This window comes from Micromys minutus (assembly GCF_963924665.1).
Source record: "Micromys minutus genome assembly, chromosome: 1".
NCBI classification, from domain to species: Eukaryota; Metazoa; Chordata; class Mammalia; order Rodentia; family Muridae; genus Micromys; species Micromys minutus.
Window position 1 is genome coordinate 46,266,663 of NC_137969.1, and position 251,331 is coordinate 46,517,993.

Consider the following 251,331-nt stretch of genomic DNA (forward strand, 5'->3'; position numbering starts at 1 on the left):
GGATGATAAATATGGATCTATTTGCATTCTTGTACAGTCAGACATCCAGTTAGACAAGCATCATTTGTTGAAGATCCTTTCTTTATTCCATTGTATGATTTTGGCTTCTTTGTAAAAAGTCAAGTGTCCATAGGTGTGTGGGTTTTTTCAGGATTCTTGATTCAATTCCATTGATCAACCTGCCTGTTTCTATGACAATGCCATGTGGTATTTTATCACTATTGCTCTGTGATAAATAAAAGCTTGAAGTCAGGAATGGCAACACCCTCAGAAGTTCTTTTATTGTTCAGGATTGTTTTAGCTATTCTGTTTTTATTTTTCCATATGAAGTTGAAAATTGTTCTTTCAAGGTCTGTAAAGGATCTGAGGCTTAGAAGATACAATAGAAAAATTGATACTTTGGTCAAAATAATGCTAAATCAGATTTTTATGGGTTTAGGCCCCACATTTAAGTCTTTGGTGATTTTGAGTTAATTTTTGTTTTTATTTTTTAACCAACATTTATGTGCAGCTCAGACTGATTTAAACTGCCAGTCCCACCTCAAACCCACAGTTCCGTATTCTTTCCCGTGTTACAGATATATGCCAGTGTGCAAAGATCTAAGCACACTTTTGTATGTGGCACTAGGAAAATGATTTGAGTCCATTCTTAGACATGTGGACTTCTCAGTACCATTTGGTGAAAATGCAATCCTGTCCATACTGAATTGTCTTTGTGCCTGTGTCAGAAATCACTGGTGTGTATATGTGAGTCATTTTAGGCTGTGGTGTTGTTCTACGTGTCTTTATTAACAAACCACAGTGTTTAGCTCATGATATCTAAAACCTACTTCTTAAAATCTAATAGCATTTTTGAGTAGATATTTCAAAAACATTGCTATTTCAATATAAAAGTTAAGTCAATAGCCACTCTTCAGTTTTACAGTGTCTGTTCACTGCTAAGACAAAAGGCAGGGCCTTCATCTTCCAAACCAACTGATATGAGAGTTGACACATGGTGGCAGCTCATGTAAGACAGCCTCACTGGGTAATCAAGGACAGTAGGTCATGATGCTTTGTAATGAGGGCAGCACTAGAGAGAATGGCAGGGCCAGCCTGGAAGGGCAGAAGACTGACCCATACAGGACATTCAGCATAAATCGCTATATCAGATAATTATAGCAAAATTTTTCACTGACTAAGAGAAAGGTAGCAATTTTAAAATGGAGAGCTCCAATGAATCCTTTCAGATGAAAAGATGGAACTGGGTTCAGATCTGTCAGCACATGTCACTGGTTTATGGTACAGGCAAACTGTTTTGAGAAATAGAGAAGTTAACACTTTTGGGCTGGGAGGCTGAAACATGGCAATGGAAACTAACCTGAGTGGGACCCAGTTTCGGAACCCCTCTGCACTCTGAAGAAGGAGTGTTCTGTAGAGAGCTGATTCTAGAGAGAAACAGGGAAAAATGGGCTCAGCTCAAAAAGTGGGACCAGCTCTGGAAGTGCTCACACCACACAAACTAAATCCCCAAATGGAGTCATGTGCCCAGTGTCTAAATCTGGGACAATTTAAGCACAAAATAATGAGATTTATGGGCTGGAGGGATGGCTCAGTGATTAAGAGCACTGGCTACACTCGCTAAGGTACTGAGTTCAATTCTCAGCACTCAACATAGCAGCTCACATCTGTCTGTAACTCTAGTTCCAGAGATTCCAAAATGCGCGCGCGCATACACACACACACACACACACACACACACACACGGGCGTGCTCAAGTGAAATACCATAGCACTAAAGCAAAAATAATTTAAGACTGACAGTGCTTCAGGAAGGTATGCTTCACCTGCTACAAGCCAGAGTTTTAAAGGGCCGAGGGGAAGAAAAGCACACCCATCTGAAAATGCCAGGGACCTGTTTTCATCTCTGGACACTCCACCAGGCAGCCCCTCCTCCCTTGACTATCTTTTTAATTTCAGCACTTGATGTTCTTGCAGACAAACTGGATTTCATTCCTAGCACCAACATGGACACCCACAACCTTTCAGTTCCAGGATTCAGCACCCTTTTCTGACCTCTGTGGGAACAGACATGTATGCATTGCAGACACAAACATCAAGGCATAAATAACACTCATAAAACCAAGTCTTACAAAAATGTGTATGTCTGATGTGTATATGTATATGCATGTAAGTGCAGGGGCCAGTATGCCCTGGTGTCCATGTGGAGATCATAATCTTGCTTTGGTTATCTTCCATTTTCCTTGAAACACAGTCTCTTGTTTGTAGGTGTGTGCATCAGGTTAGCTAGTCTGCAAACTCCCAAGGAGCTTTGCTTCAAGTGTTTTCTATATGGCGCTGGGATCACAAATGTGTGCTTTTGTACCCAGCTCTATATGAGTTCCGAGGAGCCAGGCTCAAGGGCGTGTGTTGGCTGAGCTACGTTCTGTATATTATCCACTAACTTGAACATAGAACACTGATACACCACTTTCCTCCAAGTATTTCCTACTGGATTGGACTCTCAGATAAGGTGCAAGGTTGTTAAATTTACCTCATCTGTGTCTTCCTGGGAACAGTCTTGGGACACACCAGCTATGGCAATCCCCATTTTTTTGTAGAAGACAGAATGCCTTTCTTTCTTTCCTTCCTTCTTTCTGCTTTTATTCGAAATTCTCTGCATTTGCATTTCAGATATTATCCCCTTCCCCCAAATCCATCCCCTCTCCCATTGCCTCCATGAAGGTGTTCCCTCTCCCAACCACCCTCTCCCACCTCAGCACCTTGGCATTCCCCTACACTGGGAAAATGAGCCTTCACTGGACCAAAGGCTTCTCCTCCCATTGATGCCATAAAATGCTATCTTCTGCTGCATATGCACCTGGGGTCATGGGTCACCCCATGCAAACTCATTGGTTGGTGTTTTAGTCCCTGGGAGCTGTGGTGGGTTTGGTTAGTTGATCACTTTGTTCTTCCCAAGGAGTTACCGACCCTTTTAGCTCCTTCAGTCCTTTCTCTAGCTCCTTCATTGGGGTGCCCATGTTCAGTCTGATGGTTAGCTGCAAGCGTCCTCCTCTGTATCAGTATGGCTCTGGCAGAACCTCTGAGGAGAGGCATCCATATCAGGTTCTTGCCAGTAAGCACTACTTGGCATCAGCAATAGTGCTTGGGTTTAATGGCTGCATATGGGGTGGATTCCCAGGAGAGGCAGTCTCTGGATGATCTTTTCTCCAATCCCTGCTCCTCTATTTGTCCCTTTGTTTTCTCCCATGAGTGTTTTGTTCTCCCTTCTAAGAACTGAAGTATCCAACTTCTGGCCTTCCTTTTCTTTGAGCTTCATACGTTTTGTGAATTATTTCTTGGATATTCCAAGCTTTTGGGGCTAGTATTCACTTATAAGTGAGTACATACCCTGAGTGTTCTTTTGTGACTGGGTTACCTCACAGGATGATAGCTTCAAATTCCATCCATTTACCTAGGAATTTTATGAAGTAATTGTTTTTAATAGCTGTACTCCATTGTGTATATGTACCACAATTACTGTAGCCATTCCTTTTTGAAGGACATCCAGGTTCTTTCCAGCTTCCTGCTATTATAAATAAGAATGATATGAACATGGTAGAGATCACAAGCATGTGTCCTTGTGAGATGTTGGAGCTTCTTTTGGATACATGCCCAGGAGTGGTATAGCTGGGTCCTCAGGTAGGACTATATCCAATTTTCTGAGGAACCGCCAGACTGATTTCCAGAGTGGTTGTACCAGTTTATAATCCCACTAACAGTGGGGGAATATTCCTCATTCTCCACATCCTTGCCAGTACATGCTGTCATCTGAGTTTTTGATCTTAGCCATCTGACTGGTGTGAGGTAGAATCTCAGGGTTGTTTTGATTTGTATTTCCCTGATGACTGGGGATGTTGAACATTTCTTTAGGTGATTCTAAGCCATTCGATATTCACCAGTTGAGAATTCTTTGTTTAGCTCTGTACCCCATTTTTTAATGGGAAAATTTGATTATCTAGAGTCTAACTCCTTGAGTTCTTTGTATATATTGGATACTATCCCTTTATCAGATGTAGGATTAGTAAAGATCTTTTCCCAATCTGTTGGTTACTGTTTTGTCCTTTTGACAGTGTCCTTTGCCTTACAGAAGCTTTGTAATTTCATGAGGTCCCATTTGTGGATTCTTGATCTTAGAGCATAAGCCACTGGTGTTCTCTTCAGGAAAATTTCCCCTGTGCCTATGTGTTCTAAGCTCTTCCTCACTTTCTGTTCTATTAGTTTCAGTGTACCTGGTTTTATGTGGAGGTCTTTGATCCACTTGGACTTGAGCTTTGTACAATGAGATAAGAAAGAATCAATTTGCACGACAGATGCTTTTTGAAAGTGGGCAATCAGCCTCAATAAATACTGATGCTATAAGATGTGTGTATTCAGTGTTTATATAGCCTTACCTATGTAGTTTTTAGCTTTTCCATCTCTGGCTGCTGGTCCCCCATGTTCAGTATTACTGCATACCCAGGTTTGTTTCTTCTCTCTCTCTCTCTCTCTCTCTCTCTCTCTCTCTCTCTCTCTCTCTCAAGATTTATTTTATGTGAGTACACTGTAGCTGTTTTCTGACACACCAGAAGAGAGCACCAGATCCCATTACAGATGGTTGTAAGCCACCATGTGGTTGCTGGGAATTGAACTCAGGACCTCTGGAAGAGCAGTCCGTGTTCTCAACTGCTGTGTCTCCTCACACACATCCCCATCACTCCCTAGCCCCTTTTGGTAGAGGTGAATCTACATTTTCTTGATTAGGGTATGGCACTGGAATATAACCACTAGTGTTTATAATCACAGGTTATGTGGGATTGAACTCAATGAGCCTGTCTCACCACTAAAAATATTTCCTGATGCCACAAGAGCTAAGGATTCTGTTCATGGAGCCGTCATATCTCCAGACAGCTCATAGGCCTGGGGCACACCTCATCCATGCACTGTGTTCTAGTTTTGACTTGGAGCCAGAATTTAGAAAAATTTCCAAAGGAGTCACCCTGAGAGTAACTTGCTCTGACAGCAAGACAAAACTGCAGAGAACTTTGGTGCTCAGACTTCAAATCAGAAGGTTTTGTCTTTCAATGTGTTTAGATTCTGGAAGTTTAACACCCGACTACATTATCATCACCAGCCTTCATACAGTGTAGACTGTGCAGGTTTCACAATAGCCCAGGCTGCCCTGGAACTTACTGTGTAGTTGAGGTTGGCCCTGTAGAAAACCCCATCTCAGCTTCTTAGATGTTGGCTCAAGACAAGCCATTACACATTCCTACCATAGGGCTGGTCTGTGTCTCCTCATCAAGCTAAACGCCCTTTAAAGGTCCTAATAGATACTTTTTCCATGTGACCTTATAATGTATTCATTTAACCCCAGAAGATTATAATGTACTTTAATTTTTAATTTCATATGTGTGTGTGTATGTGTGTGTGTTATGGCATGGCATGAAAGTAAAGTCAGAGGGCAACTTGCAGGAGACAGTTCTCTCCTTCCACTATGTAGGTTTCAGGGATTAAACTTAGGTCATCAGGCTTGGTGGTAAGAACCTTTACCCACTGACCCATCACACTGGCCTGAAAAATTTGGAATTTATTAAAACCATAAAACCATACCTCTGGAAGCCCCTCCTCTGAGCTTCTAGATCCTTTCTGTTTGTTTGCTGGTTATGTTGTTTTTTCTTTTCTGAGACAGGGCTTTTCTCTCTGTAGCCTGGCTCTCCTGGAATTTGATGTAGACCAGTTGTCTTCAAATTCAGAAAGATCATCTGTTTATGCCTCATGAGTGCTCCCTATTCTAACGACTCTGCTTTCTTTCATTCAGCCTTTATTTCCATCTCCCCTTTAGTTTAAAGTTATTTCATGTCTCTTTAGCTAATTCCTTTATAGTAAAACTTCAATGGGAATCCTAGCTAGGTTTTTTTTTTTTTTTTTTTTTTTTTCTTTTTTAAACTATGGTCTGTTTACATTCTTTATTAAAGAAATGATGTAAACAGCTAAGAAAAAGAAAACAATAAAATATATAAGGTAGCTACAAGCTAAAAGGCATTTTATAAGGTGTCAATAACACAAAATGAAATAGTGGAGCTAGACAGATAGATCAGCATTAAGAGCATTGCAGAGGACTGGAGTTTGGTTCCCTCCCTTAAAGGCTCACAGCTGTCTAAAACTCAGCTCTGGTGGCTCAGGCGCCCTCTTCTGGATGCTGTGGGTACTGCACACACATTCATGCTATCATACACAGACTAAAGTAAATCTTAATGAATCTATTACAGATCGAGACAAAGAAATTAATTCAACAAAACCATCTCTGGCACAGTGTACATATGCACAGACAGCTGCTGTGAGAGGAAGCACCATTCACTGGGAAAGGGAGCCATGAACCGAGCCAAGTCATTCTACAAACAACAAGAATCAGGTCTACTGGCCTCCTACTGCATTCACCTAAGTGTGAAAATGTAAGTCTAAAACTCCTAAACGGAAATATTACAGTAAGTAGGCTCTGAAAATTTTTAATGAGATAGCATCAAGGGGAAAATTAACATTTATAATTACTTTCTAAATTAACTTCCTCTAGGTTTGGTGGATCATACTACCAGGCTTAGTGGCCTGTGCCTTTGATCCTAGTACTTGGAGGCAGAAGCAGATGGATCTCTGAGTTTGAGGCCAGCTTTGTCTACCGAGTTAGATCCAGAATAGTCAGATCTATACGGCAAGACCCTGTCTTAAAAAGAAGAAAGACGGGAGAGCAGGTGGGTCCCAGGTCAGCCATACCATCTCATGAAAAACTAGGAAAAAGGGAAAAACTTTCTATGACCAAAGGCACATTAAACAAAATGGAAAGAAATACTGTGTTCTGAAAGAAGGTTTTTGTAATACATACAACCAATAAAGGATTAGTGTGTGGAATATAAAATATGTGTGCAAATAAAGCATGCAGACCACACATATACAGAGCAGTCTTAAAGCTTAGTGAGAAAATAGATGCTATGATTTTAATACCTGTCCCTTCCAAAATTCAGTTGCCACCACTTTGATACCATTAAGAAATACTTTTGCTTTGTTTTGTTTGTGTAGCCTAGGCTGGCTTCAAAACCGCAATTCTCCTGCCAGAATGCTGGGATTACAAGAATGTGCTACTGTGTCCAGCTTTTTCGTCTACATGACTACATAGCACTGGCTGAGCTTGCCTTCCATCATCTCCAGAGTGAGGATGCAACCCAGACCCCCTTAGTAGACTCCAGGAAGTCATCGTGGATCTTGGCTGCTTGTGCTATGAGGACTGTCCTGTTCCTTATAAAACAGCTTATGACATTGCCATGATCAGTACAAAGGGATTAGGAATGGGAATAAGCGCCGACGGCACACGGCTTTTATCCCAGCAATTGGGAGGCAGAGACAGATGGATCTTGGTGAGTTCTGAGGTTGCCTGGTGTACAAAGTGAGTTTAGAGACAGCCAGGGCTACACAGAGAAACCCTGTCTGGAAACACAAGAACAGGAAAGAAGCACATGTCCAGTACATATACAACTGTAAGTACACACTAAGCTCCCTAAGTAAGTCAGACAAACAAACATGGTGATGCTACTTCCCTCTCTCTGGACTAGTGAAAACTGTAGTTTGGTAGCACTTACAGACATTAAGATCCTGAGGGTAGGAATAAGAACACTATAAACTTAAGGCTGATAGTGACTTGTTCAGATCCATTAACTGTGAAGGCAGGTCAGTCTCTTTCTCCCTCAAGTGTTAGATAGAGCCTCCATCAGCCAAGTCCCTTCAGGAGCAAAGAGCAACTTCTGAGCCATCCTACTAAGATTTGGGCCTATTACTGCAACAACACTGTCCTGACTGATGTAGCTGCTGGTGGCCAAGCAGAACACGAAGTCACCAGTGCTGCTGGCAGGAGGAGCCCACGCTGGAACAACTCTGGAGAAAAAATTAACAGATCAAAAGTGGACACGTCCATCAACTAACCGATATGGACTAATAAGAACATGTTCAAGGGATACATATGGAATATCAGAGGATAAACACTGGAATGATAAGGGGAAAAATTGAAGCTAGGCATGGCAGCATATGTGTGTAATCCCAGCATTCCAGAGCCTGAGGCAGGAGGACTCAAGCTGGGTTATGTGACAAGCTTGAGGCCAGCCTGAGTCACATAGTAAGACACTGCCTAGAAAGAATAAAACCAAAACCAAGTCTGAAACATAATGTCAACATTACTGACAGGAAACAGAAAATGTATTTTGGGAGAATCATAAACTAGGACACCGTTGAATAGCTATAACTAAGTTTCAGTAACCCGGTTAATGTAAATTATTCTAAAAGGTATAATTTAGGATCTATAACCTATGTAAGAATATGTACAGCAAGAAGTCATTACATGGAGTTTATATACTTCATTATGTTGTGGACACAATGACACTCACCAGCACAGTAAATATAAAATTCAATGAAATGTTCACTTCTGAGACAATGGGAGTCTGTGCAGTGTTTTATTCCTGATGAAATGTCTAATGCTGTGCTGTTGGGCACTAGGACTGGCACCTGGCTGCTCTCCTGCCCTCTAACTATCCCACCCCAGCTCTGTCTATATACTGCTGTAAATCTGCCCAGAATTCGCCCACCTTGGCAGAAAGAATGAGGGGGGTAGGTGTACTGGCTGGTTTTGTGTTAACTTGACAGAAGCTGGAGTTATCACAGAGAAAGGAGCTTCAGTTCGGGGAAATGCCTCCATGAAATTCAGCTGCAAGGCATTTTCTCAACTAGTGATCAAGGGGGGAGAGCCCAGCCCATTGTGGGTGGTGCCATCCCTGGGCTGGTAGACCTGGGTTCTATAAGAAAGCAGGCTGAGCAAGCCAGGGGAAGCAAACCAGTAAGTGACATCCCTCCATGGCCTCTGCATCAGCTCCTGCTTCCTGACCTGCTTGAGTTCCTGTCCTGACTTCCTTTGGTGATGAACAGCAATGTGGAAGTGTAAGCTGAATAAACCCTTTCCTCCTCAACTTGCTTCCTGGTCGTGATATTTTGTGCAGGAATAGAAACCCTAAGACAGTAGGTCAGGTAGCCTCACGACTCAGTGTGCAGTTTAACAAGCTAGGTAATCTGCAACTTACTTTTACACATTATAGGCTGTGGTTTCGCTAAGTTAATAAAAATATTTGCTGAAAGGAGATGCATTTGATTTTTTGTTTGCCTTGATCTGTTTATTTTGATTCATTTGGAGCACTTAAACATGTCTGTCCTTTAGGTTTTCAGGACAATTAAGAGTCCATGTACTTATAGACCCTGGAGAATAAAACATATGCAGACCTAAAGATCTCATAATGGGCAATGGCTTTTGAAGGGCATAAAATGTAAAATTAATCTTGTAAGTAGTTTCCCATGTTTGGTTGCTTTTCCTCATGGACTTCTCTGTGCTAGCAAGTTTTGTCTCAGCCCCACTCTATCTTGTCACAGTAGTCTGTCTCTTACAGAGAGTTCACACGTACACTTATGCACAGCTGACCTGGGGACTTGAGTATGTGCACAGCCTAACCCACAGTCTCTTGTGGTGAAGCTCTGTGGTCACATCGGTGGTGAAGGGTTAGTGCTGGCCATTTAAAGATTATCATGTCAATCCTCAGTATACTTTCTAATCCACGTACACAAATATACCAATGCCACCCCCAGCTCCAGAGTCACTATTAGAGGAATATTAACACTTGTCAGACAAAATGAAGCATTATTAAAACAAACAAACAAAACACAAACTGTCCAATACTGACAAGGGAGTCAGCTTTCTTCTCTAAGTGTAGGATTCCACACATTACCAATGCCTGTGGCTAAAGTGGTACACACTAAAGATTTCTTTCACATATTTATTCCTGATGTAAAACAAGTCTGACAAGTGACTACACTTCTTACTGAAGAGTTAATTTTGTTCAGTTTTTAACTGAGAAAATATATTCATCAGCATTTCAAATAACTTCAAAATTAACTAACATGCAAACTGCCATGTATCAGTTTCTTACACATACAGAACAATTCCAACAACCTGTGTGAATGTCTTCAGTGCAGAACAATTCAGAGAACAGAGAGGCAGGCAGATTAATGGGGGAGGTAAAAGTCAGGCAGGCCTTGAACCAGCACCACAGTCCAGGTAGGCAAACAGCATGACCCAAGGCCAAATCTTCCAGGTAGAGTGCTTACTTTGTGTTAGGCAGTATATTCTAGTGTGCTACATGTAGTTATTGATGGTTAGTAAGTGTCCCCAGGGATGCTGGTAGAATCGTTCTGTGTGTACCATCGCCCTTAGACAAGATGCCATCTGTAGGCCTGTTTATCCACAGAACGGGTTAGAATGCTGCCTGGGGCCTGAAGATGAAGCAAGTGTTCATTTTGTCTATTACTTCCCAAGACAACTTGCTGAATATACCTGTGCTGACAGGGTCTACTTCGAGCACTGCCCCTGCCCCACACCGCTCTGGTAAGCCTAGCTCTTAGTGGGATTCCTGTAAGTGATGAGTCATCTTTCTCAGGGTTTGTGGATCAGCACTGTAATGCAATTTTGAGTTTGTGAATGCATGGAGGTACTTGACGTTTGTGGAACTTAGATGCGCTGAGTTTTCAGCTGTTTTTTCCCCTTTGATGTTTCTTTTCCCACATTTATGATATGTACCTGGCTGAGATTCTGCCCATTCTTCATTTTCTTTCTGTACTACTATTTCAAACATGAGTGTATTATGTGTTTGTTGCACAGGTGTGTGGTGGCACATGTGTGCAAGTGAGGTTCTACCCATAATGTTTTTCAAGACAAAGTCTCACTGGAAGGCTAGATTGATTGATGATTGGGTCGTAGGGAATCTGCCTTTCTCTGCCTCCCCAGCTGCTGATATTATAAGCACAAGACCTTATACATGTTTTTAAAACATGGGTTCTAGGGTTTAAACTGTGAGGTCTTGCTTGTGCACCAAGCATCTGAGCCACCTTCCAAAGCCAATATTGTTCTCATAGAGAGAAGGCAGAGAAAAAGGTGGATTAAATATCAGGACGGAAAACGATTGCATGAGACACAATACTGCTGGGCTAGCAGAGATGGCTAAACACACAGACCTGCATTCAGACCCTCGGCACCTACACACAGGTCTGAGCATGGCTGTGTGTTTAGCCCTAATGCTGGGGGTCTCAAAGGAATAAGATAGAGGGAAATTCCAAAACTAATCACTGGGAAGATGGAAAGATGCCTATAATCTCATTGTGTCCCTATAAAACGCTACAGGACCTATCGCTGTTCAAGCATCCACGTCTAGTGTGCCAGTGAGAGGTCAAGTCGCCATGACTCTAGCTTATTTAAAATGCCGCTCTACTTATAACAACGCACTTGGTGTCAGCCCACAGTGAACTGACGGGTACATCTCCCTGGGTGAGTCAGTCTTGAGCACTGACTGGGAAGTGATGAGAATCCAGCAGATGCAAATGACCTGCTGCCAAGCTGGGACAGAACAGGCCTCAGAGAGACACCCAGAAGGTGTCATGTCACCAGGGAAGCACAACTTGGAGCCATGTCCTCTAATCACTGCATGGTTCTTGTGGAGCTCAGTTTGTAACGGGAGCCATGCTAACAAGCGCTGTGTCAGAGCCATGCCAGACAGAAACAGCCTATGGCGAGGCAGGGCTGGCTTTCCACTGGGCAGCGGGAAGGGTTCCATGATGGGAAGTGACTTCTAACTGAAATGTGGTTTATATGAAAGTGCCGTGTGGACAGTGGGACAGCTCCTGTGGCGTGGAAATGTCTGGGGGGAGCAGGTAGTCAGAATGTGGTCACAGAAGAAGCTGAGGCAGTGGAAACTGACTCATCTAGGCTGTGCCCTGCTGGACAGAGTAAACCAGATGGCAATTTGTGAGTACTAAAGTGTGAGTACAGAGTTACTGGGATCTAAGTCACCAGAGCTGCTCGTAACAGACTATGCAACGTAGTGACAGTCAGGGGAGTCAGCACTTGGAGCACTTCTGTAAGGGAAATGGGTAGGGACAGTGAGACGGAGAGAAACAGGTTCAGGAGATCCTTCCTTCCTTCCTAGGCATGCACGAGTGCACACGCACTCTCTCTCTGTCACACACACACACACACACACACACACACACACACACACACGTCACAAAAAAAACATTCAGCAGCACTTGTTAAAGTACAACAGAAAGACACTCTGATGGCCACAGCCGCAGGTACAGGGACCAATGCAATGCAGCACTGTAATGGAGAACTGGGCTCAACTCTAAGCATAGCCTGAAGGAGTTTTAGCCGGGGCAGTACAGTCAGTGGATGGAAGACTGAGGAGATATCTGTGGAAGAATGAGTCTGGCTAAAGTGATGGAATCAGATTCTTGTCACCCGCACAAGGACACTAATCTCCCAGAGATGAAAACCAGACAAGGGGCATTGTAGAAGGTAGGCATTCTTGCTAAACCAACTTAGCAGAAGGCTTAGGGGATGGTTCTGACAAAATGGCTAAGTAATGACTCTTCTTAAACACATACATGTTCTCCGTAACTCAAATTATAGGAAGAGGTACAATAGACTTTCATCTTAAAGATTTTGAAGCCACCTTCTAAACAAATAATAGCATAAATGAAACAATACATGGTATTTATGGAGAGATTACTATAAGCCAGAAAGCACAATATTAATTATTTACACCTACTAACTTACTCACTCCCGGTGACTCTATAACATTAGTCCAGAATTAGTTTCTCAGTATAGACGGATCTTAGGAGACTGGGAGGGCGAGCCGTTAGAACTGACTGGCTGTTAACCCAGCGCCTCTGGCCTGGGAGCTGCTCAATGATAGGAAGAATTGGCTGAAGAATTACTGCCCGGGCTTGGAGACAAAAGGCTTTTAAATGTTTATTTAAATTTGCCATCAGCAAAAACAAAACAAAACAAAAACCAATTTCAGTATCAGGTACCAAACAATTAAGTACCTCACAGTTCCTGACTAAACACTGCAGAGAAAGGTAACTCATGTGCTGTCAGGTGACTGTAGCCGCTGTGTCACCAAATCACCTTTCCTGTGTTCCTGGGGATCAAATCAGGCTTCTGTGCATCTGAGGCAAGTGTACTTTCTACCTGGTGTTCTGGAGTATTCCAACCCTTAAATGCTTTGCTAAATGTTCTGAGGCAGGGTCTTGAATGGGGATTTTCCTGCTTCAGTTTCCAGAGTGATGGAGTGTGCCACCACACTCCAATCATGACCTTAAACCTAAGATTTTCATGGCTAATTCTCCAGGAGAACATGCAGAACACAGAGCACTCCAGTCTCTCGGGCAGCAGAATGAGTCAGATCAAGGGACTTTCTCCACAGTGTTTGTCATTGCCATTTATTTCAATACATTTGAATTCATAATTAATGTAAGGAAAACCTTAAAGGACTTGGCAGAAGACATGCCTGTCCATGTATCACAGATAGATACAAAATAGAAAGCACATTCTGTGTGAAATCAGATTTCAATAAAGTCTGTTAACACCAATCTGTAAACCATCCCCCTCTGGGGGAAGCAATGGGCACTTTTATCATCTGTGAAAATCAAAGGGACATATTCCCTTCTAGTTACAATGATCACAAGCTGCTCACACATATAAATCCAAACCCTTCGATCAGAGAACCCAGGAGCCAACAATAAGGCTGGTAACTCGCGGGACTTACACATCACATAGGAAGAAATACTTTCTTGAAAATAAATATGATATAAGCTATTTCCAAAGTGTCAGATATCTGAAAAGCATCTGATACCAGAATAAAATTTCCAAATAGATGCTAAAAACATAATTATCAAGTAATTAAGAGCTTCATATAGTAACTAAAAGATATTAAAAATTATAATTTCTTTTCGTGTGAACTAGGTGTAAGACTTGAATTTTTCTTTTACAACTGTTGTTCTGTTACATGTTATAAAGATTTATTCTCTGAATAATTTGAAGATGTAAATCACAAGGCAAAGAAAAACTAAACAGAAACTGAGCATCTCATGGTTCTCAGAGACCTATAAACAATTTTCAAACACATAACTTAGTACATGCTTACAGTCTGGAACAAAATTTCCCTGAGTATGCTATCTACCTTGTGAGAAAAAAATAAAACCTGATCTATAAAATAGTTTTATTTGAACATATGAATTTTCCAGCCATCTCATCTATCTGGGAGCTCTAAGTAAGTAGCATCATAAGCTGTGACAAGGTTAAGTAGACTTAGGAGAATGCATGTGTCTGAGAAGCCTACGCCTGACTGTGCCACAGAACTCAAGTGACTCACTACCTCAACCCAGCACATGCTGCTTTAGGAGATTCAGAATGTCATAGCTTCATAAAGGAGAGAGGCAAGAACCAGATTTTAGGCTCATGTGATTTACAGGTAACCATGACAACAGAAAGAAACAGAAGGGAATTAACACTGTGCTTTCCATGCTGTAATACTGAAAGACTGAAATAGCCTCACCCTGAAACTCTATTAACACAGCGTTGAAATCCGTCACTCCTTAATATCCATACAAACTACATTTAACATCACTGAACACTTCATCATACGAAATTCATTCCTCAATGCTATGCCTAAGACTCAGCAGTCCTCAAACATACAATGATCAGTGTACATGCATAGTAACACTACCCGTCCTGTAGCCTTAATTTCTTAGGGTCTTACCAACTTAGCTATTTGACAAGTTAGGCCTCTTCTTTGTCAAATAAATAAAGGGCAACAGATATTAGGAATATTAACCATGTAAAGTTTGCAATTATCTTCTAAACAGCCTAGAATTATACAAAGAGAAATTTATATAAGAAAATTTATATATAAAGATTTTAACAAGACATAACTATATATCTATGTAAGCATGATTTTGTGGTTTGCAGGGATAATAGAACACCTAGCAGTCACTGTAGTATGATTTATGTGGTCTGCAGGGATAACTCAGAGAGCACCTAGCTGTCACTGTCTGAAGATCTTCAAGAAGTGAGCGTTTCAGATGTCCAGAGTGTGCTTCGCTGTTTTTATACTTAGGATGCTTTATGCAGGACGCCCTTGACCAAAACGACTTTTAGACCTAGGTTTTTTAAACAGAAAACAAAGTCAGACTTGCTTCTAGAACAACAGGATGCTGTTGCTGCCTTAGTATGTCTACTGCACTCGGGTCAGGAGCAGATCCGTAATGAACGAATGAACACAATGCTGCTTCAGGGAACAAGCGAACGATTAGATGTGAGAAGAGTAAAAGGCACAGCGATCATCACAGCAGGTCAAGGGAACTGAGCACAGACGTCTGAGCAGACTTGATTTCTGAGCTTTGTAGGTTTCAGAATTACAGAGCGGGTACATTAGCATCTCTCACACTTGTGCCCACATTGTAACTTATGTTCTAACAGAAAATTTGTGATAGCAAATGGCACAAGACTTACTAGTTAATTTTATTATGAGAAGTAAGATGCTGTCATACTCAGGAAGGTTTCTAATAAATAGATATTCTGTTGCCTTCTTTGTAAACGGGCCGAGCTAACCAGGTTTTAACCACTTGGGCAGAATAAAGGCATAGGAAAGTTGATTGTTCAAGAGACTTTAGAAAAAAATGCACGGCCTACTTAAAATGTAGATGAACAGTGTCCTCTCTGGTCAAAGATCACTTTCATAGCTTGAGAATATACTGTCTTCTACTCTGCAACACACTCTGCCTATTTCTACACTGAGAGAGAGAGAACAGAGAAAAGAGATGGGGTGGGGATGATCAGAGAATTAACATGAAACAGGAAAGATATCGGGATGCCCATATACATTAACACACAATCCACACATAGTATGGCAGTGTTGCCAAACCATGCTATTGAGTGAACAGAACTATTCAGTGCGATTATTACTACTTCACTGTAGTTACTGTTTGGTGTTGAGAGGTCAGACCCAGTGTGCTGGGTGCTAAGAAAGAACTAGGAAACCTCTAGGCTGCCTACTACAGCCCTGCCCTGCTCATTTTATCAGCTGACTGGAATGGAGATAATGACCAAATAAGCAGAAAACTTAAAAAATACTAAACCTTTTATGTTCATGTGCCCATGACCTTTTAAAACTATTTTAAGTTAATGTCAGTTCCGGCTTTGATGAAATAAGAAACTGAACTCATACTACATGCTTTTGGTGTTCACATGATTTACTCTGCAAAGCTAGAGGCATTTGCTTGCTTCCTGCTGATTTACCTCTGGTTTTTGTCTGAGCTGTTTTGCCGGGCAGTGACAGGCACTGAGGCTTTGATTTGTGCTTCAAGCCTAGAATAAATACCTCCTGCAAACTGTAAAACAAAGAAGGAAAATTAAGTTACCTTCAAGGAAATAAAGTCTAACACATAACATGACATACTTCCAAATTTAGAAAGTAATTTTAGTTTTGATCTATAAAACTTAGGCTTGTGATGTATTATGTACAGTAAAACTTACCATTTAAGTACATAGTTCTGGCTCTTTGACAAATGTATACAGTTATATAATGAACACAGACCAGTCTTATACCTAACATCCCCAGTTTGTCTGAGGCCAATCCACTAACACATCCCTCAGTACTCAGACGCTGTCCTCTTCATACAGGTCAGCATTTTCCACAGCACAGTGCATATGGAATTATACAGCATGTGACACTTTCAATCTTTTTTTTTCTTTCTTAAAAGATTTTATTTATTTTATATATGTGAGTACACTGTAGCTGTCTTTAGACACACCAGAAGAGGGCATCAGATCCTATTATAGATGGTTGTGAGCCACCATGTGGTTGCTGGGATTTGAACTCAGAACCTCTGGAAGAGCAGTCAGTGCTCTTAACCACTGAGCCATCTCTCCAGCCCCCAATCTTTTTCTTTTAACTTAGCACAATGTACAGATTTGTCCATGCTGAGAAATATATGTGCACATGAGGTTTTACTCTGTGTGCCTGTGCTCCTGTGGAGGCCAGAGAAAGGTATCACAGTCCTCCAGCGTTGTCTCTCACCGAGCCTGTAACTCAGTAACTCAGTTATTTTCAGTCCGGCTGCAGTCAGCCAGCCCTGCTGGCTCCACTCTCGGTGCTAGGCTCTAAGCACACAGGAGCACAGATGGCTCCTGTCTGGGGCTAGAATCTGAGCTCCTGGTCTCCTCTGTTTTTAGCCACTCAGTGATTTCTCTGACTCTATTCTTTCTTTATGTTGCTAAACCCCAAACTCCCCTTTCCCCTTAGGGAGGGTCTTATGTAGAACAGGCTGATTTTGTAATTACTAAATAAGCAAAGATGACCTTGAACTTGTGACCTACTGCCCCCACCTTTTGAGTGCAGGGACTGTATGCACATCTGCTTTGTGTAGTACCAGGGATCAAACACAGGGCCTTTAGCATGCTGGGAGAGCATTCTATAAACGAAATTATATCCCTGCCACCCAAATACTCTGAAGCCTGAGGGTTCTTTGAAAAAGGGTTTAGTGAGCTGTTAGAGAAATTAGAGAAAAAAGCAAGGGCAGGTCCTGGAGCACAGCTCCATTATTAGTAAGACTACTGGGGAGCTGGGTTAGTGACCAATGAGCCTGAAAATTAGAAGTATTCAACTGAACACAGCTGATCAAGTGTCCTTGTGGGATGGTCAAATATCTTTAGGGTATGGGGGGAAGCCCCAGGAAACAATGGAGGTGACTCTAGATGAGACCAGCAGGAGATATGGAGCTTGAAGTGGCTACCTCCTGTAGCTAGTCAGGACTCCTAGTGGAGAGGTAAGGACACCACCCTGTCCACAAAACCTTCAACCCAAAATTTGTCCTGCCTACAAGAGGTGCAGGGACAAAGACTGAGGGAAACGGCAAACCAATGATTGGCCTAATTTAATTCCCATCTCATGTGCAAGAACCGATTCTCTGCTATGCTTGCAGACAGCGGCCTTGCAGAACTGTCCTCTAAGAGGTTCCACCCAGCAGTTGATGAAGAGAGACATAGAGTTCCATAGCCAAACATTAGATAGAGCTTGAGGAGTCTTATAGAAGAGTTAGGGGAAGGACTGAGGGACCCAATGGGGACAAGGACTCCACAAGAAGACTAATAGAGTCAACTAACCAGGACCCTTGGGGGCTCCCAGAGACTGAATCACCAACCAAAGAGCAAGCATGGAATGAACCCAGGCTCCCTGCACATATGTAGCAATATGCGGATTGGTCTTCATGTGCATCCTCCAACAAGTAGAACAGGCTACTGCTGAATCTGTTTCCTGCCTGTGAATCCTGTTCCCCTAACTGGTCTGACTTGTCTGCCCTCAGTAGTAGAGGGTACACCTTGTTCTGCAGTAACTTGAGGTGCCAGGGCATGGTGATACCCAAGGGGTCCCACCCTCTCAGAGGAGAAGGGGAGGAGAGAGCTGAGGGAGGGGTGTGTGAGAGGGGGACTGGGAGGAGGCGGGTTCTGTAGTAAAGATATAAAGTAAGTAAATAAGTAAATTAATAAAAGTATTCAATCGTGGCTGTCATCCAACCTCACCCTCCCAAGTGCTGAGACTATAGGTGTGCACAATGCACATGTGCTGTTGTGAGTTAAGCTTCCTCTGTCTCTTTTCTAGCCCCTTTAAATCCAGCAATCTCAGAATTTTCTTGTCACATTTACCAGGTAAAGGACATTTTGGGATCTTTCTAGTTTTTCACAATTATGAATAATGCCACTATAAATGCATTACATTTATGAAAAATCATCAAACTATTTTATAGAATGACCATTTCCTTGCTTTTCTACAAATTGTATAGCAGAATCCATTTGCTTGACATCTTCACAAGCTCCTGAACAGAAACTTCAGGACTCACTGAGATGTTAACTTGTACTTTTCTAATGACTAACAATACTCCATTTGTTCATGTCTACTTGCTACCTGCAGCCCTTTCTTCAAGATGCTTAACTAATCCTGTGCCTAGTCTACTCACTCGCTATTGTTTTACTTTATTATTGTGTACGTATGGCTGTTTTGCTTGCATGTCTATGTGTCAAGTATGTAGTGCCCTTGGAAACAAGAAGAGGGCCTTAGATCCCCTGGGACAGAGAGGCAGAGGGTTGTGAGCAGCCTTGTGGGTGCTGGGAATTGAACATCTGTCCTTTGGAAGAGCAGCCGTGCCTGTAAGTGATGTGCCATTTCTCCAGCTTCTACTATTTTACTTTAAGACAGGGTCTCACATGTCATCCTGGCTGGCCTGGAACTCACAGAGATCATCCACCTGCCTCTGCCTCCTGAGTATTGAGACTAAAGGCATGGGCCACTATGCCCAGTTTGCCTATTTATTTTTATTGGATCATTTTACTACTGAGTTATTGAGCTTTTTTGAGATTATAACATAATTACAACATTTACCCTTCATTTCCAGAAATGATTTATCAGACAGATGTTTTGCACATAATTTATTACTATGTATGAGCTGTCTATTACTCCTTTTTCTTTTTCATTTTTGAGACAGGTGTCAGTATATATATAGCTCTGGCTAGCCCACCACCAACACCAGTTGTCTTTTAGTTCTCTTTACAGTGGTTTTAAAGAAAACTTTTTAATTTTGGTGAATTTTAATTAATTATTCTTTTGTGGATCATGCTATAGTACTGAAGCTAAGAACTTAAAAGTTTTTTGCACAATTAATTTAGTGATGCACACGTGTATGCATTCATATATGTGCACAAGTTTACAGGCCTTTTAGCTAAGCAAGTTTTTTATAACTAACGGTTACAGTAACAATAGAAGTCCTAAGTAAGACATAGTTACTTATTGTCTTATTCATATTTCGTGATTAAATAAAACTAGGATGGACATTTTTATATAAGTATAGCATACTGGTAAATAATTCTTACTTCTTTTGATTCCTTTGCCTTGACTCGGTCCAGATCACCCAATCTCATTTTTATTAGATGCCCTGTAATTTCAGACATCCGCCGCTGATCTGAAGGTAAAAAAATAGAACATTACTTTTCATGAGAATAACATAGTTTTCATTTTTTAAAAGAAAGACTGTAATCAACACAAGTTTATGAAAATATGCTTTGTTATTTTTTCAGGTATATAATTCTATATATTTGTGAATAATTTAAGGTAGCATGTAAAAACTGGCTAATAGTTAGATTGCTGGATGTGGTTTGAGTATGTCTCCCAAAGGATGGTGTGCTGTAAGTTTGATCCCTACTATAGTGACATGGAGGGTGCTGGAGCCTTAGAGAGCTGGGGCATGGAGGAAAGTGGTTAGCTCACTGGGGCCACCAGTCCTAAGAGATCAGTGTTGTTACTGTGACCTGTTTAATTCCTGTTAGGTCAGGTTGTTATAAACAATCACTTTTGCTCCCCTTTTCTCATGTGACCGTTTCCTCCTATACATGTTCCCTAGGATGCCATCTACCATGCTAGGACTCTAGCCAGAAGAGATTCAACAGAGCAAAGGAGATACTGATACTGCAAAACTGTAAGCTAAATCAACTTTTCTTTATAAAATACTCAGCTTTGAGTATTCTGTTGTAAGAACACAAGCCTAAGACACAGCCTATAACATATTTACTAATTTTCACAGTAAAATGTGTAAAAAGCAAAGTCTACGAGAGCTTAAAGTCACAGATGAATAAACAACACATTACCCAATGGACTCTCACTGGTGCCTAGAGAATGTGCACATGTGGAAACGTCAAAGGCACTCAGCATGCTTTATGACAGACAATTCATTGGGCTAGAGACAGGATTTAGGTAGTGTAAGGTAGTGGAAGGGGCCCATGTTTGTCGTGTTTGGTCTCCAGCACCCATGTCAGGCCCATGTCAAGCTCATAGTTGCCTATAAGTCCAGCCTCAGGACGTCTGGCACTGTCCTCTGCCCACACCACCTAACACACATTGTTATTCTACCTGACGTGTATGTTACTCAGCTAATGACTCACCATCTTCTCTTTGTGCATCTTGGTTGAATCTCAAGGATCTTGTGGCGTCCCACTTATTCTTCTGCATACTCACACTATTGAGTAAATCCAACAGGAACAAGTATTAATGCTAATTTACTGCACTTCAACACAGACCCTGTGTTAAAACCACCAAACAACCAAACAAACAACCCACCACCAACAATGAAAAACCAAGCAAACAAAAACCAAGAATGGATTTCCAACTGGATCAAGGAACAAATACTTACACAAAAGGAGACACATCTCTAGAAGTTGACTTGGAAAAAAAAAAGATAACATTGTCTAATTAAAACATATTTATTAATTAGCAATCTACTTAATTATAAAAAAATTTACATTTATTGAGCTTGAGACACAATCCAAGTACATCTAGAACTGTTATTTCATTTAAACCTTGCAGCAACAGCTAGAAGTGGTGGTGCCTGTGTTATCCCAACGTGGCAGGCAGGGCTGCATGAGGCAGAGGCCAGCCTGGTCAACTTAGTTTCAGGCCAGCCAGGGCTACACAGTGAGACTCCATTTAAACAAACAAACAAACAAACAAACAAACAAACAAATAAATAAATAAATAAGGAAAGAAAGTCTTGCAGCAAAAAAAGACCTATAATAGTGAACTGACCTTTTTAACTTCAGAGAAGTTAAAAAGTTTCCTCAAAAAGAAAAAAAAACTTTATCTGCTGAATTTATGCTAAGCTTATATAATATATATAAAGATTAATATATATTATATATTATACATTATATGATTATTTTATATAATATTAATAAAGATTACATTAATAAGCTTATAATATTAACAAGCTTAAATATATAATACATATTAAACTTATGCAATCTCAAAAAATTAATCCATCTGCAGCACTTAATTAAGATGAATGTGCAACCCATCCAATATAACTGTGGGTCTTCTCTTTTTATTTAATTTTATGTACACTGGTGTCCTGCTTCCATGTGAGGGTGTTGGATCCCCTGGAACTGGAAGTCTAGACAGCTGTGAGCTGCCATGTGTGTTGGAAACGGAGCGTGAGTCCTTTGGAATAACAGCCAGTGTACTAACTGTTGAGCTATCTCTCATCTTAGAACTAGCCTTTAATACATTTGGAACTCAGGAATTCTCTTCAGTCACCTGCAACTGCTACTGTTCTATCAGCTCTGACATTTTATCTCTTCTATGACACAGGAAAATAAAAGTGAATTTTATAGATAATAAAATAGAATTAACTTCTATTTTAAAAGTGTCTTTACTTTTTACAAATGCAGACTGCTGATTAAAATTTCAAAAGGACAAATAGCACATATAATGCGAAGTATCTGCAGAAGTCCTTTCCATATCAAGTTCTTGGGAGCACTCACTCTTACCAACTGCTTATGCAGTTCTGCATGGAGCACATGGTTCATGCACAAGGAAGGAAACCCGTGCACACTCCCATCTCTTCATATGGAGGATGGTGTATCATGCCTGTACTCTGTTTCACACCCTTCTTTTCCAAAGGCCATGTAGATTCTCATCCACTAACACTGCTAGCATCCACTGTGGTTCTTCATTGCTCCACTTACATTTGTCTTGGCTATACTTGCTTGTTTACTTCTTATAAGGACTTAAAAATCAGACAGTCACCTTCTCCAGTGTCTTCTCTTTCTTTTGAGAACAGGGTGAAGACAACTGTTTTTTTGGTGGCTTAGTAAATTTCTTTGGCTTCTCCTTTTTCCCTGATAAACAAAGGACAGTATTAGGAACAAGAGTCCTATCCCTTCCAATGCTATCGCCACTTCTCAATAAAGCAGACACTTCACCAATTCTATTTCCAAGACGAGAGAGAGGAAGAGGGACCCTGGATGTCTACATAAACCCCACATATACAGGAAGTCAGACTGCAGCTACTGCACAGGGCTCTTCTAATCTTACTCTTTTTTGTACCTGATGGAAAATTTGGGAGACAGGGCTTTGTGTACTAGCCTAAAATGTCAGGGAAACTACATATTTATCTAATCTGACTATGGAATCAACTTCTCAGAAAAATGCAATTTGAGAATAAGGAAAAGAGCATCACTACATACACAAAAGCTTTCAAATGAGTTTTGTTCAGGAAGGAGGCAAGGCAGGAATGGTTTGGGAAGCAGGCTAGGACAAGTTATATTCTGGAATATTGGCTTCTGAAGTCAATGTCCTGAGTCTATCCTGCCAAGAGAGAAGTAGACTATGGAGGGAAGGACAACACTCTGAAAGCAAAGCACAAAGGCAAGAAGAATGCATTGGAGGACTCTCCCACACTTCCTCATGCACGACTTCCACACTTTGCTTTGTCATGCTGTAAGGACAAACTAGTCACTACTGCACATGGGAAACCTATAAGAAATGATGCTCATGTAATGAGCCCGAGGATACCACAGTAAGAATAGGCAAGATAATACTAAATCAAGAGTTGTACATTGGCCAGAAGACATAATAGGACATACAGTAATCATATGGTATGGGGCGGGGCAATGACTTTTAAGTTAATTGATATGAAAACAACAAAATAGTATCAAAATTACCAGAAAGTACTGGAAAATAACCAAAGCTACGCATAGAGTTAGACAATTTATATCTGAGAATGATGTGAGATATGAACTTATGGATGTTGGGTCCTCCTGTCTAAAGATACTTCCCACAGGGAAAAACCCAACCTGGACCAGTTTAGGGACAAAACAACACAGTCCAAAGCAACAGAGAGGCTGGCAATAGAAGGAATATGAGCATAACTCTAAACACTTAGCTGAGTGTTGAACTATGCCCATGTGAGAAACCCTGTCTCCTAACAGGCTACCTATGCTTGCATGAAAGAGCTGTTGCTGGTCAGATGATAGGGATTTCTGTGACTCTGACTGAATTCATCCTCTAAGATACACATGCCTCAAGCTTCAGACTACTGGGCTTAAGTGTCAGAGGGTAGATTTGGATCTGGAAAAACAAGTAAAAATCTATGGAGAACTTAAGAAGCAAGGAAACACTAAGTGAGCCCTGGTCTTCCTTGTCAACCTTGCTGTGGACATGGAGTGACTTAGGACACATTCCTCTGCCCGTGTGTCTGGGAGCATACTTCTAAAGAGACTTCACTGCAGAGGGAAGATCCACCCTGAATGTGGGCAGCATCACCCAAGGATTAGTTAGTCTCTATTTAAAAAAAAAGTGTTCTTTATTAAACATACAGTGAGAGACAGAAAGCAGAAATCATAATTAACACGGAGTCTTCCTATGTAAGACATTTGGAACTAGCAGAAGAATCAGTGAGTATGTACACAGAACATTAGAAATGACCAAATCTGTAATTTAAGTAGTATCTAGAAAACCTGCAAATATTTGGAAATCAAACAACATCCTTGTAAGTAATAGTCAGGTGAAGAAAATTAGAAAAAAAAAAAAATGCCTGACTGACTATAAACCAAGCTGGGCATGGTGGTACACATCTATAATCCTAGGTGTGGTGGCTGAGGCAAGACTGCCTTAGGCTTACAAACATTACACACAGGCCTCATCTCAAAAAACGACAATAACACAGCTTTAGAACACAGCTCATGTGGTAGGATGCTTGTCTACCACGAACAAAGGAGGTAGAAATGGAAGATCACAAGTTTAATTAAGGGCTTTGGTTGGCTACACAGTAAATTATAAACTAACTGGGTATATATGAGACCATGTCTCAAAGCAAAACACACACACACACACACACACACACACACACTCTCTAATTCCTGTGTATGCATGGAAAAAAAGGTGAAAATTTGTGAAATAAATAGCAGTAGTACTTAGGATAAAACATTGTAAATATCCCCAGCATTCTTTAAAGTAAGAAGAACCTAACAATCTACTTGAGCATGATGGCACACACCTGTAATTCCAACAGTCCAGAGGCAGAGGCAGGAGGATCGGAAGGTCAAAGCCATCCTGGGCTATAAGAGACCCTGTCTGAAACAGCAGAAACAATAAATGTCCTTCCTACTTGAACCACACCAGTGATCCAAGCTTCTACTTGGAATTAAAAAAAAAAAAACCTTTCTGGCAATGATGACTTCCCTGAGAGAACATGCCTTTTGAAAAGACTCACTCCCTCATCCCTCTCCAGGAGAGGAGAAGAAACACAAGAAGGGTACCCGCTATAGAGCCCAAATTCCTACTTCATGGATGCGACATGCTGAGGATGCTATAAAGATCTCCCCCATCTTTACCCATGCACAAACGGCAATATCATGTGCAGATCCTCCTCTGTTCTGTCAGCCCACATGGGAAAAACAAGGCTAACAGGAGGATTCTCCTGCAGGAGGAAGAAGCCCTGAAAGCACTCCAATTCAAGATCAGTGGGAGCTGTCCTAATAAACTCATTTTGTGTTTATAAAACGGACCCACCAGACAGACAAACAAACAATCCACACTCAGTTCTGAGTAATTAGAGAAAAGGAAATATTATGAGAGCAACTATAAAACAAACTATAGAGAAAAATATGACCTGCAAATCTGGTTCTTTCAAATTGTTAGTAGTAAAACTCTAACCAAGGAAAGAAGACAAATTACTAGTATCACAACTAGAGAAGTCAGTATTAGCTATTCTTGAGATGCGAAAGGAAGAGTAACTTCATGCCAATGAATTAGGCAAGATGGATTCAATTTATTCAACAATATGCATTAATAAAATATATAAATACTAAAAAGTTGAGTAACATTACAATAAATAAATCAAATTCATAATTTAAAACTGCCTATGCAGAAAATTCTAGGGCCAAACTGCTTCATTGTTGAATTTTATCATGACTTGTAAGAGAAAATCTGAAATATGCTATTATGGAAAAGAGATATCCGGGCTGAGCTGCTGCTCAGTGATGAGCACTGCTTAGGAGCCTGAGAACTCCTAAGTTCCCAGCCCCATCTCCTACCCCTACCAAAAGAGTAAATACTATACTCTCTCATTTAGGAAGTTATGACTATGTGATATCAAAACTCAAAAAAAGAGATTCCTAAGAGTGCTGAAAATATTCCAATGGATATGAACAAAAATTTCTTAGTAATTTCTTAGCAAATGGTGTAAAACCTTAGCAAATGGAGTTTAACACTTGAAAAGTCAATCGATATTAGACTAACATTATAAAAGGACAAATTTGTATGATCTTAAAGTAAAAAAGCATTTCATTCACTACAAAAACCTAGCAATGCAACATTAGGTATGACCTTTTTTAACTGAGAAATGTAGTCATAGAAACCACTAGTTAGTATGAAGTTATAAGTCACTTGATGTGGGTACTGGAACTCAAACATGGGTTGTCTAGAAGAGCAGCAGTCTTTCTTAACTGTTAAACCACCCCCCTCACGCCCAAAGTAAAGACTATACACACAGAGCATCAGGGTTGATTCATTTTCTCTGTGTTTGTGTGAACATGTGAGCACCACAGCACACATGCACATGTGGAAGCCAGAGCGACAACCTGTCTACCGTGTGGCTCTAGGTACGGCTTGACAGCAAGTGCCTTTACCTGATGAGCCATTAGGACTGCCTGGGTAAGGGAATATTAATGGATCTTCCTTCTTGCTCCTTTTTCTTGTGTAACCTTACTAGACATATGAAGCCAACCCCCATGTTTGCATTAAAAGATTTAGAATATAACTCTCCATACAGTGAAAGTTGATTTTAGTTACTTTGTTTCTTGGAAATTTCTTCTTCATCACCGACTTCATCTTCAGTGACCTCAGACCCGGTGGTGTACTCTTCCTCTTCTGAGAACAATGACTGCTGTTTCTAAGTGCAGAGAAAGACTCGTCTCTTACAAATTCCACATTACTGAAACACAGACCCCTAAGAACACAGTTACCTAGTTAATTTTGAGTGGGTCAAGTAATAACTAATGAAGAGGGCTGGAGACATGGCTCAGTAGTTACGTGTATGCACTACTCTCCTGAAGGTAGATTCCCAGCACCCACATCAGGTGCCTCCCTCACAACCACCTCCCTCACAACCACCAGAGCTCCTCAGTATCCAAGGCCTCTGGCCTCTGTGGGCATTCAGGCATGCATGTGCACACAGATACACAGACAAAGGAAAAGAAATACTTAAAAATGGACTAATAAAATACTGGGTATGATAATGTCAACACTTGGGAGGCCAAAACAGAAGTGTGGTAAGCTTGAGGCCAGCCTGTTGTATACACTGGAGAATATATCTAAAAAAATGAACACACATACAATCCAGTTATACGTGCCACTGATCCATCCCAGCACTGGGAACATAGAAGCAGGAGGCTCGGGAGACCTGAGTCATTCTCAGTTACATACAAATTCCAGGCCAGCCTGAGCAACATGAAATTATTTGAGAAGCCAAATAGCAAAACAAAATAAAACAGAACGCCCCCCAGGAACTTATTATCAGACTCAGTGTGATTTAGTCACATTTATATGCTTGGTTATTTAGTATGTGGACACAGGTGAGAAGAGCTCAGAGAAAACTTCCAGGAGTCCGTCCCAGGAATTACACTCTGGGGTTCAGGCTTAGGGGCAAGCACCCTTAAATGCTATGCCACCTCACAGCCCCTAAATGTGACTTAACAGTGACTTTTTAAAAGTCTTTAAACCAGGCCTAGAGTGATGGTACAGTGAATAAGACCATTTGCCACTCTTACAAAGAACTGCAGTTCCCATTCCAGGACTCAGGGCAGGTGTGTCACAATGGCTGGCAACTCCAGCTCCAGGGATTCTGGATACCCTCTTCTGGCTTCAAGGGCACCCTGACACTGGTGGCACACATCCATCTTTTTCTTTAAGTCTTTTAACCAGAATCTTGCCTCAGCCTTTCAAATTGTAGGACTACAGGCCTGAGTTACCACACAAGGGTGTATGTCTTTCTTAAATATCTATAGCATTTTCTTTTTTCTTTTCTAAAGCCAAAGGAACTAGATAAAACTACCTAGGAATACAAATAAACACCAAGTAAGAGTTATGGCCATGAGTTACCGTTTGACCTCAACATTTCTATACATGTTAAAGTAGTTATAAAATTACTTCTCTTCTTTTATTAAACTGGGATTGTCTTTAGAGGTACACTATTCACACACACACACACACACACACACACACACACACACACACACACACACACACATATATATGTAGTTTCTTCCTAAGTGCAAAACTGGAAAGGCTAATAAGAAGACAAACATTTAACTACTGTTGGTAAAATAAGATGTTAAGATTTCATTATCAAACTTCAATGCAAAGGCAAGAAGTCCACAGAAATTGAACCTAGTGGCTCACTTACCAACTGCAGAGTCCAGTTTTTCAGTGACAAGAACTATAAGGCAGAAAAACAGTAGGTTAACAATCCTGCATGGCAGCTCAATATTTTCACAGTTACAAGTTACATTTTCAGGTTTAATTAATTTAAAACTTAGGCTGAAAATGATATCTTAGTTAATATGTCAGTCTTTAAAAATCCCTGTCTAGCACCAGAAAAACAAATACCAATGCCAGTCAGAAAAAGAAGCCTGTATCCATTGTTGCTAGGAGCTGACACTGGTACAACCACTGTGGAAGTCAGGATGGAGATTCCTCAACAAACCAAAGCTACAACAGCCACGTGATCCAGCAAGAGCACTCTGTGCTCACACCCAACCAGCTCCAACTAGACACATTACAAGATAGCCACATATTTGTGCTTACTGTTGTACATTCACAAAAGCCAGGAGATAGATCCACACTAGATATTTGTCCACAAATGAGTAGCTCAATAAAATATGGCACATACACAATGGAATTTTGTAGAGCCTTAGGGAAAATGACACCTTCAGGAAAATGGATGTGATTGGAAATCACTATGCTAAATGAAATAAATCAAGCTTAGAAAGAAAATATTACGTGTTTTATTGTCTATGTAGAACCTAGGCTTCAATGTTATACATATGTGGATATGTACGGGTGTTGGTAGGTCACGAAGCTTGTTAATGGCAGGCGTCTCCCTGAGAGACATCCTGCTTCTCCTGAACCTCTAACCAGGACCTGGTCTGTGTGCTTAGGTTAGTGTGTGAAATCTCACTTTTGTCCTCTGTCTGCTGCTCCCCCCATCTCCTCACTGTCCCCCTTTCAACAGTCTGTCCTCTCTTTTCTTCTTTTCCCCTCTCCCTTCTTTGTGATGTGTCTCCTGTCTCTTCACTTGGTTCTCTTTATGCTTTCTCTTCTTCTCCTCTCATCTTTTTGTTCTCTCTGCATGTCTTCTTCCCATCTCTGTTCTTTCTCCATTCTCCTGCCTCCCCTCCCTTCTCTCTGTCTCCTGTCTTCTTCTCCTTCCTCCTTCACACCGCTCCTCTTTCTCATCTGTATCCTCTCTGACTGTAACTCCTTCATGTTTGTGTTTATATTATATTTGTGTTATATTATATAGTGCAATTCAATTCTCAAATTGCTACGCAGCATCTAGTATTTGCGTAGCTGGTGGAGTTCTTCACTTTCTCACGTAAATTCTGCCTCCTCCATCAAAGGCAGTGTTAACAGATGCCCTGGGCCTGTGTAACAAAATCAACTGAATCAAGGAGTCAAGACTATTCTGCTCACCCTTAACTTTTTTCAATTTTGAAGCTTTTAAAAAGATGAACACATTTCATACCAAAATAGTATAGAACAAGAAGAGAACAAAGTATACACTTATATTTTTCTTCATTTCTCAATTCATTCTTTGTCCATAATAGAAAGCCTGAAGGGTTTTGTTTTTATATAAAACTTTATCAGTTATCAATTCATTTACGTAATTTATTACTTATTACTCTTTACAGTTTTATTCACTCAGCATATTATTGTATTATGACTGGATCATCAGTCCAATTTCAATTTAAACATACTAGGTGCCTGTCAAAGATAAAATGCCATCAATAGTTTTATATATACATTAAATTGAAAAGTTACTCACAGCATTGAGCTCTCCGGCTTTGGGGCCCCACGGTGTATTTGGTTCTAATAAAATCTCATACTCCAGGCCCTTTTCATCACAGGAACCAAGCCCAGGATCACTTTAGTGAAGAAGACATTTTTACAGAGAGACATTCAATTTCTCAACAATATACAGAGTCCGAGCACTTGCTACTCTTATGGATAACCTGGTTTGGTTCCTAGCACACTGTGCCCCATAGACACCAGTCACTCCAGCTTGAGGGAAATGTGACACCTTTTCTGGCTTCCCTAGGCATTACACAAACAGTCTCTTACACACATGTGAACTACTTTGTTATTGCAAATATTTCTTATAGCTTAAGAAATACATGTGGCTCAGTATCAACACCAGTTCTCGACTATAATGATGCCACTTAGATTTTTACTTCTTTTCTTTCCTTGGGTTTTGTTTTTGTTTTGTTGTTGTTTTGAGATAAGGGTCTCTCTGTATATCCCTGACTATCCTGGAACTTGCTTTGTAAGTTCCAGGTTGGCCTCAAACTCTGAGATTAGTGGCCTCTGCCTCTTATATTGCTCTTATTTCTTCCTATGGCAGGCAATATTTACACTTTTAATATGTTTAGTAATTACTTATTCTGGCATATCATCACATAAGAGGCACACTGTTACAGTAGAAAAATCTTATCTGACAGGGGGTAGGTGGAAAAAGGCTGGTGTGTTGGCCTTGCTCTCTGAAAAGCTTCTTTTAGAGTCCCCTAGCCCAGGACAAGCTTCATGGCTTGTTGCAGGTCCAACATCACAGAAGTGACTGCAAGACTACATTTAAGAGTCCAAAGGTACAGAATGGTGATCCAGCTGCCAACGTCTTCCCCATTTGTGTCAATCAAGTATTTAGCAGGTTTGTGGCACCAGGAGAACTCACTAGTGGAAGGCTTGTTCAGCATGCTTGAGGCCCAAGGTCTGGTCCCCAGGATGACGGTGTGAGACCAGGTTGGGGTGGGTACAGATGTGGGCGTTGAGAAAAGCAGGAAAAGAATTCAAATTTTAAAAAACTGGGTTTAAGATCTCAACATTTTTAGTTTCTAAGTTCTTTTTTTAAAAGATTTTTCACAGCTTGAACTTCCCATATTTTTATATTTTATCTGTCAAATAAATCTGTTTTTAGTGTAAAGTATAATTTCAGTGAAACTTTCTTTCTCTCCCACCCTCATCCCCTGTGCTGATACTTTTATGTCAACTTAACACAAGCTAAAGTCATCTGAGAGGAGGGAGCCTCAACTAAAAAACAAAAACAAAAACAAAAACAAAAACAAAACAAAAAAAAAACAAAAAACAAAAAACAAAACAAAACAAAAAAAAAAAAAACAACTCTATAAGATCAGGCCACAGCCCAGACCTTAGAGCATTTTCTTAATTATGATTGATAGTAGAGGCCCAGTCCATATGTGTGAAGCCATCCCGGGGCTGGTGGTCCTGGGTTCCATAAGGAAACAGGCTGAGCAAGCCAGAAAGAACAAGTTGGTAAGCAGCACACTCCTTGGCCTCTGCACCAGCTCCTGCCTGCAGGTTCTTGCCCTGCTTGAGGGCTTCCTTCAGGGATGGACTATGATGTGGAAGTGCCTTTCCTCCACAACTTTTCTTCACAGCAATAGAAAGCACAATGAATGCTGAGATCAAACCAGGAGTTTGCACATTATAAACAGCTGCTGTACTACCAAGCTGTATCCCCAGCCCTTCAGTTCAGTGCTCTGAAATCGTAACTATCTGAGGACCGACATTATTGATATGGGAAAACACTTGGAGACAGTGGATCATGAAAAGGAAACTACAGAATAAAGCTAAAAATCATGTTTTTCCTCACCTAACTGCATCTTTTAAAAAGGGCACAACAATGACATCTTTGTGCTTGTGCAGATCATCCAATATTCTAGCAGTTGGACAAGAAAGCAAATCATCATTGTCTCCTTGATCATGAAGAAGAACCATGTGGTCCCTCACTTTACAGCCCTGTCAGACATAAGAGACACTGTTAGAGGTAGGTTCATTATAAAAACAATCTTTTAAGAGATGCAGTAGTCAGCCACAAATGGGACACCTATATTAATATGTCACATACACATACCAAAGCTTAGGGAACATTACAGAAAAGGAGGGAGAAATGTAAGACAGGGAGAAGAAGTATTGTGAGGTGCTGTTTTGTGAGCATGGCATGAATACTGGACTCAGGAGCTCACACTCAGTGTGGTTATCTGTGTGTGGTAGTTGAGTAAGAATGGCCCCCACAGGCTCATATGTTTGAATGCTTAGTCTCAGAAAAAGCACTACTTGGGAAGGATGTCTTAGGATTTCACTGCTGTGAAGAGACTTCATGACCACAGCAACTCTTATAAATGACAACATTTAACGGGGACTGCCTTACAGTTTTGGAGATTTAGTCTACTATCATGGCGGAAGAATGGCAGTATGCAGAACATGGTGCTGGAGGAGCAGAGAGTTCTACATCTTGATCCACAGGCAGCAAAGGGAATTGTGTTCCACACTGGGCAGAGCTTGAACATATATAGGAGAACTCAAAGTCCACTCCCACAGTGACAAAGTTCCTCTAACAAGACCAAACCGCCTAATAGTACTACTCTGGATGGCCAAGCATTCACACATATGAGTCTATTCAAACCACCACACAGAGGAATAGAATTCAACTGTTAGCACACACATCAGGTAGCTCAGAACCACCTATAACTCCAGCTCCAGATGATCCAACACCACTGGCCTCTGTGTACCTGCACTCACATGTACATATCCAAATTCAGACACATGCATATAATTAACAAGAAAGGTGAAGAGATTGATCAAGTCATTGCCCGATGACCTACCTGATTTTGATTCCTAGGATTACCTGGTATTAGGAGAGAACCTACTCCTGCAAGTGTCCTCTGACCTCCACACATACTCTGTGGCAAGTGGATCCTCAAAAATGTAATAATCATTTAAAAAAGGAAACAGAGTATGTTTATAACTTCCTGTTCCCATTCTATCTTATATAACTGTTTCCTTCCTCTGTCCCATATTGGAATTCTGACAGTCACTTCTCTCTTCTTTATTCTTTTGCTTCTTATAGGTATATGCCTAGAACCTAGATTTTAGTTTTGCCTTATTTTCTTTATGTATTTATAATTAAACCACGTTACCACATGTAACTGTAATATTTGCTTTAATGTATATTATTCCACTCTATGAATATGTATCCTGGAATTCACTATGTAGGCTAGGATGGCCTCTGCCTGCAGAGTGCTGGGATTAAAGGTGTGCCCACCGTACCTGCTTTACTTGTGCACCCTTCCACTGAGAGGCAGCTTTAAAACATGTAGAGGAATTTCCTTTAATTATATGATTGGCTAATAAAGATGACAAATAGCCAATCATTGGGTGAAAATGAGGAGGGCAAGACAGGAGGAGGAGGAAAGAGGGAGAGAAGTTGGAAGGGAGATGGAACAGAAGCACATGGCCTGGAGAAACTGCAAGTAGCAGGGATTTCATAGCCGGGGAAGAAAGTGGTGCAGAGGTATATCTGCCCAATACAGGAATGCAGTTTATTATTATATAACTGAGTTGTGTTTTCTTTGCATGGGCTTATTGGGGTTGGAGATTTTTCACAACAAGGACAGATATGGAGCTATGAGTGAGGAAGGGAAACTCATCTAGTCAACAAGGTCATCTGAATCAACCCTGGTGGTAAGTAAGGTGACACTTCACAGCCAGATGACTCTCACATCTGTGCACGGCTCAATTATAGTACATATTAGATTCATTTCATCCTCTCATGAAATTTAAAATTCCAATGTTCAAAGCACTAAAAAAACCAGTGATTAGGCTGGTAAGATCATGTATATGGCAGACAGGTAAAGGTGCTTACTGAAAAGCCTGATGACTTGAGTTTGATCCTGGTACCACATGATAGAAGAGAGAACTGACTGTTGCCAAGCTGTTATCTGAATAAACAAGTGTTCCATGGCAATAGCACCCCCACCCCAAAATAAATGTAATTATAGTAATACTCAGACATCATATCAAGTTTAAATGCAAGGATGTATAGGGCCAATTTTGAAGCATCGTAAATATTCTTCCCTAGGAGAACAATTAAATATATTATAATACATGTCAAATAAAATGACACAAAAAGATAACCTAAGTAAGCTACTGCATAAAAAAAAATAAAGAATACTAAGGGGTGAGAATGCAGTTTAATAGTAGAGTACTTGCCTAGAATGTGTGAGGCTCTAAGTTCAAGTCTTAGTACTGCAGTGCTGTGGATTGCCTCGGTGCTGTTTCTATTTGGTGGATCATGTACTCAGGAGATTCCATGTGAACTTGATCCCCATTTTAATTAGTCAAAGGCTAGAGCCTGTGAATGGGCAGTGGAAGGGGATGGGGGGCTGGAAGTTTTAGAGAAAGAAAAAGAGGAAGGAAGAGGGAGGCAACTGGACAGAGGACGGAGAGAGAGGAAGATGGAGGAAGAGGAGGAGTCACGAGTATCTAGGGATCATAGCTGGGAACAGAGTAGTGTAGTGGTAGATCTGTATAATCTAGTCATGCAGCTTGTAAATATCATAACTGAGTTGTGTATTCTTCACACAGGCTGTTTGGGGCAAGAGATTTATCAATATAAATCTTGCTGCCATTAAATATTAAGTCTGTCTGTTGTTTTCCATTTGCGACAATTTATGTGGGCAAGAGAGAGGGCAAAACCACAGAGCAGTCATTGGTGGTCAGTGTAGCCAACCGCCAGGTAGTCAGTCTGTGAAACATGAGCAGTAGCTCCAGACATTCTCAGGAATGACAGGTTTGGGTGGCTTATTAAGCCAGCCTCGGGAACAAGAGCCAAATGGACATTTTTGGCATTGGGTAAGAGGAACAAGTGGCTGCTGATCCTAGATCATAGCAGGACCAAGTGTAGGCTTTTAAAAATTACATGCTACACTGCAAAAAACAAATAAAAAAGCCTACAGAGGATGTAGCTCAGTTGATAGAATGCTTATCTAGCATACACAGAGAACTTGGGTTCCTCCCTCAGTATTGTATAAACCAAGGGTGGTGGCACAGGTCTGGAATCCCAGCACTCTGAACATAGAAGCAAAAGATCACACACTCAAGCTCATGGCTACCTAGCAAGTTGGAGGCAGCCTGGAATACATGAGAACCCATCTTTAAAAGGGAGGCTGGAAAGATGCCTCAGCCATTCAGAGCACTTGTTTCTCTTGCAAGTTCAGTTCCCAGAATCCAAATGGTGGTTTAAGACCATCCACAACTCAGTTTCAGGAGATCTGATGCCCTCTTTTGACTATCATGGGCACCAGGACACACCTGGTGTCTAGGCATATATGCAGGCAAAACATGCATACACATACATAAATCTTAAAAAAAAAAAAAGAGTAGCGTGGAGTATAACATATTAAGTACCAAAGCCAATAAACCAAAAACCCTACCAATAATTAGTGCTTAAAATGTATTTGTTTCTGAATGTAGGGTCCTGTTCTGTAGCCCAGGTTAAGACTGAAATTCTTCTCACTTTAGCCTCCTGAGTGCAAGCATTACAGGTGTGAGCCAACATGCCTGGCTCACATAATTCTTGAAAAGAAAGGAAAAGAAAAGAAACAAATAAAAAGATATGGAGAACATGGTAGTAGACACCATGGAAGTAGGGAGCTGGCTCAGGACTCTATTGCCTTTAGTTGACCAACATTACTTCTCTTTCCAGCACACTAAAGTGAATGCAGAGCCTCACAGCTGGTCACAGTGCAGAGAACATGTGACTGTTGAGTGATGGGAGATCTATACTTTCAGAACAAGGTCTAAGAATGAAATCATGCAAAGGGAATTCTGAGTGCTTGTTAGAAAACACCAAGAAAACAAAACAAGAGTTTTATGATCCCAGTTTCTTCAAAAACAGAAGTGTTCTTAGAATGTGCATTTGTGCCCCCTCCCAGGTGTAGCAGACAGGAGTGAGTTTGCTTTAATGATTCATTGCAACTGGCTATTGTTAACTGTTTATATGCTGCTATGTTTTTGCCATGTGCAGCTTGTCCTTGTGATTATGTTCAACTTGATCTCATGTGAGCTTCACTCTGATTTAAATAAAGTTGGCTATTGCATGAGACAAGTCTGCTTCATTTTTAGGCTTTAGTCTCCTAGATACAACCACCTCTAGAGCAGAAAACATATACTGTCTTCTAAGGCTCAGGGAACATCCAGGGAGAAGAGACGAGGAATGTAAGAGCTGGACCATACTGAGAGAAGACCGTCAACTCCTGGGTCTGACACCGTGGTACTCATGAACTCTGATAGGGCTGGCACAAAACTAAACTTGTAGCAAATATTCAGTCATAGATAGTAAGGAACTCAGGGGGCCTGACTCTACACAGAGGAGCTAATGGCAGTTAAGAGCTGTTGGAGAAGAGGAAATCATGTCTTTAGTGATGTAGACTCCTGTGAGCTATCCAGTATAGAGTTTTAAAACAGCCTGTGTGAGGGAGCCTGGTATAATCTAGTGTATCACAAACAGAAACAACACAGAGACATGGAAAGGATGGGGACTTCCTAGCAGGAAGGGTGGAAGACAGGAGAGACAGAGGGAAGAAAGTGAAGGGATGAGTGGATCTAGATTTTACACATGTGTGAAATCATCAAAGTGATTAAAAAAAAAAAAGACCAGAAAGCAAACTGTTGCTACTTCTAAGAAAGTAGAAAGTGGGGAAAAGAGATTTCCATTTTTATTTCTATATGCACCCTTTGTCATTTCCTATGTGGATATAGTTACACTTAAAAGGAAAAAGATATTATATAAAGCTGGAGGGGGACAGTGGTGTGTGCATGTGACCAACACACATTGCATAGACATATGGAACTTTCAAAGAGTCAAAGATTAAACAAACAGCTTACCTTTGTGAGCTGAGTGGGGTCAAATCGAAGAACTTTCTGGTTACAGCACGGATAAATTCCAGTGCCCACAGTGCTTAGTGAACTTACTGTGCTAGAGTAAACTACCACTTCTGAGTGATACTGACAATGTGAGAATTCAATACACAGAAAAGCCTGTGCAAAAGAAATATATAAAAATGAACAATCATCCCCACAATGAAATACATCTCAAAATACTTTTCTGAGCATGACCTGTGTAGAGGCTCCAAGTGATAAGCACTTGCCAGGGTTTGAGGCGAGAACACTGAGTGGAGGCACATATGCATGAGGCTCTTTCTGAGGTGACAGTAAAATGCTAGAACTGAATGGTATACAGTCAGTGGTACCGACTGTGGGAATTCACTAAGGTTAATGAATTACATAATAATGCATCTCATGGCATACACTTAAACCCCAAAGAAGTTTCCAAAGAACAAAACCAAAGCTGAAACCTCAGATGAGTAAAGCTGTTCTTGGTATAAACATGTAATTAAAACTGACTAATAATTTTTAAGAATTCTGGTGAAATATAATTTCACCTCACTTGGTTATTCCTTGACTCTCTTGATGATAAATACTTAGAATAAGTGTTAATGAAAACTGTGGTTTAACTTCCAGTCATTAATGACAATAGCTTACCATGGTATGGTTATGAGATAGGTTTTAAATACACATGTAAGTTCAAAAAAATCTTTAAAGGCAAAACCAAATTTAACCATTAGTTTAACAACAAAGACAAATACCAAAGCATATTAACAAGACATGGAACAGCTACAATGCTCATGCACAGACAGCTAAGGAGTGCAAAGGGAGGCAGGATATTTAGAAAGTGGTAACTTAGGTTATTATACTGCTGTTTTGTAGACAATCACTCAAGAGATCTAAAAGCCCATGTTTATGTGAAAACCTGTATGGAAACTTTTATAGCAATTGTCTTCACAATGGCTCCAAACTGAAATCCCTACAAATGTCTGTCAGCTGATGAATTGTTAAACATATTGTGTAATGCATACAACAGAAGGCTACTTAACCAATAAAAGGAAACAAATAGATTCATGCAACATTTTTAAATATCAAATTCATTCTATTGAATGGAAGACTCTCCACTCAAGTAGTTAATACTGAATGATTCTATCTATATGTCTTTCTGGAAAAGGAAAAACTACAGATGGAGAGGTTTAATAGTGACTACCAACCATTAAGAAGGAGCTGGTTTTAAAAAGAGCACAGGAAGCCAATACTGGAAATGTTCTATGCCCTGATGGTAGTAATATCACTGTATGCATCAACCTTACACAATGGATTAATAGTTTTCTGTATAAGACATATGTCAATAAATCTAGTGTTAAGAAATTTTGGAACACAGGGAACACAATGAGCAGGATTTACATATAGTCTGGCATTCCAAACTCTGATGGCTTTGATAAACTGTTTTTCTTTCTCTCTATTGGAAATCAAGGGAGTGAAAAATCTAAAGGGAAGGTGTTCATATAATTTTTATTTAGAAAACTTTGGGTCTATGTAATATTAATTAGGAGTGACTGTGACTCTGTAAAAAGTTATAAGTTTTTTCAAGAACTAACATACTTGTGCTTTTGCTAAAAATTCAAATTATTAAGACCATGAACAAGGCTGGGAATACAGCTCAGTGGAGAAAACAAAGTATTTTAGAAAATGCAATTATCACTAAGCATCTAGGTGTGGTGATACACACCTGTAATAGCAGCACAGGAGGGTGACACAGAGGGTCATAAGTTCAAGGCCAGCACAGCCTTACATAGACAACTTGTCTCGAAAATCAAAACAACAGAAAGTCCAAAGGTGATCCTAAATTTCTAGGAATTTATGGCCCAACTGAGAAATAGTTTGGCTGGAAATAAGAGCAATAAAGGTGTGTGTGTATATATATATATATATATACATACATACATATATATGTGTGTGTGTGTATACATATATATGTATACATATATATACACATACACATATACATATATATATATATATTTGTAGATTTATGTTAAGGTGATACATGATTTGACATGGGAGAGGTAAGTGGGGGAAAAGGCTAAGAAACTGGAAGAGGAGGAGAAAAAAATCAAGACGGAGCCAGAGAAAGCAGACCTGGATCCTGGTGGCTGTAATTGGCAATAGGCAGATAGGAATATTTTAAGGGATGCTATGGGTCTTTTATCTCATATAGAAGGGCAGTTTGTATCTTTGTCCATTTGATGTAATCTTATGGTATAGAGGGTTTGTGGATTGAGAATGTAATATATAAACCTGCATGAAAAGCAATTGGGCTTTGGAGTAATGTTTGTGATAGGTGGTGGAGGAAAGCAAACTCTGGGGTGGTAATTCCACCTGGGGCAGAAGCAGCAGGGTGGGTGGAGTGAACTGCCTGGGAAGGGAATCTTGTGGAGAGTGTCGCTCGTGGACCAAGTCTGTATTTCAGCTCCGCACTAGAGCAAAGTCCACTGAGTTAGACCCCGGGGGCTGATAAAGAGATAAGCCATTCCTTTTTTTAATATTTACTGCAACATATATTTATTTTTATATAAAATATATTTATACATAATAAACACACATGTGTGTATGCATATGTGCACACACACACACACACACACACACACACACACCTTGAAAATGGATTAGATAACAAAGACTGTGGCACTTGTCTCAGCAATAAACATAAAGAAGAAGAAAGGGAAAAATGGCAAAAGAAATAAAGGCAGATACAAACAATGCAATGCCACTCTCACCACTAATTTCTTTAACACCTCACCTGGTAACACCTTGAACAAGTCAGCCAGTTGATTGTTCCCCACAGACGCCAATAAACATCTCTCCAAGATTTTAATTCTTCAAAAAGACTATTTAAATATTCATGTACATCCCATGCTTTATCTCTGGAGAGAAAGCCTCAATTATTACAAGTAAGAAATGCAATGTTTTAAGCGCATGTTTTGGCATTTGTGGCTCACTTCCAAGAGTACTCTTCAGTGGTACGTGTGGTATGGGCCACACTGAAGAACAGGCTCAATTTCATCTGGACATTACCTTTGTAGACAACATAACAAAGTATGAAAAGATTGAACATATTCTTATTTTGTTGAACTAAAATATTACAGTTGGGCTGGAGAGATGGCTCAGTGAGTAAGAGCACTGACTGCTCCTCCAGAGGTCCTGAGTTTAATTCTCAGGAACCACACAGTGGCTCAGAATCATCTATAATGGGATCAGGTGCCCTCTTCTGGTGTGTCTGAAGACAGCTACAGTGTACTCATATTAAATAAATAAATAAAAGTTGAATATCTTTAAAAATATTATTAAACAGTTTGAACAGGCCAGTAGTTAAAAATCATGAGATGTTTGTTAAACAGGATCTTTACTTCATTTCACTTTACTTTAGAAAACATTTTATTGTATATGAATGTGAGTTTGCATGTGTGCGTGTGCCACACTGTGTGTGCACATGTGCAAAAGCACATACATAGGCCACAGGACAATCTATAGTTTGCTCTTTCACCATTGTAGATAGACTCTCTTGTGCAATGTACTGAAGCATCATCTGTCAATACTGCTATTGGCCTATTAGTTTGGGCAGAAAATAGGAGGTGGGAGTTCTGGTACAGAGACAGTATTTGTGGGACAGAGTCAGGTACCAGAGGATTTGCCCTGAACTCTGAGGAAGATGTTAGCATGAAACTGAGGAGAGGTACTCATAAGATACAACAAATGGAAAATGAGCCAAAGCTTTCAGCCTAGGCAATTATTCATAATAATTCAGTCTCAGAGTCATTATTTTGTGGACTTGGGTGCATGTGGAAAAGGCCACAGATATATGCCATGGGGGCTCCAGGGGTCAAATTCAGGTAACTAGGCTTCCTGACAGGCATCTCTGCCTGACAAGTCATTTCATGAACTCTGAGAGCTTTATTTTAACTGTATATGTTGCAAGGTGTGCTGTTATAATTAGTGCTTGTAAAGCACTGCATTCTTTTTAAACAGTATTTTCTAGTACTTGAACAATATAGCATTACTAAATATTGTATTTTTTCAATACAGTCTACAATACAGGTCTTCATTGTATACATTTTAACATCAAGCAAAGACATAAACCATAATTGTCATGGTCATATATAATTTCAGTGTTTACTTCTCTGAGTCATGTTATCTATCTATAGCTATGCATGCATGTATGTATGCATGCATGTATTCATGTCAAGTTCTTATTAGATAGCCCAGGCTGGCCTGGAACTTGCTACACAGCTCAATGGGCCCTCAAAAACTGAGATCCCAACGTCGGAGACTCTGGAATGCTGAAATCACAGGGGTGGGCTACCATGTCCAGCTTCTTTCTAAGATTCCATTTAAAACTTTAAAAAATTTTGTTATTTTTGTGTGTAGGTCAGTATATAATAATGTGTAAATATGTTATTACAAACTATACAGGCACATCTGTCTTAAGGACAATTTTTAAAGTTAAGACAGGATTGTACTCTATAGCCCATGTCTACCTTGTACCAGCAGTAATCCTCCTGTATCACCCTTCCCAATGCTGGGTTACAGGCACTGAGACACCATGCCTGGCTTTAAAGACAATTTGTTCATTTAAAACATATTGCTTCCTTTACTTTTTATATTATGAATATTTTGTCTGCATGTATGTCTGTGTGCCCGGTGTGTACAGTGCCCAAAGAGGTCAGAAGAGGGCGTCAGACATTCTAGAACTGGAGTTAATGCAAGGAATTGTCTGCTGAAAACAGTCAGTGCTCTTACCTGACTGAAAGACAATTTCTAAAACGTTTGTATCAACTGTTGCCTTGTAGAAGAATAAGGAGAACACCAAAATCAGACGCTGAGTTAATGCCAATTTACTTTTTATACTTACTACTAATAATAGTTATTATTGTCAGAATTGAAGTAAATTTCAAAAAGCATATAAAGTCTCAAGACACACTCACACATGTACATATGTATATGATTCCGTGTACCTATAAATAATGAAAATTCTGCAATTACTTATTGAAAAATGAAACATTTTAAAGTTGACTGTGGTATTAATACTAATGTCAAATTAAGGGATAAATCTTTTTTTAAAGTTTATCCTGATGATTTATTTTCATTTTTACATGTATTGGTATTCGGGCTGCATTTTTGTCTGTGTGAAGGTACCATATCCCCTAGAACATGAGCTCCAGACAGTTGTGAGCTGCCATGTGAGTACTGAGGATGGAACCCCAGTTCTCTAGAAAAGCAGCCACTGCTCTTATTTCTGAACCATCTCTCCAGCCCCCCTCCCTGTATTTCTATTTAATGTTTCAAATATAATAATGCTCAAAGATTCTTTTCTGTAACAAGACGGTTATATTTGGGTTGTAGTTGAACCCAATTCTGAACCGATCCTTCTGCCTTCATTTCTCAAATTCCTGGATTACACATGTAAGCCACATTTGCTAAGGTTGTTTGTGTGTGTGTGTGTGTGTGTGTGTGTGTGTGTGTGTGTGTGTGTGTGTACTGGATGTATGTATTCATGTGGTTATGTGCATTTTGCATTTTTTGCATGTAAGGTTTATGAATATTTGTATACATGGGAGCACTTGGCTATGTGCATGTATGAAGGCCAGAGGATGACATCAGGTGTCTTTCTTTCTCTATCACTTTCTATCTAATTGTTTGAGAAAGAGAGGTCTTCTGAACCTGGAGCTCACTGAACTCATCAAGCTTCAGGAATCCTTCAGGAATCCTTCACCCACAGCCTCTGTGTTATAAGCACATGCTGCCACAATCAGCTTTTAATGTGCTTGGAATCCAAACCCAGGTCTTCATGCTTGTATAGCAAGCACTGTATGCACTGAACCATCTTTTCAGTCCATTTATACATTTTTAATACAGAAAAAGAATCACGTAGAAGCAATAGTTAATATTTTAGTGAATATGTTCTTTAAATGATTTTTTGTTTTTTACAAAAATATACCCCAGGCTGGTCCTGAGCACTATGTAACCAAGTATGACTTTGATTTCCTGTGATTATCTTGCTTCCACACCCAGAGTACTGAGATGACATCTTCAGGACTCAGCCACTCTGCAAGTCGGGGACAGCATGTTGGAAGTTGGGTGGAAATGCTTAAATCCCAATGATTCCAGAAAGACTTTTGTATAGAAAAGGTGAAGGTGACATTGCAAGCCATGCACACAAAGCAGACTCTAGCTGGGTGTTGAGGAGTCTAGAGTATCGTCCCCAGTCTGGTCTGCACACCATCTAGACAGAAGCAGCAGGCTTGGCTCTCCTGACTACCTGAGACTAGGCTATGTTGGGTTGCAGCGAAACATGGCTGCCTTGTCTGTGAACATTAAGAATTGGACTCTGCCATGGGAAGAGAACAGAAAGAAGTGTGTGTGGTGTGGTGTGTGTGTCTGTCCCTGGAGCAATTGTTGAACCTTGAAGTTAACTAAGAAGTACTTTCAGGAACTGGAGTTACGGCTCAGCAGTTAAGAGTGTGTACTTGGAGAGGACCCACGTTTGGTCCCCAGTACTCAGGTTATGCCAGCTCCAGAGGGTTTGATGCCTTTGGTCTTTGAAAGCACCCATACTCATGCACACACGAGTAGTTTTAAATGAGAGTGGATTTACTACACTTTGTATAGCTATATGCCTGTACTTTAGCCTGCTCAGTCATTTGGATTTCTTGGGGAAAAAAACTAGTTCATATATTTTATAATGTAATGAATGATCTTGTTAAACACTCTCACTGACTCAATAACACCTCTTTGTAAAAATTCCCAACAACAGGATGTTGCCAAAGAAGGTTCTGTTCTTCTGAGATATTTCACAAACCCAGAATATAGGCATGATATGTATTATATACTGATAAAAGTATAACTAACAGATGACTAGATTATAAACTCCAACCTTAATGTTTCAATCATCAAGAATAAACTGAAAATAAATTTAGTTCTCTTATAAAATTCAATAGAATACTTACACAGATAATAAAAATTTTAGTGATGAATCAGTTAATGGTATTGACCAGAATACTTTAAGACTAATATAGAATAATCTGTAACATTTTAAAAATTTAGGACATTATGAAACTCACCTAGCAGATACAATGTAGCTTTTACAATAACTTTGTTTTAAAAGCAGAATTAGAATTATACTGACACTTGGAGGTAGGAAGACATTAAGTTCAATGTTAGTTCAGACTCTATAGCAAACAAGACTTGGTCTCTATAAACCAAAAAATTAAGTTATGTTTTTACAAGTACTTTTGAAATTCACACACAAAAACTGCAGTTAATCTTCACCACACCTTATGTGGATGTAGATAATATTTCCATGTCGATCTACATTGATTTTTCCAGGGATGCAAGGAATTCTTCTTTCTGTTTCTCTGGTTAAAAGTTTCTTACACAAACAGCATCTGTAACAAAAAGAAAATGGTAAAATAAAAAAACACCCAAGAAAAAAATTTAATGCAGCAAGCAATATAGTTATGTTATATAGAATGCCAAGAAAAATGTTACCGATAGAGTGTAGCTGCATTGTTTCGAGAATCTGGATTGAGGTATTCAGGATCAAACAGTTTTTCAATCTTCTTACAAAACAGTTTACTATTAAAAACAAATGATTGATCAATTAAATGTCTATATTTAGTATCTTAAAGTTAATGGTCCTCCCTCCCTTCTTCCCTCTCTTCCTCCCTCTTTTCCTTCCTTTCTTCCTGCCTCCCTTGTGTGTGTGTGCGCGCACGTGTGTCCCACAGTAGGCACACTGTAATCAGGGAAGCGTCTGTCTGCAGGAGTCCTTTCCCTTTACCATGTATATCCTGACGACTGAATTCAGGTCATTAGTCTTGTAGTTGAGTGCACTTAATCCTGAGGCCCTGTACCAGCTTTAAGGACACATCTCCTGTACTTCAAGCTTACTCTGTAGGTGAGGCTGACCTTTAATGCCTAACCCACTTGCCTCCTCTGCCTCAAATATTATTCCAGGCTCATACACCAGGACAAGTGTTTTCACTCGAATTTTGTGATTTGCTTTTTAGAAACAGGGCTTCACCATGTAGCTCAGGCTGGCCTCAGACTGGAAGGGTCTTCCTGCATTGGCCTCTTGAGTGCTAGAGTTCCAGGAATACACTACCACATGTCAAGAATATATTTTTCCAGAAAAGAAGCAGATAGGCTCTGCTTTTCCTTCACTTCTTTGTTACTGAATACTCAAGATTAAAAGTTTGAAAATTTAACAGCCTAAGTCTATCAATAACTAGGCATTTTTAGTGACTTGCTTTTTTGAACTTTGTTTTCTCATCTATAACATATGGCTAGTGGGGCCAGCAGATGGCTAAGAAAATAAAAGCAAAAGGAAGACTGACTCCCAAATGTTATTCTCTGACTTTCATTGGTACACAGTGCCAAGTGCCCCACCTACTCTAATGGTACATCAAATAAAACCAAGTAAAAATAATAAATTGTGACTAGTAATTACAGGCTCATAAGGTTTATGAAGATATAAAACTGTTTTTAAATAATGCCAGGTTCAGTACTAAGAAATAAATGTTAAGCAATTATTAAGCATACTCTAACTGAGCTTGAAGTCTCCTACATGTGTCCTTCCTATCACCATTTCCCTCACTATACTTCTGGTTGGTCTTAAAGGCCACATATAAATTTTGAATTTCATTCCCATTTTCAATATGCCTTCTTTTGGTGTGTCTGAAGACAGCTATAGTGTACTCATATACATTAAGTAAACAGTATTTTTTAAAAAAAAAGATTCTAAAACCACAGCTGGAGAGATGATGCATATTGCTCTTGCAGAGGATCCCAGTTCAGATCCCAATATCCTCTCTGGGTGGCTCATAAACTCCTGTAAGTCAGGGCAGGGGATCTGATGCCATTTTTTTTTATCTCTGTAGGCACTGGCATACAACAAGTTTGTCACACACACACACAGACACACACACACACACACACACACACACACACACATACACACACACTTTTAAAAAAGATTCTAAAATCAATCCAAAATGATCTACAGGATTAGTATTAATTTCCAGTTCCAAGTGGTTTGCAGTATATGTGTGAAAAATAGAAAATGAGCAGGCCAATTATACAATCTGTAGAACAATGCAAAGAACCCAAATGACCAGGTGGCAACCTTGAGGGTAAAACTAGAAAGTTTAAGTTACTAAATTCCAAAATTATTGTGACACTGCCTTAATTTAGACTAGATTCTACTGAGGTGGAGAGGTGGCTTAGCAGTTAAGAATGCATACTGTTCTTACAAAAGACCTGAGTTTGGTTCTAGCAGGCATGCTGGGCAGTTTACAACAGCTGTGTTGCCAGCTCCTGGGGATCCAATGCCCCTAATTTTCACAGGCACTTGGACTCATGTGCAACCTCCAGGAAGAGGAAGATATACAATTGAAAATAATAAAAAGTAAATCTTCTAGAGTCAGTACTATTAACTGAAGAATGAGTAAGTTAACACTGTTATGAATGAAATGGACACAAACAGACCTCATCCAGTCCCTGACTAGGGGTGATGACACTGCACTTTGTTCAATAAAGGTCTTTTAAATATATGATGCTCCATCAACTAGAGATGTATTTGAAAATGAGCCTTCACTTCCCACTTTCCACTTTATCCTATATAAAAAATTAATTCAGAGCAAAGAATAGAAACAGTACATGTCTGCCTTATTTTAGGTAGGCAAAGATTTTTTGAACATGCCACAAAAAGTACTAACTGGTCTTCTGCCAGAAATCTCACACAAGCTCACTATTTTAACCCTCACCTATTCCTAAATCTCTGTGTTAACAATACTGACCTTACTTAAACTCTAAATGAATCTGACTGGTCACCTGCCATTCCACCAAGATATTCAGGAAGTACACTAATTTTGAAAGACCTAAAGCTGTCTCTTGGTTTACCTCACTGCATTCCTTCTCCTTCTCCTCCTTCCCCTCCTCCTCTTCTTCCTCTCAGCCTTTCCTTTCTGCACTAATGGCTGCTCATGTTGAAAACATACTAATCATCCTGTGTCCTCTCTTTCCTTGCATTATCTCTTCATAAATCTGTCAAACCTTTTATACTATGTAATTGAACTCAGGGGCTGCTTCACCACATCTACCCTAATCCAAACCCATCAGTTTTTACCAAGCTACTACCTTTGCCTCTTGACACATCTCCTTGCTTCTCTTACCTATACCTCATGTTTCCCACACAGCAACCTAAATCTCTTAAAAGCAGGTTTTTAAAACAAAACAGAAAAAACCAACTCTGCTTCTGCCCAAACCTAGAAGAAGGTATATACTCCTTGCTCTGACCTCAATGGCCCCTGTAAGACGTGGCTACTGCTGGTCTTAGAATTACACCATTTGCCCCTGTAAAATGAAGTCTTAATCTTAACACAGTTCATTACTGCCATATGTTCATTATACAAGAGTTACCAAAATGTTAATAAAGGTAACTACCACCAACACTGATCACCTGAATTTGACTCCAGGAATCATATTGTGGAAGGAGAAAACTGTTTCTGGTAAGTGATCACCTGACCTCCACAAATGCTCTGAGACATATACACACACATACAAACACTAAAATTAAATGTAATACAAAATGTTAATCATAAAGATTTAACCATAAGCTTTTGGCTTTTTATTTAAAAGTAAAATAGAAATATATTATTTATGGATTTTAAAATAGAAATTTCTCCAAAATCAAGTATAAATATACTTAATAAAATTAAAGTTTAAAGAATTACCTCCTAAACTTGTCTTTTTTGTCTTTTAGGTCATCAATTTCATTGTGTGTGAACAGATCAGCGATGCGTGTAAGCAGGTTCGCATTGATGCAGTTCATGTTGCATGGAGCGGCCACTATGGCATTCATATTCTTATGGCAATACTGAATACATTGTTCAACCTGAAAAACACGAAATATAAAATTTATTTTGAAAATAATAAAATGATATTGTCAGAGTCATACCTTTCAAACAAGGTACTCACGAAAAGTCTAACCCATAAACATAGCCAATAACTGAGTTTTGCCAATTACTTGATGTATATGGTTAAACAGGTAAAAAGTTAAATCGCACATAGCTAAATTATTTCTAATTCCTTTTACTTAAAACAATAATGTATTTTGAATGACTGTAGCAGGTATAAATCTTAATCTGTATACTACAAGGCACATTCAAATGACTTCTGTTTTACTTTATTTTTATTTCATGTACATTGGTGTTGTGCCTGCATGTATATCTGTAAGGTTGTCTTGTAATTATATAGTATTACAGTTGTGAGTGCTGTGACTTGAACCCAGGTCCTTGGAAGAGCAGTCAGTGCTCTTAACCATTGGGCTGTTTCTTCAGCCCCTCAAATGACTTCTTATAGTTAAACTTAGTTATTATGTCTCATTCTTCTAGGTAAGAGAGTTAAAATTTCAGCCATTTAAGTATTTTCTCAGTCTGTTTTATATGATCTCTCACTTCCTTCTCTTTTAACCCAAGGTGGATTTATTTACTGTAAGAGTAGAGAGGGTAGTCTTGTATTTTTCCAAATACTGTGCTAACAGTATAAAAGTAATCTTTTAGGACTTAGGTTTCCAACCTCAAAGTTTAAGAACTTTAAATTTTTTCCCCTGCACTCCATGCCTGAAGCCAATATTACCAGTCCCCCAAGGAGTACAAGGAATACAGTCCCCAGTAACCTCCAAACAAACCAGTAAGCTCATCTGCCAACACAGCAAAGTAGTACTCAGCTCTGTACAGTTTTATCAGGAACAAATCCCAAACATTTATTTAAATTATAACTATAAAATGTCAACCATGAAATATATGAAACCACTGAATTCTAAAAAAAATTTTTGGTTTTGGTTTTGTGATATCAAGATATGCATCCTATGCTGGCCCAAATATTTATTATGTAAATAAAAATAAATATATTTAACATTATAGCTTAAAATAGATGTGTTTATATTATAGTTTTATATTTGATCAATCATTCTTAAACAATAGATATGAGCTACGATGTAAACACAAAACTATACTATTTAATAGCTTGATATTTGTTTTTGGTTTATTGAACTATAAATGAAAGACACAGAATAACACATGCCTAAAAATCTGGGCAGTGGTGGTACATGGCTTTAATCCCAGCACTTGGGAGGCAGAGACAGGCAGATCTCTGAGGTGAAGGTCAGCCTGGTTTACAGAGTGAGTTCCAGCACAGCCAGGGATACACACATAACACACACACACACACACACACACACACACACACACACACAAAACCCTGTCCCAAAACCCACCCAAACCCAAAAACAACAACAAAAAGCCTAAAATTATTTAAATAGTAAAACATTATATTCCAATTAATTCTTTTGTTAGTGATAGGACAAAGTCTGAAATAAAATGTATTCTGTTTAGTCTCAAATTACACAATGGTTGCTCCAATTATAGACATAACATACAAAATGATACAGAGTAGTCTTAACCCCTTCTCCCAGAACAAAGTACTATTACAAATGATACTCTTGAACTACTAGTTTGCTTACTATACATTCAAAGGGAGGAAAGCATTAGGTCAATAAAAGGGCTTAGATGTTTAAAATAAATACTTACTAATGAATCCATCTTCAAGAACTCTGAAGAAATAAGGATTGAAATGACATTTCCTGGCTCTAATAAAAAGAAAGAGCATGAAATTTCCTTCTGATATTTAACTCAGTCTTCTCTTTTCATCTTAAAAAAGAGTATGCTACTTTAATAAAAATTGATAACCCTTGCTTATATCAGTTAACTTGGTTACAAAAGAGAAGATTTAATGCAAATCATAGGAATATAGAGAGACTCAGCAAACTGTTCTTAAATTAGATTCATATAAAGTACAAAGACTCTAGCTTGAGATAATGACATGCAAAAGTCACAGTGAGAAAAGTTAAACAATGATCAGCAAGAGCATTAATTAGGGAAGTTATTTTAAAAAGGCAAATAAATATTGAAATTTAAGACTCTGAAATGTAATAAAAATTTACTGACAAAATGCTGAAGTTATACGTTACTGCCACACTCAGTGGGTGCCCTGGCACACGGATGGGGAAGAAGGTAAAACTATCATCGCTATGAAATATATTTAAGAAGAAAGAAACCCAGTCATTTTCCATCATTCTGGTACTAATTATCATTCTAAAGCCTTTGTAGCAGAACAATGGGTAAGTAATTCCAACATTTCCCAAGTAACAGTTCTAGTTAAGGGTTCTCAAGCTGGTGGGAAAGCTTCTTGGGAAACTGTTCTTGAGGATACACCACCCATTTAAGAACCAGTGTCTTAATTATAGGAGATTTAAGTAAACACCCTCGTACCTTTCTTGGTTAAGATAAAAACTGCTTCTAGAGAAAAATTATATTTACAGCAGTGACTATTTCTTTGACTTTTACTATATACACATGAATATGCTGCATTGAACAAATTTCATGTGTGTGTGTGTGTGTATGTGTGCACGCGCGTATATAATGTTACTTTTTTCACAACAGGCTACTATTCAACACAAAAGAGGTATGTGTATATATACATATTGAATATACATACACATATATTCATGACTAGACAATCTGAAATCTGGTCTTTGGCTTGAATTTTTTAAAAGAATTTAAAGATGTTTAAAAACATTTATTTTTTTTTTTTGTATGTGGGTGTTTTGCATGTATGTATGTCTGCACTGTGTACATGAAGTACCTGAGGAGGACAGAAACGGGCACAGGATATCCTAAAACTGGATTACAGATGGTTGTGATCCACCATACTGGGAATCCAACCTATGTCCCCTGAAAGAGCAGATGACGCTCTGTTAATTACAGAGCCATCTTTCCAGCCTGGCTGAAAATTTGACTTAATCTTAGAATTAGAATTTTTATTTAAAACAATTTTATTTAGAAATCTTTCCCATTAGTTCTGTCATTATAATATAAAATTTTATAAATCTTTTCAATACTGTAAGCATATTAACAGGAGAGTTTTGTTTGCTTGCAGTGCTAAGAATTGAACCCAAGTCCTCATGAATGCTAGGTGAGCACTCTACCATTGAGCCATACTCCCAACCTCTATTATGTGTATTCTGATACTGCTATTCTAATACATAAATTGTATTATTTTTTATATAAACCTATGCCCATTGAAAGATTACTTATTATTTTTCAATTAATATCTTAACATGTAAAATAATGGGTTTCATTATGACAATTTCATATATACATGTCCCTTAACAATTATTATCATTAAGAACAGTGTTTTTCAAATTTTTAGTTTCAGGACTTCTATACAATCTTAAAAACTGAGACTCCTAAACAGCTTGCTTATGTGGTCATATGTATTAGAAATCTCACCATATTAGAAATATGCAAAGAGAGAAATTTTTAGAAGTCAGTTTTAAAATACAATAATCCTATTAATTATAAACATATTTTTGTGAAAAATATCTTTAAAATGAAAAAGACACAGTGACTATCACTGAATGACTTTTCTCTGACTCTAATGTCTAACTCCACTGACTGTAGGATTCTCATATCTGTCCCTTTTTCTCTTTCTGAGACACACTCTCACTCTGTAGCCCAGGCTGGTCTTGAACTCATGGCAATACTCTTGTCTCAGTATACCATGTGCTGGAATTATAAGCATGAACCACCATGTCTGGCTTCATATCAGCTTCTTCTGCATTCAATTTGTGTGTAGATTGCTTTTGGTTGTTAAGCTAAAACATGAAAAACAGCATTTTCTTGAAGGTTGAGTGTAACAGAATCTGAATCCAATTAATAAACTTCTACTTTGCTCAATGACTTGTCTCTCACTCTGAGGGAGTCATTAGCTCATTACAGATTTTCTTTTTTAGACACTGCATAATTCTCATTTGGAAAAGCTCACTGAGTTACACATGTTCTGAATATTCAGACACTTCATTGTAAAGAGGTATTTAAAAGTCAGTATGTTAATAAGTGTGTATTTCAACAGAAAAGGTCTTTTTGTGTATGGAGAAGCTGTCAGTAATACTGGAGCAGGTAAATTTTCCAAAACTCTAATTCTCACTTGAAAACTTGGCTTCTTATCACTAATAACACTTACTATGAACTATTTTCCTTTACATGGCTAGCTTATTTATATAAAAAATGTCAAGCACTTGTCTGAATAATTATAACTTATGAAAGTTCTTTTCAAGTAAACATGTCTTTCTACTCTTAAATGTCAGCTGGTTTAGTTCTTAATGTAAATGTTCAGATGATTTCCCTCAAGACAGCCCTGTACTGATATGCATCAGAAGTCCTGAGAACCACTACCAGAGTCCAAAACGGATGACTACCCAAGGGCTGAGACTTAATAAAGTCATTTTTACTGGTTTGTCAAGAACAAGTGAACCTACATTTCTCCCTTTCCTTTTTAAACTGTGAGTGTATGGAACAGAGAAAATGGGGATACAGTTTGCAGTCCTGCTTTGATCTGGGCTACAAAGCTCAACAATCTTGTACACCATTGCCTTTTCACATTCCAAACAAACCTCTAGGACCCTTTCTAGGATGTACAAAGCCTCAGTTTCTGTAATATGAGCATAAATATTAATATTCAAATAAATAGCTACATCTCAGTTTGGACCTGAAACAGACACCAGATGACGCACAAATTTCACCACAAAATAAGCAACAGATTATTATTGTTTTTACCTAAAGCAGGAATCTCACAATCTTTATTCTCCTTAGTGTTCCTTTTAACATATTTTATCAACCAGTTGAAAATGTGAACATCACAATGAACTGAAATGTCCACCTCTTCCCAGCGCTGGGCATCCATAGATAAATATTCAGCAAAGTACTTCATTTCTGATATCAAAAGATCTCGTGGACAAATAAAATCTTCTTTCAAGCTTTTTGCTTCATCACATACATGGATCACCATGTTTGGCCTTCATAAGAAATGTTACACAGAAATGAGACTGTTAGAATGTGAGAAGAAGAAAGAGCACTGACAGTAGAGGTTAGAGAACAAAGGGTTCTGAAGACCTGGACCACAAAAGTATATTTTACAGGGTTTGACATATATATTCAGGATTTCTAGTTTCTGATCTATCTGCTTGTACCTCAGATTGTGGTTAATTTTAGCAAGCTATCCACTTAATAAAGAAATTAAAAAATAATGTTACTAAAGAACTAATAGTTTAGAGAGTTTGCATTTTATTGTTCAAGTTTTAATTCCCATAGAGCAGGTAAATAACACTTTAATTCTTGTGTAATGACTAACATAAGACCAATCGTAAGACCAATGATCTTTAACCTTTGAAAAAAAATCTAAAATGATTCAAATTTAAATCAAATTAAAACCAGTATCACTTAGCTACAACAAAGTTTGGGTCCAGGCATTCATGAAATATATATTAGTGAGTACAGATTTAGTAAGTTTAGATGATGCATCTGAAAGTTTGCATTAAAAGTTAGATACTCCTTGAATTTACCTTCTTTAAAAGTGATATATTTTTCTAGGTATGGCAACACATATACATAATCCTAGGCATGGGAACCTGAAGTGATAGACAGACAGATTGCCATGAGGTGGAAGCCAGCCTGTATTACATAGTAAGTGCCAGATCATCCTGGGCTATAGAGTGAGATCCTGTATCAAAAATGCAAAAGTCAACTAAAAGAGAAAAAGTAGGGGTAGGGATATAGCTCAGTTAGTAAAGTACATGGAGCTCAATTCCCAGGGCCACTTTAAAAAGCACAATGCGATGACACACTTTGTAACTCTAAAGCTGGGGGAGATCAGGACCTGGCCACATCCAGCCTAGACAACCTGGAAAGTTCCAGGACAGAGAGAACCTGTCTCAAAAAGGGGAGGGGGGACTTAAGAATGACAACCAAAGTTGTCTTCTGGCTTTCACACATGCACTGTCACACACATAAATAAAATACATAAAAACAAACAAAACCCCCAAACCCTGATGCACTGTCTTCATGTCTTTACCAAAAGAAAATAAATAGGAAGAAATAAGTACTACAAACATGAATTACTTTGTGCTTAATTTAATTTTAAAAATTCCTAAAACAAAATCAGTGTTTGATATACAATTGGTATATGAGAAAAATATTATAATCAAAATCAGGTCAACAAGATGGCTCAGTGGAAAGGATGCTTGCTGCCAAGCCTGTTGGTCTCAGTTTCATCCCTGGGATCTAACTGGTGGTGGGTGCAAACTGATTTCTACTAATTACCCCTGATCACCATATTTACTATGGGGCACATTTCAGAATGGCACCCTCAAGGCTCACCTGGGAACCTGGCTGAATTCTGACTTGCAATGAATTTTTAAGGGCTGCAAGTGCTCAGGCCCAAGTGCTTCCCTGGCACGCACAGTACCTAGGCGCAAGCCTGCACACCAGGAAGAAAGGGAAGTTGGGGACTGGGGGGGCTGGGAGAAAGGTAGCTAGGTAGATGAATTTTGTCGTATGTTATTATAAATCTACCAAAACTAGAGGCACAGGAAAGACATCTTAGAGCTGAGAAATAAGTCTTGTATATTCATTAGCTGATAGTTATATGGTGTACTGTTTGTCAAAACAAGTAATCATTTACTGTGCACGCAACTTGTCCTATAAGAAATACATAGAACAATTCAAAATATCAAAAGCTGAAGTATACTAAAATATATTCTGATTTTAAATATTTGTATAGCAATTTTACTAAAATAGTTCTAAAAATAAGCATCTAATCTCATTAATAAACTTCAAGAACTAATTACTTAAAAGATTTTTCTTTGGGCATTAAAATTTACTTTCTAATGTTCTGTGTTACTAAATTTTATTTCTAATATTTTTAAATATGCCAATTGTTTTTTAATGAAAACCCCCAAAATTTAGAAATAACACAAGCAAGTAATGTGTTAGGTATTATTTTTGTTGTTCATGCATGGATGGTTCTGACTCCAATGTCTGAGCAGTTGTGTAAGTAAACCCTACAGTATGACTGATGTGCATTAGCAGCAGTGTGTACTTTCAGTTGGAGTACTCTGAGTACCACATCTCATCCAACAAACAACTAGCCGCCTACCCTTCAGATTCTCCAGTGTCTTCTCCAGCATTACGAGCAGTACAGTTTTCACTTTCTGAAGAGCAATTCCTTGAGGTAGCTATACTATGTCTTCCTTAAATACAGAAACAGACACATACACAAAAAGGGGAATGAGTTAGCATTTCTAGCTGAGAATGGGTTTTCTTATGGAATGGTAACATGGTAAATGCAGTTTCCAAGGCAGTTAAGGTGGTATTTGTCAGGTGGCATTTCTTGCTTTAATGCTTATATTTTAAAGGCAAATAGAAGAAACATAGAAAATGAATCATAAATTCCTGTTATAGCGAACATTTTCAAAAGATTGTGGTGAAATATTCTGATCTAAGTTGAGGGTTCACAAGTACAGCATAGCCTCTTTGTCCTGAAGTAAATTATTCTGTCAATGTTCTGACAGCTGCTGAAATGAAAGTAACTCATTCTGAGGGTTTCTAAGGCCTGTGACTTCCAAATGTAACGCCAGAAAACATCTTGTCACTGTGTCACTTGAATTTCTGTTAAGTGCATAAGACTGGCTGTAAAAAAAACAAAACAAACCCAAAACCAACCAAACAAACAAACAACCTGATGATGTAAGAGATGAGCAAAATTCTCTACTGGTTTTGTTTTGTTTTGAAGTGGTCTGGCCTGGAAGCACATACCTACAGTCCCAGCAGTTGGGAAGCAGTGGTAGGTGGATCTCAGTGAGTTGTAGACCAGCTTGATATACATAGTAAATTTGGGGACAGCTAAAGGCTACATAGAGAGATCCTATCTCAAAACAAAAAATTTTAAAGTGGCCATGGTAGTACATATTTTTATCCAAGCACTTGGGAAGATCAAGAACTCAACACCATCCTCAGCTACATAACAGGTTTGAGGCCAGGCTGGACTTCATGAAACTTTGCCGTGCATGCACACACATATGTAAAAGTAAAAACAGGTCTGAGTACAGCTGAACCTACAAACTGACTCTGGTTTAGTTCCAGGAGAAGTCTATAACTCTTTTAGATGGAAAAATACAAATAAACATGAGCACAGGAGAGAAATGAAACAAATTTGCTACAAAACATGTATGTTACACTCATCTCAAATAAATGAATGAAGACGGGAGGTCCAGTTCAGCAGTAGAGGACTGTGTAGTGAGTGAGGTCATCCCCAGCACTGTATGCGCTGGGTGTGGTAATGCAGCAACGCATAGTGCTTGGGAGATAGGAGGCAGGAAACTCGGAAGTTAAAGGTGATCCTCAACTACGCAGTGAATTCAAGTCCATCTGAGATACATGACACCCTTTCTCAAAGAGTAAAATTACAGCTAATAAACAAGATGTGAAAAACCAGGATGATAAACTGAAGTAAATGATTTTGGTATGGTTAAAATTTATACATGGAAATATTATTTAACCTATATATTTGCACTTAAGGTTTTTGAAATACGACAAAGACAATGGGAATTTTTAACATTCACAAAAATAAAGTACCAACAGTTTTTTATATAAGTGTTTGAATTAGTCTTTAAACAAAGAAAGGAAGATTGGCTAGAACTTACAAAATGTAGAATTTTTATAAGACCAAGTACTACATTTTAATTTATAACATTACCTGCTTTAGAAACTGTATCTTGATCAACTGGAGTCTCTTGAAAATCTCCTTGTGTGTCAAGAAGTGAAGATTTAATGTAAGTGGCTAAAGTCTCCACAGGACCCTCTCCAGCAGCCATTAGTGGGTTGTACTGGTTGTCAACAGGTGAGCTTCCGCAGCTCTTCAACTCATCAAATCTTTTCACACACTGCAGTGATGGAAAACGGCAAAAAGAGGTTGATAAAAACAAAATAAAACAAAACAACAACCAAACAACCAGAACCATTTGTATAAAAATGCAACACTGGTACTTCCTGTGCTAATTAAAAAGTTGAAAAAGTACATGATTTTATACAAGCTTACTATCTTAATACATGCAATTATCACTGAGTAATAATATAAGAGCAATCATTAAGTAATCATGAATGATAATCTTCAGTCAATAAAACTTAATGATATATTGTTGAGTGACCTAACTAAGAGATTTATTCATTCATAGTTTTGAATAATCAACTTCAGTATCATTAAGGTTATATAACTATATAGCCAAAGTAAAGGCAATAGAAAAAGACATATTTTGACTTCTTCGTTTTAAATTATTTTAATTTTTACTTAAAATATGCAAGTATTTTGCCTGCATGTATGTATGTGCACCTTGTCAATGCCTGATGCCCATAACAGCCAGAAGAGCATACTGCATCCCTGGCCGTGGGAGTGTGGTTATGAGCTTCTGTATGAGTGCTGTAACTGAACCTGGGTCCTTTGCAAGAACAACAGTGCTCTTAACCATGAACCATCTCTCCAGTACCTAAAGAAACTTTTCTGTATTTTTTGTTGGGGGGACATAAACAAAATTTGTATATTTTAATATGTAAAATTCTGCAACTTAATTTTTTTCCTTTAAAGTCAGAGTATTAGTTGTTTTTTAAAATGTGGGGCTAGAGAGATAGATAAATGGTTAAGATCACCAGGTGGTCTTTCAAAAAGATCCAGGCTCAATTCCCATATCCCACATAGCAGGTCACTTTCATCTGTTAATTCCAGTTCTAGGGCCTCTAAGAGCCCCAGGTACATGGTGCACACACTCATGCAGACAAAACATTCCCAGACATAAATATTTAAAATAAACAGTAAAAAATACTTAACTCAAAGGAATCATGTACATATGCTCTTGAAGAAGAGTAAAGATTATCTTTATCAGCCATATTTCCTTTTGGTATGCATCTGTTATCAGTTGACAATATTAACAAGTAAAATACTTGGCTTTTATTTTTGTATGATATATTTCCAACACCAATAAATACCTAATTCTGTCATCATCTAAGTATTAACCAGGACTGATCTTGCTCAGCTTTGGAGATCAAATGAGACTGGGTATATTTTGAGTGGTATGGGTATAGAACTCACCCTAACCTGGGATTAGGAACTGAACCCACTGTATGATGACAGTACTAGCTGAGCCACTAAACAATCTCCCTACCCTAAGAAAAGTTGGATCCAGGTTCCACCTTTCAATGGAAAGCAAATCCAGGAGGATCTGACTTCTAACACTGCATTTTCTTCTACTGTATGTCTCAGGCTTGTTGTATTGAGGTCTGATCCCGGGGCTCAGACATACTAGGGAAGCACTCTATCTATGAAGATGACAAAGCTGTCAAAGAGGCCACAGAAGGAAGCAAAACCGACTGAAATAAGATTATCTCCAACTAGGCCATGCCTAAATGGTGAAGGTGGCATTACAGGTCACAGGGGAGGCCACGGTTTTCATAGAAGACAGGGGTGACAGGCTACAAAGAAAGAAGGTAAGTCTGATTCTCCCCCACCATTCTGTCCTTGTCTACCTTCTTCCATTTGAAACAAATCTTTTCTCTGTTACCCATTAGATGGCAGAGCCTCCTGAGGCCATTTCAAGACAGTGGTCCTGTGGCCTACTTGAAGTCTATCTAGGTAACATGTTAACACAGATCTACCCTGAGAGGTTTGACTTGACATTCATATACACTTTTTTGTTTTGTTTGTTTGTTTTATGTATGCAAGTACACTCTCACCGTCTTCAGACACACCAGAAGAGTCATCGGATCCCCATTTACAGATGTTGTGAGCCACCATGTGGTTGCTGGGAATTGAACTCAGGCCCTCTGGAAGAACAGTCAGTGCTTTTAACCACTGAGCCATCTCTCCAGCCCTCATATACACTTTTAAGAAGATAAATAATAGAATTGGCCGCTCTTTTTTTTTCTCATTTTTTAATTAGATACTCTATTTACATTTGAGATGCCATCCCTTTGCCCCATCCCACTCCCATCCCCCTCCCCCTCCATTTGCCTTCACAAAGGTTCATGATCACCTCCTGATCACCGTCTCCACCCCATTGCCTTGGCATTCCCCTACATTGGGAAATCATGCCCCCCATGGACCAAAGGCCTCTTCTCACATTAATGCCAGAAACTGGTATCTTCTGCTACATATGCAATTGAATCAATAGGTCAATGTGTGAACGAAGGTTGGTGTTTTAGTTCATGGGAGTTTTGGAGAGTTTGGTTGGTCGATATTGTTCTTCCCATGAGGTTGCAACCCCTTTCAACTCCTTAGGTCCTTTCTTTAGCACCCTCATTGGAGTTCCTGAGTGCTTAGATTTGGTGGCTGCATATGTGGTAGATCCCCAGGTGAGGCGGCTTCTGAGTGATGATCTTTTCTTCAATCCCTGCTCCTCTATTTGACCTTGCATTTCCTCCCATGAGTGTTTTGTTCTCCCTTCTAAGAAAGACTGAGGCATCCCATTTTGGCCTTCCTTCTTTTTGAGCTTCATAATGTCTGTGAATTGTTTCTTGGGTATTTAGAGCTTTCTGGGGATAGTATCGCTTATCAGTGAGTGCATACCATGTGTCTTCTTTTGTGACTAGGTTACCTCACTCAGGATGATATTCTCTAGTTCCATCCATTTGCCTAGGAATTTCATGAAGTCATTGTTTCTAATAGCTGAGTAGTACTCCACTGTGTAAATGTACCACAGTTTCTGTATCCATTCCTCTGTTGAAGGATATCTGGATTCTTTCCAGCTTCTGATTATTATAAATAAGGCTGCTATGAACATGGTGGAGCATGTGTCCTTGTTATATGTTAGAGCATCTTTGGGGTATATGCCCAGGAGTGGAATAGCTGGGTTTTCAGGTAGTGATATGTCTAATTTTCTGAGGAACTGCCAGACTGATTTCCAGAGTGGTTGTGAGTTGGCCGTTCTTGTTAAGTTTTGAGCTCATATTCTTTCTGTTTCATGTAATGTACAAAACTATTTTTTACACAAAACTGTTTTTTTGCCTGTGTCTGGACTGTAAAAGACGGAAGGTTTTTACTATGATTTTTTACTTCAGTGACATTAAGACAAATTAGAAGTCCTAAACTCAAGAAAAAAAAAAAAAAAAAAAAAAAAAAAAAAAACCAAACCCAACCCCGAGAGTAAATAAATAAAAGTGAAACCATCAGTGGAATTACTGGATACTGTAAATCCTAGCACTCCAGAGGCTGTGGCAGGAGGATCTTAATGAGTTCCAGGCCAGCCTAGACTACATAGTGAGTTCCAGGTATAGTAGTGCACTCTTAAAATCCCAACATTTTAGAGGTTATAGCCGAAGATACCACCCTGAATTATATTTTAAATTTCATATAAAACACATACCCACCCCCACTCCCCCCACTACCACCACCACACAAATCAGGGGCTGGAGAGATGGCTTGGTGGTTAAGAACACTGGTTGCTTTTCCACAGGATCCAGGTTCAATTCCCAGCACTCACATGGCAACTCATCACTGTCTATAACCCACTTCTAAAGGAGTCTGACACACACTAATGCACATAAAATAGAGTTAAATAAATTATATTTTAAAAACCAACCAAAATCAAAGCATAGCAAAAACTGCAGTTTCTAAATCTCAAACTAGTGTCCATGAGTGAATTACAAGACTCTGTTTTCCCTGTAAGAATACTTTTTTTTTAACTTGTTTTTTTACTTAGGCAAGGCAAAGTTTTTTTTTTTAAGATTTATTTATTTATTATATATAAGTATACTGTAGCTGTCTTCAGACACATCAGAAGAAGGCATCAGATCTTATTACAGATGGTTGTGAGCCACCACCATGTGGTTGCTGGGATTTGAACTCAGGACCTCTGCAAGAGCAGTCAGTGCTCTTAACCACTGAGCCATCTCTCCAGTCCTATAAGGATTCTTAAATTTAAGTTTGATTCTGAGTATAAAATTAATAAAGTCAACTAAGTTATCAGGATGGCTAGCCTATCAGTATTTCAGAGCCCATTGCTTTTCTTCTTATAATTTAATTTATACCATGAAATACTTTAAATGCTCATTACATTAAGACAATGGTGGTGCATGCCTTTAATCCCAGCACGGGGGAGGCAGAGGCAGGTAGATCTGAGTTCAAGGCCAGCCTGTGTTCTTACATTATTTGTTTGTTTATTAAAAATATTTGTTTATTTACTGAGACAGTGTTTCTCTGTGTAGCTCTGGCTGTCTTGGAACTTGCTCTGTAGACCAGGCTGGCCTCAAACTCCTGAATGTTAGGGTTTTAAATTACTGTTCCAACTTATACACTATTTGAAGTTCAAGAAAAACAAAGCCCCCCCCCCCCAAAATGAAAAATCACTATGCTTAATCTTTACACACCAAGAAAACTTTGACTATTTCCAGGTTACATCTTGTTTTACACATACTTTATGCTCATTGTAACTAGTAAGATTTTTAAGGCATACTATCAAACCTTTAAAAAAATCAAGTACTGACAAAAATGTATTCATATACTTTTATGCAAAAATGCTTTTAAAATCTGTACATTTATCTTGGATTTTTAAAATAAAGTTGTTCAATTATTTATAAATAAATAAATAAATAAATAAATAAATAAATAAATAAATAAATTACTGTTCCAGAGGATATGATGCCTTCTGGTCTCCTTGAGCACTATATGAATGTGGTACACAGAAATCAATGAAGACCAAACACACAAACACACAAAATAAAACATATAATTTTTTTACTTAGATGTTTCTTTCAATCTCACCTTTTGTGTGTGTGTGTGTATGTGTGTCTGTTTTAATGTGTTGCTGTTGTCATCTGTATTTTTAGGACAGATTCAGGGATTGTTACCTCTTTTGGTGTTAATCCAGGTACAAGCCTTGCCACAGTTTCCCAGTTGATCGTCTGAGGGATTCCAATCAATGGATAAAGGATCATATCCAATACCATTTGGTTATTATTATTCAGGAAATTATTGTTTTCTGGACACCCACGACTCATCTTCTAGAGCTAGGAATAGGGAAACACACAGTATTATTACGTCTGAAATTCAGATGTTTTCATTGTCCATCCCTAAAGATTACCTGCCACTATATAAAGAAAAAAAATAAAGCTGACTTAAACACAGAATATTCATCTCTTCAAACACAAAAGCTTTGACTACTAAGACTTGAAAGATGGGTTAAATATGCAATAAAAAGGCAGAATCTTTTGTTTGTTCCAAGACAGAGTTTCTTTGAGTAGCTCCGACTGTTCTGGAACTCACTTTGTAGACTAGGCTGGCCTTGAACTCAGAGACTCACCTGCCTCTGCCTCCTGAGTGCTAGGCTTAAAGGTGTACACCAGCACCACCTGACTTAAAAGGCAGAATCTCAGTGGCAAACTCCAGGTGATGAGCATTTGAGTTTTTATTAAAAAACAACTTTTCCTCTGTTTATTTTATTTCCAAATAAAATGTTTAGGAAAAGTTAAGTATACTTTATTTTCCTAAAAAATTTTATATATAGACTATTCATAGATAATATAATCAAACCATGAAGAACTCAAAATATGAAGTATGCTCAAAGTATTATAATTTCATTCTGTTCCTAAATAATTCCCTCCTGTTTTCCTTGAGTGAATGTTCACGGTACAAATAATGTACCATGGCTGAGCATACTGAACTTGTAGACATAATAAAATGAAATAGCCTAGCAACTTAACATAGTAGTTAATGTGTCTGTGGTTGTTGTTATAATGATATCAATAACTATTAAGTAGTGTTATTTTGTATGTTTGAAACAACTTGTCTCTGGAAAGTTCATTTTTAACCCTAAGTTCAGAAACGATGTGGAACTGACCTGACCGATCTGGCAGAAAATGGATACTGGCACAAAAAACAAGAGCCGAAATGGAGGCAGCCATGAAGAGAGGGGTCAGGGAGCCTTGTGATGGCTATGAAAGCAGGGCCTGTCCTAATTCTACAACATTAGTAAGCAGGTTTGGGTGTGTATGAAAGGAGAAAAGGTTAGCACTCCCCTTAACAAGGATGGAAGAGGCCCTTGGGCCTAGTAACACACAGATGGTTAAGGCATCAAACCACTGTTTTGATCAGAAGGGAGTGCACCTTTGTGAAAGCAAATGGAGGGGGTGGGGGTAAAGGGATAACATCTCAAATGTAAATACAGAGTATCTAATTTTAAAAAGAGAGAGAGAGAGAAAAAAAAAAAAACAGGTTTGGAGGAGTTAAGTAACTTGCACAGTGCCACAGACCTACTGCGATGCAAAGTGGGGTTCACACTATTTCAGTGGGTTCTCTCTGTTCTCTGAGGAGAAGCAGTGAGGTGAGATGGTTTAGGATGGAAAGAACAGTTCTAACAGATGGTAAAGCCATTTATGTTTCAATGACACAGCTTGGAAAGCTCTGGCTGGTGAGGTGGGCTGGGGAGGTTACAAAAAGAAAAAAAGAAAAACTACTCATCCAAAGCTAAATATTTTAGAAAGCTCTTTAGGTCATTGGGTTTAAGACACACTATTTTATCCATGCATTTACGACTACGCCATTATGTATCAGGCACTGCAACTGAAGTTGGAACACAGAATTATAGAAGAAAACACTGATAAAGGTTTCCAGCTAGTCATGTTTATATAGTTTAGCTTTCATTAGCTTCTAGCTTAGGAATACCACTTTAAAATATGAGCTGCTCTATGGAAAAGTGTGGCATAATGTAAGGCAAAGTTGACTAACCAACCAAGAGCAATGTGCCCAGAGTCTGAAAGTCCCATTTGAGTTTTAGCATCATCACATGCCACATTAAAAGCCTGTGACAGTCAGTACAGAGAGAACAACAAGGATCACCTTGTGAAGGTACTCTGAAGATTAAGGAAGCACCTCCCAAGTGAGACATGATATGTAAAGACAAAAGACACTTCCTAGGATCAGGACATTTAAAATAGCACTTCAGAGTAGAAATGTAGAAGCAGTCATTAGTTGTTTATATAAACGCTATCATAGGACATCAAATTCTAGGATGATGTCATTATGCAACAAGGCAGGTCAAGCCTATCATTGGATGAGAAGGAAGGGTAGGCGGGGGGAAAAGTCTAGGAAGGAGAGAGGAGAGGAACTGGGGAGAATCAAGAGGGAGCCATTGAAAGAGGATTTAGACCCAGGTGATCTTACTGGCGATAGGTAGATATGAATATTTTCACGGTTTCTATAGGTCAATCTGTCTTATCTAGATGGGTGGATATCTTTGTCAACTGGTTGCAAGCTTATTGTGTGGTTGGATTGTGGATTGAGAATTTTATATAAATCTGATTGATAAAGTATTGATTATTGAGTCATGATTTTACCGGGCTGTGGGGAATGTAAGCAAAGATCCCAACAGAGAGAGAAGCAGCTGGGGTGAGCAGCTCTGGATAAGTGGCCTGTGGCTCCATACAGGAACCGATAGCAGCAGATCCAGTTTTTATTCTTACTGAAACATCAAATGGCAGTTAAAACAACATAATTTATGTGTCTGCATAAACATTAAAAATCAACAGTTAAGAGCACTTGACATTATCACGAAGGAACTGGGTTTGGATCCCAGCAACCAAGTGGTTTCTTCTAACTGTAACTCCAATTACAGGACTATAATGCCCTCTTCTGACCTTCATGGGCACTAGACATGTATATGGTGCACACAGATATATGCAAGCAAGCAAATACACAGGCACACATAAAATAAAAATAAGTCTAAAACATGAAAGAAACATAAAAAAACATTAAACATTGTAAAGTCATAGCTTTCTGAGATGTACCTTACTGAAAAACCAGTATAGTGTAGTAGTTTCAAGTATAGGTTCTGAAGTCAAACTGTCCAACTTTATATCTTGGCTGTACCATTAAGTTATTCTCTAGTTCAGATAATCTGTGTTTCAGTTTACAAAGGTAAAGCAGTAGGTGCTGTGGTGCTGTGTGGGAAGAAGCACCAGACACAGCATGAGGACTGGGTGTTGACAGCAGAAGCATTTCTGAGATCCTTAAACAGATTCATAAAGACAACAAAACTTAACATGAAACTGCCAATAGAAGGAATAAAAGGCTACAGACACTTACCAAGCTCCACCTTTTCTAGCAGTGCACTCTTGGGCTCGGTATAAGGAAAACAATAGCTATCTTTGAGATTATTGTGAGAACTAAATTATACCAGAAATCACTCAGCACAGTACCAAGCATGCAACATTTGCACCACAATTTATTATGGCAACTGTTTTTCCTTACCCTATTTTGGCTGTTAATGACATAAAATTTTTTCAAGAATTTGTTGAATCCCTTAGAAAGCACTGCCTAGAACAAAAGTTCATGTTTATCCACCTAGGATAGGTCTTGCTTTGTAGACTGGGCTGGCTTCTAACTCATGATCCTCCTACCTCAGAGCACAGAAATTATAGGTGTGTGTGGGTAAACTCAGCTTTTAGGCTGTGCTTTTTATCTTTGATTGCTCAAAAGAATGACCAGCAAAGCAGACAGCACCAAAAAAAGTTTGCTGACTTAATACAGTTTCAAAGCCTTGAAGAAACTTAATGTATCTTTTAGAACCCACACCAAGCTGAAGAGTCACTATTTTATGAATATGTAAATATACTATACAAAAATAAATGTGGAACCTTAATTTTCAGTGAACAAAATGTTGTTCTCTACTTACATGGGTAATGTGTGCATATCTTTTTCCTAAGGACGAATGATTTGGAAAGGGGTGTTTAATTATAATTTGTTTGGACCTTAGTAGACATTTAGGATGAGAATGGAGATGTTTGAGGCTCTAAGTTTGACAACCAGCACTGAAAAAGAGAAAAGGCAAGAAAATAGTCTAAAGTAAAATTTAAGACAAAGACCCTTCGTGTGCTGCTTTTAGATTTTAACTTCCAGAAATTTTAATTAAAATTTCCTTTCTGGGTTTGTGTGTGTGTGTGTGTGTGTGTGTGTGGGTGTGTGTGTGCTGGTGTCATACTGTACAAGTGAGCTAAATCTCCAGTTCTTAATTAAAATTACAAGAACATTCTCTCCATCGAAATCTTAAAAACCTGTATGTTTCAAATAAAATACTCATTTACTCATGTTTATGGATGCTTTAAATAACTTGGGTGTGAATTTTTTGTTGACACAACTGAATCTTTCCAGTCAAGGGGAAAAAAAAAACCATTGTGTATTCTAGCTAATCTTTGAGAAAGTTTCCTTTAGCATACAGTCTTACATACACTTAGAACAGCTGGCACATGTATCTCAATCTGGAGAAAGGTATAAACGTATAAAAAACTATGAGTACAAGAAAATATCCAAAACTCAAAATTATCCTCTCATGCATACCATATTTTAAAAGCGTTAAAGGCATAACATATTTGGTAAATAGTTTACCAAAACCTAAAAATTCTATTGTTTAACACATTACACTTTTAAAGAACATAACCTATTTCCTTATTTTGACATATTCATATGAACGAGCACCTGCTTTTCATTTTTCAATGAAAAGGAGGCTCTTGATTTTTCCCTAAGCAGAGGCAGAGTGGAGGGGGACACTGGGGCAGGTGGAAGGCCTCAGGCATGGCAGAGGGAGGCTGTTAACACCGACGTCCTGATCTAGAACAGCCTTCCTGACTCTCGCCCACACGGTCACTGCCCACCCGGGAAAGTAGCCCTTCCACGCCCGGTCCGAGGCTCCTGGCGCAGCGCGTCCTCGGGACCCGGGTTCCGCGGCGTGAGCGCCGACTGGAGGCGCGGGCTGGAGAGGAGCAGACAAAGGCGTCGGAAAGCAGCCAGGCGGGGACAGCGAGAGCCGGAATCCGGCGGCTGAAGCTGGGCTCGGTCCCCAGGAGCGGCGGCGGGCTGCGCCCTGGAGTCCGTGGACTTCCGGGCAGCCGAGCCCCGCACGGCCCGCCCACCGGCCGGCCGGGATGGGCAGCCGTGCTCCGGGCCCTCACCCCACTGCCACCTCCCGGGTGGGTGCCCCAGCCTCTCAGCGTCTGTCTCACCTCCACAGGGCCGCGACGGCCCTCACCGCGCCGGTGTCACCTGCAGCGACCGGCACCGCCCGCGCTCGCGCCCAGAACGGCGCGACCCGGCGCACACGCCCGCCGGAGGGGCCCTCGCGAGCCGCAGCCGCACCCGCCTGTGCCCGCTAGCCGGCCGCCCAAGCCCGGGCGCTGAGGGGCGGAGCCCGGCCGGCGCAACCCGGCCAATCGCAAGCTAGCACCGCAGCGGAGGATCCAATGAGTGCCGAGCTCTCGCGGGCGGGAGGGTGCGGGCCTCGCCAGCGCGCAGCCCTACGCTGCGCTGAGCCTGCTCTTCACCCTGCCCTCTCTGGCTCTTCCTCTCAGGCCTGTCGCAGTGCAGCGTCCCCACCCTCCTAGCGTCCTGTCTCTTAGCAACTAGATCCTCAGTGCTTGATCTTGAAGAGCCAACGTGGAGTGCACAAGAACGGATACGTGGGAGATAAACGGAGCTCAAATTTAAAGAATGGAGCAATTCTTTCCTTGTCACTTAATTTTTGCTATAAACTGTTTAGGGCACAACGGAAGAATTATATGCTTTGATAGGGCGTTGGCAGGCAGTTAGAATCATACAGTAAACTGAAAAGCTGGTGACTGAGGTCTCAGATATCAGTGCTAAACTTGGAAGGCTAATTGATGTTCAGTCTTAGAGCACTGATGGAGGTGGAGTAGAGGCCAGAATGTGAGTTTGTGTTGGTTTTGGGCAAGATTCAACTGAAACAGTGTCCTTCAACAAACCAATTTGCAAGCGCGCGGGGGGGGGGGGAGAGAGAGAGAGAGAGAGAGAGAGAGAGAGAGAGAGAGAATAAAAGTCTCAAGGTTATGGTTTCATTCAAATCTTCATTTCTTTTTTTTTTTTTTTTTGCTTTTTTTTTTTTTTTTTTTGCTTTGTTTTTCCAGAGCACTCTGAAAGTTTTGTTTTGTTTTGTTTTTTCAGTTTCTCCAATCCCCTTATTTGCCAAGGCTTTCCTCCTTCCACTTAAAAGGATCTCCCCTCCCACTTTGGGGAGGTGGTCTCATTGTGCAGGAGTCCAAATAGAGAGGAAGGGATGAGGCTTCCATAGTTGATAATTGGCCTCAGCCTTCATCGAAGCTTTGAGCACCACAGTAAGAGAAGCACCGTGATCATTTCGCAGACTCAGGCTTCCTGTCTTGCTCTTAGGTGAGCATTATTCACATTCAGCTTGAACTGCAGTGGCTGTACATCTTGCTTTCTGCCTCCAAGTCATCTGCAGCAGGTAAGCCATTCCAACATTTGGATCACACTAGTGCCCTTATCTCCTCAAGGAGACCAAAAGATTCTCGAACCCCTTCTAGGAACAGCTCTGCTTTAGGACAGCTGAGGTGGGGAGCTGCTGGCACACTCATGACAAGTGCCCTCGTTTATCACAGTTCCTTGTTTGTGAATGACACCCAGGTTTCTGTTACTGGATTTGTGAGGGCTCATTTGTAAAGTTAATACATGAAGTAAAGGAAGCCTACCATCTTTGGAGCATTTACAAGTATATGCCAGGTATGCATCTATTATACACCTTAGGCACAATGGTAATACCGCGAGGTTTATACAGTTATTCTTTTTTAATAATAAAATAAAAGATAAAACAAAAATTAACGTACCAGAATTTGACAAAACAAACAGAAGAAAAAGAGACAAGAAACAGAGACCCACTTCTTCACACACAGAAATCCCATAAAAACCCTAAACTGGAAGCCATAATGTATGCTGAAGGCCTGCTGCTGCCCTGTGCACACTGCTTCAGTCTCCGAAAGTTCTTGTGTGCTTTGGTCATGTTGGTTTAGGGGCCTTGTTTACTTGGTGTCCTCCATCCCCTCTGATGCTTATACTCTTTCATTTTCCATAGGGCACCCTGCACTCTGACGGAGGGATTTGATGGACACATACCATTTAGGGCTGACTGTTTTTGTGTTTGTTCCTATCTGCTGCAGGATCAAGCTTCTCTGATGGTTGAGCAAGACACTTGTACTGGCTGGTTTTGTGTCAACTTGACACAGCTGAAGTTATCACAGAGAAAGGAACCTCAGTTGAGGAAATGCCTCCATGAGATCCAGCTGTAGGGCATTTTGATCAAGGGGGAAGGACACAGCCCATTGTGGATGGTGCCATCCCTGTGCTGGTAGACCTGGGTTATAAAAAAGTAAGCTGAGCAAGCCAGGGGAAGCAAGCCAGTAAGTAACATCCCTCCATGGCCTCTGCATCAGCTCCTGCTTCCTGACCTGCTTGAGTTCCAGTCCTGACTTCCTTTGGTGATGAACAGCAATGTGGAAGTGTAAGCTGAATAAACCCTTTCCTCCCCAACTTGCTTCATGGTCACGATGTTTGTATAGGGATAGAAACCCTGACTAGGACAGCACTGATCTATGAGAACAGCAAAATGACATTAGGAGTCATTTGATTGTGACTTTTAAATTTTTCTTCAAGTGGGTCTTTCTTTCTTCCTTCCTTCCTTCCTTCCTTCCTTCCTTCTTTTCTTTTTCTTTCTTTCTTTCTTTCTTTCTTTCTTTCTTTCTTTCTTTCTTTCTTTCTTTCAGAACTGTAGTTAGTTTTACCCTAGGTCCCTGGTCTCAGATTCTTGGTCAACTAAGCAGTGTGGGGTATGAGTTCTGTCTTGTAGTGTGGGCTTCAAAGGCAAATCAAACATTGGATGGCTACCCTTACAAGCTTTGTGGTACCATTAAAATAGCATATCTTTGGGGCAAGACACCATTGTCAATCAGGGTTTGTGGCTGGGTTGGTGTCTATGTTTCTTTTTTTGGTAGCATGTAGAGTATTGTTCGGTACCAAAGACACAGCACATGGTGAAGGCTCTCTGCAGGCACCAGCTTGTCTTCTACATGTTCAGTGAGTTGTGTTAGAATTTTCTCCAACAGTGGAGCCCCACTGTCAGTTTGTGGAGAACAACCTATAGTCTTGACAATAGCCTGGGTTGTTTGGGAATTCTCATGGGACCCATTTGTCCAACAACTCAATTAGTTGTAGCTCAATCCCAGGACTGGAAGCTTCATTCTGTAACAAAGAGATGGCCAGTTGGCGCTCTGTCTCCTGCTTATGTGGTGATTTCTTTTAGATCACCTTCATGTCTGAGTATATTTTAGGAAGTTCTGTTGTATTAGATAGATTTCCACAGTACTCAAATGGCCCTTAATTTTGGCTGTCTCTCTTGGTTTTCCTTCTCTTGTCTCCTCTCCCCTTTCCTTTCCCACTAGGGCCTCCCATTCCAGCCCTTCCTCCATCCATAACAATCTATTCTGTTTCCCTTCCCTAATAATCCATATGTCCCTCCTAGTCTCTTGCTCTATACCTAACCTCTGTGATTATGGATTGTAGCTGGGTTATCAATGACTTAACAGCTAATACACACATATAAGTGGATACATACTCTATTTGTCTTTCTGGATCTGGGATTCTCACTCAGGATGATTCTTTTTTTCTAGTTACATCACTTGGCATGCACCTAGAATTTCATGATTTCATTTTTTCATGGGCAAGTGATATTTCATCATGTAAATGTCCCACATTTTCTTTATCCATTCTTCTGTTGGGGAACATCTAGGTTATTTCCAATTTTTGCCTGTTATGAATAGAACAGCAGTGAACATGGCTGAGCAGGTGTCTCTGTGGTATATAAGGTGTCCTTTGGGTGTATGCCAATGCTGGCTCCTTTTATGTCAGCTCAACACAGGCTAGAGTCATTGGAGAAGAGGGAGACTCAATTGAAAAATGTCACAAGCTAATGACTAGCAGGTAGGTGATCTTCCTGAGATGGTCTGTCTTAGATTAAAATAATCCATGATAGATTTTTCTCCCATAAACAAGGCCCAGGAGAAAATCATTTTAGGGAAGATTCCTGCTATTAATATGCTTTTCCTGTTATTATTAAACATGTATAACAATCACTGGGTATTAGCCCACCCTTTGGAGTAGATCTCTGCAGATCTACAAAGATGTGCTGTCTTGTAGTGATGCTTGTAGACAACAAATAGATGACTTCTCATCTCTTTATGATGATCGTATAAGAACTCCTAAAATTATATCAGTATTTATTAAGCTCTTTTATAATGGGACTACTATTAGGTCTCTTCTGATAGTCAAAACTGCAATGAGAACTCTGTCAGTCTCCCATGTGTCACCAGTTAATTGCTTCTGAGAGTAAGCCAACTTTTTACTACTCAGAGCACATTCCAAGAGATTGTAAAACAATTAAGAGGCCATAAAAAGGAAACCAATAACATATTATAGGGCTAGGAAAGAAGGTAAGGTATTGACTGGGTTTATCTATACAAAATTTCAGTAATAACTTATGATTTTTAACTCTCTATGAACTGCCATGACAGATGATGTTTAGCCAGATAATTACTCCTAATGGAGTTGTAAACTGTTGTATACTTCTATTTTGATGCATGATTTAAATTCATGTGTAAATTTGTGATATGCCTTTTACCATGTGATCATGTATTCTGAGAGATGCATAAGTACCAAGGACAGAGTGCAAATTTTCCACCATCCTCCTTTTTCATTCATTCTGTTCTTTTCCCCATTTTCCTTAGAAAGCTTTCATAGAAAACTTTTTACAACTTAGAAATAAACACTAAAATAAACACTAAAATCACTTTTCAAAGTTGTCTCTTTTTCTTCCTGCAAGTTCAACTGCCAGGCTGAAAGAGCAGTTCAGTTCACTTCCTGCTGAGATAGAACAAAGATTGTTTTACTTAATCCCTTGCTGATTTAGGATGAGGTGAACAGTGCCAGAGATCTCAGTTTCTGGCCTCAGAGGAACAAGGCAGGTCAGCTACAGTAGCAAAGTAAATTAAACTTAAGTAAATAAACTTTTAATTATTATGCAACAACCCTAAATATCTCATAAGACATTAAGTCTCAACTGATGCTCTTCCCCCTCTGCTGCCTCAACAAAAAAGAAGACCACTCCAGGGCTGGCCTCCATCAGAAAAATGCCTCAATAAGATCAGGGCATGGTGGTGCACATCTTTAGTCCCAGCGCTGGATTGGAGCCATTGGCAAGTCATAGAGGCATAGAGTCATGCATAGAGCGGCAGAGAGAGGCGCAGAGGAGCAGAAAGGTAGCTATGTGAGTTTGAGGCCAGCCTGGTCTACAAAGTGAGTTCCAGGACAACGATGGCTACACAGAGAAGCCCTGTCTTGAAAAACAAATGAGCAAACAAACATGTTTTGTTTTTTTTCTTTCTTTTTTCTTTTTTTTGGGGGGGGCAAAGATTTTCTAACCTGGAAGTTTTTACCCTGGAAGTTGCTCTGTAGACCAGGCTGGTCTTGAACTCAGAGATATATTTGCCTTTGTCTCTCAAATATAAGTGTTACATTTCCCCAGCAGAGATTTCTCAGGTCTTGAGGGGAAAGGTGTCTTGGCAGTCAGGAAACAAGAGTGCCAGTAATGTCATACTACACAACAAATCTCACATGAGAGATATATTGGGAAAGCCACAAGAGGTTGGCTGCTGATGCTTGGGTGAGAAGCAACCACAAACTGAGCAGGAGGAAGGACCAGAAGGATTTGTTGGCCTGATCTTGGCCTTTTATTTTTCTTGTGGGGCCAGTCCTGGCCACTGTCCCAATTTGAGAGACTGGAAAAAGGACATAGAAAAATCTGGGGTAGTGCTGGACTTATAGGTGTGTGCCAACATCACCTGGTTTGAGTATTTTCTTAATTAATGATCAGTGTGGGATAGCCCCAGCACATTGTGGATGGGGTTACCCCTGATCAGGTGGGTCTGCATTCTTTAAGAAAGTAACCTAAGACAAGGAAAGTAACCCTAACTAAAACAATGTTGCTGATGGCTAATTTGGGCTGTCAACTTGACTACATCTGGAACTAAAACCCCCAAATGACTGTTAAACAATGTGAGGAAAGTTTTGCTTAATTTGAAATAAGAAAAAAATCCATTTCTAATGCAGGTCTTTTAAGAAAGACAACACACCTTTAATCCGGGCCTTGAAGTAGGAAGACATACCTTTAGTCTTCCCCACTATATAAGGACATGGAAAAAGGAAGCTTCTGCTCTTTGCCTGCTTGCCCTCACCTTGCAAGTCCATTCCTTCATTGGCATTAGAGCCTTCTTCTCCAAGATTCCAGTGGATACTGAAGACCAGCCGAGACATGCAGCCAGTCTGAGCAACTACTGGATTCTTGGACTTCACAGACAGCCATTGTTGGATCAGCTGGACTGCAGCCTGTACATTGTTCTAATAAATTTCCTGTCTCTATAGATAATAAATATAATTAATGTATAAATTCATTCATAAGTTTTGTTCTTCGGAACCCTAATTACAATGCCTGAGACTTTTATCAGTATCATGAGGAAAATGGATCTATGTTTCTGAAACAGCACCACCATTGATTTCTGTAGTAGTTGTACAAGTTTACACTTCCACAAGCAATGGCTCAGTGTTCCCCTTACTCCACATCCTTGCCAGCATGAACTTTCACTTGTTGTATTGGTCTTAGCCATTGATGGTGTAAGATGAAATCTCAAAGTAGTTTTGAATTGCATGTCTTTGATGATTAAGGATATTGAACACATCTTTAAGTGTTTCTTGGCCAATTTAGTTTCCTTTAAAAAATACTTTTGTTTAGATATGTACCCTATTTTTAATTGGGTTGTTTTCTTGGTGTCTAGGTTTCCTCTTAGTTCTTTATATATTTTGGATATTAGTTCTCCATCAGATGTACAGTTAGTAAAGATCTTTCCATTCTGTAGGCTGCCACTTTGTCTAACTTATGGTGCCCTTGGCCGTGCAGCAGCTTTTCTGTCTTATGAGGTCTGATTCATTAGTGTTGTTCTTAGTGTCTGCACTATTGGTGTTCTGTTCAGAAAGTCTTTCTGTGCCAATGAGTTCAAGGTTATTCTCTACTTTCTTTTCTTCAGGTTCAGTGTATCTGGTTGTGGGGCGCCGCCCACACATTCCCACACATTCTCCATTACAAGATGGCGCTGATATCCGGCTGGAGTTAGCAGTAAACAAGCCATGTGCGCACGTTCTGGGTAACTTTCCACTTCTTGAGCTCTGCCTCTTCCGTGGCGTCATAGGGCCTGATGAGTTTCAACCAATCAGGGGGCTCCGCGTCCAAGGCAAGGACTGATCTCTTTATAAGGGGACGGGCTAATTAGTTCCTCCCTCTCGTTGGTTTCGTTGTCTGGTGGATCTTGTTCGTCTTGTTCGTCCTGTTCGTCTTCTTGGATTTCTTGGTTTTCTCTGTCTTTTTCGTCACGTGGAGCAAGTACTGGTTCTCGAGGATAATAAAGTTTACCGCAGAAGGATTCTATTTCGTGTGCCGCGTCGTTCTTGCAGGCGAGACGGTTGCGCGGGACATCTGGTATCATGTTTTCATCTTTGATATATTTGGATTTTTGTGCAGGGTGATAAGTATGGATTTTTTTCTTACAACTTTATATTTTTTTAAAAGAGAGATACATGTACAGATTTTTAAAAGCATTTTGGCATAAAACTATATGAATATACTTTTGTCAGTACTTGATTTTTTAAAGGTTTGATAGTATGCATTGAAATCTTACTAGTTACCATAAGCATAAAGTACTTGTAAAACAAAACGTAACATGGAAATAGTCAAAGTTTTCTTGGTGTGTATAGATTAAACATAATGATTTTTAAATACCAAGAGTTGCCACAAGGCTATATTCTTAGCTCTTGAGTTATTAATGATTTAAGGTCTAGGTGTATCCCACTCTGACTGGGTGCCATACACTTGTTGTTGTGTTTTTTTTTTCTATGAAGGACTGAGGCTTATACTTTTTTGGCCTTTCTTTTTTTGAGCTCCATATGATCTGTGAGTTGTTATTGGGTATTCAGAGCTTTCTGGGGCTAGTATCCAACTATCAGTGACTGCATATTATGTCTGTTCTTTTGTGATTGGGTTACCTCACTCAGGATAATATTCTCTAGATACATCCATTTTCCTAGGGATTTCATAAAGTCATTGTTTCTAATAGCTGAGTAGTACTCCATTGTGTAAATATACCATAATTTTTGTATCCATTCATCTACTGAAGGACATCTGGGTTCTTTCCAGCTTCTGGCTATTATAAATAGGGCTGCTATGAACATGGTGGAGCATGTGTCTTCATTTTATGTTGGAGCATCCTTGGGGTATATGCCCAGAAGTGGAATAACTGGGTCTTCAGGTAGGACTATGTCCAATTTCTGAGGAACCACCAGACTGATTTCCAGAGTGGTTGTACCAGCTTACAACCCCACCAACAGTGGAGGAGTGTTCCTCTTTCTCCGCATCCTCGCCAGCATCTGCTGTCATCTGAGTTTTTGATCTTAGCCATTCTGACTGGTGTGAGGTAGAATCTCAGGGTTGTTTTGATTTGCATTTCCCTGATGATTAATGATGTCAGCACTTCCTTAGATGCTTCTGAGCCATTCGATATTCCTCAATTGAGAACTTTTTGTTTAGTTCTGTACCCCATTTTTAAATAGGGTTGTTTGATTTTCTGGAGTCTTACTTCTTGAGTTCTTTGTATATATTGGATATTAGGCCTTATCAGATGTGGGGCTGGTAAAGATCTTTTCCCAATCTGTTGGCTGCTGTTTTGTTTTTTGACAGCTTTACAGAAAATTTGCGATCTCATTAACTTCCATTTCTCAATCCTTGGTCTTAGAGCACAAGCCATTGGTGTTCTGTTCAGGAAAATTTCCCCTGTGCCTATGTGTTCTAAGGTTTTCCCCACTTTCTTTTCTAATAGTTTCAATGTACCTGGTTTAATGTGGAGATCTTTGATGCACTTGTACTTGAGCTTTGTACAAGGAGATAAGAAAGGGTCTATTTTAATTCTTCTGCATGCTGACTGCCAGTTGAGCCAACACTATTTGTTGAAGAGGCTGTCTTTTTTCCATTGAATGTTTACAGCTCTTTTGTCAAAAATCAAGTGACCATATGTGTGAGAGTTCATTTCTGGATCTTCTATTCTGTTCCATTGATCTACCTGCCTATCTCTGTACCAGTACCATGCGGTTTTTAACACAATTGCCTTGTAATATAGCTTGAGGTCAGGGATGGTGATTCCTGCAGATGTTTTCTTGTTGTTGAGAAAAGATTTCGATATTCTAGGTTTTTTGTTTTTTTTTTTTTTTTTTTGTTATTTCAAATGAATTTGCAAATTGCGCTTTCCAACTCTATGAAGAATTAAGTTGGAATTTTGATGGGTATTGCATTGAATCTGTAGATTGCTTTTGGTAAAATGGCCATTTTTACAATGTTGATCCTTCCAATCCATGAGCATGGGAGATCTTTCCATCTTCTGAGATGTTTTCCTTCTTCAGAGATTTGACGTTCTTCATACAGGTCCTTCACTTGCTTAGTTAGAGTCACACCAAGGTATTTCATATTGTTTGTGATTATTGTGAAGGATATATTTTCCCTAATTTCTTTCTCAGCATGTTTGTCCTTTGAGTAGAAGAAATCTACTGATTTGTTTGAATTAATTTTGTATTCAGCCACTTTGCTGAAGTAGTTTATCAGCTGTATAAGTTCTCTGGTGGAATTTTTTGGGTCACTTAAGTATATTATCATGTCATCTGCAAATAGTGATATTTTTACTTCTTCCTTTACGATTTGTATCCCTTTGATTTCCTTTTGCTGTCTAATTGCTCCAACCAGGACTTCCAGTACTATGTTGAATAGGTAGGGGGAGAGTGGGCAGCCTTGTCGAGTCCCTGATTTTAGTGGGATTGCTTCAAGTTTCCCACTAAAGTTAAATTTGATGTTGGCTGTTGGTTTGCTGTATATTGCTTTTATTATGTTTAGGTATGGGCCTTGGATTCCTGTTCTTTCCAAGACTTTTAAAATGAAGGGGTGTTAAATTTTGTCAAATGCTTTCTCAGCATCTAGTGAGATGATCATGTGGTTATTTTCTTTGAGTTTGTTTATATGGTGGATTATGTTGATGGATTTCTGTATATTAAACCATCCCTGCATCCCAGGGATGAAGCCTACTTGATCATGGTGAATGATTGTTTTGATGTGTTCTTGGATTTGGTTTGCAAGAATTTTGTTGAGTATTTTTGCATCAATGTTCATAAGAGAGATTGGTCTGAAGTTCTCCTTCCTTGTAGGGTCTCTGTGTGGTTTAGGAATGAGAGTTATTGTGGCTTTGAAGAATGAGTTGGGTGGTGTTTCATCTGACTCTATTTTGTGGTATAGTTTGGAGAGTATTGGTATTAGGTCGTCAATAAATGTCTGATAAGATTCTGCACTTAACCCATCTGGTCTTGGGTTTTTTTGGTTCAGAGGCTTTTAATGACTGCTTCTATTTCTTTTGTTATTAGGGGATTGTTTAGATAGTTTATCTCGTCCTGATTTAACTTTGGTGTCTGGTATCTGTCTAGGAATTTATCCATTTCCTCCAGATTTTCCAGGTTTGTTGTGTATAGGGTTTTGTAGTAGGATCTGATGATTCTTTCAATTTCCTCAGTTTCAGTTGTTATGTCTTCACTTTCATTTCTGATTTTGTTAATTTGGATACTCTCTCTTTGCCCTCTAGTTATTCTGGCTAAGGGTTTATTACTCTTGTTAATTTTCTCAAAGAACCAGCTCTTGGTTTTGTTGATTCTTTGAATGGTTCTTTTTATTTCTATTTGATTAATTTCTGCTCTGAGTTTGATTATTTCTTGGAGTCTACTCCTCTTTGGTGTATCTGCTTCTTTTTGTTCTAGAGCTTTCAACTGTACTGTCAAGTTGCTAGTGTATGCTCTCTCCAGTTTCTTTTTGGAGGCACTCAGAGCTATGAGTTTTCCTCTTAGTACTGTTTTCATTGCATCCCAAAGGTTTCGGTATGTTGTGCTTTCATTTTCATTAAATTCTAGACAATTCTTAATTTCTTTCTTTATTTCTTCTTTGACCATGCTATCATTGAGTAGAGCATTGTTCAGCTTCCATGTGTATATGGGCTTTTTGTTGTCTTTGTTGTTATTAAAGACCAGTCTTAGTCCACGGTGATCTGATAGGATTCATGGGAGTATTTCAATCTTCTTATATCTATTGAGGCTTGTTTTGTGACCAACTATACAGTCAATTTTGGAAAAGGTGCCACGAGGTGCCGAGAAGATGTATTCTTTTGTTTTAGGATGAAATGTTCTGTAGATGTCTGTTAATTCCAATTGGTTTATAACCTCTGCTAGTTTCACTGCATCTCTGTTCAATTTCTGCTTCTATGATCTGTCCATTGATGAGAGTGGGGTGTTGAAGTCTCCCACTATTATTGTGTGTGATGCAATGTATGTTTTGAGCTTTAGTAGGATTTCTTTTATGAATATGGATGCTTTTGTATTTGGAGTATATATGTTAAGGATTGAGAATTTGTCCTGATAAACTTTCCCTGTAATGAGTAAAAAGTGTCCTTTCTTATCTTTTTTGATAACTTTTGGTTGAAAATCTACTTTATTTGGTATTAGAATGGCTACTCCAGCTTGTTTCTTGGGGCCATTTGCTTAGAAGGGTTTTTCCCAGCCATTTACTCTGAGATAGTATCTGTCTTTGCCTCTGAGATGGGTTTCCTGTATGCAGCAGAATGCTGGATTCTGTTTATGTATCCAGTCTGATAGTTTGTCTCTTATTGGGGAATTGACTCCATTTATGTTAACAGATATTAAGGAACAGTGATTGCTATTTCCTGCTATTTTTGCTTTTAGAGGTTAATTGTATTTGTGTGTCTTTCTTCTTTTGGTTTTCTTGCTTAGTTATTTTCTTGCTTTTTCTAGGATGTAGTTTTTTTTCTTGTTGTGGGTTTTCCATTAATTATTTTTTGTAGGTCTGGATTTATGTTCAGATATTGTGTAAATTTAGTTTTGTCCTGGAATATCTTGGTCTCTCCGTCTATGGTGATTGAGAGTTTTCCTGGATATAGTAACCTGGGCTGACATTTGTGTTCTCTTAGTGTCTGTATGTCTGTCCAGGATCTTCTAGCTTTCATAGTCTCTGTTGAGAAGTCAGGTGTAATTCTGATCGGTCTGCCTTCATATGTTACATGTCTTTTTTCCGTTACTGCTTTTAGTATTCTTTGTTTGGAACACTTGTTTTGATTATTATGTGTTTCCTCTTTAAAAGCTTCTATTTGTTTACATGTGTCCTCCTGTGCTTCTTTAAGGGAGTTATTCACGTGCTTCTCGAAGATCTCCATCATCATCATGAGGTATAATTTCAAGTCTAAGTCTTCTTTTTCTAGTGTTTGCTGTGGTAGGAGAGCTCGGTTCTGATGTTGCCAGGTTTTCTTGGTTTCCATTGCTTAAGTTCTTTCGTTTTCCTCATGCCATCTTGTTATCTGTGATTATACGTGGTCTTGTCAGTGACTGGCACCTGCCTCTCCTGTGGATCTGAGGGCCTGTGGGCTCAGGAAGAAAATTGCTTCTGAGTGTTCAGCTTTTAGTGGGCAAGCAGTGAGTTCTGGTGGCTGTGACTCAGCTCTGTCTTTGTGGGCTCAGGTGTGGGAGCTCTTGTGATGCTGTTCTGGTAGCTCAGTCCTTTGCCCACAGGTCCTGCCTGAGTACTACTGGCAGAGCCCTGGCTCTTTCTCTAGGCCAAAACAGACCCTTTTCCAGATAGCACAGTACTCTTTGCTCTCTGAGATCTCCCGGTGTGCTCTCCCTGGGCCTATGTGCCAGGCTCCCCTCTGTTCCAGGTGTAAGAGGGCCTGATTTTTTCAGGGTGGATCCCGAGTCCCTCTGCCAGAGGCCCAGCCCTTACCTTGGGCCAGAGGGGCTCCTTTTCCGAAAGCACCACCTAGCCCTCTCTGCGCTTTGGTTACTCACAGTGCAATCTCACCAGGCCTGTGTCCCCAGATCTCTGCTGGTCCAGGTGGCAAAGGGCCTGTGCATTTAGTCCTTGAGCACAGGCTTTCGGGGCAAATCCCGAGTCCCTCTGCCAGAGGCCCGGCCCTTACTGTGGGCCGGAGGGGCTCCCTTTTTGTGAGCACGGCCTAGCCCTCTCTGCATGTTGGTTACTTACAGCACAATCTCAGCAGGCCTGTGTCCCTGGATCTCTGCTGGCCCCTATTTGCATTTTTCTACATGCAGCCATTTAGTTTGACCTTCACCATTTCTTGAAGATGCTGTCTTTTCCAGTATTTCTGGCTTGTTTGTCAAAAATCAGGTGTCCATAAGCATCTGGATTATGTCTGTATCTTCAGTTTGATTCCATTAATTTGTGGTTTCTTCTTTTCTAAAAGATTTATTTATTATTATATTTATATGAGTGCACTGTAGCTGTCTTCAGACACACCAGAAGAGGGCATTGGATCTTATTACATATGGTTGTGAGCTACCATGTGGTTGCTGGGAACTGAACTCAGGACCTCTGGAAGAGCAGTCAGTGCTCTTAACCACTGAGCCATCTCTCCAGCCCCATCTGTGGTCTCTTGAGTCTATGTCACATTTGTCCAGGCTGACATTGAGTCTCTGTTGAGATGTCAGGTGTTACTCTATTAGTCATATGATACTTGGTCATTTTCGTTTGTAGTTTCTATACATTTAATGTTTTGATTAATATGTGGTAAGTGAAATTTCTTTTCTGGTCCAGTATATTTGGTATTCTGTATGCTTCTTGTACCTTGATAGAAATCTCCTTCTTTAGATTATAGAAATTTTGTTGTATGGTTTTGTTGAAAGTATTTTCTGTTCCTTTGAACTGGGTTTCTCTTCCTTCTATTTGGATTTTTCTTAGATTTGGTCTTTTCTTAGTATATCTCAGGGTTTGTGGTTGTTTATGGCATGATTTCAGATTTAATATTTACTTTGGCTGTATTATCCATTTCTTACATCATGTTTTTAATCTTGAGATTACCTTGTTCATCCCTTGTGTACTGTTTGTTGGTGAGGCTTGCCTCTGAGGTTCCTGTTCAAGTTCCTACATTTTTCATTTCCAGATCCTGTCAATTTGGTTTTCTATATTTCTACTTTAGGTCACAACTGTTTCATTCATTTTTTAAATTGTGTCTTCAAATATTCAAGCTATCTATTAGTTTCTTCTTTAAGAACCTCAGTCATATTTATAAAGGCCATGTTAAGGTTTTTTTTCTTGCATTTCAGCTGTGTTGTAATACTTAAGGCCTGCTGCGGTAGGATTGTTGGATCTAATGAAAACATATTATCCCGGCTGTTAATTGTGCTTTTCCACTGGAGTCTAGACATATGGGTTTTGGGAAGTATTCTAGGTACTAATATTTGGTCTTGTCTTTGTTCCTTGTTTTTTGTTTCCCTCTCTGGTTCGTAGGAGAGTGTGGTGACTGTGTGTTGTTGCATGGTAGTAAATTCTTCTGGGATCCTGATAGGTTGGAGGTTTCAGGTAAAATGTGTTTCTAGAAATTGGAAGCTGACATTTAGGGACAGGGCTGGGCTAAAGGGGTGATTAAGGAGGTACAGGAAAGAAGAAAGCAAGGTACTCCATCAAGATTTGCTAAGTGCCTTGGAAATGGAGGCAGGGAGCAAGGAAAAGCCACAGCAGGTGGTTTGCTACAGAGCTGGAGATAAAACTGGAGGACTGGTTTTGGAGGAGCTGAGGGAGCGGTGAATATCTGCAGTTGGCCTATCTGATTCTCTGGATGGAGTCTCTGCAATCTTAACTACAGTGAAATGTGAGACTAAAAAGGAACGCCATTGTTAACTGAAAATAATGTTGTAGAGCCGGAGAGATAGCTTAGTGGTTAAGAGCTCTTAACCACTAAGTCCAGCTGCTCTTCCAGAGGACTTGAATTTGATTGCACCCATGTAGAGGCTCACAACATGTAACTTCAGTCCCAAGTCTGCTGTCCTCTTCTAACCTTGGTGGGCACCAAGCATGAACATGGTGCAGACATACATGAAGGCAAAACACTCATCTACATAAAATAAAATGTCAAAAGTAAGATGTAAAGATTATGTTCAGTGCTAGGATGAGCGTGTAACATGAAGCAGTTTGTAGTCTTTCCAACAACACACACAGTATGATTCTTATCCCCACTTTATAGATGAGTAAAGTGGGGTTCAGAGGGTAAAGTCTACAAAAAATGCAAAGCTAGAACTCAAACAGACTTGACATTTAAAAAAGTGATCAGAAGTGAAATGTGAAATATTTTGCTCTCGAAAATGTGATTAGTAGTCAAAGTAAAAATAAAAAAAGCCATAGACTCCTGAAGTGGATGTTCATAATAAATTTTATTCACACCATTTTAATCTTCTTATCTTCCATCCCACCACCCTCCCCAATCAAAGACCTTGATCCATTTTCAACATATGGAATTATATATAATTTCAAGTTAAGGACTAGTTATTAGAAATTAAACATTTATAGTACTTCAGGCAGGGATGATTTATAGTATTTCAGGCAGAGATGATCTAAAGCTTCTAATCCTTCTGCCTCCAATTCTCAAGTGACATGACACCTGCTCTACACAGTGCTGCTGCACGTTGAGACCAGGGCTTTGTGAATGCTAGATAAGAAGTCTGACAACAGAGCTCCAACTCCAGCTCTGCTCTGTTCCTTTACATGTATGTTTGCATGTGCACATCTGCCTTTCTCTGTGTGTACACATGGCCCATATGTGGCTGTCAGGGGACAACCTATATAGGTTCTGGGGATTGAATCAGATCAGTTTGTATCAAAAGTGCCTTTACCTTTGAACTATCTCACTACTCCCAACTGCTTCTTGGTCAAAGTTTGTTTTCATTTACAAGTGGAAAAACAAACACGATTTAATAGTGGTTGAAGTCTGTTTTTCCAATGAATTTGTGATGTAGTTGCCATTTATCTATCATACATGGCTGTACTGGCTGGTTTTGTGTCAACTTGACACAAGCTCCAGTTATCACAGAGAAAGGAGCCTCAGCTGAGGAAATGCCTCCATGAGATCCAGCTGTAAGGCATTCTCAACTAGTGATCAAGGTGGGAGAACCCAGCCCACTGTGGGTGGTGCCATCCCTGGGCTGGTAGACCTGGGTTCTATAAGAAAGCAAGCTGAGCAAGTCAGGGGAAGCAAGCCAGTAAGTGACATCCCTCCATGGCCTCTGCATCAGCTCCTGCTTCCTGACCTGCTTGAGTTCCAGTCTGGTGATGAACAACGATATGGAAGTGTAAGCTGAATAAACCCTTTCCTCCCAACTTGCTTCTTGGTCATGATGTTTTGTGTAAGAATAGAAACCTTGACTAAGACAATGGCTGACTAATTTTCAAGGATTTCAAAGAACATTACTATAGATTATAAAATATACATGAACCACACATTATAAAAGTATTTTCCTTTCCTCTGATAGTTACAAAAGATTTAGGAGATTTCCCAGGTCTGAAGGCACATGCTTTTAAATGCTAATTTCAATTTAAGGTTATGTAAGAATCTTGGCAGAAATGACAAAATATTTGCCCACACCATTTCCCTAGAATCATATCCCTTTCTGTTTTCTAACATTAGTTTAAGTCCCCTTTTTCCTCATATCCCATCAAGAGCATATTTCTCTTTTTTAAGAACCAGTTTTTAGAAATGAAACATTTTTACTATTTAAAAACCCTAAGCACTCCAAAGAAGTAAACCCGCTATATATTATTTCTGGCAAGGTAAATAATTTTATATTAGAGCCTGGAAATTGGACTGAGGCACATTAAAAACACTGGCCTTACAGAAAATGGGCAAGAGAGGGAGCACAAGCAATTAGCATGGGTGAGTGGAGAAGTAGGAAGGGGTGGTGGAAGAGCTGAAACAAGATACCGAGAGCTGTCTTTAACATTGACTCTCTGGTTGCATAGCTTAGTCTGCTGATGCTTGGCTGAGCCTCATTCGTACCTATATTTGGTTTTCTGGAGCATGTGCTGATCAAAATCTTTGCTCTTTCCTGCTCCACAGATGACCTGGGAACTCAGGTATTTCCCTTTGATCACTCTTAGTAGGTGCTACAGAGAGCTTAAAAGTAGGAAAATTTACTTAGCCTGTCACGCCATACACAGAACTCAGGAACTCTCCTCATCGCAACAGGCAGGACAGGTGATCTTGTCACTAAGTATGTCTACTCCAGGTGTGCCTCATATGAACGTCCCTGGACTTTTCAAACACCTGCCTTGGCCAGCAGGACAAGGAAACAGTGTCTCTTACTCTAGTTAGGGCACATCAACTCCCACGGACCCATTTCAACACAGCAAACTACCTCCTTGCACCTTATTCTCTCACAAAAAACCTTAAAAGAACAGGCTCTGGGTGTGGACCAGTTCTGCTGCCTCCGATGCTGGTGCTGCAGGACACCGGCCTGGACTCTGGCAGTTGTGTGCGCGCATGAGCAGAGGAGCTTTGGGAGCTTCTGTTCCCAAGCAGCAGTGTTACAGTTCTTATGACAGCTCTCAGATGATGGAGCAATTCCCACAAACCTTTCATTATGGACAGGCCTCACATACCTCATCTACATATTTGGGGGTGTGGTCTTGCCCTCACCTGTGGAGGAGGGACTTGGGGCATGACCTACTCAAACCTCTGTACAGGGGGCTGTGGGGGGCCTGATCTTCCAGGAGACTAGGAAGCTCCTGCCATCCCTTAGGGTCCCCAGGGCTTCTACTTATCTCGACCAAGAATCAAGGTACCCTTCACCACCAACTGCCCCACAGCTCCCCTTTTAAATAAATTCACATAAGCACTTGAGGTTGTTTTCTGATGTCCACATACATGCTTTGCAAAGACCTGCCATACACACATAAAAAGTATTATCCTGGGTTAGGAATTATATATACACTGATTGAATATTTTCACACATACAAGGGTTTGGTTTATAGCAAAATGAGGGAAAATATGCATAGTTTGGTAGATAGTATTAGGGAAGCTGGTTATAATTCTATTCAATATAGCCAGAAGACACTCAGATAAAAGACTCAAAATGATATAACCAGGCAGCAAGGCCATTTAGGCTTACAGAAAGGTACAGTACATTAAAAAAACAGCACAGCAAAGGGAACATCCTTTGGGTAAGCCTCCTAGATACAGAAAACAAATTCCTACAAAAGAACAAAAGCACCACCAGTAGCAGTAGCAACAACAGAATGTGTGTTAAGAACCAGCTGACTTTGGGGTTGAGACAGGGACTCTGACTGGCTCCAGTTCACTATGTGGGAGAGAATCTTCCTGACTACCTCCAAGTGCTGGGACTGCAGACTTGTACCATTCTTTTCTTTCTCCTTTCTTAGTAATAGAGGATAACTATTTTCTATTAATGAGCAGAGGTCTTAGGTTGAACTCAAACTTCAAAGTATAGTTAAGAAATTTAATTTCAGTTAAAGATATAAATGTTATAGCAAAACTATAAAGGAACAGAAAAGCAAGATGAAAAACAAACTGGGGAGAATTTCCATTATATGAAAGATACCAAAGGTAAGAATTAATAAACACCAATGACAACACTGTTATCTCCAATTTCCCAACCTGATAGGAAAATGTTTAGTACAGACAGTGTCTTACACTGAAAAAGCAAGCAAACCATAAGCATACATCACAAATGAAAAACTACAATGACTGAAAAAAAGCATATTATTTTCCCTATAATGGGCAATACTGTTAGCAATACTGAGAAGGGAGTGGGTTGGTAAAGCACTGTATCTTGTGTGTCCGTGATGGCAATTCCAGAATGATTACATTTAGACGTCTCTGATCAATAAGTGGGTTAAGCCTCTGGTGAACTGGAATCTGACAGCATTAGTGGGAGCTTCTTGTCCTGTGGTCTCCCTGCTTGCTGGGTGTGACATTTTCAAACACTGAACCAAAATATGTAAACCTGTAAGAGGCACAGCTTAAAGAAAACATTAGAGAAGCCAGAACTGTTAAACAAAGGCTTTTTCTTCATGGTAAGACAATGACTGGTGTCTGTTTACGTGGAAGGCTGGAGTGGATGCTGTCTGAGAGCCTAGATCTTTTGCTAAAGTCTGGAGCTTGTTCCTCTCAGTGACTACAACACATTCTTATGAAAGAGGTCCCATGTACTTCGCATTTTCAATTGATAGACCCCAATGTTCTGCTTATAAATCCTCCTCAGGCCCTTATTCTGAAAACTACCTCTCTGTGAATAATAAAAACCCATTTTTACAATAAAGGCCACAGGTGCTTTAGTGAGGAGTTGTACTTTCCAATGGAGGTTCATGTAACCACATCTAAAGCTTTGCTGTGGTAACGGTCACATGGAAACTGCTTCCCAATATTTTACTGCGTTTAAAGCTTGGTCAGACCTAGCACCTGCTAAAGTTGTGCCGAATCAAGTTTCATTTTTACCTCATTCAGGTACCCCAACATAAGCCCCCATTAGGTCATGAATGAGGTTAAATTAAATATGCACACATGAAACATTTGGATCACCCTACTCTAAGAAAAAAAAAAATCAAAGATGTGACCAAGTAAACTCCGAACCAGAGAGACCTGCAGAAGCAGGGAGACAGTGTAACAAGTATTCATGACTAGAAAAATGGTGCTATGGTATGGAGGGAGATACAATAGAGTTGTATCTGGTAGCCAAAAGCACACAAGTAGATTTTGAAAACCCAATTCTATTAAATAGGCAGAATAAAATTTATATGCCAATATTTATATAAAACTTAAAAGATACAAACTTTTATATAATGCTTTAAGGAACTGTATTCAAAGTATAGAAGATACCTAGGAGAGACAGGCACCGGATTAAGGGGAGAGTGAGAAGTATGGGGTGAGACTGGCATCATCAATTATGAACAAAAATCAAATTTATTTTATTCGAGCAGAGACACTTGTAAGACTTAAATACTCTCTCGAAATGTGATGTATAATACAAAATATTAAGTAGCCACATGGTTTATAAGCAACTAACTGGCTTTAAATAAAACTTTATTCTCTCAAAAAGAGGAATTAAGAGGTTATACAATATAAAAAGACCTTTCAAAGTACACTAAGAAAAGAAAATTTCTTGAGTTTGGTAACTATTGTTTTCCTTTGTTTTTTATTTTTTTAGACAGGGTCTATATAGCCCTGGCTAGTCTGGATCTCACCAAGAAGACCAGGCTGGCCTTGAACACCTGCCGCTCTAGGATTAAATGTGTAAGCAACCATGCCCAGCTTCCACTTGTTAAGAAGTCACATTTTGCATGACCGTGTCCAGCACTAGTTTTAATGTACTATTTCTCTGTGTGTGCATGTGCCTGTGAGTTTCTGTGCACCACATACATGCAGATACTTCAGGGCCTGGGTCCCTGGAGCTGGATCTCAGATGGATGTGAGTGTTAGGAGCTGAGCCTGGATTGTCTGCAGGAGCCGTCTCTCTAGGCCCTAATTTTAATTCCTAACTACATACATGTGAATTTGTGGTTTAGGCTGGTATACTCTGTGAAACTTACATAGAATTTAAGATGTTTAAGTGTATCAATAAAAACATAAAATTGACACACCATCTTACTTTTTAATATCTTTTTAAAAAGTTCCAATAAGAGGCAGATCTAGCAATTATTCTCAAAGTTATCAATGATGAAACAGAAACATAAATAATGAAACTCAGAACTTACATTGAGTGTAGTGTCCAATCTGAAAGCCAGGTCTTAAAAATCAAATACATCTTTATTTACTGTGTGTGTCTGTGATATAGCATGACTGTGGAGGCCAGAGGAAAGCCTGTACACAATGTTTCTACATTTTTTTTTTAATCATAAAGAAATAGCTTGGTAGTGGTGGGTTCGAGGCCAGTCTGGTCCGTGGAGTAAGCTCCAGGACGGCCAGGGTTACACAGAGAAATTTTGTCTCAAAACAAAACAAAAAAACAAAAAAACAAAAAAAAAAACAAAAAAAAAAAACAAAAAAAAAAAAAAAAACCAGAAAGAAAAAAAGAGAACAAGACTCTCTGATTTGTAGTAATATATACACAATGTTCTAGGGGAAAAGTTAACTCTGAATTGCAAGTTAACATTTATCTTGCAAAAAGAAATCAAGTTTCAAATATTTTCATTTTTTATTTCATAATCTATTAAAAATAAAAATAACTGTAATTTGTTCCTTTTTCTATTAAAGACAGCACAAAATAAAGAGCAGTTGCACTCAGGCAAATTAATTGGCCAAGACTTGAGTAAGATACAGCGCATGAAAATGTATTTATAATCCTTTTATCTTTTTCTTCCCAAGCTGACAAAATACACTTAAGCCTTTTGAAGTCTATTTCTTACTATACCTTATGATTTATTTAATTGAAAATGTTGTTTCCTGTGAAGTAATGCTACTTCAGAAGCCCCTAAGACAATAATATTTCAACTGTGACCAGTCTGTCTGTTTCCTCTAAGCTGCAAAGTTTTCTACTATTCTAGCTCTGCAGTTGTTTTTCTAAGATGTTAGTAAGAATGGACACAGGTTATCAGGTTAACACTATAATCTACCACAGTCTGCCAAACAACAAAGACCCTAAGACAAAGTTTTGCCATCTATTTGTCTAAGCTCTCTTTCCATTACAACTGAGACATTAGTCACAAATTCTATTTTAAAGCTCATCTTCTAAAACAAACAAACAAAAAAACCTGCAAACCTAAACAGTGCTGACTCGACACTTATTTCTACTTTATTACCAGTATTTAATCTAGATGTCTAGAGTAACATTTAGACATGAGAACAGTTCAGACATCTCAACTCTGAAGTAAAGATTTGTTAAAAACTTTGTTTTGAGAGCTCAGTGGTAGAGTATTGAACTCACTTCCTCAACTGGAAGGCTACCACTGAATGTTAGAAAATCAGCCTGCAAGATAAGTAAGCACCATAAGTGCTTATCTCTACCTGAAGATAAAAGGATACATTACTTACTATATTGTCATTTCAAAAAAGGGCTTGCTAAGCTAAAGTCTTTAGCTCTTCTGTTCTGAGTATATCTTGGGTTAGACATGGTTTAGTATAAACTGCTTTAGAATTACTTATTCGATAAACATATCTATGTTTATCTATGAAATAAACAAGACCAAGCCACTTTTATCAAGTACCACAGCTGCTAATAGTATCTATTTCTGACAGTACTCATCTGTAGTATATTCACAGCAAATGTATAGCTTCCAGTTCTGTGGGGAAACTGTACTAAAACACATAAACTTCACTATTAGGCAAAAAAAAAAAAGTCCTTAAAATCTGTACATTTATCTTTGTTTTTTAAAATAAAGTTGTTCAATTAAAAAAATAGTCAAACAATGAATTTGAAACAGTAAGCAAATTGTAGTCTCAGTAGTGAAAACTAAAAGAAATCTACCCAATGTGACAGACATGGTTTCAATATTTAAAGTGAAACCTAATTTTAGAATTTACAAAAGTATTTATCTTATGCAGAAACAGAAAATTCAGGATTGAAAATCATTACTGCCAGCACTAAAGATTATATCATTAAGTGTAATCTTAAAGGACATCCATCTCAGTTGGAGGAAAAAAAAAAACCCAAAAATCCATATACTGTGATTCACTCAAGATAAGATAATAGTTATATATTGTGATTCGATCAGGATTTGTGATGTTGTAAAGAGGGTAAGAAGTGTCCTTCTAGAACCATCTCCCTCACAGTGCTTCCAGTGACCTCTTAACAACACCCTTTTACAAATACAATAAAAGGCAATAGCTTCAATTGTTTGCAGGTAAAAACACATCACCTAAAGTAAATTCAACACCGAGCATAATATAGATCTGAAAATTTTTATTATTTAGTTTATTTATAAGGTTATAAAAATTTAGACTTTTGTCTGCTCTTATACGTAGTTGTTATCATTCAATTTTTGAAGTCTTCAAGTCAACTAACTCAGAACTTTAAAAAGCATTAATGATCCCTTCTGAGGCAACTTGTGTGTTCTATTGTTCATCAAATTTACTGCCTAGGGACTGAGATAACATGGAGCTGACAACTATCTCCATAATCTTAAAAACTAGATGGAACAAATGTCCTCATGGTCCAAGAGACAGTCAAATGTGGCCAATCACTCCACCAGCAGCTAGCGTGTGACTACATAACCCCTAGCAGCGGAACGCCCACCCAGGACAGCCAGGAGCAAAATGCCTTCATTCAAATGCAAATTAATTCCTCTGTAAGAAATAATTTTTAAAAATACTCTAAAATATTGTTCACCTGCCTGCAAACATGAAACACATCAAAGGTCTTGCTTGTCTCCTTTTTTCCCTGTAGAATCAGGTGTACCGGAAACCTTATTTGTTTCAACAAAAACAGATTCAAAGGCAGCTTCCTGTTCATCCAAAGAATTGGTGGTAGTGACTCCTTTACTTAACGTTGGGTTGGTAAAAGACTGTTGCTGCTTGGGATTTGTACTCGATTCTATTGTTTTTCTGCCTCTTCTTTTACCAAGAATTTTGACATAATTTGCAGGTATAAGTCCTGTTGTTTGACCGTCAAGACTAGCCAGAAGCCAACCACGCACTTTGGGCTGTTGTTCTGAAGAAAGAGAAAGACAGCTTTTCAGTACACTCTGGAATCCAACAGAATATTAATGGTAATGTATGCCAGACAAAGTCATAGAGTCTCGCAGTGAGATATGTACAGTATGTCCACACACTCAAAAGCAAACACTAGCACACTTAACCAGTCTGGATCCACTTGTCTTTTAAAATAGATAGAGTCTCAGGTTGGAAAGTTAAGAGCACTGACTGCTCTCCTGGAGGTACTGAGTTCAAGTCCCATAACCACATGGTGGCTCACAACCATCTGTAATTGAGTCTGATGCCCTCTTCTGGTGTGTCTGAAGACAGCAACAGTGCACTCATATAACTAAAATGAAAAAATCTTAAAAAAGATGGAATCTCAGTTAAATACTACTTTTACAATTACTAAAAACTCAAGATAATTACAACTTATTTGTAATTTATTACCTTTGAGGGCTAGATTTAGCATATCACCAGCACGGAAAGAAATTTCCTCATCAGACACGGCAGCAAAATCGTATTCTGCTCTAGCAACTACATGGTCATCCTCACCACTTGCCCAGTTGATGTTGTCTACAAACAAAAATCAATGGGAGGTTAGTAAAGTTTAGAAAATACAAATGTTCACTGGCTATGGTTTATAAGCTGCATAAATCCAGTTGCCAAGTGGACAGGTCTCCCTTCCTCAGTAACTTCCTTCACTGGGAATGGCAAGCTTCCTATCATACGAACTATCACACTATCACATCCCTTACAAACTTCCCTTTTCTTACCCTCTCTCACGCTGTCAGGGGCTGACAATTCTTTTTGCTTCCCTACAGACGGTAAGTAGTGTACATTTTATACATTGAAGTCCAGGAGGAAAAGTTTCCTACATATTATGTATTTATAGAGTAAGAAAAAGAAATTTCAGTTTTTTGGACAAAATTCAAAATAGTGGTTTGTTTTTTTGTTTTAAGTAGTAGTACATGTCTACCTAGAAGAAATACTTGGGAGGATATTTCATTTATTTTGGGTTTAACAGCAAACACTCATTCGTGAATGCTAATTGGTAGTAAGATTTGAGGTGCAATTCATGGGCATCCAAGTTTGATTAAGCAAATTCATTACTTGGGAGAGTGACACACTAGAATATAATTCTGTCCACATCTCTCACTGTGCTGTGTACCATGTTATTACACTGCTGACAAATCACTTCCAAATGATAAATCAGTGCAAGCTCGTCAGCTACACAGTTTTAGAGATTCTGAAATAACATTTTCTTTGCAATTGGAAATCCAAAAACTGCTTCTTGGATTCAGTTTGAACTTGGAGACTTGTATGGGAGTGGAAATCTTAGTGATTGTAACATTTTTTATTAGTGTCTATTAACCATACATAATGATAAATTTCATTATGGCATTTTTGTAAATGGATACAATACATTTGGACGTATTCACCCTACCCTCTTGTCCCTTCTCACTCCTGTTGATCCCTGTTCTTCCCAAGCAATCTGTGTACTTGCAGTGTCATATGAGACCCTGTCAGATATTAAAACAAAAAAGACAAATGCAGTATCCCCAACTTCTATTAAGAAAATACTTTAAAAAGATTTTTATTAGTATGTATGAGTATCTGTCTGTGTCTGTGTGTCTGTGTGTGTAGTGCCAGCAGAGATCTCCTATGAGCTCTTAACTGCTGCACCCTCCCTCCAGTGTAACGGAACTGACAAGTTATGCATCACAGGAGTAGATGAAAGCTTACCTTTGGAACTACTGGCTCAATAACAGCTAAGAAATATTCTCTGCTGCTGAACAGAACAATGAATAATTGTAAACTACTTAGAAAATGTGTTTTTAAAGATTTATAAATTTTGTTTAACTAAACCCTTTTAGACTTCATATATATTTTTGATCATCTCTTGCAATACTGCTTAGTAGATTCTACTTCAGGCTATAATAAATTAGCATTTTCAGTTTTAAAATTAGTCATATTGTATAGTTATCCACAGTGGTAAACTACATCATTACCTCAAATAAACCATTGCCTCCTCAAGCAACTGAGAAGTATCAGGATCTACTGGGTTATCATGAGCCAGACACTCAAATAACTTGCCTTTTCTTTTGGGGAGGTGAGGTCTGACACCAGTCCTTGTGCACGCTCAGCACATGCTCTGATAGCAAACTACAGCCACCACCCTTCACATATCTTCAGCTGACGATGCCATTCTGAAAGTTAAGCTGTTCTCATTGATGGCTAACAGTGTTACAGAGATGTACTGTCTGTACTGTCTGTGGATAACTTCCTTTGGCTGTTGTAATAATTATTATCAATTAGGATTTCCTTCACTGGCTAGCAAATGAAACTTTGGTTGTAGCTTCTATTTCCTTTGTTTTTGTGGGCAGAGTAGGAAATTTTAAGTTTTCTAAGCGTTGATTTCTGTGACTACTGTTCAGTCTGGGGCTGTAATCATTTAACACAGCTATTGTGCCATTGCAGAATGAACATAGTACTTTATCAAAATTAAATTAAATTAAAGACATTGTAATGTGTCTTTAAAGGATAACCCCTTCTTTTCAGTTCTAGTGTGCTACATATAACCTCTTTATAAAATGCAGTATGTAACTGTGGTGGTCTGAATATGCTGGGACCATAGGAGTGGTAATGTTAGGAGGTGTGGCCTTATTGAAGGACATGTGTCACTGTGGGGGTGGGCTTTGGAGGTTTCTACCCACTGCGGAACAGAGCTTCTTCCTAGCTGCCTGAGGATGGAGACGTAGAACTCTCAGTTCCTCCTGTTCCATGCCTGCCTGAATACTGCCATGCTTCCCACCAAGATGATAATGGACTTAACCTCTGAAAGTGTAAGTCAGCCCCAATTAAATGTTGTCCTTTATAAGAGTTGTCTTGGTCATGGTGCTTGTTGACAGCAATGAAATCCTAACTAAGACAATGACTTTGCTCATAAGCCGAGCACTAGCCTAGTATGCTTAAGGGTCTATATTTAATTCCCAGCATCATCACCACCACCACCAAAAAATACGTAGTCAGTGTTCTACTGCTGTGAAGAGACACCATAAGCACAGCAACTCTTATAACAGAAAGCATTTAACTGGAGCTGGCTTACAGTTTCAGTTCCATCCATTACCCTCATGGTGGGGAGCATGGCAGCTCAGAATTCTACATCCAGATCCAAAAGGCAGCAGGAAGGGAGAACCACAGCAAGAAGGGACTGGCTTGGGCTTTTGAAACCTCAAAGCCCAAAGACACACTTCCTTCAACAAGGCCATGTCTTCTACTCTTTTCAAATAGTGTCACTCCCTGTGACTAATTATTCAAATCCATGAGCTTACAGGGCTGGGCATTCTCATTCAAACCACTACAATACTACAAAAGCATATGTGGCACTCTGTATGCTGCCAACTGTGACTGAGTTTTAGAGATTGTAGATTGCCGTCCAGCCTCTATAATTGCAGTGTGAATCAATTATGCCACATAAGGCCTTTGCACAAGCTACTCTGCTGTTTCATTGCAAAATCAGCCACAGCAATGTATGGCTATGTTTCAATAAAACTTTATAAACATCTGAATTTCCTATAATCTTCACGTCAAAAATCTGATTTAAAAAAAGTGTTCATGTAAAAGGAGGGTGTGTGCAGGTAAGAGGTTGATGCTGACTATTTTCCTCTCTCACTGTTTACTGTGTTTTTGACACAAAGTTTCTTAGTGAATTTGGAGCTAACAGACTGGATAGGCTGGCTGGGATTGGATCCAGGGATCTTGCTGTCTTCTGGCCATCCTTGTTCTCAAGGCTCTCCTCTTACATGGGTGCTGAGGATCCAAATTCAGGCAAGTCCTCAGATTTCTGTGGCAGGCACTTTACTGACTGAGCCATTTCTCTAGCCTTTCATCTGATTTTAAAACTATTCTTTTTCTCTAATTACTGAAAAGCATAAATAGCAGTCTCAGCCTGCATGCCACCAGCAGCCAGAACTGTAGGTTTAGCACACACCTGTCTATGGAAGTCTGCTCTAAGGAGCGGAGCACTGTTAAAGGAACCAACTTTCCTCAATGTTGCTTTTCAAAAATATTTCTACTGCCCAACCAACTCCTTTATTTCATACCACAGGTAAAAACATTCCCCTTCTTCTGACCTAGTTCTGTGTCACTTTTCTCCCCTTTCCCCACACTAATCTCTAAATTGTCTCTACTACTCCTTCTCCACCCCCTCACCCCTTTTTGTTTTTGTTCTTTAAGTTTTTTTTTTTTTTTTTTTTTTTTGAGACTGGATCTTACTCAGTAGCTCTGGCTGGTGTGGAACTTGCTATGTATGTCCAGTTGGCCTTGAACTTCTATCAGTGCCCTACTTCCACCTCAATGCTGAGATGATGGGGCATGTACATCACCACGTTTCACTCTTCCTCAAGGCCTAAAACTCCCATAGGCTCCAATGTCTCCCTCCTGTCTCTGTCTGTCTGTCTGTCTGTCTTTCTTTCTTCCTTTCTTTCCTTCCTTCTTTCTCTTTTTATTTATTTATTTATTTTGTGACAGGATGGTAATACTTATCTCTGGCTGACCCAGAACTAGCTACACAGACCTGCCTGTCTCTTTAACTCCAGCATACTGGAATTAAAGGTATGCCACCACAGCTCCCAGAGATCTAATCTCTTAAAAGACAAAGCAGGCTAAGAATGCAGTTCAGTGAAGACTACTTCAAGTAAGCACAAGGCATACATCAGCCTGCTGTGCATGGAGACCAAGACACAACTACACTGATAGTACTCTATTTTCCCTCCTATTCGTTGCTCACCCCATCCACCCACACACACATTTTCTTACTTAATTTACCCCTCACCCAACTCAAAAAAGAATCGTCCCTCCAGCCCCTTACCCTTCTCAAACATCCCAATAGTAGGTAGAACAACTCAACAGAAGCACAAACAGCTCTTCCCTTCTGTTTCCTGAACTCTCACATTGCCACAACCACAGTGGCCTCATTGCCTATTATTGTGTTAGGCATATTGCCACTGAAATACCTTTCAAGTTTTGCAGTTCAAAAATTTCTCCACTAGCTTGGAGAGTGTTACTCTTCTTTCAGGAAGCCTTCTTTGAGTATCTGCAGTGCTGTAACAGGTTCCTCTTCTTTCCTCTAGGACTCCCTAACATCCTAACATCCTTCCTGATTATTTTTCTTTCCTGCAGTACTCATTATTTTCTGACTCATTCCACATTTTGTTTATTGTCACAAAGGCGTGCTTTCTATCCCGTCTTCTAGAACTGTAACTGACCTGTAGTAGGCATTCAGTTAACACTAGTTTAATTAGTACAATACCCATAATAACTTGTTCAAAAGCCTATAACATTTTCCTTCTTGGCTTTTAAGAAAGACAGCAACTGAATGTACTGGGCTTGTCCTTTTTCACGTACCCTGATTTAGTCTTCAATCTCTTTCATCAAATGTAGCTGAATTCTTCAAATAATAAGTATTAAGCCTTTGTTTTTAATATACCAAACAGGTTACTAGCTACTCAGCATAATTCAACCCTTTATTGCACTCTCCCTTCCTCCCTGCCTGTCTATATGCTGGGCATCAGACACAGGGTCCTAAGTATACACAGGAAGCAAGCACACACTTTACCAATGAGCTATACCTCCAATTCTCAGTCTGAACTTTTTAGAAAACTATATGTTATAAATATTTAACACAAAAACTACCAATTTAAATAAACTCATGTCCTTACTAAATGAAAGTTAAGTTTCACATCAGCAATTAAGACCTTTCTCTCACCACTAGCTTTCAGTCTCATTCTTGCTGTCCTTTATTCTGTGTTCAAAGATAACTGTTGGCCAGGTCTTACTTTTTGCCCATGTATTTTTGTTCAAGTTGTTTCATCTGCTTCTTGTATTTGTGTGATGATTCTTTTTTTTTTTCCCCTTCCCTTTTTCTTTTTGGTGGTACTAGAGCTTGAAACCTACCTAGGCTACCAGTGAGCTACATCCCTACAATAATAAAAAGCTGTCAAAGTTAACTAAGATGGCATTTCTTCCTACTTAACATAGCCAAAAATAGTGGCTTCACTATTCTAGAACCCTTTGCCAGCTGACAGACATGGGTTAACAGTTAAGTTAGGCAGCCCCAGATTTGCTTCTGGTTCTGCTCACCATACCAACTTTGCCTAATTAAAATTGCCTGTATATTGTTGTAATGAGTCTCTTTCAATATTTTAGAAAAATAGGGATTGGACTCTTTGGATCTTTATACAGTCTATAGCACCAAGTTCTGTACTTTGTAAACGAGTTAGGTTAATGTGTACTATTGAACTGAATAATCAGCAAACCTGTCTTTGTTACATTAATATCCTTTTTCTAGTTTTGAAGCTCTTAACTAAAAGTATAATTGTATTAAAATAGTAAATGCAAATGAATATAAGGAATTCTAATCTAACAAATCCATTCTTGAAGTTTTAGATTGTTACATGGTTTTGAAGCCATTTTTAATTATTCTTACCTGTTACTTCATCATTATGTGTAGACAGAAGTTTCCAGATGAGATAAGGACCACCAAGGATAACAGCAAAGAACAGGAATATTGGCCAAGATTTTGCGGAGTTAGTTGCTTGGTCCTCAGCACCAAGGCAGGCCACAGTTCCTTCACTTTCTGCCCATAGGTCCTCGTTCTCAGAGCCTCTTCTTAAACCCATCATCCACTGTAACCTTCTATAAAGGTATCTTATAGTCCTGACTAATGCAAAGGCTGAAAAAACCTTTGTAAAGTGTACTTTTAGCCGGGAAAAGTGATTTGCTACATCCAACACAGCCCTGAAACTGTTATAGACGGCTGAAAAAGTAGCATCCATCATCATGCTGACAGAGGCAAAGGCATGCACAATACTTTCAATGGACTGAAATGCACCTCTGCTGCTTTCTTCAGCTTGCTGAACAAACCTACTGGGAGGAAGATCATCTACTCGAAGGCGGTTAAAGCCCAAGCCATTATATCCATAACTATAAGGGCTATAGCTTCCATAAAACGAATTTCCATAGGCTCCGTATCCAGAAAAGGAACTGTAAGCAGGTCTGAAAGTGTTTACACTGCTGCTCCCCGTCTGCTGGGACGGCCTGGGGAGAATAGGTGGGGGCACTCGGGTAAGTGTCGGTTGTCCAGGTCTTGTCAATAGAGTAGGGCCCAAGTCAGCAGATCTAAAACACAAAAAATCCAAGTTACTTATGCACAAAATCTTTTGTTCAATAAGTAAGTATTGATTATGGCTTTTTTTTTTTTTTTTTTTTTAGAATTTCCATTTCTCTTTGGTTGACTTTAGAAGTTGGCATGGTAGGTGCTGGAGAGATGGCACTGAACGGTTTTCCAGAGGAGCTGGGTTTGCTTTCCAACAGCCACATGGCAGCTCTCAACCACCTATAACTCCAATAAGGAGTTACAGGGACTCAACGGCCTCTTCTGACCTCCATTGGCACCTCCAAGGCTTTAATGTTTTTTCTCTTGTGTCACGCTTACGTGCATCTAGTGTCCAGAGCGTATTTCTTACTTGCTATTACAACCAGCATAGTAAAGAAGACTAAGTAAGCCCATGACAGAAGGACAGATGATATCTCCTCAATGCTGTGTTACTTTCTTCCAGTCAGCTTTTAAAACATTTTAAACAGAAAAAAAAATGGCAGAATATATACATATTTTTTTAATGTAGATTCAATAGCTATTATGATCTTACCATATCTTTTTTTCTATCACTTTGGTCCACAAATTCTTGACGCATCTGAAATTAACTTCTAAACTGGATACATTACCCCATAGTATCTCAGAAGGCATTTCCCAAGAAAAAACATTTCAGTTACTACCTTATCACTGAAAATTAAAAAGTTTAATACAATCAATAATACAATAATACAATTAATATAAAAAACTAATCAATTTCCCAGAAATGTTAAATAGCTTTGAAGTAAAACTCAGTTACCATCAATTTACCCATTTAATATAAAAGTCAATATTTTTTATTTTTCTAGTTGTAAGAATTTTATTACTCCTGAACGACATGTGGAGTTCACAGGGAGGGCAATGAGAATTAGGATAGATCCTAAGGATATATATGAGAACAATGTAATGAAACCCATTGCCAGTCACACCATAGTAACTAGTTTTAAAATACACTGTATTCACCAGCAGTCACTTGCAGTTTCCTTCTCACCTCTAACCTTTGGGAAACACAGACTTGCTTTGTCTCTATGACCTCATCTAGTCCAGATGTTTCATATATAGTTGACTTCAGTTGTTGAGATATGCTTAAAACATCTACTACAAATACCTAATCATTACTCACGGGACTAATACAGTTAGGTTTCTGTAGGCTTCAGATCACTTTGGGACAGCCCACTCTGGCCTATAATGCTCTATGTAGTAGAGGGATTAAATGCATACACCACACGCCTGGCTTTTAAGTCATGTTTTCATCAACCAACTTGTACATATACTTGCTTTATGTGCATTTCTATTAAAGATATATTGTTGATGTATTAATAACGTATCAGCACAATAACTCATGCTTGAACAGATCTAACACTTATACCACCTCGTACTTTGGATTATGAGACAGAACTAACTTGGGAGCCATTTTAAAATGTGAAAAACCTGGAACTAAACAGACTTTATAATGGACATGAGTCCACAGTTGCTAGGAATAAAATAAGCTTGAACAGTGCTTTGTTCACTCCAGCTGAGATTACAGGTCTTTCCCTGTCCTACACATGCACACAAATGACAAAGTACTGATTCTGAGGTTATAAGTGAATTTTGGTGGGTAGGTAAATTCGCAAATACAGAATCTACAAAGAATGAAGTTTAGTTAAGAGTCCCATAGTATGTGTGATTTGTAGCTTGCTTCTTTCACTTCAGCATATTTCCAAGGCTCACCCTACTGGAGAACAAATCAGTTCATGTGAGCACCTCTTCCCCAAATGCCTCAAAGCAGAAGTGTCTCAGATTTGAGATTCTGGAACACGGGGTACATATAATGAAGTGTTGTGGGGATGGCGTCAAGCAAAACATGAACCACACTTAGTGTTTTGTACACTATTACAAGCATAACCTGATTTTGTACACTTTTACACACACAGCCTGATGGTAATTTCATTTAGCATGCTTGTAATTTTTGTCTGTTTCTGAGATAAATTCCTGTAACACAGCTCTGGACAGCCTAGACCTGGCTATGCCGCTCAGGACAGCCTTGACCTCAACAGCACTCCTCTCACGTGGGCATACCTCTTTAATTTTCTTTTTCAGACACGTTCTCCCATTTACCACAGGCTGTCTTAGGACTCTATAGCCCAGGCTAGCTTCAAATTCATAAACCCTAGGTTTCAGCCTCCCAAGTACCTGAATTACAAGTCTATGTTTACATTTTAACCTCACCTTATTACCTGATGTCAGGTGTAAAATTTACCTGTGGCATTATGTCAGTGCTCTGAAGAAGTTTCAGATTTTGGAACATTTATTACTCTTCATAGTCAAAGGCTATTTATTGCCATAGACATATCGTTTGGGGGACACTGGGTTGTTTCAATGCTTTGGCTGTTTTGAGTAATGTCATAAGTGAAGACTTACTTGTATAGAGATTCTTATATCTTGAGTCTACTCCTATAGTGACTTGGTGGGTTGTATACTAAACATTACATTTAATCTGTGCAGAAACTATCAGACTAGTTTCTACAGCAACCATACCACTTTTACGAACATTCCCACTGGCAGAGTGTGAAGACTACAGCTTGCCCACATTCTTTCTTGTTAATAGCATTTAAACAATAGTCAATTTAATGGCCAGAGAGTTACATCTCACTCTGGTTCTTTTAAGACAGGGTCTCATGTAGTCCAGACTGGCCTCAGAGTTGTTACAAAACCAAGAATGACTTTGAACTTCTGATCTTCTTGTTTCCAGCTTCTACGTGCTGGGATTACAGGCATTTGCCACCTCACCCAGTTTTGCTATGGTCTATATTTGCTATGGTAATAATATTAAGTACATTTTATGTCCTTTTGGCTGCTTACAATCCTACCACAAGAAACAGCTCTCTACTTTCCTCACGTGCTGTTTCACTGACTTGTTTTGAGTGTGTGTATGGGGAACAGGTACATGCCATAGAGCGCATATGGAAGTCAGAGGTCAGTGTGAGGGTCCCAGGATGTGGCTGTAGCCATCAGCCTTCCTGATAGGCATTTTTACCCACAAAGCTACCTCACCAGCTCACTTTCTTCACAACTAATGGTCTTTTTAGTATTTGTCTTTTACTGAATTGGAAGAATCAAAATGTCTTTTAAAAAAATCATTTATTTTTACTTTATGTGATAAATATTCCACCTCCATGTATGCATGTGTAATTACATGCATTCAGTACCTGTGGAGCCAGAAGAGGGTGTTGGATCTCTTGAAACTAGAGTAACAGAGGGTTATGACCTGCCATGTGGGTACTGGGCACCAAGCCTGGGTCCTCTGCAAAAGTAGCAAGTATTGAGCCATCTGCCCAACTCCCTCAAAATGTCTTTTAAAACTAGTTTTTAAATAAAAAGTTTATATATTTAGTTTATACATTGCATTTGATTTTTCTTCCCATTATATTCTAAAGTAGGATTATCAGGGCTGGCAAGAGAGATCAGTGCATAAAACATACTGTCTTGCAAGCCTGGTAACATCAGTTTGACCCTTAGAACCACGATAGGAGAAGAAAACTAACCCCCAAAAGCAGTACTCTGACCTCCACAAAGGTGGCGTGGATGCATGTCCCTCACACTTGATCCTTGTTTATTTCACATATGCCATGTCTAATAGCTAAATGGTAATGGCTGATGTGAGGGAAAGCATTAACCTAACATTATAAGCAAGTTACATTGTAGCAAGTTACTTACTTAAAAAAAATCAAACAAACTAAATCCACTATGTAAAAAAAGGAACAAAACTTGAAAAGGGCTAATAGCAAACAGCACATTCAGGCTCTTGACAAATGAGTGCTGCCACAAAATAAAAGCATAAGAAAAAAGCTGATCTATTTAGGTTTGATACAAGATAAATTCATGTAGGGAACAAAACACAAACAAAACCATTCTTTGATGAAGGCTGGTGTTACAGGTCCACTCACTTCTGTGTCAGGAATCACAAGGTGAGTCTGGAAACTAGAAATAACAAAAATGAAGGGCCTATCAAATGAACTCAAGTGTTCACTGAGGTGAAGAGTGGGGACCTTGATGCCTACTACAAAATATGCTGTAAACCTTTTTTTTTTTTTTTTTTTAAAGAAAGCTACAGACCTTCCCAGAACAACACAGGCTATTGCTATAATTCTTGGTTGCCTTTTAGAACTCGTCAGTAAAATCATATTGCTAAAGAGCAGCATACTTTGATTGTAGAATATATAGAAATCAAGCTGGAGGGCTGGAGAGATGGCTCAGCAGTTAAAGCACTGACTGCTCTTCCAGAGATCCTGAGTTTAAATCCCAGCACCCACATGGTGGCTCACAACTATCCACAATGGGATCTGATGCGCTCTTCTGGTGTGTCTACATAAAATAAAATAAATAAATATTAAAGAAATCGAGCTGGAACTGACTTTAAAGTGTCCTCCCTGCTGGCCATCCAGCTTGTGTCAGAAGGTGCTATGCAGCCACAGTGAGAGAAACTATCACGTATTGCCCAGCAGTGCACCATGCATTCTATAGTACTATCCTGCCAGGCAAGATACACCCATGATGAATAATAGCAACAAGTAACCAAATATTTCTGACTGGGTTTGAGGCCAGTTCCAAGGAGAAAAAATTCATGTCTGGTAGTATAAATCTGGTTAAAAACCTCATGATTAGTCAGATCAAAGCTCCTGGGGGTGGGAGTGGGGACAAGGAAGCATATGTAATACTAATTGGTTTTGCTAAATGGACCTATAGTAAACTACCTTCTAAATATTTGTGTTTATACACATAGGGCTATCCTCAATCATGGCCAGAGAAGCTTAAGTTGTCTCTGCAGTTAAGAGCAGAAACTTTTTTTAAATTGGATATTCTCTGTATTTACATTTCAGATGTTATCCCCTTTCTGCCAATCCCCTCACCTCTTCCCCTCCCACTGCCTCCATGAAGGTGCCCCCTCTCCCACCTCAGCACCCTTGGCATTCCCCTACACTGGGAAAACGAGCCTTCAGTGGACCAAAGGCCTCGCCTCCCATTGATGCCAGACAGTGCTGTCCTCAAGAGCAGAGACTCTTAACTGGTCAAAGTGAGAGTAAGTGACTATTGACTGCTTAGCCCTAAAGGGGACATCTCTACCAACCCTTGCTTTACAAGCTTAGGACACACTGAAAAAGAGGGAGTGGAAAAAAATGTGAGAGCCAAAGCACAGGAGGAGTGTGGTGAACTCATGAGCTCACTACAGCTATGTAACATGCACAAAGATCAAGCCAATAATATCATAAGTCAACACTCCAAAAGGCAGTACTCAAGTGTGCTACAAAAAGATGTGAAAAATGGTGAAGGGAGCATGTTGGAGGTGTGTGGGGGAGTGGGAGGTGTAAAATATGATCAAGATGCATTGTTTATATGAATGAAAACGTCAAAGGATAAACACAAGATATTTCATATAAAAGTTTATAGTCATAGACCTAAGAAAGGGGTTGGCCACTGATACACCTCAAGCCCAGAAAACCAATTAACTTCCATAGTTAATATGTAATTCGTTGGTCTAATCCACTGTTTTTATATCTGACTCTTATCAGATGTAAATGTGGGATTGGGTGCTATGGATACACTCAGGTAGAAACAAGACTACTATGCAGAAAGAAAAAAAGTAAAATTCTAAAATTCCTAATTTTATACAAGTCGTGAACATGAAGTAAAAAAAAAATAGAAAAAGAAGAAAAGAAAAATTAAGATACTAGGTTAACAAAAACCAGTGCTAAAAATAAAATTAAAGAGAAAAATTAATAGCCCAATACAAAGATTCTAGATATTTAAACTCATCAGTGATATTATTTATTTTTAAGAAAGTCAAATGAGCTGGGCATGGAGGTGCACACCTTTGGTATTAGCACTTGGGAAGGAGGCAGAGATTGGTGCATTCCTGTGAGTTTGAGGCTAGCCAGGACTACACAGAAGTTCCAGGCCTGCCAAGGTTACATACACATCCTTCTCTCAAAAAGGCAAAACAAACCAATGAGATAAAAATGTATAAATGGGAAGAAATGTATTAGAGATCTCAGACGTGATGCCACAGCTTTGGGGAATGCCTTGTAAGTACAATACAAGAAAAAAATCAGTTGTCCACTGAGGAGAGAGGAGACCTAAGACCTGTATGCTAAGGGTAGATTTCGTAATCAGACTAACTCTCCACTTAGAGACAACTAACCAGAAAAGCTGCTGCCACTGCTGCTGCTGCTGGGTGGGTCACAAAAGAAACATCTTGCTTAAAGCATTAGAGAACAAGGTACTGAGAAAATCTGACATCAAGATGAAGAAAGAAGACATCCAGAGACCACAGCTGTAGATGCGTCTCTAGGGTCAGCAGCTGACCCAGGAAGAGACGGTGGCGCAGCTCCTTAGCCCACACAATGCCTAGAGCAAGTTCAAACTGGGACCTTAAAGGACTACATGCTAGGAGTAAGGAAGAAAAGACTGAGAAGAAATAGACCAGCTTTGGTCTAAACAACAACAGCAGCAACAACAAAATGTTTCAAACCGGCCTAGTTCTTGGCTGGATTAAAGTACCCTACACTGTTGCTGCTCTGAGAGTGAAAAGTACCTCTCTAAAGAAGACAGAGCTCACACGTCTCCAATCGTCTTAATCATCTATACAAGGTTCAGCTCTCTACGACAAACTGGGCCTCTGTGATGACAACATTATGCATTTCTTTAAAAGAATGTTTAACAATCCAGAGCTCCATAGCGACAGAAATCCAGAAAATGAAACAGACCTTAACTTAAACTATGCTTAGTATATTAAAACCAAGAAAGACAAGAATTTCTCAGCAAGTAATGGAAGAAATAAAGTCAGACCAAAAGGAAATTATAAATAGAACAAAAACCTTTCAATTTGAACTCAATGGCTACCTTAATAAGCTATATAAGGTATACAAAAAAAAAAAAAATCAAGGCTTAGGGCTGAGGAGGTGGATGAGTAGGTGAAGTCCTTGTTGTGTAAGCATAAGAACTGAATTTGGATCCTTAGCAATTTCATAAACACTAGCATGGAGCTATGTTCCTATAATGCAGAGATGAGCAAACAGGAGGTTCCTGGTGTCTCTGTGGCCAGCATTTAGTCTAAAGGGGCTAGTCCCAGGCACTGCGAGACCCTGTCTCAAAATGAAGGTAGAAAGTGATAGAAGACTCCTCTAGAAACACGCAGACTGGCCAGCGCACCCTCCACCCCACCCCGCGCCAGCCAGGTAGTATTGTCATGCCTGTAACCCAGTACTTGGGAGGTTGAGGCAAGAGGATCTTGAGTTTGAAGTCAACCTGGGTAATTTATCTAGAATGTGTCAAAGAGATGGAGATGGAGACAGAGGAGGAGGAGAGACAAGAAAATTAAAAAGAGATGGTAGATAAAGAGATAATAAACAGAAACAATATTTTAAGAAAGAAAAAAGCTGAAAAATTTATGAAATTCATTAAAAATACAAGTCTGACCTAAGTATTCCTATGACTTCCACTCAGAATTAAAAAAAAAAAAAAAATGTATAGAGGCCTAAATAGTTCACTGCTGAAAACCAACCAACCAACTTCAAACAATCAGCAATGCAAGCAGCTGGCAGGGGCTCAGGGCAGGGCATTTTTAGGCAAGATTAAAAGAAGATGACTGAAATTATCAAATACCTACCTAAAAACAGAAAGCCAGGGGAAAAAACTAGGTCTCTTGATGTTAAAGAGATGATCTCTAGATTCCTTGCTAACAACTGTAGGTATCTTTAAAGTTAAAAGCACACTAGATTAATGCTTCTTGTATTAAACACAATATTTAGAGGTTCTTAGGCTGTGGGTCATAGCCCCCTTGGCAACATTTTAGCTCCAAAAATATATAATTATTATTCCTAACAGCAAAATTACATTTATGACATAGCAACAAAAATAATTTTAAGGTTGAAGTCACCATAATACGAGGAACTGTATTAAAGGGTTATAATATTAGAAAAATTGAGATCCACTGGTTTAATTAAAAATGAGTGTTCAGACAATATTTTAAGGTATAATTATGGAATAAACTTCGGTGAGTTAAGAAAAATTCAGAATAAGGTGATTGATTGCCTGTAAATCCCAACACTGGAGAAATTTTGGTAGACCAATGGGAGCTCAAGGCCAGCCTGGGCTCACTAGCAAGACATTTGTCTAGGAAGAAAGACAAACAGAAAGAAAGGGAAAAAGACAGACAGGAAAAAAAAAAGAAATAACTGATTTCTTAAATATTTTAAGTACTGAATACTGTAGATACACGGATAGAAAAAATATAGGTGTGTATATAATTATGTCAGAGTACCTAGGTATTATAGAAAATCTTAAGGAGTAAATCATCTTCCTATAAAGGAATAAGATGTAAACTTTTCAATAGAAAAAATTTTCAATGCAAAAATTTGTCATTATAAAAGATATAAAACAAATTAAAGTATAATTAAATTATATATTAAGTAAACAAATTATATGTTAAGTACATAAATTATATAGTAAATAAGTTAAAGTATAATTTAAAAAGGAACTGGATATCATATAGGAACATAAATATCTGAAAATAATACAGAATTCAGTACAGTATATTTAAAAAAAGAAGCTAAGTGGATTCATTTAAAAAGGCAACATAAGTTCAACGTTAATAAAATAACCTAATTGCATACTATTAGTAAAACAAATATAAACAGGTACAGAAGCCAATCATAAAATTTAAGGCACACACAACAACAAACCCAGAAGGCTAAAGTAGAGAGAAGTTTAATGGAATAGCCAAGAACACACTTAGAGACATTCTAATGAAAGTGCCAGTATAAATGTTGTTCTGGTTTAACGTGGTAAATACAGTTTATCATTCTATTTATATCTATTAGTTACTGTGTCCAAGCGTTTTAGTACTTTTAAAAGAGAAGAGCTCTAATGTACTGAGATTTTTGACAATCCAGGAAAATGTACAAACTTGCTCTGGAATCATGTCGCCTGGATTAAGGTTCGTGAAACTCTAATTCAGTTTTAAACTTTTAAAAGTTGCAGACCCATCTGTTACTGATTTAAATCAAAGCAAATAAAAACTTTATAGGCCTTAGAAGACAATCAGTCTCTCTCTCACACATACATACACACACACACACATTCACACACAATTTTGTACACAAAGACCACCCACAGACTTCGAATTACTGTTTTAGAGTTGTTCTTTCAACCTTAGCCTGAAAGGTTAAGCTAAGTTATTCTGGAAAAGCAAGCCAGGGGTATGAGCTTGGATTCCAGGTTGCGTAAAAGTGACCTTTGGGGCGTTCAACCAACTTCTTTCTGGAGAGGCTGTAAATAGCTTTTCCAGTGACTTTTGCTCCCTATCCCTGTCACGGCTGGGCCAACGTCGCCCTGATCGGCAGCAGACCCAAAATCGACGCTTAGAATCAGGTCAGGCTGTCCCGCCCCCCCGTGTCCCGCAAAAGAGAAAGAACAGGAAGCGCCGGCACCGGTGAGGCCGGCGGGGCGCCCCGGGGAAGAATGCGCGGCCGTACCGGCCAGCAGACGCCGGACTTGGGAGACCTGCTCCGCACTCGCCCCGGGCCGGCAGAGAGAAGCAACGCCTTCCCCCATAACGGCTTCAACCGCCTCCTACCAAGTCCCCGCTCTGGTCTTCAAACTCGCGGCCCAAACACCTCACACTCACTGGTAAGTGGTGCCGGGGCCCGGACCTGGGCCGGCCCCGGGAATTCGGCGGGTCTCCCAGGGCTTGGGGGGCGGCGGCGGCTGGGAGGCCATCTCTCCGCCTGCTCCGCTCTGGCTCAGGACAGCGTCTGCGACGGCTGGGTGAAGGAGCGCCTGGCTTGCCAGGCAAGACAGGCAGAGCACCGAGCCCTCCGCCCCGCCCACGCCTGACGTCACACCAAGGCGTGTGGTCCGCCGAAGCCGGAGGAAGGGAGCAGCTAATTCGCTGGGTGGGTGGGAGGTGGGGAGAACAGGATGTGCCTTTCTTTTTCCTAGTTTGGGTTTCAAATTTGAGTAGGGGCTCATCGACATTTCTGGCAGCAGCTACTACGACCTAGGTGCGGAGGCCTTCGTAGGCTCCTTTGCCGGTCATCCCCTTCAGGCTAGAAGTAAAACCCCTCGCGGTCTTGCGTTCGCGGAACTAGCTGGAATACCAGGCTGCCAGCCGGACGGCTAGCCTTACCGATCACCCTGTATCAAGAGGAGGTTCATGCATTCCTCTCGTGAGGGGCCTGGTACTTTCGTTGTAAAGCACTAGTTTCCTTGGGGAACAGAAGAGCTGAGCGCAGAAGGTGCGTAGTCTTTAGTCTTCCCCGTTCCTACCTAGAGCCGCAAAGGGTTAAGTCTTGGCTACAGCATCTTGGGAGAAGGTAAGACTTTGGAAGTATGAGGTGAGGGGTTAGGTACGGAGTGTCGAAAGAGGCGTAGCCGCAGTCCTTTCTGTTTCTTAGTCAGGTGGAGTGGCAAGGTTTTAGAACCTTAGCAAATAGAGTTAAGGGCTTGTTTGGTCAGAGGGTTTCTCTTACCTTTCCCCTACCCCCATGCCAGAGGACGAACCATGCCTGTGCACAAGGAAGTTCATTTAAAAAGATCTTAATGTTGTGAAACGCAAGGTAGAAACAGATATATCCCCTCTCACCGGTGCTTTCTTTTCTTTTTTACACACTCCATTTGATGAGACTGGTCTAAGTATGTGGCGCATGGAAGAGGGAGTTAATCATTTAGAGATTCTGACACCTGGGAGGGACTTTTGTTACGACTTTTCAGTTCTTTCAAATATCTTTCAAACAGCAAAACTCTTAACAGCACAGACCCACATTGAAAAACTTAGTGTAAGAGGCATTTCTCAGGGCTTGTTTTCAAAGATAAATCCAACAGCAGACCACAACCCATTTCTTTTTACGAAATCCTACTATTTCATTTCATCGAGATGAAATAACCCCTCTTCGAGGTGCATGCCTTTCTTTTGATGGTAACATGATTGAAGAGTCATGATTATTGCCATGTGAAAAGGTTTTACAGCTTTGGCTATTAACACAGACACACACACACACACACACACACACACACACACACACACAGGATTTTTGTTTGAGTTTTCTGAGACCTCATTAAATCACTCAGCAGGTGGTTTGGCAATTCTTATCAGGTTTGGGAACTTTTCAGAGCCTGGAGGTGGTGGTGTGTTATTTATTAGCTTTGCATGATACCTTTATTCTAGTGAACTATAGAGAAAGAGCAGTCTTTATGCCAAAAGGAAGAGCCTAAATTTGAATGTTGCTAGCTAAATCCAGAAAGGTTTTACAATGAAGTGTCCTTCTAAAGAGCTTAAGGATTTGTATTTTAGAGGAAGATGTATTTGTTTCTCTTTTTTACTTAAAGGTTAATTCTGTATTGAATCAAATATTTGATGTTAACTAACAAACAGGAAAAAAATAAAATAACCAGTCAAGATTCTCTGTTAGGGACTATGAAGATCCCTTCCCACTCCCCTTTTTCCTCTCTAAAGTTTCACTCTGTATGTAGCCCAGGCTGGCTTTGACTCTATTTAGCCCAGGTTAGCCTTGAATGCACGGAGATCCTCTTGCTTCAGCCTCTTGGGTACTGAAATTACAAGCATGAGCCCTTACTTACACTTGGCAAGAAGATGCTTTTCTACGTAATTATTTCCAACTCCTCATAGACTCTCTACTTGACATTAAATTAATAGGTTAAGGGAACTGATAGAGGAGATTCAGAAATTGAAATAAATCCTTGATCACACAAGAGTTTCTTGATTTTTTTTTTTCATAGAGTATATCTTCATATTTTAAGTACTTTCATGAAAAGTTTACACAGGCAACCCTGAGTGGTCCCAAGTCCTGGTGTCTGAAAGTTCTTAATGTCATGTCCGGAGCAAACTTGGCTTTCTTTGTTTCTCTCCCCTGTAACCCTTATACTCACATAGTCAAGTTTATATTTTAGAATTTAGATATGACGAGCAGTATTTGTAGAGTACAAAATAGAATTTCTCAAATGAAAGCTAGCTTTTCTTTTTAAGAACATGCTTATTTGTATGTAGCTGTAAAATATAAAACTGCTTATTTTTGTTTTTTTTCTTCTAGTTATAGTTATTCAGTATGTTTCCACTGACTGAGGAAAATAAGCATGTGGCCCAGCTGTTGTTCAGTTCTGGCACCTGTCCAAGATGCATCTTCAGATTCTGTGGTGTGGATCTCCCAGCACCTTATAGACACCCATCCAAGGTATATTCTTCTTAAATTAAAGGATGTTTTTTATAGTTTTGAATGAATGTCACTAGCTTTGAGTACTGTGATTAGCCCTATAACTCCACTAAAGAAGGAAGGTCAATAAAAGTATTCCTACAAAGGTAATTTTTAAAGATTATTTATTTATTACATAGGAGCACACTGTAGTTGTCACAAAGGTAATTTTGAAGCTGCAGTTACCTTGAAAACTTGATGTAAGAATATAGTTGGTTTTCGAGTGACTGCTGTTTAACAGTGTAGAGAGGGATCTTTAGTGGGATTTTTTTTCGCATGTTTAATATTTGTGAAGACACTTTATAAAGGGCATCTAAACACAATATCACAAGATATTGCTTCTCACATACATTAATGCAAAGCAACAGGATGGGGCAGGTCATAGTCCTGATTTCTTCTTTTAGATAGAAATTGAGTTTGGTTATATTTTTTAAAATTAAATTTTTCTCTTACTATTTTTATGAGTATGAGGTTAGTGCTTGTGTGTGTGCATGTGTGTATGTTTGTAATAAGTTCTCTCCTTTCACCATAGACTCTGGGAAATCAAACAGGTTGTTAGACTTGTGTGACAAGTGCTCTTACCTAACAGGCTGTATTGCTTGCCTGGTTACCAGTCCCCTGCTGTGTATTTCCATTTATCTGTACGTATATATTCTTGTGCCGGAATAGAACCCAGGCTTCACACGTGCCAGTATTCTGTCACCGGTCCTTGTCCCCAGCCTGTCACTTGTTGCACTTAGTGAAGGCGATATGTTCTGAGAGATGTGTCCTTAGGTGACCTTTTGCTTGTGTGAGCCTGATGGAGTATATTTAAGATGGCCGTAGTGTTATTAGGCGGTGCAGTCTTTTGTCAGGAGCATTGTGTGATACCTGGCTCTGTGGGAAGCCTTTAAAAGCAAGTGCTTATTGAGTCATTATTCCTGGTACTAGTAACACTGGAAACTTTAGTAGAGTCTTTCACACTTACAGTAATACACAGAGAGCTGTGCCATTGAGTAGAATACTTTCACATAAAGTATATAACATACTTGTGACTTGATTCTAACAGTGACATAGTTTTTAAAAGCAAATACTTGTATACATATGTAAATAAATATATACACTTATACACACAGTTTTTTGTTTTAAAAGTTGCTAATGAACGATGTGGCAGTTGCTATCATTGTGTCATTGTGTTGTTTCTATTATATGAGAAGTAATAATAGTGCCTAATGTGCACCTAGTGTTGCTATGTGTCACGCTTTCATTTAATGGTTTGTAAGTACATGCTATGATTGTCTCTGTTTTCAGATGAAGCGACTGAAACACAGAGAGGTTAAACAGCCTGCCCAAAGTTAAACGGCTATTAAATGAGGAAGCTAGGAATTGGACAGTGTCTGAATCCAAAGCCTAGAGTATGGGGCTAGAAGATGTGGATTTGAATCTCAGTTCCACCACTGTACAGCCTCAGTTTACTACTCTGTACGTGGGAATGATGACACCATCTACCTCACAGGACTTTAAGGGATGTTATCAATTATTAAGTATGCATAAGCAATTAGAAACCTGTAATGGCACATAGGCAGTGACAGTTGCTATTTCTCAGCTTATATTGCTATTGCTCAGCTTATATCCAACTTTGTGTAACCTTTCTTATATGGTCTTTGCACCTCTCTCTCTCTCTCTCTCTCTCTCTCTCTCTCTCTCTCTCTCTCTCTCTCTCACACACACACACACACACACACACTATATGATTCAAAATATATTTTATATAAAACTGGCAGAATTTTGAATTCTTTGTGAATAAATGTAAACAAAATATTCAAAGGCTTTCTTGAAATGTTTTAAGCTTTGTTGCGTTCCAGTCATATAGCTATATATGAGCACACACATGCACATACTATCTTATACTAATGTTACAGGTGTTAGGCAGCAGTCAACATTTGTGTGGGTCAAAGTAGACCAGTATTCGTGTATGCATGACACTTGTGAAAATTGGAGTGCTAATCAATCAACAATGAATTTCATGTTTGACTGAAAAAATGTTCTTGAATTAGTACAATCTAACTAAATTCTAACGATCCATCCAACTACAGAACAGTCAGACTGGGCTGACAGTGAAGTGAAGCACAGGAAAGCAGGGTGTTTAAATGGTGGAGTGGCGAAAGCTGCAGCCTTTGAAAGTGGAGGCTTGTTCTTACACCTGGATCCACGGGATGGCAGAAATGGGACAAAAATGTAGACCAGGGCTTCTTTCGCTTAATACATATAAATGGAATGTAACTATAGCCCCCAAAATCTATGTATTTTGGTAAATTGTCTCAAAAACCATCTTTACTTATTCAACCTCTGAATAATAGGATTTCACATTAACTCACACTGTGTTTGTGAGGTTGTTAAATAGCTTAGCAAGGATAAAAATCAGCTGTACTCCCACCTCCTTGTGTATATAAGATAGAATGTACATGTGTGTGCTCATGTCTAGCTGTGTGAATGGAACACAATAAAGCTTAAAACATTTCAGAAGGCTTTTGAATATTTTGTTTATATTTCTTCACAAAGAATATTACAATTCAAAAGTGTGTGTGTCTGTTTGTCTCTCTGTTTCTTTTGTTTCCTTGCTGTATGAGATGGAACCCAAAGCTTCATGTATTCTAACAGTGGGCCACATCTCCATGCCAGTATATATATATATATATATATATATATATATATATATATATATATATATATATATATATATAATTTTTTTTTTTTTTAATTAATCAGCTATCAGTGTGAATATTTTTATTTTCTGTGAGTACACTGTAGCTGTTTTCAGACAGACCAGAAGAGGGCATCTGAGCCAGCCCATTACAGATGGTTGTGAGCCACCATGTGGTTGCTGGAATTAAACTCATGACCCCTGGAAGAGCAGTCAGTGCTCTTAACCACAGAGCCATCTCTCTAGCCCGCCAGTTTATATTTTTATGTTTTCATAATTAGAATTATTTTTTTCTCTCTCCCTTTTTTTGTTTTTAAAGTTAGTAGTTTAATGACCTTCCCAATAGAACTACAAGCCAGATTTGTAAATCTGTTGATGGAGAAAGGATTAAATGCATTAATAATAAATTCAGAGTCACCAGTAATGCATTGGAGTTAAGGACAGAAATCGAAGCACTTCTCCTTCATGTCAAGTAACCAAGCGGGAGCCAGATTAAATTCTCTGCTTTGTTCTCATTGATTGCCTGTCCTTCTCTGTCTCTCCAGTGTGGGAGTCTGAATCTGTACCTGCCTGAAGGCTGTCTTGGAAATTATCCCTGTGTCAGTTGGTCTGTCTGTCCCTGACAAAGCCCTTTGTTTTTTATATATTTTATATATTTGTTTTGGTCTTTATGAATTTTAAAATTTTATTTTTAACCATCTGTGTGATGTATGCTGTGAATGGGTTCCTACAGAGGCCGGAGGCTTTGGAACCCCTGGAGCTAGAGTTAGACTGTTGTGAGCTGCCCGATATGGTCCTCTGGAAGAACAGTCCACGCTCTTAACCAGTGAGCCATCGCTCTAGCCCTATCTCTTATTGAACAGCAGAGGAATCATCACATGGACAAGGAATGAGGAGTACTTAACAGAAATAGTTAATAGTTTTACATGGAGTTAAGTATGACTCCAACTGACCCAGATAACAAACCCTATCAGACAATAGCTGGATGCTACTTTTAGCATTTATGATGGATAATCATTTTCTAAGGCTGTTCTTAGTGTGTTTGTTCTTTCCACGTTTCCACCTTGTCCTCCTCCACCTCAGTGTGTGTGTGTGTGTGTGTGTGTGTGTTATTTCTTTGCTGTTTGAGATGGAACCCAAGGCTTTATGCACTGGGCAAGTTCATGTCCCAGAATTCCTAGAAAGCCCATGCTGTACTCACTTGGTTACTCCTGAATTGATATAAACCAGCACGTGTGAGCCCCTGCTCTTTTCTACGTTTTGTTCTGAGACAGTGCCTCATACTGTAGCCCTGGGTAGGTTGAACTCATAAGCTATCTGTTGCCTCTGCCTGGACCTGCTCTGTGGGACCTAGAGTGCTGGGGATCCATGACATGCAAGGCAGGGTAGTCCTTTAAAAATTCCAGTGCTCAGAGGCAGGCAGGTCTCTTGTGCAAAACCCATAACATCTGGTTGTTATTGGTAACTCTGAATTTATTATTAATGAACTTAATCCGTGCACTAATCAGATGCCTATTACAAATGTGAATGTTTTTCCAAAAGAATTTCATAAATCAGTGAAGCTAAAACCATAACTTTAAGGAGAGAGGCTCCTCAACAGAATTACAAATCTGGCTATTCTATTGGGAAGGTCATTCACTACTCATTAGAGCAAACAAAGCAAACAAACAAAAAGGGGGTGTCATTCCACATGGCTGGCTTTCATGCTTTATTGTGAGACCCCCCCAAGCCACTTTAAAATGTTATTGTTTTTCTCTTGCTAACTTCTCAGGAGTTGCTCAGTGATCTACAAAAATTTCTAGAACCTGAAAAACATGAATTAATTTTGGAAGCTCCAAACCCACCTTCGAAGAAACTTCGTCTCAGTGAAGATGGGCTTGATAATTTGAGTGAAGATGGAAAGGAGGGAGTCTCTGTCACTGAAGACGAAAGCATGGCCGTGAAGCCTTCGAACCTGAGAGTGTGCAATGTTTGCTTAGGAATTCTTCAGGGATTCTGCGAGAAGGGCTTTATTAGGGAGGTAAACATCCATTCCTCAGCAGAGCCGTGGTGATAGATGGGGTCAGCTGTAAACTTTAGAGGTCTTAGACATACCATTCCTAAACACCACCGTTCATGCCTGCTTGCTTTATCCCATCTCTTAATTACAAAAGGCCAGCTATTCTGAAATGGTTGTATCAACATACTGCAAAATTAATGAAAAATTGTTTGATTCCCAGTGTATTGTCCTGAAACTTCCACATGTGCGGGGTCAGAGTCAACAAATACTTAATCTCATGATGTTTATGACAAGCTCGCTACTCAAGTGTGGAAGTTTCTTGGTTGCCTTTGTTTGGGCAGAGGTAGACGCCGGCCTGGCACATGCTGGACAAGGGCAGTACCACTGAGCCTCAGCCCCCAGCTCCTCACTGAGTGTTGGAAAGCTGTGCGGTGTCTTCTGGGAGAAATTTTATTGTTACAGCCACATTTTCAGGAATTCTGGGAGTTTACCTATTTGCAATACCCTTTTAGGTGTGCCAAAAGGTTGAAGCCTCGGGGTTTGAATTCACCAGCGTGGTTTTATCTGTCTCCTTCCCACCGCAGCTGTCTGTGAGAGAGGTAAGGCCATTTGCACGCTTCAGAGCCTGTATGAGATGTATGCTAGGAATTTCTCATTTCTAACACACAAATGAAACTGGGAATGTGAGCTTGATATAGAGGCTCACACTTGTAACCTTAGCACTGGGTGTGGAAGCAGGATGCTGAGGAGTTTGAGGCCAGCCTGGGCATGTTGTGTGTGCAGAACCAAGGCTGCAGGGTTTCCTGATGGATATGGGCAAGTGTGGCCAGACATACCTCGGAGTCATTATACAGGTGATTTTGAATTAATTTTGGTTGTTGCACATTCAGAAACCTTTTACTGTTGTCAGTTTTTTTCTTGTGACCCCTCTACATTCAGTTATGTGACACCAGATGTGGTTGTCACCCACAGTTTAAAAGGCTACATTGATAAAAATCGCATTTAGCTAAAAGTATATAAATTTGGAACTTTTTATTTGAAGTATCTTCTCCTGGATACTGGTTCCTAAACTTTCAACATATATAAGGTTTGTTCATAGGTAGTATTTCCCCACCCTGGCACATAAAGTCTCTGGGAGGCCTCTCTCCCTCGAGATCACACAAGGCAGCTCAGCTAGAAGAACATATCCCACAAATAAGTGATAGCTTTTGGGTTAGCCCTGCTCCAGTTGTTCAGGACCCACATGAAGACCATGCTGCATGTCTGCTACATATGTGCAGGGTACCTAGGTCCAGTCCATGTATGCTCTTTGGTTGTGGTTCAGACTTTGAGAGCCCCAAGGGTCCAGGTTAGTAGTCTTCCTGTGGAGTTCCTATTCCCTTCAGGGCCCTCAATCCTTCCTCCTGTTCTTCTACAAGAGTCCCCAAGCTCCATCCACGGTTTGGCTGTGGGTGTCTGTATCTATTTGAGTCAGCTTCTGGGTGGAGCCTTTCAGAGGACAGCCATGCTAGGCTCCTGCAAACATAACAGAGTATCATTAATAGTGTCAGAGACTGGTGCCTGCCCCTGGAATGAGTCTCTAGTTGGGCCAGTTATTGGTTGGCTGTTCCCAAAGTCTCTGCTACATCCCCCATCTCTGCATTTCTAGTAGACAGGATAAATTTTGGATTGAAAGTTTTGTGGGTGGGTTTGTGTCTCTGTTCCTCCACCGGGGTTCCTACCTGGCTACAGGAGGTCGTCTCTTCAGGTTCCATATCTTCAGTGCTGTTAAGTTCACCCCCATTGATTCTTGGGTGAATCCTTATTCCAAGTCTTTTTCACATCCTGGAGTCTACATCCTTTCACTTCAGATAAAGAAAACAGTGACAAATTCATGATTCCAGCTAATGAGCCTGGTGAGCCTGGGAATTTATTGGGATTACTTACCATGCCGTAAGTGACTCAGGCAGCTACGTTCCTGAAAAACTACCTCAACAAACAGGATGACCTGTGAGAGGTGCTTCAAGGAATCCCTGGTACAGCCTGTGCCCAGCTTCTCTGCCTAAGATTCTCTTGTCTTCCTAGCTTGTTTGCTCTTCATCTAATCCCTGGTGTGGATCTCATGAGTCTTGTAATTTTTGTGATCTTCCTGAGAACTGTGAAGTTACTGTTTCTTTTTTAAAATGTGTGTGTGTGTGTGTGTGTGTGTGTGTGTGTGTGTGTGTGTGTGTGTGTAGAGCATATATCACAGTGTGCCTTTGAAAGTCAGAGGACAGCTTAGAGTAGTTGGTTATTTCCTTAAAATATGGTTGTCTGGCTTGGCCACAAATCCTGTCAGCCCTCCTGTCAGTCCATGAACCGATGAGTGTCCTGCCCCTTTTATGAAAGGATATTTCAACCTAGAGGGAATGGTTACACAATATGCTTCCCTTTGTCTTAGCTTTTACACTCTCCTGCCCCTTCTGTGTTGTTCCTGGGGCCTTGGGGGGAAGGGGTGATGTAAATGTGTGGGTACTATCTTCTGTGTCTGCCTGAGCCTTGGGTACTACAATAGACATTTGTTCTCAGACATTGGTGAGTTTATGCAATAACCATCTCCCATTGCAAAAGGTACATTTCCTCCCATTAGCGAGGCTGAGAGCAGCAGTCTGGGCATAAACACAAATGTTTGGAAGTCAGTTTGAGAGACACATACCTGTTTAATGAAACAGTGGCAGCTCCCCATTGTGACCTCCTCCATCATGAGTGTTTGTCCTGGGCCTGCAGCACTGTTCCAAGTTCCCTCCTGTGATGTGAGCCTTAATCCAGGTGGACCTTGCTGCTGGTGTAAAGCCACAACTGGAAGTCTTGATTCTTTGAGGTTTATCTTTACCAGCTGAATCCAGCAGAGGGCGATATTGTACCACCAGTTTGGTTCATTTCCACTTTATGGCTAGTATATGCTGACCCCTTTGGACACTAGCAACCTTAAATGAGTTCCATTGTGTCATGTTACTGTGATCATATGAAATACCCTACTCCTCAGTGTGCTGTATGGTATGGTTAGAGTTTTGTCAGATCAAAATATTTCTTGTTTCCATGCTTTACATTAAATACTCTGCATTAGTTAAGAATTAAAGTACCAATTCTGTAGCAGCACTTTTTTTTTTTAATTTAAGAAATTATTTTTCTTAAAATTTTATAAATTAATGTCTTTTTAAAATTTGTTTTATTTAAATTTGTGGTCTCCTTATCAGTTTGGACCAGCTGATCTCATTTAGGAAATGAAGAAAATAATGTATTTCTTTGTGCTCAGAATGCACATACTCACTTGGCATACTGTAATTCTAGTAACCCAGCACTCTAGAGGCAGAGAAGGTTGTGAGTTCAAGGTTACCCAGGGCTATCCAGTAATACCATGTGTTAAACAAGCAAGGAAAAAGAACTAGAAGCACATTCTGAAGTTTTGCCTGCATGTACAGATCCTTGGATTTTTCTGAGTTGGATTCTTTGGTAAAATCTCCCTCTCTGCTAAAGTCCTTACTTGTCCTAAAGAACCATGGTTTTTTATTATGTTTAATCCACAGATCAACTGCAAATAGAGAGAGCCATCTGGTTAAGATAGAATTGTGTGTGTGCCTGAGCGGGCTATCTTCTGGTTCGGCAGCTATATTTCCTCTTTCCTCTTCATTTTTTTTCATGCTTTTTTAACTGAAGTTTGTGTGGCAGACACCCCTTGTAGATATACCACACACCAAAGGTCTGCTTTATTCTGCTGCCCTTCTGAACCTAGAAAGGCAGGTTTAAAGTTTGCTTCAGCAACGACAGCCCCTGATAAGTTGGTTATAATTATATTCAGTCTCTGTGAGGTCCTTGGTCCAGGGGTTTTAGGTATGTAGGCTATGCACCTGAATGCAAGTGTGTGTGTGTGTGTGTGTGTGTGTGTGTGTACAGAAGCTAGAGGTCAACCTTGGAGTTCTTCTGGAGCTTGAGACAGGTCTCTCACGGACCCGGGTCTTGCCAGTTTGGCTAATCTGGCTAGCTGGCCAGAGCTCCAGGAGCCTACTTGTCACCACGGTAAGTCAGCAGGCCTGACTTTTTTACATGATCTCTGGTCATGCCCTCATTTGGTGGTAAGCATTTTACTAATAGTCACCCTCTCAGCCTTATGAACTGCAACTGTGTATGTGTGCTGCACAGTCGGACAGCATCTCATTGACCCTGAAGCTAGGTAACAGCCAGCAAGCACCAGCAAGCCTCCTGTCTCCCCTTCCCCCCACAGGACTAAGGTTACCCATTCCTTTGCAGCACATTTTGCCTCTTAAATAGGTGCAAGGGATTTGAACTCTTTTTCCTGCTTGAACAGCAAGTGCTCTTGCCCAGTGGACCATCTTTCCAGTCCCCAGACTACAACTTTAAAAACCATCATAGCACACAAGTATGTTTATGCAGCTATCCAAGTCCATCTTCCTATAATATATAACTTGGAGAGCTTGTCCCTAGGCTCACCAGCACATGCAGTTTTGTACCTTTGAGAACCATGGAGAAGCCAGTGAGGTGACTCAGCAAGTTAACACAGGGCCCCAAGCCCAAGCTCCAAGCTCAGTTCTTTGGACCCATATGGTAGAAGAGAGAGAACCAGTGCTCACAAAATTGTCCTTTGACCTCAGCATGCACACCAGGGCAAGCACAAATGGCCATGTACACACTCATATACACACACGAATAAGAATGCAAGAATAGTAAAAATCATGGAATCATAGGGTTTTAAGACACCTTGCTAGTCATGTAGAACAGGGCTCCTTTTTGTGGCATTTAATTCAGAAGATAATAGTTATGTACATTGTTGTGATTTATCACAGCCCTGGTAAAAGTACCTCTTCTGTCTATCAGAAAGTCTGTGAATTCTTGGCCTTCGTATATAGGGTGGTCACCTTTTAAACAATTTGGAAGTTCTCACTGTTTGTGTGTGTGTGTGTGTGTGTGTGTGTGTGTGTGTGTGTGTGTGTGTGTTCTGGATTGGGGAGGAGCTCATGCCACAGTGTGGGGGTATGAGGACACCATATAAAATGGGTTTTCTCCCACCTTGAAATGGGTTCCAGGGACCCATCTCACTGCGCCAGGCTTGTACAGTAAGCACCTTTACCTGCCAATTGTTTTAAAATTAGTATGACATTTATTTATTTATCATGTGTGAGTGCACATGTATATGTGTACATGTGTGCATGCCATGCTGCATATGTGCTGGGCAGAAGGCAACTTGTGGAAGTTGGCTCTCTCTTGCCATATGGGCCTTGGGGATTGAATTCTGGTCATCATGCTTAGAGACAAGTGCCTTTCCCCGTTGAACTTCTCAGTGGCCCTCTTCAAGTTTAATATAGCCCTAGTGTGTGGATTGGCAAAAAGGTAACCTTTTTTTTCCATTCTTAAGGATGGCAACCACATCTTCATTTGAAAAAGAAAATCCGGAGCTCATAGAGGTCATATAATGTCTCATCTTATGCTTATTGGAATCTGAATGTATGTTCCTGCTCTTTTAAAGTGTGTTTGACTTTACCTGATCATTTTTGCTCCATGAGAATAGTTTTTTCTTAACTACTCATGTTGTTTTTATAATTTAAGTATGCAAAGCAATAGACTTCTTACATGTGTATTATACATTTTCTAATTCCAGCAGTGGTTAAGTAGGGCTGGACCACCATGGAAATATACTATATACTGGATCCAGGAACGCAGTTCAAAGCATAGTCAAGCATGTGTTTTAAATGATTAAAGACATATTTCTAGCTTTGCCTCTTTCTTGGCCTGTCTCCAGCTGGTATAGGTGGAAAAAGCAAGAAGGAAGAGATTGGTTGCTATGGTTTTCCACAGTGTGGATGGATGTGCAGGCTGCATTAAGAACATAAGCAACCCTTAACAATTTGAAGTCTCCTGTTTTGATTTGCATGTGTCTATGAATTATCACACAATATCTTTAGAGTTTATAGTTAGAATCAGTAGTGTATAGAATTTAAAGGGAAGAATGACAAAGCAAATGCCTTAAACCTGTCTCTGTTGGAGGTACCACAGCAGCACAGGGCCACATGCCAACTGTGGAGATCCTTATAACATGGCTTTTGGTACATTAACTTTAGGACTGTGGCCTAGTGCACTAAGTTTGTGAAAAGGGAACTTGTAACGTGCGCTCTTCCTAGTTCTGATGTGAGTTTCATGCTATACAGAGAAATCACGTCAACAACCATCTTTTACATTTTTCTCTCATTTTGTTTTGACTGATATAATTACTTTGCTTTAGAATTAGTAATTCTGTCATGATTGTATCTGAATTCTGTGTAATAATGACAACAAATTGTGTATGATTTATACTTAGGTAAATTTATAAAACATATGTCACATATAAAACATAAGTAGTATGTTTTTTAGGAGATAAATTATGTTCTTTTAGCAAAATAAAACTCTTTTCTTATGAGAGGAAGCCACTGCCATTTACTGAGTATTCGTATGGGCATTCTCACTCAGACATTACAGACATCAGAGCAGCCGTCAGAGGAGTCAGGCTTTTATCTCTGTGTTCCTGCGATGGAACTGAACTGAAGGTTGCATTACTGATGAATAGTACAGTTAGGATTTGAACTCTGAACTAGCCAACCCCAAAGAGAATACATATAATTGTCACTTGCTGTGCTGCCTACACTGTCATTTGGTAAGATTTTAAACATGGTTTATGTTTCTAGGACACTGTGATATCTTCAGTTAGGAAAAGAATCTTTGGCTTTTTGAATGTTCTTAAACAAAACAGGGCTCTTGTAATATTTTAACAAGAGAAATATCAAGGTGTAGAGAGATGGCTCAGTCAGTAATGGGTTTGCTACACACGCTTGAGCTGAGTTCCGTCCCCCTGCCCATGTAAAAAGATCTCGTATCCAGACACCGAGCCAGGAGCACTGGCTGAAGTGTGCTTGTGATGCTAGCACTGGGGAGGTGGAGGAGACAGGAGGATGGCCAGAGCTTGCTGGCCACTCAGATTAGTCTAATTCTGAGTGCCCGGTCCTCAATGAGAGTGTGTCTCAAACAGGTTGGGGAGCTTCTGAGGAGCAGTATCTGGGCTGAGCTCTGACATCGAATGTGCACGCACACCCTTGCAGCACCAATACACACACATGGGATATAATGAGTGATACGTTGCCAGATTTTATGCTCTTAATAACTAAAGTTTTGTAAATTAATGAGATAAAAATTAAAAGCTCAAGTTTTGTTAATAGGTAACTAGAATTTGTACAAAAGAGCTTTCAAATAAAATGTATTAAATTCTTTATTATTGTGTGTGTGCATGGTATCTAACTCTGTGTGTGTGTGTGTGTGTGTGTGTGTGTATGTGTGTGTGTGTGTATGTCTACACACATCATACCATGCTGTGCCTATGGAAGTCATAGAGACTGAATTCACAACTGGAGTTGTGAGCTACTGCTGGGAATCGAACCCAGGTCCTCTGGAAGACCAGCTGCATTCTTGACCAGTGAACTATCTCTCCAGTCCCTTTCTCACATGTAAGATTCATTATTTGTTTGGCTTGACACACGGTCTTACCATGTAGCCCTGCTGGCCCGGAACTCAGAGATATACCTGCCTCTCTGCCTCTTGAGTGTTGGGATTAAAGGCCTGTGCCACCATGACCGACCCTATTCCTACTTTGTTAATCATGCATATGTGCACACAAGCGCAGGTTTCTGTAGAGGCTGGAGGTCGGATCAGTTGTGAGCTGCCTGAGGTGGGAGCTGGGAACCAGAACCAAATTTAGTGCTCTGCACAAGCAGACCACACCCCCAGGCACTGAGCATTCTCATTTTCTTACATTTTAAGTGATTGCCTTATAAGAAGAAGGCCGATTGCTTGGTGGGAATTGATTAGTTGGAATCTGCTACAGAATGGAAGTATTTTACTCTGTTTTTGAGTAAGCGTTTGGTTGTGTCTGTAATAGTAGCTTCCCACACTGTTGTTTGGGTGTGTGGGGAGACTGCCATTAGGCTTGGCATTTGGAGCGTGAGCTATGTAAGCCCCATACAAAACAGCCGTAGTGCTGTGTATGCCAGGCCTTTGCTTAACATAGTTTAGGAGACTTTTTTTTTTTAATAGATAGTGCTTAAAAGGGTTTGTTTTTTTCTATTTTCTATTTTTTTGCGCCTTTTTGAGTGTGTGTATTTGAGAAAAATAAGACTGTGTTCTTGTTTGACAAATAAAATCTTTTCTCTTTCTGAGAATATTGCTATGTAGCTGCTGTGGTTGTAATTTTCCTCTTTTGAATCTATTTTGACTTGACATGTTTGTCTGTACTTAGAGGGCAGATGTGATGCATGTATGTATGTCTACATGTATAATCAAGTCAGGATTACACATTGTCTTAAATAGTTATCACTTCTTTCTGGTACAAACACTCTTTTAAGATGTGCCTTTCTAGCTATTCTGAAATGTGTCTGATTTCTTACATACCATCCTGTCACAGAGAGTTGAGGATTCATTCCTCCTGACAGATGCGTCACCTCCCAGCCCTGTCTGCTTGGCCTCCACCTGTCAGCCACTGTCTTCCTCTTCATATGCCCCGGCTCTAGCTGGTACTCTCTTTCTCTTCTTTTCTTTTTTAATTTGTTTGCTGTTGCTGTTTTATGGATGGTTTTACAAATTAATTTTATGAGTAATATGGAGAATAATGTAACAAATGAGAGTTTCTATTATTTTGGGGAGTTAATGGAATTTATATATAATCTAGACACTTAGAATGTCAATATATTATAATGTATGATGGAAAAGTGCTAGGTAGAAGAGAAGTATGGAGAAATTTTGTTATTTATTAAACTCACAGGAGTATTTAATCATCTTTGTGTGTGTGTGTGAGAGAGAGAGAGAGAGAGAAGAGAGAGAGAGAGAGAGAGAGAGAGAGAGAGAGAGAGAGAGAGAGAGAGAGGAGAGAGAGAGTCCAATGTAGCCCAGCTGGCCTCAAACTATATAGCTGAGGATGACCTTCCAACTCCTGATCTTCCGGCTTGCAGATCCTGAGTGCTTCATGTGGTAGGCCAGCGCTCTGCACTCTGGCCACATCCCAAACCCTTAACAGTCATCTCTGAACCAGAATGGCCTTTCACTCAGTCAGGCACACAATGGCTGGCTCTGTGTTCATCCATGTGTCATGGCATTCTGCTCATCTTTGCTTCTGCTACCTTCTCCCACCCTCTCCTCCCCTTTAAAATTAAAATCTAAATCCCTCTTGTTTTGTATGTGAGAGGGTGTAGGAACACGTGTGCTATGGCATGAATGTGGAAGTGAGAGGGAGACTCAGCAGAGCTGGTTCACGCTTTCCAGCTCTGTGGGTTTCAGAGCCTGAACTCAGTCCCTGGGCTAGCATGGCTGAACTCAGTCCCTGGGCTAGCATGGCAGAACTCAGTCCCTGGGCTAGCATGGCAGAACTCAGTCCCTGGGCTAGCATGGCAGAACTCAGTCCCTGGGCTAGCATGGCAGAACTCAGTCCCTGGGCTAGCATGGCAAGTACCTCCAGCCGCTAAGGCATTACAGCAGTCCGAAATTATAAAGATTGTTAAAAACTATGGGTTTATGAGCATGTGCCCAAGTGCATATGCATATGCATCACAGAGATCAGAGCAGGGTGTCAGGTCCTCTGGAACTGTAGTTAAGAGGGTTGTGAGCCACCATGTGGGCACTGGGAACTGAACTCATGTCCTTTGTAAGAACAGCAAAACCTCTTACCCTCTGAGTCATCTCTCCAGTTACCCTAAATGTTTAATTATTTTGCTTCCCATTCTTCAGAAATTTGAAGTTTCCCACACAGCCAGCCTCTGTCATTAGATCTAGCCTTTGACAGATTGTCACCAAATTATTCTTAGGAATCTGAGGGGGTTTCTTCTTTCTTCGCCCACTTGTTTCTAAGCTCTGTGGGATTCTTCCTTTCCTACCTGTTTTACTTTTTTTGCACGTTATGTCAAGGAGTCCTAATAAAGATATTGGAAGGCTCTGCACTGAACAGAACTTAGAGTTATGTCTTTTCTCCCCAGTATCTTTTAAAAAGATTGTTGTAGTTGTTGAGAATTTCATTGTTGAATTGTATGGTACTTATGTTGTTTCTGGTCTTTCTTCTCCCCGCTCAGCTTCTTCTCTGTCCCCCTTTTAAGTTCATGACCGCTTCTATAATTATTATGACACACTTTCTTATATTCATGTATGATTTCCCAGAGTCTATGGTGGAAGGAAAGAACTAACTTTCATAAGTACATCTGTGTGCATACACAGGGAGTGGGGGTGGGAGAAAACCTACTGATCCCATTAATGTAACGTCCGTGTGTCTGGGGCTGACCACTTGAGATTGAATAGCCTATGCGTGCTCGTTCCCAGACACTGGTCTTCCCTTGCTCTCAGCCATTGTGTACTTGTAGCTCTTCATGTTGTGGCTAATAATCCTTTATTGTTAGCATGTGGACTGGCGGTGTCCTTGGCAGGTTTTGTTGAGGCAGTCCTAGTGTCGTGATGTCATGACATTATCTAGCAGCAGGAACCCTGGTTCTTGGGCTCTTACAGTTTCCCACCCCTCCTTCAGTGATGTTTTCTGAACTCAGGTGTAGGGTCTTTATCAGGGTGCCAGCAGGGGCTGAGCACCTCATGGCCACTTCTCTGCATTTTGACTAGTGCGGGTCACCTGTGGTGCCATTGTTTCCTACCACCCAAGATCTTTTGCTATGTTTGTTGCTGTTGTGGTTCATAGGTTTTAGAGCTATGTAGAACTATTGATTGCTGTTTCTCTTGGCACCTTGCATGGCGCCTTTGGACACTGTGAGCGCTAGTCCTCAGGGAAGCTTGGGACTTATCATCAAGTTCTGGAAGGCAACCAAAGGCGAAACAGTCTATATTGTTTGGGGAGTCTCTTGGGCTCCATTTGGAGGTGTTTCCCATGCCTAGCGTGGGGTTTTTTGTTTGTTTTATTTTATTAGATAGTCTATGATGCTTGTTGGGGAGCATTAACCTCATTTAAATTGTCTGTCTACCCATTTATATACACGTATGTGCATGTATATATATATATTTAAACACACAAAAGAATGTTTCTTTATGGCTTCATCAAACACCCACAGTGTTCTGTATCATTGTTCTCTCCTTTCCCCTGTTTTATCCTCCTCCCTTGTTAAGATGTCCTCCATTTTCCCCTTTCCCCTAAGAGCCGGAATGTCCTGCAGTCACACTTTGTTGATAGGTGTGATTAGAGTTGCCTTTCTCATTTGCCTTTTTGACCCACACATCTGTTACCAAGCATTAAGAGCTTGAACCCAGCCCACTACAGATTCTATTCCATTGAAATATTCATCATATCATTTGCCTTAAAGTTTTTGTCTAAAACTAGAACTAAACATTTGGAAGAGACAAGGAAGGCTCAAAGAATTCCTTTTTGTTAAAATGATATCTAAAAGCTGCTCAGAAGGCTGGGTGTGCTGGTGCATGCCCGGAGTCCCAGCACTAAGCTGTGGCTGCAGCCCTGTGTACTGCTGCAATTTGATGTCAGCCAGGGCTGCATAGCAAGCAGTAGCTATGACTAAACCAAATTAGAGGCAGCTCTGGACGTACTAGACTGTCATCTTGGCTACTTAGGAAGCTGAAGCAGGAAAATTATGAGTTCAAAGACAACCTGAGTAAGTTAGTGAAGCCCTGACTCAGGATACAAAAGGAACAGGGACTGTAGTTCAGTGCTGGAGTGCTTGGCCTAGTAGGAGCCAGGCCCTAGATTCAGTCTCCAGTATCACAAGGGGAGGAGGAAGTGGAAGAAAAAGAAGAGGAAGAGGTAGAGGAAGGAGAAATAAGCATCTCTATTTTTAGATTATTGTACAAAGCTTCAGGTGATGTGTGTTATGAAAACAGCAAGCATGTTGCTCACCATTTCATTTAATTTCTCAGTTATATATAAGGTGTGAAGCCTGTGGCACTTGCTGTGAGATAGCAAAGAGAACTTGGACCCAGTTCTAGTTCTAAGGTGGTTCCAACTGTCTTAGAATACTTAACGGCCTCCTTGTGGTTCAGGTGCTGGGCCTCCATAGGCAAAGCCCTGGAAGGCAAATGGGTGGCCGGGATAGTAAAGCTCAGTGTCCTTAGGAGATGCTTTGTTAGACATTGGTAGTCTGTTCCCTTAATAAATTTAGAAAATGCAGATATCAGCAACTTGGCATGTAACCTTTTGATGGATCCCACTAATTTGGAGAAATATCTTGCTTTAATAACGAGATTGCTGTGTGAGGTTGTATTTTAAAGGTGATTCTATTATCACAGCTCTTGAGTCACTTGTGCAGATGGGGATGAAGTTTACAGATGACTGGGGAACTGCTCTCTTTACAAAGTAAAACTTAGATTGTTTTAAAGATTGATGTCTTTAAGTACATGGAATAAGTGTGTGCACTGATGTGCTCCAGTTCCTCACATTCTAGCTTGAAAAGACCATCACACGTCTTTTAAAACGTCTTGAGAGCCTGTTGGTGTTTGTTGGCTTAGAGACAGGCTGACCTTGAGTGTGCTGAGCAGCTGAGGATGTCCTGGAACCACTGATCCTCCGGCTCCCGTCTGCTCCCAAGTGCTGGGATTGCATAGAGTGCTGCCATGCTTGGTCTGTGTGGTGCTGGGACTTAACCAGGGACTTCCTGCCAGCCCTGCAGCCCCACCTACCCGTTCCTCTGAGTCTGCTTGAAGTCTAAGTCTTTCTTGAAGACATATGCCACAGAAAGCCAGACTGCTTTGGAAGAACATAGAAGCACTCTGATAATGCCAGCTTGATGTACATAGCACATTCCAGGACAGCCGTGACCACAGACCTGATAAACAAACAAGGTGGATAGACAAATGAACAAATCTTCTGAAACATTTTGTGCAGTGAATATACACTAATAAAAATTTAAAAGAGAAAGTTAAGGCAGATATTCTTTCTGCTCTAGTCGGTCACAGGGTTCTAGCAATTTTCAAGCAAATGCACTGTGTATCCTTTAGTTTCGATCTGTTACTTTTAGTCTGTGCTGAATGAATGAATGTGGAGATGTGCTGTTTATACAAGGCAACTGGATGATTGTGAGTTCATGAAATGTCTGAAATGTCTACAGATGGTCATGAAATGATGTGACGTTTCCTTTGTAAGGCGCATGCTTATGGAAGGTAGAGTGACCCAGAAGTATATGGAGCTGGCGTTCCTCCTTCCTAGCTCCTGTTTTCTGGAGCAGCATTTTAGCGTATTTTCCACACTTTGTGCTACATGCCTAACACATGTGTATGCTGTGTTTTAGTTTGGGTTTTAACTGAGCATTCATGCTCTGGAAAGTTGCAACATGCAATGGATTCTTCAATACGGAGCTCACGGGGCAGCCTGGATTGCATGAGAGCCTGTCTAAAGTACAGTTGGCTCAGCAGTTAAGAGCAGTTGATTGTTCTTGGAGAAGTTCAATTCTCAGAGTCCACATAGTAGGCCACAACCTTTAGAAACTCTACTCCTAGGGAACCCAACCCCCTTTCTTACCTATTCAGGTACAGGCACGCATTTGGTGCACAAACACACATGCAGGCAAAACACTCACATAAGATACTAAAATAAAAATTTGAAAATAAAATAAAATGCCTAGTAAAAATACAAAAAAAGGGTTAAAAAATCAAATAAGAATAAATTAAAACAAGATAACTTGCAAGTTGGTTAGAAAGTCCTTTAAACTATGACAGTCCTAGGCTGGTAAAGGCATGAAGCTGACACGCACACTTGTAAACTGTTCCGCTGATAGGAATGCTGCTTACTGGTTTGCTTTCCATGTCTTGCTCAGCCTGCTTTCTTATAGAACCCAGGTCTACCAGCCCAGGGATGGCACCACCCACAATGGGCTGGGCCCTCCCCCATCAATCACTAATTAAGGAAATATACTACAACTGGATTATCATCATTATTATTGTTGTTGTTGTTTGTTTCTCTGTGTAGCCCTGGCTGGCCTCGAACTGGCTCTGTAGAATTCACAGAGATCCACCTGCCTCTGCCTCCTAAGTGCTGGGCTTAAAGGTTTTTCCACCATTTGCCAGGCTCCTACAGTTGGATCTTATGAGACATTTTTCTCAACTGAGTTTCCTTCCTTTGAGATGACTCTTGTTTGTGTCAACTTGACATAGAACTAGACAGGACAGTGTAACAACTTACCTTTTTTACAAGTTCATGTATCCATCTTCTGTACTGCAAATGTGGTCATCTCTGCTTTTACTCATTTATTGTATGTCCATGGATGCTCGTGAGTTGAACTGCAGCTGGAAGTCCTGGCCTACTTGGTTTGGTTCCTTGTGGCTGGTTTTGTCCTGTTTGCACAGGTGATCTAGATGAACTAATGTTTATTTGAGATTACTTACATCATTTTCTCTTCCCCCTAATGCTAATATGCTTCCCATATCTCCCACCTTGTTTCTCTGAGATTCATAGCCTCCAGCCTCCTTTTCTCTGTTGCTACCCATGTGTATAATAACTTGTGTGCATCTTTCATGGAGGCAATAGGAGGGGTGGGAGATGGGATTGGCGGAAAGGGGATAACACCTAAAATGTAAATACAGAGAATATCCAGTTTAAAAAAAAAGAGGGGGAAAAAAAACTTGTGTGCATATGACTTAGAGTAGACCACTTGGTACTACATAGCCACTTGGAAGGTTCTCCCCTGGGGATGAGAATTTTCTCTTGCTTACAGCATTTCTTAGTCATCTGTAGCTCTTTGTCTAGGGTTGAAGCCCCATGAGATTTCTTCTTCCATTGCTGTTAGCATGTCTGTTGGTGGTATTCTTGTCCATGTCTTTTGATGAAGGCCTGTAGGAAGGCAGGGGATCCTTTAGCCATGGGCTGGAAGAGTTAGAACTTCTTCAAAGAAGTTGCTGCCTGTTGTAGGCCAGTCTTATGATGGTCATGTGAATTCTGGTAATGGTGCTGTGCTGAGACAGGGGCGCAGAAGCCTCTAGGACAAAGGTTTGGTCACTGAGTTTTGTAAGGATAGGTATTCCAATACCAAGCCCAAAGGAAAGTATATTTGTACATCCCAGCTACACCTGTTGGCAGCAGATGGTCCTCACTTCAATGACATTTTTAACTCCAGAATTTTCTGAATTTAGATGCTGCGTTATAGCTCATGAAGAATCTTCTTCATACGCATTTTTGCCTCTTTGAATCGCTGTCCCTACCTTTTCTTCCAGCCTACTCATGGTCTTTCCTAGTTCTTAGTCACATCTTTCAGAGCTAAGAAAACAGAAGTTTGGGACAGTGGAAAGCCTTAAAATGCACAGTGCAGCCATTCTGGGACCTGGTAAATAGACCTGTAACCTAATTGGGCCCTGCAGGTCTGCCCTTGCTTTCCCTGTCTTTTGTAGTCCAAAAAGCCTTTTAACACTCTCCAGGTTTTTTTTGTTTTGTTTTGTTTTTGTTTTTGTTTTTTTTTTTTTTTTTTGCAACATAGTGGGGAACCTAGAGTAAAGGAAGTCTTAGTCTTGGTTCATTTTCTTTTTCTCTATCCCTCAAAGAAAAACAACAGAGGATCTCTGTCTCTGTCTCCCTCTGTCTTTGTGTGAGACATTAGCTATGAGCAAAAGGTATTTTGATGCCCCAGCTGCCCACATAATGGCTAGCATCCCTACTGGGAGAAGTCTGTATTTGTGCCATCTTTGTTGTAAATAAGTTGAAGAGACGTGTAGGCTTCAGAAGATACTTCAGCGACATTGGTAGTATTTAGAAACTTCCACAGGCCTGCTGGTGCAGAAGTTCTGCTAGTCTGTGTCTTCTTTACCTCTCTAACATTTTTTAGTACGTGTGAGTGTTCTGCATATGTGTATGTATGTGCATGTATGTATGTGTATGTATGTGCATGTATGTATGTGTATGTATGTGCATGTATGTATGTGCCTGCACACAGTGCCCACCACCAGCCAGAGGACATTGGACTCCAGGGAACTGGAGTTACAAATGGTTGTAAACTATGGGTGTTGGGAATTGAACATGGGTCTTCTGGACGAGCATCCAGTGCTTCTAGGTGCTAAGCCATCTCTCCAGCCCCTTGTCTTACTTCTTAAAGTCACCTCTGTACTTCATTGTCAGCAGCTGTACTGTAACACATTGTTTCTTGCTTGAATCACTGGTTTATTACCAGGTGTCTTTGGTTTGCTTAGTTCGCATCTTCCTTCAGCCTTCAGTCACAGTGAGTGCTCCTGGAGACAGCTGTGCTCATCCTGCTCCATTACATGAAGTGCTTTTGAATTTGCCTTAGCATGGGATCTTACTGTATGGGAACAGTGGTCCTGCGAACTAAGTTCCTGTCTCTTCCTTTCTCCCTTGCCACCCAGCCTTAGTATTGTTAGAGCTCCCAGAACCTTCCTAGCACCCTCTGGCTTTGCACCAGAGCTTTCTCTCTTTGGAGTATACTTTTTCCATGGCTACCCAGGTCGTTCTCGGAACTAGTTCCTCAAAACTCAGTGTGTATGGCAGGAGGTCCCCTGTCCCCAGATATAACCAGCGATGTTCTCACTCCCCACCTCCATGTTACTAATGCATCTTGTCATTTCACTGCTTTTTCCTTTTGTCTTTTGGGTTTGCTCATGGACAGAGACTTGCCTATCTTTCTGCATGTCAGTGAGATCTTACTACACAGGAGGTACCCCCACAAATGACAAAGTGTTGAAACCTTTTGCCTTATGGCTAAGATATGCAGGGCTGAGGACAAAGCCACTTAGCGAGTGGTTCCTCAGAGAGAGTGCCTACCTTTGTGTGAGTGTTTGTTCTCTCCCAGACATCTTGGTCACAGGCTTAGTAGATGTCTATAAGGACCAGGTAGGAAATGAGAGATAGAGAGTGGGCTCTCCTCATGTTCCTAGGATATATGACTATCTTTTTTACAATATTTTTCATCTATTCTTTGAAATTTCATACATGTATATTGTGTATCTTGATTATTTCCAAGCCAGACCTTCCCTTCCACTCCCTCAGACCCCCGGTACTCAGGACTTTGTGCTAAATTTTCCTGTGTGCGATGAATATCAGTACAGGCGGTTCTCCGTCTTCTTCCTGTGCTAGCACATGAGCAGGGGAGTGCTGTGGACATGCACATAAGAAAGGGATGGACTGAACACGCTGTATGATGCCTTGATGGGATGTATAGACTTGAGGACCAAGTGTCGCTTTTATACACTTCTGTAAGGTGCCGTGTGTGTGTGTGTGTGTGTGTGTGTGTGTGTGTGTGTGTGTGAACATGGCCATTCCTTTTTGTTTCTAGTCTTTGGGTTCATGTCCTGATTTGACACTCAAAACATTCTGACTTTTCCAGTTTTGTTTTTCTTAATTACTAGTCTTAGACAAGGGTGTGTGTTTGAGGGGGGTATTTTGGCTCAGAGTTCCCGGAGGTTCATGGCCAGGAAGATGTGGGAGCAGGCATGGCTGGTCATGTTGTGTCCAGTCAGGAAGCTCAGCAAGAGATGGGTGCTAGTCACCACCTCAGTCTCCCCTTTGTATTTAGTGTTCCCAGCAAACACAATACCTCAGCAGGCAGTTGGTCAACTTCCCTAGGATTTGCCTAGCTAGAATGATTTCTCTGTCTAATGTTAAGCTGAGACTAGGATTAAACTGTGTGGCTCCTGAACTTTCAGGAGGTAACATATAACCTCTCATATCAAACTTGATTAAACTTGTTAACTTTAAAGCCATTTGATTCTGTTGGGGCAGAAGAATTTATTAATTATTTTAGAGAATAGATTTTTCCCCCAACTGTCTAAAGAATAGAACATTTATTAACGTTCTCCTAGTAACCTGAAAAGGAGAGGCATACTTCTATTTTCCTAGGCAGAAACAGGTCTGGGGCATTTATTAGCATGTGGTAAAAAATGAGTAATTGGGCAATACTGATTTCTTGGGAATTCAGCCTTTTATCTCCTGCTGTGGGATTAGTTTTGTCCAACCTGCAGCTTGCTTAAACAGGGAACTTGCAGAGGATTAGGAAGGGAAAGCTTGTTACCAAGTCTCAGGTAGAGACAGAAAGGTCACTAAAAAGTACAGAGGACCCAGGCATGGTGGTGACACATCTAGTCCCAACACTTTGGAGGCAGTGCAGGCAGATCTCTTGAGTTCAAGGCCAGCATAGTGTACATGGTGAGTGCCAGGCCAGCCAGGACTACACAATGAGGACCCGTCCCAAAACAAGAGAAGTGCACAGAAAGGAGTATGAGATTGTGTCCAAAGAGTTTTCTATAGCTCGTAATGACCATGAGGGAGACTCCAGAATTACACTAGCAGTTTGGGGATGCAAAGGAATGGGTGAACTCCTGCAGACATAGTGGGCATCTGATTTGTGTTCTTTGTAACCTGTAGATGAGAGCTCAAGGTAACAACCACAGCCTCTCCTAATGCATATTAAGTGTGTGCTTACTCAGCAATAGCCTGCCTGTTGTATGTGCATACCTGGCACCCATGAGGGCCAGAAGAGGAGTAAATGAGGCTGTGAGCTCCTGTGTGATGCTGGGGACCATACCCGGGTCCTGTGTAAGAGCAGCCTGTGTTATAATCTCTGAGATGCTTTCTTTAGCCTCCAAAGTCTTGCAAGTTTTAATTATTCTTTCCCAGAATAAGTTTTCCCTAACATTGTAGAATTTTTAAATGCATGAAAAAAGTTGAAAGAAATATCAATCTACATTAGATTCTATAATTATTACCATTTTTCTATATTTATTTTATTATATATTGTATATCTATTCTTTCACTTGGGTAAATTTGTCTTGGTTTTTGTTATATTTCAGAGAGTTGCAGGCAGAAGTACTACATTAACTCCTGACCATATAGATATATCATGAGCCAGATAGAGTTATTCAAACAATTAAAATCAGACCCTTCAAGTCTAAATTTTAGAAGTAGTGTGTACACTCAATCATTTTGGGCTGTTTGTTTTTGAAATAGAGTCTTATGTTGATCAGTTTGGCCTCAAAGCTAGACAGTCAGGGCTGGCCTGGAACTTCTAATTTTCCTGCCTTCCCAAGTGTTAGATTGTTGGTGTGTACCATGATGAGGCCTTGCTACTTTCAGTTCCTAGGCCACAGCAAGTCAGCAAAGTGAAATCTTATATGTTTTTGTTTGAGTGGAGCCTGAGGTCACTGCACTGTCTCATCTTCTAATAAGAGAAGTTTAATTAGCAAATTGTTTAAGTCCTTTGTTAATGATGTTGGAGCTTCATTTTTACTAAGCACTTTCCCTTTTCTCTTCTTTCTGGGTGTGACCAACTTACCTACAGCATGCTGCATGGTTGCTGGTAAAACAGGAAATGGGGTAAGTAATTTAAGTAGGGAGTTTTTACCAACATTTAAATACAAGCTACCTAGTTCTTAGAGTACCTTTACTACTCTAGGCTGCCTTGTCTTTTAGAGTAGATTCAGTAGCTACAGAGTTGTTGGCACAGGAGACACTTTTAATGTGCCATGACCAGTTTGCTTACACTGCCAAGACTCATTTAATTTGATTGTAGAGTGTAGTTTGGGAGGCTATCTTAAGATAATTAGTTTTAGATTTGTACTTGAATCTAAGTTATAAAACTAGATGATAAGCCATGAGAAGTACAATTCTGCTTAAATCAGCAACAATGAGTTTACAGATAACACCTATTGGCAATCTCTGGAAGGCAAATCTCTTTGGAGTTTAGATCTTTGGATTTAAGGAATGAAATACAATGTGAAATACAACATATCATGTACACCTTTCTCAGGGTGCCACTATGTAGTTAAATGAACTATTTCTGTACTGAGGAAAACCACAGACATCTAGTTATGTAAACAGAATCTTACATGTTCAAATCAGGATTTGGGTGCCAGCTGAATTAAAAAAACCTGCTAATTCTTCAGAGTTTTGTTTTTAACTAAACATTCTGTGACTTAAAGAGGGCCTGTGTGATTATTGGAGGTTCAGTGAGAAAAACCCAGAAGAAAAAAGCTTTCTATATTAGAAGCTTATCTGTGGTTCTGAGATTTGTAGAAAAAGAATAATTAACCTGTTTTTTTTGTTGTTATTTGCATTGTATTTTATGTTTGCATCTTCCCTTTTCAAAGGAGAAATAATCACATATTTATCAAAGATTGTATGAAGCTTAATGAAGTTTTAAGCTTCAGAGCCTTAAAATTAGTTATAACAGATTTTTTAAGTATATAGAGAACAATGTTTTAACAGGATTAGCTTTTGCTGTAGTGTTTTAGATTCTTGGGTTTATAAACAATTTTAAAATAGTTTTTTTTCTTTTTTAAAAATACATTTATATATATATTATATATAAGTACACTGTAGCTTCAGACACAGAAGAGGGCATCAGATCTTATTACAGATGGTTGTGAGCCACCATGTGGTTGCTGGAATTTGAACTCAGGACCTCTGGAAAAGCAGTCAGTGCTCTTAACCACTCTCCAACCCATAGTTTATTTTTCTGTTTCTACTTTTTATCCTTTAAAATATATTTTCTTGGGGCTGGAGAGATGACTCCACAGTTGAGAACACTTTCTACTCTTCCAGAGGGCCCAAGTTTGATTCCTCATACCCACATAATCTCTCCCTGATAAATTCATTGTAATTGTTCCCTAACCAACTTTGATTCTTGCCTGCAGTTAGTAGTTTTTGCTGGTCTTGCTGATTATAGGTAATAACTCTATCATTGAAGATTAGACAGTAAGATGGATGACTCAGGGTGGAGTGAGCTAGCACACACCTTTAGTCCTAGCACTCGGGAGGCAGAGCCAGGCAGAGCTATGAGTTTGAGGTCAGCGTGATGTACATGAGTTCCAGGACTACATGAAGAAGTCCTGTCTCTGAACAACAACAAAAACAGGTGAGAGATTACTCATGACTGGACTCCGCTCCATGTGTTGTCACAAGAAGTTCTGTGACTAGCCATCACGGTGTCTGGTATTTTAATTAGTAATAACTTGGGCTTCTCGACAAAGTAGATCGTTTTAGTAATGCTGTACTCTGTATTTCCCTCCTCAATGCCTTTTTATTAAAAATTGCAGGCTGCATTCTAAAGCTACCTCTCATAATGGGTATTTATCAAAACCGATGTATTGGTTCATAGATAGATTTTAGGGGAATGTGAGATTTTTATTTAGCTCAGATTACACTGGCGAACATTTTAGAATGTTGATACTTCAGGATTTAATGTTTCCTCCTAAGCACTGAGGGACTGGGGAGGCTACAGCTTTTACCTTGATTCCCTTAAATAAGCTCCATTTTCAGCAAAATAAAACATTTGTAACATGGATAGAACACTGATTTAGATAGTTTTGTAATTCCAAGCAGTAAACATTCACCTTATTTGACCTTTCTACAATGTATAAATCTTGGAATCTGGTGATTCCAACTCAGGAAGATAAATTAGTGTGCTTTTTTCATTGAATCTTCAAAAATAGGCTCACATGTCACTAAAACTGCCAGTTCTTTGCTGTCTTTAAAATACAGGCCTATGAGGTGAGGAACTTTTGTCAAATTTATTTGTCTATCTACTGTATTAAAACAGTGCCTGACACATCGTAGGTACTCATCATTTTAAAATAATTGCATTTATTCTTCTCTTTAACATAACAGTGAAGATTTTCATGTCAGTGAATTAACTCTTATGTTATTCAGAAAGCAGAGTCGGTCCCTGGGAAGACATGAAGTCGTTCAGCTGAAAGAAGCCTACAAGTGGATTGCTCACCCTCTGTTTTCAGAGGAGCTGGGAGTTCCCACCGATGGAAAGGTATCACACAATGGCCAGTGCCACTAGTGACCTCTGGGTTGCTGCTTCACTTCATTAATTCTGGGTACCTGGTTAGCCAAAAGCTTATATAATTCAGTGAAGGTCTCAGAAGGTTTTAAATGTTTATTTAGAACTCTCTAAATTGATGTTAAGGCCTCTTCTTATTTTTTTTAAGGCCTCTTTTGTTTGTTTTTTCTCTTTGTGATGCAGAACACTTAGGAATATAACAAATACTGGAAACACACTGACCTTAAAAGTCTAGAACTGAATCTTTACCTAAAATGTATTTGTAGTTTAACTGGAAGGACAGATTTACTGATACAAACCAATCTATAAAAAACTTAGCAAGAAGCCAGCAAGATGGCTCAGTGGGTAAAGGTGTTTGCTGTGAAGCCTCTTGACCTGAGTTCAGTCCTTGACACCCACTTGGTTACAGGAGAGAACCATTTACCACAGGTTATTTTTTGACCTATACACACACACACACACACACACACACACACACACACATACACACACACACACACACACATACACACACACACACACACACAATGTGCACAGGTTTTTTTTTTTTTACATCTAAGCAAGTAGTTAATTAACTCCAGACTATTTAATTTTAGTTTATCTGTGCCTAATCTTGTTTTCAAATACATCAACATTAGGTTTCCAAAACAGTGAAATGGGTTCATCCCATAATACCTGTGTTACTTCAAGTCTCTCTGTTTCTAGGCCTTTGAATCTGGGATGTGTCACCGCTGTTCCAATTGTAGAGACAGTCTGACGTCAGTCTTGGGAGAGCTCACCAGGTTGCCCTGTGAAAACAGTGCAGGTGCCCAGCTCGTGAGACATTCGGCTTCCTGAGTCAGGCTCACTCACTTACATGAGAGGTCCCCAAGTGTTAGCTAGATTCCTACTCAAGTCACACCACCATCTTCTAAAGCTAATCAGGTTTAAAACCATTCTAAATGATATGCTTTATACCACTGTAAAAATAATCCCTTTGATTTTTTTTTTTTTCTTTTTGAGACAGGGTCTTCTTAGGACTCAGGCAGGCCTCGAACTTACTGTGTAGCTGAGACCTCCTGATGCTTGTGCCTCCCCCTCAAGTGCCACCAGAAGGATCAGTTCTTTAAACTGAATACTGAAAGAATAGAGTAAAACTACCTCACAGATGGTCTGAGAGGGGAACAAAGGAGTGAAAGTACTTTGGAAATTAGAGAAGTCATTAATAAACTGTTCTTACCTCAAAGTTCAATTTTGAAGGAGATAATTTTAAAATTTACATACTGAGTCAAAGAACAGAAAGTGGAAGACGAAAGACCTAATAATGTGCGAGTAGGTTCCAGCTGGTTTTCTTTAATAGAAAATACTTAATTTGTTTTATTTTTATAATGTAGATTAGGATACAGAACAAAACATGTTATTTTTTAAAAATAACATGAATATTTTCTATAACATAATATCTCACAGCCCTTATAACTGAAAGTTATTCATAAAGTAAGATTAATAAGACATCTTTCTAAAACATCTAATAGAAGTAGCTAGTGAGAAACATACAAAACAAACCATTTTCTGTTTGATTATTTTATAATGGGGAAATAATACTTTTGAAAAAACAAAAATTAAAAACACCTTTTTAAAAGTCATATTTGAATACTTTAAGAAAAAGCTTGAAGGCTGCGGAGACACCTCGGTTGGTGTTTGCCACACTAATGTTTGAACCAGAGTGAGGATTATCACTACTGCATAAAAGCCAAGCAGAGGCTGATCCCCAGAGTGTGCTGGCCAGACAGCCTCGTCTAACTGCAGAGGGACAGTCCAGTGTGAGGTCCCCATCGCAGAAAATAAGATTAGCCTCTAGCCTACACATACACATGTGCATGCATAGAGACACCAACAGACACATGCACAGACACACACACACACACACACACACACACACACACACACACACATACACGCTTTATCCAGAATTCTTAAAATGTTTTTGTCCTGCTAGTAATTGATCAGTCGGGACCTGGAAGGTCTCTTCGATTTTCATTTATCTCCTTCCAGAGCCTGAATTTTTATCCATCTGCATTCTAAGGTATGCATTTGTTCAACACTGGTGTAAATTGATTTTACTAGGAAACTTATTTGGGAGGAGGGGTATTTGGGGAGAACAGACAGATAAACCAACAGCCTTATTTTTAACAGTTTTGGTAGTCTCATTGGTTACTGGGTTTAGAAGCAGCACCTCCTTTCTAAAGCAAACAGGCAGGCTTGAGAGTTCTAGTATTCTAGATTCCCTGTAGCTTTTCTGAGCAGCCTTTGGGAGCTGACTTCTGTTTTTATTCGTAAGTTGGTAGCTGTTACTTTCCTTCTGCTCATTTAAAAACCGCCTTTGTCATTTGTAGAGCTTGTTCGAAGTGAGTATGGTCTTTGCTCATCCAGAAACAGTTGAAGATTGCCATTTCCTGTAAGTTGCCCTGTAAAAAAGTGTCAGTTATGTAAAATTGTTAATGTTTTTCTTTTTCATGAAGATAGCATTGTTTTCTTTTTAGAAATTTGTCATGTCTTAGATTTGAAATGTGCCCCTTTGTAGAGATTCCTCAGAGAAACCAATACAACTTACAAATATATATATATAATATGTAAAAATATATAAATATAGGTATATCAAATGCATTTTAATTATGTCCACCTAATATAATTTCATTAAATATTCTTTTCTTCTTCTTCCTCCTCTTCTTCCTCCTTTTTTTCTTCTTCTCTACCTCCTTTTTCCTCCTTTCTTCCTTCCTTCCTTCCTTCCTTTTTTTCTTTCTTTCTTTCTTTCTTTCTTTTTTTCTTTCTTTCTTTCTTTCTTCCCCTCTTCTTCCTTCTCCTTTTTCCTCTTCTTCCTTGTTTTTTCCTTCTTTTTCAGACAGGGTCTTACTATGTAGCTCTGGCTGTCCTGGAAATCACTATGTAGACTAGGCTGGCCTCAAATTCACATAGATACATTTGCCTCTGCCTCACAGTGCTGGGATTAACGGTGTACACCACCACTGGCTAAACTCTTATCTTAATTTGAATTTTATTTCAGAGGTGAAGTTTGCCCAGATTGTTTCAAACCAGCTAAAAACAAGCAGGTAAGTATTTTTACTTGTTATATTACCACTAAAGTGATATGTATTGGGTATGTGGCAAGAATTGGTCTTTAAATATATCCATTTGGTCAATGTATTTTTTACCTTATGTATTTATTTATTTTCTTCTGGGTGTTTTTGAGACAGCCCTATGTAGGGTCACCTGGAACACTGTATAAATCTGTTTGGCCTGGAACTTGTAGCCCTCTTAGGGCCTCTTTGCAGGACTCCAATCATGCCACACATTACCCGGCCTCAGCTGTTCTCTGAAACCACACAGCAGTGCTCCATAACTCCCCAGATCTTGCATCTTCTGTACTAAAAGCCAGTGCCCTGTGGATATGCTGCCAAGTTGTGCTGCCAGCTCAGGATGTAGTCTGGCTCCTTTGGCCCACAGTTGTGTCATCTTCTGTGTGCTGACCCCAGGGAAACACTTCCATTGGCATTTACCTTCAATGAACCAAGAACACCTTTGATTTAGGCTTACTTCCTTCAAATGAATTTGACTGTTTACAAGGTGGAACCTTCATTGGTTTTGATTTGCCCTCAAGACACCTTTTCTGTTGTCCCAGTGCTGGGGAGGAGGTTTCTCTTCATCTCTTTAATAGTTGTCCCATGAGTGGCCCCTAGTCGTCCTGATAGCTTTTTGTTCACCTGATCTCTCATGAACCAGGCCTGTACATCCCACGTTCTCAGCATTCTTACCTTCCCAGCTTCCGCAAGAGTGGCCCATTAGGCTCTGGTTAGATCATTCAAGAGCTACTGTCACTCAAGGTTTCCAGCTCTTCCCACATTCTTCCACCAGTCAGTTTTAAAGGCTTAGGGACCACATGGCCAGGTTCATCACACAGTGGTGGGCTGGCTTCAGTATTGATCCTACCTTGATTACTTTTTCCATTGCTGCATAAAGTACTCTGGCAGAATATTTTGGAAAGAGAATTTTGGCTCACAGAACTGTACACAGAGAAAACAGTTAGCTGAATGCAAGTATCCATTGCGTCTTTCTTCCTGATGCCTTGATCTGCCCTGGATGCTTTGGTTAAGGACATAGACTGAAGAAGAGGCCTGCAGAGGCATGCCAGCTACACACCAACATCAAGAGCACATAATTTCACTTCCTGTCTTGGGACTTGGACTCTAAAGTACTCCTTGATTTTAAATATGTAGGTGATATAATTCCTCTGATCAGGTGTATCAGCTCCTGTTTAGTTGATAAATGCCTTTTTTGTTTTACCCTATATAGTCAGTATTCACCAGAATGGCAGTTTTGAAAGCTTTGACTAAGATAAAAGAAGAAGACTTCCTCAGGTGAGTGTAATTGTAAGGAGCACTGTACACATGTAGAGACAATGGGAATGTCAGAGGTACTGCCTGGCTGTCACTCAGTCCTCCATGTCCCTAGTACAGCACTGACGTGTAGCATTTAGTAAATGTTTATCAAATTAACAGGCGAGCCATCTGACTTCCATGTCTTACAAAGGAGGAGCCAGGGCGTGGATCTGTGGTGTGGTACTTTCTTAGCAGAGTTGAGCCTGAATTCAATCCCTGGGACCAAACCTCAAACGTTTGATTTTGAGAAGAAAACATTGATTTTCAGAAATGGAGTCTTGTTGCCTAAGTTTTCAGCTGAATAATTTATTGGTCCATAGGCCTAGTACTATTTCTTTTCCATCCCCAAATCTGATAATTTGTAGCATGGCCATCTCTACAAGAGAGAAGAGGAGGCTTGGGAATTCCTCACTCACAGAGGAGCACTGGCTGGAGAGTCAGGGAGCATGGCTTCAGATCCATTCTGCATTCCACGTTTGGAGTCTTAGCTATCTCATCTTCTGCTGACATCAATGCCTTTTTCAAAAATACAAATTGTTAACATATGTAGAAATGCAATAATCTATATTTTAATTATCAGTGCTTTAAAAAATGAATTGCTGTAGCTTTCCCTCTAGAAGATTCTTGAATAACTATCAAGCAAAAATTATGATGGGGCTTCTTATTATTTGTGTACTAAAAAAGTGAGTCTCACAATAGGAATATTTTCATTAAATTTTAAAAAGTAAAGAGTACTCCATCTAGAGGCTAGAGAGATGGACTGGGTCCAGTTCCAGCACCCACATGACAGCTCACAACGATACTGCAGTCCAGGGGATCTGATGTTCTCATCTGACCTCTGAGGACACTAGGCAGGCACATGATGCACAGATACATGCAGGCAAAACACTCATACACAGAAATTAAAATTAAAAAGGATACTTCAGGGGCTGGAGATATTGCTCAGCGGTTAAGAGCACTGACTGCTCTCCTAGAGGTCAGGAGTTCAATTCTCAGTAACCACATGGTGGCTCACAACCATCTGTGATGAGATCTGACACCCTCTTCTGGTGTGTCTGAAGACAGCTATAGTGTGCTCATATACATTAAATAAATATTTTTTTTTAAAAAGGATACTTTATATAAATAGCAGTTCTTGGGTTTCTAAATGATTTTATTGTTCAAGTACCTTGGGAAATCATAGAAAAATTCCAAGCTCCCTGTCTGGGGTTAAATCAGAATTTGATTATTTACAGGTAGCCTCTGGTTTGTGCTGTGGGACTTCTTAAATGATGGGCAGAGGATAAGGTTTTACTTTCTGCTCTCAGACTGAAGTCCACTGACTAAGAGACTCTGTAGTGTAACTGCCAGTCACAGTTGACATGAGAAGGGATAAGGAGGGAAAGTAGAGAAAGACTCCCCACAGGTAGGGCAGATCCCTTACAAGTAGGAGCAGTTACCACCACAGACCAGCTTACCCAGGCAGTGAAGGCTTCTTCAAGCCAGCAGCAAGTGACCAGGTAGAACAAAATGGTTGAAGAGTCTGGGGGGGCTTCTATGCTGTATATGTGGGTTTCCCCAGAAATCTGCAGGCTGTTAGAAGATAGGATTCCCTTACTGTAGGGCAGAATAAAAGCCCCAGTTTGCTTAATACCACTGCTGTGTGTTAGCAGTAGTACTCTAAGGGCTGGAGTGTTGTCTCAGTGGTTAAGAACACTTGTTGAAAGGACATGGGTTTGATTCTTAGCACCCACATGGAATTTCACTGCCTCCTCAGACAACAGGCACACATGAGGTGCACAGATGTATAAACTTAAAAAGAAGACGGTCCTCAATAGCTGATATCGTAGCTTATGCCTGTAACCTAGACCTCAGGAGGCTAGGTCAAATGCATTATGGCCAGACTGTGCCACATAGTGAGCTCCAGACCAGCCTGGGGTACAGGGTGAGGCCTGTCTCAGTATAAACCAACATGGGGACTGGAAGAGGGCTCCACGATTAAGCACACCGGCTGTTCTTGCAGAGGATCTCTATCCAATTTCCAGGATCCAGCGACCATTTCTGGTCTCCACAGGCATTTGACACATATGGTACACAGACAAACATCTAGGCAAAATATCCATATACATAAAATAAAAATAAATAAATCTTTAAAACAAGACAGTAAAATTTGAAAAGTAGCAAAAGAATCAAAGATTTTTCAAATTGAAAAATTTGAAAAGACCCGAAGAACCCTTTTTGCTCCAAAACTCTAAGGTAGGGAGAGGTACCACACTTAAGTTCTGAGGTTCTCAGACAAGGCTGACGCAGCACAATTTTGTGCTGTGTGTTTCAAATATTAGTGTCCATAAAGTTTATTTTGTTTTTCAGGCAATTTCCTTGTCCTCCAGACTCTCCAAAGACTGGATGCACTGCCCTTGAAATTGAATGCACTCATGGTGCTGTTTTTGTTGCTGGTAAATATTTCATCTAGAATATACATGCCCTGTGAGTTCCCTTCTTGAAATGTCTGCTGACTGCTCTTCTACTGTGGTCTTACTGATCTAGGGAGGCCTGAAACTGAGCAAGAGAAAACTAGGAAGGCAGAGGGCATTTAGTAACATGGAAAACAAAGTTAACAAAAGTAATTTTGCTATCCTTTCTGTGTCTAAACACCTGACTTTATCTAGAGAAAAAGAAAATGTATTGACTTTCCTAATTGGTATACAGCAAACAGGTTTTTGCTTTGTTTCAAAAGTTATAGTTGCTTTATAATAAAAGCTTAAATGAAATTGCCTTTTACTTCTAATTAACTCTGCTTGCTGCTTTTCTTTTCTTTTCTTTTCTTTTTTCTTCTTTTTTTTGTAGCTTTATTCATAAGGCAATGAGTGAGTCACAGTTTGCTAGGGAGTTGGGGAATTTTTGTTTTTTTAATTTAGAAGTTCTTAAAATTTTCACAAAATTAACTCTCTGTAATATATCATCAGCAATGGCCATGATATTTAAATGATTGCCAGTTATCTGGAAATATAACTGTGTTTCTATGGTCATTGTTGTGTTTCACAGTATCATGTAACTGTCAGTGAGTCACAGTAGTAAATTGTTTCTGTCATTTGATACACACCGTCTTTCTGTTTCTCAGCTATTTTATTTTTACTTTAAATTGTAGTTAACTAGCTCCATGTTTATGTGATGGCTTCCCAAGTTAGACTGTTTTTTAGTTAAGGGCTGCGTCTCCTTTTATATCCTAGCATCCAGAATAGCAAACTGATTAAATAGTTGTTACTTCCCATTTTATCCTCATAAATTAATCACAGCATTCCATCTAACTACCTGATATTTCTTTGGCAGGCAGATATAATAAATATTCCAGGAATCTACCACAAACTCCTTGGATAATTGACGGAGAAAGGAAAATGGAATCTTCAGTGGAAGAATTGATTTCCGATCATCTGCTGTCAGTATTCAAAGCAGAGAGTAAGTGTGAGATGCTGAAGTTCTAAATTCTTTGTTACTCACGATGATGCCTTGGAGGCTCCAGGAAAATTTCTCTATTTGGCTACTCAAGCCCAGCTTGGGCTCCTTGGCTCCAGGATTCCCCTGAACAGCCACTGTTAATGTTCAAAGGGTTTTCCAGCCCACACTAGATTGTAGTCCAGATAGCCAAAGATAGCTGTCCTTTCTCAGTGACTGCTCTCTTCTGGGAAACTCAAAACCAAGACTGCTTTAGAGAAATGCACTAATCCGTAATCTTGGCAAACTTCTTTGGAGGAGCATGAAGAAGCCCCATGTCTCATGTTCAGTACTTGTTCAGGAGTACTTAGCACCTTAACCTACAGAGTAACGTGGTAGGAAGTTCAGGACTGGAGAAAATAGATCAAGAGCAGCCATTTTACAGAGGTTTTATGGAGTTCACTGTGTTTTAATTTCCTAGTATTAATGAGCCAGGTTTGTGGGATGAGTCAGATCTGGGGAAGCTTATGTTTCCTTGTCTCAACAGGCCTGTAAGTTAAGGCAGCTTCAAGTCTTGTGACTTTTCCATGGTAGGGATAGATAAGAAGGAAAGGTGTAAGACTTCAGTTGTAAAGAAAAACCGCAGGCAGTGGGTGATGCCCTTCTTTGGAGTGAGGCCTCTCATGGATCAGCGAGGCACTGCCTTTCTCTCCAAGAAACATTGAGGAGCATGCTCTCAAGTCAGGATGAGGTCTAGCAGAGCAATGGCTGTCCGTCTAACCCTCTGACTTGTTAGCAACAACCACTTTAGAGCACATCTCACTTTTGATTTACTGTCTGTCATAGGAGTAAATCCCCTTTACTGACTTACTTATTACTTTTACTCTCATGTGTTGGCACTTACGCCTGAGTGTTAAGTCACACTGGATCCCCGGAGCTGTGAGTTGTATCTTGTGGGTGCTGAGAACTGGGCTCAGGTCCTGTGCAAGAGCAGTGCACATTCCTAACTGCTGAGCCATCTCTTCTGTATTCTACACCTTTTAAAGGTTATATACATGGTTTCCTCCTGTGTGTGTGAGTGTGCAGTGCATGTATGGGTGTGCAGGTAGAGGCCAGAGATCAGTGCTGGCTGTTGTCTTATTTCTGTTGCTGTGATAAAAACACCATGACCAAAAAGCAAGTTGGGGAGGAAGGAGTTTATTCGGATCATAGGCCACCATCGGAGGAAGGCGGGACATGAATCAAGCAGGGCTGGAACCTGAGACAGGAGCTGATGCAGAGGCCATGGAGGGATGTTACTTTAATTACTTGCTCAGCCTGCTTTCTTATAGAGCCCAGGACACCAACCCAGTGATGGCACCACCCACAATTGATCACTGAGAAAATGCTTTACAGCTGGATCTCACAGAGGCATTTCCTCAAATGAGGCTCCTTCCTCTCTGATAACTCCAGCTTGTGTCAAGTTGACATATGACTGGCCAATACATCTAGATGACTTCCTCAGTTGCTTTTCACCTGAGACAAGGCAGAACTGAACCTGGAGCTCACCAAGGTGGCTAGCCAGTGAACTCCAGGGATCTGCTCATGTTCATGTGCCTACCAAGTACCAAGGTTACAGATGCATTTTGTTACCCTTCTGTTTTAAAGACTTTTAAAATTATGTATGTGTGTATGTGCAAATGAGTGCCCATAGGTTTAGGAGCATTGGGTCTTCTGGAGCTGGAGTTCTGGTTTGTGAACCACCTTATGTGGGTGCTGGGAACCAAACTCAGGTCTTTCTCAAGATCAGCAAGTGCTCTGTTTGATTAGAGTTCAAGTTTGAGACATTTTCTAAAGGAAGCTGGTGACGTGACTCGGTGGCTACAGGCATGTGGTGCTAAGATTGATGGCCTGGATCTGGTGCCCAGCTCCAGGTGGTAGAAGGAGAAAGCTAACCTGCACTGTCCTCTGACCTCCACATGATCACCACAGCACATGCCTGTGCCCATAACACAGCACACAGACATACACACTGACACAACAGTAAATAGAATAAAGGGTACACTATGGAATTGTGCTGTAGGGATGGTCTTACATTTGTCCTCTGCCCTGTGTCTACAGGTCACATTATACTTTTCCATCAGCTGTCCACTTTGTCTCTCTGACATCAAGCACAGTGTGTTGTACAGCAGATGTCCTGAGGGAATGCAGCAGTGCCTTTGTGAGGCAGGACTCTGATGGTCTCCCATATTTATTATAGAGACTGCTCAAGGCTCCCAGTGCCTCCCTGCCCGTCTCAGTCCTCAATCTGATCCTCTGCTTCTGTCTTGCTGGTTCCAGTATGACCCACCTGGTGGTTAATTGGTTCTGGGGTCAGAATGCTGGTTTCCCCCAGCCTCGCTACCAGATCTGCATTTGTCAATCTGATGTGACTTTTGGCATGTCCTGCCTAACTTCTCCTTCCATAGAAGAAAGAGGCACACCCATGGGCACCTGGTTGAAGTGTCTGGAGTAATGGCTGTTATGGTGCTGAAGTCTTCCATTTGATCTGTGTCTATGATTTGTCAACTGTTTTCCCTGGTTGATTTTGGTGTTTGGTCTGTGATGGTAAATTCATCTTGGATTGTGCATTAGCTTCATTATGGCTCCATGTGGGCTCGGCTACATAATTAATTGCTATTTAAAGGTCAGACCTCTCTCTCAGTTTTTTTCCATAGCGTTAAATTTTAGAATGGTTGCTCTTGTTGTTGGGCTTGCTTACTTGAAAGAAAAAAGACAAAGTTTCTGCCGAAATTCAGTGTCCAGGGAGTTAGGGCCTGCCCCCCAGCATTGGCTTTCCATAAGATGGCTACAGATGTTAAACTCTGTAGCTCTGCCATTGGATTGTTTGACCCTGGGAATGTTGCATAATCTACAAAACTTAATATTCATTTATTTAGTGCTTCATGAGGTTATGATAAGAATTAAGCAATGTGTGCATAATTTACCCTAGCGCATGGCGTATAATGAGTAGTATTTACTGTAGCCATCACTTCTTAGTCAGGATTGAGATTAGAAATGAAATGGTCATCAGCCTTGAGGTCAACTCCCACGGATTGCTGGGATGATTTCTACCACAGGTTGCAACAAAGAATTGCAGAGCTTCTGTGTCTCATATTTTTCTCTTACAGGTTTTAATTTCTCATCCTCTGGACGAGAAGATGTAGACGTGAGAACATTAGGAAATGGTAAGATGATGTCAGCACCACCTGGTTAGAACCTGCCTGCTTATTGCAACCACTTAAAACCAAGGGAGGACCAGGGTCCTCCAGATGGGGGTCTGTCAGTTATAATGACTATGTGCCTAAAGAAGGGCGGCCAGGGCTACCTAGAGAAAACCTGGCTTGAACTAAAGACAGACAGACACACAGGCAGGCAGGGAGGCAGGCAGGCAGGAATGGGCATGGCAGTGCACTTGTGAAGCAGAGGCAGATGGATGGATGGATGGATGGATGGATGGATGGATGGATGGATGGATGGATGGATAGATAGAGCATGTCTCAGAAAACAAACAGTATCTCAAAATGACAAGTTTTTTTAAATGTCTATCTTTATTTAAAAACTATTGTAGCCTTAATTTCTTTCTTGTTTTATCTTGGGTTATAAGAAAGATGAGTCCTCCTGGGGTGTTAGATGTTTGCAGTTCCTTCTCCTCATAGCATCACAGTTGTTCTGCATCTCTAGAGGAGTGGCTGCGAGACTGGATCTCACCTTGGTGTGTCTGGGCAGTGCTCTCTGTGACAGTGTTAGTTCCATCAGTCTGTCCCCTGTCCCTCCCTCTCCCCCACTCCCTCCTTCTCTCTTTCTCACACATGCTTCAGTCCCATAGATGTAGGTACTACTGCACTCACCTCTCAGTCCTCTAGAGCTCAGCCTGTTTCTCACACTTCCTGTATTTGCTCGAATGGTAACTGTGTCGACACGGTTCTGTTTCCTGCCGGACGTGCCTGCCAGGAAGGCCCTTTGCAGTTGAGCTGCTGAATCCTCATCGAGTGCATTTCACTTCACAAGAAATTAAGGAGCTGCAGCAGGTAAGGGCTGTGCGGCTCCGCCAGGCCTGTGTTTGTGCAGCTCTGTGAGCGGGACAGAGTCGGTAACTGTTCCTCTTTCTCCACTACTGCAGAAAATTAATAAATCATCTGACAAAATCCAAGTCCGCGACTTGCAGCTTGTCACTAGGTAAGGATGGACGTGCTAGAAAGAGTTCAAAGGGGACTCTTTCAAAAGTTTCCAAAGATCATATATTTGTAAGGGAATTACATACAGAGTATATTAAGCAAAACAAAAATCTAGCAACCCAATTAAATGGGAAAATGATTAAGTAGACCTTTTTCAAAGGAGGATGTATGAGCAGTCTGTGAACATGAATCAATGCCTAACATCTTGCACTAGAGCTGTGCAAGTCAGAGTCACACCCAGGTGGATGGCTGTCACCAAAAAAGAAATATCAAGTGCTGGCAAGGAGCAGAGAGCTGCCTTGTGCATTGCGAATGGGGTTGAAAGTGTGGCCACTTTGACAGTCTCATAAGCTCAAACATACAATGACCACATGACCTAGCTGTTCCACTTCTAGATATCATGTCAACAATAGAAATGAAAGTATATATCAATCAAAGACCACGTGAGGATGGTTATAGTAGTGTTTTTACAAAGCAGAGCTAGCTAGTGGTAATACAGACCTGTAATTCTCCTCATTGCTAGGTCAAGGCAGGAAGGTTAGAATTCAGGACTATCCTTGGCCAAGTAGTGAATTTGAGGCCAGGCTAGGTTATATAATACTCTATGTTAAAAAATAAAAAAGGTAGTAGTAGATACTGTTTGTCTATCTATAGAGTACTACTCAGATATTAAAAACAATAACTTTATGAGATTCTTAGGCAACTGGATGGAACTAGAAAATATCATCCTGAGTGAGGTAACCCAGTCACAAAAGAACATATGTGGTATGTAGTCTCTGATAAGTGGACATTAGCCCAAAAGCTTGGATTACCCAATATACAATTAACAGACCACATGAAGCTCAAGAAGTTGGAAGACCAAAGAGTGGATGCTTCAGTCCTTCTTGGAAGGGGGAACAAAATATCCACAGGAAGAAATACAGAGACAAAATTTGGAGCAAAGACTGAAGGGAGGGCCATCCAGAGACTGTGGGGATACATCCTATATACTGTCACCAAACCCAGACAATAATGTGGATGCCAAGAAGTGCATGCTGACAGGTCTCTGATACAGTTTTCTCCTGGGAGGCTCTGCCAGAGGCTGAGAAATACAGAACCGGATGCTTTCAACCAACCATTGGCCTGAGAATGGGATCCCCAATGGAGGAATTAAGAGAAAGGACTGAAGGAGCTAGAGGTTGTTTGCAACCCCACAGGAAGAACAACAGTACCCATCAATCAGATGCCCCCAGAGCTCCCAGAGAATAAACCACCTACCAAAGAGTACACATGGACAGACCCATGGTTCCAGCAACATATGTAGCAGAGGAAGGATGGCCTTGTCAGGCATCAATGAGAGGAGAGGTCCTTGGCCCTGTGAAGGCGCATGCACCGGTGTAGGGGAATGCCAGGGCGGGGAGATGGGAGGGAGTGGGTGGGTAGGGGGAAGACTCTCATAAAGGCAAGGGGAGGAAGGATGGGATGGGAATTCCAGAGGGGAAACCGGGAAAGGAGATAACATTTGAAATGAAAGTAAAGAAAATATCTAATAAAACACACACACACACACACAACATGATCCTTGTAGTCCCAAGACTTGCTGGGGATACCTGGGACTGTAGGTAGTACTGAATCTATAAATAGTATGTTTTCCAGTACACAGTTGATGAAAAGGGTTGACTTAAAAAAAAAAAATGAGCACAAGTCAGGAGCAGAGAGAGTACTTGCTGGCCTTGCAGAGGATCTGGGTTCTCCTTTTCTGGCCTAACAGGACGCCAGGCATACATCCATGCAAGCACTCACACATACCTGTAAAATAAAAACAAATTGTTTAAAAAGGGAAGCATAAAAGATTGATAGCTGATAATAAAACAGGACAATTACAGCAGTATACTCTAAAAACAAGTTAAGCATCAATTGCCTCATTTTACGTTTTTGAACGTAATACTCTCCATCTGAAAGGACAGCAGACAAAGAGAGGCCATGGATAAGGGGAGCCTACACACCCACTGTGTGCAGGATGATATGGGGGATAAGGAGTACCGGGTCATACTGCCCCACAGATGCACCTTGACCTTGACAGCATTATGGAGCGACAGAATCCAGTCACCAGATGTCACACACTCTGTGACTGCCTGACGAGAAACGTTTAGGGAAATAGTAAAGGTAGAAAGTCAGGCAGCAATCGATGGGCTTGGGCCCGGGGAAAGGAATGGGAAGAAAGTGTTGTGGGTTAGACTTTGTAGATGTACAGCTCCATAAGCAGTAAAAGTCATAGGAAGTATCCTTTACATGGAGGAAATGCTGCAAGTTATACCTCATCAAACTGCTTTAAGGAAACAGACTGGGACAAGGTCTGTATGTGTTTTATGTGTTGACCCAAATGTTCCTTTGCTACTTTTGTTCAGGGAGGCAATAGGGCATATGAAGGAAGGTGAAGAAGAAAAGACCAAAACCTACAGTGCCTTGATATGGACGAATAGAGCCATCCAGAAGAAGGACATTGGGTTCCTGGACAACTTAAAGGTACAACGAGCTGCTCTTTGCTTGTCTTCTGCATGTGGAAAGTTCACTGTCTTCTAGTGCATTCCCAGCACCTGAGTTCAAATCCTGCCTTTCCCACTCACTGCCCCAGTGACTCTTTGGAGTCAGGGTTGCTGCCTCTGAAGACAGACTCCTGGGCACACTCTTAATTGTGCAGCTTTTGACAAGTTCCCTAACTTCTTTATGCTTTTATCTGTAAAGTTAGTTTAGAAAAATTAAGTTAGTTCAATTATACAAAGCATTTCAAATGGTACCAACTACATAGGAAATACTCAGTAATGCTATTGTATTTGGCTAAATATAAAAGTTAAATATAAAACAAAATGTGTTGTTAGATATTGATCCTAACACCACATATATGAACCTGAGGAACTGTGTGAAGCACATGCGTTCTGGAAGCGTGGCACTGTGACGGAGCGGCAGGGTGGCCACAGTGGCTAAGACGACTGTGCAAGCAAGCATAAGAACCTGAGACTGGATCTCAGCTCCTGTGGTAGAGCCAGGCATGGCCATGTATGCCTGTAACCCCAGATCTGTGGGAGGCAGAGGCAGGAGGATCACTCACACTTGCTGACTGCCAGCCTAGCTCCAGGTTCAGTGAGAAGCACCATCTGAGAGGAATGGGGTGGAAGGTGACAGAACCCCCATGGTCTTCTGTCCTTTGTGTGCAGAATGGGGGAGGGGATGGAGAAGGGAGGAGAAAGGGAATTTCAGCACAAGGTCTGAATGAGCATATATGAGCACAGAGTTATCTGAGATTATTAAATTGGCAGTATTTTGTAGCAATCTAGATGACCTACAAAATGATACTTGTTTCACATGTAAATATACCTACACATACACACACACACACACAATTTATCAGTATAATGGAGTTTTTACTACCTAGATCTTTAAAATCATGTGTTAGAGCTGGGTATGGTAGCTCAGAAGATCCTGGGCTATCCAGCTAGACCTTACCTTAAAGAACCAATTTTTTTTTTTTTTAAGATTTGTAGCCTCTTATTTTTTTAAAGATTTTATGTATGTATGTATGTATGTATGTATGTATGTATGTATTCTATATAAGTACACTGTAGCTATCTTCAGACACACCAGAAGAGGGCATCTGATCTCATTACAGATGATTGTGAGCCTCCATTTGTTTGCTGGGAATCTCTGGAAGAGCAGCCAGTGCTCTTAACCACTGAGCCATCTCTCTAGCCCAAAGAACCAGTTTTTTAAAAGTGATAGTTATTAATATAGGAAAAGTGTTGTCCTAAGTGCCAATGGGAAGGCTGTAAGAATACCCAGAGGGTGGTGCCTTGTGATTTCAGCCGTGTGCACACATATGGATGGCTATGAAGAAAACAATATGACAAAAGTTTCCAAAAAATAGAATTTATCTTCAAGAATCATTTGGAATGTTCCACCTCCAGGACAAAGTAATGTATGACTTCATATTGTTCCCTTAAACCAGTGAAGCAGACAGTGAGTCTCTGATGGGGAGGAAGGAGCTGCAGATTGAAGCAGAGATGAAAGGTGTCTTATGTTGCCATGGGAGCAACATGGCAGTGATTATAGGAAGGAAAAGCTGCACTGTGTCAACAAGCTTGCTGCAGGAGCATGACTCCTGTGTACAGATGTCCATGAAAGGTGGCTGCCTCAACAGTATCAGAAAATGGCATTGGCTGGATGAAATGTGAGATAAAAGGCGAGAGTTCAGGACCAACCTGGGCTGCAGAGACCAAGCAAACAAGCCAAAACCGGAATGAGCTAGTGGTTGGAGAAATAAGCATCTTGTAGCTATTAAAAACAAGACCCGGAGCAGGGCATGCTTTCACTTAACCTGCGTTAGAGCTCATGCAGACATAAACTGAGACAAAGCAAAGTGATGGCCATGAGAGTTGCAGGGGAAAGCCCACTCGCTTGTCCACTGTGAGATGCCCGGCCCTCCCCCTCCACAGGCGCTGGGGCAAACGCTGTGCTTTGCCCCTGCTGTCTAGGGCCTTTAAAACATTGGTTTTTTTTTGTTTTTGTTTCTTTGTTTTGTTTTAATTGAGGTATAGTTGAGGTTATTGAGGACATTCCCAGGCACACTGCTAGGCCTGGGTGGTTTCTAGTAACACTTATAGTTTTACAAAATTCCCATTGCTGTAACGATGAAGCCGAGCTTGTGATTCATTCTCAGACAAGGACTACTGTAGGTTCACTGCTGGGCTCCTCCTCTGAAGTGCAGCTTACGTCTAAGGAAGAAACGTGTGTGAGTGTGCATGTGCGGTTTCCTTTTGTGGTCTGAAAAGCAGATCTAAAAAGATGACGCATGGCCTGAAGCTGATGAGTGCTGTTGGGACTGGCTGTGGTGACTGTAGTCAGTCCTGAGAGGGGTGACAGAAGCAGGGAGAGGGCCTCTCACTATTTACTTATTGTTAATTTTGCTATTTTCTTTTAGACAGCGACTTGCTATGTAGCTCTAGCTGTCATAATATAGACCAGGTTGGCCTCAAACTCACAAAGATCCATCTCCCTCTACTTCCCGAGTGCTGGGATTAAAGGATGTGGCACCATGCCAGACAATAGCTGCTAACTTAGAGGTGGCTGTTCCTGCTTTCTGAACACCCCTATGTCCATTGTTACAACTACTCACATAGTTCACTCTTGAGGGTATTTGTCTTTTTGGCTAGAGAAAAGTCAAGCCTCCTAGAGACAACTTGTCTCATAAGAATTATTAAGAATCACAGTGGGGAGGGACTGTTGACTCTGCTTTTGTGGATCCGCCATGCCCTTCAAGTGTGGTCTTTGTCAGAACTTGCTCTTGTCTGTAGTGTCTGGGAGGGAGTGTAGACTTTCCTTTCTTAGCAGAGCAGCGGCTGCTCACAGTCATGCAAATCAGGAGCTGTTCCAGCAAGAAATTGCACAGAATTCAGAGTTCTTAAGAACCAACTTTTCTGGTTTGCCTAAAACCTATTTTTAAAAGCTTGAAATAGTTGACCTTTTATAGGTCCTTGTTTCTTAATTTACATCATCTGATGGGAGGGGAAATCTCTAATTTGACATTAATTATAAGAAAAAGCAGCCTGTATCACCAAAAACCATCTGAATTGTTAAAATGCGTGTGGATATTGTATCTGTAAGTCTGGAAAGTCCTGGAAGAGTGTGAGTCACTGTACTCACTGAACTGAAACATTTTTGATAAACACTGTACCTTTCCAGATACAGGCTGTTGTACAACAAACCCCAAATCAGGAGTGAATTGTCAATGTGATGTGCACACTTCCTGTATGCACAATTGACAGTCAGGTCCCGCCATCTTTCTGCCACTTCTCCAGCCCAAAGTCCTCACTTTGTGGCAGGAAAAGAAGTCCTATGCCAGAATCCTGACTGATTGGTTAAGTTCAAGGCAGGGGAGCCCTTGGGATCATTCCCTTCTGAGCCCTCTTATGGTATGGGTAGAAGTAATATTCACAAAAGGAGTAATTATGAACTAGACTATGAGAAGTCCCATTGAGTCGGAGTGAAGGAGATACAGTTGTTCTGATTTTAGCCATCCCCACATACTTGACAATGGTGGGAACTCCTGTGGTGAGCTGTGGGAGGCAAAGGCAGTGCTAAGGCCTTGCTGTGAGGCTACCTCTGACTCTAACTGCATCATGCCCTCCTCTAGGACTTAAAGATTGACCAGAAAACACCTCTCCGGGTCCTTCACCGAAGGCCTTTGGCTGTGAGAACTCGAGCCATTCACACGATGGAGACACACTACCTGGATGAGCATCATTTTCGTCTGCATTTGAAGACCCAAGCTGGAACGTATCCTTCTGCCTCTGCAGAGACCTTACCAGAATAGGTTCAGGATAGTTAATGCTGCCCTGAAAATATGGGCCAACTGATCTGGGGGGTTTGTTTATTTGTTTGTTTCTTTGAAATGTGTTCTAATATACCGCAATCCCATGTGCTCCAGGCTGGCCATGAACTCCTGATCCTCCTGCCTCCACCTCCCAAGTGCTGGGATTACAGACCTGTGCCACCTCAGGTGGTCTGGGATATTTTGAAAAGGACTCAAGTGTATTAATGAAGTATTTTGGAGTAGAATCAACACTTGGTTTATGTGATGTGTGTTTTCCTATCTATGCTTCAAGGCAGAGTTTTAAACCATGAAGTATTCATCAGTTCAGTGTCAGCTTTAGGGTCTGTAGTGTCTTACCGTTGTGGAACATACGATACACTCAGGAAGCACTTTTGATTCATTTGCTGTCCTTACATGTTCTACAAGTCACATGCTCATAACCCTATCTGGTCCTCTAAGTATTCCAGCGTTTGCCCAACTGGTTAGACAGGTAATAGAAGGAAACCGTGGCATTTTACTTTCTTTAAAGTTGAGACAAGCTCTCACAGTGTTGCCAGGGGAGGCTCATTATAGGAACTTAAGCACTGTCTGTTTCCACCTCCTAGGAACGCAACAGGGATACAGACAGACATGGCTGTGTCCAATGCTTCTTGACACATTGATCGTAGCTAATATACTGGCCTTGCACAGAAAAGGAAAAGACTACGTATCGCTTACTTAAGCAGTAATATATTGGTGTTAATGTTTCAACATTTGACTGTTTTAAAAAGATTGGGACTTGGCGTTTTAAATAGGTTCATGCTAAAGCTGACATTTGTGTATAACCTACTCCTGCTTGTGGCATTGAGGTCAGAACTGAGTTTTTAATTGGAGTGTGTCAGTGTCTTAGGCTTAGTTTAATATTTACTTTCTTACAAGAACACATCTCGCTGTGAATCCTAAGCTGTCCCTGGTCTCAAGATTCTGCTTCTGCCTTCCAAGTGCCAGGATAACAAGCATGTTTCACCATGCCTGGTTTTCCTAGTGCCCCTCCCAAGGTGTGTGTGTGTGTGTGTGTGTGTGTGTGTGTGTTAGAGGGGGAGACAGAGATCTAGTAGCATGAAATGATAAACTATTCTGACTAGTATGAAGGTAATACCAGTTCCGTATACAACACAGATCTCTCCAACGTGGGAGGAGTGAGGGCTAGTCCCAGACGCTCTGCGCTCTGTGCTGCTGTAAGTCATGTGCCCTGCTCAAACACTCCTTCCCAGAGTGGCCTGGACTTACCCAGCTGGACTGGAGGTAAAGGGTATCTACTCCAAACCGCTTTTAAATCTTGTAGTTTGTGTAGACTCTGGTGGGCAGCTTGTTTTATCTTTATTGTCTGGAGCACATTTGAAATTCAAAGAAATCGCATGTCAAAATTTATTTTCACTTTGGTATTGGGGATTGAACCCAGGGCTCATTCACGATAAGTACATATCCTACCACTGGGCTTCACAACCCCCTCAGATTATAAAAACAAAGTAAAGTGAATCCTGTCTTTAGTTTTACATACCAAGAGATGCTGTGTCTTCTGGGGAAACTAATACATTTTCAAGTCTGTTAAGATATTTTTGGAAACAGCCACATATATGTACTTACCGTGTAAGCTCAGAAAACCTAGTAAAACTATAGCTGCCCTGTAGTGCTACCTTCGAAGTATACAGGTCTTTATGCACTAAGCTCATTTACGCCGTTGGGCTCATGTGGCTCAGCGCTAGACTCTCTTGCCCGCCCTCTGTGTGAACAAGGTCCAGGCTTTCCAGCTGCTTTTTCTGGAGTTTTTTGGTCTGCTGCTTGCTTTGTTGTTACTTGCTTTCTCGGGGAAAAAACAAAAACAAAAACAAAAAAACAGAAAAAAGAATGGTTGAAGAGAATTATGAGTTAAGGGAAAAGAATTTTTAGGTGATGATTTGAGTCAAATATATGGGGGAGGGGTAGTGGGTGTCGGGGGGGGGGGGCAGTGGGGGGGCAGGGAGAAAGCCTGAGCTGTTCTCCTCACTCCCTGGAGGCTGCGGCCATTCCCTGTGCAAACCCTTGACTGCCTTCTACTCCACTGTGCTTTACCAGTGCTGCCTTTTATTACAGGTTTTTAGTGAACAATGAAGAAAAGATGTATTTTTCAGATAAAGTTATGGCTACAGTAGAGGCCTATAGATTGCTAATCTTAATGACAAATTCCAGATTTAACCATTGCTTTCAGAATATAAAGACCTATGTGAAAAAAGCAAAGTTGCTAAAACCAGCCCCCCAAAGGATTGAGCGGGGTTCTAATGGTCCGCACTGCAGTACTAGCACTTGGGGTTGCTGTGTGTTCAAGACAGCCGAAACTACTCAGTGGTTTCAAGGCCAAACACCTAGAATTGTAAACACAGAAACAAAAAACAAAACACACATGGCCTGTAACTCCAGCTTGGGGTGGGGCTCCCATTTCCTTTTCTGGCTTCCAACACTAACCATACATGGATGCCACACACTCACTAGACACACATACATGACAAATAGTAAGCTTTAGGTCTTCTAGACCGGTGGTGGTAGTGTGAGCCTTTACTCCAGCATTCCTTTTAGACCGGTGGTGGTAGTGTGAGCCTTTACTCCAGCATTCCTTTTAGACCGGTGGTGGTAGTGTGAGCCTTTACTCCAGCATTCCAGAGGCAGAGACAGGCCGATTCCTGTGAGTTCAAGACTAGTCTGTTCTAAAATAAAAGCTTAAAAATATTTTTAAAAAGATAAAATTACTGTTTTAATCTTCTCTTCCATCTTAATACTAGTGTCTTAGAGGATACCCCATCACCGAAGATACTTTCTGTGTGGTCCTGTGGAGATATCATTTGGTAGATACCAGTTACCATTATTGACAAGTGGGACCAGATAACAAAATAGAAATGACGAAAACATACAAACAAAGGTTTTAAAAGAAAAGTATTGGGTTGGACATGGTGGCATGAGCCTTTAACACCAGCACTCAGGAAGACAGAGGCCAGCTTGGATTATATAATGACCAGGCTGGGTCTACACAGTGAGATGCTGTCTCAAAAACAAACAAAAAATCTAATATATACCCAACCTTGGCTTTTAAGATGAGCTAATTAGAAAAAACCCAAAGCCTGGGGCTGGCACAGGGTTGGGGGTGGGAGGGAGTTTGCCAGTGTTTCCAATCCCTCACTTGGAAGATGGGAACAGGAAGATCAAGGTCAAGTTTCTCTAGTCTGGGCTGCATGACACTGACTCAGATCAAAGCCATGGCAGGTTTAATGTAAGCAGGTCTGGTTATATGTTGGCATCCAGGCTGGTTGGGAACCAGTTTACCAGTTTTAAGACACACATCTCAAGTCAGAGTTTAGAAGTGGCCTCTCTTGTAGCATTTTAAAATTCTATTTTATTTTTCCCTTTTTGCCAGAGTAGTTAGTACTGCATCGTCTTTTCCTTAAAAGAGACCTAGCTACATTAAAGAATTTGTACACGGAGACTTTGGGAGAACCAAGCCAAACATTGGCTCTCTGATGAATGTGACCGCAGACATTCTTGAGCTAGATGTAGAGGTAAGTGTTTTTTGGAAAATGCACATCTGTAAGTCACACTTGACCACATTAGGTCTTCTGACAGCAAACCAAGTAACACTCCCTGTCTCCATGGGGATTTTCATGTGAAGGGTGTTTTGTGTTTGAGAGTCACTTTCGTTTTGTCTGTGGTACTTTGTGTGTGTTTGTGCATCATGTGTGTGCCTGGTGCTCCCAGAATTGAGAAGGAGGTGTTGGGTCCCCTAGAACCAGAGTTGCAGATGGTCAGGAGCCGCCACGTGGTGCTGGGAACAGACACGGGTACTGTGGCAGAACAGCTGATACTCCTCACCGTTGGCATTCCTCCAGCACACACCGGGTAAAATTGTCTTTGGAATTCTTAACACAAACAACAAACCAGGATCTCGTCTGAGATACTTGTGGATTATATAGCCACTTTACTAATTGGCATCAGGTTCTGTCATTTTCTAATTTACCTATGGTTTCAGGTTAAACCCTTAAAGAAAACAAGGAAATAAAGTTGTAACTGTTCCTCTCACATCCTTCCGAATGCTAGGGTTATATTTAATAAAGAATTCTATAGCTGGACATTGGGGGGCGGTATGCACACCTTTAATCCCAGCACCTGAGAAGCAAAAGCTGGTGGATCTCTGAGTTTAAGACTACCCTGGGCTACACAATTCCAAGACAGCACGGCAACTTAGAGCTAGCCCCTTTTCAGAAACTGGGTTGGAAGGATGATTTTTAGGGCTGGATTCATCTCAGTATGGCAGTTGCTGCCAAGGTTCCACAAGCTTCAGTCCCTGGGATCCACGTGGTAGAAGCGGAGACCCCACTCATCTCATGTGTGAGATGTATTGTAGCATGAGCACATGTGTGTATGAATGAGCACACACACACACACATGTACATGCACATCTTGGAGTTTATGGAAACTTTGTGCTGTGTATACCAGAACAGTAGTTCTTTGGCTTTTCTGCTGTTAGGGAATGTGGAGTGTGAAGTGACCCATGGCTAGTGAATGCGTGAGCTTTTGTATTTGCTTTTGTTTGGTCTTAAGTTGGCTCAGGATGACTTGGAACTTGTCTTTTGGTTCAGGCTAGTGTCTGCTGATCTATGCTAACTCGGGTTCCCAGTGCTGAGCACAGATCTTCACCATAGCACCCAGCAAAGCTTTCTCTTCAAGTCCCACGGAACAGCCGAGAGAGGGTGTGTTTGGCCTGCCGGGAATGTGAATGTGTGTGTTTTGGTGTGTCTGGAATGTGATTACGTGGGCTAGAATAGATTGCTTGCTGTGACTTTAATCTACAAGACAAAGTAAGGGTGAATGGCAGTGGAGACTAATTGGATTTATTTAGTTATTTTTTTGTTGTGGGACAGGTTCATAGAGCACAGGCAAGCTGTGAACTCTCGGTCCTCCTGCCTCTATCTCTGAAATGCTAAGATTCCAGGTACATTTTATGACACCCGGCGTGAAGAATTCTGCGGTGAGAAGATACTTGATGCTCTTCTGATTCTGCTGATGTTCTGTATTCATCTGCCTCACACTTAATCACAAACTGCCTGAGCCATGTGCCAGTGGTTCCACTAAGTACCATGCTGTAGTAAAAAGTACACCATGGTGTTTGCCCAGTGATGGAGTCACCTAATGACACATTCCTCAGCGTGTGGCAGTTTTGCTATGTTAATAGGAGGATGGTAGAATGAAGGATGGTCAGAGTAACAGTTGTTGACTTCTGAGGAAAAATAGTGTGGTTGCCTAATTTATACTTTACTCATAACTGACATTATAGTTTTTCAGTTTCTTCTCTTAGGAGTTGAGAGGTCTAATAGTAATTGTGTCTCTGTTAGTTCAGAAATGGGCAGTCAGTGTTGCTGTTCTTAGCAAATGCAATTCTCTTGCTTTATGGTAAACCGTCCCCAGAAATGCTTGCTAAAATGTCTGTTTTAATGGCTTGTTTTCCTTCTTCTAGTCTGTAGATGTTGACTGGCCACCTGCTCTGGATGACTAGCTCTCACACTTGAACACAAAGGGTTTTCCTGGCATGATGTGGACACACAGGCAGCATATCCTGGAAAATGGCTGTTTACCCACCATAACGGTGTCTTCAAACCCACTTGGATCATGTTGATCTGCTCCTAAAGTTCACTGTAACATCTCAGGATCTATATGTATACATATTTTGTATTATGTTGTTCTAAGAGTGTCTTATGTTTTCTCATTCCCTGTCTCATGACCACAAAACCAAAATAGGAGGAATCAAACCATTTTCCTTCTAAATTCTGTTACTTAGAGAGGCATGCAATTCGTGGCACTGTCAATCAGGAGAGCTGGAACTTCTTCCAGCGCGATTGCCTACAGGAGACGATACCTTTAAAGTAATTTGCTAAAGCTTTCAGATCTTCTGAATACATGTTATGACTAGACTCATGTAGAAGAGTGTCCTATGATATTCCAATATGTCAAATGTAAATGTGATACTAATATTTTCCCAGTGGCCCTCAAGCAAGCTTCTGTTATTAATAGAAGTACTTTAAGGAATGATTTGTCATAGTCCTTATGACCTCAAGTTACTATTTTGACAATCAAAGATTGTTAGTATGTGTCTCCTGTAAAGGCAAATGACACCTTACCACTGGAGGGTACTCTAGACACTGCCTAGTCTTTTGTCTTTTAAGTAAAAAGAAACAAGTGCCTTTAGTAACTTTTGTCCCAGGGTTACAAATTTGAAAATTTGATAATGCTAAAAACATATTTCAGTGTTTCAAATGATTTCTAATTTCAGATGTTATATCTAACATACCTAACAAATAAGAAAACAAACAGAAGTTAAGTGGCACACTTAGTTACACTTGTAACCAGCTCTGGAACTGACCTTGTGTCTCCTGGGTTCTTTTTATAAACCCTTGTCAGGAGCACCTGCCACTCCCATGGATGACAGTGCCCTCAGGAATGCCAGTTAGGTTTACAAAACCAGGAGGATGGCTTCTGGAATTTGGATATCAAGTAGCACCCCCAAGAAATGGCTAATGTGTGTCTTGTATGACCTCATATAATCATTTGTAATGGCATGATGAAGAGGAAACATGTTGAACCAGAAGAATTAATCATTAAAAATACCAGAAGAGAAGCTCAATAAAATTTAGATTTAAGTAAAACTTTAATCAGCTAGTGCAACTTCTTGACTTTTTTTTGATGCATTGATTTGAATAGCATTTGATTATCCACGTTTCTCATCTTTGCACACAATTCACACCAATCCTTAAGATGTATTATATCAGGAAAATGTTTTTGATTGAGATGAAAAGGGCAGCCTGCTCCTTTGAAGCCAGGTTTCATCATATGTGAATAATAGCAAAGGACTTTTCATTGTCAGAAAATTGCAAAGGGAGTAACGGAACTTGCCTGATAAAAAGTCACTATCGGATGTTTCTCAGCTTCTGATGAGATTTTGCTCTAAGATTTAAATAATTTAGGGAAAGTCTTTGAGCATGCTTTTTTTTTTTTTTTTTTTTTTTAAACTCAGTTTTAACTGCAATGGACCCAAAACATAAAGGTCAGGCACTTCCAGCAAAGCATTCCTTAAATTCTATCCTGTTGAAAGGTAAACAGTGGCTGTAGACACTTATTCCAAATGTCCTTGGGACCTGAGGACACAGGGTTAGGACCTCTTACAGGTTTGCTTCCCTTTGCTCACAGGGTTCCGTTACTTTGGCTGAGTTTAAATTAGAAGTAATGTTTATGTCATTTGCAGAATGAGTTCTTACCTGTGTTGCAAATATAATCTGTAGCTTATTTTCAGAAAAAAAGAAAAAGAAAAACAACTCTGGAGAGCTAGAAAGGCAAGACAAAAAATAAAATTAATGAAAGGGAATTTCCCTAGTAAGATAACTGGTTACCTTTGCAAGTTAAATTAAGTGACTTTTAAATTTCCATTTCCTAAGAGAGAACCAGCATTTTCTTCACTTGGGGCTTTAGTCTTTGTTTTTAAATTTATTCTTTACCAGTTTCATACATGAATATAGCACAGTGGTTGCACCCCATCTTATTCGTATTGTTTCTGAGACCAGGGCTCTCTGTAGCCCAGTCTTAGAGCCCACAGGTTTCTACCTGTCCCTTCCTCCAAGGCACTGGGATTCAAGGCCTGTGCCAGCACACTGACCCCCATTTTATCTCCCCCATCTCCTACAAAAGCACTCCCTACAAGCGCCTTCCCACGGTCATGTCTTTGTATTGTGACCCACTGGGATCAACTACCTTTGTGGGCGTAGGTGTAAAACGGAGTGAACTCACAAGCAGATGCAACATTTAAGATGGTGCCCCTTCAGGCATCAGTCAACAACTAGTAGTTCCTTGGGGCCGGGCAGAGCTCTGGGATCCACTCCCTACCCATGCAGGCATCTGTAGGTACCATGAGGTCATGACTGCTACAGTCATGTCATCATGTTGAGAAGGTTATGTCTCATATCTCCTCATAAGCCAGCTCATCTACTGGTTCTGCTCCTGAATCTTAGTTTTAAATCCACACTTGAGAATGAACCATGTGAAGTAAGCCTTGTGAAGGAGGTCACTAGAGATAAGGTTTCACTTTGTGGCTTGGACTAGACTTGAATTTATGATCCGCCTTCGTCTGCCTCTCAAAGTGTCCGGATTATACTCAGGAGCCACAACCCCCGTCCAGATGGAAGCTTTTCTGACTGAGTTTAAAATGGTACTTGCTTAGTTAGGGTTTCTACTGCTGTGATGAAACACCATGACCAAGAGCAACTTACACTTCCATCATTGACAGAAGTCAGGGCAGGAACTCAAGGCAGGAGGCAGGAAATGAAGCAGAAGCCAAGGAGGAATGCTGCTTACCGGTTTTCTCTATGTGGCTTGCTCACTATGCTTTTTTATAGCATCCAGGACCTTGAGCTCGGGGTGGCCCCGCCCACAGTGGGCTAGGCCCTTCCAAGTCCATCAAGATTGCACCACAGGCTGATCCTGTGGAAGGATTTTTTCAATTGAGATTCCCTCTTCCCAGATAACCTACCCTGTACACAGTTAACATAAAAACTAACAGGCAGAATCTGCTTTTTATTATTGTGAAAAAAGAATTACTTTCATATCTTTAAAAATTTTTTCTCATTTAAAATGATTCAAAATTTAAAAGTACTAAAAAGTACAGAGGAACTTTCCCACTGAGTTGCTGAGTCAACACCACTTCACCAACTTAAATTCATAGTGTGTAATTCCTAGAAGACATCTTGTAAATCACAGGCCACCCACCATACCAGGAAGTGAGCTCTGATAGACCACCATTACATAGCCCGAAGGCATCAACTCAGGTTGTCCGTCTGTTCATTCATCTGTCACAGGTTTCATGACCAAGCCCCTCTCACTTTGTAGTCATTTTGACATTCATGAAGCAGTTGTACAACTTGAGACCAGCTAATTAGTAGACTGCTTCCAGCTCTGGTTTGCCTGCTATTAGATTTAGGCATGTGAGAACACCACAGAGAAGCTTCCTCCTTGCATCTTACCAAATTTCCTAGTCCCCGAGGGTGGGTGCTGGTAATTGGGTAAGGCATTGTCTATAAAACGCCTCCAATCTTACCGTCCTCCCCTTCTCTCTCTGGTCAGTGCCTTGCAGATAGACCAAATTTTCACTCATCAGATTGGAATCCACTGAGATCTCTCCATGACTCAGTTATCACTGATTCTGAATACAATTCCTAGCGCCTGTCATTCTTTTCCCTTGTGTTGATTGGCTTCCCACTGAGAGGCAGAGCCTTTGTTTACTAACTGCATGGATGTGGATGGTGTCCAGGACTGAATTGAGGCCACGCTGTCACTAAGCTGCACACCCCACCTATAGATTCTCATTTTATTCAATAAATTGGCAATTTGCCACAGATATTATTTCTAAGTATTGGTCTGAGCAGTGAGAATTCTCAAGCTCATTTCTATGTCCTTTTGACATTGTCTACATCATTCTTTGAGCATATTCTTATAAAACAAAGATTCCCACGCTTATCTTTGTATTTCCTCTGCACTAGCCACAAGATCAGCAGTTTCTCCAAGAAGATCTGGCTCCATTTGTGGAAAATACTATTTTTTTTCCAGAATAAATTTCTTATTACATTTGTCCATGTGTGATACAGCATACAAGTGGAGGTCAGGATTTGTGGGAGTCCATCCAGTTCTTGATCGTGTGGGTTCTGGGATTGAACTTAGGCCATGAGGCTTAGCAGCCAGATTCCTAAAGCAAGCAAAGAGGCAGTGTGGCCAAATGCTGATGGCAGAATCCAACAAACACATCACTAAGACAAAACTCAAGCCAATACCCCAGTCAGCATACATGAATAAAAGTTAAGATGCTAGCAAGACAAATTCAATATCATACTCAAAAGGTAGCTTACTATGACCATGTGGGATTAATTACCTCAAGGATTCAAGGATGGTTCAATATGACAAACGTAATCACAATTCCAATGTTATTTTTAGCAGACCCATCTAAGATATGTATGGAATCATAAGAGATACCACGCAATCAAAGTGAGCTTAAACCTGAATGAAGTTGGAGAGACAGGAATGGTGACTCAACCTGAAATCTAGGACTCAATGGCGCGGGGGGGGGGGGGGGGGGAGGGGAGACCATGAATTTGAAGTATAAAGCAAGATCTAGGCCAGCCTGACCCTGTTTTCAAAATAATAAAGAACGAGGTCTGCAAGGACTGAAGATGTTGCTCAGACAGCAGAATTTGTGCTTAGCATGCGTCAGTCCCTGGATTCCATGCTCAATACCTTGTTAAAATAGCATGGTGGTTCATGCCCAGAACCCAAGCACTTGCAAGGGAGAGAAGAATCAAACGTTGAAGTTCATCCTCAGTGACACAGGGAATTTGAAGCCACCCTAGACTACAATATTTGACTTCAAAATCTACCTCAACATTTTAGTAGTCCAAATAATATTCATTTGCCCAAGTATATACATTCCGGCTCATAAATGAGTTCATGTATTTACATACAGGCTGATTACTGATAGAAATGTCAAGAACACATAATGGAGAAAGAACAGTAGAAGGTGTTGGGAAACGGGGTCTACCTGCACATGTACACAATAAGTTCCTTAACTCATACTATATTAAAGGTCACCTGAAAACCACTTCGCATTTTCAAAGCTGAAACTAAAACTAGAGAAAATCGGGAGAAGAGCACCCTGACATGGTCTAGACAATTGTGATTTTATTTTGCCACCAACAGCACAGCCACCGAAAACAAAAGTAGATAAATGGAATTAATAAAGCAATAACAATAATAACTAACAATAATAATAATAATAATAGTGTGGAAAGAAACCTATAGAATGGGAGAAAATATTTAAAAGTATACATCTGGTACCAGGTTGCTATCCAAAACTCTCCAGGAGCAAGAAAACAAAATGAACTGGTGTGGGGTCACCCACACTCTTGTTCCAACACTCTGGAAGCAGCAGCAGGCACTCTAAGGTCGAGGCCAGTCTGATCCACTCAGTGAGTATAAGACCACATGTTCAAAAACAAACAAAAAAGTTGGTAGTTGGCAAAATGGATCAAGAACTACTACTACCTATATTCTCAGAAGACAAAGAGCCAACAAGCCTATGAAAAAGAAAACTCAATCACTGGGGAAATAAAGATAAAACTAAAATTAGATACCACTTCATACTTATTAGAATAGCTATTGTCCAAAAGAGGGAAGCTAAGGGCTGAAGAGGTGGCTCAGTGGTAAGGACACTGCTGATATTGCAGAGGACCCAAGTTCAGTTCCCAGCATCCACACAGATAATGACTTTGAGTAAGCACATGGAGGAAGGTGTTGCAGTAAATATTAAAGCGCATGCCTTAACCGTTTACCGGCCCCTGAGGTCTCACTCTGTGGGCACCGCTTTAGTAAGGAGCTGAACACACGGACTCTGTCACTCGGTCCAAGCTGCCCTCTCCACACGATTCCCTTCCAAGGCGGTTTACTTGGCCTGCCCTGATGCTTCTGCCCTGGTGTGTTTCTGTACCCCACCGCCCAGCACAAACAAGCTCGATAGCTTTCATACAGGTTTATATATTACAATCTCAATCCACAAACCCTCTATACCATAAGATTACATCAAATGGACAAAGATACAAACTGCCCTTCTATATGAGATAAAAGACCCAGAGCATCTCTTAAAATATTCCTATCTGCCTATTGCTAATTACAGCCACCAGGATCCAGGTCTGCTTTGTTGGGTTCCATCTTTTCTTCCTCAATCTCTATTCCTCTTCCGTTTTCCTACCTTTTCTCCGCCTACCTCTCCACTGCCCAATCATGTGTCAACTTAACATAAATCTATAGGAAGGAGAAACCCTGCAGTGTTGCTGAGAGTGGGAGTTCCTCAAATCAGAACTGCTGTGTGATCTAGCCATCCCAGCACTGGGCTTGTATCTGTATCCCAAGGGAAGAGTTAGAATGTTGATGTCTATTCGACATTATTTACAGATAAGTAAATCAGAGTGTCCACTAGTGGATGGATAAAGAAAATACATTACAAACATACAACAAAACAGTATTCAGCCATTAAAAAAAGGAAATCCTACCAGTTGTAACAATTTAGATAAAAACAGAGTAAGTGAACCCAGAAAGACAAACATCATGTGGTATCTATTTATACATGGAATTTTTTTATAATCAAATTATTTTTTTAATTGAACAACTTTATTTTAAAAAACAAAGAAATGTGCAGATTTTAAGCATTTTTGCATGAAAGTATACGAATACATTTTTGTCAGTACTTGATTTTTTTAAAGGTTTACACATGGAATTTTAATGCTCAAGTCAGACAGTGGGATGTTGGGAGGTTGGGATGTATTCGAGAGGAATTAGGGGAAATTGCCAGCAAAGAGCACAATGGGGCAGGGTCATCTTTAAAGAAATAAAATCAGGACTGGCGAGATGGCTCAGTGGGTAAAGGTGCCTGCCCCAAACAAGTCCAATGACCCGAGTTTGATTCATGGAGCCCACATGAGGGAGAGAACTAACCCCTGCGGCTGTCCTTCAGCCTCCACACGTGCTTGCTCCATGGTAGATGGATAAAGTTTAATGAAACTGAATTTAATGAGAACCACAAGTGCTCCATCTCAGCACCTGCTCTCCTGTTCTTCCTCACCCCTGTGAGCGCACTGAAGCCTGCAAACCATGAGAAGTCTCAAAGAACCTGATCATACTGCCACAGGGAGACTGCTACCTCCTAGTCTGTGGAGATGAGTTTGTAGAGGCAGGGAAGGGGACAGGCGTGGTGACGTGTCTTGAATCTCAGCACTCAGGAAGCAAAGCCCTGGTATCTCTAAGTCTGAGGGTAGCTTGGTCCCATAGAGAGCTCCAGGACAGCTGGAGCCACACAGGGAGACCTGTCTCAGAAACCAACCAACCAACCAACCAACCAACCAACCAACCAACCCAGGAAGCCTTGAAAGGGCATTTTAATCACTTCTTGAGACTACTATTTCAAAGAGTAGTTACAGATAGAAATGCATCCTAGGAACATTTTATAAAAATGTCTAATGTTCCTAAACAACCCTAAATAGCTCCCCTTATAATGAAAATGTTAAAAAAAAATAAAGAAAATTCACGGATATTTTGTAAGCAAATAGCAAAATTTTAACAAGCATTTTTAGAAAACAGTTTATTTATTACATCAAGAAAAAAAATCACAGTATACAAAGATATTACAAAAGTAACACAATATTCTATATAATAAAAAGGCATCTTGACATTTAAAAAAATATTCATCTTGATATAAAGCTTAACTTCTTAAGTACCAGTATCTGAGAACTTAAAAAAATATTTTCATCAGAGCCTTGAGATTCATTCATCATCAAGCATATAAAATCAGTTTCAAATCCAGACAACTTAGTGGCAGAGCACTAACACCACCCCTAACTTGTATGAGACCCTGGGTTCAATCCTCCCCAAAATGTAAATATTTTACATCAGGTGCAGTATGGTGGCATATGCCTGCAAGCCAGGTCCATATTCAATGTAAGGTCAAAACAGCAGCAAAGATGCCACTGTTTTGTGGTTCTATTAGCCACGGCCAACAGTGTTTGACTGATGACTGATCGGCTAAGGTCTCCACTGTTACCCAGGCTGACCCTGAGTTCCTACCCTCAAGCATCCCTCCTGCCTTAGCCTTCCAAGTGTTGGAGCTACAGGATGTCAAACGTCAAAGTACTTCCAAAAGAAATAAAGGCACCAAATTCCAAAAGTAAAGCTAGTAACTGACTTCCCTTGATAAGAAAGCATGCTCTGGAAGAGCAAGGTCCAAAAGAACTTCTCCATAGGGGGCAGTTTATTTCCTGGGGGTGGGCACTGAGTCTTTGGCTATACATGCTAGGTGCTCTATCACCGGACTGTATGTCAGAACCCGTGTTTCTCACAAAGCTGTTCCCTTGGATTCACTCTGCAGACTGTGCAGACCTTGAATTTGTGATCTGCCTGAGTGTCTGAGGACCAGCAGATCTATTTAGGCTCACGACTAAAACCAGTCTCTCTCCTTTATCTTGTTTCATAATGTCTGATAGCTTATAGTAAATTTTCAGTATACCAACTTAAGATCAAAACTTGATATGGTACAATTAGACAACCTGGATCAACAATTTTAAATCTCACCATAGAAAATATAGTTTTTCTGAGGCTGTGGAAACACAACACAACATAGTAAGACAAACTGACAACCCAGTTACTGTACACTAAGACTTCTGAATGGAGAACTAATTAGCAAATGAAAAGGCTTTTAGGATAGCAGTTGGCAGGCTCTCCTTACCAAATCAGAAGAGCAGTTTGGAGGTATGGAGAAGAACTTCTGGGGTCCCAAACACAGTGGTTACATAGTTTTTACATAATCAAAAATTCTTCAAATTATACCTTAAAGATTGCCCATGTTTATGTGGTTGACTAGATATGTAATTCCTCATAAGAAAAGAAACATATCTTTAAGAACAAGAGTTGAATGCTGTTCTACTCATATTTTCTACATGGAACGTGGTACACTGTACAATATACAGTTACAAAAATGTCATATGGATTACTTGAATACAGGCTACTGATATGTCTATGCATAGTAAACTGTCAAGGGGTACCACTAGGTACTTGGGATATAACCTGCCATACAGAGGCAGGGTTTCTACCTGATACGATTTCCAGGGAGCATCAAGGTAGCATTTATACTTTTGTTTTATAGTTTTATTATCGTTCCTGCAATTCTAGGTATCAGAGAGCCGCAGGGTAGTTTTATACTTTGTTTTATAGTTTAGTACTGTTACTGGAGTTCTGGGTATCAGACACAGGGCCATGCTCTACCATAAAGCTGTGTCCCAATCTTTGCATTTTTTTTTTTTTTTGAAGGAGGAGGAAGAAGAAGGAAGAAGACGAGGAGGAGGAAGAACAGCAGCAGTTGAGAAGAGAAGTATGTCTCCGAGGAAAGATGTTGGCATCACCTGCAGGGTGAAGCACCTTTCCCATTAAAAACTATATCCTCAGATATGATTTTACAAGCACCCCACCCCTCCTTTCTAACAAATAGCTACGATTTATTCAGCACCAGTTAGGCCAGAGTCTATGTCAGGTGCTAGAGTCCCAGAGGTAAGTGAGAAACACTTAACTGACTACCATCCTCTGGGGGCTGTAATACGGGAGCACCTCAGCTGCACCTTGGCTTTGGCAGCACATCCCAATCCTGCAGAGAAGGGTTAATCAAAACTAACTGTTAAAAGGTAAATGTTGGGAGCAGAGGCAGAATAGGTTACACATACAGACACCTGTGGGAATAAATTCAACATGTTCCAACTACAAAGTGTAAGAGGAACAAGGTATTTAAAGAAAACTTAAACGTATGGAGAGGATTCATTGAAGAAAAAGAATAAAGACTTTCCAGTAACAAAGGGGGCAGATGCATGACACTGAGTAAGCAGACTCAAAAGGAGCACAATCAGGTATGACTTTGAAGCCTCTATTAAATTCTCTCTGTGGTGACAGTAGTAATACCATAAGGGAAGCAGAGCTAAGAGAAGGCCGTGACTTACCATGAGCATTCAGACAGCAGAAGAAGCTGTGGTGCTGAGGAGGGTGCACACAGAACAGCCCCTGGGGGCTGGGGTTAGGAACCTACAGGATCCTGTCCATCAAGAGGTGAGAGGCTGTGGACAGCACAGACAAGGAGGTAAAGGCTGATGAGAAGACAGGAATGGGGCACTAAAGACAGAGATGGAAGGCAAAGGAGGGAGCAAGCGGTGAGAAGCAAGGGCTTTATAGGTGAAGATGTGGAAGGATGGGGCATGATGGGGGCAGGGCTCTTAGTACCTGGATGGGGATATTTTCAGCCTTTCCTTTTAAGCTCAAGAGGATATTTATTCTGTTTATACAAAGAAAGCAAGAACTGACTGGTGATGAGGCTACTGGGAGCAGCAGGAGAGATGCAGTGCACAAGTGGAACCTGGAAAAGAAGGCCAATTCTCTCAAAACATGTGACATACAAAATGCAGCTAGAGAGACAGGAAAACCATGTCGATAGGTGCACTGCGAGCTATAAACTGCATGCTGTGACCAGTAAGTAGCACCCGAAAATAAAACACCAATTGAAAATCCTCTAAACACAGATGTAGACATACCTTAGTTCAACTTAAGAGGAAAAACTGAGAAATGTGTCAATGTGCGAGTGACATCTGTTGAGCTCTCTAATAGCTGTGTCTGGGTTTATCAGTGACAACTAATGCAAAATGACTGTGGTTAGTCTGAGCTGAGCAAATAGCTTGACTGTGAGAATACTTCTAGCAAAGACCTGTCTCTGATTCCTGGCACCACAGAAACGTGGTGTGGGGGTGCACACTAGTAACCCCAGCACGCCAGAGGCAGAGCGGGAGGATCTGAAAGCCAAGGTCATATTTGGTTACAGAGCAGGTCTGAGGCCAGCCAGTCTCAAGTCAAAGTTCAAAGGAGATGGTGAGTTTCGGATGCACACTGAGGGGACGGCCCTCCGGATCTGATGATGGGTTAGACGGATGTGGCAGGCAAAGAAGATTTAAGGTGACACCAAGGTGTTTGTTTGCCTTAGCAACAGGAAGCATGGCATAGCAATGCACAGAGTGGTAAAGGAGAAGAAGCAAGTCTGGGAGAAAAGTTCAAAACTCTGTATGGATAGACTGAGCTAAAACACATTTCTTAATTTGTTTCTTCTACACAGGGCTGAACACAGGGCCTTGCAAATGTTAAGCAAGCTCCACCACTGAGTCACATACCTGGTCTTTTCTATTTTTGAGACAAGATTTCCATAAGCTGCCCAAGCTGGTACTGAACTTACTATGTAGTTCAGGCAGGCTTTGAACTTACAATCTCAAGCAGGGAGATTATAGACATGAGCCCAGAATACCTGGTTAGATTCTTTATAGAGAAGTAGACAGGCTTTAAGAGATCAAAGGGAGTGGGAGTGTCTAAAAAGAAAATGCCCAAGAAAACTTTTCTTGAAAATGCAGATATCAAGCTAATTTCACATGTAACTTTAAAAAATCTAAATAATAGAAAATAGAAATCTGCCATACCTTGAAAGAAAGCTTACACACACACACACACACACACACACACACACACACCCTAAAAACACCAAGAAATCTCAAAAAACCCCTTAGGGGTCACTTCGGCCTATAGGCCTCAACAACAATAATGAGTTTATTTCTCAATGGCATAGCCATTACATGTTTTACTTTAAATCTGCTTGAAAGCAAATCTCATTTCACTTAATTGATACGTTATAAAGACACATAGTTGTCTGGGAAGATACAGAACAGTTCACACCAGGCACACGTACTTTAGGCATATCTTTCAAAGTAAGGAACAATGAGTGGCTTTTAAAGTTCTGACTGCTGAACTTTCTTTCAATATTCTATACACCTATTTAAGTCCTACAACTTATATTTTAAAAAAGCCATATGCGAAGGAATCACTCAGCTGCTCACTTTGCAGAGTGTCCATACTTAAATACTGACTACTCTGAGCAAAGTTAGGATTATGTGCATCGTTTGATAGTCCAGGTTCATTCGTCAGGCCGTTATCTACACAACCAAAGTTGGATCTGTCAAATGCATCTGACTGTGAAACAAAAACAGAATTGGAATTGGTGCCCGCTGACATACTGGCAGAGGGCATCTGATGTAGTCTCAGGTTCCTTGGGTTTAACCTGGAATTACATGACGGGGTTTCAAGATTGATGCTCACAAGTCTGGGGTGATCAGTGTCCCCCATGCCATCAGTGCTGTTTGTCATCACACCCACAGGCCGCTGTGACAGCATGCTGATGTCAGAAATGCTATACAAGTCAGTCGGTGACAGGGATGGAGTCTCCATTCTAGCTAGATCATCAGTACTGTAAAGGCAAGTGTTAGAAGCACCTAAGTCGTTCACACCAGACCCTTCTAGGAATGAAAGGACTCCTTGTGAGTTAGAGGTAAGTGGTCCCGCCGAGAAACTACTCAGGGTGTTTGTACTGACTGGGTGTGAGGTGGGCTGCGGTACTGATGACCAGCTTGTAGGTTGATGGACTACTGAGGGCATGGCTGGGGGGTGATGTGGCAATCCACTTGAGATGGACCCGGATGAAGAATAGTAGGGCTCAGCTTGCCCTGGAACTCCGGAAGACCTGGGCATTTCTGGTAAAACTGTACCATGAGAAAACAAGTTGGATTCTGTAGAAGAAAAAACATATTTTACAGAGTAAGATCAACAAATTGATATAAAGCATCATTTCTGAATTGAAATTATAAAAACATACTAAAAACTTTCTAGGGAACTGACCATTTCAAATAAATGAAAGCATAAAAATTATTGCTTTGAATTCAAAACTCTGTAATGTATAAATGATTTTTTAAAGTTATTTTGGCATATGTAATTTTTTTCCAGTTAAATGTGAAATCCAGCTTCTTGTGCCATGTAGGTATATTTTTAAATATTAGAATTTCAATGAACAGGTATCCAATAGCCAAAATTATCTTATAGTCTCTGCTCTGGGGGGTAATGGGAAGATGAAGAAGACTGAAAACTGCACATAGCTTTTAAGGCTTAAGACATGACCATACGGTCTTACAGAATTCCCCATCACAAAAAACTCAGGAAAAATGCCTACATTTATTTACATATTACACAAGCACTATAAAAACCAGGATAAAGCACCAATTTAAGGATTTAAGATAGAGAATTTGTTAGGGGATTACAAAATATCCTCTCTAAAAGGCCAGACAGTCTCAAGGTTTGCATGGAAACTGCCCAGCTCTGAGGCGGCAGCAGAGAGGCAGACAGAGAGTGGTCAGTGTGCTGAGGGAGATCCGTGAGAGACAGTACACAACCGGGCACCCAGTAGTGTAGTGTCAACAATCACAGGTGCCTACCACATCCGAGCCGTTTCTTATGTGACACAGTCGAGTTAGTAAAATTGCCAGTGTGTGATCAAATCCCCAAAATATAATCAGTTCCAACACAACCTTCAGAGGCACAGTGTAGCTGCACTCAATAGTGAGTGTGAGGGATTGTGGGAAAGAAAGATTTAAAAAAGCAGTTATTACTAAAACGTGGACTAACAGTATTTTACAGGGATACAATACCTTTTTTGATGAATCTTCCTTCTCCAATTGACCCCAGAGGGGCAGTTCTTGGTTTCTCAGGAAAGTGACCTAGTATGATAAGTTTTTCCATTATTAAATGTAACTTGAAAAATAGTTTATCACTTCAAAAATTTAAAAGCAGAACAAAGCAAATAAAACACATTTACTTAAATATAACTCAATCCAAAATATTCTTACCACAATCTTGCAGCAGTTTCTGAAAAATCAGAGTTGTTTTTTGTTTCTTTGATTTATTGCCATACGCATCTGATTAAAAAAGAAAGCAGAAAGCAGTAAGTCGTGGGATTCCTCCTCCCTCCACCACAAGCAGGTGCTCTATCAGCATATGGAAATACTTAAAATACATGTGACTGACACGGGCCTGTAAGTACATTGTTGCACAACAGATCCAGTATTCAGTATAAAGAACACTTCACTTTTAATTTTAAAAAGCTTAAAATAGTCATTTTCACCCTAAAAACACCTATAAGTCAACATGAACTAACGAGATGGACCAAAATAGATACAACTTTTTGATTAACAAATTTCCCACCCATAAAAGGTACAAAAAGTACAAAAAAAAAAAATCCTAAAACACATATATAGATAGAAAATCCAACAGTTCAAGTACACTAAAATTACTCAAACTCTCCTAAGAAATACAAAGAGTACGATGGGGAAAAATGCCCAAACCAAACCAAAACATACAACCGAAAACATCTAAGGAAAAATACAGATTCTGAAGCACACTCAAATGTTTATTTCACAATACTGCTAGCACGGTCAGCCTAAGACAATGCCCTATTCTTCAGCAGAGACCATGGCTCGGCCAGCTTAGCGCTTGCCAGTGCACTTAAAAACCTGAGCCTGAACCTAGCACCACACTACAAAAGGCAGCAGGGAGCACAGGGCTGTAATGCCCACAGTCAGCCAATGAGACTGTGTCCAGTCCACGCACACGTGTGTGCGTGCACCACTCCCTACTTGTCATGTCATACCTTTTTCATCTGGCAGGTATCTAAAATCCATGGACTCACTGACTTCCTGGTCAGAAGGCCTCCGCAGCTGCATTTTCACTGTCACAGGCTCCACAATAGCTTTGCAATATGGAGGAGTCTTGAAAACAATGGCTACTTGCCGGTGGACATCAGCTTGTGAAAAAACACCTTTGGCTTCCCAGTCATCCAAAACAAAACGAACTTCTATATCATCTAGTGAATAAGACACCAAAGAATAACAATGGGGAAACAGTAAAATATATATTAATCAAATATATATTACTGATTCAATTAAACAACTGATAAAATACCTTTCTGAACTTTGTCACAAAGCAGAAATATTTCATCTCCTCCCCTCACACTTCCACAGTTCTTGTTCACACGACAGATTCTTAATTCTGCAGTATTTGGGGCACCTAAATGCAAAGGATTAAAAAAAAAAAAATGGGTCTCAGCATTGTCTTAGTTAATGTTAGTTGCTGTGATGAGACACCATGACCAAAAGCAGCTTGAGGAGGAAAGGGTTACTTCACTCATAGTTCCATGTAACAGTTCATCATCAAGAGCAGTGAGGGTGGGCTGGAGAGATGGCTCAGTGGTTAAGAGCACTGACTGCTCTTCCAGAGGTCCTGAGTTCAATTCCCAGTGACCACATGGTGGCTCACAACCATCTGTAATAGGATCTGATGCCCTCTTCTGGTGTGTCTGAAAACAGTGACTGTGTATCCAATAAATAAAATAAATACATAAATCAAAAGGAAAAAAAAAAAGCAGTGAGGGCAAGAGTTCATGCAGATCAGGGACCTAGAGGCAGGGACTGATCCAGAGGCACTGGTGGGGTGCTTTTCGGTGGGGTGCTTTTCAATGGGGTGCTCTTCCTGGTTTGCTCAGCCTGATTTCTTACAGAACACAGAAGTACCAGCCCAGGGTTGGCCCTGCCCACAAGGAACTTGGCCCTCCCCCATAAATCACTAATTAAGAACATGCCCCACAGGCTTCCCTATATCCAGATCTTCCGGGGGATAATTTCTCAACTGAGGTTCCCTCTCTGATGACTCTAGTTTGTGTCAAGTTGACATAAAACCAGCCAGTACAAGTATTATATCTTATTCTGTTGTAAGGGGAAGAATTTGAGGAAAATAGTTTAGGGAATAGATAACATTTTAATGTACAGATAAAGGAAACTATTTTGTGTGTATTATATGTATGTTGAAGTATGTCTGAGTGTAGTTATATGTGAGCACAGGTAAGCATATGTCATGTCATGTGTGTGGCGGTCAGAGGACAATCTCAGGTACATGCTAGTCCTCAGTTTCCACCTCTTTTGAGACAGCCTCTTTGTTGCTCACAGCTACATACACCAGGCTAGCTGGCCTTTGACCCTGAGCAAATCTCCTGCCTCTCCCTCCCATTTCTTGTTAAAGGCACACTGTGACTAGATTAGTCTTTTTTTATATATATATAAAGACTATATCCCTAGGGCAATGCAGTTTCATTTATCTTCTGAATATTATGATAATTCTCAAAGGTAGCAAGGCTCTCTGATGAGAATAATCTACCTCTACACTCCTGTGGTCCAGTATTCTACATGAAAATAGGTATGGAATACACCACTAGTGAATGTGTGTGTATATACAGAAGATTTTCGAGGAAAATTTTAAAATCTTTCCAAACAAATTTCTATATCCTTTGATGTAGGTGTTTGTCAAAAGTTATCCTTTTAAAAATAAATGCCAGAAATATTTGCATAAGAGATAAATATTCAGGAGCCGGCAACATAGTTAAGTAGGTAAAGGTGCCTGCTGCCAAGCCTGAGAACTTGAGTTTGATCCCAGGGAAACATATGGTGAAAGGGCGGGACCATGTCCTGTAAGTTGTCTTCTGACCACACACACATAGAAATAGACAGATACATGACTGATAGATGGTTGCATTTAAAATGCATACATAAATATATTCACTTCAGTATAATTTGCTTACAAAAAGGAAACAAACCAAATATATTCTTAAATATGATTCTTAAATATCATCTTAATGATTTTTTAAAATTAATACAGAGCCATACGAAAATATGCTGCTGAACAGGGTGGCACAGGCCTTTGATACCAGCACTTGGGAGGCCAGGGCAGAAGTAGAGGCAGGTGGATCTCTATGAGTTCAGGGCCAGCCTGGTCTACAGTGTGAGTTTAGGACAACCAGGACTGATACATAGAGAAACCCATTCTTGAAAAAGAAACAAAGCAACATAAAGAAAGAAAGAGGGAAGGAAGGAGGGAAGGAAGGAAGGAAAAAAAGAAGGAAGAAAAGAAGGCAGGAAGAAAAGAAGGCAGGAAGAAAGGAGGGAGATGGGCAGCTACTGAAAACCTAAGTGGGACTTGGGGTATAGCTCTGTACAGTATCCTGGTTCAATTACCAGCCGTGTTTAAAAGGAAAAACAGAAAAGAAAAAATGTGATTGAAAAGGTTCACATTGTGTGAGAAAAGTTTTGGAATTTTTTTCTCTATTTATTGAGACAGGATCTAATGTAACATAGTATGGTCTTGATCTCTAATTTTAAACACAGCCAAGGAAAACGTAACACCTTATCTGTCTGCCTCTACTCTCCAAGGCTATGACTAGGCACGCACCACTACTACTGGCTTGAAAAAAAGGTTTTTTTAAAAAGATCATTCATCTTTTTTTTAAGTTGCCAAACTGAGTGGGTGAATGGGGGTGATGAGAAAGATGGTGAGGTCTGTGTTTGTTCAAAGGAACTGCAACGCGTGATTGAGGACAGTGGCCATTTTGGAGGAGACTAACCGTGATTTGTTCTTCTTTCTATATATGTATATTTGCTTGAGGTTTTTTTTTTTTTCTTTTTCTGGCAATGAAACACTGCTTTGTTTGTCTGAGACAGGATCTCTTTTCTCCTGAAAATCACATCCTATAGACCAGGATGGCCTTGAACCCACAGAGATCTGCCTATCTCTGTCTCCTAGTGATGGTATTAGAGATATGCACCACACACCTGGCTTCTTTTTGTTTCTTGAGATAAGGGCTCAATGTGTAGCCCATAATGCCTTCAAACTTCATCCTCCTGCCTTAGCCTTCTAGTTGCTAAAATTATATGTGCAAACCACCAATCCCACCTAATGTACTCCTTTTCAAATTATGAAAATCCTCTAAACATTTTAGCAGTGAAGGAAACAAAACAAGCTAAGAGTACAGACATAAGAAAATTAAAGCACTTACGGTTGTCATAAATTGGGTTAGAAACAATGGGAGGCAGAGCAGTTGTGAAGTTACCATGTTCATCGGGAAGGAAAACTTGAAAACACAGCCTCACCACATTTAGGTCACAGTCTTCAATGTCCAGCAGCTGCTGCTCAGGGACTGAACAGGACAACCTCAGGTTAGAATGCAGAACACACAACACCAATACTTTACACAATACTAAATCCTGCTGTTTTTCTCTCTGCCCACAGCATCCAATAACCTCAATCAGCACCTATGTCTGCAGAAACCTAAGATGCTGTACAATCTCAAGATTAGCTTTCATCACTGTGTGGACACTAATTAACAGTGTATGATAAAGTGTAGCCATGCTCAGGGAGAGAATACACCAGGGACCAGGAACTAAAGGGTAGATTCATAAACTGACCACCACAAATCAAAAGTCTTAACTGTGGAGACAAGTTATATATAATGGTAACAGGCATTCTTCATGTAACATAGTACTTGGCCCAGTCTGTGATTATCTTCTACATCTAGCAAAAATTACCATCGTCCTTGTTCTAATAGGTAAGACACTGATTTTAAGGATATGACATTATGTGTCTAAAGTTTTACAGTGTATAATATAATAATATAATATAAATAATAGTGTATAAATTTGAAGCAGAGGGTCATATTAACTGTGCACCAGCATGTTAGAGATGCAATGAAAGATACAGGTGATATAACTTTATGTGTAAGCCAAGTCAGCTTAAAAGCAAACTGAACATCAGCATTTTTACAGTCCTGAAAAAAACCACAAAAACTTGCCACAGAATATAGTACAAGGGTAGTCTCTGCACTGATATTTGAAAAGCCTATTTCTAAAACAAAATATTGCTGCCTTTTGAAATACTTTAAGCCTACAGCAATAAATTATTGCTAATACATGTGATATTTTGAAAACATAAAATTCATTAAATTACATTGAAAATTTTATATTAAAAGATTAAATATAAGAAATAATTAGCTAAATTCCCCAGTCTTGTAGGCAATAAGTAATTTATATATATATATATATACACACACATATCTCACACAATGCCAGTCAAATAGTCTCCAGAGTTATCCTAACACTAAAATTTACTCCAGTATCAGCATTCTTAAACCTAACATTTGAGTCTATGGCAACATACTTGTACAACCAGAAAGGTCAAAAAGGGGCTGAGAGAGAAAATTCAATCAATAAAGTAATTTCCTTGCAAGTATAAGCTCAACTCTCCAAACCCACACAATAAAGCCGGGTGCAGTAGCAGTAAGTAATGGTAGTAAGTCCGGCAGTGGGAAGAGGCAGAAGCAGGTCAAGCTCTAAGCCGGTGAGAACCCCAGTTCCCAAAAAGAAGGCAGAAAATGCCTGAGGAGAACCATCTGAGGTGGCCCTCTTCCCTCCATACCTATGCACCCTCATACCAGGTTTGACGAAAAAATGTGGGGTTAAAATGTTAAGATGCTGGGACAGTATGGAGGCAGTAAGAGGGCATGACTCTTGAAAGTCTCATCTAATAACAACATAAACTTAAGAGTTCAAGGGTTCAGTGTCTTCATTTCAAAGGTGAGTAATCAGTATTAAAACAAAACAGACAGACAGACAGACAGACAGACAGACAGACAGACAAAAACAATGAGTGGCTAGGTGCTCCTGACAGCTTATAGATAAATTTATGTTAACAGAAACAAATTGTGGTATAGTCATACAATGGGCTAATACTCCACAGTAAAGAACAAACTACGGTTATATACTCTAACAATATACACTGCGAAAACAGTTAAGACCAAATGGAACCAGACCGAAAAGGATAGAGAATGTAAAAGAATATACTTCCAACTCTATAAAACCCTAGAAAGGTGAGGTATGCTGACAGGGGAGGAGTTGTTGACTGGGGCCAGAGATGGAAGGAGGGAACTGACTGAGAAGGATCAAAGACATTTTGGGGGTGGGGAAAATGTTTCTTTGCCTTGAGGTTACATGAGAGACTGTATCTGGGTGGATTTATTCACCAATAAGAGTTTAAAGTATTAAAATGAGATACAAAAGAAAAATGAAATGGCTAATAAACTAAAATATAAATATATTTAGCCACACAATGATCCTATCAAAGGCAAGAGATTCTATTTTCACAAAAGATTATTACTTAAGGAAATTTGCTTTGAATTTTCTCACTATGTAAACAAACATTTTTCACCATATTGATATTGTCCCCACCTCTGTACAACATGGTTAGAAACTACTGACAACCAGGAATCACAAGAGACATGGATTCAGAGTAAAGGCTGGAAACTCAGTGAATAGCTGCTTTGTGTGCACAGGGATGAGCAGGTAAGCATGCAAGTGGGGGACAGAGGTCAGTACTAAGTGTCTTGCTTGCTCTCCACCTTATTTTTGAGACAGTCTCTCACTGAACCTTGCCAGCCCCAGAAATCCGCCTGGAGCCCCCTTCCTGGTGCTGGGAACACCCAGCTCTTTTCAAATGCATGCTGGGACTGAACTCAGGTCTTCATGCTCATGTGGCAGGCACTTTACCTACATAGTCATATTCCCTACCCTGAACAAATTTCTACAAAGCCTAACCTTATCCTGGAATAGAAATCTCCCTTCTCTCTCAGTCAGTGCAGCACCAGACCTGAACGTAGGTTTTACCTAATGACTGTCACCAAGTGCTGCTTCTATCCTATCAGGCAAAGTCTTAGGAACTCAAAATGCTGTGTCTGTTGTATCTTTGTATTTTCACTAAGCACTGAAGAAGATAGGAATTTTCATATAGTTGGCTATTACATTTCTTCAATTAATGAGTGACTAAAGGTTCAAGCAGAATTCAAGGTTATCCACAGCTACATAGGAGGTTTAAGGATGCGATCTCAAGTAGCTTAAGTTACATGTGTGCTTCACCACGTCTAGGCAAACAAAGCCATGGAAGTAGCCACACGGGCCTTTACAATGAAGACTTTAAAGCATAGCATACACCCAGAATCATTTATCTACTTAACAGTACAGAATGCTGAAAGGTCCAAGAGACCACACCTAAGAGTGTCATAAAGAGAACACTTTTAGGGGCCAAGGAAGCAGCTCACTTGGCAGAGTGCTTCTTTAGCACACACAAAACCTTGAGTTCAGTCTCCAATGATGCATAAACCAAGTGTTATGATGTATGTGAATGATCCCAGTACTGGGAGGTGGGGCAGGAGGATCAGAAAAGTCCAGGTCATTCTTGGCTACATAGTGCATTTGAAACCAGTGCGGAATACCTGAGAGAGACCCGGTCTCAAAGGCAGAAACAGACACAAAAACAACAACAAAAATCAAATAACTGGGAATAGTGGTACATGCCTATCACCCCAGCAGCAGGGAGGCTTGAGAGCAGAGGATATGGCATCTGAAGTTAGTCTCTGTTATGTGGTAAGACCATATCCCCAAAACAATAAAATGCTTAGTAAGTGCTATTCACAATAAAATGTACTAAACAGCAAGGTATATTTTACCAATACAAAAACATACTTCATAAATATTCTGAAGCCTCAGTACTAAGAGCACTTGTTGCTCTTCCAACAGAGGATCTGGGTTTGGTTCCAAGTCACATCTTGGAGATGTGACTCACATCTGCAACTCAAGTTCCAGCGGATCAGATGCCCTCTCTGACCTCCAGATATATATGTGGTACACATATATACATGCAAGCAAAGCATTCATTAAAAAAAAACAAAAGAAGTCTAAAAAATAGTTTGAGTGGCCAGGTATGAAACTCATGCCTGTGATGACAATTTAGGAGGCAAAGATCAAGGGCCCAAGGCCAGCCTCAGCAAAACAGCAATTCAAGTTAGCTGGGCTGTATGAGGTTGCTATCAACCAACAAAGGTGGTGGCAAGGGAGGAAAATACTTTGTAATGCAGTGTCCACTCAACACTCAGAGAGAAGGGTGAATCTGACCATTGGCATAAAGAAGAAGCATACTGAAAGAGAATCAAAACCCTTGAAGATGGTTTCACTTTAGGTTTTTTTTTTTTTTGTGTGCTTGTTTTGTTTGTTTGTTTGTTTGCTTGTTTAAGCTAGGCATGGTGGTTCACATCTACAATCCAAGCACCTGGGGGCTGGTGAGGGTGGATTGCTAGGAGTTCATGACCAGTCTGGAGTACACAGCAGTACTAAGAGCACTCAGTGAGTAACAGCAGCCGGAGCTCCATATGAGACCTTATGCCAAAATTAAGAACAAGGAGGCTTCCACTTAAATATAAGTCAACATGTGGAATTATAAATAGAAATCACAGTCCACTGATATACAAATAGTAGAATTTATAACAAAACACTTACCATTGAAAGGATTGATTCCTGCACTAATTCTTAAAATAATAGCTTCTTTCACTTCCTTTTTCTTTACACACCGAATACCCAAATTTTGAAAACTAAAAGCAAAAAATGAAACTTTCAAAATCATATCATAGCTAAACAAAACTATGACAGAAATCAAGCATACTCAACACTGAGAAGTCATCTTCCTACTGCACCAGCTACGAGGACACGGGGCCTGTTTCTAACTGTGAGACTACAGATACATGAGAAGCAAACATAGGCCTGTCTAAGAGAACAGTTAATACAAAAATAGAGCACGTAGTGACATGCCTTTTTCCCAGCACTAGGAAGGTGGAGGCAAGTGGGTTACCTTGGCTACCTAGCAAGTTTGAGGCTAGCCTGAATTATGGGAAAACCTTTCTCAAAAGAAAAAGCTGAAAAAGTATATAGAGTGCTATATAACTTTTAAATATGCTATTTTATAATTACATTTTGCCAATATGCCTAGTCTAATATACCAAGGTAGATAAAACATTACAAGCAAAACAAACAAAACCACCAAGAAGCAAAATTTCACCTTCCAAACAAATTCATAATCAATTTACTAAAATTGGTGTATCAAGAGGTACAAAGTCAGCCAGACCCTGAAATATGCAGGTATGTCTTGCTGAACGTATAGCAGTGTTAAACTATGCATTATTTTTATGTATAGGAGTGGCTAGTACAGTTATATACATTACCAAAGTTAAAGTCAAGTAATCAGAGCTGAGCATCAGTACTTGAGGTTTGGTAGCCCCTCTGGGGCACAGAGGCCATCTGTTAGAGCTGAGTACCTGTGGCCCCACTTACGCACAACTGTCCACTTTGATGAGGGACCAGGCTAGCCTTCTCATATTTGATCCTCTCTGCTCATTTATGCAGCCTGCCTAGTTCATCACTGAAAAATGCATCACGAAATACATGAGAACACACAGCTGGCGTCTGTACAAGATCTGCTGTGTGCTCCAGCCTGGCCTCAATTTTTTTCACAGGCTGTAAAGTACACTGTATGCCATGTTATGTGATTACAATAGAGGAAATGAAGTATTTTTATTAGAGAGGGTTAATACTAGCAATATTTAGCAACAGTTTCAAAGGGTCATTTATGGAAAACTTCTCAATAGCTACAAATATTACTCATTTGCATATGTGTGATACGAATGACGATGGGGACTCTCCCACTACCATCCAGTCATACTTGTTCCCACATGGAAAAACCATGACATCATTTCAGATGGGTGGGTGTGAATAAGGAAGCAAAACTCATGATAAGAACATCACCATTTCTTCAAATTTCACTTGGCACTTGCAGCCAGAGGCTGCCTGGCTCGCCTTACTCCATGTTCAGACTGCTGTATGTTCATGCTTCATGCTTGGCACTCACACCTGTGACTTCATTAGCATCTAAAATAACTCTGCCACTTCCTTCCTCCTCCAACAACAAAAATAAGTTATAAATTCTTAACCCTTTCTTGAAATCCTGCAACAAAATAACTCTTCACCTTAGTAAACACTACTTGGTTTTCTCTCATCGGAATAATCACATCTGGTAAGCAAAAAAATAATGGGGACGTTTAGGGTCTGAGAGCGAGGGTTAGCTCAGAGATGTAATGCTTGTCTAGCACTCAGCACACCCTGGAATCAGCCAGATACTAAAGAAAGAGGAAAAGAGGCAAAAGTTCTGACTTAAGGAAACCAAGAGTCACAGGGCATCTGATCGTTCACTCAGTGTATGCCTTCATAGTCATTTAACAAGGTTTGGAGTCTTAACTGTGCACTAAAACTCTCAAAAGGAATGGAGACACCTTTTCTCCCTTCGTGGAGCTTAGGGTCTAAAATGGGAAGTTGGCAAACTCTAAATCACAGGCCAAATTCGGCATACTGCTTGTTTTGCAAAATAAAGTTTGTATTGGGACAAAAGCATGTTCATTCATTCACAGCTTTGTGGACGCTTTCCTGACACTGAGTAGGACATAGTCCAAAGGGCTTACAAGGCCTATGATACTGCTAGTCTTTAAAAACAAACAAACAAAAACCAACCCTGCTGGCTCAAGTCTTCTGAACTACTAATCACATGCCAAAAATATGAAGTGAATTAGGAAGACACAAGAAATGGACAATAAAAAGTCTCCTCTGACAGAACACTGAGCAGAGGAAACTAAAGGAACATTCTCATGACTGCAATGTCGGGCTGCAGGCACTAGGCTGCACAGTGGAGGCTCACACCTTTACACCAGCACTTGGGAGGCAGAGGCAGGCAGATCTCTGAGTTCAAGACCAGTTTGGTCTACAGAGTGAGTTCCAGGAAGGACATCTAGGGCTATACAGAGAAACTATGTCTCAAAAAAAAAAACAAACAAAAATATCATCCTGAGTGAGATAACCCAGTCACAAAAGAACAGACATAATACGGAGTCACTGATAGTGGGATGCTAACTCCAGAGGCTCGGACTGCCCCAGAAACAACTCACAGACTATGTGAAGTTCAAGAAATAAAGAAAACAAAACAAAACAAAAAAAAAAACACGTCATGCTCAATCTTTACACACCAAGAAAACGTTGACTAATTCCGGGTTACATCCTGTTTTACATGTACTTTTTGCTCATTGTAACTAGTAAGACCTTAATGCAAAGTATCAAACCTTAAAAAAAAGAAAAAAAAAAGCCAAGCACTGACACAATTGTATTTGTATACATTTATGCAAAAATGTTTAAAATTTTTTTCTTTTATCTTTGTTTTTTAAAATAAAGTTTAAAAAAAACAAACAAAAAACCCCAACAATAACAAATATATATATATGATCTCAGGGGCACTAGAGTGGGACAGAAGATAAAAACCAGGGGCTATATAGAAGATCAGCCAGAAAACTATGTTTTCCCAGAAGTCAAGAAAGAGCATTTCAATACACAAACGACTGACTGAAAGTTTGAAACACTTCTGGAAGATCAAGACATACAGTAATATTTCTTGTCAAATGTGTATTCCTAGGGCTTTTATTAATTTTGTGTTATTACTATTAATAAGAGAACTTATTGGAGATGATGTCTTGCTATGTACTTCAGGATAGTCACAATTTTTTTTCATAAATCATGCAGAATGAAGAGACGAATCACAACATTTTCTTTACTTTCAATAATAATAAAGAAGTACACCTAGCCAGGTATGGTAATGCATGCTTACTGATAACCCTAGTGCTCTGGAGGCTGAGGAAGGGGGATCACTACAAATTGGAAGCCTGTCTCAAAATAGTCAAAACTTAAAAAGTAAGAAGTGGTAAGCAAGTAGCTCACTTGGCAGATGTCCAGCCTAACATTCTAGTCTTAAGTTCAATCTGCATAAACTGGAGGTGGGGTCTTATGGCTATGACCTCACGCTTGAAATCTCAGTATCTGAATCCTCTGGAAGGCAACCCTAGTCTACAGGAAACTCTGTCCTAAGGAAAAAATAAAAGCCCGGTGGAGGTGGCGCATGCCTTTAGTCCCAGCACTGGGGAGGCAGAGGCATGTGGATCTTTGAGTTTGAGGCCAGCCTGGTTTACAGAGCGAGTTCTAAGACAGTGAAGGCTACAGAAAGAAACTGTTTTGAAAAAACAAAACAAAACAAAACACAAAAAAAGAAACAGTAAGATAAAATACTGCTGCTGAGCCAGACAGGGTGGTGTTACCTGCAATGTCAGGACTTGGGAGTTGGAGGCAGGAAGGTAAGCACAAAGTAAGTCACTCTACAGTAGGGCTTGAGCCCAGCCCAGGCTACATTGGTAAGAACTTCTACTAACTATTATGTGTGCCATCTATTAATAAAGAATGAATGCAAATGGTAAAAACAAAGGTTTTAGTGTCAGGTTGGGGAGATAGCTCAATGGGTAAAGGCTGGCAACCTGAGTTCAGTCCTCAGGGTCTAGGTGGTGGAGAAAAGAACCAGTTCCACCTACACATGCTCCCCATAGCGTGTGTGTCCGCCCCAGATAAACCATAAAATGTAAATGTACATACTACAGTAAATTAAACACAAAATTATTTTGCTAAAAGCTAAAATTATATCTTTGTCCTACTGCTGAAGATTTCTGTCACTGTATACTTACAACAAAGGTCTGCGTTCCGGTCCAAACTCTGCTTCGTAGTACCCATCTCTGCAATCTTTTCCAACTAAATCATGAGGATGAGGTTTATATGGGTAATTCTTTGTGACTAATGTAATTCTTACTTTTCCTTTCCCATAGTAGTTCATAATCTGAAAAGGGAAATTAAATATACAATCTGTAAGTATATCTCGTTAACAACAGATCTACTAGATGGGTATTGTAGCCCATGCCTATGGTCCCAGTATTGGAAGGCTGAAGCAGAATCAGCACAAGTTCAAGGCCAGCCAGGGCTACATACAATAATGCCTTGTTTTAAAAGCAAAGAGATTAAAAACAAAACAAAACAAAAAAAAACCCAAAAAACTGATCCATTAATTTAAGTTCAATTTATATAATGTACTCAGCATGTAATAAAGTTCAAATATTCAGCAGCTTGCTTAAGATTAAAGTTTTCAGGGAATATATAAGCAGGAAAAACTTATTTTTCAATTCCTAAAATGTTTCTTTCTGCCATAATTTCATCTAGTTTTATCATCTGTTTATTTTTCCTTTTAAACCAGGTAAGTAGGCTGGGAACTGTAGTGCATATTTTTTTTTTATACTTACTCTTTTTTATTGTTTTGTGAGACAGAGTATAGTTTATAGGTTTAGGCTGTTTAGAATGGAATTATTGGGGTTCACCCTTAAATTTAAGGATGATTTATTATTAAATACATATAGTTGACAAAATGACAAAATAAGATTTTTCTTCCAGTTTGAGACCATATCTCAGAATGTCTTCAGAGTTTCAGTCATCTGCAAGGACTAATAAAAAAAGTAACTATCACCATGCAATGGTGGCGCATGCCTTTAATCCTAGCACTTGGGAGGCAGAGGCAGGAGGATCTCTGAGTCCGAGGTCAACCTAGTCTACAGAGCAACTTCCAGGACATCCAGAACTACAATATAAATTCTACTTTGTCTCACAAAACTAAAACAACAACAATTAAAAAGGCAACTATAAAAGTCTCTTGGGTGTCTTTTGCATATAACAGAATTTCAAAGGTTATTAAAGAAGGAATTAAAATGGATCCTTAATTGCACTTTTGATTTTGAAAAATAAAACTGAATTTTTAAAAATGAAAAATGATTGTTGAGAGTTTGACTCAAGGCTATTAGATTAAAACAATTCCATTTGTGAGCTGATGGACTGGATTATCCATGGACACTAATCAAAGGCTAATGCCTGCTCTTTGGGTCCTGTATCGACCTCTTCTGGTTCTTAGTATGTTTAATTTCATGCTGACTCTTATTTGGAAAGTGAATTATATCAAAATTAGAAAAATATAAACAGCACATTTTCTTTCTTACTTCTACTTATTCTTTTTTTAAATGACTTTATTTTACAAAACAAAGACAAATGTACAGATTTTAAACATATTTTGCTTAAAATTATACATTTTTGTCAGTACTGTTTTTTCAGATATTAAAATAATTTTTACATAAAACTATGTGAATATATTTTTTGTCAGTACTTGATTTTTTCAAGGGCTTGACAGTATGCATTGAAAACCTAATAGTTACAATGAGCATAAAGTACATGCAAAACAAAACGCAACATGGAAATTGTCAAAGTCTTCTTGTTTTGTAAATATATTTTTTTTGTTTTCTTTATTTCCTGGACTTCATACAGTCTGTGAGTTGTTTCTGGGGGAGTGCAAGCCTCTGGGGTTAGCATCCCAATATCAGTGACTGCATATTATGTCTGTTCTTTTGTGACTGGGTTATCTCACTAAGGATGATCTTCTCTAGATGCAGCCATTTTCTTAAGAATTTGGTTAAGTCGTTGTTTCTGGTGGCTGAGTAGTATTCCATTGTGTAAATGTACCACAACATTTGTATCCATTCATCTTCTGAAGGACATCTGGGTTCTTTCCAGCTTCTGGCTATTATAAATAGAGCCACTATGAACATTGTGGTGCATATATCTTTGTTGTGTATTAAAGTGTCTCTGGGGTATATGCCCAGGAGTGGAATAGCTGGGTCTTCAGGTAGTACTATATCCAATTTTCTGAGGTATCGCCAGACTGATTTCCAGAGTGGTTGTATTAGTTTGCAACCCCACCAACAGTGGAGAAGTGTTCCTCTTTCTCCACAGCCTCGCCAGCATCTGCTGTCATCTGATTTTTGGATCTTGGCCAATCTGACTGGTGTGAGGTGGAATCTCAGGATTGTTTTGATTTGCATTTCCCTGATGGCTAAGGATGTCGAGCACTTCCTCAGATGTTTCTCGGCCATTCGGTGTTCCTCAACTGAGAACGTTTTCTTTAGCTCTGTACCCCATTTTTTAATAGGGTTATTTGATTCTCTGGTATCTAGCTTTTTGAGTTCCTTGTATACCTTGGATATTAGGCCTCTATCTGATGTGGTGTTGGTAAAGATCTTTTCCCATTCTGTTGGTTGCCGTTTTGTTTTCTTGACGAAGTCCTTAGCCTTACAGAAACTTTGCAATCTCATTAAGTCCCATTTGTTAATCTTTGACCTTAGAGCTTGAGCCATTGGTGTTTTGTTGAGGAAATTTTCTCCTGTGCCTATGTGTTCTAAGGTTTTCCCTACTTTCTCATCTAATAGTTTCAGTGTATCTGGTTTAATGTGGAGATCTTTGATCCACTTACCCTTGAGCTTTGTACAAGGAGATAAGAAAGGGTCTATTTTCATTCTTTTGCATGCTGAGTGCCAGTTGGACCAGAACCATTTGTTGAATAGGCTGTCCTTTTTGCATTGAATGTTTACTGCTCCTTTGTCAAAAATCAGGTGACCATATATATGAGGGCTCATTTCTGGATCTTCTATTCTATTCCATTGATCCACATGCCTATTTCTGTACCAGTACCATGCAGTTTTCAGCACAATTGCCTTGTAATATAGCTTGAGGTCAGGGATAGTGATTCCCGCAGATGTTTTTTTGTTGTTGAGGATGGATTTAACTATTCTAGGTCTTTTGTTTTTCCATATGAAACTGTACATTGATCTTTCCAATTCCATGAAGAACTGGGTTGGAATTTGATGGGGATTGCATTAAATCTGTAGATTGTTTTCGGTAGGATGGCCATTTTTAAGATGTTGATCTTTCCAATCCATGAGCATGGGAGATCTTTCCATTTTCTGAGATCCTCCTCAATTTCTTTCTTTAGAGGTTTGAAGTTCTTGTCATACAGGTCCTTCACTTGCTTAGAGTCACACCAAGGTATTTCATAGTTTTTGTGACGATTGTGAAGGGTACCTTTTCCCTAATTTCTTTCTCCACATGTTTGTCCTTTGAGTATAGGAAGGCTACTGATTTGTTCGAGTTAATTTTGTATCCAGCCACTTTGCTGAACTTGTTTATCAGCTGTAGGAGTTCTCTGGTGGAGTTTTTGGGGTCACTCAAGTACACTATCATGTCATCTGCAAAGAGTGATGTTTTTATCTCTTCCTTTCCGATTTGTATCCCCTTGATCTCCTTTTGCTGTCTAATTGCTCCAGCCAGGACTTCCAGTACTATGTTGAATAGGTAGGGGGAGAGTGCCTTGTCGAGTCCCTGATTTTAGTGGGATTTCTTCAAGTTTCCCACCGTTAAATTTGATGTTGGCTGTTGGTTTGCTGTATATTGCTTTTATTATGTTTAGGTATGGACCTTGAATTCCTGTTCTTTCCAGGACTTTTAACATGAAGGGGTGTTGGATTTTGTCAAATGCTTTCTTAGCATCCAGTGAGATGACCATGTGATTTTGATCTTTGAGTTTGTTTATATGGTGGATTACATTGATGGATTTTTTTATATTAAACCATTCCTGCATCCCAGGGATGAAGCCTACTTGGTTATAATGAATGATCGTTTTAATGTGTTCTTGGATTCGGTTTGCAAAAATTTTGTTGAGTATTTTTGCATCAATGTTCATAAGTGAGATTGGTCTGAAGTTCTCTTTCCTTGTAGGGTCTTTGTGTGGTTTAGGTACGAGGGTTATAGTAGCCTCAAAAAATGAGTTAGGTAGTATTCCATCTGATTCTATCTTTTGGAATACTTTGGAGAGTATAGGTGTTATATCCCCAATAAATGTCTGATAGAATTCTGCACTGAACCCGTCTGGACCTGGGCTTTTTTTGGTTGGGAGACTTTTGATGACTTCTTCTATTTCTTTAGGTGTTATAGGGTTATTTAGATGGTTTACTTGGTCCTGGTTTAACTTTGGGATCTTGTATCTGTCTAGGAATTCATCCATTTCCTCCAGATTTTCCAATTTTGTGGAGTATATGTTTTTGTAGTAGGATCTGATGATTTCTTGAATTTCCTCAGTTTCAGTTGTTATGTCCCCACTTTCCTTTCTGATGTTGTTAATTTGTATACTCTCTCTTTGCCCTCTAGTTAGTCTTGCTAGGGGTTTATCAATCTTGTTGATTTTCTCAAAGAACCAACTTTTAGTTTTGTTGATTTTTTCATTGGTTCTTTTTGATTCTATTTGGTCTATTTCTGCCCTAATTTTGATTATTTCTTGCCGTCTACTCTTTTTGGGTATATCTGCTTCCTTCTGTTCTAGGGCTTTTAGCTGTGCTGTCAGGTTGCTTATGTAAGCTCTATCCAGTTTCTTTTTGGAAGCACTTAGGGCTATGAGTTTTCCTCTCAGTACTGCTTTCATTGCATCCCATAGGTTTGGGTATGTTGTGTTTTCGTTTTCGTTGAATTCTAAAAAATCCTTAATTCCTTTTTTTATTTCTTCTTTGACCCCACTATCGTTTAACAGAGCGTTGTTTAGTTTCCATGTGTATGTGGGCTTTTTGTTGTCTTTGTTGTTGTTAAAGACCAGCCGTAGACCATGGTGATCTGAGAGGATGCATGGGAATATTTCAATCTTCTTATATCGATTGAGGCTTGCTCTGTGTCCAATTATGTAGTCAATTTTTGAGAAGGTGCCATGGGGTGGTGAGAAGAAGGTGTATTCTTTTACTTTAGGATAATATGTTCTGTATATATCTATTAATTCTAGTTGGTTCAAAGTCTCTGCTAGTTTTGCAGTGTCCTTGTTCAGTTTCTGTTTCCATGATCTGTCCATTGGTGAGAGTGGGGTATTAAAGTCTCCCACTATTATTGTGTGGTGTGAAATGTATTTTTTGAGCTTTAGTAGGATTTCTTTTATGAATGTGCTTTTTTATTTGGAGCATATATGTTAAGGATCGAGAGTTTCTCCTGACAGATTTCCCCGGTAATGAGTAAAAAGTGTCCTTCCTTATCTTTTTGATAACTTTTGGTTGAAAATTTACTTTATTCGATATTAGAATAGCCACTCCAGCTTGCTTCTTGGAGCTGTTTGCTTGGAAGTTTTTTTCCCACCCTTTAACTCTGAGATAGTGTCTGTCTTTGTCTCTGAGATGAGTTTCCTGTATGCAGCAAAAGGCTGGATTTTGTTTATGTATCCAGTCTGATAGCCTATGTCTCTTTATTGGGGAGTTGAGTCCATTTATGTTAATAGATATCAAGGAATAGTTGTTTCTGTTTCCTGCCATTATTGTTTTTTGGGTTGAGTTGTGTCTGTGTCTTTTTCTTCTTTTAGTTTTCTTGTTTAGGAGTTTTCTTGTTTTTACTAGGTTGTATTTTTCCCTCATTGTATTGGGTTTTCCACCTATAATTCGTTGTAGTGCTGGGTTTTTGGTCAGATATTATGTAAATTTTGATTTGTCTTGAAATATCTTCATCTCTCAATCGATGGTGATTGATAGTTTTGCTGAGTATAGCAGCTTGGGTTGGCACTTGTGTTCTCTTAGGGTGTGCATGATGTCTGTCCAGGCTCTTCTAGCTTTCATAGTCTCTGTTGAGAAATCGGGTGTGAGTCTGATTGGTTTGCCTTTATATGTTACCTGACCTTTTTCCCTTACTGCTTTTAGTATTCTTTCTTTGCTTTGGGCACTTGATGTTTTTACTATTATGTGTCGGGAGGTATTTCTTTTCTGGTCCAACCTATTTGGAGTTCTGAAGGCTTCTTTTATGCTCGTGGTCATCTCATTCTTGAGGGTAGGGAAGTTTTCTTCTACGATTTTGTTGAAGATATTTACTGTGCCTCTTAGTTGATACTCTTCTCCCTCTTCTATTCCTATTATCCTTAGGTTCGGTCTTCTCATTGTGTCCTGGATTTCCTGGACATTTTGGGTTAGGGGCTTTTTGTTTTTTGCATCTTCTCTGGCTGTTTTGTCTATGTTTACAATGTTGTCTTCTGCCCCCGAAATTCTCTCTTCCATCTCTTGTAATCTATTGGAAATGCTTGCTTCTGTGATTCCTGATTTCTTTTTTAGGTGTTCTACCTCTAGGGTATCTCTTTTTGTGTTTTCTTTATTGTGTCAATTTCCGTTTTAAATTCCCTCTTCCATTCCTTCATCTCTTTGGTTCTGTTTTCCTCTAGTTCTTTGAGTTCTTTGAGTGTTTTTCTTGTTTCCTCTTTAAAAGCTTCTGAATCTTTTGCTTTTCCTCCCGTTCTTGTTTAAGTATCTCTATCAGCATCTTGAGGTATGATTTCAGGTCTGTGTCTTCCTTTTCTGGTGTGTTTGGAATTCCGATGTTTGCTGTTATGGGAGAGCTGGGTTCTGGTGTTGCCAGGTTGTCTTGGTTTCCTTGGGATATACTCTTTCGCTTTCCTCTTGCCATTTTGTTGTCAGTGATATGCTCTTGCCTTTCCCTTGTATCTGGTCTGTGTCCCTGGATCTCCACTGGTCCAGGTGGCAGATGGGTCGAGCCCTGTTCTATGCCTCAGAGTCGTCGGGTGGGAACAGAAGTTCCAAAGTTCTATTCCTGGTCGCTGGATCAGACAGGGCGGGGCAGGGCAAGGCAGGGGGTGCACTTTCTGTGTGCACTCTGCAGAGATCTCTCTGCTCCCTGGCAGCCCAGGTCTCCCACCCACCAGTTGCTCAGCCTGTACGAGCCGCCGTTCCGGGTGGCAGATGGGCCAGGCTCTGCTCTGCTTCCTGAAGTCCTGTAGTGCATACTTTTAATCTCAGAATTTGGGAGGCAGAGGAAGGAAGATTTCCATGAGTTCAAGGCCAGGCTGGTCTACAGAGTGAGTTGCAGGACAGCCAGGGCTGCACAGAGAGACACCTGCCTCAAAAATCCAAAATAAATAATTCTCACACTTACCAGCTTTTGTTGTACAAATCTTGCCCTTTATTTAAAACTGTTGAGGTTTGGTTTGTTGCTATGCATTGTAATGCTAAACACTTGCCCTGGTTGCTTCAGGAGACAGAAGATCCTCATGTATACCAAATATAACCTTGACCCCCAACTTATCCCTGATTGGTCAATAAGATGCCTACAGCCTATAGCTGGGCAGAAGAGAGGCAGGTGAGGTTTCAGTTCCTGAGCAGGAGACAATGAGGGAAGGAGGAGAAGGTGGAGAGAGGAGAAGATGCCATGGGGTAGGTGAGTCATAAAAACATGGCCATGAGGGCTGGCCAATTGGAATAGGAGTAGCCCAGGCAGAACGTGGCAAGTCATAACTCAGGGTTATTGATAGGAAAGTAGACACTGATATCGTAGAGGGTAGACATCTGCCCAGCTCTAGTGCTTTAAAGGCTTATTATAAGTATACAAATTTTAAGTTTTTAATTTGGGAACTGAATGATTCAAGGCAAAGAAGAAACCCCTGATTATGTATTTACTACAGCAAAGACCTGCTGGGACAGAAGGGATACAAACCTTATATATAAGTTTGATGCACAAAGTACGATGATTTAGGAAGAACTAAGAGCTGGTGAGGTAGCACTACACCTGCCACCAACACCTTCAATCTCTGGATCTCACAGGAGCACAAGGAGAGAACTGTCCTGCCAGCTGTCCTCTGACCCCTACAAGTGTGTACTCTACATGTGTTACACACACGCACACACATGGGCAGAGAGAGAGAAGAGAGAGAGACAAGAGAGAGAAATAAATGTATCAACAACAAGAACAAAAAGCCAGAGTCCTCTAAAGACCACATAGCCCAAGAAAACTCTTGTGGCAAAGGAAAGTAAAAACAGAAGCAAGTTTTGAAATTCACCCCCAGACTGTACCCATGCTATAGGTGAAGTCTCTTCCAAAAGCATCTGAAACATCTTTTCAAAACATATCTGAAGAACATTCTCCAGAACTGGCTGTGTGTCTGGCTGTACACTGTAGACAGCAGCAAAATGTGCTCTAAGCTGCCTGCACTACTTCAGATCTACCACGATGAACTGGAGCAGGGAAGAAGGACTGAGATACACTACTCTGAAACACTTTAATTTAGGAACAAAATTTGTTTAAGAGGAGCCAAAGATGGCTCACGGGGTTGGAAGAATACAATTTTAAATGAACTTTTCACTGTATCTCTTTCATTTGAACACTTAAAATGAATTTAGATAATCCAAATCAATATTGTTGCAAAAACTGTGATTTAAAAACATGAAGTTATGGGCATGGAGTGATAGCTCAGCAGCTAAAAGCACTCACTGATCCTCCACAGGACCAGTGTTCAGATCCTGGACCCACGTCACACAGTTCACAATTGCCTGTAACTCCAGCTTTAAGGGAGCTGATACTCTCTTCTGGCCTCTGTGGGCCTATTCATGCATGCGTGCGCACGAGCGCGTGCGCGCTCACACACACACACACACACACACACGCACACACACACACACACACACACACACACACACACACACACACATCTTTTTTTAAAGTACATAGATAGGACAAAAGGACTTAGGAATACTATTGTACAATATGGTGACTGTAAAAATGCACTGTGTATTTCAAAGAACAAGGAGGATTTTGAATGTTTCCATAACAAATGATAAATGTTTGAGGAGCTAAGTATGTTTAACCTGATTGAAGCATTACATGATATATACATGTATCATACATTACATGGCATCCCATTAATATGTATAATTTAGCATCTATATATCAATTAAAAATATAAAAACAGAAATTTGGAAATCAAAAACAGAAATTTGGAAATCAATCTATAAGTTGGCAATTGACTTTTATTAAAAAAGATTTATTTATTTTATGAATACACTGTCGCTGAATTCAGACACACCAGAAGAGGGCATCAAATCCCATTACAGATGGTTGTGAGCCACCATGTAGTTGCTGGGAACTGACCCCAGGACCTCTGGACATCTCTCCAGCCCAGCTTATTTTTTAATTTTTAAATTCTTCTTAGATTCAATAAAATAAACTGTGAATAATAAGTCAGTTATAAAACAGTAATTTCAGTTCTATTGATGAAATATCAAGGACCATATTTCAAAATGCATTTTGAGATGGTTTCTTCCTTTTATCCATACAGTCTCTAGACCTGACATGCAGCTATCTTTGTTTTCATTTGTTTGCAGAGACAAGGTCTTGCTTAAATAACCCACACTGGCCTGGAGCTCCTATGTAGCCAGGCCGCCCTCAACTGGTTTTGCCTCCGAATGCTTGTCATGTGCTACCACAGCAACTCAAGATTAAGGTTTTTAATTGGCACTTAATGATAAAAATTAGCTGGGCATGACTGCACATGTCTGCAATGCCAGTGTAAGAGGCCACAAGTTTGGGGCCAACAATTTTGTTTCAAAATACTAAACATGAATAAATTAATAAATAAACTATAAAAAGTAAAAAGGCAAGTAAATATAACTTATAAATATAAAATTGTTATATAATAACATACATTATAAATAAGGTACATTTGCTGAATTTATTTTCAACTGAAAAACTGCTTCATAGACTAGGGACGTATGTCAGTGGTAGATCACTTGTTTAGCATCCCTTAAGATTCCAGGTTCAATCCTCAGTACTGTCTGTCAAAAGAGACGGAGAAACCAGTAGCTTGAGCCTGTGGTAGCAGCACTCCTATCAGAAGACGAGAATCAGGAACTGAAGAACCCTGGAAACTAGTGGACCAAACGTATAAAGTGGAAAACCAGCAAAGACACCCTGTCTCAAAACAAGAATGAAATGCCAACCCACCCAACAATGTCCTGACTCCCACATGGGCACTGAGGTACCTGAGTGTCTGCATTCACACACACAAAAGAGCATATACTCATACACTTTACACACACACACACACACATACACACACACACACACACACACACACACACACACACACACACACAGAGACAGAGAGAGAGAGAGAGAGAGAGAGAGAGAGAGAGAGAGAGAGAGAGAGGGTGATACTTTAAATGATATTAATAACTCAGTTTTGGAGATAAGCATAAACATGCATGAATAAAGGAGGGGAAAGTTCTTATTAACAGCCCCTACACTAAGAGACCAAAATGTTACAAACCCATCTCTAACATTCGAAATAACCCCTTACCAGTGTACGTACAGAACACTTCTTCCTTGTTAAATGCTCTGTGTTAACAAAAGGGATCAAATCCAAAGCTGTCAGTGCACAAGAGGCACTGTAAGTCACTGCAGTTACATTAAAACATGAACTATATAGCAGGAAAGAGACAGAATTTTCAACAGATATCCCTATACATCTAGCTAATGCAGAGCAAGTACAAAGAAGAAATGGGGGAACCAGAGCATGGGGTTGCAAAAGACTGTTAAGAAACCAAGCCTTCTTACCAGGTGGGCATCAGGAAGCAGAGGCAGGAAGATCTCTGACCAGCCTTCTGTACACAGAATGGATTTCCTGGACAGCCAGGACCACACAGAGAAACCCTGTCTATAAAACAATAAAACAAAATGAACCACTAAAAGTGAGATACTGAAGAAAGGCCCATTACCTGGATAGATGGGTACGTCCGGTTGTTGTCTGTGCTGCGCTCCCCTGGAATGCTGCCTGCTGATCGCCCTTCACACTTGTATCTAAACCGCATTCCCCTCTGCCGTGGCTGTTCAATTATTTCTACAAATGGATTATATCCGCCTGAAATTTTTAAAAAGAACAGGGCAGTGAGATTAGTAATATGACGGACTTTAATGGTTTGGTTTAAAAAAATACACTAAAACCAAGATCTTTTTTCCTTCCCAACATTAAGTAACAAAGTAATGTAATCATCGAAGATTAAATGAGGAAGATAGCATTTTCTTATAAAAACTGAGTTCCTATGCAATATTAATACATAATTGATTAGTGCTTTACTGCTTAATGTCTATACCTAATGAGTGCACTAAGGACTGAGAGACAACTTTTAGAGTTACCTTCCACATGAGGCCAATGAGAAGGTTTTTCTCCCAACATTTCCCAAGAAGGGTGAAGAAAATAGTATTCAGAGGTACATTATATTCCAAAACTGAGTAAAATGTACTTAACTGCTTTATTTTAGACTATCACTGTATGAAAGAACGCTCATTGAAAATTAAAATGGACTTACATCCTTGCATAGGCAAGTCTGGAATATCAAACGATTTGTACACAATATATTAAAACAGTATATTGACTTAAGGCTCAACTAAAGTTTCAAATTAGTTTTATTTAAATCTCCTCCAAAACATAGTATATAATGTGGAGATGATAAAATAATTTACTTTCCATAAGAAATGTAATTCAAGATACGTATCCTTAGGACAAAACACTATGGATATAACTACAAAAGTGTGTTGAGTGAGAGATGCTAATCTAAACCAAGCACATACTATATGATCCACTTACATGATACCCCAGAAATGTAAGCCAGTCTATAATGAAAAAAAGGTGATCACTATTTGTCTAAACTTGGTAGATGAGAAAGTTTGGAGGATGGTGGACATGTTTATTTTTATTGTGTTAAGATATATGTGTGTTCATATATATGTATATGTACACACATACATACATACACATATTTTCAAGTGTGGAGGGCCAGGTCTTTAATTTTAGCAATCTCAAAAACAGAGATAGGCTGATCTCTGTGAGTTCAAGATCAGCCTTATCTATAGCAAATTCGAGGCCAGTTGGGGCTATACAATGAGATCTTGTATCAAAAAAAAGTTTATATATGCTTATTACATTACAATAAATTAAGTATATGTCAATAAAACTTTAAAAATATATGCATCTCTACCCTTTTTTATTAGCCAAGTCATGGAAATAAAAGTTCAATAAAGTCAACTATGTTTTTATGTTAGGGCAGGTAAATAGGTGATTTTATTTTAGAAGTATAAATTCCCTAAACCATAAACCCATTTCACTAAGGCTTATCCTGTTAGAATATAAACAAGCTTCAGAAATGGTGAAACAATGAATTTTTAAATATAGTATGGGATGAGGTCTATTCTAAACCAAGTACTTTGCCTTCTAGAATTTACTATGGAGATCCAATTGACCATGAACTTGCAGTGATCCTCCTGCTTCTGCCTCCTGAGTTCTATTATCAAAACAAAACAAAACAAAACAAAACAAAAGATCCAGCAAAAGTCCAGGAAGACCCTGTGGTAATATATCTTTTTAAAAAGGATTTATTTATGTATATGAGTACACTGTCATTGTCTTCAGACAGACCAGAAGAGGGCATCAGACCCCATTACAGATGGCTCTGAGCCATCATGTGGTTGCTGGGAATTGAACTTGGGACCTCTGGAAGAGCAGTCAGTGCTCTTAACCGCTGAGCCACCTCTCCAACCCCTAATATCGTATTATTAATATCCTCTGTACAGTATGTGTGTTAAATTCTTCCCAAGTGTCACACATACTTGGCAGTCAGTCAACGGTACCATTGTTACTTCATATGCTCTCCTGAAGACAGTGACAACATCACTATCACAACTGCTGCCCCGAAGGCCCTACAACCCAACAGTGCACAGTGATTGGTGTGCACCACAATTATTTTAGTGCACCAAGGGGGGAACTAGCAAAATTCAGCAGAAAATTATAATAAGAACAAAAGAGGAATCTGACAGTTTGAGAAAGGGAAAACGTAACAAAACAAGAGTAGAAAGCCATTTTAGAAAAAGGGAAGTAATTGTCCATCACATCATCCACCAATGGAAGTGGAGTGCAATTCCACTCTTAGAAAGAGAACCAAAAGTCCAAGTGCATTCAGTAATATGGACTTCATTGTATATGTGAAAAGAAATCAATACTTTTATTCAGGAAAACCACAAGCTCAGATTAGCTTTCAAGAGTAAGAATTCTGACCGTACTAGATAGACAAAAGAAGAAAAAAAAAGATTAAACATTTACATACATACTCCTATACATACATACATACATTCATACATACATACATACATACATGACATTAACAACAATAAAATAAAACAATTATAACAAACTACTAAAACAAGTTATTTAAAACTTTATGAAATTTTCCTTTTACTATTTTTGAATTACAGTTGATTACAAATAAATGAACTAAAGAAAATCAAACTATACATAAGTGGAGAGTATTGTCATATAAGCAAAAATGTGGGTATGTCTGAAATATGGTTGTTATAAGAATAAAAGATTTCAAAAAACAAAACTGACATATTTTGGTATCTAAACGTCAAAGAGAAATTAATCACTGGTGGCAAGGGTTTGGGGAAACAGCTCGGTCAGAAAGATGCTTAGCAATCATGTACAAGATCCTGAGTTCAGTCCTCAACATCCATAAAAAACTATCAGGCGTGGTAGCATACCCCTGTAAGCCCAGTGCTGGAGAGGAGAGAGGAGGAGCCTTGGAGTTCACTGGCTTGCCAGCCTAGCCTAATGATTGAGTACTAGGTCCCAGTCACAAACACACAAAAATAGACACACACACACACACACACACAGAGAGAGAGAGAGAGAGAGAGAGAGAGAGAGAGAGAGAGAGAGAGAGAGAGAGAGAGAGAGAGAGAGAATGACTTGTGGCCCAATAATAAACATGAAAAAAGAAAGAGAAAACATTTTTAATCTAACCAAGTCCATAATAAGTACTGAAATAAGCAAATGAGTATTTTAAACTTGTGTACCATTGTATATATAAAATTTACATCTTAATTTTAAATATCTCATAGCCTTTGCATCTTACTTAAAAAAATGTGCCTTTCTTTTCAAATGTGTTAAATTCAACAGAACTTTTTTTCAGTGGCATCTTAAAGAACATATGTGGTTGAACTAAAAGGTCAAATAAATCCCAGCCCATGACTTAAGAGGTGTTCTGGTGGGAAATTGATATGCAGTGACATCATTAATGGTAGCTAGTTACCTTTTTTGAAGGAGAATTATAAAAAACATTGTAGGGTCACTCAAAGCAAGTTACACATTTCTTTAAACCGGAGTATATTTATAAAATTATGAAATACAAAGGACCTAAGATTAAGCATTTTAAAAATTGTCTTAAAGTAGTTAGAATTACCTAAATACAGTCAGGTAATATCATGCATCTATATTTACTTTTCTTCTTGAAGACACTCTTCACTGAACCAGGCAGTTGTTGGGCACACCTTTCCTTCTGGTACTGGGGAGGCAGAGGCAGGTGGATCTCTGAGTTCAAGGCCAGCTTGGACTACAGTGAGTTCCAGGACAGCCAGAGCTACACAGAGAAACCCTGTCTCAAAAAAAGCAAAGTTATACCAACAATAAAAAGGAACTTTTCGTTGATAACAAGCCTCACTCAAACACAAATTTCAGAATTTAGTTATATTCTCCAGATGGGAATAACTTTTCTGTTCCATAAACCGACAGTCATGGTATTTTTGTTTGGAGGAATTATCCCAAAAAAGACTAGTTTGGGGAAATTTAACTATTGGATTTTTTATTTTTTAAGACAGTGTCTTATCTATTGAGGGCTAACCTCTAGCCTGTTCTATAGCCTAGGCTGGTTTGAACATGGAAGGAAGCCTCTGGGCTCCATCCACTTCCCTAGTGTTGAAATTACAGGGACCACTACCACAGACTTTGTACAGTGTGGTGTCAGATCAGGGATTCTAGAGGCTGGGCAGCTTCTCTACCAGAATCTCATAAACACAACTATGCAGAGAGCACGGATGGGAGAAAATTGAAACAAAAGACAGTTGAGTCCCTTACCCATTTAATTATGTTCTTAATTATGATTGTGTCCCACCATTCTCTCCATTTATTCTCTGTAGCATATGTCACTAGTTACTATAACACCTTTCTCTGTTTTTTTTTTTTCATGTGCTTCATTTCTGGAATATCTGTATTTATGAGCAGTCTTACTTAAGAACAAAGGAGGTCATTTGTTTTGACCCCCCCACCCCCGGCCTCCAGCCCTGTCAGCATTGCCCCCCCCTCCAGCCCTGTCAGCATTGCCCCCCCTCCAGCCCTGTCAGCATTGGCCCCCTGGCCTCCAGCCCTGTCAGCATTGGCCCCCCTGGCCTCCAGCCCTGTCAGTAAAGTATGAGTTGTCTTGCAGCCACATTCGCTTGATTAGGGGAAAGAAAGGTTATCTTAAAATTCACTACAAAAACTTGGTCAGTAGTAAGGTGTACAAAAATAATTTCTTCCTGTACTTCTGGTTACATGACACAGAATTCTATTAAAGAAAGAATGTGACTAAATACAAACTTTCTAAATTTTAAAGTACATTTCACCAAAGATAGTCTTAATCATTAGTAACCAGAGTTTGTGCCTCACAAGGCAACTGTGCACCTCCCTCCATTTTGTTCTTTTTAGGAAATAATAAGAAGTTTTAAATATGGACACAAAGTATCTTAACTTAAATAGACTAGAATTGCATGAACAGTGATTGCCTAAATATGCAGACCTTTGATCAGGAACATTTTCCTCCACTTTGCCTACTATAATTAATTTTATCAAAAGGCTAGAATCAAAGCACAGTATTGTTTGAAAGGCAATGAAAGTCAGCTTAATGGCTAGCTAGGAAGTCTTAATTTGCTAATTTACCTGAACAATAATTAAAATCATCATATAAAACCCTGTCTACTCACAACATTCATGTAATTCTGCTCATGAGAGTACAATCTACGACACTTTGCATTCATAGGCACCACCTATTCAATTACACATACCTATTTACATATGACATCCGGAGAGGAAAGACAAATGGTCCTAAATGCTTGGTAATCAATAGGACTACTTTTTAAGGTTTCAGTGCCATATTGCAAAAAAGAATCTAAATTAAATAATGATAATCAGTTTTGTTGCTTTAAAATTACTACTTCAAATAGAATGGGAATTTTAAATGTATCTCATAAATTTTCTCCATGTGGTCTTTATAACTGATAAGGTATCCAGCCAGACTCCTTTAAACTATATTTTTGCCTAGAAATTTCAAATAACTAAATTACAACTTAAATGGCATTATGTATTTTAAATAGTCTCAGTGCAACCCCTGACAAAAGATCAAAAAGCAAGAAGATAATGACACTACAACATACAGATTTGTTTTCTATGTTTGTTGAGGGTTTTTGTTTGTTTTCACTGACAGTGTTGAGAACTGAAGCCAGGGCTTTGCAAAAGCTGGGTAAGCTCGATCCAACTTCTAAATCCTTAAAACTTGCCATTTCTTTTCAAAGTTCCCCCTTTTGATTTTTGGAGTCATTTCTATAACAGCACATGATGTGTCCTCAGGCAAATCGCAGTTGTATTACATTTTTAAAATTATAGCTGTCTTCCAACCCTTTAATAAATAATGTTTCTGTTGAAAAATTCCAAGTATTGTATTCATGCACTATATTAATAAAATCCTATTACATAGACAAGGGCAGAGCTGTTTCAACAAAGCTTGACATGCTTTCCAAATTTCATACAAAAATCTCTTTCTGATTACCAATGAATTAAATATTTAAAGCCCTTTCGTGCTTCTAATCTAAACATGTGTTAAATTTACGAATTACTAGAGTATCTGGAAGTCTAGGTTCATTTAAATGGGTGAAGAGAAAGTTGAAATATTTTAAACTACACTTGTTTTCTCATGAAAACCACAGACAAACTGAAATCAAGTGTCATGTGAAACACCCCAGTTTCCTTTACGGTCTACAGCAGGAGTTATGGCATTGTTCTGCTCAACTCTTAAAGAGTTCACTAAGCTTTCTACTTCCTCTTCTCGGGCAGACGTCGCTGCCTTCTACTGAGGGTCATTGGGAAGATAAGTGTCCTGCTACAGACTGAAGCTCCCACATCTCAGTTCCCGGTGCGCTTTCAAAGCGCTCACCAACCACCATGGCTGCTTGAAGTCTTGCTTTACATATAGCAGGGCTGTCCTAAAAACTGCTTTTTTAAAACAGTTATAATGTGTCCACCTCAAAGCAGGTGATCCAATACTTATTAGTGGCAGATAAACACTGAATTAAATGATGACATTTTCATCCCTACCAGTTATTTTAAAACAAAATTTTAAAAAATCGTCTCGTCCTCTTACTGGTAACAAAATGTGCAAGCAGGGTTGAGATTAGGGTTTAAGGGAATTGAGGTCTCTCTACGCTGTAAACTAGACAAGCTTTAGCTCGTGGGAGCGGGGGATAGTATTTTCGCTTGGAACAAATTAAAACGCCACTGAGTACTTTTACAGCCCGCCACATTCTGTACCAATGTCAGCCCAAGAGCCATTAGTTACGAGCACGATCGGGCTTAAAAAGGAAAGTTCGCCTGAGGTCCGGAGGTTCCTCTTTTTTGTTCGAAAATGTAAAACCGGGTCTCCATACCACTGAGTCTTTAAACGCGAGGCTTCTCTGCTTTCCTTTACTGAGATTACCCCCTGTGATCCAAAAAGCACGCCGTTGGGAATTTCGAGGGTTCTGGCTATTACGAGGAGATCAGATTACACTGCGCCTCTTTGATTTCACAGGCAAACCCCAGAGCGGGTAGCTTTTTAAAACGACTGACAATTTGCCAGATGAGAAGACTTGAAAGGCAGACCGTCCCAACCCCAAACCGAGCCCCCGACAGCTCCTTCCCGTGACCCGCAGGTGCTCGCCCCGGTACTCACTCGAGGCCATGGCTCGGCTCTGCGCGCCGCTCGCCTCAGCTTCCAGCGTCCGGCCAGAGGCTGCAAGCCAGCCAGCCAGTCAATGAGTCAGTCAGTCGGTCAGCCAGCCAGCCAGCAGCTCGTCAGTCAGCCAACTAGCCAGCCAGCCAGGGAGGAGGCCGAGCAGCCTCTGCAGCCGGGACCCCAGTCCTCGGACCACCCCCGGGCCTCCTCTTCTTTCCCGGCCCCTCTGGGTTTGCGGCTCACACCTTCCCACCCCCGAATCTTCGCGCTCCGGTCACTAGGGTCCTGGCGTGGCCCTGCCAGGATGCCGCGGCAGGGGCAGGGGGCGGGGCGGACCGCCCGGCGGAACAGGGGATTTCCCGCTGCTTACGTCACTCGCAACACCGCCTACCCGAGGCGTGGGGCGGAGCTTCGCGGCGGGCGCGCGATCCCGCTCGGGCTGGTGCGCTCCGGCCCCTGCAGAGCCGCGGCGGCCTGCGCGCTCGCGCGGGGAGCTCCCCGGGGGCGCGCGGCGGCGGCTCCGCGCGTGAGAAGCCGCTGACCCCGGAGAAATCCCCCTCCTCCGAGGGGCGTGCCCGTGACGTCATGCTGGCCGAGCGGCCGGAGGCGGGCAGGGCGGTGCAGCGGGCGCGCTCCTTGGTCGCCCGAGGCCCGCCCGGGGTTTTCGACCGGTGGTTCCCCCTCTTCCCGATTTCGTACATGCAAATCTCCGCCCCCGCGCCGGAGCGCGCGGCCGTCAGGGTGCTCTGGAGGGGAAGTGCGGAAGCGCGGGCGCCCGCGTTCGGCAGTAAGGCGCGGATTTGCATACGGGGACCCCCGGAGCCTTATTTTCCCTCTATATCTACATTACGTCTTTTACCTACCAGAGGTTTTCAGCTGCGCTGCGAAGCCGCTGCCCCATCCTGTATAAATGAACACGACGTCCAGAGATTGACCGAGATACCCACTGCCTGAGGCACGGACCGAACTTTCAGTGCTTTGACAGGTCTGGCGGAATCTATTCGCCTTCCGATGCTAATACGCACCTGTTAGCTTGGTTTATGATGTATTAGCATTTTATTGTATACATGAGTATTCGAGTTGATTGGGGTTTGAAGAAGCTGAGTGGCTCGTCGGTGCTTTAGAGTTCTAGTAGGGAAACGCACGATTTCAGTTTAAGATTATCTAGTCCAGTTAACGCACATCCTGCACGCGGGAGGCTGAGGCAGGCGGACTGTCTCATCAACATTAAATAATTCAGGGTTATTTGACTCCGCCTCTTGCGTTCTCCAGTCACGTACTGGCTAAAACAGGCGATGAAAGGGAAACAGTAACATCTTGCATGACCAACAAGAAGGCTTAGGGAGTAACTGCTTGCTGCCAAGCCTAACAAACTGAGTTCGATCCATGGAAGGACAGAATCAACTTCCAAAAGTTAGCCCCTTACCTCTACATGTGCCGGAACACATGTGCTTGAAAGGACGCCAAAGGCGGGGGTGGGGGTTGGGGCTTGGATAAGTAAAATATATACTATCCTGTCATACAAAAAGAAAAATCATCCTGTTATACAAATCCCCCAAAGTGAAGGAAATAATTAAAATCTGCTAATTCCAAAGTGTCTTCACAAAGTGTATAAATAGCAGTTGTCTTTTTTATTAAACACAATCATACACAAGCCACAAAGATTTAAATTTTTAAAAAAATTAGCAGGGTGAATTATGTTCAGCATTCCAGAGGCCAAGACTGCAGGATTATAACTTTGAAGCTAGGATGAGCCACAAAACACCAAACACACACACACACACACACTTCAACCTTTAACACAACCATATTTATACAACATAGTTTCTACTTACTGTCTTTATTCAAAGAAGAAATAAATAGGAAGCTACATCTTGAAGCCAAAGGAGGTTAAATTCTCACGGGGATTCTTAGACTTTGTGTTGGGGGAAGGTGTCACTCTATGCCTGAAAAGGCTGCTTGCTATTGGGGTTTATAGTGACTAAGGTGGTTCTAGTACTGGGTGGCATGTCTGTTATCCCAGCATTTGGGAGGTGGAGGTAGGAACAGCAGAGGCTCAAGGTCATACTCCACTATATAATGAGTTTACAAAGCCAGCCTGAGGGATGGGGAAGCCTGTCTCCAAACACGAGCATGCATAGATATTCACATTACAATATTTCTATAAAAATAAGGTGGTGGAGGTAGTAGAAATCCACTGGGCGCTCTAGAAGGACACACTGGAAGCCATGTTTGAGCTGAGTCGGTGGTTGCTATTGGAAATGTTTAACTATGCAATTGATGTTCCAGTACATTAGATTTTGCCCTGGCTGGTATGTTACACTGTTAGCATATGCTACCTAGGGGCGAGGGTGGGACATTTACCCAGTTACCATGATGAACATTTTCGAACTATGATCTGGACTAGTGTTTGTGCAGAAGGCATGGTGGAAAGAAGGTCAGATGTTTGATGGCAGGCCCAGCTGCTAAAATTGAAACAGTTGAGGAATTTTTTAAAAATAAACTCAAATATGGCAAAATGGAAGCCATTAAACTGGGTGGCATAGCTCTTTCTAGTAATCCCAGACATAGGCAGACTGATGCCAGAGATTCTAAAGTTGAAGGCTAGCCTGGGCTGTACTAGGAGACCCCGTCTATGAAATAGATAAAGAACAGAGACCATTTGTTCTTTAAAAAGGATGATTATAAAAGCCGAATCAGGTCAAGAAGGCACGGATGGCTGGGATAGGTGCAGAGTGTGGACTTACAGTATGATCAGGTATGTCAGTGACAACCTCAGGCTCAAGAAGTTCGCCAGAGTCCCCTGGGAGATGCTCCCTTCTAGGAGTGACCCAGGTGTCTTCTATACGGAGAGAATGGGCTGGGCCTGCTCTAAGTTTATGATGTGGAGAATCACCTTGTAGGCTGTGTCTCGTGACCTCAGTTACTCTTCTATTGCTGGCATAAAATGCAGAGGTGGCCAAGGCAATTTGTAAAAAAAAAAAAAAAAAAAAAAAAAGCATTTAATTGGAGGGCTCATGGTTTCCGAGGGACAGTCCATGGCCACTATGGTGGGGAGCACGGAAGCGCAGGAGCAGGAGCTGAGAGCTTACATCTTGAGGCAACAACCACAAGGCAGAAAGCTGACTGGGAATGGCTTGAAACATCAGAGCCTACCCCTAGTGACACACCTCCTAATCCTTCCCAAATAGGTCCACCAACCTTAGAACAAGTTAAACTATACGAGCCTATGGGAGCATTCTCATTCAAACCACCACAGTAGCCTTGAGTTATCCCATTTTAAAAAGCAACAAGCATGACCACAGTTACTCTGTTTTGAGTATGAGTGCCAAGAAAGAATGAGTCTACATCTTGCTTACACAAGCAAACAACCATTATCTGCCAGCAGACTGTTAGACACAGACTGAGAGCTAAGTATATCAAATGGCAGTCAGAAGCATAGCACACACGAACTGGGACTATAAAAGAAGGAATACCCCAAGACCAAAGCATGACAGGCATGCTAACTGTCCCCTAGTTACCTGTCATAAGCCTCATATAGGATAATTGCTGTATCAAGGACTCCTTTTGCCTCTGCCTCAGTCTCCAGCTCAAGCAGAGTCTCCTGCAGGTGACACTCGGCTCACATTAGCCCGACCTTAGAACTGTCCTGTCACTTGGACTGGCATTTGGTGTGATCAGCTCCATGCCTGCAGTTTATAAGATTTCTTGCCCAATCCATGCAGTCAGACTCTTCCTGTTGCCTAACTTTCTGTCTTTGACTTCAGGGAAGCCTCTGAATTCTGTAGCCTCTCTTACCCTTTCTTACATATCATTTAACCTGTTACATATGTATTGTGTGATCTGAGAGTTAATGCTAATAATTACAGTTAAAATAACCAATTTCCAACTGTCTGCTGGAGACTTGGAAACCTGTAGCCAACAAAACTGGCGTAAGGTTGTTATTTTTACTCAATACATTCTGACATTATAGAAAAGACATAAACATGTCTGTCCATGTTTCTACCATACATGCCCATAGCAAATATGTAACACCTTTAAGTCTGCTTTACCAAGGGAGGGACAAGGATCACGTGTGAAAGATTTATGTGGGCCAGGCACTGTCTGCTTCCTTTTACTGCACACCAGGACAGTACACACTGCCTTAGTTTCCAAAGAGATTAGGAAGCAGAAATTGGTAAAGGAAAATCAGAACCAGGCTTATTGGCTTATAGCTATAATCCTAGCACTTAGGAGACTCAAGCAGGATTGTTACACGTTTCTGGGCAATCTGGGCTACAGAGTGAAACTGAAAATGTAGAAGGAGAAAATAAACAAAAATGTCAGTAAACACTTCAGTCTCTGGTGTGGCAGTGGGTTCCCAGGCAGGGTCTGGGCGGGACTCAGCCGTGGAAGAGGGGGAGCTTTATGTACAGATGGCACTAGAACAGGATAGGAAGGAATGGAGGAGTTGCCTTTACCTAAAAGCACTGACTACTTACTTGTTTCTTTCTTTTTTTAAAGATTTATTTATTTATTATATATTAACTACACCGTTGCTGTCTTCAGACACACACATCAGCTCTCATTACGGATGGTTGTGAGCCATATGGTTGCTGGGATTTGAACTCAGGACCTCTGGAAGAACAATCTCTTAACCACTGAACCATCTCTCCGGCCCCTTACATACTTGTTTCTAAACAAATCTTTAAAGCAATGGTCTCAGCCTTCCTAACCCTGTGGCACTTAATACAGCTCCTCATGTTGTGGTGACCCCAGCCATAAAATTATTTTCATTGCTATTTCATAACTGTAACTTGCTAGTTGTGAATCATGGTGTAAATATCTAATGTATAGGATATCTGATATGTGACCTCTGTAAAAGTCATTTGACCCCCAAAAGAAGTTGCAATCCACATGTTAAGAACCACCTCTGTACGTGTAGAATGAAAGACCGCCTCTTTGTTTTGGGTCTATACCCTTTACTCTGGCTGAAGGCACAGGAGTAAGTCTCTCTGGAATTACAGACTTGCATTACCACGTCTGGCTTTTCCTGGGATCCGACCTTAGCTCCTCATGCTTCTCAGCAAGCACTTTACTTGCTGAGATGTCTCTCCAGCCTGGGAGCCGTGAGCCACCCTCCTATCACCTCAGCCTACCTTACAGCATCCATTCACCATATAGCCTATTGTGATGAATCCTCCTTCTATTGCTAGGGATTAAATTTATGGCTTGGAGAAATGTCCAGTCTTTACATTGTTATTATATATGGTCCCCTATAAAGTTCACACTTGCAAAAAGCATAGTTAAATTGGAAAAATAAATTTGAAAAAAAAATCCTGCTCATAGCTATCCAAGGGTGCATGTAGCCCATGGAATGCAGGTTGGACCCACTTGGAAACATGCTAAGCATCCTGAGTCTGCCACTGAGCAATGCCAGCTGGCCTCGTCTTCATTTGGACTGCCATCATCATCGGGCACCTTTGTTAGGTCTCTTTTAAACTACTAGAATCTTCTAAGTGTTTTTTTTTTAACTTCTGTTCCCTTTAAATTTTTATTCAAATCTATTGCTGCCCAAGTTACCCACACCGCATTTGTGATTTAAAACCATCTTTGGGTCCAAGTACATGGCTTCCAATCTCTTCCGTAATCAGACCACTTCCAGGAGGCCACGCCTCATTTCTTGCAATCTATATCTTGTATTTTACCCTGAGATGTATAAACAAGGTGGTTTCTTATTTATCTGTTTTTGTTCTTCTCCCTCTGCCCAGAATACTCTTTTCTAGAGATGTGCCTATGGAGTGGAAATGTCAGTATGGTAAATAATCCCATCGTCCCAGCTGTGACCCCCGCACACACTCATTTGTTTTCAGGGGTCTACACTACAGTTCAGAGCCGATGGAGGCCTATTTTGGCATTTATTCTGAAACTTGGCTATAATTCCATCTCCTCAGTCTGATGGCAGCTATGTCTTTGCTCTTTCAACAAAAAAAAAAAAAATTGCATGGAACAATCTTACCTTTTATTCTTTTAGTATTTTATTTGGGGTCATGAACCCAGAAGATATCCATTTGCTAGTTAGCTTTCTTAGTTTCTTGAATTATGACTTCTTCGCTGTTGTGTTATTAAAAATTATAAGGTGTGTGTGCTCACACAGGCATAGTGGTGCATGCCTTTACTCCCAGCACTTTTTGACAGAGGTAGGCAGATCTATGAAGTGTGAGTCTGAGCCATCCTTGTCTACACAGTGAGTCCCAGAGCAGCCATGGCTACATGGTGAGACCCTGTCAAAAGAATTGTTTTCTATGCTTAAGACATGTTCATTAGTATCAAAAACATTTCTTCTCCACAGTGCCCACTGTTTAATAACTTATGCATCTGACATTACACTTTACTTACTGAAGTGAAATAATAATCTACCTTAAATGTGTACTTGTAAATAAGCCAAGGTAATTCTCTAACAGCAATACGAAGGAAGAATAAAAAGAAAGAAGTTAATAAAAAAAATAACATTGAGTCAGGAGTGATACCTGACATCTGTAATTCCAACACTTGGAGACTGAGACAGGAGGATTGCCACAAGTTTGAGGCTAGCCTTGGCTACACAGTGATGCCTTGATACAATTTTAATTTGATGCTATAAAATCTCAACAGGGTCCAGCCTCTAAGAATATTTATACCTAGAGATATTGTTTAGTATTCTTATGTTTTAAAGCAATAGGAAAAAGAGCAGGGGCAGAACCGGCAGTAAAATGTCATTGCCGTCTCTTTATTATAAACAAAAGCGAACATCCCAAGTAGTGAAAATTGCAGTCATACTGTCGACGACTTTTCACCACTATGGAACACGTGTAAATTTAAAATGCAGCTCAGCTGGTAACTGTGGTAATGGAGGCTGAAGGAAAAGGTTAAAAACCCCTTACCTTAGGGGTTAAGAGTACCTGGAGGTAACTGGAGAACAGGAGACTAATTGTTGCCTATCAGAGAGTCAAATCTATCAAAGACTGGAGCGGAAAGGACTTCTACACCGTGGCTAGATAGCATCTCTTTTCCAGTATTAGTGAGAGCTGAGGACAGCTGTGTCTCAGCAGAGGCTCTGTTTGTTTGTGAGTAAAGGACATACTTCATGCTCTAGTCCTGAGGCACTCTTCCTGGGTTCTAGCTGTTTACAAAGACAAGACTTCTGGATGAATGTGAAGTCTGTCTTTAACACAGAACGGAAGCTATGGGGAAAGATCCGTTGATTCCCTTTGTACTATACTAAAGGCCTGGGCTTTGCAAGCACACAGACCTGGCTTTGAATCTGTGTGAGACTGAGATAACGAACTGTAGGTCATTAAAGGTGTCACTTCACCTCTGCTTGCTCATCTGTAAACTGGGCTATCATCCAATACCTACTCCAAACGCTTACCATGAGACTGAATGAGATCCCTAATATGACACGCTTGCCATGGTAACTGGCTGAAACAGTGCTAGCCCACCAGCCCATTCTATGGTCATTTTCAAAGCCAGAGACGGTGGTGTTTAAGAGCCTAAGGCAGGATTGCAATAAGGTGAGGTCAGATGGGGCTCCACAGTGAGCTTGAGGGCTACATAGTTCGACCCAATCTGAATCCCTCTTCTCACCAAACGTTCTACTTGTAACTTAATAGATAGCTGCTCTGCTGCATGCTGTTTCTCACCTCTGCCTTTCTCTTTTAATTTCTTTAACAAGGGAGGGTTTCTTACAGCTCCTCACTGTAACAGCTATGCAGAGGTCACAGGGTCAGCAGCTCTGGCATACAATGGCTAAACTCACACTGCCTTCACTCCCATGGTCTCTGCACTGCCAGGTAAGCGTTTGGCTTGTCTTCAGCAGAGACGTTTCACCTGCACTTAGCCACAGGCTCTTAGAAAGCAGTTGTGCTTTACCCTAAGCTAATCTGTAGATCCTGTATTGTAGCTCCATCTCCATTGCTGAGGCTGCGGCAGACGGATGAGCTTCTAGAGATGGATGGGAAACGAGACAGAAGGAGCCTGAGTGATTGTGTAGAGCAAACAGTTCAAAAAAAAAAAAAAAAAAAAAAAAAAAAAAAAAAAAGGGCAGAGGGGTTTGGTTTGTTTTGTTTTGTTTTTGTTTTTTAGCTCTTTTGTATTGAACTACTATGCTTTGTAAAGTAGCTAATATTGACTAATATGGGTATATATTAGATTAGGAAAAAAGGAAATAAGGAAAAAAAATCCAATAACAATGGAGTATTTTGTTTGTTTCATGGTGGGAGGTGCTGCTCTTTTTTTTTTTTTTTTGAGTAACCTATTTATTACATTTTTATTTTATTATTACATTATTTTGTGTTCATATATGCAAAGAGGTTTACAAACCATTCATTAATAGCAAATGACAGAGAAACTTATTTTAAAATAATTCTTGGGCTGGTTAAGAGCACTGACTGCTCTTCCAGAGGTCCTGAGTTCAATTCCCAGCAACCACATTGTGGCTCACAACCATCTGTAATGAGATCTGATGCCCTCTTCTAGCTTGCAGACATACATGCAGGCAGAACACTGTATACATAAGAAACAAATCTTTTTTTAAAAAAAGTCTTAAGTGGTATGTTGGCCCAAGCCTGTAATCTCTCCACTTGGGAGGTAGCAGCAGGTGTATCAGGAATTGAAGGTCATCCTTATGTAGTAAAGAGCTTGGTGGTCAGCATTGCTACCTAAGACTGTTTCTTATCCAAGTGTGGTGGCTCACAGGTTTAATCTCAGCACCTGAAAAGCCGAGACAGGATTACCACAAGTTGGAGGCCACATTGAGTTACATGGTGAATTTCCTACCAGCATGTTACAGTTAATTAAATCGTGGATAGCACAGAATATAGAATGTTTTCAGTGCTTTTCAAAGTTGATAAACATCATGCCTTTATAACTGCCAATGCTGAAAAATGCTGCTTTATAAATATTAATGCAAAATAACAGAAGCACAAGCAGGTCTGTTTTAGAAACTGTTGGAAATTCTGATCGTAAGCAAGATCAAAATTACTTTAATGATTTTTAAAATAAAACTGAAGTTAGCAACTCAAATATAAAAAAAAGAGAGAGAAAAGGAAAAGAAAAAGAAAAATTTAACAGAGTTTTGTGTAGCCCAGGCTGGCTTCAGACTAGCAGAAAGCGACTCCCGACTTTCCTGCATCCACCCTTCAAAAAGACTTGAGCTGCAGGCATGAGCCATCACATCTAGATAAATAGCGGTTCTTAAAAATCAAGCATGCTATCACAATACAACCCACATATGTACTAACTAGACATGTAGATGCCGAGGGATGTTATTAGGGAAATATTAAGAGTCCTTGTTTCTATTTGCTATCTATAAGGATAGCAAAACTCATCCATACAATTAAAACAGCACAGCTTATAAAGTACAATCATCTCCAACTGGAGCCAAACAGTTTTGGCTGTAAATAGTGGCCTGGCAGGGTATGGTGGCATGTCTTAGTGAGAGTAGCTCATGTGTGTTCCAGATACACATATGTGTTCCAGATACAAGTTTGCAGGGAGTTCATGTGATCCAATGCTTGTGAGAGCCTCCAGAAACAAAGCAGAGTCTGTAAGTTGATTTGAATTGAGGGAAATGTGACAAGCTCTTAAACCAGGGAGTACTGTGACAGAGACTGTGTCTGAGGAAAACCAGACAGGGAGCAGAAGAGTTTGCATGTAGAAATCACTGTAGTGAACCAAAGCGAGCAAAGACAGCCAGGATATGAAGTCAAAATTAAACAGAATGAAACTATTCAGGAGAGGATCTAGGAGAAGTCGCCCACCTTGGTGACAGAATGGATTTAAAGAATTGGGGGTTAGAACTGGATACAAGTGCAAGTCTGAGATGCTTGGGGTACAGCAAGAAATATGTATGATCACTTCAAAAAATAGCGATAATTCAGATGGTGGCATCACCTAAACCCTGCCATCAGCTTTGTCTGTAACGTCTCCTGTCCAATAAGGAGGGCACATCCACCCGTTGTAAAGCAAGCTGTATGGAAGAGGGGCAGTCCCTGAGGTGAGGAACAGCTCTGAGAAAGCTGCCCCACTCACCTATGCTAAAAGGAACTGAAACATTGGGTTGGTGAAGTCCCAGAGAAACTAATTTTAAGTACGTGAGAACTCTTAAAGGCACTCACAAACCATCCAGAAACTTCCGTCTTTCAGTCTGTATGTTTATACTAGGTAAGCCCTAGAGGACAAAGCCAGTCTTGTGTATATAGCGCCACTCATATGACAGGGTACTGACTTCACTTCTGTCACAGGAATGACATCTGAGGTAATGTGAGACCCAGTTGTTTGCTCAGACCTCCCTTGACAGAGTCTTGCTGTAACTAGCTTTGAACTCGCTGTGGCCCAAGCTAACACTGAACTTGTGATGCAGGATGTGTTACCATGCCTGAATGCCTGGCTCCATTCAGCCCAGCTCATATTTCACAAGTGAGGACACAGAACACCCTCAGGCGATTCATCTGTATCTAGTTTGTTGGTTACAGGGTGGGAGGTTCAAGCCTCGGGTGCTATGTGAGGGACTTAGCTAGAAGTCTGCTAAAAATGCATTTTAAAGTTTTAGTTGCAAGGATGTTAGGTTGGATACATGTCATGTGTGTAAAATTATATAATATATACACATATTTATATGTGTGTATGTGTATATGTGTATAAATTTGTTTATTGAGTTGGGGTTTTTTCTGTGTAGCTTTGGCTATCCTGGAACTCACTCTGTAGACCAGGCCTGCCTTGAACTCAGCAATCAGTTCATCTTTGCTTCCTAAGTGCTGGGAATAAATTTGTACTCCATCATTGCCTGGCTAATTTTATATATATTTAAGAAGACTCAAAATAATCCAACCCAAGATAATTTGACTCTTTTCTGTGACATTCTAACTAGACATAGAATCTTTAACACAAATGTGGCTTTGTCTTTTCCCCTCCAATACGTAGGGAAAAGGTTTATACTTCCTCATAACCTTAGCAGTGAGGAACATGAAGCAAGGGGGTGGCTGGGTGTATACCCATGTGTCTCTAAAGGGGTAGTTATTCCTATCTTCTGAACGTGTCTTCATTTGTCCCATTTATTTTTATGGTTTATTTACTTTTTGAATATGTGTGTACCTGACTGTATGTCTGGGCACCATAGATCCCCTAAAAATGGAGTTAGTTACTGGTGGTTGCGTGGGTGCTAGGAACCAAACCTAGGACCTCTGGAAGACAGTAAACCCTCTTAACTCTTAAACCGTCTTTCAGGCCTCTGCGTCATGCTTCTTGAAGTTTCAAGAACAGAATTTAAATTATTTTATTACATTAACTTGCTTTGTAGGGATGGGAGGGGCACAGGAATGCTACAGCTTGCATGCTGAGGTCAGAGGACAACTCTCAGGACTCAAGTCTCTCTCTACAGAAGGCCTCAGGGGTGGAACTCAGACTCTCAGGCTTAGTCTCATGTTCTTTTACCCACTGACACTCTAGGGATGCTAATAGCTTTTTAAGTATTTTCTTGTTCAAGTGACTGACAGTCCCATTTAGATTAACTCTCAAGAGAGGGAACAAACAGCCTAGTTTGGTAGCATATGCCTGGAATCTCAGCACACGTGTGGCAGAGGCAGGTGTGTTATTACAAACTCAGCCAAGCCTGATCTATGTGGTGATATCCAAGCCAGCCAAGGCATTATAATAAGATCCTGTCTCACACAGAAAATGAGGAGGAGGTGGGTCCTACCAGATGGTTCGGCAGTTAAGAGCAGTGGCTGCTTTCCAAGTGACCTGGGTTAGTTTCCTAACATCTACCTGGGGGCTCACATCTGTAACTCCTGTCCCAGGAGATCTAACACTCTCTTTTGCCCTCTTTGGACACCAGGCACTCAAGCAGTGCCAGACATACCTACAGTCAGATAAAATAATCATACATGTAAGATAATAATAAAATAAGACAAAAGGGGAGAGTATAATAGCATATGTTCTCTTTGTACCCATCTGTGGGCAGTGTAAAATGTCCTGTTTCCACCCAGAGCCATGGATACAGTCAGATCCCAGATCTCAGCCAAACATTAAAACAGAGAACATGAGTCAACCTTGTTCCTGCTCCTGTTTGGTAATCTCCAATAGCAATCATTTAAAATACATTATGACATCATTTTCCCTTGCTAAGTGTATAGAACCACAAGGGCGAATGTAGCATGCAGATCTTTTTATGTTTTGCATTTGCCATTGTGCTACAGGGATTTTATACTAAGCTCTAAAAGAAAAGTTGGCTGGACAGTAGCTACTCTAGGAAACTGGGAACATTCTGAGGCTGCCATGTCCTCTCAGGTTAAAGATTTTGAATGACCATGGAGTATGAAGATTGGAAGATTGGAAATATATGAACTGGAGGCTGGGCTGTCTAAATTATTGGCTAAAAAAAGACTTGTAATTGGATATCTAACGTAACTTAAAGACAAGTATCACTTTAACACTGAAATTTATTTTTTCATATTCCAGACAATATTTTCATTTTTATAGTAAGCATATTTATTTATATATTTACTTATTTGAGCCAATGTCTCATTGTGTGCCTCAGGCTAGTCTCAAAGTCTCAAACCTACCTCTTCCCAGGTACTGGGAGTCCCCATGAGTACTACTGTGTCTAGGTTATATATAGCATTCAGTGTTATTTAGTGCTTGCTTGAGGTGTAATTGATAAATGTGTGCTTTATATCCTTAGATTTACTGAATGAAATGAACACATGTTAATTCTGTAAGTTGTCATGGGATTGTGAATATATAACCGAGAGTCAAACAATAGCTGTTTGTTGAATCGGCCCATGATTCTGTACACACTTTGTGCTAAACCTTGTTCTAAGCATGAAGAGATGTTATATCTCAGTATTAGTGGGGTTGTGGACAATGCCATTGCAGTTAAGGTGGTTAGACCGCAAGCGGACACCAGGCAGTGGAGCATGGTCTCTTCTCTCCTATTTTATTGAGCACAGATCTTCGCCCTGTCAAACAGCATATGACACTTTTGACATATGCACCTCAGCCAGCACTGCCGGTACTCAAAGGTCTTCTAAGTGCATCATGAGAACAGTTTCTAGAGATCGACCCAAATGCCTTCCTCCACTGGAGCTCAGCCCATTGGGCTGCTGCTTGTTATTTTCGTAATTGTCAATGGTTTATTAATAAGAAAAAAGAGCCTTTTATTGGACTAAAAGGGGGAGATACTGGAAGAGGGTCTTGTGCTCTGGGTATTTAGATGCTGATATCTGTGCCCTGGGATCTAGTTACAGTACTGACACAGGCATTGTCATAAATATTGAAAAATCTCCTGTATCAAGGTGCTATAAGGAATGTTCCCCATGCATCTCTGATTGGTTAATTAAAGGCTGAGCAGCCAATGACTGGGGAGAAAAGATTGAAAGGCTGGGTTTCTGTTACCAGTCAGGGGACCCAGAGAGAAGGGCCAAGAGGAGTTGGCCACTAGGCAGGTGACCTTGCAGTGTGAGCGGTGGCAGCACAGACTGGACTTGGTGACCCATCTGTCCACCCATTCCCGTCCATCTGTCCATACGTTCACGCATCCATCCGTCTATCTGGAGAAAACAATGTTCTGTTCTTATTTAATGCCCCACTCTTACATATTCTGTTATAATGCATAGACTAAGAGGTTGTTTTTTTTTTCCACTCAAAATTCATTGGACTTTACTGTATCTGATATGACAGACTATAAACATCATCTTAAGATCACTAAAGATAAAACCAACATGCTTGAGACTTCAGAAAAGAAAAATCTGAGAAAATTCTGAGGGGTTTTTACTTTAAATGTATTATTTTAACATGAATATATGTGTCATGGCATGTGTGTGGAGGTCAGAGTGTGCTGGATCCTCATGGTCCAACTAAAAGCTAGAGCCAGTAAACAGATTGAGATCTGAAATTCCAGAAGATGCTTTCCTCTAATGTGTATATATATATATATATATATATATATATATATATATATATATATATAATGACCATCAAATTCTTTCTATTTTCTTTTAAAGATAGAATCTCAGTACAAGCTGGTTTAGACTTGCTATGTAGCTGAGGCTAGCCTTGAACTCCTGATCCCCATGCCTCTATATGCAAAGGGCTGGGATTGTAGGCATGTCCCATCCATCACACATAACGAATTCTATCAATATAAAAAGGCCAAGTGTGGTGTCCAACACATGTAATTGCAGCAAGTAGGAAGCTGAAGCAGGAGAATTGCTACAAGTTAAAGGCCAATCTAGGAAACAAAATGTTCCAGGCCAATTTAAGATTCCAAGGGACAACAAACCAAAGCAAAGCAAAACAATGCCAACAAAGGGGACAGAATTTAACTTTCATTTCCTGTATTATGATTAACAGTTACCATATTCCTATTCTTGCCCAAGACTGAGAGCAGATTTAATATAGAACATAGCTTCTACATCATAATAGAAGTTTACAACTTTGACCAAGCCTTTTGACACAGCACAGGAAATAAAAAGTTAACCAAACAGGAAGTAGGCAGAGTAGCACAGAACAGCAGGAAACACTTGGGCTTAGTACAAGAACACATAAGAACCAAGTACAATACTTAAAGCCAAAATCTTAAATTTTTTTTTTTTTGATTCAATAAAGTTTTATTTTCCCAAATGTACAGCTGATTGAACCTGTTCATGCATCTTCACCAGCAGCTGGGGCATCTCCACCCTTTGTGTTCCTGGTGTAAATTACTTGGGCTCTGTGCTTTGAAACCAGCTTGATAAGTCCTTTACTAAGTAGCTCCTGAAGGGCTGCCCTGGCCAAGGAACCTCGAATCTTCAGTCTCTCAGAGACCACGGATGGAGTGAGAAGCTTATAGTTGGGAACTTCCTTACAAAGTTTGTCGTATGTAGATTTGTCAAACAGGACGAGATCGTTCATCTTGTCCCGAACTTTGCCTTTGGACCACTTCTTCTTTTTGGCCTTGCCACCAGATTTATTTACTGGGTCTTTGTCTTTTTTGGCCGACTTTTCGGCATCTTTCTTCTTCTTGTCGTCTTTGGGCGGCATGGCGAAGCTCAAAGAGTAGTACGGACCACAGCAGCCTCACTAAGATGTCGGAAGAAAAGCTTAAATTTTCAAATATTTAAAGGGGATCATGAGAGAGGGGGGAATGAGGAGTAATTATTACACCAGTCAATGAATGTAGCCAGCAGAAATAGAGGGACAGGCAATCTTAAAATATTTCTGCAACTCCCTTGACCATTTACCATGAAGAGGAGAATTTTGTGGTTTCTTTCTTTGGAGTTGTGCCAAACCATATTGCCTAGTTGACCAGTTAGGTAGAACAGAAGCCATGCTATGCAACTGTTCAGGCTAGGGCATATAGACTTTCCCTGGCTCTCTGTGCCATGGCTGCATGGATAGAGACAAATACTGTCACTTGCAGCAGCCTCAGGAGTTCCCCTCATCTCTTAGGGTGTCAACTCATGTATATCCTTGGGCTGACACAGAAAACCTTTTAGGAGACTCTAAAATGAAACACAGTTGGAATTTATTAAAAATCATTATAATGTATTCATTAGTGAGATATATTCTCACTCTGTAGTACTGGCTGGCCAGGAACTCTCTATGTAGGTCTAGATGGCCTTGAACTCTCCAGCCCCTGCTTCCCAAGTGCCAGGATTAAAGGTAAGTGCCACTACATTCTGCTTAAAAGACACTTTATATAGATGTTATGCACCAGGAATTAAAGAAAGAAGGCACTCTAGAAGAAAGTGAATCACCAAGAACATAGTGTAGACATATCTAAGAAATTCACAATAAGACCATTTTGTTTGAAGGTATTTATTATTAGATATCTAAAACACATACTTTATTTCATGTATGGCAATGCAATTTATATGTTAAATGACACTGTTCTAGAATGATTTGATATTGTTTTAAATAGAAGAAAAAAATTTCAGATTACAGAAGCCTTCTCCTCAGAACAAAATTTTAAACTCACTTTTTCTAAATAGGCTAATCTGCCATATGCACCATGGCTAGTCATGCTTACTTCCTATTGCACTGCTGGTCAACAGAAATAAAAAGACGCTCGACTTTCAAAACTACTGTGCCCATGTCGCACTGTTTTAGAACGCAGACATTGTTCTTGCTGCTTTGGTTCCCAGAAATCTGAATTCATAATTTGAAACTATGGTCTTTAAAGAACTGCTAGAGAAGCTGAATGGGTCCACAGGGTGGCTCTTGAGAGATGCTTTACAGGATTGCAGGTGTCAGGTGACAGCCTAGAACGTCATCGTCACATAAACAATCTGTGTGTGAAGGAATATTATCTTTATGTCAATAATCTTTGTTGCTAATGTAAATTGTGCTTCAAGTCTTGCTTAGCTGGCAAGAGGCTTCAACCAGACTCCGGGGGAGGGGCTCCTGTTCATTCCTATCCTACTTCAAAGGTGATTCGAGGAAGCACAACCAACCTGTGGAAAGAGCCACCTGTGGAGAAAGAGTCAGTAGCCATGGCAACCACTCTTCTAGTTATTGCTTTTTCCTGGACAGCCATGTCTGACTGCGCGGCAAATCCTTGGTTGGTTTAGATGTAAAATGTCTCCATAAAGCTCCACAAGACTGCTGGTGCTGTTTTACGGACTGTGGAACCTTAGGGTGGTGAGGGGGTATGTAGCAAAGGTGGGTCTGGGGAGGGCAAGCTTGAGAAGCATAGCTCGGTGTTGCTTCTCTACCTCCCTCTGCTCCTGTTCCCTTGGAAAGTGAAGAAGTAGCGAGGAACAGACCTGAGCTGTTCCAACCACCGTGCCTGCCCTGCCACGATGGTCTATAAACCCAAAGACCAGGAGCCCAAAGCAATCCTTCTTCCCTTTGTCCCTTCTAGTTAAGCAATTACTGCAGAGCATAAGCCAAAATGGCCGTCTAGAGCTCTTTCTAAATTTCAAACCAATTAAAGGCATACAATATCACATGATGGTTATTGTTGTTTTAAGCCAGAACTTAAAACTTAGGGTAGATTTCTGTGTGGTGGGAGAGAGGTGACTTAAATCTTATAGTTCTTTAGCAAGTAGGGAAAGAACCCAGGGCCTCACTAGAAGTCATTATAACTAATTGCTAAAATAAGCAAAGCAAACTGGTAGTTTCCAGTCAGAGGCCCTGCTTTATAATGAAAGCAAATAATTCATTGATGAGGCCAAGTAGTTCCAAAAACAGGTCTTTGTTCTAGAAAAAATGATAGTTAGAATGAATGTTTAAATAGCATGCCATATTTCTCAGGGGGACTTTTTAAAAAATGGATAATTCTCTTCTTCTTACTTTATCTTTCTATATCATTCTAGTTAACAAATTGTGCCAGATATTTTGGGTGATTCTTGACATGTCACAACTCAGCAAGTCAAAAGCTACAAACTGGGAAGTTTAGGACCCTTATAAACTGTGTACAAGTTTAATAGTCTTAGAATAATCAAGCATTTGATGTCTCTGAAAAGAAATTATCAGCGGGCCATATCTGTGAGGTGATTTTCAATATGAGTAAGATGAATGTCAGATAAGTCAACGCTTTGTAGGGCTTAAACTCTGGGTATTGTTCTTGTTTTAAAGTATTGAAAGAAGATTAAAGAAATGAAACAGCTGGTGAGATAGTCCAGTGGTTAGAGGCACCTGACGCCAAACCTGATGATCTGAGTTCTGTGCTTGGGATTCACATGGTGAAGGAAGAGAGCTGATACCCACAAGTCCTCTGTGCCTCCCATCGCATGCATTTACCCTACAGTGAACGCAACAGAAATAAAGAAAAGGGGTTTAAACAAAACGTGCAGAAAAGGGGCATGGAAAATGCTCACATGTTTATATATTTGGAGTAGCAAATTAATTAAGACAAGAAGTAGATGAGTATTTGCCTAGGGCTTGGGACACATGGGGACTGACTACTGGTGAATGTAATGAGTATGGCTTTCCTTTATGAGGTGCTGAGAATACTCTAAAATTGGTTGTGATGAAGGTTGCAAAGCTAAATAAACAGGTTGGTCATCCCAACCCCAAAAGTCTAAATCTAAAAGAGTCCAATTAGTCTTCTGAATGCTGATATGGCTATTTCCTTCATGTGTGACATGACTGTCACTGTCACAAAGTGGAATAGAGTTCTACAGGAGATCTTGGTCACAGTCATGCCAACAAGATGATCAGAACACCATCGCTGATAGCTGACCCATGGCAGTGGTGATGTGTGTGTGTCATTTCCCTCCTGGAGGGACAGTTGGAAGATACTTGCATGAGATTCCAATTACTACCTCCTGCTTCAGCTGCACATGGTTTTTGGTAGGTAGTAAGGAAGATTTGGGCACACAGGCAGTAGATGTGTGTGGGAACAGGGCCTAGGATGAGGGTGAGAGGCGATGGAGTCACTTGATGAAAACCAGAAATCAGACTCCAGAGACCAGCATCAGGGTACAGATCTAACATCAAATAACAACAATATTTCACTGTGCAATTTAAGAGGGCAAACTGTATGGCATATAGATACTGTAACATGACCCTGTCCTGCAACTCTAGCCAGGGAAAACATGTAGATAGAGACACCATGTCTTTTCTCTTGATTACAAGATTACGACGTCTTTGTACTTTGCAAAATTAGCGTGTTGAATAGGAATACGGGAGTGGGAGCCAAAAGCCGATCTCCAAAGAGAAGACACCAAAGACTCCACCAGGCCTCTGAATGGGTAGAAGTTGTAGATCCCACAAAACCCAGTTTTATCTTTCAAAGTGTGGGATCTAGAATACGTCATTCTCAGCTGGATTGGAAATCAAACTGCCTGTAGGGCAGAGAAGGCTCAGAGGTTGAGAGCATGCACTGCTCTTGAAGCTTGGTTCTCAGTATTGGGCAGCTCATCACTACCTGTAACTCCAGGAGCCTGATGCCCTCGTCTACCCTCCAGGGCAACTGTAGTCATGTGCACATATTATCATGTGCATATACAATCATGTGTAATCATATCCATACACAGATACCCATATGCTTATAATTTTAAAAATTTAAAAAAAAAAAACAAAAAACAAAAAATAAACCCGCCTCTCCAAACAGATAATGGAGAAAACCTTTACTATGTCTCACACTTAGATCTTTGTCTCATGGCTTTCTATAATTTTTAAGATTATCATAGGCATGACAGTGAGGACATTAGACACACACACACAAATATTTTTTAAAGATTTATTTATTTATTATATATGAGTACTCTGTAGCTGTCTTCAGACACACCAGAAGAGGGCATCAGATTCCATTACAGATGGTTGTGAGCCGCCATGTGGTTGCTGGGATTTAAACTCAGGACCTCTGGAAGAACAGTCAGTGCTCTGAACCACTGAGTCATCTTTCCAGCCACTCCCCACCCCCACAATTTAGCAAAATTGTAAATTTTGTTATTACCATTGTGTTATCAGTTTCTTGGGTTGGAGTTAAATTTATTGTTTCATGATCACAAAGAATGGCTGACTAGTGAAGACAGTAGAAGACAGCCAAGCAAATATGCTTATTAAGAATTAAATGCTAAATAGTGTCTTGGAGTCCATAAGTTTATATTCTTGGAATAGGCCAGTTTGTTTCTACTACATGTAAGCTAGGCACCAAGCTGTCATGAGTCTGGCTAGTTAATGTGAGCAAATGTGGGGATTCTTACTGATTGCTAACTCAGGCGGAAGAGTACAAGCTCAGGAAAGCCAACTGCTAGTGAGGAGGGAGGAAGCCTGCAAGGATTGAGCCTAAAGAGTGTCTTGGTGGTCATGGCCAAAGAACGCCACAACAATCACACCATGCAACAGACTCACACAAGAGATTTATTGGGGTGCAAAAGTAGGGATGGAAAACCACACAGAGAGAGGTCAGGTCATAATGGTGGGCTTTATATGGGGCTGGATATGTATAGGGGAAATGTGTGAGCACAGAGATGGTAGAAATGTGCTGCGTTGGCCTTCAGTGATGATGGGGCTTTTGGCACTGAGTCACTGAAGGCAAGGAGGATCCTAGCCCCTGAATGTGGGGGATTCTTAGTTGACAAACATTCCCCCTTTTGTTTATTAGAAGAGGTAAGGAAATAGGAAAGATGTCTGGTAGACATGAGGGCACTGTGCTCTTTAGATTGCTTCCTGCTATCTGGGAGCATCAACATCTTTGGGGACCCAGGAAAGCTGGGATGCTGGCCAAGGCCAGGAAGAATGGGCTGTCTCACTCACTGTCTAGGACTATATGGGGCTAAGCTCACACTGGAACAGTTTGCAGTTGTCAATCAGTTGGAAATCCACTGGAGTAAATATATATTAGGGACAAGGTAAAGTTAAGGAGCTTAGGGGAAACTTTTATCTTGAGCCCACAGTTCTAGTAGTTTGAAGAGGGGAATCTTCAAACCAAGTTGGGGAGAGAGCACACACATGAAGGGGGAAGGGGGAGAGAGAGAGAGAGAGAGAGAGAGAGAGAGAGAGAGAGAGAGAGAGAGAGAGAGAGAGAGAGAGAGCGAGAGAGAGAGAGAGGCACAGAGACAGAGACAGACAGACACAGAAAGATAGAGATTCCCACCCTCAGGAATAGATAAGTGGGGAGACATAGGAGACTTATCAGGAGTCTGTTTGACAGGTGAGAGGCAGATTACATAAAATTTTGGTTTATAAAAAGAGATAAAAGTTTTAGATATGTTAGCATTGCCACTATTGGTAATCTGTACTGAAATTTACATTGTAGAAAAGGTGATAGACTCAGGCCTTTTCATCATAATAAAAGCTTGGGGACCCAGAAACAATTTTGAATTAAAGGCATTGACCACCATGTGGTTGCTATTTAAATTATCTATTTTTACTTTAAACAAGAGGTGAATCTAAGTTGCATATACAGTATTTCTAAACAAAAACTAAATCACATATCTAGTATGTTGTAGCAAATTAAAATTATCTATGCATGTTTTAAATTTTTTAAACACATTTTTTGAGATTTATTTATTTTATTTTATATGAATACACTATAGCTTCCAGACACACCAGAAGAGGGCATTGGATTCTATTACAGATGGTTGTGAGCCACCATGTGGTTGCTGGGAATTAAACTCAGGACCTCTGGAAGAGCAGCCAATGCTCTTAAGCACTGAGCCATCTCTCCAGCCCTGTGCACAAGTTTTTAACTGTCCATTTTTTGGTTACAGGTTTAAGCTAAGTTTTGTTACAAATTTTATGGTTTCTTTTCAGTTGCACCCAATGAATTAAAAATCTTAATATAGAGTTTATAGCATAGTCTTAAAGAGATGATTTAGGTTCAGAGAAAGTAGCATTAAACAACTTTTAACAATACGAGTTTGAGGAAGTGTGAACAGAGCAAGTTTAGATAAGAAATTTGGGATCATTTCTTTCTGGAAAGAGATACGATTTGTGAGAGATTTTGGAAATCAAGTATACCAATTTTTGGTGATTGATCTGTATCGAGGGCAAGCTGTTTGTAGTCCAAGAAGGAAAGAAGTGTGGGGGTTAAAAAATGAAACTCTGCTAGAGGGAATGTTTATAAGCTCCAAGAAGGAGCCGAGAGAAGAAACTGCAGAATGCAGGCAGGAGCCGAGAGAGAGGAGAATGGGGTTGCCCAGCCTGGGCTGGGGTTAAGGAAACTGTGGGACACACACTAGAGAACAGGGAGACAGGATGACAGTGAGTGTCTTTATCTCTTTAGAAGAGATATTCCCTACTTTTTAACAATTGAGTATTAATGTCAGAGGCCTGCAGCTTCTGGCCTCAGAATAACTTAAGCATCAAGACAGGTAAACATTATTTAATAACAAGCAACCTTTACTTTCATACCAGGTTCTGGCCTCTGTCAACACTCTTCTGTCTCGATTGCTTTCTAGAGAAAACCAGTGCTTAGGCAGGCTCCTGGCAAAGGGTGTTTGGGAGAAGACTGGATTATATAGGGAAAGGCATTTTGGAAACAGGAAGAACACAGAGAAAGCTTAGAGGTAGGAAATTTTGAGCCTTGGCTATAGACAGAGGATGCTGCAGGAGGGAGCTGAGAAACACACCAGCTAAGGGTGACTGTGTGTATGTCTCTGTCTCTCTCTGTCTCTCTCTCCTCTGTGTGTGTGTGTGTGTGTGTGTGTGTGTGTGTGTGCGTGCGTGCGTGTGTGTGTGTGTGTGTGTGTGTGCGCGCGCGCGCGCGCGCGCGCATGTGTGTTGGGGGGGATGCACACTATAGCTGATCTACTCCTTTTTCTTTCTCCCCTTCCTGATAGGTCTGTCTCCTCTCTCCCACTTTATAACAAATTTATAGATCTATCAATAGTAATTTAAGGACAGGACATTTACAGTATGTTAAGGGAGACCAGACAAAACAGGGCTCGGAGCTAAGAAAAAAGAAATGGGGAATGGAGAATCTCTTTACTTTTCCGAGTTGTAAAAGTCTCAAATACTACGGATCTAGGGTGCCACAGCCATTGGGTTGGTTATCTAAGGGATATTTGAGGCCTTTTTTTTTTTTTTTTATTGCAAAAGTGAATAAATTTGAGGTCTTTGGTGTTGGGTGCCAGGTTGAGAGTGTAGAGGTTTTTTAAAAGGCAGAAGATAAGGAAGACGCCATTCCTATGGGCAAGGAAGAGAAGAAGTTCCTAAACCTGTAGTTGTGGGCATCCCCAGGACTCAGGGAGGACAGAAAGAAGTCACAGCCTTTCAGTGGGCCATCACTACATTCAACAGGGGCCAGGGTCTCAGGAGCCTGAGGAGACTCTGTGCCTGATACCAGGACTTTTTTTTTTAAAGCATTTTAGCAATTCTTTCAGAGGTTTGATAGGATGCATTGAAATCCCACTAGTTACCATAAGCATAAAGTACATGTAGGACAGACGTAACATGAAAACAGAGTTTTCTTGGTGTGTATAGATTAAACATAATGATCTTTGAATACCAAAAATTGCCACAAGGCTATATTCTTAGCTCTTGGATTATTAATGATTTAAGGTCTAGGTGTACCACACTCTGAGAGGGTGCTATACACTTTTTTTTTCCTAAGAAGGACTAAGGCTTTCACTATTTGGTCTTTGTTATTCTTGAGCTTCATATGGCCTGTGAGTTGTTTCTGGGGAATTCAGAGCTTTCTGGGGCTAGTATCCAAATATCAGTGACTGTATATTATATCTGTTCTTTTGTGAGTTGGTTACCTCACTCAGGATAATATTCTCTAGATGCATCCATTTTCCTAGGAATTTCATAAAGTCATTGTTTCTAATAGCTGAGTAGTACTCCATTGTGTAAATATACCAGGACTTTTAAGTGATGCTAAACAGTGAAAAACCAAGCTTAGGAATGAAGCCTCACCCAAGAGAAAGGGTAGGAGTGGGGTCATCAGTGGACTTAAAGCATGTGGCTGGGGATATGTCCCACTCCAAGAGTACCAGAGAGGGTTCCCTGTGCTCGGTGGTCACTTCCTTGGACTCAAGAAAGCTTTTACACCGACTGAGAGGAATTACTTTAGCAATTGCTGTTGATGGATGAAGGTCAGAACAATCCATCAGTGAAGGATTTGTCGAGAGTGGAGTGGATGGGATAGGGTCCTTGTGTGTTTCAGACCCTGGAAGGGAGCACAAACATCAGTAAGCCTGCTGAGTCAATCCACTAGTGAAGGAATTTGCCACAAAAGGGGTCAAGGAATGCTAAGACAAGCACACCACAGGGAAGACTTTATGCAAGAAATGTACTGGGAGGAGGGACACAGAGGCTGCCTCTGAGCAGGGATGGAGATAGTGGCAGCCTCGGTTGTGATGGTTCTGATGGATTTATAAGGTGTGCAAAGCATGTGCTCAGGGAAACTGCTCCTTCCTGGAAATGTGTCACATTGGCTCTTAGTGATGGCAGGGCATTAATACAGATTCATTGAAGTGGGAGGCAGCTGGTTCTGAAATGTGGGCGGTTCTTAGTTGACTAACACCTTGGACATGAGACAATCCCTCAACAACGCTCCTCCAAATTCAGCTCCACCCACCAAACCAAAACAAATGTACACATACAAGATTGTCTGTCTTTGGAATCTGAAGAAAGAAAAAGTCATCACAACTGCTCCTATTTTTAAGATTTAAACCACCACATGAGACTTAGCTATAGATTAGACAAATGGCAGGAAGGTGAAGGTAGCAGGGCTTTGTTGAGGCTCCTTAAGACTAGACTATGTCTTCCTATAGAGTATAGCTTTTTAATAGATTCATTTTTATTACTCTGTTCTTTTATTTCCTTTTTATCTTCTCGGGGCCAGAATAGTTATAACACTGAGTTATACCATAATTACCACACCCTTGTCGTCACTGAATCTAAAGAGTACACCCCATAGAACCATCTTACAAATCCATTTATAGAAGGAAATTGAGAAAAATAAGTAAATCAGTCCTTTCCTGCTGCTGTCAGGATACGCAGAGGCAGAGGCAGAAGCTGGAGGTGTCCAGATTTGATGTTCCCGGTACCAGGAAAGAAAGCATTGCTACTGGCGGAGAAATGAGTATTGATACTGCTTCATGAGAGGTGCTGAGTTCTATCCCACTTGTAACCCCGTCCCCACTGTTGAGGAGAGCTCTGCTGCTGAGGGGGAACTAACTAGCTGCTAACACTGTTTCCAGAGAGGCCTGAAGACTGGCTTCATCCATGACAGCCTAGTACATGCAGTGTGAGATTTGCCAAAGCCTGTGTTACAGGGCGCCAGACTTTAGTAGACCCTCAGTCCGTAAGCACAAGTGGGTCCCCAATGTAAATGCTGTTCAGGCTGTGAAGCAGCAGTTGCAGCCAAAATTAAGACAAAGACCGAATCTAGCAAAGTCTGTTTTGCGGGAGTGCTTTATATAAAGCATCAACCAACTTCACTAAGGTTGATGAAGAGAACCCTGAGGAATGGGTAGACCTCTGTAAAACTGATCGAGAGAGGAACCCTTGTAAAGTAGTTGGCTGTAGGTGTGTAGTGGATAAATACTATGACAACCTAAGGCCAAAGATGTCACCAAGGAGTTCTTCGAATGCAAGAATTAACAAATTTTAAAAATTGGGTCATCTTCTGAAAGGAAGAGAAAAGTGACCATCTCTGATGGTTAACCCTAATGGTCAACTTGATAGGATCTGGCATCAACCAAGAGAAGTCTGGGCCAGTCTAGTCTGTGAGGACATACTAGGAAAGATTTACTAAGGGGAAGCCTCTCTAGGAGTGAGTACCTTTGGTACCTTTGGCAGCAGCCTAGGCACAGCTAAGAGCAGCACTGATGCTTCTTTGATTGGCTTCACTTGCTGGGGAACATGTCGATCCCACAGTTGCTGCTGCTTCTGCTGCTATCAGAACCCTGGCTTCAAATAGCGGTGTCTGCAACAGGGGTGGAGGCGCTGCTTCTCCTTTGTGGACCTCGAATCAGGTAAAACCAGGACTCCTGGCTTTGACACAGAAAGTAATTTTAGGACAAACCAGTATGAAGCAGAGTTGAAGTCTATTAAAAGATATTTGTACCATCGGCATTAAGTGCAGGAATTAATAGGGAGAGCCTTGGGGCTTAGGGAGATAGTTTAGTTGGTAAATCGATTGCCGTTCAAGCATGAGGATGCAAGCTTGACCCCGCCCCCCCAACCACATACAAAGGCTAAGCATGGTCATTACATTTGTAATGTCAGTGCTGGGGAGATGGAGACAGGTGAATCTTTGGCTTACAGGTCAGCCACCCTAGCCTTCTTGGTTAGTTCCAGGTTAATAAAAGACCCTATGGAATCATACCTGTGGTTGACCTCTGACTTTCGAATGCATGTGTACACATATATTCACACTCGTGTGTGGGTTCAAGTGCAGCCATGCACACAACACACGCACACACATGCACACACACACACACACACACATATGAATGCACACACACACATTCACACACATGAATGCACACACACACATTCACACACATGAATGCACACACACATTCACACACATGAATGCACACACACATTCACACACACACACACACACACACACACATATGATCACATGCACACACAGGAAACTTAGACCTTGATCTCTATCATCCAAGAAACTGTTTTCACTGACCAAGGTTCTAGAATGGCATAGGACTTGGTAATCCCAGTTCTCCTAAACAAAAGGGGGATTCCTGGGTTATTCAAATTCAACTTTGATCATTAACTCACCTCTCAAGCATTTGAATTTGTTCCCAAATCTTATGGAGGAAAAAATTAACTTGGCTACAAGCAATGAGGCCAAACAATTTCAATTAGCTGTCAGGGGAAATAACTAATAACTGACAACTGGTAATCAGGGGCCCAGTAAAGACCCCACTGCCTTCTGAGAGTCCCCGAAGGAAGCCCTACAAAATAAATTTTCCCTCCTTCTCAAAAGGTAAATGCCTTTTCGGGGACAGATCCTCAATCTGCTCCCGACTTCAGAAGGAAATGACAAAAACTGTTGTTGGGACTCAGGGCTCCAGTGATAGCCTACTAAATATGGTGAGTTCCGCTTGCTTTCCATCTCTGAGTCTTAAGGAAGAGCCACAGAGAAGAAAAGGGCAAAGCTGCAAGAAAGAAGGGAAGATACACAGAAGTCCTTGCAGTCGTACAGGGTGGCCTGAGCTCTCCACCAGCTCTTCTCCTGAGTTTGATGTTTTGCTGGAGAATGTAGTCCGTCATGGAAAAGGATGGTGGCAGAACCATGAGGAAGAGGGTCACACTGCATATGCAGTCAGGAAACAGGGATGAGTGTTGGTCTCCAGCTTGCTTCCTCCACCCTCTCCCTTTGCTCTGTTCAGGACCCCAGATCACAGGGTGATGTTGCCCACATTCATAGTGAGTCTCTCCTCCTCAGCTAAACCTCTGAAGAAATGACCCCACAGACATGCTCAGAGTTTATCTCTTAGTGACCCCATACCTAGTCAAGTTGACAGTGAAGCCTATCACAGGTCTGAATGGCAAATGGTTTAGAAAGAAGGTGAAACCTTTTATCTACAGGTCATTATGATGGTTACTATTGAGTGTCGGCCTCACAGGACGGAATAAATGAGGCAGACTTCTGGGCACAGCTGTGGGATTGTCTGGATAAGGTTAATTGATGTGGGAAGTGAGATGAGTATACAGTCATTTTGTTGATTTTCCTTCCTGTGTGGACGCACTGTGGGCAGCTGCCCCAGGCTCCTGCCACATGCTGTCACCACCATGATGGACTGAAAACAAAGATAAACAGTTCCCTCCTTAAGCTGCTATGGTCGGTTCTGCTGTATTACCGAGGCAAGTAATACACAGTCATGATTGTTTGGTCAAGAAGGTTTTAGGCATGGTGATGAAGAAAAGCAAATGGGATCATGGTAATGTTCACCAATAAGATGAAATATTTGAAAAGTCTTTCCAAGCAGGGTGAAGGAGATATGGTGAAGAACAGTTTTTGGGTTTTGGCCATGTGACCTGTGACTACTGACAGGGTGAAATGAAACGAGAACATTGGAAATGACCCAGGTTTGGGGACAGAAAGAGGAAAATTATGGCTTTGATTTGCACATGTTCCATTTGAAAAGCTTTGAGACTACAAGATGATTGAAATCAACAGTCTACATTTGAAGGGAGTCATTAGGACTTGAGGGGACCAATAAGTAATGCCCCTTGCCTTCTGAATTTAAAGACACCTGAGAAATAGATACTGATCTTGGGGGTCAGGTTCTCAATTCTGTCAATGGGATATCTGATTGTAAACCATCATTTTGATCTGTAGGCCAGGCTGAGATTTTATTATCTTTCCCTGAACTTCACTTATTGGTCCAAACTTCAAACTTCCTCTTTATGGCAGTGTGAATGCATCACACGGGAGAACATTAGTGTCTGTGGCAAGACTGATGCTCATGGAGGGAAGGAGGGACCCAGGCTGCTGTGAGTCACTCCTGGAGTGAAGAGAGAACCCTCAACAGGAAGTCAACAGTGTACTCAAAGTCCAGGAATCATAGCAGAGAATTTACAAAGGGATGCTTTGCAAAGGTGTGGACAACATTAAAGCTACCAACAAGGGAGGGAGATGCATCCAGGAATCAGACACTGGGAAGTTCTAGGAGGGAGGGACAAGAGGTGGGAGCCCTTACCAGAACTGTAGTCATGGCAGAGGTGTTGCCTACCAGGAAGGAAAAAAGAAGCCTGTGCCAAAACTGGTCCTCCCTGGGCAGAGTGATAGCAAGTGGTGAATTGTGTGAGGGCAGATTAAAGCCTGGCCTGTTTGCTCTTCTATCTTTAAAATCCCTGAAGTACCTGGCACACTAGAAGCCAGAGGAGTCTACTGACCAAGACGTATATCTGGAACTGTCAGCTGCCCAACACAGAAAGGGAATGGAGAGATGGAGAATGGTCCTCAGAACAGCATCAGCAGTCTGGACAGTGACTATCTTCCTGTGAGAGAGTAGTGAGTCTCCATCCCTTCCACATACCAGCTCCCCTTCTTTTGAGCTCCTTATAGTCAACTGATGTGTAGTTTAGTCTTTGCTTTGAAACAGGAGTTGAATGTTTCTACAGCTAAATTACTAATCGTCCCGAACCTTGAGATGGCAACTTATTACCATCCTTGTTCTAGTTTCTATTTATTCAGCTATATTGCCCAACTCTTTCACCAGAAGTTACACAGCGAGATCAGCTGGTCAACTAAATACCTTGTAAAGTGCAATGAAATAGTAGCACTCCCAATAACCACCTTCTGTTCCTGTATTTACTGTTATTAAGTTGGGGGTTTGTTTTCATTCACATTATAAGGTTTCTGAAACTGGGGCACAAGTTATAGTCTTCTTAGTCAGGGGATAAGCTGGTAGTGTTGGCATTCCCTGTATGTGAGCATCAAAGTTTGCAGGCTGGATCCCAGCAGCATTGAGCAAAGTCTTCAGACATAAAGAAAAGGGATGACACTCTAATGCCATTAATGATACAGGGCTGACACTGTCTGAGATGAACAATTTGTTCTGAGTTAAGTTCTGTCATAGAGACAGGAAGTAGATTTACAATTGCAGGGCTTGGGGGACCACAGAGGGAGAGTAGCTGCTAATGGATACAGGGCTTCTTTTGGAGGTGGATGGAAATGATCTGGAGCAGTCATGTTGAACAACTTTGTGAGTGCACAGAAAACTAAGACATTGTTATGGTATGTGAATTAGATCTCTTTCTTACATGTATTTATTTATATATTTATTTGTGTGTGTGTGTGTGTGTGTGTGTGTGTGTGTGTGTGTGTGTGCAAGCATGTTAGGGAAGTTAGGGGACAACTTGGGGGAAGTTGGTTCTCTTCTTCCCCTGTGTGGGTCCCAGAGACCAAACTCAGTTCATCAGGCTTGCTGGTGCCTTTACTCACTGTGTCATCTTTTTGACCCTCAATTATTTTTTAAGTCAGGGTCTCAGTATGTAGACCAGGCTGGCCTCAAACTCAAAGTCTGTCTGAAAGCTAAGTGATAGGTACACAGAAACGACTGCACTTTAAAGAATTTTCTTTTAGTTTATTCTTTGGCAGTTCTATACATGTCTATAATACATTGTGCTCACATTTCCCAGGCCTCCTTGTTCTACATCTCACCCCTACCCAAGAAGTCTCTCTCCCACTTTCATGTGCTTTTGTGTGAGTTTATCCAGGGCTGCCCATGTGGGCATGGGTGTGGATCTGAGTACTGGGACACAGGCAACTCACCAGTGCTTACACTATTGAAGACAGTGACTCTTCCCCACTCCTATCCACAGTCAATAGCTCTTCAGTGGTGGGAAGGCCACACAAGCCACTCCCCTATCAGAGACCAGTATTGACCGGCTTAGCTTTCTAGGCAGCTGCGGCTCCCTCCTATGGAGTGGGTCTTCAATCTTATCAGAAAGCGGATGGTTACCTCATAACTGTGCCACTATTGCCCCAGTGACTTGACAGGCATGTTGTCTGTTAAGTTGGTATTGTAGCATGCAAGGTCTACAGTTGGGCTCTTCTCTGGTAGCCTGCATAACAACTTATAGCACTACAAAATCTAGCCAGACAGGAGGGATGTTCCAGCTCAGGTCCAGCATGATTCCTTTATGTCCTGCAACCTGTGGTACCTTCAGCAATAGGGTCTTGCTATCTAATTATAGTAGCCAGCTAAACACAGAGACAGGATCTATTTGTTTTTAATAAATGTATACCTACCTTCAGGACCTTCCTGGCCAGCAGTTTATAAGGAGGTATCCCCTCTTCACACACACATAAAATAGGATTTTCTGTTAACAACCCCATGGGTTCTAGGATATTTTTGTTGTTATGGTTGCTTCGACGAGTCTCATGCAACTCAGGCTGGCGTCTAAGTTGTTACGTAGCCAATAATGACTTTGAAATGTGAATTTCCTGCTTCTACTTTCTAAGACCTGGGTTTACAGGCTTGTGCTACTATGGCTGACTCACCTTTCATAATATATTCACATCTGAAATGATTTAAAAATAAAAAAGCTCGAAGTGCTTTTGGGGGGCTAATATCCAAAGTTGGGTTTTATATAGATAATCTATACTTAAAAGGTATTATAGTGATAACTATCTCTTAGGAGAAAATGATAATCAATAAAATCTCATTTTAACTTTGAAAACAAAAGTGATTCATAAGATTTGGACTTTGAATCTTAATTATTTAATAGTTTATTATTTTGCTTATATTTTCTTTTATAAGTATACAGATAGGTGATATGATTTTTAAAAATCTGTAACTAAGCAAATATAAACGATTAACCAAGTATAAAATGATTATCTTAGGTAACAGAAAAGCATTTTCTCTGTCTAGTTGTCAGCCTTTCCATCTTTCCTACCGAAAGTGTTAATGCCAGCCACACGCCCAAGAAATTATGAAAACGTATAAATCTGCCAGTTAACAGCAGTTAAACCAGTTATGTTGGTTGTGATTCTAGGTTATGAGCCACAGAAACCAACAATTCCTGACTTAAGTAAAGAAGGAATTTGTACATACCCATTGGGTAGTTAGGGGAATCACACAGGTGACCGAAAATCCTGACTTCGAGGTAGTGTGACCTATGAACTAGTTCAGGGAAGAGTCTGTTGTTGGCAGTTTAGGGTACAGCCCTATTCACATCACGAGGATTTTCTATTGACCTTCAACTGTGCTTCACTAAGTCCTGACTCAAAGATCAAGGTGTACATCCATTACCTGAGCCTTGGCCACACAGCTGCCAGGGGAACTGTGAACGAGGGATATTAGGCTTCTTTTGAAGTCATTGTTTGTGTTTTTGAGGCAGGATCTCATTTAGCGGAGACTGGCTTTAAATTCCCAATCCTCCTGCCTCCACTTCACCTGTACTGAGGTTATAGACATGTAGTACCCATCTGGCTCATTTTCTGTTTCTATCAAAGGAGGTAGACTCCAACTCCCACCTAAGAATTGGGAAATTCAGTTGGTGAACAGCCAAATATCATATGAATGCCCATTCCATCATTCAAAATCAAACCCTGAGGATCTCAAAATGTATACACTCAAAATTGGCATTAACTAATGATCCTGTCCGAGACAGAAGGGAAAAAAACCAGAATATGCATAAAAGAATTAGAAAATGTGGGTAGCGTCCTTGCCTTATGCTTTTAAGACTATGTTAGTTTCCTTAATTCATGACTCATAAACTTTACACTTTCCTGACAGATATTTTTAATAAAGAGCTAATTATTATCTACATTTGCCATATCTCATCTGGAAATGGAGAACTTTTTAGCTTCTTGAAAAATTAAAAAATCATCTCTACTGTCTTTTTGAAAAAGGACTTATTATTTTACATATTTGAGTGTTTTGTTAGTATGTATTATAGGGTATCAGATCTTCTGAGACTGGATTTAGACAGTTATAAGTCACCTTGTGGGTACTGGAATTAGATCTTGGTCCTCTGAAGAACAAGTACTCGTAACCACTGAGCCAACTCTCCAGCTTCTCTTTAATAAGGTTTACTCTGTAGTGCAGTTTGGCCTTAAAATCAATCTTTCTATCTTGGTCTTCTAAGTACTAGGATTGCAAATCAGCTACAATTTTTCCTTTCTTCTCCTTTCATGTGTATATGTGCTTGTCTGTCTTTCTGTCTGTCTGTCTATCCATCTATTTGTTGATGGATTGGTTGAATGAGTCAGAGTTTAACTGGACTTAGGATTCATTCCTTTGGTTGGACCTGCCTAGAGAGCTGCAGACTACCATCTGTCTCTGCCAGATGTCCAGCACTAGAATGAGACTTGCCAAGGCTTTTAGGTGAGGACTCTGAATTCTAACTCAAGTACTTAGACTTGTATAGAAAGCATTTTACTTTACTGAGCACCTTCCCAGTTTCTCCCCTCTAGGGGATCTTCAGAGCTTACTGGAGACTCCTAGCTTCTCCATTCTGTGTTACTGAAACCCCTTCATTTCTATTTTCCTGTTACTATAACTGGTTAGCACAAACTGAAAACCTCATAAAAGAAAAACAAAAAAACAAAAACCCTCATTTGGGCTTTATCACTGAGGATGCTGCTGATGACAGGGCACTCCAGAGTTCCAGCCTAGCACAGATATCACCTACTGAGAAAGAGCAAGCTTGCCAGAAGAGCAAACCTACATGTGTGATAGCCTGTTGATCTAGTTATTGATCAGTAGCCAAAGCAATCCTGAGCAAAAAGGACACCGAAGTAGGTATCACCAAATCTAATGTCATGTTATATCAGAGAGACATATAATAAAAACAGTATGGCACAGGTAAATAAATAAATAGACCGGTGGAACAGAATGTGCTTCATCTGGAGTGTTTGTAGAGCTCGAGAAACTGGAAATGGGAAGGTAGAAGAAACTGTTAAGGGGTCAAGGGATAGTTCAAACACACATGCTATGAAGGTTGGGGGAAGGGGTCCTAGGAATTAAAGGTTTAAACAGGGAAGAAGACAGGAGGACAGAGAAAGGAAAGGGCATACAGGGCCAGTTAACCAAAAAATAAAGATGTTTGAAAAACCCTCTATAACCTGCAACTTTATAAGCTAACTAAAAGTACAGGTTTTTAAAAGAGACTTACAGAACAGGTACCCTGTATGGTGCACAGGACTCCACAAGAAGGCATGGGTTACTAAATGGAAGGAAACCTTAGTGCTGGGTGTGGAATACTGCCCCGGAAGTTTTGGGTCAGCCCTAGAGGCTCCCAGAACAACACAGTCCATTCCCATTGCTCTTTGTGACCAGCTAAAAATAACTACAGAGCAAGTCTCTGTTGCTGAAGACAATACACTTGGGTTTCAGGACAGAGGGAAATCAAGCCAGAAGTCACCTGAAAACTTCTTCTTAGCTCTCATAGTATCAGAAAGTGTTATCTAGGGGGCTAGGGAAGAAAAACCATCAATGGTATTATCCACCGTGAACTCTGCATTCGACAACACCCACCTGTCAGACGAAGAGCTGGGACAGCAACTGGAAGGTTATGAAGGGAACCAACCACTTTTGGGTTGGCTTTAAAACCTGCCCCACAGGAGGGATCTGTGCCTGCTATTACAAACCAATCAAAAGCCATGGCTCAGGAGCTCGCAGACCTAGAGTGGGAGGGTTCCAATAAGTAGCCATGTTGTCAGAATTCCTTCTATGTTTGTGGGCAGGGACTGGTGTCATTCCAACCTTTAGAGAAGCTTTTCTTTGTAGTGGTCAGCAGTTCATACAGAGACCCCCAATTCTCAAATAACTGACTACTGAGCGCTTAGCCCTAAGTAAGATGTCTTTATCTGTACCCCTCAGGGAGCATCTCACAAAACAGGGCTTAAGTATGTAACTGGAGGGTGGGAGGAGTGCTGGGAGATGCTGTCCTCCAGACATGACACGGCCATTGCACTCATGAGCTCACAGCAGCTGTGGTCATCTGCACAAGATGCAGCCAGTCATAGTCCAGTGTGTTCCAAAAATGGGAGGGGAGAAGAACTGGGGGTGCATATGCATTGTTTACTTGTATGACATTGTCAAAGAATAAGTAAAAGACATTCTTTTGCTTTTGCTTTGTTTTTCAAGTCAGGGTTTCTCTGTGTAGCCCTGGCTATCCTGGAACTTGCTTTGTAAACCAGGCTCAAACTCACCTAGACCTGCCTCTGCCTCCTAAGTGCTAGGATTAAAGATAGGCATCCCCACTGCCTGGCTTCTTCTTCTCCTTTTGTTGTTGTTGTTGTTGGTTTTTTTTTTTTTTTTTTTTTTTTTCTTGTTAAGAGCTGGGAATGTTGTGGGGATGTAGTCCTGTGGTTGAGCAGTTAACTGGGATGCATCAGAGGCTGTGGGTCTGAGCCCTAACAATGCCAGAAGGTAAGGAAAGTGGAGCCATATTTAAGTCATAGCACCCAGGACACAGCCCATCATATCCTCTTGTGAGTAATTGTTGAAATGGTATGCTATCACAATGGCATCATTCTAGGTGGTTCATGTGTGTGTGTGTGTGTGTGTGTGTGTAAGTGTGTGTGTATGTTGAGTGTGTGAGTGTGTGTGTGTTATCTGTGTCTGTGAGACCTGTAGTGTTTGCATGAGAGCGTCATCTCTTGCCTCAGACTTCTTCGGTCTTGGGTAGCTGTCTCCAAAAGCAGCCTCCTCACTTGTTAATCTGAAGATAAAACTCAAGATAGGTTTTGAACTTTAGTTGATAGCAAATAACTTCTGAGGGCAGATGACATATCCATGCCCAGTCTAGGGACTGACCTAGTGAGTAATGAAGAAGGGGCACGGCACACACACACACACACACACACACACACACACACACACAGAGAGAGAGAGAGAGAGAGAGAGAGAGAAGCTGGGGTTGGGCAGTGTGGACTCTGGGATGGAGAAGACATGGCATCTGGAATCTCAGTGGGTTCCTTATATTCGGTTGAACAGAGAGGCAGGGACACTGCATGTAGCTAAACAGGGAGATGGGGTTATTTCATATAGATAAACAAGGAGGCGGGTTTATTATACACAGAAGAACAGGATGCAGGTTTAGCTGACCTTGGTAGAAGTTTACGGTCTTCAGGCCATAAACATCCAGGAGTGGGAGAAAAGAAAGTTACAGTAGGACATTTTCCGTACTTACAGTCATTCAGTTCCTGTAAGCATCACCTGGGGAAGACTTTACCACTCCCACTGGGATGAGGCATTGAGTGCCTGGACTTGGCTGTGCCCTTGTCAAACAAGACACTCAGAACTTCACTGGCTCCCCAAAGGCAGTGGTTTTTCCTTACTTATTCACATCTGTTCCCCTAGCCCCTGTGTGGGGTTCCTTCAAATGCTGTGGCCTGCAGAGTAATGATCTGCATGAAGCAAGAAGGGAATCCAGTTCAACACAAATCAGTAGCCAGTGTTAGTTCAAACTTTTAGAGTCCGACTTGGAGCAGTTTATTCTAGTCCTATTTAAATACAGTATAACTTTGCAAAAAGGTTTCCTGATAATATCACAATAAAGCTTAAGGTGAGACTACCCAGAAACTCTTGAAAAGCATAGGTGGCCTCTCACACAAGAATGGATTCTGTAGTTTGTGGGCCTAGGGGAGGATCTGGTGTGGTATAAGTCATTATAGAGAGAGGTAGGTCATCTGTCTAGGGATGGGTTCTATTGACTGAGAAACAGTCTTCAAGATAAAGGTCAGAGGAGGAAGACTCTGGGATAAACAAAACAGTCTGAAGGATTCAGACCCTATACATAGCACAGGTCACTCCCAGGTTTCTGCTGAGAAACAGATATACATCTCTGTGGGGAAGATAACTCTGGGTGCTAACAGGTTCCCTAGCACTCATCTGGGAGCACAGGACCTCCTGTCGTCTACACACGTGGAATACTTCCACACAGACCGGAGTTATCTGTATGTCCCCTCCACCTGCTCTATAGAAGGCAGCCTGTATGTCCGTCATGGAGGTAGTTTTCAGGTTGTCCTCTGGGTCTTAGTGAAGAAAACACTTCTATCCTGTGTGGATATACAGTCATCGTCTTTCTCTGCTTGGTATTAAAACTCTGTGTCAGGCAGCAGGCGTTTTCCTGTCCCCGGGGAAGTAGAGTGTTTTTCTGATTGACTCTGTACATGCTGAGGGTCTGGTCTACCACAGTGAGCAACATGGAAGAATGACATCCGAATCTGCCAAAAGCACGGCCGCAGAGGCAGATCCTATTCTCTGCTCTTCTTGGGTAGCCATGCCTCATTAGGTGATATCCAACCAGGCCTGGGCTCTATTTACCACTGGTTGCATGAAGCCTATCTCACCTTTCTGTACCTGAACATCCCTCTTCAGACTGTCTCTAGTCAATTCCCTTGAGGTAGGCATTCATAACGTCTTCATTCCTGTGATAATGGGCAGTCCTCCCCTGCCACAGAGGGTCACTGGTAATCCTGTGCAAGAATGCCTTACATCATGCCCCCTACCCCAATCTGTCCACAGCCGTGTGACTACCTGCTATCATTCCCACAGTCTGTAAATCATGGCTCCCCAGTTAAGCCTGCTGTTTGCTTCTCACCTGACCTTTGCAAAGGGCACTTCTCAAGAGCTTCCTGGAACTGTACTCCCTGGTTGAGGGAGGAGGGGATGTATAGATGATTCCAGTCTGTTCTCTAAAATGTCTTCTCCCTCAGACTTCTTTGGATATCAGCCTTGTTTATGTATAGTAACTGAAACTGAAGGGCTGTTAATACTGTATTTAAGAGTAGCTGGGCCAAGGTATATTGTTCATCTCCTTTCATATTGAATGGCCTTTAAATACATTTTTGAGAACTTCATACAACAACGAAATACAATAGCATCTATACCTTATTTTTTTTCTCAAACCTCCCCCATGTACCCTCAGAATGCTCCCCTTCCAACTTTGGGTCTCGTTTTTAAAATTACTGTCTGGTTGGTGTCTGTGGGTTCAGGGCTATCCACTGGATTGTGGAAAGCAGTGGCTATAAGACAGGACATGAGAGTACTGCCTCTTCCTCTGGCTCTTACACTCTCTGTGCCTCTGTGGTAAGGCTCTGACCATGGCTGTCTATTTAGAGCGAGCATCTTCTTATCAGCACTCTGATCCATTAACTGCTTCCTAACTACAAGAAGGGGCTTCTCAGACCTGGGATATTTGAGGGAAGGGTCTAATGCAACCCAGCCAGCACAGGGCTCATCCTGTCTCCAGGAGTGCACTGAACTCCTGACCCTTCGGCCTCCTAAGTGCTGGATTCTTGCTGGTGCTGCCACAGCAAGCCCAACCTTTCCCTGAAGTAAACTGTTCTCTCTATTTAGTGGCATGGAGACCTAAGACCAGCCAATCAGAGTTAGCACTAGCTACAAACAAGCAAGGTGTGTTCTTTGCTGAACCCCAGATTCCATCTTCTGGCCTCCTGCCATTATCAGCCTGACTTGTTTCTCCAACTACTCTTATTCTGACCCCAAATGCAAAGTTTTTCACACCTACCCACCTGCTCCTTGATTCCTAGAGATGGCATTCATGCTCCTGGTGTTCTCCTATTCCCTTCCCAGGGTTGCATTCATTATTTCGTGAAGTTGAAAGGACAGCCTCTGAGGTGGAAAATCAAATTTTCAACACTCTGCAGCTGAACCTCCAACTCTGAGTTTCTGATCAAAATAATGACCAGGTTGACTCCTCCATGGTTTTCTTCTTGGCCTTAAAACCAGATTCAGCTTAGCATAATGTAAACAGGCAGTTTTTTTGGTGTGTCCCATAGCTAGCCCTATGGTTCTCAAGTGGTCCTCAGAACTACAACACCAGCAGCACCCCAGCATTTGTTTGAAATACAAAGAAATTACTAAATAAAACAGGAGCCCAGAAAGCAGCATGTTAATTAGTAGTAATTCTTGTGCATATTAGAATTAGAGCCCCACAGCTCTAACCCATACGCTTTTACTACAGGTTACTTGCTTTTCCTTTTCCTGCCTGGAAACGTGGTAGGAACAGCAAAAATTTATCCCAACGTTGAGTGTCTAAGGAAGTTGTTTGTGGATGTTTTAAAAGTGTTCTGATGATTAGTGGTCTTATCCCCATATTTGGCTTAGATCTGTCCATTGCTAACGTCTGTGCACCTTGTGTAGATCAAGGTTACAGAGGCCTGGGTTTACGGAAACTACAAAAGAAGTCTCACTTAAGTGTGCTTACAAGTATAGATGCCCAGAAACATCTGTCTTTCTTGGTGTCTGTCAAGCCTCCAAAGCTGTATCCTTCTGCCTGTTCCTCATGTAGTCCTGGTCTGTGGGCTCTATGTGGGGTTTGGGGTACATGGAATTGTTGAGGTTCAAACAATTTGCCCTTTTCGGATATGGAATCAATAGGAAGGTACAGCTAGGCCACCATGAGGAATCCATAAATCAAACTTAGCACTGACAAAATTGAATTGGAAAATACAGCTGGAGCTTATGTGACCTCTCGACCTCCCAGACAGTTCAAGTGCTTCGCTGTCAGGGTGGCAAATGCCTGGAGAAGTGTCGGGACAGATGTGGGGCAGGTGCAAAGGTGGAGACATCAGGGCCTCCTGCTGTGGGAACAGTTGCTGACATCACAACAGACCTCAGAAGGGAAGAGGGCATCAGCTTTAGTGATGCTCATATTTAAACCGGTTTCGGGGAGGAAGTGAAAGGAAAGTTGGGAGAGTAGGCTCTCAGCCTCACAGTGGTCAGTGTAACTCAGAGCAGGGGCCAGCCTCCTGAGTGGACTGTTACAGAGGACCAACCTTGTTGCTTAAATTTAGCTACCTGCAGCTACTGATGATCTTACTGAAGGGTGGGAGAGGGAGCTGGGCTTCAGGGTAGTCCAGCTACTGCAGGGTTGAATTCCTAAGGGAAGAACCCATGGTGGCTGTGGCAGGGGAGGAGCCCAGGCCATGAACCCTGGGTGTGGGGCTCTGTTGGTGGCTAGAGCATCTCTTTTCTGGGTGGCCTGTACAGAAATCCAGCCTGATCTCAGGGAGTGGGAACACACAGTAGGTAACAGTCATCTGCGAAGCTGAAGGTTCCTGAATCTAAGGGCAGAGAGAATTCTGCTGCTGAGTTTCTGAAGTTGCTTGGGGTTTTTGTTTGTTTGTTTGTTTGTTTGCTTTTGCTTGTTTGTTTTTTTTTTAGTAGCCCCTGATTATTTTAACCATCTGTTGACCAAGAATCTAACTCCTAATCTGGTGAAAATGGCCTGAACTCTCATTTGATGGGGCTTTGATTCTCACTTTGATTCCTAGAAGCAGAATGGGGTTCTAAATTATTACTGTTGTTGATGTTTTGTTGTTGTTGTTGTTCTTCTTCTTTTTATTATTATTATTTGACAAGGTCTCTTTATGTAACCCTGGCTGTCCTGGAACTTACAATATAAGCCAGACTGGACTTGAGGCCACAGAGATTCTTCTGCCTCTGCTTCCCAAGTGTGTGTGCTACCAAACCGGGCAGAAACTTGTATCTTCAGTTGATGGTGAGGGTGTGTCAAGGTAGCAGCTGTGGCTCTTGGTCTAGCTGAGTGGTCCTGGGTGCTGTGGTTTTGCCTTTCTTTTCTTATTCTTCCAATGGCCTCCAGACCATTTTTAAGTACATGGTGATTTTCAATTTTGATGTCATGGAAATCTTACCACTGGAGTCTTCCTAATGAAACCTCTTCATGCTAATACCACTTTAGCTTTGACTAGTTCTGCAGATGAACCTCAGAGCCCAGTCCATGCTAAGCAAGGTCTCTACCACACTCACAGCCCTCAACGCAACAATTTTACTAGTTTCTTACTCATTTGGTTCATGCCCATATTTCTGAAAAACCAAAATAAGTGGACTTGGAAGAAAGTATCTAGTAATTATTTTATGAGTTTTATCTTTTTGCTTTGGTTTTCTATGTCATGATTTTTGCTTTTTGTAACATTAATACAATAAATAAAAATACTTGCACTGTCATAAAGCTGGGGATTATGACATTTGTCTATCATTAAAGTGCTCAATGGGTATAAACTCCAGGCTAGCCATTCTGGGCTTGCCAGGGCCACATAGTAAGATCCTGTTTCAAAAAACAGAATATACATGAATATAAACAAACACAATTTTAGCCAGGCAATGGTGGTGCACACCTTTAATCCCAGCACTCTGAAGGCAGAGGCAGGTGGATTGCTGAGTTTGGGGCCAGCCTGGTCTATAGAGCAAGTTCCAAGACAGCCAGGACTACACAGAAAAACCCTGTCAAAACAACAACAACAACAAATATAAGTTAAGGACAATATCCCCATGTTTCTGATTTCTAATGAGCGCTGAAATGACAAATTAATGACGATTTTTATTATTGAACGATGATCGGGAGAAACACCTGCACTAGGGAAAGATCAGTGTATGGGAGTTGGAGAGGTGGCTGAACAGCTAAGAGCAGGGGCTGCTCTTCCTTAGGACCCAAGTTCAAGTGCCAGCATCCTCACTGGTGCCTCACCATCATCTGTAATTCCAGTCCTAAGGTATCCAGTACCTTAGAGGACACCAAACATGCAGGTAGTACCCATATACACATGCAGGCAAAACATCCATACACATAAAACAACAAAATAAATACATCTAAAAATTGTTTTGAAAAAATTGCACCATATGTGGTAGCCATAAACATAGATTTTTGTCTGAGAAAAATTAGTACAGATATATTATTTTATCTACCATATAATATTTATATATATCCAAAGAACATTATGAATTAATAAGCTTTGAACAGTACCACAAACATGACAGAGACTTATATAGATAAAAATAACTTCTAATGAGATTTGTGTTTCCCTTGTAAGGGATCCAGGATGGAGTGATTTTTATATAATCCTATTTACAGGGCCTGTGCAGCTTATTTATAATGTGGTCTAATTGTCTTGTGAAGCCTAGGACAGAGCCAGCTAGAGTCTGTCCTCAACATGGTAGGCATAGGATTGCTTCAAAGAGACATAATAGAACTATACACAGGAACTGTCTCTTGGTTCACAGAGGGTTATTATGCCTAGATATGAAGAGAAAGGACCCGGCTGGCCCCGTGTTGTATGTGTAAGAAACTATTACAGTTGTTGTCCATAGAAACTGAGGATGAAGAACAGAAAATAGAAATGTGTCTGGAGATGTAGTGCTGTGGATGGGGTGGGGGCTTGCCTAGCATGTATGAAGCTAGTATTGCATGATCCCTAGTTCCTGTGTACCTGGAGCAGTGCTGCATAGCTATAATCCTACTGCTTAGGGGGTGGGGGCTAGATCAGAAGTTCAAGGTATCCTTGGCTATCTAGTAAATTTGAGGCTAGCCTACACTACATGTGGCACTGTCTCAAGAAAACCAAACCAAACTGAACCCAAACAAACCTCTTACCATCCAAAGATATAATATGATACTGTGCCTGTTTGGTTTCAAACCCAGCTTGGATAAGGGACTAAGGTACATATTTTACTATAAAAGCTGTCCTGGTTTCCACGTTCTCCCAGCATCCCTCAGTGCCTACCTGGCATATCCTGTCCCCAACACTGAACTTTCCAGCCCAGAGGATCCTACCTATATAATCCAGAGCCCCCTCCTCCTCATGCACATACTTTCTTTCCTCCCCCCACCATGGTGACATCCCTGGCCTCCATCCTTGGGGCCAATGAACTCACTTACAGAGAGCAGCTTCCCAATAAACATGCCTCTAATATGTTCAGTTCTGGCTAGAATTGGCTCATTTCACCGGCAGAGAAATAAGCTATCAGATGGTAAATGACAGACGGTACCATGAACTGCAGAGTTAAAGGTTCGATTGGAAAGGCATATGCCAGGCTAAGTAAAATGAGTACAGGAAAGCAGCTTGCTTATCAGGTAGACTTGCTTTCAGCGTTCTACTCACCTCAGTCCCAGGTTTCCTTTTCTGACCACTGGGCTGGCTTGCAGCTGTGCAGGATCTTCAGGTAGACTTGGCACAAGCATCACCTGATACGGTCTATGTTTTCTTTTCTCCTCCCCTTTGGGTACTTCTCTGACCTCTGTTTCGCCCTCTAGAAGTGGCAGACAAGAGACCTGCACTTCAGAGAGCCCTGTGTTCCTACTGTATCTTTTTCCGCGGTGTGAGGTGTTCTGAGAGGCCAGTGTCCTGCCCCAACCAGTGCCCCACCCCACCCTTTAAGATCACAGTCTGAGTCCCACACTGCCCTCCTCTTGCTGCACCTGTCATGTCAGTCCTTTGGAGAGCATCTTGTGTGTGCACGCAAAGCCAGGGTGGCCAAGGGACAGCTGTATACCTGGAGCTACACTGTCTACATGCATGTTCAGGAGCCCTTCAATATGTCAGGGAGCCATGGAGGGAGAGGTAGATAACAGACCTGGAAAGATTCTCCGAATGCCAGAATTCCAATACAAAAGTGCAAGGAATTTGAGAATCTTTGCTGTTTTATTTCTTTAAAAGATTTTTCTTTCCTTTTTCCCCCCTTCCTTGCTTTCCCCCTTCCTTCCTGACTTCCTTTCTTCCAGCCATCCTTCTTTTCTTCCTTCCTTACTTTAGTTCTAGGCCTTAAAAAGTAAATAAACAAGGAATAAATGTATAGAGTAAGAGATGGGTGGAGATGTGACATGTGAAAACCCACCAGCTTAATTGTTGGATCTCTCACAATCCTCACCTTACTCCTAAAAACCTGTCTCTCTGCTGCTGCAAGGCCTTCTGTTGTGGGCAGCTCTGTGCTTATCAGGTTACAGTGTCAGGGCAGTGTGAGCTGTGCTTCACAGGTGGGGCCTCAGATGCTCACGCCAGTCTATAGAGGATCTCCAGCACAGACCCTAAGAAGCACGCAGTTCTTTGGGAATTGCTGCTAAGGCTTGGCACCGGTGTCAGGATTCCCACCTACTTAGTGCTGTGTGAGTCTGATTCGAAGTTGCTTTTCTGGAGCCTCCCCATATCCATTGGTCCTTGTGATGCCTGGTCTCATTTTCCAAGGAGTGGCTCAGAGAAGGTCTCCGCCTTTGGTCCCCAGTTCTTACTTCTGTCTGACTGCTGCATTTAGTACTTGGTGCAAGCACCCAGAATGAAGGAAGAGAGGTTTTCCCTCTGCTAATGTTGACCTTGTCTATATCTGCTCCTCCTACCTCAGTTCAGTCTTTGCTTCCTGATAGCCTACTTTCTGCAGCTTATACTCTGGAGACAGGTAGACCATCTCTGAGTGTTCTGTCTTCTGTAGTGATGTGTATGATAAAGCCCCTGAGTCTTCTCTTGAGTGAAATGTTTCAGTGAAGCCTTTGCTATGTTTGGGTCAGTCAGTAGAGGTTGAGAACTTGTTTTGAGACTGTTTGAACCTTGAAGAAACATTGTTTCTGAGAAAATCTGCACTTGGTGCTACATGAGAACTTGCAGCTGTGCCAGCCTTGCTCCTAAGACACCTCTAGTCAACCTGGAGTTCTTATTTTTGATGATGACTAGCCATGGTCAAAAGGGATTTGGGTTGTGGGGTCTCTTGGGCAGCAGGGGCAAGATAACTTTGGTAGTTGGAAGTTCTCCCAGCCCCAATTAACCTTGTATACATTTTGAATAATATCAGTCTTTTCCAAGAAGACTGAAACCCTCTGCACCTTTGGAAAATGAAGGCTTAGCATCTTGGTGAGATTCTCTTTCATATCAGCATCTACAACCAACATGAATCAATAGCCATCTTGGGAAAAATAGGATGGAGCATTCCTTCTTAAGACATTATTAAAGCAGTCATCAAAAGTCACCAAAAGCCTCCCAACCAAAAAAAGCCCAGGTCCAGATGGATTCAGTGCAGATTTCTATCAGACATTTATTGATGACATAATACCAATACTCTCCAAACTAGTCCACAAAATAGAATCCAATGGAATTGGATTCTAACCTAACTCAAAAAACCTAACTCGTTTTTTGAGGCTACAATAACCCTCGTTCCTAAACCACACAAAGACCCTACAAGGATAGAGAACTTCCGACCAATCTCACTTATGACATTGATGCAAAAATACTCAACAAAATCCTTGCAAACCGAATCCAAGAACACATCAAAACGATCTTTCACCATGATCAAGTAGGCTTCATCCCTGGGATGCAGGGATGGTTTAATATAAGCAAATCGATCAATGTAATCCACCATATAAACAAACTCAAAGAAAAAAACCATATGGTTATCTCACTAGATGCTGAGAAAGCATTTGACAAATTCAACACCCCTTCATGTTAAAGTCTTGGAAAGAACAGGAATCCTAGGCCCATACCTAAACACAATAAAAGCAATATACAGCAAACCAACAGCCAACATCAAACTTAATGGAAGCTTGAAGCAATCCCACTAAAATCAGGGACTCAACAAGGCTACCCACTCTCCCCCTACCTATTCAACATAGTACTGGAAGTCCTGGATGGAGCAATTAGACAGCAAAAGAAAATCAAAGGGATACAAATTAAAAAGGAAGAAGTAAAAACATCACTATTTGCAGATGACATGATAGTGTACTTAAGCGACCCCACAAATTCCACCAGAGAACTCCTACAGCTGATAAACAAGTTCAGCAAAGTGGCTGGGTATAAAATTAACTCAAACAAATCAGTAGGCTTCCTATATTCAAAGGACAAACGTGGAGAAAGTAATTAGGGAAAAGATACCCTTCACAATAGTCACAAAAACTATGAAATACCTTGGTGTGACTCTAACTAAGCAAGTGAAGGACCTGTATGACAAGAACTTCAAACCTCTAAAGAAGGAAATTGAGGAAGATCTCAGAAAATGGAAAGATATGCCATGCTCATGAATAGAAAGGATTAACATTTTAAAAATGGTCATCCTACCAAAAGCAATCTACAGATTCAATGCAATCCCCATCAAAATTCCAACCCAGTTCTTCATTGAGTTGGAAAGATCAATGTGCAATTTCATTTGGAATAACAAAAGACCTAGAATAGCAAAATCCATCCTCAACAATAAGAAAACATCTGCGGGAATCACTATCCCTGACCTCAAGCTATATTACAAGGCAATTGTGCTGAAAACTGCATGGTACTGGTACAGAAATAGGCACATGGATCAATGGAATAGAATAGAAGATCCAGAAATGAGCCCTCATGTATATGGTCACCTGATTTTTGACAAAGGAGCAGTAAACATTCAATGGAAAAAGGACAGCCTATTCAACAAATGGTGTTGATCCAACTGGCACTGAGCATGCAGAAGAATGAAAATAGGCCCTTTCTTATCTCCTTGTACAAAGCTCAAGTGTAAGTGGATCAAAGATCTCCACATTAAACCAGGTACACTGAAACTATTAGATGAGAAAGTAGGGAAAACCTTAGAACACATAGGCACAGGAGAAAATTTTCTGAACAGAACACCAATGGCTCGAGCTCTAAGGTCAAAGATTGACAAATGGGACTTAATGAGACTGCAAAGTTTCTTTAAGGCTAAAGACACTGTCAAGAAAACAAAACGGCAGCCAACAGAGTGGGAAAAGATCTTTACCAACCCCACATCAGATAGAGGCCTAATATCCAAGGTATACAAAGAACTCAAAAAGCTAGACACCAGAGAATTAAACAACCCTATTAAAAAATGGGGTATAGACTTAAAGAAAAAGTTCTCAATCAAGGAATATCGAATGGCTGAGAAACACCTAAGGAAGTGCTCAACATCCTTAGCCATCAGGGAAATGCAAATCAAAACAACCCTGAGATACCATCTCACACCAGTCAGATTGGCCAAGATCCAAAACTCAGATGACAACAGATGCTGGCAAGGATGTGGAGAAAGAGAAACACTTCTCCACTGTTGGTGGGGTTGTAAACTGATACAACCACTCTGGAAATCAGTCTGGCGATTCCTCAGAAAAATAGACATAGTACTACCTGAAGACCCAGCTATTCCACTTCTGGGCATTTACCCCAGAGACGCTCCAACATAAAACAAAGATATATGCACCACAATGTTCATAGCAGCTCTATTTATAATAGCCAGAATCTGGAAAGAACACAGATGTCCTTCAGTAGATGAATGGATACAAAAATTGTGGTACATTTACACAATGGAGTACTACTCAGCTATCAGAAACAATGACTTAATGAAATTTTTAAGAAAATGGATGCATCTAGAGAATATCATCCTGAGTGAGGTAACCCAGTCACAAAAGAACAGACATAATATACAGTTACTGATAATGGGATACTAACCCCAGAAAGCTCTGAATACCCCAGAAACAACTCACAGACTGTTCGAAGTTCAACAACAACAATATATATATATATATATTTTTTTTAATTAAAATAGAACTGTATCATATCCCCCTTTCCTCCCTATAGCCCCTTCTAGTCTCTTTCCTATCCCCTCAAATTAATAGCCTCTTTTCCTATATTATTGTTACATATATACATATATGTATGTATAGGTACCCACAAATACTTAATTACAACCTTAAAAAATGTATTTGTATACTTTTATGCAAAAATGCTGAAAATTTGTACATTTATCTTTGTTTTCTAAAATAAAGTTAAAAAAAAGACATTATTAAGTGACCAGAACCCCAAGAGTTCCCAGGGACTAAACCACCAACCAAAGAGTACATGTCAGGGGACCTATTGTTCCAGGTGCATAAGTGGCAGAGGGTGGCATTGTCTGGCATCAATAGGAGGAGAGGCCGTTGGTCCTGCGAAGGCTCATTTCCCAAGTGTAGGGGAATGCCAAGGTGCTGAAGTGGGATTGGGTGGATAGGAGGGGGCGCATCCTCATAGAAGCAGGAGGAGGGAGATGGGATGGGGGGGACCAGGAAAGGGGATAACATTTGAAATGTAAATACATAAACTATCCAATAAAAAATTAAGAAAAGACATTATTAAATGAAGGAACATGTGTGTGTTCATCTATATAAACATACACATATATATGGAGGCCAGAGGTCAATGTTGGCTTTGGTTCCTGAAGAACCAACCACCTCACCCCCCAACCTTCAAACCCAGTGTGTGTGTGCATGTGTGCACATGTGTGAACCTTAAGCTCATCGCTTGGGCTAAGCTAGCTGTACAGCACGCTCACATATCTCCTCTGCTTCTGGGGCTATAGACATGTTCAGCTGTATCTGGCTTTTATATGGGCACCGATTATTGAAGCTTGGATCCTCTTTTTTTACACAGCCATATCCCCAGCCAAAACCTTGTGTATTTGAGGCAGGGTCTTCCAGTCACCTGGGGCTTGTGGTGAAGGCTAGGCTGGCTGGCTAGCAAGCTCTAGGGAATCAGTCTGTCTCTGCCTCTCTAATTCTAAAAGTACAAGTGTGCACCACCATGTCTGGCTTTTTCACATGGGTTCTTGTGTGGA

The 251,331-nt window shown here is 40.5% G+C and overlaps 5 protein-coding genes across 9 annotated transcripts; 1 reads left to right on the top strand and 4 right to left on the bottom strand.

Moving 5' to 3' along the window:
- Positions 1 to 12,969: 12,969 nt before the first annotated feature.
- Positions 12,970 to 66,914, bottom strand: SANBR (SANT and BTB domain regulator of CSR). 3 transcript variants are annotated; one of them, XM_080933030.1, is made up of 21 exons: positions 66,778 to 66,914; positions 61,633 to 61,791; positions 56,495 to 56,681; positions 54,896 to 54,989; positions 52,519 to 52,757; positions 49,432 to 49,490; positions 47,575 to 47,735; positions 44,330 to 44,416; positions 44,116 to 44,226; positions 39,585 to 39,708; positions 36,782 to 36,934; positions 31,707 to 31,852; positions 29,865 to 29,964; positions 28,224 to 28,256; positions 26,612 to 26,711; positions 22,565 to 22,656; positions 21,174 to 21,202; positions 20,926 to 20,999; positions 19,861 to 19,949; positions 16,234 to 16,325; positions 12,970 to 15,095 (listed from the first exon to the last, which is right to left on the bottom strand). In XM_080933030.1, the coding sequence occupies exons 2-21, from the start codon at positions 61,780 to 61,782 to the stop codon at positions 15,059 to 15,061; spliced, it is 2,157 nt and encodes a 718-aa protein (XP_080789156.1). In that variant the 5' UTR covers positions 61,783 to 61,791; positions 66,778 to 66,914; the 3' UTR covers positions 12,970 to 15,058. The 3 variants fall into 3 exon arrangements, with proteins under 3 accessions (XP_080789156.1, XP_080789157.1, XP_080789158.1); XM_080933031.1 differs by lacking the exon at positions 36,782 to 36,934; XM_080933032.1 differs by lacking the exons at positions 22,565 to 22,656; positions 26,612 to 26,711.
- Positions 66,915 to 87,719: 20,805 nt separating this feature from the next.
- PEX13 (peroxisomal biogenesis factor 13) lies at positions 87,720 to 107,189 on the bottom strand. Its single transcript, XM_080930824.1, has 4 exons — positions 107,064 to 107,189; positions 96,692 to 97,383; positions 90,652 to 90,777; positions 87,720 to 90,217 (listed from the first exon to the last, which is right to left on the bottom strand). The coding sequence occupies exons 1-4, from the start codon at positions 107,153 to 107,155 to the stop codon at positions 89,919 to 89,921; spliced, it is 1,209 nt and encodes a 402-aa protein (XP_080786950.1). The 5' UTR covers positions 107,156 to 107,189; the 3' UTR covers positions 87,720 to 89,918.
- Positions 106,911 to 161,133, top strand: PUS10 (pseudouridine synthase 10). Of its 3 annotated transcripts, none has more exons than XM_080930804.1 (18): positions 106,911 to 107,065; positions 109,486 to 109,626; positions 114,099 to 114,347; positions 114,839 to 114,925; positions 133,583 to 133,617; positions 135,952 to 136,063; positions 138,463 to 138,524; positions 139,134 to 139,179; positions 140,420 to 140,484; positions 142,855 to 142,940; positions 143,815 to 143,940; positions 147,066 to 147,122; positions 147,889 to 147,965; positions 148,058 to 148,113; positions 150,500 to 150,617; positions 154,279 to 154,421; positions 157,925 to 158,024; positions 159,977 to 161,133. In XM_080930804.1, the coding sequence occupies exons 2-18, from the start codon at positions 109,501 to 109,503 to the stop codon at positions 160,013 to 160,015; spliced, it is 1,584 nt and encodes a 527-aa protein (XP_080786930.1). In that variant the 5' UTR covers positions 106,911 to 107,065; positions 109,486 to 109,500; the 3' UTR covers positions 160,016 to 161,133. The 3 variants fall into 3 exon arrangements, with proteins under 3 accessions (XP_080786930.1, XP_080786928.1, XP_080786929.1); XM_080930802.1 differs by lacking the exon at positions 106,911 to 107,065 and adding an exon at positions 107,544 to 107,751; XM_080930803.1 differs by lacking the exon at positions 106,911 to 107,065 and adding an exon at positions 107,577 to 107,673.
- Positions 161,134 to 171,945: 10,812 nt separating this feature from the next.
- REL (REL proto-oncogene, NF-kB subunit) lies at positions 171,946 to 204,131 on the bottom strand (the record flags this gene model as incomplete). Its single annotated transcript, XM_080922634.1, has 11 exons — positions 171,946 to 172,733; positions 173,646 to 173,714; positions 173,844 to 173,912; positions 174,644 to 174,856; positions 174,955 to 175,059; positions 177,875 to 178,015; positions 182,199 to 182,290; positions 186,299 to 186,447; positions 197,051 to 197,193; positions 203,722 to 203,890; positions 203,958 to 204,131. The coding sequence occupies 11 exons, from the start codon at positions 204,129 to 204,131 to the stop codon at positions 171,961 to 171,963; spliced, it is 2,097 nt and encodes a 698-aa protein (XP_080778760.1). The 3' UTR covers positions 171,946 to 171,960.
- Positions 204,132 to 218,739: 14,608 nt separating this feature from the next.
- Positions 218,740 to 219,203, bottom strand: LOC308437681 (small ribosomal subunit protein eS25-like). Its single transcript, XM_080938790.1, has one exon. It carries the CDS (start codon positions 219,161 to 219,163, stop codon positions 218,786 to 218,788), a length of 378 nt encoding a protein of 125 aa, XP_080794916.1. The 5' UTR covers positions 219,164 to 219,203; the 3' UTR covers positions 218,740 to 218,785.
- Positions 219,204 to 251,331: the final 32,128 nt, after the last annotated feature.

Bases quoted from the DNA above. Each gene is read 5' to 3' on its own strand.
- SANBR (XM_080933030.1), bottom strand. From the start codon at position 61,782: ATGAGTCGTGGGTGTCCAGAAAACAATAATTTCCTGAATAATAATAAC. The intron at 21,000-21,173 runs GTAAGTATTTGT...TTTACTCAATAG, and splicing joins AGAGATGTGTCTCCTTTTGT to TGTGAGTATGCAGAAGAATA. The intron at 15,096-16,233 runs GTAAATCAGCAG...TAAAAAACCTAG, and splicing joins AGCTCAGACAAAAACCAGAG to GTCTAAAAGTCGTTTTGGTC.
- PEX13 (XM_080930824.1), bottom strand. From the start codon at position 107,155: ATGGCCTCCCAGCCGCCGCCGCCCCCCAAGCCCTGGGAGACCCGCCGA. The intron at 97,384-107,063 runs GTGAGTGTGAGG...TTTGTGTTTTAG, and splicing joins GGCCCCGGCACCACTTACCA to ATCTGCTGACTTGGGCCCTA. The intron at 90,778-96,691 runs GTAAGAATAATT...TTTTGTTTGTAG, and splicing joins ACATAATGATGAAGTAACAG to ACAACATCAACTGGGCAAGT.
- PUS10 (XM_080930804.1), top strand. From the start codon at position 109,501: ATGTTTCCACTGACTGAGGAAAATAAGCATGTGGCCCAGCTGTTGTTC. The intron at 109,627-114,098 runs GTATATTCTTCT...CTAACTTCTCAG, and splicing joins CTTATAGACACCCATCCAAG to GAGTTGCTCAGTGATCTACA. The intron at 154,422-157,924 runs GTATCCTTCTGC...AAAGAGACCTAG, and splicing joins TTGAAGACCCAAGCTGGAAC to CTACATTAAAGAATTTGTAC.
- LOC308437681 (XM_080938790.1), bottom strand. From the start codon at position 219,163: ATGCCGCCCAAAGACGACAAGAAGAAGAAAGATGCCGAAAAGTCGGCC.